This window comes from Notechis scutatus, chromosome 6 (genome assembly GCF_049901735.1).
Source record: "Notechis scutatus isolate UNSWTSFEM ecotype Mainland chromosome 6, rNotScu1.2, whole genome shotgun sequence".
NCBI classification, from domain to species: Eukaryota; Metazoa; Chordata; class Lepidosauria; order Squamata; family Elapidae; genus Notechis; species Notechis scutatus.
This window is the reverse complement of record NC_142014.1, coordinates 21,617,056-21,860,848: the sequence shown is the minus strand read 5'-3', so window position 1 is coordinate 21,860,848 and position 243,793 is coordinate 21,617,056. Positions and strand designations below refer to the sequence as shown.

The following is a 243,793-nucleotide window of genomic DNA, read 5'->3' as shown; positions in this document are numbered from 1 at the left end:
AATTATTTGTTTCTAATTTTACCATACTATCTTATGTACCTTTGCAGAATCCCTTTTTCCATTAAATTTTCACTCATTATCTCTAAATAGGCCCTGTTTCTCTGTATTTTGTTTCTGTCCTTTATGACTTCTTTTCCTTTCTTTCTTCCCTCTCTTCTTCTCCCTCCCCTTTTTACCCCCTTGTCTCTCTAGTTCTAATTCTCTCTTCTGCATTTCCCTCTTCTGTTGCTTTCTGATTTTATACTTATTTTTCACTCTATTTTTTTTGGGGGGGGAGTTGTTTTTCCCAATCTTAAACTTTCCATTCTCTTTCCCCCCTTTCCCCCCCCCCATCTAAGATTACTTGTTCATTAAAGATGGCTTCTTCTTTGTCACAATCTTCTTGTTCTGCAGGCATTTCTTGTTGTTTCTCATAATTCCAAATCTCCATTTTTAAAAATTGAAATACGAAGCCAAAAGAACCTCTTCCTTCTTGTGCATCTTCTTTGTACTTTTTAAGTTCCATTTTCAGTTCTTCTAAAAGTGGAGCCATTTTAAACAGTTTTAAACAACCACCCGATTGATTTTAGTCATTCAAAACAATAACCAGGAATCCGGAAATCATCAAGTAATCCAGATAGTCCCGAGTTATATCTTCTTATTTCTTTTTTGACTTTCTCTTCCTGGGGTTTTTGTTGCAATATTTCAGTTAGAATGTATCTTTTGGAAGTCTTGTTGAGATTTTGCTATAAGTTCTTTTTTAATTCCAGGCAGTCTCCTCCCTTCCAAATCCTGCCCTTTTATTCTTCCTCTCTCCTTTCCTGTTTTCAAAAGCTTTTAATTATCCAGAAATCTTTATCATCCCTTTGACTTTTTATTTTCAGCATTAAATGCCTATTGATGTCAAAGTGGATTTTTTTCCAATTTCTTACTTAAGTCTCTTAGCTGTCAGTATAGGAAAAGGAGAAAAAAACCCAAATCTTTTCCCTTTTCTCTCTCCTTCGTAGCTTAAAAATCTTCTTAGGGAACAATGTTATTGTTTTTTAATAGTTTCAATTCCAGGGTACCTTATTTGTTGCTTTTTGCTGTTTGACCTGGTCAACCAAAACTTTCTCCTCTTATCTTCCTCCTGCACATTCTTTTCCGGTCGAGTTCTTCTTTGTGGTGGCCATTTCTGACCACCGCTGCAACCGCCTTCGGGAAAGGGAGTAATGGCCAGCTGGGGAGGAGAGATGCGGCTCTCCTCAACCCTGCAGGCAATCTCCCCCCTCTTCACCACCTCTACGGGGTGGCTTAGCCCCGAAACCAGCCAGCTCGGGGTGCTCCAGCGGCGAGCACGGATCAAAGCCTCGCAGAGACAAGGTTTCGGTCTGTCTCTGAAGAAGCTCAAACCGGAAGCCTGGAGTATGACACCTTTATATCTTTTAGTTTTATCCATTTAACTCTTATTTAAGCTTCAATGTATACCTTAAAGTTATAACATTCAATATAATACATAACTTCCAATCGAATTCTGCTTGGTACATTCTTAAAATACACACTATATTCTTAAAAAAAGATTATAAATATATGTAATTAAAACACTCATTCCATTCCAATTCAGTTCTATCATTAATATTAATGTTCATTAAAATCTTAACTTCTTTAACATTACTTTTCAATTAAATATCATAGTTCTTTGGGAACAGTTATAAGCTTTCCATAATTAATTTTTCCCCCTATTCCTCTTCACTTATATTTTATAAAACATTAAATAATTAAAATGTTCCCATCCTTTCCTAATTCAATTCTCTCATTTGTTTTATTTCATTTATTTATTAACAAACATTTCACTGGATTACAATAATTATTTTATCCATCATTTTAATCATACATTGTTTCAAATTTTCTAAAATTATTTCTATTTCTAATATAACAATACAATCTTATGTACCTTTACAGAATCCCCTTTTCAATTAAATTTTCACCCATTATCTCTAAATAGGCCCTGTTTCTCTATATCTTGTTTCTGTCCTTTGTAACTTCTTTTCCTTTCCTTCTTCCCTCTCTTCTTCTCCCTCGACTTTTTACCCTCTTGTCTCTCTACTTCTATTTCTCTCTTCTGTATTCCCCTCTTCTGTTGCTTTCCAATATTATACTTGTTTTTCAAACTATTTTTCTTTTCTTTGGTTGTTTTTTTAAATCTTAAACTTTTCATTCTCTTTCCCTCCTTTCCTTTTTCTTCCCCACATAAAATTACTTGTTCATTAAAAATGGCTTCTTCTTTGTCCCAATCTTCTTGTTCTTCAGGCGTTTCTTGTTGTTTCTCATAGTTCCAAATCTTCATTTCTAAAAATTGAAATACGAAGCCAAAAGAACTTCTTCCTTCTTGTGCATCTTCTTTATACTTTTTAAGTTCCATCCTCAATTCTTCTAAAAGTGGTGCCATTTTAAAAACTTTTAAACAACCACACAATTGATTTTAGTCATTCAAATGCAATAACCAAAAATCCAGAGATCACCAAATAATCCAAATACTCCCAAGCTGTTTCTTTTTGCTTCTTTTTTCCACTTTCTCTTCCTCGGGTTCTAATATTTTGTTGCCAAGTTTCAGTAAAAATGTATCTTTTAGAAGTCTTGTTAAAGTTTTACTGTAAATTCCTTTTAATTCCAGGCAGTCTCCCCCCTTTTTTCCAGATCCTGCCCTTTTATTCTTTTTCTCTCCTTTCCTGCTTTTAAAAGCTTTTAAGTGTCCAGAAATCTTTATTATCCCTTTGACATTTTATTTTCAGCTTCAATGCCTCTTGATGTCAAAGTGGATTTTTTTTCCAATTTCTTGCTTAAATCTCTTAGCTGTCAATATAGGGAAAGGGAGAGAAAAAAAACCCCAAATCATTTCCCTTCTCTCTCCTTCGCTGCTTCAAAGTCTTCTTTGGGAATGTTACTTTTATTTTTTGTAGTTTAAATTCCAGGGTACCTTAGTTGTTGCTTTTGCAGTTTAACCTGGTCAACCAAGACTTATCTTCTTAACTTCCTCCTGCACATTCTTTTCCAGTTGAGTTCTTCTTTGAGGTGGCCATTTCTGACCACCGCTGCAACCACCTTCGGGAAAGGGAGTAATGGCCAGCTGAGGAGGAGAGATGTGGCTCTCCTCAACCCCGCTGTCAGTCTCCCCCTTCTTCACCACCTCTACGGGGTGGCTTAGCCCTGAAACCAGCTGGCTCGGGGCGCTCTAGCAGTGAGCACGGATTGAAACCGCGCACGATCGCAGTTTCGGTCTGTTCGCGAAGAAGCTCAAACCGGAAGCCCATGACCAAATGTTATTAAAGCTGTCACAAACACCTGTCAACATCCAGCATGCCTTTCAAACTCATTGAACATGCAATACGCCAGAATGGAAAAGCACTGCCACATTAAATTATTATTAGATTATTGGTTGCAACAACAACTTTAGTTGCAATTATAGTTACCAGCTGCTTCCTGTAACTGATGATAAACCACATAAGAGGAGTGAGGAATGGCTTGGGACCTGAGGGACCATCTCTTGCCGGTCATATCTACCCGACCCATTAGAGCAGAGAGGCAGGGAATGCTGCAGGTCCCATCCCTGTGGGAGATTCACCTGGTGGGACCCAGAAGAAGGGCCTTCTCCTTGGTGGCTCCCTCTCTCTGGAACATCATTCCCCCAGAGATTAGAATGGCCTCCTCTCTAATACTCTTCCGGAAGGCACTGAAGACCTGGTTCTGCCAGTGGGCCTGAGGAACCCAGAGCGGGATGGAGCCCATCAAATGGCTCCTGTGATCTGCTGTTGTTGGGGCAGGGGGTGGGAGTAGCGGGGTGATTTTTTATTTATTTTTTCCAGATTTTGTTCTATTGTACTTTATTAATTTATTTGTTTCTTTTTGTTAGTTTGTATTGGTTTTTTTTTTTTTTTTTTGTTTTAAACATGGTTTTACATTCTGTAAGCCGCCTCAAGTCGCCATGGGCGAGAAGGCGGCAATATAAATTCAATAAATAACTTTGGCTAGTTTTATAGAATCATAAGGCTTGAAGTAACCTTGAAGGTCTTCTAGCCCAACCCCTTGACCATCCCTGACAAATGGCTGTTTTCAAGCCTGGACTGCTCCTTTCTGATCTTGCTTCAGCATTTCAAGTGGGTTTAGGTCTTGACTGTAACACAGCAATTCCAAAACTCTGGTTTGTTCTTCTTCGACCCTTTTCGTTAGACTTGTTTGGATGTCTGGGATCATTTTCTGCCTGGGGAGACCCCCATCTTCTTAGTCTACAGACACATTTTGGCCAAGGAGCATCTACAAATCTCGAGTAAATCCAGACCTTGATTTGGGCTTTTACTTTGCCCCTTCTCCCTTCTTACAATGTGGAAAATCACCAGCCTGACCACAATAAGCCCAGATTCTAGCTTTCTCTTCAAAACTCACACAAGAAAATCAACAATACTCTTTCCTGTATCAGAAAAAAAAAATCAATAAACACCACATCTTTGTTTACAAAGGGACTAAGTAATTTATGAAAATATAGTCCACTATCTACCCAATTGAACATAAATGTCTTAGGAGAGATCACTCTTTGTTTCTATTTTTTTTTTTTTCCTAACAGCAGGGACATGCTTTAAAAAGCCACTCTGTCGTTTTTCTTGTCAAGTCTGGCACAGTAAAAGTATTCAATTCCGCCGATTCTTTCTGGAAGCTTCTAAAAAAAAAAATCAGATAAATCTTGCAACCATTTTCAAGCCCCCATGGTCTAACTTAACTGCAATATTTACCTCCATTTATGCGCTGCCAGTCACCAGCTTTCAAAGGCAAAATTTTGATTTTGCATGCTACAATTCTCTTTTTTAAACTGTCCTACGTCGAACTGCAGAATGTGTGTTTCTGCAGATTACCCCTAGCAATCACTTTCTTTTCTGCAATGGAAATGGCCTGAAAATTGCTCTTCGATAATCAGGGATGAGTTCGCTGGGTGCCCTGCCTCACAAAAGCTGGAATTGTGCAATTATCATTTGTAAAGAGAAACTGTTATCAAAGTCACTGCGGGAGACATCTCCAGGACTTCTGTTAGAGTTGGGGAAATTTGAAACACATATTCCTCACACCAGAAATTTTCTTATAAATTCTCCTGAATAATTCATGAGGCTTGATTTAACAGCACATTTAATTCCTGGCATGTGCTGCATAGAAAACAGAATTCTCTTAAGGTGTAGCCGTCTGGAAGCAAAGGGACAACACAGAACTAAATTTCTCAATGTTCTTTGAATGCAATTCAAAACTTGTATAATACCGTGTGTTCGTCGTGCCTAGAATCAATCCAACCAGCCACTAACACTCTGGGGGAAAAACACAACAGATGCACATTTCGAATCCTTGTCTTATTCCCAACGAGGCAAAGGAAGTCTGGGTTTATCATTCAATCAGTACTCACAGCTCAGGCATTAATGTTCTTGAAAAAACAGACGGCTTAGTGATTTCATGCATTTTTTAAAGGGCTTACAAAGGAAGCTGGCCCCAAGGAAGAGAATTGTTTGAGCACTGATGCTGAGCTAAGCAAACGAGTAGGTGGTGGAGAGTGCAAAAAAACCCCCAAAACCCAGAACTCATAAAAGCTGCTACTATTTAATAAAAATGCACAAATTGGAAAAGGGGCTGCTAGACTCCCGATTATTATTATTATTTTTTGCTCTCAAAAACTAACATGGCTCTCCTCCTTGTAAGATGGAAATCCATCCTCCTGCCCTGCATACAGTCCCAGTCTTTTGATTCTCAAGGCAAGCGTTCACCAGGCACCTTTCGCGAACTGAAGATGACGGGATAGAAATCGATCATCAAATCAACGAAAAGATTTATAGGCACCAGTGTGCTGAAGGACGGAGCACTGTTGGGGGGCCAAATTAAATTCAAGCCGAAGACACAAGCAAGATTAGAACTGGTCATTTTGTTAAAAATGGTTTCCTGTGACACCTGGAGAAAGAAAGACATAGCAATCAAAACATGTACAAGACATCTAGCAAGGTACAGGTGCTGAGCAGAAATAACGGCCTTAATTGCACGAGTAAAGCTGGTTTCTTCTTTTAAATCTACATTGCATGCACAATGCACCAAAGCCCTTTTATAATGTGTGTGTGTGTGTGTGTGTGTGTGTGTGTGTGTGTATGCGTATGTATAAAACATTTCCCCAACCAATAAAACTCATACTTTTCTCTTGTGGCTCGAAATAAATAAGAGAAAATGTAACTGTTAAATATACAGGAAAAACATGACATCTGTAGAATGACTTAGGAATAGAACTCTCTAATAGAGTAGAGAGGAATAATTTCATCCAGAAAAATATATATTAAAAACGTTCAATACTGCATTATGGTATAAAATAGTAACATAAAATAGAATAATATATATTATATATAATAGTATATATTATATATTTTGATAATAGTATAAAAAACAGTTACTTTTCAGCGTGAGATTGGTAGCATATACACTGCTCAAAAAAATAAAGGGAACACTTAAACAACACAATGTAACTCCAAGTCAATCACACTTCTGTGAAATCAAGCTGTCCACTTAGGTAGCAACACTGACTGACAATCAATTTCACCTGCTGTTGTGCAAATGGAATAGACAACAGGTGGAAAGCATAGGCAGGTAGCAAGACATCCCCAATAAAGGAGTGGTTCTGCAGGTGGTGACCACAGACCACTTCTCAGTTCCTATGCTTTCTGGCTGATGGTTTGGTCACTTTTGAATGCTGGTGGTGCTGTCACTCTAGGGTTAGCATGAGACGGAGACTACACCCCACACAAGTGGCTCAGGTAGTGCAGCTCATCCAGGATGGCACATCAATACGAGCTGTGGCAAGAAGGTTTGCTGTGTCTGTCAGCATAGTGTCCAGAGCATGGAAGCGCTACCAGGAGACAGGCCAGTACATTAGGAGATGTGGAGGAGGCCATAGGAGGGCAACAACCCAGCATCAGGACCGCCACCTCCGCCTTTGTGCAAGGAGGGACAGGAGTAGCACTGCCAGAGCCCTGCAAAATGACCTCCAGCGGGCCACAAATGTGCATGTGGCTGCTCAAACAGTCAGAAACAGACTCCATGAGGGTGGTATGAGGGCCCGACGTCCACAGGTGGGGGTTGTGCTTACAGCCCAACACCATGCAGGATGTTTGACATTTGCCAGAGAACACCAAGATTGGCAAATTCGCCACTGGCGCCCTGTGCTCTTCACAGATGAAAGCAGGTTCACACTGAGCACATGTGATAGACGTGACAGGGTCTGGAGACACCATGGAGAACGTTCTGCTGCCTGTAACATCCTCCAGCATGACCAGTTTGGCAGTGGGTCAGTAATGGTGTGGGGTGGCATTTCTTTAGGGGGCTGCACAGCCCTCCATGTGCTCGCCAGAGGTAGCCTGACTGCCATTAGGTACCGAGATGAGATCCTTAGACCCCTTGTGAGACCATATGCTGGTGCGGTTAGCCCTGGATTCCTCCTAATGCAAGACAATGCTAGACCTCATGTGGCTGGAGTGTGTCAGCAGTTCCTGCAAGACGAAGGCATTGATGCTATGGACTGGCCCACCTGTTTCCCAGACCTGAATCCAATTGAGCACATCTGGGACATCATGTCTCGCTCCATCCACCAACGCCACGTTGCACCACAGACTGTCCAGGAGTTGGGGGATGCTTTAGTCCAGGTGTGGGAGGAGATCCCTCAGGAGACCATCCGCCACCTCATCAGGAGCATGCCCAGGCATTGTAGGGAGGTCATACAGGCACATGGAGGCCACACACACTACTGAGCCTCATTTTGACTTGTTTTAAGGATATTACATCAAAGTTGGATCAGCCTGTAGTGTTTTTTTCCGATTTAATTTTGAGTGTAACTCCAAATTCAGACCTCCGTGGGTTGCTAAATTTGATTTCCATTGATAATTTTTGTGTGATTTTGTTGTCAGCACATTCAACTATGTAATGAACAAAATATTTAATAAGAATATTTCATTCATTCAGATCTAGGATGTCTTATTTTTGTGTTCCCTTTATTTTTTTGAGCAGTGTACATTTAATAAATAAGCAAATACTACCATTAAACCACTTACATGTCATGAAAAGGAAGTAGCTTCTATTTATGGTAGAACCAGTCAAACAACCAACTTTGAGGAAGGTGTTCTCTTTTAGTAAAATGATAGGTTAACAACTAGTTTGTCATACAAAAACGATCTGCTATCTACTCAACCAGTAATGTTGGTACAAGAACACGGAGGGAATTGCTAATTTCTAACAGTGAGAGAAACAGAATTGGGAATCGGGTCCCTTTGGTGCAATAGGAGTTTGGAGTTTAGCTCTGGTTAGAGAATGCAGGGAATTATGAAGATCATGAAAGATTACAGCTGATATGTTTTATGAATGATCGTTAGAGATTTGCTAACTATGTACTTTAGCAGAATCATGCAGTTTTAGCCCCAAACTCTACAGCTGGCCCTTGAACAGAGAGATTTCATGACAGAGCTACTTAGTCACAGTTAAAGAAACAAAAACTCCTAGATGGAGCCCACCTTCTAAAACAGGGGTGTTAAACTCACAGCCCACGGGCCGGATGCATCACTTGCTGGCCATGCCCATTTAGTGAAGGGGGAAAAGTCGTGTGACGACGTGAGTTTGACATCCCTGTTCTAAGAGCTGCTACGTTCTTCATTGAAAACCATTCCTTGGCTACTTGTTATTTAGAACTGTGGTTTGGTTGTAAAGTAGTAATAACAATAATCCCACAATCTCTAATAGAAAGCACAAGTTGACCCTAGTAAAAAAAAAAATCTTTTTTCCTAAAAACTTCGGTGAAAGGAAAATCTCAGTCAGTTTCTTCACTGGAAAGGGAAAATTAGAACAGGAGTCTCTTTTCAACCAAACCTGGCTCCTGATGATTATGTGATGAGTGTTGCTTTTTGACAAAATATAGGTGAGTTGCTCTTGCTCCCTTCCAGAGACTTTTGACTACCTGAAACCTGGTATTTCCTTCAAAGTTTTAATTGGACCTGATCTTCTTGTTGCAGTATTGGTTCAATTTTTATTCCTGCCTTTATTTCTCATCAAGTCAAGAATATACCTAAAGTCCCCTCTTATTTTTTTCAACAGCATTTTTTTTCACTATTGGGTTGAGGGAGAGAGACTGGTCTAAAGCCACCTTAATGGCTTCCATGCCTAGAAGTCAACTTCCCTTGATTTCTTTGACACAACACCAAAGCTCTCCTGATCAACCAAGGGCTGAAGGTTCAATAAAATAAAATAAAATCTTAAAGAATATGATTCAATTTATTTTCAACAGAGCACCATTTGTTTTTCTAAGAAAATTCATTAGGGTTCACTTTTCATGCACCAAAAAAATCCCACAGTGATCCATTGTCCCCAGTATTTTTTTTTTTTAATAAAAGGAATATCTGCACATAGAGATGAATAGAAATGAACTAAGCCATTTTGTGATTAATAGTGTATGTGGAAATGTATGTGTGTGTTTGTCCCCTGAAATAGAGAGATAATAGGTCTGGAGAATGTGTTATTTTTGTGATGGAAGCAATAAAGTTACTGTATTAAGCAATGTCCTCTGCCCTGACATTTCAACTCTAAAGCTCCTGGAGCTATCTACTATCCTGTGCTATCTTCCACTATTTTTTAGGCAGCTGGCCAGAACTCTTAGAAATAAAATAAATATACATAATTGTGTGGGAAAGAGAGTACATAAAGAGTGACTGCATGAACTAATTATACATTTCCAGTTTACTCCATGTCTGTAATAGCCATTCTATGTTGAAAAATCTGTTTCAACATGGCATGGGTGTTATGGGCATGAATAAACTGTCTCTATTTCTTCTTTATCTACAGGTAGAATAAAAACCCACCAGAAGAGGAATGGGAATTTGGAGATTGTACAGGTAAGTTTTGATGTGAAGTAGTTAGGTGGTCAGTCTGGGTTCCTGGGCAGGAACATCTGTAAGAAGTATGGCCTAAAAAAGTCAGAGAAATTGCTCTCTGATGGACTTTTTAAAAGGAGAGTGGGAGCCAACTCCATTTTGCTTGTCTTTGTTCTTATTAAACCTGGAATGAGAGGAGGAGGAGGAGGAGGAGGAGGAGGAGGAGGAGGGAGGAGGAGGAGGAGGAGGAGGAGGAGGAGGAGGAGGATCCTATTCAAGTAGCCCCTGGTCCTGCCCATTTTATGAAGATTTTCATAGCTCATGATACCACGAAAAGCCCAGGTGGCTCTTGAATCAATGGAAGGTGAGGATGATGGCAGAAAGGAAAGTCACATATAGATTACTCTTTGTAGCAAAACAAGCTGTGACTGAAACAGTCTGTAGTAATGGATGAGGATTGGCAAATGTATTGATAAACCTAGAATAAAAGTTGCATCTGGAGCACCAGCCTTTATTGCAAATTTATAGTAAGCGAATCTTAACTTGTTCCTTCCTTACTTTTACTCTCCCCAAAAACTAGAGAGGGTCCTTTCGAGATCCTCCTTTCTGCACCCCACCTTTGGACTCAAATTTTGTTTATTGGATCATTGTCTAGGCCATGGGCCTTCAAACTTGACAGCTTTAAGACTTGTGGACTTCACCTCCCAGAATTCCTCCTCCAGTCAAGTTAGCTCAGGAATTCTGGGAGCTGAAGTCCACAAGTCTTAAACTTGGCAAGTTTGAAGGCCCTTGGTCTAGGCTGTCGCTATTCTTCCTATTTCCAAACATCATTCCTACATGGCATTACGGGTACCAGGTTTTCAGCAGGTTATGGTAGAAAAAAAGAAAAAAAAAGTCTTGATGGCTGCTAGGATGGGGTACTCCAGGGGTGGGATTCCACCGGTTTGGACCCATTGGGGCAAACCGATAGTTCTGGTGATCATTTGGCCCCACCCATCCGCCCCTGTTCTTTTCCGTGCTTTATTTCCTTGTTTTGGAGCACAACTGATTCGCTTGGCAGAGCGGTTTTGCCGCGCCTCAGCTGTTTTACTCACCGGAGCTGCAGTAGAAGGTAAGTATTATAGCTGAAAATGGGCTTTTTAAAAGGGTGTGCATGCGTGCCAGAGGTGGTATTCAGCAGGTTCTGACCAGTTCTGGAGAACTGCAGAAATTTTGAGTAGTTTGGAGAACCGGCAAACACCACCTCTGACTAGAGATTTTACAGTATCCATCCCCTGCCACGCCCACAAAGCCCCGCCCACAGAACCGGTAGTAAAAAAATTTGAATCCCACCACCGATGTGTGCGATCACCAAACTGGTTGTTACATCGGTTGAATCGCACCACTGGGGTACTCATCATAAACATAAAAACCAGCAGTGTCAATCACCCCATCGTAATCAGCCATCTTGGCTTTTATGACCATACCCTGCAGACACACTTTGGGTCTGGTACCAGAAGAATCAGTTAAGAGACCGTTTCAAAATAGCAACAAAGTTGGGGATTTAATTTGTACCAACCATATGGAGAAAACACATCAGGAACTTCAGCACGACATAATTGTGCTCAGGAAGTCTGTGTACAATTTCTTTGCATCTGGTCACTCGCAAGCTACTTTCCACACCTATGAGAAAAGACAAGGGATTAACCATTTCATTCACCGCTTCTAGCTGAATCCTTCTCCCGAAGTTGCCTGGGTGAATGAAACTTGCTTCCTAATTCAATTAGGTAAAAATAAACGCTCCCTTATGTTGAGTTTGATTCCTCCATGATACATGCCTGTAATATTTGGGGCAACAGTAAAGAGGATGAAGCTAAAAGAAGACAGGATCAGCAAAATCTGCAGATCTAAATATATAAGAAAGACTACCGGAAAATAATACCATATCCCATTGCCTAATTAAGAAGATGCACTAAGTATTTTTGAACACACATTCACTAATAGCTAAATATATTCAGATTAGGAAGCACGTTCAGACAATCCTCAATTATTAGAAAGCATGGCTATTACTAAACTCCACCCCCTTTTTATACTGCATTAAGCATGCAAAAGAGGACAGGGCTTCAATTGTGGGTGTGGTCGCCATCTCGGCTTTTTAGACCTCCTGACTCCCCTTGTTCCCAATTTCTTATTTATTTTAATTACTAAATGTCTCAACCCTGCTCATCTTTTTTGAAATCTGCCAAGATCTATTCAATGCAGGCCCTACCACAAGGCAGACGGTTTCTTTAGAAATTTTCCTCTCTATGGTCATTCAATTCCTTTTGCCTAAGTCCGGACTTCGTGAAAGCTACAATATTTTGGACATGTGATGCGACACCCAGAAAAATATGGCATACTTCACTTAATCCTCCAAGGAAAGATTGAAGGCAAACGAGATCCAGGCAGAAGAACAACATCATGGCTTCCAAGTCTAAGGGACTGGTTTGGACAAAACTCAACAGCACTTTTTCATGCGGCTATTGATAGAATCGCCGACATGATCACTAAGTCCGATGATGGATATAACAATAGCAATAGCACTTATATACCACTTTATAGTGCTTTACAGCCCTCTCAAAGTGGTTTACAGAGTCAACATATTGCCCCCAACAATATGGGTCCTCATTTTACCCACCTCGGAAGGATGGAAGGCTGAGTCAACCTTGAGCCTGGTGGGATTCGATCTGCCAAATTGCAGTTGGAGTAGCTTGCAGTACTGCACTCTAACCACTGCGCCACTGAGGCTCAATATGGCACATGAACTCTGGACTTGTCACCTAAACAATGGCACTTCAGCTGAACTTTCCACTTTTGGTCATTCTAGCAAAATCCTACTCAGATGAGCAGGGAATGCCCCTATTTTCCTTGAGCTCCACACCCATATTGAGAACCTTCATCTTCTCCCAAGTCATCACGTGCTCTAGTCACAACATAAAAAGTGAAATTTCTTGTTCATCTTCCTTCCAAGCAATCCCAGAATTCAAAACCCAGGTTTCTTTCTTCCATCTTTTCAACAGTCATGGAATTGTTGCTGTCCTTTTTTCCAGAACAGGATGTGGAAGGCTTTTTCATCGTGTTTCCATAACCACCGTCTCTCTGTCTGGGGTTTTCTGCTCCCACCTTGCCACTTCAACTTCATTCCCAAACCAATTTCAGTCTTCCCTTTTTTAAATTCCTGAAGATGGGAGTGAGGAGCAGGACCAAAGAAGTCTCTATGTCTTGGCCAATCAAATCTTGTAGGCTTCGCACAGGTCTCACGGAGCTCAGAGGAATACATGCAATAAATACCCTGAAAAATCTGATATTAAGGTGAAAGCAAGTTTCCAGTGCACACAGTTAGAGGGGGTGCATCACGACACGTTCATCTCCTTTGCAGAGATCTACATCTCTGAGAACTATCTAGCTTCACCATGTTACGCTATTCAGAAAATGTGTGGTTACCACTAGAAAGTACACAATGAGTCAAAGCCATATATTTGTGGAAAGTGACTTACTAGTGATTTGAATGATCTGATCATACATTGGGAAGGTCAGTAAAGGTTCAGGAAGTTCTCGGAGAAAAGCCTTCAGGATTACTCCAGGGATGTGAATATCTCCATATTCATCAAAATCAACAGTTTTTCCTGCCACAGAAAATTCCAAAGAATAAATATAAGAAAATGTAAATAAGAGGATTTCATTCAAGCACCCTTCATATCCTTTCCTAAGTCAGGAGTCAATTCAGTGATTTGAGCCTCGGTCAATCTCACCCTTGGACTACTGCAATGCATTCTACATGGGGCTACCCTTGAAGAGCTTTTGGAAACTTCAACTGGTGCGGAGTGCAGCAGCATAGGCAATCCTTGGGGCCTCTAGAGTGGCCCATGTTACATCACTCTTCCATGAGTTGCACTCATAACTGGTTTGCTCCCGAATGTAATTCCAGGTGTTGTTTATTACTAATGAAGCCCTGCATGGCATGGATTCAGGTTAATTAAGGAACCGTCTTACCGCTATGGGACAGGCCCGCCCCACTCATACCGACAGAGAAAGCATGCTGCAGACTCTGCCAGTCAAGGAATTTCAGCATATGGCCCTGGCCCTTCGGAACATCTGTTCCCCTGAGGTGAGATTGGCTCCCATTCTCCTAACCTTCTGCAAGAGCTTGAAGATCTGGCTGTGGCAGTTAGTTTGGGGCTCCAACCGGGGAGTAGTACACTGGAGGGGGTTGATCACCTAAGAGCAGCTCCCACCTCACCCCCACACCCTGCTCTTTTCCTCTCCACCTTTTAGTTACAATGTGTATATTATAATTTTATTGTGATTTTACACATTTGTGTGTGTGTGTGCGTGTGTGCGCGCACGTGTGTGCACATATACATACATATATGGGCATCAACATCAAAATAAATCTGTCATCTTATCTGTCTGTCTGTCTATTTGTCTATCATCCATATCTATCTATCTATCTATCTATCTATCTATCTATCTATCTATCTATCTATCTATCTATCTATCTATCTATCCACCTACCTACCTGTCCACCCATTCACCCACCCTTCCATCCATCCATCCACCTATCCACCCACCCATCATCTATCTATCCATCCATCCATCCATCCATCCATCCACTTACCTAACTACCTACCTATCCACCCACCCACCCATCATCTATCTATCCATCCATCTACCTATCTATCTTATTTTGATGTTATAAGTCTCCCACAGTAACCTTGCAATGAGATGGGCAGCACCCCATTTTCCTTACCTATCCAACTACCCACCTACTTCATAACTTCAAGACCTTTCTTGCTACAGCTACAATTGGAACATTATTTCCATATTTCCATTGGCTGTAAGATGGCTCAAAAGCAGATCTTTTCCACTTAAGAGAGTTTGTGAAGTTTATCAAAAGCTATATTTATTTTTTTCAAAGTAATTTGATTTTATATCAGAAAAGAGATAGAGTAATCTTATACTGCCTATTCTTTTTTCCTTATTGTGGTGACAATGGTATGTTATTATCTAGCAGCAAGATATTTGCACTATAAAAACATTTCATAAAATGACTCCAGTGTCTTTCCCAAATGATTTCTTCTGACATTGTATCTACAAGAAAAAGCAGTAATAAATAAATAAATAAAGCAAAAAGCAGAGGAGGTGATATTGCTGTTTAGAGAAAATCAAGCTATGCAGGATTCACAATTTGTCATTTCATAGCTGTTATGAAACCATCAATATAAACTGGTCACGATTCATTGTTCGAACTGTTTTAAATGCTGATCCTAGCTTCTTCCTTCTTGATTTAAGGTTAAGATGGCATCTCTCCAATCTATTAAAAGACCTAGTGTGGAGTGGGGACCAATTCGAACTGGTTAAATTAAAAAGAAAAGTATCTTCCTTGTATATATATATGTATATATTTTTGGGGACTGCGTTTTTCCTATCTAATTGGGGGGATCAGGATATCCTTCCTTCATAAAAATACAAAGTGGCATTTGTTTAAGAAATCATCTATCTAATATTTTCTTTTATTATGAGAGACCAGTAATATGCACCAGAGAGATCGAAAGACCACAGTGTTCATCGGGGACTAATGTAATTAAATCAAGGAGGAGAAACTGCTTGAATCAAGGGGGCAGAAATTGTGTTCCTGAGGTGGCATTTAATTGCCTGTCTTCCCTTTGTAATCCACTTCCCAAATATTCACAAACCCAAACTGAGAGCCTTGGTTGCCTTTTTGATGCTCTGCATAGGTTTTAAGACAGTGAAATGTTTTTCCTTATGCTTTGCACCTTGACTCTATAACCCCTCCTCTGGGACAGCTCGCCACGGTTAACTCACTGCGAGGCAATTTACTACAGAACAAGAGTTACACTAACATCAAAGAAACGGTGGAATATAATCATTAAAGAAAGGATGCCAAAGGAGGGACAAACTGAAATGTGAATGACAAACATTAAAATAATTCTTAAAATAATTTTAAATAATTAAATGTAATTGTTGAATTGTTCCATGAAGTGTTGGCCATGGCAAGCTGTCCAATTGGCCATGGTGAGTTGGCTGCAGCGAGTTGACCCATTCTGCCTTTCATAGCTGCACCTGTTCAGGTGTGCACAAATTTTTCACTTTGAATGTTTGACCACTTTCCCACCCAACTTACAGATGCCCTTATGCCTCACCTGACTAATATGGCATTTCATTCTTTAAAGGGATTGGTGATTAATCAAACAAGTAACGGAAATGAGTCTATTGTATGTTTGCATGCCAGGTGTTTTTTTTGTTTTTGTTTTTTACCTCTTGCTAATAAAAGGGCCACTTACCTTGATTGTAAAGTTTTTGAATCTCTTGAATACTTTTGATGCCCGCTGATCTTCGAAACAGCCCTTCTGTTTTAAGTCCTTGAAGAGGGAAGGATTAAGGTTACTTTTTGCCACTATCGTTCATTTGACTTTCCAAATTAATTACTCAGCATTCTTGTGAATATAAGCATCACTTTTTCCAGTACGGGTTCATAATAGCAAATTGTTGCACTTGTTTCACCAGAAATCTGGTGAAAGTAATTTGTCTCTTGCTGCATTGTTGTGATTGTTTAGTGTTCAACATGTCTGCAGGCAAAGGGTGATCATCCGAGGCCAGTGTTCTTGCATAACAAAAGCATTTATGCAGAGACATTTACTCAAGCACAGTAAGACATCAGTAGAAATCTAAGCTCCAATTTGCAATCTCCCATTTTATGAGCTGGAAAGAACTGAAAACGAGTCTATTGCTTTGCCTGGTTGTATGTGATGCTGGGTGCATGGAAGAAGCAAAGGGCTCACATTTGGTAGTTGGTTTCAAAGAGTGAGAAAAATGTTGGTCACCACTTTATGGGTTAGTGTAAAATTCCTCAACCCTGGCAACTTGAAGATGTATGGAATTCAGGGAGTTGAAGTCCACGCACCTTCTGGATGAATTAGATGAACAGATAAGCAGAGTTGGAAGGGATCTTGTAGGCCATCTAGTCCAACCTCCCGCCCAAGCAGGAGACCCTACACCATTTCTGACAATTAGGAAAGGGCCCTGCTTATGTACTTCATAGCCATTGATGTCATGGTTCATCCCAAAGAGGAAAAGTATGTGTGCACATCTATGCTTACTCTTATGTCAGATTCAGACTCCTCTCCCTTTCTCTTTTTCTTCTTCCAGGCATTCAGAACTCAAATGGGAAGCTCTCTTTATTTTTCCAAACCACAATAACAGGGAGAGTCAAGGCTGGACTAACATTAGGAAGTCAGCTTCCATGGCTGAAAGAGACCTGAGTGATTTTCACTTTTCTTGTGCTGGTTCTGAATGCTTGTGAAATGGTTTTTACATTCTGCCTGCATTGACATTTGCAATTCTTTGCTTTAAAACGGAAGTGAATCCTTACCTCTTTTTTTCAAGTACGCCACTATGTGGTTCATTACGGGTGGGATTAATTCCCCTTTGTTTTTAGCACGGAGGCTGTTGGAGAAAAGAAAATAGGTCGAAACATGAGCTGAACAAAAATCACAGCATTGGAAAAGGGATCTTGCTTCTAGTCTGTTAACCTGCCTTTCATTAAAAAAAAAAAAAAAAAAAAAAAGTCTCAAAAAGGGGGGGCAATGCTTTGATTTTGATGCCATGCCTGCCATCTTGCAGATTTTGACACATACCCCCATACACAGAAAAAAATTATTTGATAGCAAATTGTTACTTGGAACATCTAGTGTGAAAAGAAGATCAGTCTTGGAGCTCATTCAGCATAACTTCAGAAGAATTCCTTAACAGGGCAAAAGCAAAATATGTATCTTCACAGAACGAGTTTTTGAAGTTTGTTTAAGGAAATATGATTTATTTATTTATTTATTTATTTATTTATTCATTCATTTGTTTATTTATTTATTTATTCATTCATTCATTCATTCAAACAATCAATCAATCAATTTCTGTAGCCACCCGTCTCAACCAGTGACAGCTTACTATTCTAAAAATATAAAAGCAATTAAACATTTAAAAAATTAAAACAATAAAAGTATCCAAAATAGATATATACAGCAGCTTGAATAAATTAACCAATTAATAGTAAAGTCAAGAAACAGGATCCTTAACATATTGAGAGCTCCAGGCCCAGGGATGCAGCCAAGGTTTTTAAGCCTTACGAAAGGCCATCCAGGTTGGGGGCCATTCTAATTTCCAAAAGGAGAATATTCCACAAAGCAGGGGCATCTGATATTCTTTGGAGACAGGATCTGCAGCATGACCAATCTGATAGATCAAATTGGATGGATAGAGATTCTTGGGAAAAGGCAATCCCTTAGGTAATTTTGTCTTCCTTCCTTCCTTCCTTCCTTCCTTCCTTCCTTCCTTCCTTCCTTCCTTCCTTCCTTCCTTCCTTCCTTCCTTCCTCCCTCCCTCCCTCCCTCCCTCCCTCCCTCCCTCCCTCCCTCCCTCGTGTAGCCATGGAATATCCTGGCATGCCCTGGTTCATACAATCATAAACCAAGGTTCTGGGAAAGGGTCACCATGAATTCACCTCTTGCCAACATCATTCCTAGTATTGATTATCTGAAGATTCAGAGGTGGAAAGTTGTGTGTTACAGCCATAGATCTCTCTCACTTTCTGGAAATTAAATGCCCAATTTAAGTTCAACAGGAGAATTCTGTGAGATGACAATGATAATTAACTGGTCTTAACGAATTCAATGTCCATAAATGGAAAATTCTGTTATTTGAGGAAGGTTATAATTTATTAACAAGATTTCTACAATGCTTACTCCAAAGAATTTCAGGCAGCATGCAATCTCTATGGTGCGGGGGACACTATCCCAAAATCCCAATTTCCTAACCCAAGCTGGGACCTAAAATAAACCCAAGGAAAATGATGACAATGCTCCTGCCAAGAAAACATCTTGAATATCAAACTCATCCGAATTTTTTGTTGCTCTTGAAGTATAGAAGGTCTCTGGCTGACTTTGGGCCATTCCGCTTCTCCCAGCCAAATCAAGTCCTCAAAGTTATTATCAGGTTACAATGAAGGAGTCCCTCTCTATTTGTTAAAACAAGTTAAAAATCTATCTAAAACAGATATGAAAGCAATATCGGAAGACATAATTGAGTTTGGCTGAAATATGAATCTGGCCACTTAGGATTAGTTCCATGACCCCAGCGGAGAAGCCCCCACACCATATTTAGAAGCGCCATTATAAGGAAAGCTTTTAAGTTTGCTTCAGACAGAAAACATGGGATGTTTATTCCTTCTCTGATTATTCTTTCGCCATTGTGGCTCTCTGCATTTGTCTTAAGCAAAGGAGAAGTGACACCATCGGTAGCTATTAATAACTTAGACAGGCAGAAAGTGTCAGCTTGTATTAGCAGGCATTGCTCTTCAAGAAAGAAGCATCTCTGGACCGCTCTTTAAGTGTGATAAGAAATTCCCTTCATGCATTCTTTGAATTCTCTTTCTTTCATTCCCATTTTTTTTTAAATAAAAGAGTAGCAAAAAAAAAAAAAAAAAGCCAAGCTCATGATTTTTCAGTGTCCTGTCCTGTGAAGTAGGTTGGGTCAAGAATTGACACAATGGGGATTCCTGAATGTTTTTATCATTGCTGGGTAGAAGAAGAGAAAACTTGGCAGAGTTTCTCTCTAGAGTTCGCCATCTGATCCCAAGCAAAATCAAGATGGGGTTAGTGTGAGTTCTTTTTCAGGATTGCCTTTTCCTCGGGATTATCTAGTATTATTTGCAAGTCCCTCCAATCGTTTGTTTACTCTGACCTTATCCCCAATCTGCATTCCTTTACAAGCCCAGAGGTGGAGGTGATGGTCATGCCAATAAGACACATAGCACATAGCATGGCTAAGATGCCATCAAGGAGGACCAGTTGATCTTTGGAAGGGGGCAGGTTCCATTCAGCAACACTGTCAAATAAAGCAGGGGGCTTACTACTGAAGGCTGACTCCAAACTGCTGTGTTGGAAGAGGAGGCCGCGGTGGAGGAAGTTTTGCTGGAGGAAGGGATCTGCTCTTCTGTTTCATCCGAAGATTTTCATCATGTCTGGTGGGGAAACACAATCTCAATGTTCAAGAGATAAAATGTTTGGTTCACTTTATATCACTGAAACCAAACTCATTAGTGGATGAGAAAATGGTGAAGAGAGGAGGAGGAAGCAGAGAAGAGGAGGAGGAGGAGGAGAAGGAGGAGGAGGAGGAGGAGGAGGAGGAGGAGGAGGAGGAGGAGGAGGAGGAGGAGGGAGGAGGAGGAGGAGGAGGAGGAGAAGGAGGAGAGGAGAAGGAGGCAGAGTGTCAGCCTTGGAAGCCATATTTTACTCGGAAGCTTCAAGGCTGCCACATTTAGTGCTTGGGAATTTGGGAGGGGGGATTTCATAGAGGGGTGGAAGATTAGACTCCACAACATTCTTCTCATAAAGTCAAGGACATGTCACCCTGCACCTAGAGAGGAGTGTCTGGAGGAATGTTTCCAGTTGGGACGGTGTTTGGTTGGACCCTGTGATGGACTGGTGGGTGCAGGGGATGGATTTTGAATTTCTATTGGGAGGGGAAAACTTGGAACTTTCAGATTCGGGTTTTCCCAGATGTGCCAACATGACTTCTTTAACAAATTCTTACTTGGATGAACTTTGTTTCTGAGTGCTGAATGAAGATGGGGAGTTTCATTGGAATGCTGACACAGAGAGGAGAAGGAGGAAGAGGAGGAGAAGGAGAATGAGGAGAGGAGAGGAGGAAGAGACTCTGAAAGGATGCTAATAATGGGTATAAGCTTGCTGTCCTTGCTAATATTCCTTTCAGGACAACAGAGAATATGACTTTGTGAGCACTGCTTCAAAAGTGCCTGTTTTTCTATTTATTAAACAATCTCATGGTTCCCCGTACTCATTACTAGAAATCCAACATCCAAAGAATAAGCAAAAGAGAATACCCATTGCCTGTATTTTTCCTACATTATCTTCTGGCTATGGAGCTCATCACACTGAGAGCGTAATTCCAATGTTTCTCAATCTTGGCGGTTGTAAGGTGGGTGGACTGGCAACTCAAGAGCAGGTCAGGGATGTTTTGCGAGTTGACTTACCAGCCATCCTGGCTGGGGAATTCAAGGAATTGAAGTCCACTTAGTTAACAGTTGAGAAGTATTGCTTTAGAAGACCACAGATCCTCTCCTAAACAGTTCTTAAAGTTGCCAGGGCTGAGAAAAACAATGGGATCATCTGTGTATGCTGCCAGGTGTGTCTTCTTGCTTGGATAATGCCAAGTATTTCAATCAGAATAGAGCTGGGAGGGACCTTGGAGGTCTTCTAGTCCAACCTCCTGATCAAGCAAGAGACCCTATAGCGTTTCAGACAAGTGGCTGTCCAGCCTCTTCTTAAAGACCTCCAGTGATGGAGAAGCCACAACTTCTGCAGGCAAGCTGTTCCCCTGGTTCATTGTTCTCACTGTTAGAAAGTTTCTCCTTAATTCCATTGTTTCTTGCTAAATCATGTACAAAGTACAAATCATGGACCGCTTGTTATGAAAGGCCAAACCCACTGGTTGATGTCCCAAAGGTGTTTTTTTCAAGAGGCAACTCGACTTTCTTGTTTTTCTTTGAAGATGTTTCGCTTCTCATCCAAGAAGCTTCTTCAGCTCTTTAGAGGTGAAGCAGCTTATTAGAAGAGAAGTGAAACGTCTTCGAAGAAAAACAAGAAAATCCAGTTGCCTCTTGAAAAAGCACCTTTGGGACAACCATGACCTCCATGACTGAGAATCTCAATAGCCACTGGTTAATGATTACAGTCAGAGTGCAGGTTTTGTTTTCCTCCAGTGTCTCAGACATACAATCTCACTGGAGGGATCATCCAAGCATTTTCATGGATCATCCAAGCATGTTCATAAGCATTCAGTGGCAGGCCCACTATGGACAAGGACACCACAACGCTCCAGGAATCAGCTTCAAAGGCTCATGTTTGATTATGAGGCAAAGTGCGTAGCTCTACAAAGTGCAGCCTAATCTAAATCAGTCTTATCAAAATCCATGCAGGCCTCTGAGAAAAATAAAAATAGCTGTAAATATTAAAGTAAGAAGAAAAATCACATACCGAATCACTTCTTCAGGGATATTCAGGTGTTCGTATTTCAGGTGGTCTCTCAAGTCACTCAAGTAATTCAAATAGAACACCTTTTTTCCAAACTTGTGACTGAAAACATAGAAGTTTTATCAATATCAATAACTGGAGCAGGAGGAACACCTGAATTGTTTATTAGACAGTACCAGAATGGCACAAAATGGTGGCAGCAGCCATTTTCATATGATCAAACGTATACACACCACGCTTGTGATCAGTCTGATGAAAATAATTGTGATTACCCAGGGTGGGATACAAAATAAACACAGTCACAAAAACAGGTGAATCCCCTTTTATTCCCCTTCACTTTGCTTCAAAGCTCCAAATATCCTTGACTGGAGACAAAAAAACTCCCCCACAAGCAGTTACAAAAAGGAGGAAATGCCGTTTAAACTAAAAATGCCTATAAATGAGTAAAAACAACACAAACCACATTGAAGCAATTAAGGGAACCAGGCAAGATAAGGGCTTGAAGACTTCCACAGATATCGGAACACACACTGGGAAGGACGCCAAACTCAGAGAGGAATGACAGACTAGAGATATTTCCATGCTTTGTTTCCAGCACTGGCCCATACGCATGTCCGTCCTTTTAACCAGTTCTCACAGCTGCAGCCCATGAAGAGGATCAAGGCCCCTTCCTCCCCCATACATCATGCCATTCATGTCTCTCCCTTATCCTCTCTTCCTTTCGTGCCCTAGGATGGAGAGGGGATGGGCCTGGGTCTTCCTCTGACTGCCCAGCCTCTTCCACAACCTCCAGAGCCACACTTCCACTTCCTGTCGGCTGTTCCTCCTCTCCCTCGGAGTCAGTCTCCAACAGGAGCATGACAATAATTGTCTTTCAGAGTGAGTTAATCGCAATAAGACTTTAAAATACAGATTGGGGTTTTTTTGTTTTTTGTTTCCCTTTCCAATTGATATTACCCCAGGAAGAAAAAGTGTGAAGGGAAGAACTTTGTGCTCTGTTTGGATTGTCTGATGACTTTGGGATTTTGGGGAATTGTTCTAAGCTTTGAATTATCTTGGTTGTTCTAAGAAGAAGAAGAAGAAGAAAATAAAAAGAAGAAGAAAAGGTTTATAATGGCTTTATCTGTTGATGAACTGAGAGAGGAATATGGCAAAATAAAGAAAGAAGGCAAAGATGCTGTGAAAGAAATTTTTCGCTTTTAGAAATGGCGCTTGCTATTTATCAGCAAACACAACAATTGATGGAGGAGGAGGAGGAGGAGGAGGAGGAGGAGGAGGAGGAGGAGGAGGAGGAGGAGGAGGAAGAAGAAGAAGAAGAAGAAGAAGAAGAAGAAGAAGAAGAAGAAGAAGAAGAAGAAGAAGAAGAAGAAGAAGCCATCTTTAACGAATCTATAAAGTTGATTAAGAAAGGAAGGAGAAAGAGAGGAAGGAAAAAGGACATAAGACTTAAAAAACATCTAAGAAAGAAAAATAAGATGCAAAATCAATACAATGTTAGAAAGCAAAAGAAAAGAGAAGTACAACAGAGAGGGGAAGCTAAGGGGGTAAAAAGACCAGATGGGATAAGATAGGAAGGAAGAAGGGGGAAAAGTCACAAAGGTATGAAACAAGATGTGAAAAAGAAATTTTTTTTAGGGATAAAGGGTAGCATATAACTTTATTTCAAAAGGATTCTGCAAGGTACATAAGATAGTAATGTAGCATCTGTAGTAGAAATAGAAAATTAGAATTTTATAAGACTTAAGTAAAGATTAAAACATTAAAGGTTTAATAATGATAGATTTTAAGACTTAATAAAATATTAAAAGGAATGTTTAAAATATTTAGGTTAAGTATAGAGTTTAATTGACTATTGTGTGGATGTTAGTATGAATTTATTATTGTAGCAATTGTTTTTGAAATAGATAATTGGAATGTTATGAGATTTAATGTTTAATTATATATTTAATTACTTTATGGATTTATTATTTTCTTTCTCTCTTAAAAATTAGTAGGTAGAGTGTACTAAGCAGAATCAGATATGGAACTAGGTGTTACTTTAAATGTTAATTTAGGGAGGCGATGGAAAGGCATCATACTTCGATTAGTGATTTCAGGAGAAATCTTTTTTTTTCTACTATAGGGAATGAGATAAATGGATAATTGGAAAAGAATGGACAAAAGACACAAGTATAATGATTTAAATTAAGATGAAATAAATAAAATAGAACTAAGAAGAGTGGAAAGCGGGAGAAGTTATAATGAAGATATAGAATGGTAAATAAGATAGGTAATGGTATATAAGATGAGCATAAAATTTAATTGAAGTCCACATAAAGAGTGGTAATCCGGGGCCAAGCTACTTTTTAAAAAGAAGTTTTATGTTTTTGTGTTTGGTGTGTCTATGTCTGTTTGAGATTTAATGAAACCTTGGAGGAAAGCTAGAGGAGAATAATTGCAAACAAGACAGAGGGAAATATGAATATGATGATTATAGAATGGATAAATACAGAAGAAATGTAACTGAATAAGAGCAAAGAGAAATAATGAGAAATCTGCTAAAAGACATTTAAGTGGAAATGGGATATATCAGAACTATATTGTATAAAATAATGTTTTATCTGCCTTGTAAAAATTTATAATGGAAAGAGGTTTAATGTCTTCAATACTTAATGATGTTTTGTTTGTCTTTAAAAATTAATAAAATTTGTCTTAAAAAAAATTGTCTTTCAGAGCAGAACTTCTAGATTGGAAACTATTCTTTCAAGAACTCGACAAAAACTTCATCTTAATAATGTAGGGGAAAGCATGCCCTGTTAGAAGATTTTTGGTTGACAGTGATGTCCCAATTAGATAGCCCAGCTAGGCCCAGGGGCTTCCATGGGGAAGAAACAGCCGTGTCAATAAATCAAAACTCTGCCTGTTATTATATATGTCGACTGTAGCAACACTTTTATATCCACACAAATGGAAAGATAGAACAATTCCTAGAAAGCAAGAATGGATGGGAAAAATGACGAAGATAGCAAAGATGGCAAAATTAACTGCTTTAATTAAAATTAAAGAACATATCTAGTTTTATTTCTACTTGGAAACTGCTACTGGATTTTATGCTTGAAACAGAAAAAAAGTGAAATTTTGATTTGGGGTTTTGTGGATTACATTAGTTTGCTGTTAAAGAAATGGCTAAAGTATGGAACAGTAAAAAAGCTGAAGTTGCAATCGTATTTTGTACTTTACTGCACTGAAAAAAGTTGGAAGTCACTGGGTTTTTTTTCTCTCTTTCCCCTATGTCCCACAGCTCTCTTCCCCTTCTTTTCCTCCCCCATTTCCCTACTATCTTTATTTTAATTTGTATTTTATATTACGATAAAGTTCAATAAAATTATATTTAAAAAATCAAAACAGTGCCCAGGGCTGCTCAATTAAGCCCTGCCCCATTTTCCCATGGAAAGCGAACAGAACAACAGCAATAGCACTTATACTTATGTACCGCTTCACAGTGCTTTACAGCCCTCTCTAAGCAGTTTACAGAGTCAACATATTGCCTCCAACAATCTGGGTCCTCATTTTACCCACCTCGGAAGGAAGGCTGAGTCAACCTTGAGCAGGTGAGAATCGAACTGCTGGCAGTCAGCAGAATTAGCCGCAGTACTGCATTCTAACCACTGTGCCACCACAGCTGATGGGGAAGATGCAATTCCACAGTGCCCTTCCACATGTTATCTCTAGCAGAACCAAGAGCAATGTAGTAAAACACCAATCATTTTGAATAATTTGTCACATAACTGTGCATAACTCTACCATTTCCCCCCAAAAAGATATGTTGAAATGATGGACTCATATTAGAGCCAAAGACTCAAAGAAAGTTGATGGTGACAAAGAAACTTCCCTTTCTTTGAGAAAATGTTACATTTTCTCTCCCTTTTCTTATTAATCCAGGTAGTCCTCGACTTATAGAGCCCAACATTTTTGTTCTTAAGTGAGCCATTTGTTAAGTGAGTTTTGACTCATTTTATGATCTTTTTGCCACAGTTTTTAACTGAATCACTGCAGCTGATGTGTTAGTAACCTGGTTGTTAAGTGAATCTGGCTTACTATTCTGACCCAACCTGTTTCCCAGAGAGCAAACCCAAGACAAAGGCAGCAGCACAACCTTTTAATGTTTCATCTATGAATCTTGTTTCTTCATAGATAAAAAGGCTGCTTCCAACTAATTAGCTCCGACAAGAAAGAGCCTTGCCAAGTTTTTACAAGACTGCCAAAAACCAACAGAAATAGTTAAAACCCAAGAGTCTTCCAATACCAACTGTAATGTCCACGAGGCTGAGTTTAAAAATGTCTTTGCCTTCTGCAAAGAAGGTTTGTTTCACAGCTGGCTTTTATCCTCTTGAAGGAAGGGCCATTATCTTGCAGCCTTACTCCCGAGTCGCCTGTGCTGTTGCAGCTGCTCTTTCCTGCGAGCAATCCTGTGCACACACGCACTTGGCACAGGCTCCTTGGGAACCTCCTCATCACTGCTGCCAGCCCCCACAATGCCTGAAGGCAGCAGTCTACTCCCTAATGGTCCTGGCCCCTCATCTGAGTCCTCGCTCTCCTCATCCGTTGGCACCTGCTGCCGGCTAACCACAACACTTATCCATTGACTTTGCTTGTCAGAAGGCTGCAAAAGGTGATCACATGGCCCCAGGACGCTGCAACTGTCATATGTGTGAACCAGTTGCCAAGCACCTGAAGTTTGATCACATGATCTTGGGGATGATTCAAAGGTCATAATTGTGAAAAACGGTTGTAAGTCACTGTTGTAACTTTGAACGGTCATTAAATGAACTGTTGTAAGTTGAGGACTACCTCTACTGTAATACAGCTCATCATCAAACCTTTCTCTGAAGATCAAAGTGCTTGGATGCATTAATTTGTACAAATCTATGATGAAAGGGAAAAAGGTAACGAAAAATAGGACCGATAAAAAGCAGTACTGGAAAAGCATAGAACCCTTTGCTTATAAAGCCCATATATAGTGTTCAGACTAAAGTCCTTTGAAAATGTGTCTCTTTTCCTCCTTAAAAATACTATTATGAGTTCCAGAAATAAAATCGAGGGGATAAGTAGCTATGCCCAAATATTTGGTCAGGAATGTGCAAAGCTGCTATAAGTTAACATGCCATTTTCAGAACAAGCTCATTAATTTTACAAGTCAAAGTAACCTTTTAAAAATTGTTTTTTTTTTTTTTTTAAAAAAAACCACAGCCATTTTGCCCTACAATATCAGGCATATCAGAAAAGCCATAAACTGGAATTAAAATGGATTTTAAGCATTGTTGACTTTTCTGGAAATTATTCTGCAAAAAGCTTAGCGAGAAGAAAAGCCTTTCATAATTACTCAGAGTAGAGTGGAAAATATGTATATCCAAGCTCCCTCTACTGGAAGGTAGCATGAAATAAATAAAATTCATTCTTTCAAGAGACAAAATTAATTGACGCAAAGAGAAGGTTTATGCTAGAAAGAAGCCCTTTTGCAGAATTCACGTTCTTGATTTTCAATGTTTTTAATCCTATATAAGCCTTCCAATACATATTTCTAATCAATTACTTCTCTCTACCCCCAAGGTTTTCTAGTCCAACCCCTTGCATAATCAGGAGACCCTAAACCATTCCAGATAAATGGCTATCCAATCAACCAAATCCAGTTCAGATACAATAGAACCTCTGGTCACAATTATAATTCGTTCCATAACTTTGGCGATTTCTTCATCTTCTAATGTTTTGTCTTCAGGAATTTCTGAGTCAGGTGTTGGGTTTGATCGCCACCCAAGTGTGCGTTCGTGACCAGATTCAAAAATTTTGTGCATTTTTTGGTCGGAACCCAATTTGGTCGTAGTCAGAAGCATTCGTGACCAGAGAGGTTCTACTGTAATTTGTTATGCATCTTGGAAGTGCTTTTAGGTTCTGACAAACATTAATGCCTAGGAAATCTCACACGCATATCCAGGTAAGGAGGGACAAGTTAGACAAAGTTCACAGGGTAATCAAAAAATGATCTAGAGACTTGAACATGGGTCCTGTGAGAACAGGCTGAAAGAAGTTGAGAAGTTCAACTGAAAGATGGAGAGGAGAAATGAAGTCAATGTTCAGGTTTAAGTAAGAGGATGCGCGAGAGGGAAGAATGGAATGGAATGGAACAGAAAAGAACAGAATAGAATAACATCGTTGGAAGATGGTCAGGACATCTTTCTAATGTCACAGAAACTAGGTTGATATTGATTTTTTCATCCATACTCTGTAGGCACCCCTGAATGTGAGGTTGTTCAGGCCCATGGTTTTATTTAAAGGCAAGGAAAAAGAAGCCCAATTGGCTTGACCTCCTATTGCTCTGCACGCATTGACCATAAACCATGGCTTCGATTATGGGTGGAATCTGATATTTTTGAGGTTCTTCTGCCATTCCTACTCTTCTGAGGTAAAAGGCATCTGGTGCAGAGGTGGTGTTCAGCAGGTTCTGACCAGTTTGGGAGAACCGGTAGTGGAAATTTTGAGTAGTTTCCCGGTGGTTGGGGACCCCTGGTTTGGAGAACCGGCAAATGCCACCTCTGACTGGGCCCGCCCCCATCAATTCTCTGCCTCCCATTGAGTCCCAACTGATTGGCTGGGTCTTCTTTGGTGGCCCTGCACAGGAGAACAGAGCTGGAAAGCAGGTTACTGGGGTGGGGAGGGAATGGGGATTTTACGGTATCCTTCCCCTGCCATGCCCACCAAGCCACACCCGCAGAACCAGTAGTAAAATCTTTTGAATCCCACCACTGAGTCCTGCTGGGACAACCAGCCAAGGGAATTCCTGAGGGCTGACACTTCATTTTAACCCTCAACATAAAAGCCACAGAAGAACAGGACTAACAAGGTCCTTTGTGGCCCTCATAGTGGCAACACAATGCACTAAACCCATTTGCTCACTCAATTAATTGAACAAGCACCTGATATTCTTTTCCTCCATAATTACAACACATTTTTCAGGTGAATCCCAGTGGCCGCTACAGAACCTCAGAGCCACCATACTGAAAAAAACAGAACTGGCATTGCTGTTGTTCAAATGATTTCTGGGGATAACCTCTTTGGCGATTGCCAGGAACAGGGGTGGGATTCAACCAGTTCAGACTGGTTCATGTGAACCGGATGTTAATTTTACGTCTGGTTCGGCAAACTGGTAGTTCCAATGACCAGCTTCCTCCCCTCCCGCCATGGTGCAGGAGGCCAACTAGGCCACACCCATCATGGCCATGCCCACCCAGCAACTGGGCAGAGAACCAGTTGCTAAAAATTTTTGAATCCCACCCCTGGCCAGGAAGGAAAGGCCAAATGAAATTGGAAGGCTCAGGCCATACAAACGGGGAAAAAAACATCTAGTCTAAACAGGTTTAGTTGGAAACTCGGAAGTAAAACCACATCTTTATTGTTTAAAGACTACTGACTCCCCCAACAATTTCAGTCTTCGTTTTTTATCATTGTTATAAGTAAAAATTTGGTTATTACACCTGAGAATATAAAGAGCCGAACTGAAGCCATTTTGCGTTTGCAGTTTGAACTTTTAAAGCTCAGAACAGTTGTGAAATGTGTTTTTGCTGGACAATTATACCAGATTGCAAAACTATGTACTTGGCATAAGTTAGAGGTATGTGCTGGGGCGCCCTGACATTATAAACCACATTAAGAGATATTAATGTTTTCTTATCATCTTCTGGAATTTGATATTGGAAGTTGTCCATGAAAGGTTGGAACTTTTTATGAAAACGTTGTATAACGCTGTAAAACATCCCTATATGGGAAACAGGAAGTGTTATGTAACCATGTGATTTGATAAACCTATATAAGCTGTATTCACTAAATGGGAGTGTCTCCTTCCTCCTAGAAAATGTTTTTCTTCTGGAGTAGAGGGGTCCATACTGCAGTATTTTCCCTAATAAAGCCTCCTATGGATCAGATTATCAAAAGTCTGTTGACTTTTGATACTTTTATGTACTTCTCACATCATGCAGATGTTTCCAGACATCCCCTGAAGAATGGCAAAAGAGAAAGAACTTAGCTTTCCTTCTGTACCTCATCAGAGGTTTGAAAACGTTCCAAATTATCCTGATGAAGTTGGTGGGGTGTACAATGTAGAGCACTTTCAGATTCTTCTTGTATCTGCAGAAAAGAAAATGAAATGGCTTAGAGGGCTTCCAAATGGTGTGGCGCGAAGCAGCTGCAAAGCGAATGAAAGCAAAAGTTTTCATTACTGGGATATTATGCACTTGCCTTCCAAGTACATCTCATTTAAAGGGAATTGAATGCAAAATAAAGAGAGGAAATGGTCAGTTTTAGATGGAATTCAAGTAGGTGAAAATTATACAGCTATTACATTACAAACCACTACCTAAATTGTTTGGTGCGAATAATGAAGACAGAGGGAAAAATAAATCTCTCCAAATGAGCGAAGTGCCTGAAATGGAGAAAGAAAGAAAAAAAGGAAGAAGAGAAAAGATCTTTATAAATGCAGCTAACACACACACACAGTATCACACACTCAATTTGACTTAATGTTTATGGTTCAGATGTATTTGTGCTTTGAATTCGTAATGAGAGCTGGAAGAGAAAATGAAGAAAGATGATGAAAACTAAGCAACTTGGCACAAATAAATTGATCTCCAAACAGTCTTCATTCTGAAAGGAGACTCAAAATCTGCAAAACAGCTGGCAATGTGATATGCCTGCCATCTTGCAGATATTGACTGCAGCCCCCTGCATGTCCCTAAAATATGTCCTTATAAAACCAATGAGAAGTTTGTTTTGCCAGTTCAGCAGTAACAAAGTATAGCGATTTTTTTCTATGACATTTATTTTTATTTATTTATTTGATTTGCCAATTGTTTACAAGATAATAAGTATAAGTGTATACATAGTTATGAATACATGAAATGGGTACATATAAGAAAAATAAAAGAAGAATAAGAGAAACAATAGGACAGGGACGGTAGGCACGTTGGTGCGCTTATGCATGCCCCTGCAATTTTTTTCTTCTATTTTTTTTCAGTATCTGTGTTTGTAGACAAGTCCAGCCAGGATCCTTGCAGGTAAATGATGTACTGTGTCCTTACTGGTGGCTGGCATCACCATAGTCTGCTGAACAACTGGGAATTACTTCTCAGTGCAGCTGTAATGGCATTGAAATTAGAATTTTGACGTCCAGTTGCTGTTTTCTTCCCTCTTATTGTGATGGAGGGAAGTGTTGGAAGAAATATCCACCTGCTTCAGTTCCAAGCTGGGAAAAAGACACTGGAAACATGGAGGCTGATGGGAAAGATGGTTTTAATGGTGAAGCAGAACCACCAAGCACCTGGTTCTAGGCAGCCGGCCACATAGGTTTGAGAATGAGGGGGGTATTTACACCTCCTCTTGGGCTTTGCACTTGAGCTTCCTGTTCCTGTGCAAGAACATGTATTCTACTGGCTGTTGTAGAGGTCATAGCTCTGGAGGTTGTCTGAGTCCCAGGTTTGGTTGAAGTTTGCTGATGCAATGTCCTTAGGAGAGTTTGAAATGCAGTGAGCTCTGTTGTTAGATAATCCTATCCAGTGGGTCATGTCTTAACCCCATCACCCTAGATGATGTCTTTTGTTTTGTAGATAGGCTGGCCTAGTCTTTAATGGGCACTAAATATCTGCTGGGAGGGAGAGCTGGCTCTCTGAGTGATGGGATTTAAATTTTTTACTACTGGTTCTGTGGGCGTGGCTTGGTGGGCATGGTGTGGCTTGGTAGGTATGGCAGGGGAAGGATACTGCAAAATCCCCATTCCCTCCCCACCCCACTAACCTGCTTTCCAGCTCCGTTCTCCTGTGCAGGGCAACAAAAGAAGACCCAGCCAATCAGCTGGGACTCGGGAGGCAGAGAATGGATGGGGGTTGGGCCAGTCAGATGTGGTATTTGCTGGTTCTCCAAACTACTCAAAATTTCCGCTACCAGTTCTCCAGAACTGGTCAGAACCTGCTGAAGACCACCTCTGTTTCTGCCTCCCTCAAGATTTTTATTTCTCTTTTAGGGGAAATATTTTATCCTGCCTTTTTAAAAAATATTTCTCAAAATATTTAATTCTTTCTAGGAGAGGGGTAGCTTCCCACAATAGTCAGGATTCCCAGGAGGGAAGGAGGGAATTTCTGAAGCCTATGAAGCATCTGAGCTCAACAGTGTATGTCTGGGGTGGGATATGATGGCCCTTTTATGATGTGTGGGCTTCAGCTCCCAGAATTCCTGAGCCAGCCATCGTTCTCCATCTCTAGTTTATGTGGAAAAAAAGGGTGAAGACTGTCCTCCCTCATAGTCCTCAGAGTATATGCTTCTTGTAGATAATAGGATGCTTCAGTTCAGCAACATTTGGTCCACGGGGGAACAACAATAAAGAAATCTGCTTGGAAGAATCATCCCATGTCTTTGGGGTGCAGCCCCCCCTAAACCCCATGTTTTTTGGGGGCCTGCAGTTATTTGCAGAAAGCAGGATGCTTTGGGATAGCTCAAAGCCCAAACCTGTCACTTCAAAAACTTTACTTGTTTTAGCCGTGTCAACCTGTCCCTTTTGACAGATCCAAAGATCTTTTGTCAACCCACAAAATGGGAGAACTCAGTAACCAAGCTGTGCTGAATGAACACGATCGCTCTCCTGCCTTCAAGGTGAATTTGAACTCTGCCACGGTGCTGGAAGCAGAGAGGAACGAAGCAGAATGAGGGTCAACATTTACGCATTGCTCAGGAGAGATAAGCATGCCTGCTACTTTGCTTTTTCTAGCCTGCTGTGAATGCTGCCTCCTCTTTTTATCTGGAGAAGGTTCTAGTAGGCAGAAAGATGGAAAGAAAGAAAAGCAGGTGGATGGACTCAGGTACAGTGACAGTTAAAGGAGCTGAAGCCGTGGTGGGATTCAATTTTTTTTACTACCGGTTCTGTGGGCGTGGTGTGTCTTGGTGGGGGTGGTGTGTCTTGGTGGGTGGCAGGGGAAGGTTACTGCAAAATCCCCTATTCCCTCCCCACCCCACTAACCTGCTTTCTAGCTCCGTTCTCCTGTGCAGGGCAACAAAAGAAGGCCCAGCCGATCAGCTGGGACTCAGGAGGGCAGAGAATAGATGGGGGTGGGGCCAGTCAGAGGTGGGATTTGCCGGTTCTCCAAACTACTCAAAATTTCCGCTACCGGTTCTCCAGAACTGGTCAGAACCTGCTGAATACCACCTCTGAGCTGAAGGGCCAGTTAGGATAAATTGTTATGGAGAAAATCGATCTTTGTGGTCACTAAGAGTCAACCACGACCTGGCATAGAATCCTTATCATATTTTTTTTTTTTTTAAGTTTAGAGTGGTTGCTGAATTGTTCAGTCCACAGTGGTTCCACCCTATAACTCCATCTTCCCTCAGCTTTGGGAAGTGCATGTCCATTTTGGCTTCGGGAAGGAGATTGTTCTAGATACATTCTACTCTGCCGCTCGACAGGAATTGGCGGGTCCCTAAAGATTGTTAATAAATTTGCCTCTTTGTTTAAAATAATGACATAATGACTGCAGTTATTATATCATATACTTACATTAATGTTTCTCAATCTTTAGCAACTTGAAAATATGACAAGTTCAATTCCCAGAATTCCGCAGTTGGCATGCTAGCTGGGGAATTCTGGGAACTGAAGTCCATATATCTTCAAGTTACCAAGGTGGAAAAACATTGCCTAACATTATCCACACACTTTATATACACCATGTTGTAACACATTCTGCAACCTTGTAATGGATCAGTATAATATTAATATTTTATTTTACATGACTACATTGAACGCCTTAATGCTTCAGCTTATAGAATTATTAAAAATATATGTGACTACACATGATCTTAGCCAAAAGGCTAAGAAGAGATGTGAGTTATCTGTATAAAAGATTCTGTACATTGCTTGTTGCAATTCTTCTGAAAAGAAAGCTACAATTCCTCTTCTGGATAGTGTGACAGTTGTTATTCATATTAGACATTATTATTCATTTTTATAGAAATACTGTGACTTGGGTTGTATTGTAGCAATTATTACTTTACAAATATTTAAAAAAGATTTGTGCTAAAGAAGCCCTGTTCCTGGTATTTGAATGCACGAATCCAGCAATTCCCAACAATTTCTTCCAAGTTGTTGTATTTCAAATTCCCAATGTAATTTATAGTCCTGAAATTTCCTAGTGGTTTTCCATCCAATTATTAACTAAACTTGGCCTTTCCAATACCAGACAAGGTTGGCCAATTGCTCTCTCTTGAAAAAAAACCTGCCAATTAAAAGGGCGGCATCAATGAATCATTACGTAACTTCTAGTCAGTGTCAAATTTTTGGTGAAAATCACATGGGTGCACAAGATAAAGTGATTGCATACTAGGGCAAAAATAACGTAGAAAATAGTATCAATTTTGTTTAAATTGATAAAAAAAATCAATTTAAAAAGATTGGTTTTAATTGGCATTTTGATAAGCCGGGCATTTTCAGGGCCTTCTTGTTCATGCTAACAGATAAGAGGCGGCTAAACCTCTTTATGGTTTTGTTTCATGCTGGCAGGAGAAAAAAGTAGAAAAAAGCGCCAATGTTTTTTGGTAGCATCCGACATCTGAAAGTGTGAAAATTGTCACACTTTTCCAAGTTCAAGGTAGTTGGGAGTCCAACTCATAAATATAAGATATCCTTGTTTAGAATTAGTCAGTTTTCTATACCCACACAGAAGGGCAAGAAAATGAGTTTTTTGAAGAAGGCATGGAAGGGAGGCTCAGTAGTTCATATTCCAAGTGCCAGGAACCCCAGGAAGATTCTTCCTTCAAGTTCTATAGAGAGCAGCCCTATAATAATCAAACATTCTTCTGATAATATCAAAAGGAGAGCTGAAAAAGCACACATGACAAGGCCCAATGGCAGGATTATGAACTTATTCTCTTATTCATGAGATTTTATATCCAGTCTTCCTTCAGGAACCTAAAGCAATCATATAGCATTTCTTCCACAAATTTTGTGTTTTGAAGCCTGGGGAATTCTGGGGCTTGAAGTCAACATGGAATTCTGGGAGTTGAAATCCACACAGTTTAAAAGTTGCTGAGGTGAAGCAACCCAGCATTAGCGTGACGTAAAAGTGATATAGATCCTGTGTTCTTTAAACTACATGTGGTTTGTAGGCTTTGTGGCTTGTAAGAGCCACTTTAGCTGTAACCACAAGAATATTGAACTTGGAATCTGGGTTCTTCTAACCATTACCCCTCAGCATCTCTTCCATTCACAAGGATGTTGAGATGATCTCAAGAGACAGACCAAAGCAATTTGGAAGGCAGAAAGGATGAAGTTCGATAGTCAGTAAAAATTAAAATAGAATAGAATAACAGAGTTGGAAGGGACCTTGGAGGTCTTCTAGTCCAACCCCCTGCCTAGGCAGGAAACCCTACACCACTTCAGACAAAGGGTTATCCTATCTCTTCTTAACAACTTCCGGTGTTGGAGCATTCACAACTTCTGGAGACAAGTTGTTCCACTGATTAATTGTTCTAACTGTCAGGAAATTTCTCCTTAGTTCTGAGTTGCTTAGTTCTAAGTTAATATTTCAGTTTGGCTGAACTGTGCTTTTACAAGTAAGGCCATCCATTTGCAAAACAAACAAACAAACAAACAAAGAACGTACTTCCGGTCAAATTCTTTGTAGGCACTTTGCAACCAGCTGAGAGACGGCTTGTTTTGACTGTTTAATCCATAGTGAAAGTAAACAAGCGTGTAATCGCTTTCCACATACTGTTCCAGCGTGTACTTCAAATATCTACAAAGAGGATTTTGGAAAAGGAGAAAACAACATGCAGCATTAACAGACACACTCGGGGTTTATAAAAGGGATTAAAAACAATTCCATCTAAGAAAGGAAAGGAATGTACTTGATCCTGAATATTTACCATTTTCACACACTTGTGCAGGTAAATTTCAGTAAGCGCCAAATGCCACGGACGCCTTCTTAGCAGAGGAGAGCTCAGGGCATTCTTGAGAACGTAAGAACCCTCAATTCAGGGACCCCCTGTGTGGGATGAGATGGGGAAGTGTCAGGGCTGGGCTGCTGGGGGTTCACAGGGGTTCGGGAGAGCCCCTAACTAAGATTCTGTGCAGTTCGGAGAACCCCCAAATCCCACTCCTGGCTGGCCCTGCCTACCCCGCCCCGCCCCTCCCAGGAGTCCCCACGTGGTCGATTGGGGAGGGGGAAAATGGGGCTCCTGGAAATTTGGGAAGGCCAGAAATGGACCCATTTCTGGTCTCTGGAGGGCCTCCGGAGCTCGGGGGAGGCTGTTTTTGCCCTCCTGGAGGCTCGAAGAAAGCCTCCGGAGCCCAGAGGGCCAAAACGCCTCCCCCAACATGGTGCAGTAGGCAGACTAGGCCACGCCCACCATGGCCACGCCCACCCAGCTACTGGGCAGAGAACCCTTTGCTAAAATGTTTGAGCCCACCCCTGGGAAGTATCAAAACCTGCAAGATGACATTGTGGTACTTTGACTGAAGCCCCATTCCTTTTAGGTGTGCGTATTCCAATGGGATGGGCCTTTTATTATGACACCACATCCAACACCCCTCTTGCTGATGTTGACTTTCCCCTCAAATTCTTACAATTCCTCCTAAAAGAAGTTGGATTGTTCTCATTTCTCTTCTTCCAGACAAAAATCTCCACAAAACCAATATGTACAGGTAGTCCTCGACTTACAACAGTTCATTTAGTGACTGTTCGGATTTACAACAGCACTGAAAAAAATGACTTATGACCTTTTCTCACACTTATGACCGTTGAAGCATCCTGGTGGTTCAAAATTCAGATGCTTGGCAACCGACTCATATTTATGACAGTGGCAGTGTCCCAGGGTCATGTGATCCCCTTTTACGACCTTCCGGCAAGCCAAGTCAATGGGGAATCCAGATTCACTTAACAACCATGTTACTAATTTAACAAATGCAATGATTCCCTTAACGACTGTGGCAAGAAAAGCCGTAAAATGGGGCAATGTCACTTAACAAATGTTTCACTTCACAACATAAATTTTGGGCTCAATTGTGGTCGTAACTCGAGGACTACCTGTACATAAGAAACTTTTCACAGAAAACGTACACCGTCGGTGCCTGACATGCCTATATAACCAAAAACGTCAAAGAAATTAAAAATGGCTTTTGTGGGAACGGATATTAACACATCAATTCAGGTACAGGGTACAAAACTCCATCCAATACAGAAAACTATAAACAAAAATGAAAAAATTGTGAGGGAGGTTATCATTTTTTAAAAAAATATAAAAACTTGTAGACAATAAAGCAGATGGGATCAAAGGTGGTATTCAGCCGGTTTGGACCAGTTCTGGCGTACCGGTAGCAGAAATTTTGACTAGTTTGGAGAACCGGCAAATGCCAACTCTGGCTGGCCCCACCCACCTGCCCTTTCCTGTCCTATATTCCCTTGTTTTTTATCTCAGCTGATTTGCGTGGTAGAGCAGATTGCCGCGCCTCAGCTGAGCTAAAAAACAACTCACCTCAGTAGCACAGACACAGAGGGCTGTTTTTGAGATCTGCGCACACATGCAAAGTGCACCTTCAGCGTGTGCGCACGCAAAGCAAGCTCTCATTATAGAACCGATAGGGAAAAAAATTGGAAAACCACCACTGGATGGGATGTGTTCTGTACATTCTTATGCTACTGTTATTTCTGCCTGACTTGAAGCTGATACTAATGCATAGATAAAAATAAAAGAGAGAAGTCACCTGAGCAAACACTGGATTTGTGCAGTAGGGAAAAGCAGAAAGGACTAGAAAGCCAAGAATATATGGACTTACTCCAATAACTGGTGGTGGTTGATCTGGTGAGAAGGAGGCAGGCGGCATGAACTAAAGGTGATCACTTTTCTCCCCAAAGCGTCGTCACCTGCAAAGTCAACAAAGGGTATCGAGGTGAAATCGTGGTCAGAAGTTCAAGTTTTCTACTCAGGAGGGCTAGTTGAAAGGTGAGTCTTAAGTCTACAGCAGTGTTTTTCAACTTTATCAACTTGAAGATGGGTGGATTTCAACTCCCAGAATTCCCCAGCCGGTCACCTTCAAGTTGCCAAAGTTGAAAAACACTGGTTTAAAACCTCAGCTTTGCACACAGTCAGTTTTACACTTTATTAAAGCTGTGTTTGTTGTTAGCAGTGGAAGCAACAGAAGGGATGTTTATGGATGTGGTCCACAAAAGTCAAGATGATGGTCACAAACAGGCAAGCTCCACCTATAGGCAGATAATAAATGGGCGGAGCTTCAATTGGGGCTAAGCGATGAGTCATAAGTCAAGGACTACCTTTATTTGATAAAATATTAAAAATATTTTAAAAATATTAAAATATTTGATTATGCCGTTGCAGCCCCTAGTCTGGATATTTTGGACCCTAAAATAGTTGGGGTGACCAACTATCTGATTTCACATGTTGGGAGCAAAGCAATTTGAGAATGTATGGGCTTCAGTCAACTTCTCTAAGCAGCCCTAATCGTTTCTCAATTCAGGCAACTGAATACAACACAAAACATATTGAGGATATTGATTGTTCTGTATCGAAGGGTTTTGCTAAACCTGGACAATTCATTGATTGTTTTCACAGGGGCCTGGAAGTGTCACAGTCAACTTTTGATCACACATTTTACAAAGATCTTTACAATATATATATATAGTATATCAATGGCCAGGAAGTGTCATTTAATAGTCCTCAACCATGAGGTGTCTGGATACTTGCAGATATGGAAACATTTGCAGATCTTCAAACTCTGAACTTTTATGGGAATAAAATATAGAGTGGGAAACTGCCTTGTTCAGGCCCAATTAAGGAGAAAATTTGTTTTATGGAAGGCAATCAGTGCTATTGATTTGAATGCGACACTCATTTTCTGCTGATTTGGCTTTTTAAACAATCAGAAGTTTTGTTGCTCGTTGAAGATGTAATATAATAATCTATTAATAACTCCCCAAAGTTATTAAACTGTTGTTAGAGACTCTCTGCTTGAACTGATAGTAAATATTTGCATTTCTATCACTTTCTCTAGTTTTGGCAGAACTTCGCTGCTTTCATATGCCTTGGTTGGTGTGTTGGCAAGATTTCATCTCGATTAAACCATGAGGTGTTTTTTTTTTTTTTACCATGAGGTAAACCATGAGGTATTTTTTTTACCTTCTTCAATATTCTTTGATGTTTCTTAATCCTAGTTCTGTTCTTCATTCCTTACTCCTCAAATGAAGGATGTGACTGCAAAGATCATGCTGGCTATGGTATATGTAACTGAGTTCTCTTCAGATTTCAGCCAAGGATCTGAATTTTCATTTTAGTCTTAGGTAGGTCAATGTGATCTAGGTAAAGGTAAAGGTTGTCCTCGCACATACGTGCTAGTTTCCAGTTCTAGGGGGCGGTGCTCATCTCCGTTACAAAGCCGAGGAGCCAGTGCTGTCTAAAGACGTATCCGTGGTGATGTGGCCAGCATGACTAAATGCCGAAGGCACACAGAACACTGTTACCTTCCCACCAAAGTGGTCCCTATTTTTCTACTTGCATTTTTACATGCTTTCGAACTGCTAGGTTGGCAGAAGCTGGGAGAAGTAACGGGCGCTCACTCCGTTACACAGCACTAGGGATTCAAACCGCCGAACTGCCAACCTTTCTGATCAACACGTTCAGAGTCTTAGCCGCTGAACCACCACATGATCTACCCCAGTTCTAAAATGAAAACTCAGGCATTTGATTGAACTGATTGGTCACTGAGGGGATCCAGGAAGTCTTCCTACATGTGTGAGTTGGCAGCCACAATCTTCAGATCGCTTCTCATTGAAATTCAGGAAGCAAATATTGTAAGATCTCTTGGGTAAGTGTTAAAACTCACACATTCATCCTGAACTTTCCTGGTATGGATATTAGAAAAATGAGGTTTCCCCCCAATATACTCTCATCTTTTTAAGAAATGAGTTTTATTTTAGTTGTTTTTATGACAAAGCATATGAAGATGCTTCAGCATTGGAAGCATTATGCAAATATATTAAATCGAATCAATAATAAAAGTGTGTGTGCTTCACATATATCTGTACACACCAAAAGGCATGATTTCAATTGTGGTACCACACTTGCCATGTTGCAGATTTGATTCCTGCCTCCCACTCCTGGTTGAGCTGGAAAAAAAAGGGGGCAAGAAAGGATGCAAAAACCTTTGTGATGTTAGCAGCAAATGTACCTGCAGAGTGAACAATACCGTGTCGAGCCACATCGTAGAATGGGTGACTGAGGCTTATTCCAAAGTCTCGGTTTGACTGCGTTGCAGAAAAGCTCCTGATTTCTGCCATTGCTGTATATTCAGCTTCATCTTTCTGCAGTTCTGAAGCAAACCGAAATTGAGACGCATTTTTGGAAACAAGACAAAAATGACGGTTAATAATCCAACCATCTGCAGCTGTCCATTCAGTAAAATATTTTAGCATACTTTTCTACTTCCTTACAGCTGTTGACAAGGCTAGATTACGAGATTACTCAACTGTCTTTTCCAGTGAGAAAAATAATCACAATTTCAACACCCCCTCCTGTTAAAAAAAATTTTTTGGGGGGGAATACCTTTATATAAAATATATAATAGCGGATTCACTGTTACAGCACCACCTTAAGGGCAAATGACAAATGACAAATGCCAGGCTGGATTATGGCAACCTCCCATTCCTACAAATGCTGACAGGCCATCTGTTTTCCTAAAAGCAAAAGTAAGCCATCTAATATGGTTTCCAGGTTTCCTTTCAATTTCTTTCCTCAGATAACAGATCATCAGAGTTGGAAGGGACCTTGTAGGTCATCTAGTCCAACCCCCCACCCAAGCGGGAGACCCTACACCATTTCTGACAAATGGCAGTCCAATCTCTTCTTGAATGTCTCAAGTGATGAAGCTCCCACAACTTTCGAGGGCAAGCTGTTCTCTCCACACAAGACTCGTTTTCCGAGAGGAACTGTGTTAGGGATTGGGGATTAACCCCTAGCAGAGTATTGCAGCAGTAGTCAAGCCAGGCAGCCAAAACGAGAGTGGAAGGGCCCCAGAGTATACACACACTGAACACAAACACTGTTTGTAGTTTAAATAGTTTTTAATCCAGTTAGAGTTTAAGCATTGTCATTCAGTCCATTAAGTCATTCACAGTATTTCCATCCAGTAAGACTCACTAGTAAAGTCCAAGTTAAGAGTCCTTGCAATATCTTTATCAGCCGATAAAGATATCTTCTCCTCCTCCGGTTTCACTCTCCAGAGAAACAAACGCTGGATATTCAGCAAACAGTAGCAAACAATAACAGTTCAGTCACAGGCACTCACAGTCAGTAATCACAGTTAGTCGCAGCAGCACACAGTTACAGTCAGTAGTACACAGTTACAGACAGCAGACAGTTACAGTCAGTTACAGCCAGCAAGCTTTCCAGCTTCTAATGCTTCCTTATATTGTAACTTCTAACCGCACCCTTAATCGGCTAATTGCCTGCTGCATTGTGCTTAAAGTGATAAGCACTTAAACCATGATATCTAAGTTTTATATATTTATTCACCCAAACCATATTTGGTATCAATGTTATACCTAACATACTCCCCTTTTGGGTGAAATAAATATATAATTCCTTTACAATCTTATCCCATATTTTTCACAACTCTCCTGGTGCTTACTGGCACCTTGGGCTTTAGTAAAATTATCAGCTAAATTGTCCTCCGACATACAGTACTCTAGCTGAATCATCTTACTTCTTACAGATTGTCTCACATTTAGGTATCTTAGATCTGTATGCTTGCTCCTTGTTTTTACTCCAATATTTGTGGCCATTTGAATTGCTGCCTGATTATCTTCATGTATAATTATAGGATAATCTACAGTTATACCTATATCAATTAACATTTGTTTATACATTATTAATTCTGTACATAACAATGATAAACAGGAGAATTCTGCCTCCATAGTAGACAAACTTATATGCTGTTGTCTTATTGACTTCCAGCCTATTAATGTCTTACCCAGCATTATGGCTGTTCCTGAAGTCGACTTTCTAGTGTCTCTTTCTGATGCAAAGCTAGCATCTGCATAAGCACACAAAATTAAATCACCCTTTGGTTCTAAATACAATGAATAATTCATTGTCTTTTTAAGATATCTTAATATCCTCTTAGCTGCAATCCAGTGTCTTTCACATGGTGCAGAATTGAATCTAGCCAACTGATTCACACAGTACGATATATCTGGTCTAGACCAATTACTAATATAACTCAAACTACCAATTAAAGATTGATAAATCACCTTATCAAACTCAGGGCTTTGTACATCAGTGTTGCTAAACTCCTGACTCATTGGAGTCTTAGCTGGCTTACAAAGCTCCATCTTGTAATCTTTTAGCAATTTGCTTATCTTATCTTCCTGTGATATCTTAAAACCTTTCCGTGTTTTCTTTATATTCAAACCGAGATACTTCTTTATCTCCCTAATTGCTTGATCTTTATTCTCTTTCCTAATGATGATATTATTTTATTTGCTTCATCATTAGTTTCAGTTATCAATGCAATATCATCTGTGAATAGTAATAATAATGATACTTTCCCATTTGTCTCCCTCTTAAACAGACATGGATCGGCTAAACCAGCTTTAAATCCTATATTGTCTAGTTCCTTTACAATATACTGGTTCCATTCATAGCCTGATTGTTTAAGACCATAGAGGCTTTTCTTTAACAACCAACAATCATTATTATCCTTATATTCACTTTTAATACCAACAGGTTTTTTCATATAAATAATATGTTTTAATGGGGCGTGCAAGTAAGCAGTTTCCACATCTAAATGGTTAACTATATAGTTTTTACTAGCTGCCCACACTAAAGCTGCCCTCAAGGTTGCTGCCTTAAGACTAGGTGCAAACACCTCATCATAGTCATTAGCATTCTGCCTAAAACCTTGGGCTACTAACCTTGCCTTATGGATTAAATTACCATCTTTATCTATTTTTACCTTAAATATCCATTTGCAGCCAATGGATTTCTTTCCTGCAGGTAATTTGGCATTCTCATACACCTTCATATCACTTAATGAATTCAGTTCCTTATTCATTGCTGCATACCATTTTTTCTTTTTCCTTAGTGGGATACTTTTTAATTTCTTCTACAGAATTAGGAACTTGATTAATCTGACACACTGTGTTAGCCTGGTACCTATCAGGCGGTCTAGATATACGTGTAGTTCTTCTGGGAATTACAGGGCTTACAGGAGGACTTTGTTGAACTATTACCTGTTCATCTTCCTCATCCTGTTCAGCTATTGAATCTGTTTCTTCCTTTATGGGCACTATTTCATCCTGTATTTGTCTCTTTACTTTATTTTTAAAGTTACAGGGATAACTAATGGGATTTCTATAGGATTCAATAATTACATCTTTATTGGCATCCTGTTCTAATTTCTCCCATCCTTCATGTTCTAGAAATTGGGCACTAGCACTACATAACACTTTAGATGTGCCTTTCTCCCAAAATCTAAATGCCCTATGGTTTGCCTGATAACCAACGAAGAAAAATCTTTTAGCTCTATGTTGCCCTTTTTTCTGAGTTGTGCAGGAATATGCACCCATGCTGGTGCACCAAATGTGTGCAGGTAACTTAGATCAGGTTTCCTGCCATGCCACCTGGTGAATGGAATTTCACCTGTTGTTGTATTAACAACGTTGTTCAATATGTTATTAGCACACATTGTAGCCTCCCCACAAAGAATCAGGTAACCCAGAATCATTTAACATTGTTCTAACCATTGCCTGTAGTGTTTGGCCTCTTCTTTCAATAAAAGCATTATGTTCTGGCCTGTATGGAGCAGACTTCTTATGCTCTATTCCAGCTACCTTAAGTCTGTTCTGGAATTTGTTATTAATAAATTCATACCATTATCTGTCACCAGGGTTATCAGTTGTCGTTTAGACTTTCTTTCAGCAAACCTAAGCCAATTGAAAAAATGTTGATATGTTTCAGTTTTGTTTTTCATTAAATAGCAAAACCCATATCTAGAATAATGGTCCATAATGCTCAGTATATATCTAGCACCCCCATACTGGGTTTCTTTGGACCTATTATGTCTGCAAATACTACTTCTAAAGGTTCTTTTGTTTTGAAACCATTTAGCCTATTTGCAGGCAATACTTTGCTCTTATCTTCACAGCAAACATTACAACGCAAATATTTATCACAAGATTTTAACCTTATTCCTTCAGATAACTCAACTGTACGTTTTAGCATTTTAAAATTTACATGCCCCAAACGCCTATGCAATAAATGGATACATTCTTCATGAGGCTTTATATTATTAAATACAGTACGAGCCTCCCCTTTCTTACTATTATCTAAGACATATAATGTTCCATTTAAAGCTGCAGTTACCCTTTTGTTATCTTTTTCAATTATGCAATTATTATCCTTAAAAGTAATTACATAACCTAATTTATCTAATACCCTTACTGAAAGCAAATTAAACTTTAGTTGCGGTACATACAACATTTTTATATCCTGGTTTATGTACGGACAACGTGCAAAACCTTGACCTTTCGCTTTCAGGTTCCAGCCGTTAGCAAGTGATATATGTTGAGAACTTGTAGACATTTTTATAAATTTTGTCTTATCTCTTGTGATGCAGTGGGATGCGCCACTGTCAACCACCCATAAATTATTCTTCACATCAGAGTTGCTAAACGTGGCTAGTTCAAATGCTTTCTTTGGCTTTTTTTACATTCTGGCTTTTTCTCTTTTTGCAGAACCTTGCCAAATGTCCTCTGCCTCCACAAATAAAACACTTTTAATTGTGTATGCCGTCGAAGATAAATTCTCTTCTTCCAGGTGCTGTACTTTGCTTTGCTGGTTTCTTTCAAGCTTTGAAGATAATTTCTCTTCTTTCTTATCTTCTCTCAGCTCGTCACGCTCATGCCTTCTTCTGGCTTCTTCTAGTAGCCTGCCTGTAATCTCGGTTAATGAGAGGCTTTCTTTTTGGCAATACTTCTAACGAAGTCACATAGTCATCATAGCTTTGATCTAATGAAGATAATATTATGTAGACTTGTTGCAGTTCATTAAATATAAGCTCTTTTTCTTGCAAATCTTGAAAAATGCTTTTCATACAGTTTAAATGAACTAACATATCTCCATTCCTCTGAAGATGCGTTCGAAAAGCTTCCGTGTAAGATTTATATGTGCTCCTACACTGTCCCGAACATAAATCTTCCTGAGGTTCTCCCAGCAGTTTGCAGCATTTTCTTCTCCACGAATATGGACAAGCTGCTGATCACAGAGAAGTCAGTCCTATGATGCATAAAGCCTGCTCATTCTTCAGTTTAAAGTCTTGTAACTTTTCGTTATCATCATCATTAGCAGGATCCCAGCTACTCACATCTGGTGGGTTTGCTATAATGTCCCACAAACCTTCTCTGCGTAGAAGTAAACTACATTTCATTGACCATGAAACATAGTTTGTTCCATCCAGCCTGGATATCATGGACAGTTGTGACAAATTTACTTGTGCCATTACTCTTCAGATATTTTGACTATTTTAAACTAATTAAAACAGTTTGTTTTTACAGTAATGTGCAACTCACACCAACTCTCTCTGCTATATCCTGGTTATTTAGACTATGCTGCTGGGCCCATAACCAATGTTAGGGATTGGGGATTAACCCCTAGCAGAGTATTGCAAGCCAGGCAGCCAAAACGAGAGTGGAAGGGCCCCAGAGTATACACACACTGAACACAAACACTGTTTGTAGTTTAAATAGTTTTTAATCCAGTTAGAGTTTAAGCATTGTCATTCAGTCCATTAAGTCATTCACAGTATTTCCATCCAGTAAGACTCACTAGTAAAGTCCAAGTTAAGAGTCCTTGCAATATCTTTATCAGCCGATAAAGATATCTTCTCCTCCTCCGGTTTCACTCTCCAGAGAAACAAACGCTGGATATTCAGCAAACAGTAGCAAACAATAACAGTTCAGTCACAGGCACTCACAGTCAGTAATCACAGTTAGTCGCAGCAGCACACAGTTACAGTCAGTAGTACACAGTTACAGACAGCAGACAGTTACAGTCAGTTACAGCCAGCAAGCTTTCCAGCTTCTAATGCTTCCTTATATTGTAACTTCTAACCGCACCCTTAATCGGCTAATTGCCTGCTGCATTGTGCTTAAAGTGATAAGCACTTAAACCATGATATCTAAGTTTTATATATTTATTCACCCAAACCATATTTGGTATCAATGTTATACCTAACAAACTGGATAGACACCAAACATTGAAGAGTCACTTAATGCAGGTAGTCCTCGACTTACAACAGTTCATTTAGTGACCATTGAAAGTTACAACGGCACTGGAAAAAAATGACTTATGACCATTTTTCACCATGTTGCAGCCACCCCATGGTCAGGTGATCAGAACTAAAATGCTTGGCACCTGGTTCATATTTATGATGGTGGCAGTGTCCCGGGAGTCACGTGTTTCCCTTTTGAGACTTTCTGACAAGCAAAGTGAATGGGAGAAGCCAGATTCACTTAATGACCATGTTACTAGCTTAATAGCATTGATTGACTTAACAACTGTGGCAAGAAAGGTCATAAAACAGGGCAAAACTCACTTAACAAATGTCTTGCTTAACAACATAAATCTTGGGCTCAATTGTGGTCATAAGTCGAGGACTACCTGTATCTCCCTTGACTTGAGATGGCATCAGAGGTGGTGTTCAGCAGGTTCTGACCAGTTCTGGAGAACCAGTAGCGGAAATTTTGAGTAGTTCGGAGAACCGGCAAATCCCACCTCTGACTGGCCCCGCCCCATCTATTCTCTGACTCCCACTGAGTCCCAGCTGATTGGCTGGGTCTCCTTTCGTTGCCCTGCATAGGAGAACGGAGCAGGAAAGCAGGTTAGTGGGGTGGGGAGGGAATGGGGGATTTTACAGTAACCTTCCCCTGGAGTGGGGAAGGAATGGAGATTTTGCAGTATCCTTCCCCTGCCACACCTACCAAGCCAAGCCATGCCCACCAAATCACGCCCACAGAACTGGTAGTAAATTTTTTTGAATCCCACCACTGGATGACAGCACAGTAGGTTCTTATGGTTTTCTTGACTGTCTTTCTTTTATTTTGCTTCTCATCTTGCTGACCAAACTGGCAATTTTTCTCTTTTTTAACAGTTTATTTATACATTTTCTCTTCACGCACATAAATGCTTTGTGAACAGCGTATTGTCTGTATCAATTTGCTTACATAATACTACTTTTCCAGTTCCTAATTTCTACCTCTATTGTCCAACCATTTGTAAAACGAATCCCATGTTTGAAAATATTGTGTCTTCTTTTTCTTTTATTTTTAACGTCAATATGTCCAATTTCTGCATAGTTTAATATTTCTTTAAAATTATGTCTTCTTCTGTAAGTGTTTCCCCATTTTTCTAGTGCTGTGCAAATATAATTCTTGCTTCTGTCAAAACATGCATTATTAAATATATATTCCCTTTATCATACTTTTCTGGTACTATATGCAACAAAGATATTTCTGCTTTCAATCTATATGCTGCTTTAATATATTTTTTCTAACCATGTATGTATTTTTGTTCAATTTTTTTTTTTTTTTTTTTGCTTTTGCACATGTCCACCACATGTGGGTAATACATGCCTGGGGTCTGATTACATTTCCAACATTTGGCAGACATGTTTTTAAACATCTTGCTAGTGGTAGGTGCCACAAACTGGCCATTTTTCATATCCCCTCCTCTTTTTATTCTCCAAAGCAGGCCTTCCCGCTCAGACAAGTCAACCAGAGAAGTGAAACATGGTAGCTATCTTATCTAGTTTGGTCCCCAGTACAGTATTTTGTCTGCTGAAAACATTAAAAATACTATTTTCTGGCTCCAGGGATACTTAACCATCTCCGTTATTACACATCACATTGCAGCTACAGGGGATTCTGCAGGAGGGTCAAAAAAGTCAAGATGGTGACTTCAATCGTACAATCAGAGCAGCCATCTTGCCTTTTTTTTAAACAGCCGAGTACCAGATGCCCCTGAATAGAAATAAGAAATACAATGTGTGGAAAGTTTAAAAGTATAAGCCACTGCTTTAAAGATTCAGAATGGCATATTTTAATAATGAGAAAGATTCAATTCTTATTGAAGCAAGAATATGTTTTATAACCGCTGAGTAAAGTTTTAATGGAAAAACTTGAGGTTGCTGAAAATCTACTTCAATTTGTTTTAAGACTGGTTTGACTATCATTTATGAAGGAGAATACAAAATCTCTTCTTAATTGAATGCCTGAATTAAACATATGTTAAGAACATGAACATGATCTTGATGGATAAAATCCAATAGTTTTGGGGTACCACACAAGCAATTGTTTTTCTCATTAAACCATTGGAATTCACCCTTGCTCTTTTTTCCATGCATGTATTTTTAAATTTTCAGTGACGCCTTTTTTAAAGAAGTCAAAAGTCTGCATTATTACACATTAAGAGCAATTTTTCAAAATGATGGGCCATTCAGCATGCTAAATTCACCTTAATGCCATTCAAAGTAATTGAGAAAGTGACATCTCCAGCTTTCTGAAGTTCCTGTTTAAAGTAATCATTTCATTTGCACCACAGTTTAGAATGAGAGCAATATTATCTCCTACAATTTCACAAGATGTGCATACCAATAATTCATATACACTCTGCACATCAAACTAAATTTCATCCCAAATAGCTTTTGATAATATGGCCACAGCAGAGCTTGTTAACTCAAATATAATACACAATTCCATCAAACAATTTTTTTGATGTTCCAAATTACTCAGAAGACACCACTTGATGGCTCAAAATATATAGAGATATTGATATATTTACCTATTTCTGCTAACTTTTCAAAATCAGCTGCAGACATCCTTCGGATGAACAAAATTCGTTTATCAGGTTAGTATTTGACTGATGCTCCAATAATTCTCGATCAGACCTAAACAGAGACAAAAGTGAGTATCTAAATTTTAGAAAGTCTCTTGCCATTATTTAATCATGCCATGCCTTTTCTTTTTCCAGCTGTGCTAAGAGATTCTTTGTGGAATTTAATCTGAATCTGGTTTTTTAGAATCCAGCTTAAAGGAACAGAAATAAATGGCTTTAGGGTATCTTAGTGGCTGCTAATATTTTGTGACCTGTTAATAAAGCATCTTTCCAGTTTCACTAGCAAGTTAATACACAGATCATTATTGGTGCAGGTATGTCCACTATCCAGACAAGTGGTCTGTTATGGAACCATAAAATCTTCACTTTTGCACCCATAAAGTCAGAGGCTGCAGAGCAGCTGATAAAGATTGTGTGATGCTTAGTTCAAGGGGCAATTATTTGAAGAGGAGTGACACCAAGGGCAGAAAGTTACCACTGAGGTGTATTGCTTGCCATCCTCAAGATAAACACAGGGGATTGAAAAATTATGGTCTATTTATCCAGAAGGAAAGAAAAACTAATTTATAGTGAGCAGTGTTTACGTCAGGGGTGTCCAACCTTGGCAACTTTAAGACTTTGCTTTGCTGGCTGAGGAATTCTGGGAGTTGAAGTCCCCAAGTCTTAAAGTTGCCAAGGTTGGACACCCCTGGTCTACGTCAAGATTGTCCTCAAAACTTTTAGGTTGTGTTGCCAAGTGATAGCTTGTTTGGAAGGACAGCTAAAGAAATCAGCAGAAACAACTGAAGATGGGTGGTAGATTTCCAGAAGATTACTAAAATACAGGTATCATGGAGATGAAAGACTAACATCTCAACATTAGGCACCTCAATATTTCATGATGAACTGGCCAATACTTTTCACAATTGCATTAGGGTGGGGATGTCTTATCTATATGGCAGAAAGAAGTTGCAGCATAACAAGCCTTAAAATTGTATGTTCCGAGATCTTGGAAACAGCAAGAATCCAGCAGATAAGTGTAGATATATATGTGGAGAAGGAAACTTGATATCTTTCACATTAACTATGGAAAGAGAGAGAGAGAGATGGAGGTATAGCTACAAGAGCCCCCAACCAAAGCTCCATCAACTTTGCAAATTTCAGGTGTTCTAGTGTAGCCTTCTCACCTTCAGTAACTTTAAGATGAATGAACTTCAATTCCCAGAATTCCCCAGCCAGCATGCTGGGGAAATCTACCACACATCTTAAAGTTGCTAAGGTTGAGAATCATTGCTGTAGCATACACTACACCTAATATTTAGAGCTATGTGTCTGCATATGCAATATATTAAGGGAGATATAACAAGGTAGACAGACTTGACAGCACAATTGTAGCTTTAATTATTCCAATTAGATGTAGTTAACTTTCATTCATTGCAAAAAATCTGACAGCAGATTTTACTTGATAAAACTAATTCTGCTTGTCAGCCAAACTCAACATCACCAATCATAGGTTAAACAGTTCTGTGTGGTAAAAAAATTAGGTTAATATGCACCATGTATCTAATTGCAAACTATCTTGATGAGTTTATTTTTCAGAAAGAGGACAAATAAGACCACATCTATCCACTATAAAGGAACTGTCTAAGCCAGTGCTTTTCAAACTTGGCAAGTTTAAGATGTATTGACTTCAACTTCCTTGAATATGCTTATCTAGGGAAAGCTGGGAGTTGAAGTTTACTTACCTTAAAGTTGCCAAGTTTGAAAAACATTAATCTAAACAAGCACACAAATTGTTTGGTGCAGTCAGACCTTATCTTGCTGTCCACATTGGAACAGTCAATCATGACTGGAGAATGCATGAATCAAACTTTACTCCTATACCGTGGGATCCAAGGAGGAGGCTAATTGTACTTATGGTACAGGTAGTCCTTGAGTTATGACCACAATTGAGCCCAACATTTCTGTTGCTAAGTGAGACATTTCTTAAGTAACTTTTGCTCCATTTTAGAATCTTTCTTGCCACAGTTTTTAAGCGAATCACTGCAGTTGTTAACTGAGTCACACAATTGCTAAGTGTTGTGGTCCGCTGGTGGCCTGCGGAGCTGGCAGCAGAGTTGGACAGTGGGGAGGAACATGGGCCAGTCCTGGAGTCTGGGGAGGGCTCGGATGAGGGATCTGCATCCGACACAGAGATGGGGCCAGGGCCATCTGGGAGTTATGTGCTGACTCCGGAGCCTCCAGAATCTGACAGCAGCGAGGCCGAAGAACAGGGGGAGCCTGTTCCCAGTGTGCACTTGCGCAGAGCTGCCAGAAGGCAAGAACAGTTAAGATAAAAGGGGCAACTCGGGAGTAAGGCTTGGAGATGATTGGCCCCTCCCATAAAGGAGTAGCAAAGGGACATGAGCCTTTGCAGGAAGCAACTTTGTTCGTTCCTGTCGGTTTAAACTCTGAAGCTTCATGTTGACTTTGTGCTCCGTTTGGCCTTCTACAGCTAATTGGCAATTTAGTCATTGGTAGCATTTCAAGGGAGGTAAAGGTGGGTGCTTATCAGCCTTATCCCCAAAAGACTGTGGTAAACTTCTGTTAGACTATTCACAAACTGTTGGGGACTCATATAATTCACAGCCATTGAAACAAAAAAAAAGGGGGAGGGTTTTGGGAACAGCGTGTGATTGTGATTGTCTCAGGAAGCCTTGGTCAGAACATTAAGTGAATCTGGCTTCCCCATTGACTTGGCATGTCAGAAGGTGGCAAAGGAGGATCACATGACCCCAGGATGCTGCCACCATCATAAATATGAGTCAGTTGCCAAGCATCTCAATTTTGATCACTTTGACCATGGGGATAGTGCAATGATTATGTGAAAAATGGTCGTAAGTCACTTTTTTTCAGTGGTGTAACTTTGAATGGTACTGCATGAACTTTTGTAAGTTGAGGACTACCTGTAGAACCTTAGTAGGATCCTCTTGATAACTGCATCTTGATTGGGGTGGGGGGTATTTTTATTGTTTATTTCAGGGTTTCCCAACCTTGGCAACTTTAAGGCTTGTAGATTTAACTCCTTGCCCTGCCTTATTATTTTTTATTTTACCAATGCCTGTTTTTAATCCTCGATTCCATCACAAACGTCATCTTTGCGCAGTATGTTATATGAAAGGAATTCCTTTGCAAGATCTAATTTTAAATTACAAAACAAACATAGTCAAGATGGTCCTTCAAAGTGAAAGCAGGAAAAACATTAAAATAAAAAACAACCTATGTGCTTCTTTGGTGTCATTCAGGGGTGACTAAGTCCAGATTGGAAAAAACCTGAAATAACAGTGCATTCCTCTTAGTAATAATTCTGATAAAATCTCTTTTTGCAAGTACATTCAGATCAGATAAGAATCCTTGTGCATGTGGAATAAACTCACGTTTGCTCTAATAAACGCTGGCTTTCCAATTCAGCTTCTTGATGTGAATTTTTACTCTGAGTTTGCATTTTGATGTTCTTCTAAGTACAGCCAATTTTTATGCGGTATCATGATTTGTGAGTGTGCCAGTAGTTCAACTACAACCAGAAATCTACATTTATTGCCGACTGGAAATCTTTACGGACTCTTTGTTGGACTTTTTGCATAAAGCAGGAAAAAATGAATTTATACTTTTGGTTTGACAATTAGGCAAGCTAGATTATAGAGTCACAATGTAACTTTAGAGGTCTTCAAACTTGACAGTTTTAAGACTTGTGGACTTCAACTCCCAGAATTCCTCCTCCAGTCATGTTAGCTCAGGAATTCTGGGAGTTGAAGTCCACAAGTCTTAAACTTGCCAAGTTTGAAGACCCTTGCTTTAGAGAAAGAGGTAAATTTATAATCATTCCTATAACTGCTGTAAAGAAGATTGGAAGCCTCTTCTTTATCGCTTTTCTTTCTTTTCTATTTTTCTCGTACTTTTCTTTTTGCACTTCCCTGTCTCTTTTATTTATTCTTCTTTTTTTCCTTCTTACTCTCTTTGAGATAATTCTTACTCTTGTTTTTAAAACAGTTTCAATAAAATTGTATTGTTATTATTATTTTTTAAAAAAAGAATAACTGCAGACCAGTCTGATATGTTCAAATTTCAAATTATAAAAACCCCAAATCCTCCAAAATATGTGAAGATCGTGGGCTCTGTTTTGCATGCGTTTCCACACATAAAAAAGGGGTTGATTGCAATTGAGACGGCCATCTTGACTTTTCTGACCCAGGGATAGTGGAGGTGTGGAAGGAAAGCAGAGAAGAACCAACTACGGCATGGCTACAGAGACAGGAAAAGACTTGGCAAATCACCACCCAATCACACACACGTGTGTGTGTGTGTGTGTGTGTGTGTGTGTGTGTAGCTTATGTGGTCACCAGGAGAACAATGTGACCCTTGCAAAGTAGGCTAGGTCAGGGAGGATACGCTATAGAACTACAGGCAGTCCTTGACTTATGGCCACCATTGAGGCCACCATTTCTGTCGTTAAGCAAGACGTCTGTTAACTGAGTTTCGCCCGTTAACTGAGTTTTGCCACCGCGGTTAAGCAAAGTGTTTGCAAGCGCTTGATAAAGTGAGCAAGCCCGGTTGTTAAGCGAATGAGTCTGTCCCATGGACTTGGCCTGTCGGAAAGTCGCAAAAAAAAAAAGGGGGGGGGTAGCATGACCCTGGGACACGGTCATAAATCGGGACAGAGTCATAAATCGGGAACCCTTGCCAAGCCGATCTGAATCCCGATCACCTAACCTTGGGGATGCTGCAAAGGTGGCAGCTGTGGAAAAAAAGCAGCCAGAAATCCCTCCCCCTCCCCAGTACCCTTGTAACTTTGGTCACTAAACGAACTGTTGTAAGTCGAGGACTACCTGTACAGGGACTCTTCGGCTACCATAAGCAGATTCCGGATCGACCGAGAGACTCAAAGGTCGGCCGCTCCCGAGTGTCTTTTCTTCCCGCCGCGCTATTCGGATTCTGCTTCGGTTTCACTCTTGGTTGCGCCGCCCAGGTTCTTCTGGGCACCTTCCTAGGAAGGCGGAGGGGGCCTTTAACGTCGTCCCCCCCCCGGGAGGTGTCTTGTTCCTGGGGTCTCCCTCTGCCTTCTTGCACGGAGCTCCCACCCCTCCCCGTTTCCTAAAAGCCCAACGCCGGGCCAAGTGAAAGCCCCTCCTCAGCCTTGTCCGCGCTCGCCCCTCTCAGATCCCCGCCGCCTTCCCGAGGGCCGGGGCTCGTTCTCTGCCCGCCGACCCGGCCAGGGAAGGCGCCGCGCCCGTCCCGTCTCGCCTTCCCTTACCTGCCCATCCGGGTGGGAGGAGGAGGAGGAGGAGGAAGCAGGGCCCCTTGGCCCGCTGGGCGCCGCGGGAAGGCAGGGAGAGGCGAGACGGCGGTGGCTGAGGGCAGGCCGAGCCAGGCCAGTTGAGGAGGGCCACCTGTTTTACCTGGAGATCCCACCTGCCCGGTGGAGGTGTGTCGCTGCTGCTCTGGATTACCACCAGCTTTCCCGGCACGAGCCGGGCTTGGTTTCCAAGGAAAGCTTCCTCGAGGTCCAAAGGTGAGCTTGAGTTTCCCTCAGGTGACAGCACCCAGCTCAGCAAGCTTAGCAGGGTCAAAACCCGATCAGTGCTGGGATGGGAGACCACGAGGAAACCCTCAGGTTTTCTGGAGGGGTAGAGGTAAAACTGGGCCAAATCTGGAGGCTCCCATTTCACCTAGTTGTTCCCTTATGCACCAGGTGGAAATTATGGGGAAAATATCATAGTATATACATTCTATATACCAAGGGTCTCCAACCCTGGCAACTTTAAGACTTGTGGACTTCAACTCCCAGAATTCCACAGCCAGCTTTGCTGGCTGAGGAATTCTGGGAGTTGAAGTCCATAGGATTTATAGTTGCCAAGGCTGGAGACCCCTGCATACTATAGCAAGGCTCTTCAAACTTGGCAAGTTTTAAGACTTGTGGACTTCAACTCCCAGAATTCCTGAGCTAACATGACTGGAGGAGGAATTCTGGGAGTTGAAGTCCGCAAGTCTTAAAGCTGTCAAGTTTGAAGACCCCTGGCTATATACTATAGCTTTCAACAGCAGCTTGTCTATTATCCTGCTGGGGCTGCCTTGAAGTACAAGTACCTTGAAATACAAAAACACAAAAGGTGTTTTTTTCAAGAACAAGAAGTGTTTATGCATGCATTGATGTGTGCAGGTGGGATAGGGAAGGGATTTTTTCTGTATTTATTTGTTTGTTTGTTTGTCAAACATGTACAAGATAACAAGTATAAACATGGACATAATTCCCTCAACACTGTCCAACTATTTACAAAGTCTGCACTACTATTAGATAACAAGTATAAATATGGACATAATTCCCTCAACACTGTCCAACTATTTACAAAGTCTGCACTACTATTACTATTCATCTCATCACTCCTTATCACCCATCCCCTCCCACTTGTATGACTGCAACTTTGTCACTTGTATCCTTACGATTTATATTGACTGTTTCCTAGTATGATTTGATTGCTAATTGTACCCTATGACTATTATTAAATGTTGTACTTGATGATTCTTGACTCTTGACGAATGTATCTTTTCTTTTATGTACACTGAGAGCATTTGCACCAAGACAAATTCCTTGTGTGTCCAATCACACTTGGCCAATAAAGAATTCTATTCTGTTCTGTTCTGTTCTGTTCTACTCTACTCTATAAACAAGAACAAAGGAAGTAAAAACGGGGTGGGTAAGACAGGGGTGGTAGGCCCGCCCCCTTTAAGGACCTCTTTAAGAATGGGGTGAGGTCCACAGTTCCTTAGAAGAGAGTGTCCATAGGATGAGTAGATCCTTTACATAGTGATTTGAACACTGGAGGGGTGGTGAAGGCAAATAGAATGCTAAGACCCGAAAGGATATCTGTGCCAATGCCTGGTAGGTTACACTGGTCAATCCAAAACCACCTTGGGACAAGATTGGTACCCATCATTTGGGTCCAAGAGAAGCCCTCAGGAGATGGGGTGTGGTCTGGGGGAGCTATAATGGTGTGATTAAAACTCTGGCTGATTTTTTTGTGCAGCACACACAAGACCATGTGGCTGCCTTTTTAATTTTGGACACCACATAGTCTCCAGTCCGCTGCCTGGACTTGAGAATATCTTAATGGGGTTGTTGTTTGCAAAACAGTCCCTATATTTGGGGGGAAGGAAGAAGCTTAGAGGATGTTCTGGAGGGTGGAACCTAGGCATTGGGGTGATTGAGCAACAGGACAAACAATACACACCCTGCCTTTTCCAGGTATGTTTCCCATCCATAATTAACTTACTCATGGTGTATACAACTGGACTTTCTTGGCCTACATGCTAACATGCAACATGCCAGCATCCTACGTGGACCCTTAATCAAATGATCTGGATTTCGAATACAGATAGTCGATTTACAACCACAACGGACTCCCAACATTTCTGTTGTTAAGTGAGATATTTGTTAAGTGAGCTTTGGGTGTCCATTTTGTAAGAATCCAATGTATTGGCAACAAGGACAGCAGACAGAATAGTAAGAAATTCCCTTAAGAGGGGATAATAAACCAGTATAATTTATGACAGTAGCCGTACGGTTCAAATCTATAAAAAAAACTGTAGCAAAAAATCGGGCCAGAAAGAATTCACCAGTCTTGAATCCCAATACAGGTAATCCTTGGGATTCAAGACTGGTGAATTCTTTCTGGCCTGATTTTTTGCTACAAATTTTTATAGATTTGAACCATACGGCTACTGTCATAAATTATATTGGTCCTCAACTTACAACCACAATTGACCCCAAAATTTCTGTTGCTAAGTGAGACATTTGTATTGATATTCTGGGAATTGAAGTCCACATATCTTAAAATAGCTAAGGATGGGAAAGAATAGTTTAGGTCTAAACTTTAGGAAGACATGAGAACCATTCAACAGTGGTGTCTGCAGAGTGGAGTCAAAGAAGTGGGAACAAAAAGGTTCCTACCATCCCACCTATTACATAAATAGGCTACCATTCCACCTATTGTTGTGTAAACACACAACACACATAAAAAATAGACATGACTTTGATCACCCCATCATGACCTCCTTTGACTTTGATCATGATGTCATGACTTTTTAAAAAAAAACATTTCCTACATTCAACCAAAGTTGAGGTTGAATCTGGGCCATAGAAGAGTGCCCCCTAGAGTTTGGCTGGTGGACATCAATGAAAGTTCTCCAGCTGCATTCGGCGCTAAAGCAGATGAACCAACCTGCCGATTAAAAGATGACAACCAAACGACCTTGATGTGAATAGACGCAAATGATGGGTTGATGCATGATCAAGAGATTGCAAGCTGCTGTAATTGCTATTGAAGCTTTGCAACCAGCCGAGAATCATCTGCTAACCTCAGCAATGCAGCTCATGGAATTTCATTCCTCATGCCCAAATACAAATCTGTAATAGACCAAGAATAATGGAAAATAATTAAACCTAACGATGTCTGTCAAAACTGTTGCCCTTCGTTTTGGGCATGAGTTCTGCCTGTTTGGCATGCATGTATTTAGATGCAGATTTCCTGGCAGGCAAAGGCACGGGTGGGGAAAATATAATTTATTACATTCTTGTCTCTTTCTGCAATGCTTGCAAAGCACATTGCAACTTCTCTCTCTCTTCTCTCTTCTCTCTCATACAGTCAGGGAGTCTCTCTTTAGAACTAACGCGGTGGCTCAGTGGCTAAGACACTGAGCTTGTCGATCAGAAAGGTCGGCAGTTCAGCGGTTTGAATCCCTAGCACCACGTAACGGAGCCCCTTGCCAATCGCAGGGGTTCAGGAGAGCCCCTAGCTAAGATTCTGTGCAGTTTGGAGAAACCCCAAATTCCACTCCTGCCTGGCTCCACCCACCCCTCCCCTCCCAGGAGACCCCATGTGGCCTGTTTGGGATGCAGGTAAGTGCAGGGCGTACGAGGAGGCTGGGGAGAGCAAAAAACAGGCCTCCTGGAAGTTCAGGAAGGCCGGAAATGGGCCTGTTTTTGGCTTCCAGACAGCCTCCGGAACCCAGGGAGGCTGTTTTCACCCTCCCAGAGGCTCGAGGAAAGCCTCTGGAGTCTGGGGAGGGCAAAAGTGCCCCCCGACATTGTGCAGGAGGCCGACTAGGCTACACCCACCCAGCAACTGGGCAGAGAACCCCTTGCTAAAAATTTTTGAAGCCCACCCCTGTTAAGTTGGCATAAGAAACACAAGTGAGACGGATTTCCGGTTTGAAGTCTCTTCGGCGACAGACAGAAATCCGTGATCGTGCACGGTTTCGGTCTGGGCTCGCCGCTGGAGTGCCCCAAGCCGGCTGGTTTTGGGGCTAAGCCATCCCGTAGAGGTGGTGAAGAGGGGGGAGACCGCCAGCAGGGTTGAGGAGAGCCGCATCTCTCCTCCTCAGCTGGCCATTACTCCCTTTCCCGAAGGCGGTTGCAGCGGTGGTCAGAAATGGCCACCACAAAGAAGAACTCGACCGGAAAAGAATGTGCAGGAGGAAGATAAGAAGTGAAAGTTTTGGAAGACCGGGTTAAATTGTAAAAGCAACAACTAAGGTACCCTGGAATTTAAACTTACAAAAAAATAACATTGCTCCCAAAGAAGAGTCGGAAGCAGCAAAGGAAAGTGAAAAGGGAAAGGTTTGTGGTTTTTTTCTTCTCTCTCCTTCCTTATACTGACAACTAAGAGACTTAAATAAGAAATCGGAAAAATCCGCTTTGACATCAATAGGCAATTAAGCTGAAAATAAAACAAAATGTCAAAGGGATAATAAAGATTTCTGGACATTAATTTTTTTTTCCATAAGCAGGAAGGGAGAGAAAAAGAATAAGGGCAGGATCTGGAAGAGGGAGGAGACTGCCTGGAATTAAAAAGAATCTACAGCAAAACTTCAACAAGACTTCTAAAAGATACATTTTAACTGAAACTTTGTAACTAAACAGTAACTCCAGGAACAGAAAGTGAAAAAAAGAGCAAAAAGAAACAGCTTGTGTGTATTTGGACTATTTGGTGATCTTTGGATTCTTGTTTATTACATTTGAATGACTAAAATTAATCGGGTGGTTGTTTAAAAATTTATACAATGGCATCAGTTCTGGATGAATTGAAAATGGAACTTAAAAAGTACAAAGAAGATGCACAAGAAGGGAAGGGTTCTTTTGGCTTCGTTTTTCAATTCTTAGAAATGGAGATTTGGAACTATGAGAAACAACAAGAAACGTCTGCAAAACAAGAAGACTGGGACAAAGAAGAAGCCATCTTTAATGAACAAGTAATTTTATGTGGGGAAGAAAAAAGAAAGGTGGGGAAAGAGATTGGAGAATTTAAGACTTAAAAAAACAACCAAAGAAAAGAAAAATAATTCAAAAAATAAGTATAATACTGGAAAGCAACAGAAAAGGGGAATACAGAAATAGAAGTAGAGAGACAAGGGGGTAAAAAGGGGGAGAGAGAAGAAGAGAGGGAAGAAGGAAAGGAAAAGAAGTTACAAAGGACCGGAACAAGATATAGAGAAACAGGACCTATTTAGAGATAATGGGTGAAAATCTAACTGAAAAAGGGATTCTGTAAAGGTACATAAGATTGTATTGTTATATTAGTAATAGAAATAACTTTAGAAAATTGGAAACAATGTATGATTAAAATGATGGATAAAATAGTTAGTGTAATTTAGTGAAATGTTTGTTAATAAAATAAGTGAAATAAAATAAATGAGAAAATTGAATTAGGAAGGAATGGGAACATTTTAATTAATGCTTTATGAAATATAAGTGAAGAGGGGGGAATTAATTATGGAAAGCTTATAATTGTTCCCATAGAAGTATGATATTTAATTGAAAAGTAATGTTAAAGAAGTTAAGATTTTAATGAATATTAATATTAATGATAGAATTGAATTGGAATGGAATGTGTTGTTTTAATTGTATACATTTATATTTTTTTCTTTTTTAAGAATATTTTAAGAATGTACCAAGCAGAATCCGAATGAAAGTTATATATTATATTGAATGTTATAACTTTAGGGTATATATTGAAGCCTAAATAAGAGTTAAATGGATAAACTTAAAAGATATAAAGGCGTCATACTCCAATCAGTAACTACAGGAGAAATTTTGTTTAATGAGAAAAGATAATAGATAATTGAAACAGGACAGACAAAAAATATAAATACAATGATTTGAATTGAGATGAGATAATTAAAATAAAATTGAGAAAATTAAAAGAGGGGAGAAGCTATGCAGAAAATGTAAAATAGTAATAAGATATGGAATAGAATATAAAAATGAGCATGAACTTGAATTTGTGTCTGTACGAAGAAATGTAACCCGGGATTACGCTACTTTAAAAAAAGATGTTTTATTTGTATTTTTTTTCTCTTTGTGAAAACTCAGATAAAATTTACAAAAAAAGAAAAAAAGAAACACAAGTGAGACACGCACATTGTCCACAAATCTACCAGTTTGGGGTAAAGTATTATGCAACTTTTATGTTGCCATTCTGGGCCAGACAGAAGATGCCTGTGGAGGCCATGGATGATGGTGACTCAGGCCATTATAAATATACAGTTACCGCAGCACACACTCTTTGGTACTGCGTTTGAAGCTGCAGTTAGTCCAATGGTGATGCCAAGGATAAGCTGTGTAGCACCAGCATGGCAGTCATTGCGTCCATAGCCATAATTTCCAGGTCAGATTTAAAGTGCTGGTGTTAAGCCATCAACTTCCAAATCCAGGCCACCCCTTCCAACTAGAACCAGTCCCTCACCCACAAAAGTTTGGGGGCACTGGAGATGAGGCCTTAGGGATCCCAACGCTGTGAACAATCTATTTATGGAGTGAGGTTCACTTGGCCCAAGTTTTCTGATCTTCTGTAAAGGCAGTCCAAATTATCATGTCCTGACAGATGTTTTGGTGCTTGTAGTTAAATCTTTTTTTGTATCTGGACTATTTCATTTAGCCAAGAATTTCAATGCTGCGAATTAAATATTGTTGTCATGCCCCTGTTTGAGCCTGAATCTGTGGGTTAACACAAGCTATAACCTGAGCTGACAAAGATTGAGGGGGTGGCTTTGTTGTCTTTGGAAGAAAATGGGGAAGGCCAGGGACTTTCAGGATGAGAACAGCTTGTAGACAGGGAAGAACAGGGGCAGGATGAACATGGGAGACAGAGCTCAGGCGATGAGCAAGGACCACTCCCTCCTGATCCAAGAGCTCAGAGAGTGGAGAGAAGGCGTGAACAGCCTGAGTAGGCTACTCGGGAGAAGAGCGCCCCGCCCATCTTCACAAGGTACACCTGAGAAAAATATATATATTTGTGTTATATACTAGATAGGGAGATTGATATTAAGGTAGAATGAAGGTGGTTCGCTCGAATTATTAACCAGAGGGGACAATTATATTTACAGATAAGGATTGATAAAATGACAAATGTGACAGAAAAAAGTAATATGAGAAATGACAACAGAAATGAGATGAGAATTTTAGATAACATTGTAAAATAAGATATGAGAATGTATTAATATAACATGAATTGGATAAGCTTAATATTTAACAATAATGATGACGCAATATGAAACTAAACAAATATAATGAACACAGGTAACTATGGTCATGTTTGTATTGAGATGTGAAACCTGGAGCCACACTGCTTGCCAAATGATAATTTTTTATTTTAAAAAATAAAATAAAACCAGGGAGAAAATTGAATAATGGAATTACTAGGTATGTTTAACTGATATGGTGGTAGGCATTTGGAGAGCTTTGAAAGGTTGAAAATAAGCACTGAAGGATTATGAATTAATGTGAAATATATGCATTGAGAGATATGATTGATATTATTAATTTTGCCTATACTAAAATGTATGATATATTGATGCCACACTATTAATGTATTGTTGTGCATATGCAGGTTGAAATAAAAAATTTTGGGGAAAAAAAGGCATACCTGGGGAATGAGACTTAAAGGAGGTGCAGGAGAGGTGCTGTGAGGAGGGGCATTTGTTGGGAACAAAGGCTGAGTTCCTGAAGTGTTGTGTTCTGACTTTTGAACTTTCCAAGAGTCCTTGCATTCCTGTGGGCTGGACTAATTACCTGGATCTTTTGCTTCCTGAACTCCTTGTATAGCCTTGGTTCAGATAGCTCTGGGTTGCACTATTTGCAGCCAGAGGCTGCTTGAGGTTTGGGTGGGGGTTTGATATAAGACATAAGACATAAGAATTTATTTGTCATTACACTCGCTAGCGGGTGCAACGAAATGAGGTGCTCTTCCACAAAGTAAAACTGGACAAACACCACTAAAAGAAAAAAATTGAACTAAACACAACCAACCATACAATAATCTCTATGCAATTTAAAAATGTAAATACCCCATTACTCTCAGCCATTTAAATTCCACAAAAATCTTATGACCCTGCATTCAAACTCAAAACTGCACTTGGATAAAAACTTCACTCTGCTCTGGGACTTGCCAGAAACGTGGGAGCGTTTGGGGAAATTTGGAGCACTGAAGGGATGGTTTGAACTTCCAGCTGTTTGTGTTATCTCTGTGCCATGCCCTGGGTCATCACAATTGTGTTGTGAGTGTCTTGGCATATTTTTTTGTTTAATGTATGTGTATATTTTATTCACACTGCTGTAAAACCCTTTGGGTCATCTCCACTGCATGCCCAATCACATGTAACACAAATAAATTAAGACGACCTTGATAAAAATCCTCTCTGGTTTCTTTGGTTTTAAAAAAACCCATTCTGGACACAGGCTCTCAACCAATCAGTAGCAAGCACATTATTTATTTAAATTAGTTTTACAAACTTCTCTTGATTGGTGAAAGACATGTGGATGTAGTGAGAATCATTAAAAAATAGTAGCCGCTATAAATCAATCAAATTCTATTATATTTGGAACAACTTTTTAAAAAATTAAAACCCCTTTCTTTCTTTCTTTTGCAGCCTATAGACACATTTTAACTTTTGAAGAGCAGGGTTTCGTTTTAAGGAAATGTTTGGAAGCTGTGAAAATGGTTTTTAGCTTCATGAGAAAGGTGGATTTTCTAATATTAATTGCCATTACGACAGTTTCCTAATTCAGAAATCTATCAAGGCAGTAATGAGGCAGAAAGAGCGTGTTTAAATGACACATTTCCCCAAAGTGAAGGCTGGGGACTTTTTCACACATGCATGGATCATTTGCTGTTACGCTGATTTGCAAATATGAATGACTGCGGATTAAGCACCACATAGACTATTTTCAAGTCCCCAAATACCACTTTAAGCTTAAAGTCGTACACTTTAAGTACAATGGGGAATCTGTAAATAACATTTCAATCAGCAAGACTCAAGTTCATCGTGCGTAATTTCTCTCATTGCTTTCACTGTGTCATGAGGTAACTCATTTTATCGGTATCCATCATGGTAGCTTGCCGTGAAGTCAGTTCATATGGTCATCTCTCTGATGCCTAGTAATATCTCAGTTTTCCTTTTCCAAGTGTCCAAGCCGAGATTCCCTCCTCCTTTGTAGTGGTTGGGGCCCAAAAGAAATTATCTACCTTATTAGAGGCAGTATCCTGGGCTCTCAAATCCTGCTCTTTCTGAAATAAGTCAGATCCAACTTATCAGGGTTCAGCCAATCTCTGGCTATGACACCATGAGATAAGTAAAAACACCCCTAAACCCCATCCTGACTTAATTCCTGGAAAGGGGAACCATATGAGACAGTGATGGCTAACCTTTTCAGCACTAGTGCCCAAAGTACGCACACCCACACCCCCAAAATGCAATGTGTGTGTGTCCCCCGCCCATGTGCCCCGCGCATGTATGGCAGAGACCCGAAGACCAGCTGGCCAGCAGGAGGCGTGTGCACGTGCGTAATGGAGCTGAGCTGGGACGACGGCTCATGTGCCCACAAAGAGGGCTCTGTGTGCCACCTGTGGCATGTGTGCCATAGGTTTGCCATCACGGATATAAGGCAACAGTCAGTTCTTGACTAAATGAAAGGAGAAGTTCAGAATTTAGCCCAGGAAGCTGTGAAAACTTCATGCTCTCTTGCAATACCATTCAATCGAGAGGAGAGCTGGATTTCCTCTTATTTCTAGTCCATCAGGTCCTCACAGACGGTTGACATTCTTTGCATTCCTGCTCAACCATTCTGATAAGGGTAAACTAGAATCTTCCAGCCACTGAGACCTGACAGAGGGGACTCCATGACTGCTGTGTCCCAACAACACAACTGTCTTCTCCTCTGAGAGAAGTCTAACATGGCAAGGGCTGCACAACAAGAGGGCCATCCTGAAAACTGGCCATGGCTGGGACAGCACACGCAAACAAGGAGGGGACTTCAACTTCCTTCTCCGGCGAAGTTGATGATGCCACCCCTGCTTGCACACGAGTGACTATAGATACATGCATGCATGTGCATACATATAGGTATGTACACCTGAGCTAGTCCCAATTCATCACTCACCAACACCTGTGCTGCACTTGAGTGCCAAAAGCTGCCTATTTCTGTCCTAAACTATCATGCTGGGATTATGGGGGAGTCATCCATGTTCTACTCTACACCAAGAGCATCCATTGGAAGAATAACTGGCAACTGACCTCCTGCTTCTTCTGCTTGGCTGACTCCTGCAGGAAAGGAGAATTCTGAGGAAGGAGATACCAGGCAGTGAGCTGAACACACAAACTGGAAAAACACTGGGAAAGAAGGCAAGGATGGGAGGCAAATCACATCCCTAGGAGGAAGGGGGCACCTATGAAGGACATTAAAGGAGGCTGAACGTCAGACCATATCTCAGGCCTGTTATTCTGCGTGGTTCAGTTCAACCTGGATGCACAACCTAAGCTCCATCACTACCCATTGCTCAGCCTGGTCATGGGTGGACCTCAGTGTGACTTTATGAACTTAGCCTAAACAGATGCAACCTGACCACAAAGATTCAGTGGCACCGCCGTTTTCCCAAGCCAGGGTTATCCGTATTTCTCTGGGGTGAGATCATCCTCATTATCTGACTTGGAAAAGTAGGCAGAGCTCTTACTCCACCCACCCAAAACTGGTGGACTTGCAAAGCACAACTCCTTTCAGACCACGCTTTGCCTGCTCACATCCATATTGTATCCCGGGGAGCCAGAGCAGTTTTGGCCAAAATCAATGAAAATCCCATCGGAATCGGAATCGATCGATTCTAAAATCTGGTCCACTATGTTCTCAGGGCTGGCTGTGGGAGCAATGGCGAGCAAGTCCGAGTCCTGGCCTAACTCAAATGCCCTGGTCGGGTTCTCTGTGGGATAGAAGAGTCCTTTGGATTGATCAGACACACATTGTATTGAACCGGCCGAAATCCTCTCCTGTTCTCCTGCTGGCAGGATCTTCATGGTGAGCATGGAGCTCTTGGATCCATTGTCTGTGATGGTAGTGAGATTGGAATAGCCCAGCATCTCACCGCAGGAGGTCATTTCAGAAACCGAGTGTCGTCGGATGCTCGAGCTGTTGGCATTCGTGCCTTCTGTCTCATACTCGGCTACGGGAGTCAACAAAGGGTTGTTGTAACTTTTGGATCTCACCACTGGATTCTTAGCAAGAATATCCCCCGATTTAGAGCGCCGAAAGAAGCGTTTTTCTGTTAACAAACACAGAGAACAATTAAAATCTTCATAGGGTCCCTACCAAGACAACTAACCCATCGCAGAAAGACTGTGCCCGGGTATTTGGACGGTGACTTTGTCAGAGTATATTCATGAACTGGAATAGAGCATGGTAACAAGGTCAGCCAATGAATAGGCATAGCAACTAAGCCAGCCAATGAGGACTGCCTGTAAACTGAAACTAGAAGTAGCCTAGGCGTGGCTCTATATTAAGCTCTGCAGCTCTGAAGCTATGTTAAGCTCTGAGTCTGTCTATTGAAAATGAAACTAACTTGCTTGCTTACCTGCTGAAGTTACTTCCAACATGTTTCTGTCTGAGTTGGCTCCATGTTGGAAAAATCTACATCTGGTTTGTAAAATCTACTTATTATGTTTATAAAGCCATTATATGAAACATCAGCCATCTGTGTTTACTTTTCTGGCGCTGAATTAACGCTGCAGAACTCTGAACAGACTTCAAATCAGTATGTGAACTTCCTTTTCTTACATTTGTTTCTATTTTTTCCTGACCATTCAACTTCCCCGTGTCTGTACAACTGTCTCCCTTGGACATGAATCAAAAGAGGAATAATGGAAAGGAAGTGTCCTCTAATCTTTGCTTCCCAGATCCTCTGTTCAGCAGTACTGTCTACATTCCAAACTTTTATTAAATTTTGGCCTCTTCAAATAGAAGCTTGGTGTTACTGTCTATTAAGAGCAGGAATCACTGACTTCACTTTCTTATTAGTTCACTTGTATACTTTATCCTATTCTTCCACATTATTTTGGTAGTTTCCATTCCAGAAACTGGTGGTGTACATCCACACCTTGTCAGAAATTCAGATTGGCCACGAGATGGCACTAGCTTAATACTGTACTTTTCCTGGGACAAAGTTGGAGCCGAGATGTTTGCAAAAGGATGTAACAACAGATTATGCAGCCAAGGATTCAATGGAGAGGCATTTGGGGCTTTCTTCTCTTTTCTGTTCTTTTCCTTCTTTTTCTGTCTACCTCATGCAAGCTACACAAGAAGTTTATACAAGTGTGTAGGGTTTGTATACGTCTATGTCCTTTGAGAATGCCCGAGGAAGAAGATAAAATTACCCCAGGAAAGAGATGGGTATTCATTTATTAATTCTTTTGCCTCCTCTTTTATTCCATACTCCCTGCTCCTGTCTTTTCCTCAAACAACAGCCCCGTGAGACAGGTTGATCCAAAAGAGAGCGACTAACCCAAAATCTACAGGGAATTTTTGTGGCTGATGATGATTAGAACCTGAGTTTCCCTACTCCTAGTCCCTACTTTCTCTACCCCACTGTGATTCTTGGACTGAGAGGAAAAGATTAACCCAAAATCACCAAGGACCCTCTGTGCTTAAGTAGGGATGAGAACTGGGTATTCCTGCTTCTAGTCCAATAGCCTTACCACTGGCTATCGGTCTGGAAGAATGAGAGAGAGAGAGAGACTCTGGATCAAAGACACACAGAAATTTTACAGGGCTGAAAGAAGATTGGAGCAAGGAGATCTGAGTCTAATCCTCTTTCGGCCTTGTAAAATTTCTCTGTGACTTTGATCTCCTTGTTCCTAAGCCAACCTTTTCACCACTATGAATTCTCCCTCTTCCACTTGGAAAGCCTCCTTGGTCAACTCTACAGTCCACCGCCCTTCCTGGACAGAACTTCTACACTCCAGGCACTGCGGAGTGATTTTCACATGCTTCACAACTTTGAAATGTGAAGAAGCAAATGAATGGAATCAGGAAGTAGGTTTCAAGATGTTTTCTGATATCTGATAAGAAAGCTACTAACTCTAAAACCAGTTGACCTATTAATTTTGTAACAAGCCTTGGGGGACAACACTGATTAAGAAGTGGGTGTCGTATATGCAGGTTGTCAGATTATTATTATACAGAATAAATTATTTCTGTTACGTTTATACGTTTAAGAAGATATGCTACCATTGGCCACGCTCTAGAAGTCTTACCTAAAATGCAGGAAGAGTGAGTGAGAGCGCCATCACTGGAGTACAAACCGTACGTTCCCAAGTAAGGGGAAACAACCTTCTGTAAGAGAGTTTCCAACTTCAAATAATCTTCAGTAACTCCTTTTGATTCATGAACACCCTGAAAAACCAAAAGGAGAACTCTGCTTCAGTTTTTTTAATCCAGTATAACCTGTTGGATTGACATGAATGGGGGAAGTGCAAGGTGGGAGTTAGATTAGTTTGGAACAGGAGGTCTTTAACTTGGAGAGATGATAACTAGCTGGTTCACCCATCCATGTTCATCCACCAGGAAGGAATCTGCTTAACCTGGAGATAGAAAACATCCATATCAACCTTCCTAACTAGCAGGCTCCTCTGGTTCACCTTAAGAGGTCTCCCAAGATATCTGTCTACACTGTTAGATCACTGGCCATCAATCTACCCAGTTATCACTCAATGGCGGGCCAATAGTCCCCAAGTCTTTTCTTGCTGTAGGCACCTAACCTATTTTTTCCTTCAATTTATCTTCTTCCTTGGTTAGTTTCAGCGCTGGTATAGCAATAGCAATAGCACTTTAGACTTATTTACCAATTTATAGTGCTTTCCTTTCTAAGCAGTTTAAAGAGTCAGCCTATTGCCCCCAACAATCTGGGTCCTCATTTTACCCACCTCGGAAGGCTGGAAGGCTGACTCAACCTTGAGCCTGGTGGGATTTGAATTGCCAAATTGTAGGCAGCTGGCTGCAGAAGTAGCTTACAGCAGGGGTCTCCAACCTTGGCAACTTTAAACCTGGAGGACTTCAACTCCCAGAATTCCCCAGCCAGGGGAATTCTGGGAGTTGAAGTCCTCCAGGCTTAAAGTTGCCAAGGTTGGAGACCCCTGGCTTACAGTACTCTAACCACTGCACCACAGAGGCTCCTTATTCTACCTGGCGTACCGGTAGCGCCAAAGATCAACTGGCAGAGAACCGGTTTGCTCTGAGTCTCTCCGACGTTCTGCAGTTGGGCCCACCTGCCCGCCCCCTGCTCCTAGGTCCTTTTTAACCTCTCAGCTGTTTAGCGCAGCAGATTGCTGTGCTAAACAGCTGAGAGGCACAGTAGCTTAGTTTGTACTGTTTTAATGCATGCGCAAAGCGTGTGTTTGGCGCACGCGATCACACAATTCCCACCCCTGCAGCCACAGCCACCAAGCCATGCCCACAGAACCGGTGGTGGGAACTTTTGAATCCCACCACGGGTTAGTTTCTTTTTCTGGGTTGGCCCGACGTCTTGCACAAACTCAGCAGATGGGGGCTGATTCAGCAAGCAGATAATCCATGTTGTGCGAATGCAGCCATAAAGACCCAGTACCCTGACAATAACAGTACAGATGGTATTCTTGGACAGCAAAGGGGAAAAAAAATTGTGTCCACCTTGAGTTTTTTTGTGGGATTAAAAAAAAAAGAGGTAGTCTTCTTGCCCTGAATTCTCAGTTTTAATTCTCAATTCTCAATTTAATTCTCAAGTTTTTAATTCTCAATTCTAAACTTGCAAGGGGAGGCAGGGCTACAGATTTGTGAGTGATTAACAAGCTGCAATGGGAACTAATTGAGCAGCAAATTAAAATAGCTACTTCATGAGTGATACAACACATTTTTTTTTTAAAAAAAAGAGGATATCATGCAGCTGGCATCTTGACCCCCCACCCCACCAGGATGTCCCTGTTAGTAGAGAGTCCTCTGAACAAAAAGCAGGAAATTGTTGAGTTGCTTGAAAAGCAGCCAAGAATCCCAAAAGCCAGAGATTTAACAGACTTGTGCTTTCATTTTCAGGCTCTCCCCTTCTTCCGCTGTTTCCTTTTTTTTTTTGGTAACCTGATCGTAACAGGGGAGGACAGCATCGTGAAAGAAGAAAAGGGGTGGGGGGCAGGAAGGGCTGGATTAAAGCAGCCCAAACGGAGCCAATTTGAAGAGGACCGAGATGGAAAGAGGTAACCCTGAAAAGCAGAAAGAGGCACCGTCCCAGTTAAGTGGGGGCGAATTCTTTGCTCATCTATCCAGAGGGACTGCCGTCGGAGAAAGCAATTTAAGTGTTAAGTGCAGCAAGTTACGGGTCAGAAATATTCCCTGCACAATGCTGCACCAAGCTTAAAGAGTTCGTTACTATTTGTGAACAGCACAAAACAGAGAAGGGCCTGCTGAGAATGACTCCCGCCTTCTGCTGTGAGAGCTTTATGCTTCTTGCATTTCAAGCAGGAACCAGCAGGGTGACTCTTGTTTGGCTGTGTTCCCAGGACGTGCCCTGCATCCCTCCTCGTTCCCCAGATGGAGAGGCCCTCAAATCAACCTCCCCAGAGGGAGGATGTCCTCCAATGCAGGGGTCTCCAACCTTGGCAACTTTAAGACTAGCGGACTTCAACTCCCAGAGTTCCTCAGCCAGCTTTGCTGGCTGAGGAACTCTGGGAGTTGAAGTCCGCTAGTCTTAAAGTTGCTAAGGTTGGAGATCCCTGCTCCAATGGATTAAAAAAAAGGCCCAATGGCAGCTGTGATCATGTGATGGAAGCTCATTTTGACATGCATTTTGACATTTCATGACCCTCTGAATTTTCCTCACCTGCTGTGGCCCACTTTGCCTTGGGGAGCACAAAAGAGAGGATTTTAAAATTTTAAAAACCTTTTTCTAATTCTCCCATGGTGCTCCGGGGATTTAAAAAAAAAACATTTTTGGTGCCACGATTTGCTTTCTTGATCACTATTGGCAATTTTTATAGGATTGTGGAAAACTCTCAGGCTGACAAGGCCAAATTTAAATGACACTTTAAAGAGACAATCTTGAAGCAGCGAGTTGAAAGACTATCAAAAAATAAAACCTCTCCACATACTTCACTCTTTTATGCAGCTATTTTAGCTCAGTTTTTCAAATAATAAGCAAATTCGGTTTTTCCCTCTGCAGTTTTCATTCCTTACTTTATACAGGAATATGTAATAGTTTTGTTTCATTGGGAAAAGTTCTATAAAATATTATGGGAATTAAAACCTCTCCACATACTTCACTCTTTTATGGCAGATATTTTGGGTGAGTTTTTCAAATAATAAGCAAATTGAGTTGTTCCCTCCTCCCGCAGTTTTCATTCCTTACTTTATACAGGAATACCGTATTTGCCGGCGTATAAGACGACTGGGCGTATAAGACGACCCCCAACATTTCCACTCAAAATATAGAGTTTGTTATATACTCGCCGTATAAGACTACCCCATCTTCCGCACACCTTCCACTTTTGCACTTTTTTTTTTTGAGGCACTTTTTGTGCACCGTGGAAACGAATCCCGTGAAGCCGAAAGGAGCAGCCAGCCTTCAGGCCGATGTGGCGGGCCTCCTTCTCCCAGCTCCCAAGGAAACAAGGCGCTCAGCGGCCTCCGCTCGCGCCGCCCGGGCTCCGCTCGCACCGCCCGGCTCCGCTCAGGTATCCGGCTGGGGCTGTCAGGAGTTGTTACCACTGGGGCGCTTCGCGCTCCAGTCCCGCGTTGCCTCGGGAAGGGAAAGGCAAAAAGGAAGAGCCACGACGGCGCTTTGCAACGGCAGCAGCGGCTCCTGGTTTTGCCTTTCCCTTCCCGAGGCAACGCGGGACTGGAGCCGCACGGAGCCGCGCCAGCGGTAACAACTCCTGACAGCCCCAGCCAGATACCTGAGCGGAGGCCGGGCGGTGCGAGTGGAGGCCGGGCGGAGGCCGGGCGGTGCGGGCGGAGGCCGGGCGGTGCGGGCGGAGGCCGGGCAGTGCGAGCGGAGGCCGGACGGTGCTAGCGGAGGCCGGGCGGTGCGAGCGGAGGCCGCTGAGCGCCTCGTTTCCTTGGGAGCTGGGAGAAGGAGGCCCGCCTACATCGGCCTGAAGGCTGGCTGCTCCTTTCGGCTTCACGGGATTCATTTCCACAGTGCGCAAAGTGCCTCTGCCGCGGGCAGCTGCAGTGCTTCCCAATTACTATTTGCCGGCGTATAAGACGACCCGGCGTATAAGACGACCCCCACTTGGAGGCATGTTTTCAGGGCAAAAAAGTCATCTTATACGCCGGCAAATACGGTATGTAATATTTTTGTTTCATTGGGAAAAGTTCTATAAAACATTCTGGAAACATTTGGCTGGTATAAAATGTGATACAAATTTTAAATTGCAATAAAGATAATAAATACCATACATTTATTTATTTGTACACACACACACACACCCACACACCTGTCTGGGCCTCCCAGCAATGTTTCACAACCATGACTTTATAGAGAAGAAACATCTTGCATCATGCTGTCTCAAATGCTGTGTAATCTATTTTGGATGCCTCACCCCACTTCCTAAAAGGTAATTGAAAAGCTTCCCCAGCCAGGCTGGTGCCTGGAAACCTGAGTTTATGAACAACTCAAAAGTTCTCCACCCAGGAATGCCATTCCTTGGGGTAGGCATTAATAGGCAGATGGCGGAAGGACCACAGATCATGAGTCTGACTACAATGTTGATCCGGCCCTTTTAGAAACCCAGTTTAACACCCCTGCTGTAGGTGATTGCGGTGTGTGTTTATAACTTCAACTCTGGATCATAAGTACCTTTTTGGGGATCTGTTGCAGCTTCAAATGGTCACTATGTGAACAATCATAAATCAAGAACTACCTGTACCCAGCATATACACTGCATGTAAAAGAGAGGTGGAGCTTTGCATCCATGGGGGCCATCTTGGTTTTCCAGCCCGCCTGCTCCATCTACCACTCTAAACTTACAATTCAGTTGTCAGCGTTCCAGAAAACCTCCACTCCAACAATTAACTCTGAGACAGACATCTTCTCAAAAGTTCTGTCTTATTTGGATAGCAAATTGGCACATCTGGGGAATCCCGAATCTGCATTAAGTAAAAACTACAAATCCACCCCTTGCACCAGGGGTGGTATTCTGGTTCTGCAGAGCCGGTAGCAGCGATGAGCAGCGGAGACCAAACTGGTTCTCTCTGCTGCTTTGCTTTGGGTCTACCCGCCCGCCTGAGCTCCCATACTCGCTCTGAATTTGAAGCGCAGCTGCTTTGCGCGGCAGAGAAGAGTGCCGCGCGGCAGCTGCTGAAGTGACCGGGATTGTGCAGGCTTGCAGGAGGTGAGTTAGAACGCCTCTGCGCCTGTGCCAAGTGTGTGTTTGGTGTGCGCACGCACACACAGTGTGCACGCGCACAAAGCATGCCCACCAAGCCACGCCCACCGAACCAGTGGTAAAAATATTTGAATCCCACTGCTGCCTTGCACCCATCATCACATCACATGCCCCAATCACCATCTGTCCCAACTTGAGACATGCCCTCACCCAGGTGCAGAATAACACGACCTTGACTTAGAAGAAAAATGCTATTATGGCTAACAACATACACTCCAAGAACTTCCCACTTTCCCAGGCTTAAGAATGTGGCAGTGAGGAAGTGAATATGGCTTCCAAAGCTGACAATTCAGTAAGGGTGCGCCAGAAAAATCCATACTTGTAGGATGAGTAACATTTGGACAATTGAAGGAGGAATCCTTGCGCGGGAACGGGATAACGCGTCTTCCAGTTTTATATTGAGAGTTATAATATTTCTGAAGTGCAACAGGGCCAGCTGACGGACAGGAGGCTCCTTCCCCTGCAGGAAACAAACAAAAGGTTTTTTCATGATTTGTAGACTATTTTGTAGATTTGAAATTCAAAACGCCTATTCCCTGATTATTACAGTAGCTGTACGGTTCAAATCTATAAAAAAATGTAGCAAAAATTAGGCTTTAAAGAGTTCACCAGTCCTGAATCCCAATACAGGTAGTCCTCGACTTACGACCACAACTTACGACCACAACTTACGGCCCCTTCCTCCCCCATACCTCATGCCATTCACGTCTCTCCCTTATCCGTTCCCCCCTGCATGGCGTAGGATGGATAGGGGATGGGCCTGGGTCCTCCTCTGACTGCTCAGCCGGCCTCTGCCCTTCCCCAGCCTCCTCCACAACCTCCGGAGCCACACTTCCACTCCCTGTCGGCTGTTCCTCCTCTCCCTCAGAGTCAGTCTCCACCAGGGACATGACAATGTTCTTCATCATACATAGCACATTAAAATTAAACCAGCACTTTTCAGAAAATGTTTCCGAGTTAGGATCAGATGGGAAACCACTGAGAAATCCCAGCACTGGAGAATGCTGGACTGTGAAGTTGAAAAAAAAAAAAAACATACTAGGCAACGCATACTGTTGCCAAAAAATGCACAAATGTGTCCATGAAGTTAATAAGTCAGACCCAACTCAAGATTGTCCTTTGCACCTTGTAATAGCAGTTCTAATTCCACTGCAAGGTGAAAACGGAGGTTAATGTTATGGAAGTACAAAGTCCTATGAAATTTAAGTCAAAACAAGAGCTTCAGGTTGGGAGTGGGGGTGAATCAGAATTTACTTCGAGAATACACATTACAGAATAGCTTATTCTAAGTTAGTTAAGAACTCTAGTAATTTTAATTTCCTTTTCCGAGTATGTTTTTAACTCTTCTGTCTCTAATGATTATTGTCTTTACCTTTGTGTCTTAGGTACTGAATTGCTTCTAAATCAGAGGAGTTCAGCATTATCTTGGGATCTCTTTGGAGCATTTCCTCCCTCTGGACCATTTTCAATTGGAAGTTTACAGAGAGATTAATAGAGTTGGAAGGGACCTTGTAGGTCATCTAGTCCAACCCCCTGCCCAAGCAGGAGACCCTACACCATTTCTGAGAAATGGCAGTCCGATCTCTTCCTGAAAGCCTCCAATGATAAAGCTCCCACAACTTCCAAAGGCAATTTCTGTTCCATTGGTTGATTGCTCTCACTTTCAGAAAAATTCTCCTTATTTCTAGGTTGAATCTCTCCTTCAGTTTCCACCCATTATTCCTTGTCTGGCCTTCAGATGCTTTGGAAGCATCTGCCCAGAGATCCTCTCTGTTGCAGCCCCTGAGATATTGGGAAGACTGCTATCATGTCTCCCCTGGTCCTTCTCTTCACTAGATTAGCCAGGCCCAATTCCTGTAACTGTTCTTTGTATGTTTTAGCCTCCAGTCCCCTAACCATCCTGGTTGCTCTTCTCTGCACTCTTTCTAGAGCAGTGGTGGCTAACCTTTTTGGGCTCCTGTGCCAAAAATTGTGTGCGTGCTTGCCTGCTCGCACTCGCGTGCCAGCACCCAGAAGACAATGTACGCCCCCCCTACGCATGCGTGCGTAATCCCCACCCACCCATGTTTGCCGCCCCCTTACCTGCACTGCGTCTCACAGCTAATTTTGGGCCGGTTTGAGGCCTTTTTCAGCCTCCCAAAGGCTTGAGGAAGGCTTCTGCAGGCTTCTCAGGCTTTGCAGGCCGAAAACTAGCCCCGTTTCATCACAAAACGGGGCTAATTTTCTGCCTGCAAAGCCTGTAGAAGCCTTCCTCAAGCCTTTGGGAGGCCGAAAAAGGCCTCAAACCGGCCGAAAATCAGCTGTGAGGCATGAGCATGCCCAGTGAGGTAAGTTTACCTGCAGCTCATGTGCTGGCACAAATGGCTCTGCGTGCCGCCTGTGGCACGGGTGCCATAGGTTCGCCATCACGGCTCTAGAGTCTCAACATCTTTTTTATAGTGTGGTGACCAAAACTGGATGGAGTACTCTAGGTGTGGTTCTTCTACAATGCTGTGATTTGAGCAGCCCTATGCTGCATTTGAATTATTTTACCACAGACTGAGGTGAAGCTACCTATTTAACATTTTTAAAAGAGTTGTTTAGCTTTTCTTTTTTTTCTCCCCAGTTTTTAAAATCCAAGTTTGCTTCTATTTCTCTGCTGTGAGATGGATCTATTTCCCCAAGGAGCAAAGATCTTCCAATTGGGCGAAACCACCAAAACAGGTTTTTCTGGAATTACACTGGAGCTGCAAAAGGCACCTGTGGGATCCTGGAAAAAGACTGGCCTCTTTTTCTTAAAAAAAAAATAAATCAGATCGAGAATAAGGCTTTTTTTGCCTTCTTATCTGAAATGCCGTTCAACTTAAGGGGGAGCCAAGGGAAATAACCCGAATAGTACAGCCAAGAAGAACATTTTTATTTTAAATGTTTTTCCTGCTTGGTGCTTTGCTAGACTGCCAAGCAAATGACCTGCAGCTCTCTTCATCAATCACCAGAATTCCACTTACTGGTTTATCCGGATTCTAAAGCACCACAATTGCATTTTACCTGCACGGGGTAGAATATGGCCTGCAGCATGGGCAGGACATCACTGAAAAAGAAATCCCAGGTTTCAGCCAACGTATCCAAAAGTTTCTGTCCTGCAAGTTAAAAACAACAGGTTGAGTTAAACCGATGAACGTCTAAAACGTAAGTCATTGCATGGAAATATAGGAAGTTCTCAGCTAGGATTGTAATGGAGGCTGTCCATTATGGCCGTAAACCAGACCGGTTTTTAGGAACTTTTTTGTTGTGGTCGTTAAGTGAACACCGTGGTTTTTAATCAACATCAAATCTGTTGTGTGTTACAGCCTGTTTTTTCTGGAAACTAGAAGTAAACACTGGTTTTCAGCAAAAAGGTCTAAACCATGGCCATATGACTGTGGGTTTCTCCAAAGCCCCCGGGGGCAAGACAAGAAGCAGTGGGTGGAAACTGATCAAGGAGAGAAGGACTAAGGAGAAATTTCCTGACAGTCAGAGCAATTAATGCTCCAGCACTGGAAGTTTTTAAATTAAAATAGAATAGAATAGAATAACAGAGTTGGAAGGGACCTTGGAGGTCTTCTAGTCCAACCCCCTGCTTAGGCAGGAAACCCTATACCATTTCAGACAAATCCAGTCTCTTCTTAAAAACTTCCAACGTTGGAGCATTCACAACTTCTGGAGGTAAGTTGTTCCACTGATTAATTGTTCTAACTGTCGGGAAATTTCTCCTTAGTTCTAGGTTGCTTCTTCTCCTTGATTAGTTTCCCTCCATTGCTTCTTGTCCTGCCCTCAGGTGCTTTGGAGAATAGCTTGACTCCCTCTTCTTTGGGGCAGCCCCTCAAATATCGGAAAACTTCTATCATGTCACCCCTAGCCCTTCTTTTCACTTATGTTTCAAGAGGCTGATCATTTGAGAAAAGAAAAGAAAATATAAACTGGCTTTCGGAGGCTACTGTTTGCTAAGCCGAATTGTTAGGCAAATTTTATTTCCTTGTTGACCAGGCAAAGCCACCGTTTTGTGGTCGGGCTGGAAGAAAAGGTAGGAGGGTTGACATGCATCAAGGAGCCCAACCAGATGTTTAACTTAGGGCTGTGCAAGCATGAAGAGGAGTTGGAAGGGGTTCTTCAGAGAACATATGCAGGAGCACCAATTGTGGTGTGGGAGGGTGAGCGTGAAATTGGAGTGCAGCACAGAGCTATCAAGTGAATGCAAGGCAGTTTTAGATACAAGCTTAGCTTAATGCAAAGCATATTATCATATTTCTAATGTAGGTGTTTATGTATGTGCAGAGGGACCAAGCATATTAGTAAGTACGCACACTTACAAAAAGTACAAGTATGCAAAAAGAGTTTTTAACTAAATGGTTTGAATTTTACTCAAAACCCTGAGCTGCTGATATTCTCTCCTCCTGCAACCAGCTTATCCACAGTTTTAAGAATGCTAATCTCCTCTCCTGCCTGCCTCTCCATAACTAAGACAAAGTTTGTTTTTCTCACTGCTTCTTTAACTCTCCCTTGTATTGTTCTCCAGCGCCTGCATCATCTCGTATATCTGCTTTGTCATTCTGCCTTCTCTGCTGTACATTTCATGTTTATCTTTCACTCCAGCAGCATTTCCTGCCTCAACTAGATGATTCCCCACCTTCTGTCTACCAGCCCTGGCACTTGACTTACAACAGTTTATTTAGTGACTGCTCCAAATTACAATGGCACTGAAAAAAGCGACTCATGACCATTTTTCACACCTATAACTATTGCAGCACCCCCATGGTCATGAGGTTTACCCCATGGTCATGTGATTTACCCCATGGTCATGTGATTTACCCCATGGTCATGTGATTTTGCTTGACAACTAACTCACATTTATGATGGTAGTAGTGTCCTGGGGTCATGTGAAAGAAAGAAACCAGAATCATTTAACAACTGCGTTACTAATTTACTAATTTGTGTATACTGTGTATATTCATACAATGACAATAAATTATTATTATTATTATTATTATTATTATTATTATTATTATTATTAGTAGTAGTAGTAGTAGTAGTAGTAGTAGTAGTAGTAATAGTATATTCTAATTTAAGAACTACATTGAAGTTGTAAAATGGGGCAAAATTCACTGAACAAATTTCTTAACGTTCATTTTAGGTTCAGTTCTGATCATACATTGAGGACTATCTGCTTTCTTTCTTTCTTTCTTTCTTTCTTTCTTTCTTTCTTTCTTTCTTTCTTTCTTTCTTTCTTTCTTTCTTTCTTTCTTTTCTTTCTTTCTTTCTTTCTTTCTCTTTCTTTCTCTTTTCCTTCCTTCCCTTCCCTTTTTTTCTTTCAAAGGCACCTTGTAGGTGATATTAAGAAGTTTAAACATCCCCCCCTTTGGGCCTAAGCTATGCGCTTGAGTCTTGCACATATTATTGTTTCAGGGTAGTCCATACTTCCAGATGCAGTGCCTCTTTAAAGCAGCCACGCCATTTTTCAGGCTTGCACGTGAACCCGAAAAAAAAAGACCTAGCTGCTTTAAAGAGTTGTCTCCTTAAAGCAAGCGTGTGGCTGTTTCCATGCGACTTCTTAAAGCAGTTGTATCCACTCTCAGGCTGTGTGTACAGGAGTCTGAAAAAAAGGATACTGCTGCTTTAAAAGAAATACATTGCTTGCATTCCTATGTCCTGTTAGCACCTCTCTGAAATCATTTTGAAACATACACAGGCCTTAATCACCTTCATAAAATCGGATCTTATCCCTCAGGATCACCATGCCTTTTGTAAGCAGCTGGTTCTGAAAAGAGAACACAAAATATTAACAATTTTCATTACATGCTGTATTTTAACTACAGTGGTTTTTTTTTTAATGACAGCTCAATAGAAAAATGATTGTTTGGCAATTACATTTTTATTAGACTAAAATTTGCTTACAGTGGAAGGAATCTTTGCTGCCTGAGAACACTTATATGCACCTTTAGTGGGCTCCAGACACGTAGTAAACACTCTGGGTTTTTGCTCCAATTTTACAGTACTCTTTCTGGGTATGGTTCTTTGAACCTGAAGCATCTTAAGATGAAGCACAGGGCAAATAACCAAACAAAATTTTGGTGCTTAAATTTCTTAGAAGGACAATAATAGCTATCAGTAATTTATTTGGTAACTTGCTTCGGCTAATAATAAAGCTTTCATTAAAACAGTAAAAGAGAAATCAAAACCAAACAGAAGATTATACGAACCTGTAAATATTCAGTAAAAAAAGATCCCAACTCAGTTTTCAGAAGCTGCCTGTTCCAAAAAAAAAATCATAATAAATAAAAAGAATCACCATATTTTAGTATACATTTATTGAACTTTGTTATTCATGGTTGTTGCATTACAAATGCAGAGCTTGTCAGAAGGGATGATCAGAGAATATGATGCTTTATGGAAATTCTCTAACTTGAGTGCTAACAACTACACACATAAGCCACATTCTTTGTATGTACTTTTGTTTCCTATCTAAATAACAATCAAACCTAATTCTACTAATAAGTGCTAAGTAACAAAATTGTTTCTTAAATAAAATCTCTTTTAAGCTAATGTCAATAGCAGTTAGACTTATATACCACTTCACAGTGCTCTATAAGCAGTTCATCATTAAGTGTTGTACCTTATGATTCTTGACGAATGTATCTTTTCTTTTTATGTACTCTGAGAGCATGTGCACCAAGACAAATTCCTTGTGTGTCTAATCACACTTGGCCAATAAAAAATTCATCCATCCATCCATCCACATCCATCCATCCATCCACAGAGTCAGCATATTGGCCCCAGCAAGCTCCAATTCTGATGGCTTCATAAAGATATCAATAAGACAATAATCTGAACATACTTTGCCAGCTTTATTAAATTTGAAAGAAGTATAAAATACACATAAATACAAATGGACAACCATTTCTTTGAAATGGTATATGGATCTCCTGCCTGAGCAGGGAGTTGGACTAGAGGACCACCAAGATCCCTTCCAACTCTTGTTATTCTGTTAAAAACAAAGAATAAAATAATTTAAATAAAAGAGGAAGGGGTAGGGAAAAACAAAATTTCAGAAGGTAGATCAAAAAGAGAAAAAAACGCTCTAGAAATAAATAACACACACTCCACATGGGGCTACTATCAACCATCCAATTAGCAAACCCAAAATAAGGAAACATTCTCGTGAGTTTTAAAATCGCAAAAGCACAACTTTATTGGATACACCATTTTGGTACTGAAGAATGAAAACCAGCTCTTAACCTAACTCACCCTACTCGGGTGCCTTAAAGAGTCTTTGGAAGTTGGCATAGAATGCAGCTATATGAACAGTTCTCGGGACCCCTAGAGTGGCCCATGTTACACCGCTGTTCCACGAGCTGCATTGATTGACAGTTGCTTCCAGATCCAATTGAAGGTATTGGTCCTTACCTTTAATGCCCTGCATGGCATGGGGGCCAGGTTATCTGAAGAATCATCTCACCCCTAATGGGATTGGCCCGCCCCACTCATGCCGGCAGAATGGACCCCATCTTTCAAGGAAATTCAGCTGGTGGGGTCTCTTTTCTGCCATGGCTCCCACCCTCTGGAACATCATGCCCTCCAAAGTGAGATCCACACCCACATTTTTGGCCTTCCTGGCTCTGCCAACTAGTCCAGGACCCCAGCGGAGGGGGGTTGTTGTTCTGGAGGTGGATAGCAATAGCACTTAGATTTATATACCACTTCACAGTGTTTCACAGCCCTCTCTAAGTGGTTTACAGAGTCAGCCTATTGCCCCCAACAATCTGGATCCTCATTTTACCCACCTTGGAAGGACAGAAGGCTGAGTCAACCTTGAGCTTGGTGAGATTCGAGCTGCCGAATTGCTGGCAGCCGGCAATCAGCAGAAATAGCCTGCAGTACTGCGTTCTAACCACTGCGCCACTACGGCTCATAATAATAGAATAAGATAACCCCACCTCCTTCCTGCGTGCATCTTGTTCTCTTCCTCCCCATCTTGTCAATTTTAAATTGTAAATATTTATCATTTTAATGTTTTATCTTTTTGCTATGATTGTAAGCCACCCATAGTCGCCTCTAGGCAGGACAGTCAGCATAAAGAAGCCTCTGTGGTGCAGTGGTTAGAGTGCAGTACTGCAAGCTACTTCTGCAGCCAGCTGCCTACAGTTTGGCAGTTCAAATCCCACCAGGCTCAAGGTTGACTCAGCCTTCCATCCTTCCGAGGTGGGTAAAATGAGGACCCAGATTGTTGGGGGCAATATGGTGACTCTGTAAACCGCTTAGAGAGGGCTGTAAAGCACTATATAAAGCGGTATATAAGTCTAAGTGCTATTGCTATATAAGTTTAATAAATAAGCAAATAAACTTTTGACTTAGATGCAGATATAAGCCTAAAAATCAGTGACCCTTTGAACTAGAGTAAACCAAAGCAAACAGTACTGCCATCATCATAAACAAATCTAAGCATCAAAGCCCCAGATTAAAATTTTGTTTTTGTTTTCATTTCCAGCAAAAAAAAATCCAAGGGTGGTTTCCAAATAGAAACAAAGCTAGAAAAAGTCCCTGCTTCTTCTGACGAGCTTGTTTTAACTGCTTTAACTAGTTTGTCCTTTGTTATCTGCGGCTAATTGATTTTGATTGTGTGGTTCCAGACACTTTATTACACGCCCACGATTGATCTTTCTTTAGAGAAAGTGCTCCAACCTCCCTGTAATTATAATGTAATTGTCTGCTTCTTACTTCCAATTTACTGATTGAAACACTCTCCATAATATTTGAGATAATGACTCATTGCTCTGTCAAACAGATTTTCTTCCAAGGTGGCTGCATTACAGATTTTTTTTTTCCTATTCCTTTCCTCAGAAGCCTTGGCACACAATTTGGTTGGTTTTAATCACAAAAAAAGCAAGGTGGAAGTTTTAAAAAACAAAATAGAAATTATCTCTTACTTTCGTGCAGCAATCCGAGGATCCTGTCTTAGTCACCATCAATTCAGATCCTAGCAAGATCTAAGTTACGTTCAGGAAGAGGGACAGGGCAGGGGGCGGATCCCAAATGCATAACCTTTGATTTTTATCTCCACTACCAGAAACATCTTTTTGAAGGAAAAGTGAAATCTTAAAGCAATGTTTCTCAAGTTTGGCAACTGTAAGATGTGTTGCCTCTCATGGATGATGTTGGCTTTCAACTAAGTCTCCTTGGGATTTCATGACCGATCTTTGTTGCTTTCACAGCAATAATACAGAAGCAGTTGGCTACCTGACCTCTCTTCTGTCTATAGACAGGGGTCCCCAAACTTGGAAACTTTAAGACTTGTGGACTTCAACTCCCAGAATTCTCCAGCCAGCTTGTCCACAAGTCTTAAAGTTGCCAAGTTTGGGGACCCCTGTCTATAGCCTTGGAAGTCATCCTAAGTTAACTTAAGGTTCACAAGAGAGTTTGTGTTATTTGTAACTTGTGAGAAGAGCCAGTGTCAACTCTGAAGTTGACCTGGCTGTGGCCATTTTGGGGCTTCAGTACTGCCACAACTGGAGCTTTGGGAGAGGGAGGGAGAATTAGAGATAGCTGGGGTGCTGTAGCCAAAATAAAATACTTTCTCTTGGGAACCAAGGACCTTCCCACCAGGTGTCCAGAAGGAGGGGATTGGACTGTAAGCAACCGGACTGTATCCTGATTGAACCATGTGGCCGATTGTTGGGAGAAAGTGAAAGAACTTTTTTTTTTTAATTAGGTGAAACCCGACTCTGAACTTTTCGCTCCATCCGGAGCCACTATCCGGGGTCCTGAGCCCTGGCCACTTATCTGATCTACTGGGAAGCAGGAAGACTCAGGAAAGATAGAGAAGAAAACTGAAGAGACGGTGGGTGGTGGCGGAGCCTGTGGAGGAGTTGCTGAAAGCCTGCAGTTCTCCCCTTTGCCGCAATGGGCAGCGGCAGCAGTAGATGTCGAGTGCCAGTTGGGCACCTGGCCCAAAGCTCACACCAAGTGGCTGGCTATCCAGGAGCTCTACTGGGTGGAGGAAGACTTTGGCTACCAATATGCCCTCCAGGAGCCGGCGAGAGAACGTCCGGTCACCTCAACGAGGAAGCAGAGGACCACGATCCTCGAGTGGAGGCCCCTGGACCTCACCGAATCAGTTTTCACTAGGTCGTGCCAATATGACATGTCCAATAAATCTATTCTTTGAGGAATCAACCTGCCTCGGTAGTTTTGATTGCTATGGGTGTGTTACTGGGAACCCTGACAGCCAGTTTGATGTAGTGGTTGAAGGCATTAGGCTAGAAACCAGGAGGTTGTGAGTTCTAGTCCCACCTTAGGCACAAAACCAGCTGGGTGACCTTAGGCCAGACATGTTCTGTCAGCTCTATGAAGGGAGCATTGGCAACCCACATCTGAAAAATCTTGCCAAGAAAACTGACAGTCTCCAAGAATCAGACATGATTGAATGGAAGAAAAATAACTTTTGAGAAATAGGCAAAAGTTCTCCATACAGATTTCTCAGAACGTTTTTCGTAGCAAAATCAACAATTATACAATACTGGTGGACCAAAGTATGTTAAAAGTTTCTGTTGTTGTTCGCTGGCAGCAGGTGCAGATGGCAGTGGTCTCTGAGAGTGAGGACTCGGATGAGGGGCCTGCATGTGATGCAGGGATGGGGCCAGGACTATCGGAGGGTGGGGTGCTGCTTTCAGAGGTCGTGGAGTCTGGCAGCAGTGACAAAGAGGACCCCGGGGAGCCTGTGCTCAGTGCACGTGTGTGTAGGGCTGCTCGAAGGAAAGAGCAGCTGAAGCAGCATGGGCGACTCGGGAATAAGGCTGGAAGGTGATGGCCCCTCCTATAAGGGATAAAAGCCAGCCTTCGGGGTTGGCTTCTTTGCAGGAAGCAAAGAAGTTCTTTATGCTCAGAGTCCTCATTGAAGCCATGCTTGCTCCAGTTTGTTTTTGAAACTTCTGACTTGGGGTATTTATCTGCAATTAGTCTTTTGTTCTTGGCAGCCTTTTGCAACATTGAAAGGCTTGCTCTTATCTGGGACAATTAGTTTTCAATGACTCTTGGCTGTGAATGCACAGAATTCATAGCGCCGCATTAAAAGGTTTGCTTTTATACTTACTTTGTGTTTGTTTGATTTGAACAAGGCTTGGGTCAGAACAGTTTCCTGGACTGAATTTAGTTCTCCCTGGTCCTGCTCCAAGACTCTCACACCAGCTTCTTCCAAGTTTGAGGAAAGAATTAAGGCTCACCTTGGCTGGTGGTTCACTAAGCTGAGAAAATGGCCATGTTATATGCATGATGATGTAATGCAATCTCATCAATTGTGCTCACTTGCTACTTGTCCTGCAGGCAGCCATACATTTTCTTATTTCCTACATCCAAATGGGAAGGAAGAATCAGGGGATCAGCAAACTCAGCAGTTAAGACTTTGGTCTTAGAATTTGGAGTTATACATTTCTTGGCCTTTTAGAATTTGAGCCAGGATGAGATAGTAACAAATGTAGTCTCAAATCAGCCTCAGGAAATGGGTGGTGTTACCAAGTTCCTTGGTTTTAGAACAGGAAGTGCATCTTTCCAGTTCATAAAGTTGAAGATTCTGCTTTCTTGCAAATTTGGGGGTTCTACCTAAGGATAATCATGATTTTATCTTCATAGCTCAATGTATTTTTAAGACTATACTTAAAGATCAATGAATACGCTCAAATATCAAAGCTGCTAATTAGAATAGTTTTTTTTCCTTTAAAAAGATATAAGGAAATATTTTGATTAGAAATAAGCAAAAAACATCCACCATAAGTAAGCTTTTCTCTAGATCGATGGCCTTCATCTGAGAAAGAACAGGGCCAAAACAAAAAACAGGACCACTCAATTTTACTCCAGCCCCATAGATTCTGATAAACATCTGGGCACCAAATCAGATACTGCTCAGGTTCAGAGACCAAAGCCAGAGTGGGGTACAGGAATCCTACCTCACTTGAAAGACTCTCACGGTAGGAGTGATCTACTCAACAAGGAGCTACAGGTAATCCTTGACTTACAACAGTTCCTTGAGTGACCGTTCAAAGTTACAACGGCACTGAAAAAAATGACCTATGAGCGTTTTTCGCGCTTACAACCTTTGTAGCATCCCCATATTCATGGGATTAAGATTCAGATGCCTGGCAACTGGTTCATACTTATGACGTTGCTGTGTCCCAAGGTCATGCGATCTCCTTTTGAAAAGCAGAATCAATGGGGAAAGTCAGATCCACTTAACAACTTCATTACTAACTCATCAACTGCAGTGATTCACTTCACAACTATGGCAAGAAAGGTCGTAAAACTGGGGCAAAACTCACTTAAGAACAGAAATTTTGGGCTGAATTGTGATTGTAAGTCAATGACTATCTGTCTTGGGGTCTTAATTAGTTGTGATCAATTCTCACTATGCCTGAGTGCAAGCCGGGACTTTCCAAGGACTTTGTGCTTCTCCTTGATAGTTTACATTTTTTACATTTTATTTGATTTCTCAATCGCTTACAAGATACAAGTATAAGAATAAATATAGTTTTGAATACATGAGATAGATACATATAAGAAAAATAAAAATCAATAGGACAGGGACGGTAGGCACGATTGGTGTGCTTATGCACACCCCCTACAGGCCTCTTAGGAAGGGGGTGAGGTCAATAGTAGACAGTCTAAGGTTAAAGTTTTTGGGGTTTGGGGAAGAAACCACAGAGTCAGGTAGAGTACTCCAAACACTGACCACTCTGTTGCTGAAGTCGTATTTTCTGCAGTCAAGTTTGGTGCAGTTAACCTTGAGTTTGTATCTATTGTGTGCTCTTGTATTGTTATTATTGAAGCTGAAGTATTCATTTGCAGGTAGGACATTGCAATGTATGATTTTATATACTATATTTAGATTGGACCGGAGGCGACGTAGTTCTAGGTTTTCTAGGTCTAGAGTTTCAAGTCTGGTGGCATAAGGTATTCTGCAACGAGTAGAGGAGCAGAGAACTCTTCTTGTGAAATATTTCTGGACTTTTTCAATTGTGTTAATATCAGATACTTGATATGGGTTCCAGACTGATGAGGCGTATTCAAGTATTGGTCTAGCAAATGTTTTGTATGCTCTAGTTAGTAGCGTGATATTACCAGAGAAGAAGCTACGTAGGATTAGATTAACAACTCTTAATGCCTTTTTGGCTATGTAGTTACAGTGGGCACTTAGATCATTTGAGATGAGTACTCCAAGGTCCTTGACAAAGTTTGGATCCTTAACAAGGTCTTGACTATTTAGCTTGTATTTTATTTTCTGATTTTTTCTGCCAATATGTAAGACAGAGCATTTATTTGTTGAGATTTGAAGTTGCCATTTGATTGACCATGCTGATACATAGTCAAGGTCTTTTTGGAGGGTAGTAGTATTGTCTATGAGGTTGAATAGCTTTACATCATCAGCGAAGAGAACGCAGTTGCTCTTGATATGATCACAGAGGTCATTTATGTAGAGTATGAAGAGAGTTGGTCCTAAAACACTGCCTTGGGGGACACCACTGTTGACAGGTACAGAATTTGATAGGACGCTCCGAATTTTGACAATTTGTTGTCTGACAGGAATGCTTCTATCCAATTATGTAGGTGTCCAGAGATACCATAAGATTTTAGTTTTAGTAGTAGTTTGTCGTGTACTACTGAATTAAAGGCTTTACAGAAGTCTATGTAGATTGCGTCTATTGCTTTGCCCTGATCGAGTTGTGTAGTCCATATGTCCTGAAAGATTTTTCAAAGATTATGCTTAGAGGTTCGGCTATGGCAGTGGATAGCTTTTTAAAGAAATAGGCACATATTCCGTCCGGTCCAATAGATAGAGATGGTTTTAGATTACGCAGTGCTTTTTCAACAACGTCTTCTGTAAAATTGATATGTATTAGATCACTGTAGTTGTCTGTGGTTCGACTAGGAAATACTGGGCATGATCCATTGCTGTTTACAAATACTGAGCCAAAGAATGTGTTAAAGAGGTTGGCTTTGATGGTGTTGTCGTTGCAGTCTTATCCATTAGATCCTTTCAGGGGTGGGATGGACCTTGAGTCTTTTAGTTTGTTTTTTTGTAGAAAGCACGGGTGGAATTGGTGCATAGAAGGTTTCCCTCTTGCTTAATGTGATAATTAGTGCATTCAGTTTTAATCTGGTGGCATAGATTTTTGTAATGGATTTTGAAGTTGGCAACGTGACTAGATTTGTTTTTTCACCAAAGTGATCTCTTTTTGGATTGAAGCTTCCTTATTGTTGTGGGTAATCTGTTTTTCCTGGTTTTGGAAGTTGTTATTGGTACATATAGTTTGATGGCTCTTTTGATTTCTGGTAAGAATATGTTGTAATGGTCTTCAACAGTATTGCATCCAGTGAATAGAAATTGCCAATCAAGGGAAGAGAGATTGTTGATTATAAGATCATCGTTGCCTTTTTTGAAGTTATAATTGGGGATTTTGTCATTGTGATGATTTTTGTGTGGACGTATGTTGAGACAACAGTCAATCAAGTTGTGGTCACTGTTGGAAAAGGGTTCTTTAATTTGTATTCCATAAATTGAATTCAAACTATTGCAGAAGATGAGATCGAGGCAGTTGTTAAGCCTAGTATTGTTGGTTACTAGTTGTTCCAGTCCCAGATTTGTTACAGCATTGTAGAAGGTTGCATGTATGGGTTCAGTTGTACATTCGTTTAGGGTCCAGTTAATATGAGGTAGATTGAAATCACCAAGAAAGATAAAAGTGTGTGGGCAGGATGCTGCCCATGTTAGTAGTGTATTTAGCTTGTTTACATGTTCAATGTCATAATCAGGGGCTCTGTAACATAGTAAGAACCGAAATGTGATATTTAAGGTCAGTTCACAGATAATAGTCTCAGGAGGAGCAAGCTCTTGGGTAACTTGGATGTTTTTTTAGATGTAAGGAGTTTTTATAGAAGATAGCAACACCACCTCCTCTACAGATTTCACGATCGGATTGGTAAACATGATAGTCTTTTACTGACGTAATGGAGTCAGGGAGAGATGCATTGAGCCATGTTTCACAGACAAATATGATGTCGAATTTAGCTGTATTTAGTAGGAGGAGAAATCCAGGTACTTTATTTACAAGGCTTCTTGCATTGAGTAGCTTGCATTTAAGGCCAGTTGTAGTTTGAATTGGGGTAGTTGGGGGCATGCGTGCCTAGTCTTGGGTGATGGTGGATTGGTTGAAAAAGGTTTGGATGCTGAGTTGTGGGTTGTATGACTTTCTTTTGATACAGTCTGCATGGTAATCAATGTACAGGTCCTTCTCTCCATTGTCTAGACAATTTTTGAGTTCTGTGCGTAGTATACGAGAGCGGGCACGTTGCTGTAAGGTTAGATCAGGACGAGATCAGAGGTTTTTATGGTTGGTGTTGTTTTTGGTGAGTGAATAGTTCGCAAACACTTGTGACAATGACCGAGGAAGCACCTCTTAGCTTCAAATCTTTTCTGAACAGGGAAGCTGCTTTCTTGTTGACCTTACCCTCTAGTTCAGAGGTCTCCAAACTTTAAGACTTGTGGACTTCAACTCCCAGAATTCTCCAGCCAGCTAAGTCCACAAGTCTTAAGGTTGCCAAGTTTGGAGACCCCTGCTCTAATTCTTAACTGCTGGTGTCAAACACTGAGTACCTTGTGTCCTGGAACTGCAATACTACTTAGCAATTCTACCCAGGCTGCTCTTTCTACTATTCACCTTAACATTTACTACCCTGTGACTCCTTCAAAGAACAGGACTATGAGTCAGGGCCATGTGAAAAAGCATCTTGAAGTTTCTTGGAAGCCTACACACACACACACATACACACACACCAAATTCCATTCTGATCAGCGAAGTTCTTTTAAGCAAAAGGGAACTTGCATTTCAAAGGAGAAAAAGTGGGTGGGAAGCTCCAAAAACTGGTTCAGACTTGTTGATGGGACTTCCTAAGCCACTTGCACGGGCTTAAGAGTGGATAGATAGAGTGGTTCAGTTTCCTGTTCAGTTTCCTGGAGGCACAGAGTTCACTCTTCAGTTAAGGCACTGTGCTTCAGAGGCTGGACTCACAACTCATTCCAACTTGACATACTATTCTAACCCAACCTCTCCCATTCATGAGCATGTTGTTCAACCTTATCCAATTTTGTAATTTTTCAAAAAAGAAAACTATCTGATGATTTTAAAATTGTAAATCTGAAATTACTATTGCATGAACCTTTCCACAGTGTGTAACTTTTTTTTACTATGTAATTTGGTAGGGATACACACACACACACACACACACACACACACACACACACTCATACACATATATACATATACATACATACATATACATGCATACATACATACATATATATTACGGAAACACTCCTCATATGCATTTTTTCCTATGCAATGTTCCATGGAACATATGTTTTTCTGCCACTTCAACAAATATAAACCAATTCTGTCACATCTATGAATTAATACGGACTTTCCCTTTTTCCTTGCCAAGAATGCCAGATGTCCCCATTCTCAGCTGATTTCTATCATCTCTGCTACAAGGCGGCCTAAACTTCCCAACAAAAGTGCCCTTTTTAAACACTTCTATTTCTAATGACATTCGACAAACATCACAAAAATCAGTGCTGTTGGACGGTCGCTAAATGAATGATTATAAGAAGGACCACCGGTGTTCTTCCTTATACACTGCATCACTACTTTTTCTCTAGAGATACTAATATTAATTACAGCTTTTCCATAGCTTTTAGTATTAGTAATAGTTCTACATATTTTAGATTGGGTAATTTTACTATCCTTATTCTCAACAATCCTTTAGTTGCCTTATATAAAATTGCATCACCCTGTTAGTTTTATTCTTAAACTTTAAATTACAATTTCACTTGCATTGTTATATCATTTTATAGCTTGTTTTACACTAATAGCAATAGCACTTAAGGCTTATTACCGCTTTACAGTGCTTTACAGCGATTCACAGGGTCAGCCTCTTGCCCCCAACAATCTGGGCCCTCATTTTAACCACCTCAGAAGGATGGAAGGCTGAGCCTGGTGAGATTTGAACTGGCAAATTGCAGGCAGCAAAAGAAGCCTGCAGTACTGCACTCTAACCACTGCACCACTGTGGCTCATCAATGTAAACTTTTTTGTTGGTCAATAACTGATACAAAATGATGGACTGACAGGCTTCCATGCAAATTTAAAGCCCAAATGTTTGACGATTTCATTATGAGGATTCTCTCCATGGGAAATTAAATCTGTACTGGCAGCAAGACCTCCATTTCTGCCTCCCTACCTGGCCTTACACATTTGCAATAACTGACTCTACCCATCACTGGGTCTGTGCTTGGATTTTACTGATATTAGAGGAGGCAGAAAAGAACTTTGTCCTCTTCTCATTGCACAAAGGGCATGGATTCTGCAATCTGGGCCAAAGCTGCTATATAGACATCAGATCATATGGCTCCTATCGGACACCTATGGGAACAACATCTTACAAGCGAGGACCAAAAAGCTAAGATGACGCTCACCACCTTCTTACTGAAGCTGCCGTCTTGACTTTTTGCCCCAATCTGCAGATGGCAAACCTGCAACTAACACAACCCACCAAAGGCAAATCACTCGTGCCGATTTACCCCCAGCCTATCAAGTACTTAGAAAGCGAAGGCTGGGCAGCACAAACAAACGGCAGCCAACTGACTTAAAAGCCAGCCATTGACACACCCCAATCAGCATTTAAAAAGCCACATACAACAGGCACTGAAAATACCACACACACACTCCACTAGACAGAAGTTCCCTGAAGATGGGCTCCAGCGTGAGTTCAAAAGCTCAGAAGACAAAATCTCTGGTTCTGGTGACCGATTCGCTTTGTTTGTATTATTGGGTAGATCTTTTCTTTCCTGACCTGTTCTTTTTCACCCCAGCGACTTTCAGGGACATTGAGGACTGTGACACGTGCATCGTCTTGCACAGATTATTTAAAATTGCTGCTGGCTGTTAATCCATTCAGTCCAGTCAGTTTTTGAGAGAGCTTAGAAAACAGTGAGAAATTTATCTAGCAGCAGGGATAGAAAATGTTGATGTACTCACCTGACTCCTTCATTGAGATTGTAAAGATCGTGGTCTGCGAGCCCCTTTCTCTGAAACACAGCTATGACTCCATTCTGGATACTGCAAGAGAGATGAAGAAATATAGTCTGAATTCCTAACAATAATAATAATACTCCAGCAAGCACCGTTTATTTGGGGAGGCAAGAACCCACAGCTGCCGCAGCTGTTAAATTAGACTATCAAAAGAAAAGATAAAATAATCTGGAGTAGAATCTTGAGGTCAGCTTCTCCTTTCCCACTGAGCTAAAACCAAAGTTCAGACAGTTTCCTTTAAGCTCCTGGTAACTACAAGGACACCTAACCACTATTTTTCAGTCATCTGTAAGTTGTCTGACTCAAATGGGGTGGCATGTTCCAATATCTCAGGGGCTGCCCCAAAGAAGAGGGAGTCCACCTATTCTCCCCAGCACCCCAAGGCAGGACGAGAAGCAATGGATGGAAACTAAGGAAAGAAGCAACTTAGAACTAAGGAGAAATTTCCTGAGAGTTAGAACAATTAATCAGTGGAACAACTTGCCTCCAGAAGTTGTGAATGCTCCAACCCTGCAAGTTTTAAAGAAGATGTTGGACAACCATTTGTCTGAAATGCTATAGGGCAGGGGTCCCCAACCACTGGGCCCCGGACCGGTACCGGTCCGTGGATCACTTTGTACCAGGCCGCAAAGAAATAAAAATAAAAAATAAAATAAAAATGCCGGCTTTCTTCGCCTTCGGTGAATGCTGCTGGGATCAGGGATCAAGAACACAAAGGAGAGAAGGGGAGGGAGGAAGCAACCGAAGCCTGTCCTGCTCTCCGGCTCAGCGGCTTCGGTTTCCTCCCGCCTCGTTCCTCTCTCAGTCGCTCTCTCGCTCCTCCACCAGCCCAGGAAGAAACTGCTTCAAAGAAGCTGGCAGGCGGCGCAGCTCCTCCGTGCCCATTCATCCCCACCCAGCCGCCCGTGGTTTAATCCAGTGCTCCGTTCTGCCTGCCTGCCTGCCTTCGTTTCTGGTTGTTTCGGAGCAGCTTCGGCTGAGAATAATAACTATTCACCTCTTTTCTCAGCCGAAGCTGCTCAAACAACCAGAAACGAAGGCAGGCAGGCAGGCAGAACGGAGCACTGGATTGAACTGCGGCGGCTGTGTGGGTGAACGGCGCTCGGAGGAGCTGCGCCGGCTTCTTTGAAGCAGTTTCTTCCTGGGCTGGTGGAGGAGCGAGAGAGCGACTGAGAGAGAACGAGGCAGACACCTGAGGGATGAGGCTGAGGGAGGGAGGGAGACACCTGAGGGATGAGGCTGAGGAGGCAGGGCCGAGAGGCGGGGCTTCTCAGCCGTCCTGCAGGGACTTGTCCTGAGCCGCGGAGACAGCCGTGGGCCGCCGCCGCCCAGCACTCAGTTTTGAAGGCGCTCCTCAGCCCGGCGCAGTTGCTGAATCTGCAGCTGAAACCCTCCGTTTTAAATGTCCCAATAGAAGAGAATATCTGTCGCTCAGGGTTGCAATGAGGAGGCATTGGCGCTCCTGAACTTGGTGGTTTGCTGGCAGACGTTTTATTACCCAACTAGGTAACAACATCAGATGTTACCTAGTCAGGTAATGAAACGTCTGCAAGCAAACCACCAAACTCGGACTCCCCCGCCCGGTCCTTGAAAAAGTGTTTCTGCGTGAAACTGGTCCCTGGTACAAAAAAGGTTGGGGACCACTGCTATAGGGTTTCCTGCCTGAGCAGGGGGTCGGACTTGATGATCTCCAAGGTCCCTTCCAACTCTGTTATTCTGTTAAATAATAGCATGGGAAAACCACATTGGTCCTCCATTCTGCCCTCCTTCAAAGAGCATGAAGAAATAGTATCAACCTCATAACACCACTTCTAGTTTGGAACAACTTAGTCGCTAGAGTTAACTCCGATCTTCCTTAACACACCTTAGGAGCGAGCTAAAGGTAGTCCTTGACTTACGACCATGATGGAGCCCAAAATTTCTGTTGTTAAGTGAGACATTCGTTAAGATAATTCTGTCCCATTTTACAACCCTTCTTGCCACAGTTGTTAAGTGAATCACTGTAGTTGTTTCTTTATCTGATTTTCTGATTGACTTTGCTTGTCAGAAGGTCGCAAAAGGTGATCACGAGACCCAAAGACACTGGAACTGTCATAAATAGGAACCAGTTGCCAAGCATCCGAATTTTGATCACGCAACCATGGGGGGATGCTGCAACGATCGTAAGTGTGAAAACTAATCATAAGTCCCTTTTTTTCCCCCAGTGCCATTGTTAACGTTGAACAGTCAGTAAATGAACTGTTGTAAGTTGAGGACTACCTGTACTTTTTTTAATCTACATCTTTGTACATTCTTGAGGCTGCTTAGCTTAAATGAAGTGTAGGGCTGCTCCTGTGCTTGTTAAAACCAAATTGTACAACCTCAAAACCAATATGGCACATCAGGGGCAGGGCAGAGGAGAGGAGTCAAAGTAAAACAATAAAAATGCAATCAAAACCTGGCACCTGTGTTTTGCTTTAGTAGCACAAGTCCACCACAGATGGTAATAGGTGCCAGATTTTTGGTTACATTTCCAACATTTACTAAACAAAGTTTTGAACATTTTGGCTAACCTAGCAGGTGGTAAATACCATTTATAAAACATTTTTCTTTATAAGAAGTTGCCATTGTTAATTTATAATTTATTTCCTCTATATTTTGCCATTTCTCTAATTCTACATTATATCCAAAGTTTTTTGCCCACTGTATCTTTGTTTCTTTCACTTGTTTATCTTCCATTTTCAAATTTAATAGAAAGTTATATAGTTTCTTAATAAGTTTTTCAATGGAGTTCAACAGTATCTGATCAAAGATTGTTGGTTCTTTATAAAAGCAATGCATTTTCACATCTTTATCCTATCTAGATTGTATTTGCAGTTGAGGCCACCATGATAATTCAGTACCCGGCCGTCGAGCTCTCGTTTAGATTTTAATTTCCCTTGGTGTGCACTTCTTTTGACTCAGCTGTATGTAGATGATGGGGACAATTTTTCTAATTAAGTAAATGCCTTTGCAATGGGCCTGTAATGATTCTCAGTCAATCAGGTCACGGTTTTCCCAAAGTTGCTTTTTTCAGTAGGCAACTGGAGTTCCTTGTTTTTTCTTTCTTCTTCTTTTTATAGGAGAGGGGGTGGCTGCTAACTTCCTACAGAAGGAAGACCCAAAGGTGTTATTTTTTAGGAGGCAACTGGACTTTCTGGTTTTTCTTTGAAGACGTTTCACTTCTCACCCAAGAAGCTTCTTCAGCTCTGACAGGATGGTGGAGAATGGAAGGATTTATATTCCTTGCGGACAGCTGGCCATTTGCATCCTTTTAGAGCAGGGGTGGGCAAACTACGGCCCGCGGGCCACATCCGGCCCGTTGGTCTGTCCAATGCGGCCCGCCCCTGAAAAAAATCGCTGGGCGTGGTGTATTGCCCTGTGCCGCGTGGCCCCCAAAGCTGCAAAACAGTGCGGAGCGATCTAGGGTAGGAAAGAAAAGAAATTTGAAAAGGCCTCGGCTGGGAGTTCGAAATCACCTTCGAGTGCGACCTCTCCGAAGGTGAGTCCCCACCGATCCCCCTTTTTCCGGGGCTTCAGGCTTAAACTTTGCAAAGGCAAAGCTTGCAGCCTGGAGCGTCTTCCTGCCGAGGAGTGGGAAGGGTTCCGCCCGGCGGGCGAGGCAGGCTGCTTGGAGCGGGCTGCCATGCGGCTCGGGCGAGGCACGGCGCCCGCGAGTTAAAGGAAGCCGAAAGTTGCTGGGAAGTTGCTCGGTTTTCGGGGCTTCCAGGGCTTTGCAAAGGCAAAGTTTGCAGGCTGGAGCGTCTTCCGCCAAGGAGCAGGAAGGGTTCCGCCCGGCGGGAGGGCGGGCTGCTTAAACTTTGCTCGGGCGGCACTTTAAAAGCCTGCTCCCAGCACCCGAGCAACTTCCCAGCAACTTTCGGCTTCCTTTTAACTCGCGGCGCTCACGCCTCGCCCGAGCCGCGCGGCAGAGGGAAGCCCGGCGGGCGGGCGGGCTGCTTGGAGGAGGCGACCGGCGGTGCTCCGGCAGCAGCAACAGGCAGTTTCGCCCGGCTCCGCTCAGGTGTCCGGCTGGGGCTATCAGGAGTTGCTACCGCCGGCGCAGCTCTGTGAGGCTCCAGTCCCACGTTGCCTTGGGAAGGAAAAGGCAAAACCAGGAGCCGCTGAGCCTGAGCCTCCGGTGCCGCTGCTCCCGTTGCAAAGCACCGCCAGCGGCTCTTCCTTTTTGCCTTTCCCTTCCCGAGGCAACAACTCCTGACTCAGGGGCCTCCGAGGGGAGGAAGGAGAAGGGGGGAAGGGGGCGATTCCCAAAAATCTTGTGCTGACCTGGCCCGTCTGTCAAATTTTAAAAGTCAATGTGGCCCCGAGCCAAAAAGTTTGCCCACCCCTGTTTTAGAGGGTTGTTGAAGCACTTGGAGGTTTCTCTGTGTCCTCTGGGTGCATTTGTAATGCTGTACTGTAATCCAGGTTACAACAGGACAGTTGCTACAATGGATGTGTCTGGACGGGCTGTCTCATTTTGCAGCAGAGACAGATAGCTACTCAGCATAGGAAGGGATGCCAGCGAGGAACAACAGTAGGAAATTAAAACTGGCAGTGACACCAGCAAGGTGGAAATGCACAAAAAGACCAAAGCAGAAGACACATTTTGTTCTTTCTCTCTTCCTTTTCCTTTCTACTTTCACTTCATAAAAGCAAGCAAAGAATCTTAACATTTGAACTCTTCTTGAGAAAAAAAAAAATGCTGCATCACCTCGCTAAGATGCAAATCTTTGGTTGATACACTCAGAACAAGTTAGACTTACTGTTTTCTTACAATTAACCTGCAAAAGCCACTCCTCACCTACAGTTTAAAATCCCACATATGTGTTGATATGATCTTGGATTAGAGCATTTTACATTTCCCTGGGCTTTAGTAATGCTTTGTACTTTTTTTAAAAGTCCCAATGTAAAGCATATCTACCATTGATTCCTAAGAGGCCGTAACCATGGAGCTTTTTTAAAATTAAAAATAATTCCCTTGCTCAATTTTTGGGTAAATTCAGTGGCCACATAGTTTACTTCTCCACTCTTATCTACACAGAAGTTTGAAAATGCAGGCCTTCTTTTTTGTTTTAAGATCTGCTTGCCTCTTAGTTACAACTTTAAAAAAGTGTGGGTTTATTCTTCCATGATTGATATCATTAAATAAAAATAAAAACAAATTACACAATTCCTGCAGATTCGAGAAATCCACCAAACGTGCATTAAATCCACCCTAAATCTGAATACCAAATGAGAATAAAAACACATAATAAATTTAGGGGTACAAACACACAACAAATTCAGGAAGTCAGTGAAATCTAATAGCAGCCTTGGTGTTTACAATGTATAATCTTGATAATGCTAGCATCTTGAGTGAAGCAGAATTTATCTCTTTTCTTTTACATTTATGGTTTACTTTTTTTCATCTTCCTTGAGAGTGGAAAACTAAGGCAAGCAACAACCACCACCTACAGAATCATGGTTCTGCACTTTAAATGAGTTGGACTGCAGCTTCTGTAGGTGTCAAAAGAATGATACCACAATGATATTGTGTACAACATGTCAGTGCATAAATAGTATTGTTGCATAATTTGTGCCAACTGCACCTGAACTCAGGCAAGTTATGTAGTTGATGTGTTGACGTGTTGTCACATAGCTATAACCTATGTTGAGGCCTATAATCACAATTTTCATGCATGAAGTTGAGGTGATAGGTATTTTCATAGACATTTAATGGACCTTTTTTCATTCCTTCTGGATCAGAGTGTCAAACTCGCAGCCTGGAGGCTGGATGCGTCACATGCTGGCCACGCCCATGCCCCATTTACCAAAGGGGGAAAAAAGTCCCAATACATCACGTGACACCGCCATGACACCCCGAGTTTGACACCCCTGTTCTAGATTGTTCCTTACAAACCGCTACATAAATGGTGTCCTTCTGGGGTTTGTCACATTCTGGAAAGAAATGGAAATGGAAGAAAAACATATCCCTGGATCTATCTGGCAGCTGGGCTGGAGGAGGAAAAAAAAAAGTGGAGGCATGTCGGAGTCCAAGTGTTTGCTGCAGTTTATTCTGGACAACTAAATCATTCAGTCAGACATCTCGAGTCAGCCAAAGATTGTGCAGCCAGGGGAAAAAAAAACCCTGCCGTACTCCATGTCTGCATAATAGGACATTCTTGGAAGGATAGAGGTGGTATCAAGGTTAAAAATGTACAATAAATAACTTCAATAAATAAAACCCTTCTTACTTGCCTACTGAAAATCTGTCAGAAAAAGCTTTTGGCTGCTACTTTAGGAAAGGCTGGAGATAGAGGCCAGACAGAGAGCTATGGGTGAATTCATTTGAAAGGTTGGTTATGAATGTAACTTAGGAAACAATGAGTAGGCAACGCTTTGGCAAAGAGATGCATCCCTGGACCAATTTTATGTTAGTGCATAGTTCAAAAGCTGATAAAGCTTTCTAACCAGTTGGGAATGATTTCCACTGTGCATTTCAGTGGTTTCCCAGAAATGTCACCACCAAAGCAGTAATTTTCCTGGAATCCCTAACTTTCTATTTCCTGATAGATCAATCTCTGCCATAGAATAACATTTTGTTTATAACCAAGAAATCTTTTCCAGTTTTTGAGCAGGGTATCCTGCTGGACCATCTGCAAGAGCTGCAGGTTGGAAGCACCCTTTGTGACGATTCCGCCCCTGCCTGAATGGGGTGAGAATGATGCTTTTCTCCTACGGTTTTTACCTTTTATGCAGAAGACTGGAATGAGGCCTCCATGAGCACGCAAAGATACTTGACTTTGTGTCGACGTCGTCCCAAACAGACGACAAACATGCTGTGAAAATCCTGTACTTACATCTGTCACGGATGCATCTCTCTTATCCAAGCTTCACGAGTGGACAGCCTGACATTAGCAACGGGGCAGGGAGAGGGAAGGAAAGGACTGGACTGTAAAGAAGAAAGGGAGGGGGAGGAAGCCCAGCTGAGCCTTTATTTATTTTATTTATTTATTTATTTGATTTGCCAATTGTTTACAAGATAATAAGTATAAGTGTATACATAGTTGTGAATACATGAAATGGGTACATATAAGAAAAATAAAAGAAGAATAAGAAAAACAATAGGACAGGGACGGTAGGCACGTTGGTGCGCTTATGCACGCCCCCTACAGACCTCTTAGGAAAGGGGTGAGGTCAATAGTAGACAGTCTAAGGTTAAAGTTTTTGGGGTTTGGGGAAGAAACTACAGAGTCAGGTAGAGTATTCTAGACATTGACCACTCTATTGCTGAAGTCGTATTTCCTGCAATCAAGTTTGGTGCGGTTAACTTTGAGTTTGTATCTATTGTGTGCTCTTGTGTTGTTATGGTTGACTTGTGAGAAGCTTCAGCCAGCCAAAGTCAACTATCGATGTGCAGAGCTAGGAAGGGAGAACCTGTTTCCTAAACAATATACAAGCACCTAATCGGACATTTACAAATAACTGGGGGCAGGGAGAAAGGGAGGGAAAGAGGAGAATTTACTTTGTATTGTTTGCATGAGAAAACCTCTGATTCAGGTTATGCTACTTCAGTAATCGCCTAACCTTCAGTAAAATATACTCTTGGCAAAAACAAATGGCCAGGAGTCCTTCTTCGTTAGATGACCGAGTGGGACAGTTGACAATATCTGGGGCTGTGTAGGGAGAACTAAACTTAGATTAAACCCTAACAAGGTGGAGGTAACAAATATCTAGGAATTCCTGAAGCATTGGAACTAGTGTTGGCTCTAGATAGTCATCATCAAGAGTGGGTCTGTGTTACAAGGATTAGTATGGAAACAAGAGTCCTTGTAGAATACTTGGTAGCAGCTCTGGCCAGTATAGCCTTTGACCAGTTATGGCCCTGCTTGGTCCATGAAGCTTTGGCATTATAAACTCATACCATTTGTCCCCTTGAATCTTGTTGACTGCTGCAACAGGATCTACGTCAAAGCTTCAACTGATACAGCCTCTAGCATGTCAAACCTGTTGTTGTGTGAGAACATCTATTTGCAACTGCTTCACTGGTTACCAATGGGTTCCGGGCCCCATTGAAAGTGCTAGTACCTATTATTATTATTATTAGTAGTAGTAGTAGTAGTTCTGAAGAGCTTGTTTTGTTTCAAGAAACCGCCACAAAATGAAATGGAATGAAAATACAGATTTGGGGGAAAGGATTTGTTGTTCAATATGTTTCCGTACATTTTCTAAGCAGTCTACTTCCTTTTTTAAACATTTTATTATTAGAAAGCCATAAGTGAAAATGCTGAATAAAGAAAAATACATAAAAAAAGAGAAAGTGCTACTACCTATGTACTATATACTGTACCTATGAAGCCATATGTGGCACAGTATCAGATTACGTTCCAGGGAATACCTTCCTGAAAATGATTCAGCCTGCTCTGCAGGAACATCAGAAGAAATCCTGCAGAAGGAAGGTCCTGTTGTGTGAGAAGTGAATAGCCTCTAGTGTTGTGGCTGTCCCTACACTGAAATAGGCTGCCCCCAGAGATAACGTATGGCTAGTCTAGAGAAAAGAAGGACTAAGGCTGACATGATAGCAGTATTCCAATATTTGAGGGGCTGCCACAAAGAAGAGGGAGTCCACTTATTTTCCAAAGCACCAGAAGGCAGGACAAGAAACAATGGGTGGAAACCAATCAAGGAGAGAAGCAACCTGGAATTTAGGGGAAATTTCCTAACAGTGAGAACAATCAACCAGTGGAACAGCTTGCCTGCAGAATTTATGGGTGCTTCTTTACTGGAGGTTTTTAAGAAGAGACTGGACAGCCACCTGTCTGAAATGGTATAGGGTCTCCTGCTTGAGCAGGAGGGTGGACTAGAAGACCTCCCAGGTCCCTTCCAGCTCTATTCTGATTGACGACTAATCAGGATAGAGACCTTTAGATTTAATCCAGCCAGCTTGATAATCATAGGCCTTCAATTAAGGGGGGAACTTGTAGGTTCAATGCAGTCTTCTAGGTTGTTGCTCCGTGACAAAATGGCTCCTTTTCAGAAGCACATTTTTATTTTGTTTTTCTGCAAAATGAGGAGGAATTGAGAGCAGGAGGCATCTTGGGAAGGCGATTGGGGAAACGGGCTGTCTGGGGAGTGTTAGGTTTATTACAGATGGGAACGGTTGTATCCAAGGTGCTTCGGTTCCCTCGATAATACCGCTTTTTTCTCAAACAGGGCAAAACAACCAGCTCCACACCTTTCTCTTTCTTGTAATCTCCCGTATGATACTTTAACTCAGAGGTCTCCAAACTTGGCAAGCTGGCTGGAAAATTCTGGGAGTCGAAGTCCACAAGTCTTAAACTTGCCAAGTTTGGGGACCCCTGCTTTAACTGGACTAGCTGTGGCCCCCAATTCTAAAAAAAAAATCCCTTTTCCTGCCTTTAAAACTAGCATATTTTCAACAGCTTCCAATTTTCTTAGGGTCCTGAAAAGGTTTTTACTTGAAACAGTCCTGGTGACCATCCTCCCTGCCCAATGCAATTTTCTAGAAATTCCTCCATTTCCTATCAGATTTAGTCCTTGACTTGCAACCATAATTGGGGATGGAATGTCCATCACTAGGTAATGCAGTCATTAAGTGAGTCACACCAATTTACTACCTTTTTTTGCTGTGGTCATTAAATGAATCATGTAGTCATTAAGAAAATCCAGTTTTCCTCATTGACTTTGCTTAGAAGTTCCAGAAGGTCGCAAAAGGTGATTATATGACCCCGAAACACTGCAATTGTCATAAATACATGCGTGTTGCCAAGCACCTAGATCAGTATTGGCGAACCTTTTCGGCACCTGCATGTGCGCGGAGGAGCACCAGAAACCGGAAGAGCAGCTCCCCGGTGCGCGCACTGGGAACCGCCAGAAACCGAAAGGTGGTGGCCAGTGCATATGCGCGCATGGGGAAACTGAGCTTCCGGTTTCTGGCATGTGCATGCGTGATGGCCACCTGGTTTTCTGGTTTCTGGCATGCATGCATGCACACAGACCAGCTGGCTGGCACACATGTGTGCACACCGGGAGCTGAGCTTCTGGTTTCCAGCACTCCCATGTGTGAGAAGACTAGCTGGCTGGCATGCATGCATGACTCGGAACCTGGAAGAGCAATGGGCGACGGCTGGTGTGCCCAAAGAGATGGGTCTGCGTGATACTTCCGGCGTGCATGCCATAGGTTCGCCATCACGGACCTAGATTCTGGTCATGTGACCATGGGGATGCCACAATACAGGAAAACCAAACTAACTGCACAACTCAGTGAGCAAAACTCAGATTTTACCTTCCGGTTTCGTTAGAATAAGTTATTCCTTTTTCTTCCTTTGCATTGTCTTTGCTTGCTTAATGGAGCTTTGTTGCTTCAGTTTCAAAGCACTGAAGTGAGAATCTGTGGTAAGACAGGGATGGGGCTTACTTCTGGCCTTATTCCCCACCCATCCCGGTTTGGAATTCTGCTGGCTGCTGGGTAGGATTACTTTGCAAAACTGAGCAGCAAAGAAAGAAGCAGGGAAATAGAGAGATGGAGATGGCATGCTCCAATGATAAAAATGGAAAAACAAGATCAGAGGGCCTTTACATGTCAATCCCCAACTCTTCCCATAATTTGAGGAGTCCCAACACATTGGGAAGACACCAAGCGGGGTCTGGATTGAAGAAGCTCTTTGGGGCTCCAAGCTGTCTTTCCATCTGGTTTCTTGGATGTCATCACCTTTCCCTTCAACTATGTAGCCTTCAAGTCTCTTGATGACTTTGAGAGTGACCAAGATCCTTTAGGTATTCATGTATGAGGAGAGGGGAATCTGTGCATATTTATCCTGGAGAAAAGTGGACCAAGGGGAACTTGATAGACTTGGATACGAGTTCCATATTGTCACAACTAAAGATTAGTCAAGCCAAAATAACAAGCCAATTATGACAACCCCCTCACAACCATGGAAAAGGCAGGGTTTTAGAACAATGGACTTCAAACTTGTAAAGTTTAAGACTTGTGGACTTCAACTCCCAGGATTCCTGAGCTAACATGACTGGAGCAGGAATTCTGGGAGTTGAAGTCCACAAGTCTTAAAGCTGTCAATTTTGAAGACCCCTGTTTTAGAATAACCACAAGTGTAAAATATTGTATATTATAGATGTACAGTATATTGGTTTAGTCTTGCTTCAATATAATAGCTTCCATGTTCTCTTGCTCCCAATTTGAAATACTGCAATTTGGTGACGTGATAAAAATTCAGCTATCCTTTTTCAGTCCATCTGAGAACAATTGTTTTAATGACTTCCTGGTAACAGGAAACTGTGGTTGAACCATTTAGACTGCAGGTGCCTTTTTCAGTGCTCAATGGTTGTGAAAGTAATCCAAAGAACTCTGATTTGGAGCTCAAAAAATTCTTCTCTCCAGGATGTTAAACCCACATCCCGGTACCTTTCAGATGATTCTGTGGGACCTATATCTTTAAACAAGATTTTTAAACATTAATTTGTGTTCACAGATAATCTTATGGGTCACAGTACAGTTATGCTTCACCTGTGCACTTCTCACAAACGTAAAGGAAATTTTAAGTGAAACTGAAAACTGAATACAATATATTCTTCTTGTAAATGGCAGAAAATGGAAGGGGTTCCTGGAATTAGAAAAAGCTAAAGGCACCCTTGAACTGAGCTCAGTGGCATGGACATGTTTTCTTGGCAAAGTGATAAGAGATTATTTACTACCATCTGCTTTTGGGAATTTTCTGGTGGTCTCTAATTTAACCATTAGCCAGGTTCAGCCCCAAGTCATAGACAGAGATATTCAGAAACCATGCTGAAGTCTAATCCTTTTGTCTGGTAGTTGAAGTCCACAAGTCTCAAAGTTGCCAAGTTTGGAGATCCCTGTATTAAGAGCTGTTTTGATGGATGTAGAAGGAGGTGAAGACAAACATCCAGACTTGTGGTTGTTAAAGGTTACAACCTCCAGACACAATTTTAGGCCATCTTCAAGAACAAGGCTTATGTTTGTGGAAATGTATAATTCTGGCTAACTGTTTTCCAACAGGCCTTCTGTGATCAGCCTCACACAGAATGACTTTCAATTCACTTTCTACTATTTCAAAGGCATGTTAGCTCACTCTCTCCCACACAACTGGCAGTGGCACACCCACCACGCCCATGCATAAGCACTAAAATTAGCCAGGAAATCATTTGTACAGAACTCAAATCTCAGTACAGCTACATGCAATTTAAAAGATGAATCCGCCAAGAATTCCTTGTTTGCCTTCATTAAAACCAAGATCAAATGAACAGGAGGTGACAAAAGATCAGAAGTTTGTCAAGACCTTGTTCATCTAACATAGGGTGTCAAACTGGATTTCTTCAAGGGCCGGATCAGCATGGTACTTCTCCACAGACTGGACCGGGGGGCGGGGTGGGGGAGGAAGTGACAGGATGGACGCCTCCTGAAGCACTCTGCTGGCCAAAATGGGCCATGGGGGTGCTGCATGTGGCCCCCCCATGCCCCATTTTGGCCAGCAGAGTGCTTCAGGAGGCCATCCAGGCAGAAAACAGGCTACACCCCACCCCATGCCCCATTTTGGCTACCAGAGGCACCACGGGCCGGTCCTTTACTATTTCCAGGCCGGCCCCATGGACTAGATTTAAGAACCCTGCGGGCCTGATTTGGCCTGCAGGCCTTGAGTTTGACACCCGTGATCTAACACATTTTATTAAAAGTCATAGTCGGAAAGGATGTTACCAAACTCCTCCTGAGGTAAAGCTCCAATGGAAGAAGAAAAAAAAAGTCTTAAATTGTGTAATTTATGTAAATGCAAGTGCTTATTCTTGGTTGGCTTAATCATAATTTCATCATCTTCCCAGCAAATACTGTAACCTAACTCTTCATATGAAGCCGGCCTACGTCTTCCATAAGTTGACAATTCGCCATATTAAGGAGGTCTATAAAAGAAACTATAAACTTGATTGGTTTAATGTTAATGAGAATAATAATTCATGATGGATTATAGGTTTCCCAATCACATTAATATTTAATAACAAGCTTTCTATTATTCAGCATCACATACAACCTTTGTGAGGCCATCATAAAACCTCATTACAAAATAAACAATATTACTACAGAAGTACAATGTTTGGAAGAGCTAACTAGCAAAGATATATTACTTCACTGAGTGATGTGGCATCTTAAATATGAACAGATTTATTATGTTATGACTTATGCTATGGTGAACCTTTACGTAATGAAATGAAACATCTCTTTACTGCACAAATGAAACTTCAGAGAAGGACAAATGTTCAAAAAAGAATTTGGCAACAATTCATAAAATTGTAAAAAAAAAAAAAAGCTATGTGTTTTGTGATGACGAGATTGAAACATGTTTGCTTTAAGTACTGAATGGCGAAGAACTTTCACATTCATAAATCTAACATTAAAAGCCAATAATGTTTATAGTTTCTTTTATAGCCCTCCAATGTACAGTATGATGGACTCATAGGCTGAGTGGCTTACTCTCTCAAAATTATGGGGAAGATTTGAAGCCACACCTTTGGGCACAACAACTGTCATAACATGGAGGGAATTATCACCTACTTACAAATGCTGCCAAACAATTTTCTGTCAAAAACAAAGGATAAATGGCGTAGGGTAAAATTTAAGATTTCCTACACAAGTATGTTCACCTAGATACAGATTAAGATCTTGCATCATGCAAATAAGTCCTTATTTAAGAGGCTTACTGAAACAAACATATGTTTGTTGGAAGAAATGCACAATATGGTCAATGAAAGAAAGATTTAAGTTATGTGGTTCAACCTCATAAAAAGATTAACAGTTCTAAGTACACATAGTTTTGTTGCAGTCAAATATAGCCTAGGTATTCATAATGCTTATTGAAAAAATGATATAACTTGATTTTTTTTCTTTGATGACCTTTGGAAAGTGGACTTTCTAGATTGATATGGTTGCTCTTTCTTTCTTTCCTTTATTATTTTTGTAAATAACTCAAGGTGGCGAACATATCCAACACATCTTCCTCCTTCCTATTTTCACCATAACAACAACCCTGCAAGCTGAATTGGGCTGAGACAAAGACATTTCAAAGTCACCAGCTGGTTCTCGAGACTAACGTGGGACTTGAACTCATGATCTCCCACTTTCTAGCCTGGTGCCTTTACCACTAGGCCAAACTGGCTCTCCGTTTCTTCACAAAATTGTGGGAAGAAACATCCAGAAGGAGAGCCTGCAGAACACTAGCAACAGACTGTGAGAAAGTCAACTGAGTGTTGAATAAAATTCCTCAGCCATGATCATTTCTATGCAATTCAATGGAGCTTTTCAATGGATTTTACTTAGCTCTTGGAAGCCTTTTAAAATCTCAGTTCAAAAGTAACATTCCAACACAGTGTCTCTGAACCTCAACAACCACAAGATGTGTGGACGTCAACTCCCAGAATTCCCAGGCAGGATGCCCATTGGCCAAGAGCTCTGCGGATTCCTTAAAAGGAATTTCAGTTCTTTCAGTCAGAGGAAGAAAAGAAAATGATTTACCCTTAATCTTGGTGAATCATAAAATCGAATTCATCTTCCTTTAGGAGAGTTTCCTTCAGAATTATTCCCTGTTTCCTTCAGAATTATTTCCTTGTAACTTAGCTTGCAGCCAACAATGTGCAAATCTCATTTTCTGGAGGAAACTTATGATCTTTGATTAGATCCTGGATTGGCCTGATTTTCAGAGTCTTTTTCAATCTGGCTATATGAGAATTTTAAGTTCTCTGTAGATGCTCACAGTAATGCTTAATGCAACAAAGAAACCTGTCTAGTTTTTTAAAACAAACACTACAGGTAATCAACAAGATATGACAAGTCACTTAATGAATGTTCAAAGTTATGACAGACAACCCAAAATTATATATAACACTGTTTCAAAATTACAATGTTAAAGTGCCCCTGTGGTCACTTGCCCTTATGGCCAACCAAAGACATGGATATGATAGGGTGCCCCATAAACATCAAAATAAATGCCTCAAAGAGCTACTACGTTGGGGCCCTGGTCTTTAGCCTTACTTCATTTAGCCACATTTCATAGAATACTTCACCATTGCAGTATATAGACTGTGCCAAAATACCCAAATTTCAAACTACAGGTTCTGTATTCACAGAACATGCTACTCCCAGATTAATCAAATCAAAACATGGCTTGGTGAAATGTGCAAACTGGGTCATATTGAAAAGAACAAGAACAACAAAACATTCAAATGTCAACTGTTTCAAAAATTATTTACGATACGAGATCAAACCCAGTAAAAGGCCAGCATGCAATACACTAACTGTACAAAGAAAATTTTAAACTTGTGAGAAAATCCTAAAGCCATGAGCAGCTAACAATTCATAGTATGAAGGGAAGAACCAGACAATCCTAATAGCTATTGATTGATAAGAATTCTGCAACCTTCTTTGGCTTCTGAAGAGTGACCAATGATCATTAGAATTATTAAAAATTGGAAGTATTAAACTTGATCCCCATGGGGTATACAATGGACATTTTTAATAGTACCTGCAAGACAGATTCTACCTCCGATTCTGAAATAATAAAAAAGTCAAAAACTAAGTGTTAAGTAAACTAGACCAAGAAAGGATAATAAGATAAGAAAGAGTCATAGCAGGCTTCGATGTCTCAGAAATAACCAAAGGTGTCTCTGGTTTGGGCATCAAAATAAAATAATGGTCAGGTTCTGCCCCTTTTCAACATGTGCCACAGGCGATGCATTTCAAAAGAGCCAAGGCTTTGCTGCACAGTCATGCTATCTTCTTCAGTGATTTGACCTCCCACCCCAGAGATATCCCTGGCAATAAGCAAGTCTTAATTACAGCATGAGGAAAGAAAAGGGGGTGGAGGTGGGAAGGGAAGCACGATTCTTTCCATAAAATTTCTTCCCAGTTACGACTTTCTAGCTTTCTAGCTACGGCTTTCTAGCTACCCGGGTACTTAATAGTGCTGTGCAACACTTTGATCCGGTCTCCAAAAAGAGCTTCAGCAAACAAAGCAAGGAATTCTGGAAAAAGTGTCACAGGCAAAGTGTCGCTTCGAAAGACTTTGGAGAGATTGAAAATGTTGAATTTGTTCGCCCTGGCAGTATTTATTAGTGATGATCGCCAAGAGACCTGCTGTTTTTCCTCATTCCAAAATGCAAGCCGTTTTCTTACTCCTTTGCTTCCCAAAAGCCAGGTATCCGCAAAGACCAATGGAATGCAGAAAGGGGTGGATATCCTGGCATGCCTTTTTTTTAAAAAAAAAATACCCCAACCTCCCCCAAAGGGCAAACTCGGCCGAAGATTTGGGGGAAAAGAAGGAAATCGATCAACCCGAAGCAAAAGGGTTGCCAGTTGGGTGGGCAATTGTTTCTTGAGAGGGCCCTGCTGGGGAAATTCCTGGGGAGGGGAGGGGAGAGGGTGAAGACGAAGGCCAAGCCCTTACCTGTTCCAGGTGGCATTGGAGCAGGCCCGCTGTTGCTGAGTCCCCCGCTCGTCCAAGGCAGCTGCCTCTCTCTTGCCCAGATCGCTGAGGCTGGGCGAACTCATGAACTTCAACCTGCGAAGAGTCCTCATGATCAATGGTGGTATTGTGCGCGGTGGCTAGAGAAACCCCATCCTCTTTACCACACACAGACACACGCAGCTGAGCCAACGGGGGCAACTTCTCCGTCTGCTGTTCAAAAGCGAAACTTAAAAAAAAAAAGAAAGAAAAAGGAAAACCAACAGGAAAGAAAAACAAAACAAAGAAAAGAGAACCAGTCTCTACAGAACAGTCCTCGGCCAGCAAGAAGTCAAAATTCTTTCATCAGAGCAATTCTGACATTCCACAGCCCGGTTAATCGGTTAATCATTGCAATAGGTTGGTGCTGCTTTCTTCAAAGGCCCTTCTTGTCCCGGCCAAGGAATCACCACGTTTCTCTCTCTTGGCCCTCAACAGATGGAGAGTCATTTAGCCCAAATGTTCCACCTGCCATAGTAAACATTGTTTTCACTGAATGCACAGATGGCTCCTCCTCCTCCTTTTGTAACAGGAGACCAAGCTGCTATGTGTGTGCGCAGGGCAAGGAGGGGGAGCTACCCACAAAATATGACGTATGGAAATTTCACAGCAAAGTTTCACAACCGCTGAAACTTTGCCACATTACAACACACGGGGTTTCCATTTTTTCCATTGGAGCAAAGAACAACTCAGCTGCTAGATAGATGCCTGAGCTGAAAGGGTGAACAAGCCTCATCTTTAACTCACCTGTTTAAAGAGACAGAGACCTCGTTTTTTTTTTTTGCAAAGCTATTCGGAAGATGTCCTATGACACAAGGGGCTTTCACTCCTCCAGGCTTCCTAAGCTGGGATGCAGATTTACAGTAAGGGTCACCTCTAAATAGGTCAAGGGACACACTTGCAAGCCGGAGCATTTCAATCACAAAAGGTGCGCTGCGCATAATTATCATCTGACTCCGAATTCCAGGCATTTTCTAAGCATTCACTTTCTTTGGTATGCAAAGCTGGAAATAAAGGATGCAGCAGGAATCCCAGTTTCTGAAACTTTCCACTTTCATGTAAACAGGAAGGCAGAGGACCAAGAAACACGCAGGGCCTACTCTATAATGTTTCTATAGAATGGGCATAAAGTTCTTAACCAGCAGCATCATTGAATATGAGCAGCCATTTGATAAGGCACCACAAAAAAGCAACAGGAGTTTCAGGATCAAACAAAATGTACATGCTGAAAAAGAACAGCCAACACTTCAGAGGTATTCAGCAGGTTCTGACCAATTTTGGAGAACTGGTAGCAGAAATTTTGAGTAGTTCGGAGAACCTGCAAATACCATCTCTGACTGGCCCTGCCCCCATCTATTCTCTGCCTCCTGAGTCCCAGCTGATCGGTTTGGTTGCCCTGCACAGGAGAACGGAGCTGGAAAGCAGGCTAGTGGGGTAGGGAAGGAATGGAGATTTTACAGTACCCGTCCCCTACCATGCCCACCAAGCCACGCCCACCACGCCACACCCACAGAACCAGTAGTAAACGTTTTTGAATCCCACCATTGCAACACTTCCATATGCACACCTCCAGGTGCAACCCTACCCTGGCACAATTTCAGAGGCAGACCTGGTTCTCTGCAGATCACAACAGAGACTGTTCGCTTTCCAGAAAATCCAAAGGATATTCCATGTTTTTTCTAGCTTCAGGTGCTACCGTTACTTCAGTGAAGAAGGATTGAATTCCTTCAGAAATTGCTGCTTTGTTCAGTGGGAAAGATCAGCATACAAACATCTTTTGTGGGTCCACATGTTAGTAAGAGAGGACAGCCAGTTGTTGGGGACACTAGTCACAATCCGCAAACCAGCCTAATGGTATTTGTTAAATGGCTGAGAATTCCCCCTTACCCTCTTGTTCGTTTTTACACAATCTGAGCTGTGACTTTTTGGTTGGAAGAGCTGTCCAAAATAACAGAAGAGGCTCCTTCCGGAAGCAGAATATTGGAGAGGCCAGATGGCCATTTGTCAAAACTGCTGTGGTTATAGACCAGGGCTGTCAATCTTGTAGCCTGCGAGCCGGGTGTGTCATGCACTGGCCACAGTCCAGGGGTGAAATTCAACCATCTCAGCCCACCTCAGGAGATGTGGTAGGGATGATTTGAATCGGTAAAAAATCACCCCTGGTTGCTGTTACTATTATACCATGTATACCAAGCCACGCCCACAGAGCCGGTAAGGACAATTTTTGAATTTCATCCCTGGGCCATAGCCATGCCCAGTTTAGCGAAGGGGAAAAAAGTCACAATACGTCATGTGCAACCGCCGTGATGACACGAGTTTGACACCCTTACTATAACCGGGGGTCCCCAAACTTGGCAACTTTAAGACTTGTGGACTTCAACTCCCAGAATTCTCCAGCCAATTCTGGGAGTTGAAGTCCACAAGTCTTAAAGTTGCCAAGTTTGGGGACCTCTGCTATAGACTATTGTAGACTAGATGATCTCAGGCAGGCTTTTGGTCAGGGAAAGCGAAGTCCCTTTGCTTTGTTTCTATCCAGTTTGTTGTTTTTACCATCATTTATTTGTTACTTGTACTTAATATATTAAATAGTGTAATTGTATTGTAAGTATGTGATGTAATATAGTTATATTTTATCTTGTTTTAGTTGTTGTGAGCCATCCAGAATCATTGGGAATCAGGTGGCACATCAAACAAACAAAGATTAAATCTCAGAGGTTGCTTTTAACTGTTAGATTTCATGAGTTTATGAGTTAAGTTTTGGAGAAATGGCAAAGAAACACCATCTTCTTGGTTGACCAAAATGTCCTAAGGCAACTCCTTCTCCTCCACTATCAAAACTTTCCTAAAGTGAAGGGCCAATTCAAATGCTTTATATTAAAACAGCCGTAACATGACTCTCTTCCTACCCAACCAGGAAATTCTCTTTGATGCTATCCTTCACTTTGACCCATTGATGCAGTAAAAGATTGGATAATGTAATGTGCCTAAGAGAAAGAAAGCAAAGTGGCGAGTATAGTAAGCCAAAATTAGCATGATGTCTGGTGATTAGATGGACAAACACCACTTCTCCATTTAGCCTACAATCTGGAGATTTCCTGGTCTATCTCCCGCTTAGTTTTTCAAAACCATCTACCACATGGAAAAGAGGTGGAGAACCAGATGGAGAAGATCCAATTATGGGTTCTTCTAGAGCAAGGGCCTTCAAACTTAGCAAGTTTTAAGACTTGTGGACTTCAACTCCCAGAATTCCTGAGCTAACATGACTGGAGGAAGAATTCTGGGAGTTGAAGTCCACAAGTCTTAAAGCTGTCAAATTTGAAGACTCCTGTTCTAGAGCACCATTAAAGGGAATTGTTCCTCATTTGCATTGGTTACTTCCTTTCTGACATTTCCAAGGAGTTTCTCTCTCCTTTTATTCTATGTCCCTTGTCTACTCGAAGAGTTTGCCGAAGACGCATCCCAGCCACTGAAAATTTCATTCAGAAAATGTTCTTCTCTACATTCAGTACCGAGATTCAACGTTCATCTATCTCACAACAAATACTTTCTCATTTCAAGTCCAGCAAGTCAGACTTTCCTCCAGGAATGACTCAGTATCTCATTTCAAGCTCATTTTTGCATCTTTAAAAAACATTGTGGTGGCAATGTTGAACTTGGACGAAAAAACAGAGGCCATGCTCTTTCTCTTGACTTTCTGTCTTTTGCTGGGTTTTTGGCAAGAGGGCAACAAAAGGTTCTGTATCTTAAGACCAAAGGTGACATGTAATTGCAACAATAAATTAATGCCTGATAATAAAACTAGCTTCCTTTATAGAATAAGGACCTTGAGCCCTAACAAAATTATTATTAAGGAAATGTAAATGGAGGAAAACACAAAATAATAAGAATGACATAAAAATGGTCTTCAACTGTTGATAAATGGATTAATTGGTAATTAATAAATTTAAATCTTACCTGTCAAATTTCTTATCTTATCAAATATTTGCACCAAGACAAGTGTGTCCAACCACACTTGGCTAATAAAGAATTCTGTTCTATTCTATTATTTGAATCTATTTGTTGTTGTCTGTCTAATTTTATAGAGCCTATTAGTTAGGATTCTTGTACTTAACCAAAGACACAACTAAGTTCTTGAGAAAAAGTGAGCAGAAATATTCAATGGTTGAGGGGGAAGGAACTGACTTGATATCTGCTGTAGTTATTAAACGCAGCAACAATAGATTTACATAATCAGATTGAAACAAGATTTACTCTATTTTTTAAAAAAATCAAATCTGTATGAACAAGAAAGCACAAGACAAATTAGTCATCTAGTGGGAGGTTGCATTTTGGGGAAGAGGCATGGCCATGGTTTTTAGCTTCTACGATGAGATCAGTGAGAAGAGACAGGATTGATATTTTAGACTGTTCTTCCTCACTTTTAAAAAAGAAATAGAGGCATTAATGCCCTGGATGTGCCTAATCACTTCCCATTTCTGCCTAAAAATCACCTCAAGTATTTTTGCATAGGAAGAAATCCTAGATCAGAAGGGGTTTTGAAGGTCATCTAGCCCAAACACCTGTGGGACATAAATACTCAAATTGTGTTTCATCTTGGCTTGCAAGGGCTGGAAATATGAACTTGAATGGCTGAAATGTCATGGGGTACATTTCATCCGTTGAATAGAGATTACCCAATCTTGCGTGAACAAAATTCAGGCTCCTAATCTGGCAGATTTTTGCTTAGGTCATTTTCACCTACTGCCATACAGTCTTCTAAACCAGAGGTCGGCAACCTGAAACACTCAAAGAGCCACAAAGGTCCTAACCAGAAGCTCCCTACCCCGGTTCAATTCTGGAGCTGACTGGAAGTCCAGTTTCCCCACTATAGAGTCTCCTCCTAGCGTGGTGTCCGTTTTCCTCTGCCTGTCCTAACCAAAAGCCCTATCAACTGTGGAGCCAACTGTGACAGGGAGCCACAGCAGAGGGATGAAAGAGCCACATGCGGCTCCAGAGCCGCAGGTTGCCAACCCCTGTTCTAAACAATCTAATCCTGTTTATGAGGATGAAGGATCAATGAGATATTTCTCATGGCCATGTCCTTATCTCAGCCAAGAACCAAGGCTGCCTTCTTTCTGTCATTAAAGATTCTGTAAAACTCAAAGCTCTGCAGATTTTTCCACAGTTGTCCTTAATTTTAATTCAGAGCTCTTTTAAATGTTGTAAAGTACAGCAGATCCTCCAGGTCAAGGAGAGCTGCTAAGTGAAGATCCAATGGGTAGTAGCTTTGGAGTAAATATCCCATCTTCCTGAATCACCCAGGGCTTCTAATTCCAGTTCAGCCTCATGCAAAGAACAGAATCCTTCACCTGGAGGGGCTCCTTCCTATCTTAAGCTGTCCTTTGATGTCATTTAAGCTTCTTTTCTTTCCTCTGGTTCTGACTTATTCTTGGTGCTGACTCTCTCCCACAATATTCCCCATGGCTTTCAAAGGGAATATGAGCAGGCTTATTTCTCTCCATCACAGATGGCACCCTGGACTTCCTCTGGCTTGCTTTTAAAAAAATAAAAAATAAGATATTTCGACACAGTTCATAATTTACCCCAGGTCACTGATACTGATTTAGCAGAAGCTAAGCAGGATGTACTGTGGTTTCTACTTGGAGGGGCAACTATCAGAAATTCCAGGTCTGAAAATTAGACTGGGAAGTTAAAGGAACAACCAGGAAGAAGGCAAAACCAAACTGCTTGTATACTGTTCCCAATAAAACTGCATAGATGTGGAGATGAAGTCAACAAAACAGTATTTCTCAAACACTGGCAAATTTTAACATGTGTGAACTTCAAATCCCAGTATCCCAAACTAGCATACTGGGCAGAATTATACTGTCTTTCAGCTAACTTTTCCAACACAGCTTCTTTCCCTTAATTTCCTCCTCCTTTTTAAAAACAAAAATAATGAACATGAATGCATCAAAACCAGGCTCAATTTTTAAATGGATTCAGAGGATATTATCATGCTTGTTCACACAAACAGTGAAAATACTGACAGTACTGTGGAAATAGTGATTGTTTGGGGGGGGGGAAAGGCTTGCAATTTTTGCATAGGAAAAATCAGCACTGTCCTTAGACAAGGATTCTTTATAAATATTTTTAGAACCTGTTTTAGAACCCCAACAGCAGCGCTGAATTGCAGTAGATATGGACAAAACCTAATCACTTAAGAACTGGGTAGGTTTGGAATTATTTATTTGTGTGATCTGAGTCGGACATACAATTGGCACCCAGTCCGAACTGAGCATTCCATGTATTGAATGGTATTATGTGTGTGTGTATATATATCACAACTTGTTTAAAATAAGTCTATTTATTTTTCTTAATTATGAGAAGCCTGGGCATCTACAGGGGGAATTCACTGACAGTGTAGTAATGAGACAATGTAAGTTTTGCATTAATTGTACATGCTCAAGGATTTGTGTGCATGCATGAAAGAAGTGACTGTGTATAGTTACAGTGCAAAGCCATGAATCCTGCAGAGACTATGAACTCGAAAAAGAGCAGGAGGGATACACACAGGAATAGGATGAAATTCATGAAAATGTATCTACCACCTTGCAAATGTTGATCATCTTACCCTGAGGTATGCCACTGATGGCATGGTATGCAGTGGTGCTGTGCTGCAGATATTTATTAATATTTATTTCCAAATATCCTGCTTAGCTTATCAGACAAGCCAAGGCTACTTGCTACAGAACTCAGCTATAAACTTATAGCAATGCCCAATGTCATATTTACACAAGTCAACACACCTACCTGAATATTTGGCTATGTATTTCACTTCAGCCAGTTTTGTTCCTCTTGCCCCTGATTATCTTTCTTTCTTTTTTCTTCCGGATATAAAACCAAGATATGCAAAGGATGACCTAACACCAAATGCAGGGACAATCCCTCACATACTTGGAAACTTAAAGCAAAGGTTACTCCAATTGTAATGCCTGGTTATGCCCCTAGGCTTCACTAAAATGCAGGAAGGTTGTCAGATCTCCCCTGTCAATATCTACATCACCATTGGAGGGCAGCAAAGGTCAACCTGAGATGAGTAAGTTGTTACTGCCCTCTGGTGTTCACCTGTGGTTTTAATGGCTCAGATCTGATGCCTTCCAATAGCTTCATTGAAATACAAAGTGAAACAAAGACTTGCAAATCAGTTTGAAAAGAACATTCCCTTCCTGAATCATCCTATTCCTTTTCCTTCCAAAACCCATATAATTTGTTATCTAAACTAAATCTGTTGAGTATTACCCAAGGTCATTAGTAACACCAAAAGTTATCAGATATCCATCTTAAAACTTTCTTGTTGAAAATGGCTCCCTCTACTGAGAAAAAGGTTTATCTGAAAAACATGTCACAAGAAATAACATATCTGAATTGTCATATGGTATTTACAGTATGGAGATACAGTGATTTAGTATATGTTCTTAACGTGCTAAATGCCTTATCACCACATGACTACATTTAAAAATATATATTGTTATGGGCAGGGGTGGGTTTCAAAAATCCCAACAACCAGTTATCTGGCCAGTTGCTAGGTGGGCGTGGCCATGGTGGGCGTGGCCTACCAGAACTTCCGAGAGGGCGATTTTTCACCTTCCCCAGCGTCCGGAGGCTTCCCTTCGGGCCTCTGGGAGACTGAAAACAGCCTCCTCTGGGCTCTGAAGGGCCTCCGGAAGCTGGAAACAGGTCCGTTTCCAGACTTCTGGAAGGGCCGTTTTTCGCCCTTCCAGAGTCTCTGCATAGACCCTGCACTTACCTGCATCCAAAATGGGCCACGTGGAGACTCCTGGGAGAGGACGGGTGAGGCGGGCGGTTCAACTACCGGTTTGGCGAACCAGATGTAAATTTAACATCCGGTTTGCCTGAACCGGCCCAATCCCATCCCTGACTATGAGCTATTTTGCTGCTATGCAATAGCAGTTAAAATTTCACTATAATATAAACAATATGCTATATATCACCTTAATACAAAAAAGGTAGAATTTTGATGGCAATGTCATGCCCACTTTCTTGCATTTTTTTGACCTCCTTCTGTGGACAACCTGCCATTGAAATAAGAATTCTGAATCACAAAATTCATTTCTGAAATCTTAAGGCCTAGTCAAATATATAAGTCAAATGATGAAGCAGACAGCCATTAATCCTTCCTGTGGTTATCAAGCCTGCAAAATCCCAACTACAGTTGCACGCAAATATCTTCTGAGGTCATATCCATTCAAATGACCTGGAAGCAGATAGTTCTTCTGTGAAAAATAGAACTTCAAGTACAATTTGAGCTTGAAATATCCAAAAGCTTCTAAAGTGGAATGCTCAACAATTATGGAGAGATCATTTAACCATTTAACCTCAACCACAGAAGCTCAAAGAGGGACTTGGGGCCATCATTATTAAGGCAACCTGCTCCACAAGGTCATAGTAGGGATAAAATGCAGAAAGATCTCCACATAAAACCATTTTAGGATTCTAAAAAAAAAAAGTTGTTGTTGTTGATGATATCCATAATGGCAATATGGATACTTTGCGATTATCAGTGACATTAAGAACCTGACTGCATGACAGGACTGTCCCCTGCCAGTGAACATCACTAGAAAGACACCAAATGATTATGCTTGATACTGGGGGAAGGGGGAAGAGTAGAGGGATAAAATTGAGAGACTATTATGTGCTAGCAACTAGTAGGATAAGAACCTCATGGGAATCCCCTCCTGAGGTTGTAAGAGGAGAGAGAGAGAGAAGAAAACTTTGGTTTCTTGTTAGCCCTTCCAGGTAGCTCAGAGAACAAAAGCAAAGATATGAATAGTAAAGCTACTTTTATTATAGGGTTAGACTAACAAAATGTGGCAGTCTGAACGCCTTTCCTCCCCCCAGTTCTTCCTTTATCTTCAAGAGAACTTGGGAGTGTCAAGACTGACACTGTCAAGATGCTTTCTCAAACTACATTTCTGCTCTGGGCTCAGATTTCTTTTATTGGACTGTCATCTTGGTTGTGGCTTTTCCCCCTGTTCCTCGGGGTTATTCTCACAACCCACTACATGGCCTGAGAGCTTCTTTTTTCTTAACAGATCAAGCAGAAATGGCCATGGTGGCTCTGAGGTTATGGTTAGTTTCTTCCTGTTCCTCGAGGTCATTCTCACAACCTATTACATGGCCAGAGAGCTTTTCTATTCTCTATCAGCCCAAGCATAAATGGCCATGGTGGCTCAGAGCTTGTGGTCAGATGAATGGGGAATGGTCCTACAGCAGGCCAGTGGGACCTCCTTCAGGCCCCACCTCCATGCAAATCAAGATTGCAGTTTCCTATGGAAAAGCCCACTTTCCCACTGAACCATTTGAATCTGGCTTTAACTGCTGTCAAGAGGGAAGCTCCATTATTAACAGGACATCTTCCTTCAGAAACAGTCAGCAGGCCATCTCATCAGGATACAGTTGGTGTGTGAATCACACTTGTGAATTTCCTCCTAGTTGATGTTCCAGCTGAGTCTTAGCTCTACTGCTCATAGGTAAAGATGTGTTTTACCTATGCTCATATTTAAAGATAAGCTCATACGTCTTCCTTAAAAACATGGAAGGAAAAATAGAGGATTATCCCCCTCACATCCTTGTCTCCTACAGGAGAAAAGGTCAGGGATGTCAAACTCGATTTCATTGAGGGCTGCACCAGGGTTGCATTTGACCTTGGGGGAGGGGAACAAGGGTGGATGTGGCTCCCTCGAGCTCCATTTTGGTCCGCAAAAGCTTCCTGCAGCCCTCTGCCAGCAAAAATGGAGCTCAGGGAGGGGGCACATGCAGCCCTCCTGAGCTAAGTTTTCACTGGCTGAGGCACCGTGGGCCGGTCCCTCGCTGTTTCCAGGGCAACCCCGTGGGCCAGATCTAAGCACCATGCGGGCTGTATCTGGCCCACAGGCCTTGAGTTTGACATTTCTGGCGTAGATGATGCAAATAGATATTATTGTCCAAATAATCATAATTTCATGGCAGAAGGGAAGGAGGCCAATTTCTTCACCCCCCACAAGCCTCCCGCAAAAAAATGTCAGCTTTGGAAGCCATATTCTATGCTGCCACATAGCCTGAGAAAGTGGGAGGGGGTGATTTCAACTGAGTAGTTCTAAGTAGACAAAATAAAATTCTTTTCTTAGTTCAAGGTGATTAAGTGTGGCGCAGCAGAGAAAATGTGATGTGATGATGGGAGAAAAGGGGATGGATTGTAGGTTGGGACATTGTGGGAAACTTTAGTTTCGAGATTCCACAGGTGTGCCAGGTGCTATTCTAATAAAGGTACTTTTGAGATTATGCTTGCCTCCGAGTTACTGATTGGAATGAAGGCTTGTTGGAACACTGACAGGGACCCTAATCAAGGTCAGATTCTGGCCACATCAATGCCATATAACCATGGAAACCATAATAGGACATTTTTTTAAAGAAATCCTGTATTTGTCAAATCAACAAGGAATCATGCAATCGCTTCAAGTAAACAGAGTCTGTCTCTGAGATTATAATGTATTTCTTATCTTGAAGAACTACCTTCTACTAGGAACTGCTTTCACTCAAACTGAAGTTTTGGGGAAAAAGGGAGGGTTACATCTAGTACAGGTAGTCCTCAACTTACAGCAATTCATTTAGTGACCGTTCAAAGTTACAACGGTACTGAAAAAAGTGATTTATGACCATTGTTCACACTCACGACCGCTGCAGCATCCCCATGATCACGAGATTTGCATTTAGATGCTTAACAAATGGTTCATATTTATGACGGCTGCAGTGTCCTGGTGAGGTCATGCGATCCTCTTTTGCGATCTTCTGACAAGCAAAGTTGATGGGGAAGCCAGATTCATTTAACAACTGCGTTAACTAAATTAACAGACGCAGTGGTTCACTTAATACATGCGGCAGGAAAATGTAAAATGGGGCAAATATTGTAAAATGGGGTTAATATTCACTTAGCAATTTTTTTCACTAACAACACACATTTTGGGCTCAACTGTGATTGTAAGTTGAAGATTATCTGCAGCAGATCAAAGTTCATGTTCTGAAGGATGCGGAAGAAACTTGGGCCAGCATGGATTCGGCGTGGTCTACCCAATGCGAAGAGGAAAACATCAGGGCAGCATGGATTCGGCCTGGTCTACCCAATGTGAAGAAGAAACATGCCAGCAGTTTGGAAAGTGGGGTCAAGCTGGACACGCCCACCCAGTTGGCCACGCCTCCCCGGTCCGCCGAGGTCAACCATAGCCCAATGAAATTGAGTTTGACACCCCTGACCAAGACTATAAGGTACAGCAAACAGCCTCCGAACACTGACAAGGAACATACCTGCTGAGGGTTGCAGAAGAAGTGGAATAGAAGTGGGCGAAATAATGGGGTTTTTCTCTCATGTGCCTCTTCTCTTCCCTTTTCTGTGGGTCAGAAATGGAGGATGCTGTCCACTGATGAAAACTGCACAAGTGATGTTGGAGAAAGAGCTCTGCAGATTTTCAAAAAAATTACATAAAACTATGAAGTCTCCTTTCAGCTAAGCTTGACTCTTACTGACTTTATGGAAAACCCCATTTAGTCTTCTTTAAAAAAATGATTGCTTTTTTTCTGGCATATGTTGCTTGCTTACTCCTTGTCTAGCCTGGATTTCTATGTGTGGTCTCCCATTCAAATGCTAGCCCAACCCAACCCTACTTAGCTTTTGAGACTAGGGAAATCACTTAGGTGCAGTTCACACAAAGTAACAGTTTGCATTTGTACTGACACACAATTTTTAGAGCCCAGCATTAACCGCAGCATAATTAATGAAACAATTAGGAGGAAACGGCTGGGCTAAAATGGCAGAAAAGTTGCGGCAAAATGTTTTATTACCTGTAAATTAAATACAGATCAAGGAAACCTTTAAATGACCCAACACTGGGAATCAATTTCACCCAGACAAGCAGTGAAGGTGCGGCCAGCTAGTTGCTTTAAACTATTTTAAACTAGCATGCTTTGGGAAGAGGGAATGTATAAGAAAATAAATAATCAAAGTTAGCTTTCGCTCTCCACGTTATTCTGAGCATCTGAAAAGAAAATTGGGATAAATAGCTGCCTTCTCTTGGAATACAGAACTTCTCATCCATTTAAAAGATTATTAAAAAATACTTCTATTCCTGGATCAAGTTTACAATGACCAATTATCTCATTTCTTCTAATTCGGATTTGCAGACAGGCCTCTTGGCAAATGGATGGGAAGGGCTGAGGCAGGAGTGATTCCCTGTGTAGAAGAAGGCACAGAATACAAAACGGCAGCAGGAAACAGTGGCTAAAAGACTTCCGCTCTTTCCTTGCAAGAGGCCATACTTCTGGCCTGTATGTTCTGTTGTCCCCAAAACTTGCTTGGTGTCGAAGCCGATAAGTCACTGGACACAAGGTGTGGTACAAAATTACGCTTTTATTTTGGTGCCAAGATATAAGCACCCTGGTCCGAAAGTTAACCAAAGGGCCTCAATGAGAATCTTACAGCAATTTTTATAGTCAAGGGGTGGTTGCATTCAACCTTTGCCCTTCCCCTAATAATGCATGCATAACAGATAATATTGATTGGTTATTTGGATCTCAGCCCCTTACATAGCTAAATGTCGCGTCACCTGTGTTTCACCGCAGGTCATGGGTATCTTGCAAAGTGTCCTAGTTTCATGTGCCAGCTATGTGGTTTTTGGGGGTTTTCATATAAGCAAGCTATTCTTGGGCCTAATATCCTGGCTAGTGGTTTAAGGTGCTAACTTCTATCTCGCTAAGAATGTGCGGTTCCAACCCCTTTCCTATTGCGGAGCAGCTCAAGGTAGCTCCCTCACTCCCTGCGACCCCCCCCTCCTCCCACAGAGAAAAGTAAAAGCAGTTTTAAATCTTTGTCTGAGGCAGCACCCCCCACCCCCGCGATCCCCCTCCTTCTGCAGAGAGAGAGAAGACAGGAAGGAGCAAGGCTGCTTAAGGCACAGAAATGAAGACAAGAGAAAATGTTTTTTATCAGAATTCATGTTCCTCGCTCTCGTGTCCATTCCACCCATACCTGGGTCCTAGCTCCACATATGACCCTTCCTCTGATCCCCAGGGCCTCCTCTTTATATACATTCCATCATCTGATCCTTCAGTTCCTTATAATTAGGAGAAAAAGGGGAGAAAAGAAGGCCCAGAGCATTTAAGCAAAGATATTATTAACATTTTTGCATGACCATCCCCTAAATTCTGCATAAAGCTGAGTTCTGCTTTTGAGTTAGGCCAATGTTTTCAACCTTGGCAGCTTGAAGATGTGTGGACTTCAACTCCCAGAATTTCACAACCAGCCATGCTGACTGGGGAATTCTGGGAGTTGAAGTCCACTCATCTTCAGGCTGCTATGGTGGAGAGAAACACCGAGTTAGGCCAAATAAGCACATTTTCCAGAGTCCCTTCGGCGCCTGTCTATTATGGGAAAAGGCTGGGTAATGAACCCAATTCTCTCCAGGGATGCCTTAGATCAGGGGTGTCAAACTGGATTTCTGTGAGGGCCGGATCAGCATTGTACTTCCTCTCCGCAGGCCGGACGGGGGGTAGGTGGGACAGAAAGGCAAAACTGGCCAAAACAGGGTGCAGGGTGGGGGTGGCACCCCCCGTGCCCCATTTTGGCTGCCAGAAACACCGTGGGGCTGGTCCTTTGCTATTTCCAGGAGGGCCCCGTGGGCCAGATTTAAGCACCCTATGGGCTGGATCTGGCCCTCAGGTCTTAAGTTTGACACCTCTGCCCTAGATAGGGATGGGGGATGGGGAAGGATTTTACCCTGTATTTTATCACAAAGCTTCTTAGAAACAGGTTTTTTTTCATATTATTTTCTTCTTGTGAAAGATAAGGAAAATGCAAAGTTCTAAAATAGTTACTTCTATACTCTTTAACTAACCCTGAAGCTTTCTCTGTAGGATCATTTGAAAGGGTTCTTGTACCCACGTTTTTGTACAGACATTTATGCAACATATACTTCTATCAGACCAGAAGCACAGAATTGAGAATACTTTGAAAGAGAAAAGGTGGTTTGGGATGGAACAGTTATCATTACCCAATAACATAAAATGAAACACACACACACACACACACTTTAAATATAGCTTCTGAATGACTATGTGGAGATTCTGTGTCTACAGTAAACATTGCCCGTTCTTGTACTTTCTACAGCCCTCATGATCTTTTTCCAAAAGCAAAAAAAGGCTATATTTTACTAAGGTAAACTAAAACTAAAGGTAAACTAAAATTAAATTTAATATATCAAACAGTATCTTTTTAAAGCACAGGTGGTCAATCCCTGACTAGAGAGGAAGGAAATGCAATAGTCAAACTTGGCGATGCCCAAACTTGGTGATGCCCAACCTTTGCAGATCTCCAAAAGGAAATGGCGTTATGGAAATATTTTCTACAGTTTCATTTTTCCTTCCTATTTGGCATCTTCTCTGAGCAAGAGACACTGACTTTGATCTTCCACAGCTTCTTCTCAAGTCTATAATTAACTGAACAGTTGCTTGGTTCTATTTGGAAGTAAATGGTCCTATCATCTTTCTCCCCTCCATGTTTTACAGCCCCTGGGATTCAATGTGTGCAAAAGAGCTAATGAAACTCTTCCTCTGACCTTTGTGCATTAACAGTGACAACTGGGCTCAATCAGGGCAGATGGAGGTTTTCAACACAGAGCTCTTTTGATGGTGGCAGGCAACCTGAAACCTGAAAGGGTTGGTTCACTATGGGTAGCTAGCAATAGCAACAGCACTTAGACTTACATACAGCTTCATAGTGCTTTATGTCCCGCTCTAAGCGGTTTACAGAACCAGCATATTACCCACAACAATCCGGGTCCTCATTTTATCCACCTTGGAAGGGCAGAAGGTTGAGTCAACTTTGAGCTGCTCAGAATCAAACTCCCGGAGTAAGCAGTGAGTTAGCCCTGCAGTACTGCATTCTAACCACTGTGCCACCACGGCTCTTTTCAACTAACTGAAAAGTCAGAAAAACACTCTGAAGAAAAACAGCCATCGATCCTGAATTATAGGGAGGCCCTTTGGGGCAGGAAGTCCCCTCTATCACATTCAATATGACCCAAATCAGAACGAACACATCTACTAGGACACCTATGCCTACTAAGAAACGGTACTTCTCAAAGCACCTGAGAGCAAAACAAGAAGTAATGGATGGAAGCTTAACAAACAGAAAGCCAACCTAGAATCAAGGAGAAATCTCCTGTCAGTGAGAACAATCAACCTGTGGGATGCCTTGCCTTCAGACGTTATGGATGCTCAATTACTGGAGATTTTTAAGAAGTGATTGGACAGCCATTTGTCCAGGGTGGTATGGGGTCTCCTGCTTGAGCGGGAGTTTGGACTACTAGATGTCCTCCAAGTTCCCTTCCAACTCTGTTATTCTTTCTATTCTATAATTGTACAACAAAAGGTGAATATATGGAAGACTAGTTTGGTGAAAAATGTACACTGCTGTTATTTTTCCCCTTTGTTCTTTTTAGGTATACAGTTAAACATATAATTGAGGAAGATCAACCAGTTCTGAATCCAATGCTGTCTGATGGCTTTGCACTTTATTTTGCCTTGAAAATAATTTTCTGTTATTTCCCTTTATTGACATTTCCAACAGTATCCTGCCTTAGAGCGCGAGAAGGTGTGTGTGTGTGTGTCACTTAAAAATAAATATAATGCACAGGTACGGTATATGTGGTACCTTGCTCAATAGTAGTAACTGTGAGAGGGAACTTGGGAGTCCTAGTGGACAACCATTTAAATATGAGCCAGCAGTGTGCAGCAGCTGTCAAAAAAGCCAACACAGTTCTAGGCTGCATAAACAGAGGGATAGAATCAGTTATAATGCCTTGGGAAGGCCACACTTGGAATACTGCATTCGGTTTTGGTCGCCACAATGTAAAAAAAGATGTTGAGACTCTAGAAAGAGTGCAGAGAAGAGCAACAAAGATGATTAGGGGACTGGAGGCTAAAATATATAAAAAATGGTTCCTGGAATTAGGTACACCTAATTTAATGAAATAAGGACTAGGGGTGACATGATAGCAGTGTTCCCAATATCTCAGGGGCTGCCACAAAGTAGAGGGAATCAAGCTATTTTCCAAAGCACCTGAGAATCAATGGGTGGAAACTAATCAAAGAGAGAAGCAACCTAGAACTAAGGAGAAATTTCCTTACAGTTAGAACAATTAATAAGTGGAACAACTTGCCTCCAGAAGTTGTGAATGCTCCAACACTGGAGGTTTTAAAACAGATGTTGGATAACCATTTTCTGAAGTGGTGTAGGATTTCCTGTCTAGGCAGGGGGTTGGACTAGAAGACCTCCAAGGTCCCTTCCAACTCTGTTATTCTGTTCTGTTCTGTTCTGTTCTATTCTATTCTATCTCAAAGTGCAATTTAAAAAATACAAATGAATGCCTGTCATTTTTTCCTTTCAGAGAACACAAAATGTTATTTGGGGCTTTGAGGAGAAGGGGCACTTCCATTTTTCAATATTAGTGGATTTTCCTGGTTTGTCCGAAGAGGGAGCTCCTTCCACACACAATGAAAACTTTCAGCTGCTTTGTTGCTCATCTTGACAGCAATTCCATTTGGGCTGGAGGGAGGGCCTCTCTCTGTGGGAAGACTGGTTGTGTGAGTCACACAACTGTGTGTAACAAAGGGAGTCTGAACTGAAGAAGGGAGCGAGGCAAAGAGAACAATGGGAAGATGGAGCGGAAACTAAAGATTCTATTGAAAAGTCTACTAAAGTCTACTATTGACCTCCCCCCTTTCCTAAGAGGCCTGTATAAGCGCACCAACGTGCCCACCGTCCCTATCCTATTGTTTCTTTTATATTTTTCTTCTATGTACCCATTTTATGTATTCAAAACTATGTATGTACTTATACCTATTATCTTGTAAGCGACTAACAAATCAAAATAAATAAAATAAAATAAAAGAAACCAGAGCAGCTGCCTGCAAAATAAAGAGTTTTCAAGATGATCTCAGAAAGATGATAACAAAAGTATCTCTCTATGTTAAGCATTGCTTCAAAGCAAGAGGAAAAAAAGTTGATCAGGAAGAAACTGGAATTTCAATCCAAGACCTCATCTCATGAAGAGACTTGCAATCTTCAGCATTAAAGTTTCATTTTTTTAATATACAAAGAATACAGCACTGTATCCATTATTATTTCATCCCCTCTAATTCATATGTTACTGCAGAAAACTGATCATTATAATAATAAGAATTGAAGAATCAGTAACATCAATCAATAATTGATAATTCTTTGAAAGAAATTCTCAAATATGTTGTCAGGATTTTATTTTTGCATGGAGTTTGTTTTGTAATATATTTTTATGTGAGCTGCCAAAAATCATTTTTGATTGCAGCATCCTATAAATATATAGGATATTGTTCTCTGCTTTAATAGATTTCTTCAGGACATATGTAGTTACAGCAGAATAAAATAAAAGATTTGCAATATTGTCAATATTTACTTTTCATAATTTAGATACCCTGCCAAATTTAATTCATCTTGATAATTAGATTGCCCTGATGCATTTTTTTTTTGAATACAGGTAATCCTCAATTGACAACCACAATTGAGTCCAAAAATTTTATTGCTCAGTGAGACAGTAGTTAAGTGTCTCATTTTAGGATCTTTCTTGTCACAGTCGATAAATGAAACCCTGCAGTTCTTAAAGTTAGTAACATGGTTGTTAGGTGAATCTGGCTCCCCATTGACTTTGGTTGTCAGAAGGTCGCAAAAGGGGATCATGTGACCCCGGGACACTGCAACCGTCATAAATATGAGTCAGTTGCCAAATATCTGAATTTTAATCATGTGACCATTGGGATGCTGCAATGGTCGTAATTTGAAAAATGGTCGTAAGTCACTTTTTTCAGTACCGTTGTAACTTTGATGTTAGCTTTGGAAGCCATATTCCACGCTGCCACATAGCCTGAGAAAGTGGGAGTGGGGTGATTTCAATTGAGAGTAGTTCTAAGTAGACAAAATAAAATTATTTTCTTAGTTCAAGGTTATTAAGTGTGGCGCAGCAGAGGAAAAGGACCTTACACTGAAACAGACTGTGATTGGTCCATGTGATGGGAGAAAAGGGGATGGATTGTAGGTTGGGACTGTCCAGGAAACCTTAGTTTCAAGATTCCACAGGTGTGCCAGGTGCAATTCTAATAAAGGTACTTTTGCGATTATGCTTGTCTCGGAGTTACTGATTGGAATGGAGGTTTGCTGGAATGCTGACATTTGAACTGTTACTAAATGAACTGATGTAAGTCGAGAATTACCTGTATATATATATTTAAAATATATTTTGAATATAGCTTTTTGAATATATTGTAGAATTATAACCATGCAGTTGTACCTTGTCCTTGTCCTATTATTGATAAAAAAAAGGTTTATAAGGGAGAACTCAGATATAAATCACTCCCACCCATCTTAACCAAGAACTATACAAGCTGCTAGAATGTAAGAAAGAGCAGAGCTTACACCCACTGGGGGGAAAAAATGAGTGATGCTTATCTTTGCACAGAATCTTTGAACCTTTTAGAAACGTAATTCTTGTATCTCTGCCAACTTCAGCTGAAGGGTAAATGTTACCAGGACTTTCATAATGTATTTAGAGAACGCTGGAAATCTGCAAAATTTGCAGCCACAAATGTCTGCTATCTTAAATGGAGACTTGTCTGTTAGAAAATACAAATTTCCAAAGTCTGCAAAAGCAGAAGGACAGAGAGAACAGGAAGAGGGACCAATCTCCCCAAGTTGAGTGTATATCTACATCTTGAAATTTGTTAGACACTATAGGTGCAGCAGGGACAACACACATGCTCTTTGCCACTTAAGTTTAAGTTTAGTGTCACTGCACCTCGTACAACGAAATTAAATGCCACCTTCAGTTTTTTGCCTTCCATTAGTATAATAAGTTATGATTAAACCCAGCAAGTTGATGAATTTTTTCCCCCCAAACATAGGTCTAAAAGCATGTTTTTCAACCGTGGCAACTTTAAAGATGTGTTTACTTCAACTTCCAGAATTCCAAATCAAAGAGATTATATCATAGATATTGAGTTGAATTCTCCCCTTGTTAAGGATGCCGACAGGGTGTAGGTTAACAAAGCCAAGATAGTAGACACCAGTGTCATCAAAGCTTGCTATTTTGGGGGGAGGGGTGTATGTGCTGCACATAGCAGGCAGAGCTCCTGCGAGCAAAATAAATTCTTGGGTGAGTGGGAGCGTGTTAGCAAAATAGAAACATAGAAGGAATGAGTGCTAACTGGCACATAAAAAGGGTGACATTGACCTGCCTGGTTCTGGGTAAATCTTATCAGCACAACCGATATCTTTCTTTCTATTAAGACAGTAATTCTTCTTGAGGATACTAGCAAGAGAAGGACGGAGAAATAACTTGAGATTTGCTAATTATGAATATAATTTACTACCGGTTCTGTGGGCATGGCTAGGTGGCCTTGTGACTGGATGGGCTTGGCTTCTTTCTTTTCTTTTCTTTTTTTTTGCAGCATCCCCCCCCGCGCTTCATTTTTTGGCCTCCTGAGACTCAGGGAAGCCTCCTGGGGGGCATTTTTGCTCCCAGAAGGCTTCCCTGAGGCCCAGGGGGCAAAAAATGGAGTGCGGCAGGGTGTGCACCACCCCGTGGGCCCCTTTTTGCCTCCTGGGCCTCAGGGAAAATTCTTGAGCAAAGCAATAAGACAGTGAGGGGGATCCCAACACAGCTGATCATTGAAACAGCTGACTGTCAGGAGAAGAAAGAAAGAAAGAAATACCAGTGCAATTGAACCGGTCGCTGTTTTTTTTTTGTTTTTTTTTGCTACTGGTTCACCCAAACTGGGCCCAACCAGTAGAATACCACCACTGCTATGCCTACATTACTTTTGCACACACTCACAAGAAATTACAGCAGGCAACAAAAACTGGATGGCTTCGGCTGTTCTTGAGGAAGAACAAAATAGCTTTCAGAATGGAAGCCCACCAGAAAATGCCAAGGTTATAATGGGAAGTCAAAATGCACGTTGTAAGAAAATACAAATCACTTCTGCATTGTTCACCAAATCCAGGAAAATACTTCAGGAGTTCAACTCAACTTGAGGGCTTCTTCTTGTTTGAGTGACAGAACAGAAATTCCAAGCTGGAGACAGGCAATAATTACCCAGGCTGTACAGCTACAGAAGCTGGAAAGAAACAGATCTGGATTCATTCTCCCACCTCTCTCCTGAAATACAATATTGCCTTTGGTCAAAGTCACTGGGGAAAAAATGAGGATGATTTTGCACGCTGACTGCTTAAGAAAGTGGTTTTTTAAATAGCCTTTTGGAAAAGCTACTCAGTTAAAACAGTGACTCAGCGAAATGAGATCCCATCAAGGCAAAGTGCCTCTTATAATACCTGAGCGCAGGTGCTTGTAGTGGGGAAGACATTCCCAGTTTGGTTATGGAGTCCAATGTAGGCCAGCAATGGAAAACCAACTGTTACGTCAACTGATGTCAGACCAAACAAATGCAGATGTTAGACCACAATTGGTAACGAAGTCCAAGCAAAAGTCAAAGTTATCCTTGTTTCAATGCAACACTCAAACACAGTGTCATCTTTTTCTCATCATCCAGAGAAGGACAGGTGATGAATCCATAAACCCAAAGCAACTTTCTGCTCTTATGGACAAGCAGAGTGATGTCACACAGCTCATGAGGTCATTATACGGATGACACCATTACATATTTCACACAGTTTGAACCATGATGTCATCATGCTTTGTAGTGGGCAACTCCTGCCTTCATACCACAATAAATGTGAGTATCTCCTTCAACTCATCTCCTTCCAACTCAATTTGTTCTGAACTGTATAGTTCAATAAGACAGTAATTGACAAGCAAGTCTACCCCTTTCTTGCCCAATCCTGGTTTAAGGTATTGTAAATCAGGAAATTTTAAACTACTTCCATCTTTATGTCATGGAATGGATCCTCTCCAGGTGCAAGTTTAGAGGAGGAGTGTGAGTTTGGGTCTGCAGAGGAAAGAATGGAGCCAAATATTGAGCAGGATCAGGGCACAGAGAATGCTAGCCTGTTGGAGCATCCTCAGCTGGGTTGATCGGATGAAGGTCAGTCTGAGGCTGAGAGAAGTGAGCTGCAGCAAGTTGGCCAGGTGGCTCCAGGCGAAGACCAGGAGCATCTGCCACCTATTCAGGATAACGTCAGCATTCCAGCAAACCTCCATTCCAATCAATAACTCCAATACAAACGTATCTCAAAAGTACCTTTATTAGATTAGCACCAGGCACATCTGTAGAATCCCGAATCTAAAAGTTTTCGGGCTTCCCACAATTTCCCAAACTACAAATCCATCCCCCCTCGGCCGTCATCCCATCTCATGGCCCAGTCACGATCTGTCCAAAAATAAGATCCTTATTTCATTCTACGCCATACTAAATGACCTTGAAACTAACAAAAAGAATTTTATTTTGTCCACTTAGAGCTACTTAACTGAAATCACCCCTCCCATTTTCTCAGGCTATGTGGCAGTGTGGAATATGGCTCCCAAGGCTGACAAGGAGGAGGTGGAGTCCACACTCCTCCTGATCTGAGGACACACAGAGCAGAGAGGAGACAGGCACAACGTCAGTCAGCTAGACTACTCATGAGGAGGCAACCTCGCCTCTCATGAAGGACTGCACTGCATTGCCTATTTAACCCCACCCTGAGGACTTGAGTGTTGTTGGAGCTATGTGCCCAATTCTGAGCCCTGTGTGCTTGTGCCGTGTATCCTGGCCTGTTTGAATCGTGGACTGCTTTCCTGGACTTTGTGTGTGCCCATTGGACTTGGTTACCCAATAAATCTGAGCCTGGAATCCAGATCTGCAAAACAGGGGTGCTTTCTGAGGACTTGTTTGGGGAGTTTGAATAAGAGTAGAAACTCTTGCGGTATGTGTGTCACGGGTGGGTTTCTACCGGTTCTGTCCACCTCTATAGAACTGGTAGCTATGAAGAGCTGATGTTTTTGCCCACCCACCCGCCTGGGCTCTTACCTGATCTTTATTTCCTGATTTTTCAACTTCAGCTGCTGAATGAGGCACAGCTGCAGTTAAAAAAGCAGGAAAAGAGGGCTGTTTCAAAGGCTGCTTCTCTGCACACAGCGTGCTGGTGACGATTTACAGCAGCGCGGCTCGCAGCGTGCAGCGAAGCTCGTAAATCCCGAACCGGTAGTTAACCCTGTTGTATCCCACCCCTGATGTGTGTGTGTGTGTGTGTGTGGGAGTGGGACAGCATACCTTAAATCATCATCTTCTTTTAACGACCCCATAATCCCTTGCGGGGTGGAGTCTAGGCAACTGAATGGAGCTAGCAGAGTGTTTTAATGGCCGGATGCCCTTCCTGTCGCCAATGTGGAGTTTTGTTCAGCAGATATATTCTCAGTGTGCCCAGAGAAATATCTGCCTCTTACCTAGGATCGAACTCACAGCTTCCTGATTGTGAGGTGAGAGCTCCACCTCTAGGCCACTGCACCGCTCCAGCACACTTTAAATCTATTGCAAAATTACATTGGTTTTATTAGGATTATAGTGAATATAAAGCAGAAAGGTGTGCAGAGGGTCCATAACAGTTAAACTTGGGCTGCAATCCCCTGCCCGCTTTTATATGCACTCTATTTTGTTTTCTTGATGGTTTCTCCCCTGGTAGACACTCTCAGCATAAGGTGGTCATTAAGTTCCATGCTGGATGGGGAATTCTGGGAGTTGAAGTACACACATCTTCACGTTGTCAAGGTTGAGAAACACTGTTCAGAAGTAAAGATATAATGTTTAAAATAAAAGGGTATGCAACTGAGGCAGCCTGCACAATCATCCCTTGATTGGCAATCTCTATTCACTGGATGCAATACCGTTGAAGACCATTATAACATATTTTTACTTGAAGTCAAAAGAGTCATCAAACTATATGTACCAACAACAACTCCCAAAACAAAACAAAAAAGCAGATTACCCATATCAATAAGGAAACTTCAATCCAAAAGAGATCACTCTGGCGGAAAAACAAATCTGGTCACGTTGCCAATTTCAAAAACCGATACAAAAATCTATGCCACCAGATAAAGACCGAATGCACCAATTATCACATTAAACAAGAGGAAAACCTTCTAAGCACCAATTCCACCCGGCTTTTACAATTTTGTAAACAACAAACTAAAAGACTCAAGGTCCATCCCTCTCTTGATAGGACCTGATGGTAAAGACTGCAACGACGACACCATTAAAGCCAACATCTTTAACACATTCTTCGGCTCAGTATTTGTAAACAGCAATGGATCATGCCCAATATTTCCTAGCCGTACCACAGATAACAACAATGATCTAATACATATCGATTTCACAGAAGACAATGTTGAAAAAGCAATACGCAACCTAAAACCATCTCTATCTATTGGACCGGATGGAATATGTGCCTACTTCTTAAGAAAGCTATCCACTGCCATAGCCAAACCTCTAAGCATAATCTTTGAAAATCTTTCAGAACCAGCTCCTTGCCTAACCTATGGTCACAAGCCACAGTCATCCCCATCTTCAAAAAGGGAGACCCAAGCCTAGTTGAAAACTACAGGCCAATCTCCTTATGCTGCGTCACCTGTAAAGTCATGGAATCAATTATTAACCAATCCATCATCCTTCACTTAGAGACAAATAACCTACTCTCCAATAAACAATTTGGTTTCAGGAAAAAACTATCCTGTAATCTGCAACTCTTACACTGCAAAAACATATGGACGACACAACTCGACCAGGGCAAAGCAATAGACGCAATCTACATAGACTTCTGTAAAGCCTTTGATTCAGTGGTACACGACAAACTACTCCTAAAAATAAAATCCTATGGTATCTCTGGACAACTGAATAACTGGATAGAAGCATTCCTGTCAAACAGACAACAAATGGTCAAAATCGGGAGCGTCCTATCAAATCCAGTACCTGTCAATAGTGGTGTTCCCCAAGGCAGTGTTCTAGGACCAACTCTCTTCATACTCTACATAAACGACCTCTGTGATCATATTAAGAGCAATTGCGTTCTCTTCGCTGATGATGTAAAGCTGTTCAATACCACAGACAATACTGCTACCCTACAAAAAGATCTTGACTATGTATCCGAATGGTCAAACAAATGGCAACTTCAAATCTCAACAAATAAATGCTCTGTCTTACATATTGGCAAAAAAATCAGAAAATAAAATACAAGCTGAATAGTCAAGATCTTGCTGATGACCCAAGCTCTGTAAAGGACCTTGGAATACTCACCTCTAATGATCTAAGTGCTAGAGCACACTGCAACTACATAGCCAAAAGGCATTAAGAGTTGTTAACCTAATCCTACGTAGCTTTTTCTCTGGTAATATCACACTACTAACCAGAGCATACAAAACATTTGCTAGACCAATACTCGAATACAGTTCATCAGTCTGGAACCCACACTACGTATCTGATATTAGCACAATTGAGAAAGTCCAGAAATATTTCACAAGAAGAGTTCTCCACTCCTCTACTCGCTGTAGAATACCTTATGCCACCAGACTTGAAATTCTAGAACTAGAAAACCTTGAATTACGCCGTCTTCGGTCTGACTTAAGCATGGTATACAAAATCATACATTGCAATGTCCTACCTGTCAATGAATACTTCAGCTTCAACCATAACAACACAAGAGCACACAATAGATACAAACTCAAAGTAAACCGCACCAAACTTGATTGCAGGAAATACGACTTCAGCAATAGAGTGGTCAATGTCTGGAATACTCTACCCGACTCTGTAGTTTCTTCCCCAAACCCCAAAAACTTTAACCTTAGACTGTCTACTATTGACCTCACCCCTTTCCTAAGAGGTCTGTAGGGGCGTGCATAAGCGCACCAACGTGCCTACCGTCCCTGTCCTATTGTTTCTCTTATTCTTTTATTTTTCTTATATGTAACCATTTCATGTATTCACAACTATGTATACATTTATACTTATTATCTTGTAAACAATTGGCAAATCAAATAAATAAATAAAAATAAATAAATTTTAAAACATAAATTATCAGGAAGAAAAATCCTTTTAGTCAGAGGTATATTTATATCATGTAAAAACTTAGAGGAGGCGAGGAACTGGGTTTAATCTAATTGTTCTAGTCTGGATTGCCATGCAAGATACTGTTCAATTTAGCTGTCAGCATGCAGTTAGCATTCATTGCTGGTCCTAGCTGTTTGGCAGGCCTGAAAACGCAAGTGCAGATTAATTTAGATTCCTGTTTGTAAGCTGCAGTCTGAGAGCCTTCTAGCCACAATTCTGTCTTTCAAACCAAGCTACACCCACCTTTCCACCCACAAACCAAAATTCCCAAAAAGGAACAAAGGCCAGATGGTTTAAAACAAGCCCGTCCCTTTTGCAGCTCACAAATTTCCAGCTGAAGTAGGTCGGTATCTGTCCTTTAAAACAACATATTCCCTTATTGAGTTTTCACAGTAAACCATCTGGTCAAAAGTGGCAAGCTGTTTTGTAGTGGAAATTCAGAATCATAAGAAAGTGGGACGCCCTCTAAATAAATTTGAGACTGGCTAGATTTCATGCATCAGAACTCAAGTTTTGCCAGCATGGGTACAAATTACTGATATATAATAAGGTGTCCATAAAAATATGATACATCCTTTCCTTCATTTTCTTTGCCTCTTTGAGTATCCTTGAATATCAAAATGGAGGTTGTTATTTCATGTAGATCATAGTTTGTTTGTGTGTGTGTGTCAAAAAGCCATGACTGCCCCCTTTTACCTTCCTTTTCTGACATATTCATACCCTCCTGTGAATATTTCCAAGTTAATTTTCCCTTTTTTTGAAGTAAATCTCAACTTGGCTGCTTGCCACTACAGGCTAAATCATAGTTTGAGTGAACCATAATGGACCTAGTTCATACAATTTTCTAAACTAAAAACCAACCAACATTATGACTTTAATACAAAGCTTGGATTCTACCAGCATGCTTGTCTGCGAGGAATGTATTATTATTTTTATTGTAAAGCACCCAGAGTGACTTAGGTGAGATGGGCAATGTAGAATGAATGAATATTATAAATGCTTCAAATGTAAAGGCTGCATTCAGATAGAATATAACTATGAAGTTTGTTTCTATTTCATGAGATCCACTGTCTTAATGCTTTCTCCCAGCCTACAACCTTTTCCCACCAAAACTATTTACCCAAAATATATGAAAATGAAACAATATTTATATTCGCTGTAATAGAATTATGCATTTTGTTTTACTGGCTTAGAAAAATGTTACTTGAAAATTTTTACTTCTAAATCTACATTAGAGCCTATGTCTCCATAGCATCTGGTAGAAATCATGACGCTACATCGCTGGTAAGATTTGCTTAGTGACATGCAAAGGGTGGGATTCTACCAGTTCAGACCAGTTCTATAGAACCGGTTGTTACGATTCTGCGCAGTTCGGAGAACCGGAAAATCACACCACTGGCTGGCCACTCCCCTCCCCACCCGCCCCACTCAGGAGGCTTCCCTGAGGCCCAGTCAGGGGTGGTATTCAGGGGGTTGGAGGGTGAGGGAGAAGTGGCCTGAGAGCAGAGCCGAACCTTCCTTAGGATTGAAGCGTCTATTTTTCAGTGCAGACTCAGGCAGCAGATTGCAGAAAGGTAGATCTCTGAGTGAAGCTGTGATTCTGCAAGCAGCTCAATCGGCCTGCCTGCTTTGCCTGATTTTGGGTAAAAGCTGCTCTTTTTTTAAAATAAAAAATTCAATCTTTACATATATATATATTTACAATATTTACATACAAGCCACGCCCAGCCAGTCACGTGACCACCAAGCCACACCCACAAATTAGGCCATGCCCACAGAACCGGCTGTTAAAAAATTTGAATCCCACCCCTGGTGACATAATAGCACAGTCTTCGCGGGATAACTTGAAAGATTTGGTAGCCCGTTTGAGGTTTAGGAAATCTAAACAACTTTTCAATCTTTCTTCTCTAGAGCTGAACTGGAAAACTGAATCCCTGTTTGCGTCATCAAAACCACAGTCAGTCAGGAAAAAAAAGAGAAAAACCTCAACAGTTGAACACAAAAGGGAATTCACATCCATTAAAAACCAGGAGGAAAATAGGGATCCACTATAGGGAATTTCCCATGTTCTCTATGAGTCATTGTATATGTTTACATCTATCTGTCAGTCTCATTGCAAACATGTCTACAAAGATTTACACTATAAACCCAAGTGACAGCAATGCAGTAACAATATTTAATAAAATATCAAAGAATATTCTACTGTCATTGTCAAAGGCTTGTGGTTTTAACAAGCCTAACTGGGAGAAGAATTTATTATAACTAAGAGTTTATTTTATTTGTTCAAAATAACTTTTTAAAATTTTATTTTACATACTCTACAACTCATAAAGCCTTAATCTGAATGAGACAAATCCAGATTAAGATGCTGTTTACAGCCATATAAAATAGGGTCTTTAGCTAGTTTTACTCTGCATTTTTAACTTTTTGTATGTGGTTTTTAAATTTTGTTAGCTACAATGGAGCTTGCCATTGACTTTAATCAATCCTATTCTTGCCTGCTCAAACATTTGCTCTTTTCTATCAGGCTCATCCCAAAGTGAGCTACATAATAGCGATCTTATGATCCAGTCAATTTAGATAGTGGCGGGGTTCATACTTTCCCCTAGCCTAGGTTTAAACATGGTTTGCTGAATAAGTTTCAATGTTGGGGTAAGTCAGACAACATGCTGAACCAAAATGTAGTTGGGCTGGCTTGGTTGAGTTTGGACTTCATGTGATCTTTCATGCAACTCTTTCAATGGGAAGAGCGGTGGTGGCGCAGTGGTTAGAATGCAGTATTGCAGGCTAATTCTGCTTTCACTGCCAGGAGTTTGATTCTTTCGATCCTGACTGGCTCAAGGTTGATTCAGCCTTCCATCCTTCCGAGGTTCGGTAAAATGAGAACCCAGATTGTTGGGGGCAACATGCTGACTCTCTAAACAGCTTGGAGAGGGCTGAAAAGAACTGTGAAGCAGTACATAAGCGCTACTGCTATTGCTTAATCTTATCTGGATGAGAGCACATTTATGTTGATGATCCTAGCAAAATGAGCTTTCTCTAGCAGAAAAGCAGATAAACAATCAATCAGTAGTTCACCTTTCCAATTCCTGACACTCCTTGCTTGGGTCTAATCCAGGAGTGTCAAGCGATCAAGAGACTGGTGCGTGGTGCCTCTGGCGGCTAAAATGGGCCGTGTGTCGCCCCCCCGCACCTTGTTTTCACCCTTCATGGCCTCCTGCAACACTCTGCCGACCGAAACCAGGCCAAAATCTGGGCCCAAAACAGACTGAAAAGGCTAAAAAAACGGGTCAAAAACGGGCCACGCCCCCGCTCCCCCCCCCTCCACAGAGGAGAATTGCAATGCTGATCTGGCCTTTGAAGAAATCCAATTTGACACCCCTGGTCTAATCTGACTCTCACATCCTCCTTTTTCACAGTTGACCCAATTTATCAACACAGAGTCCTCCTACTAGGGCAAGGTTTCCCCAACCTTGGCAACTTTTAAGATATATGAACTTCAACTCCCAGAATTCCCCAGCCAGTCCTGTTTTAGGGAGAAAACGAAACACAGCACTATAAATCAAAAGTGCAAATGATTAAACCCAAAATATTTGACAGTGGTTTTTGCCACAGTTTGTGGGCTAATCTGGTTAATTCCAAACATGCCCCTGGGGGGGAAAAAAAAAGCCCTGATTTCAATATATATGTTTGATCTGTGCTTTGTACATCTTAAACCATTCTTCTCTCCCTTCCAAATCACCCCATTTCCTCTCCTTTCCCAAAATAAGCATAACAAAATGTTTTAATTCACGAATAATTTGAATGTCAACAAGCAGTAGATACAGTAGGGAAAACTTCCTTTCCATAATGAAAAAAATAACCATATTGCTGGCAGTAGTGATATAAATTCTTTTGGTCTGGGGCCAAACATAATAACCCTCACTGAAAAGTTTCCACTCTTTTGTAATAAAACACCCTATAATGCAGAAGCAGAAACAGAAGGAATCAGAAACATGATGACTGACGGAGGAAAATTTCCCTTTTCATTAAGACCACATTAACTATGATTTAGAGACTGAGTTTGGTGTAGTGATTGAAGCATCACCCTAGAAACTTGGATGCCATGAGTTCTAGTCCCACGTTAGGCACAAAGCCAGCCAGTGGTGATCTTGGGCCAGTCACCTTTTCTCAGCCCTAGGAAGAAGGCAAGGGCCAACCATTTTTGAGAGTAAACTACAGGGACTTGTCCAGGCAGTTTCTTAGAATCAAAAATGACTGGATGGAAAGAAAAACAAAGTTTTAATGATGACTTGAAACTGAGATCTGAACCTTGATTTGTAAGAGAGAAGTTTTAACCTTTAATGGGCCAAGCCACTGTGGGATAAGATCTATGCATCATATCATAGTCAGGTTGTTGGCTTGAGCCCCGAAGCTTGGCAATTTGGTTGCAAACATTTTGTCACCATTCGAGGAGACATCGTCAGTGCCTTTTGAACTGTGCTCTTCAAAACTCACGATGCCTCCTCGAAGGATGATGAAACGTTTGCAATGAAATTGCCAAGCTCGGAGCTCAAGCCAACAACCTAACTTCCAACCCAAGCTACTAATATTCAAACACATTTCAATATCATGGTTTGGTCTAGTGGTAAAAGTGCTGGCCTAGAAAACCAGGGAATGGGGAGTTCTAGTACTGCCTTAGGCATGAAAGCTGACTGTGTGACTTTGAGCCGGTCACTCTCTCTCAACCCAATTCACCTCAAAGGGTTGCTGTTATGGGGAAAATAGGAGGAGGACGGAGGAGGTATGGCCACTGCCTTGAATTATTTATAAAAATAATGAAGGTGGGATATAAATAAATACATAAAAATTAATCTACACAAAGTATATGATGAAGTTTGTTTTAATATTGGCAACAACTGCTGATTAGTTTGTCCCTCCGTCCCTCCATCGAATCAACACTATAGAGCATTGCACACCAGAACTAGAAACAAGGACAGTTTTTTCCCAAATGCTATCACTCTGCTAAACAAATAATTCCCTCAATACTGTCCAACTATTTTCTAAGTCTGCATTACTAACGGTATTAATCCTCCCATCCTTCCTTTCACCCATCTCCTCCCACTTGTGACTGTATGACTGTAACTTTGACACTTGTATCCTTACCATTTATATTGACTGTTTTCTACTATAATTTGATTGCTTATTGTACTCTATGACTATTATTAAGTGTTGGACCTGATGATTCTTGACTCTTGACGAATGTATCTTTCCTTTTATGTACACTGAGAGCATTTGCACCAAGACAAATTCCTTGTGTGTCCAATCACACTTGGCCAATAAAGAATTCTATTCTATTCTATCTATCTCATCTAACATCTATTTCAGAACTTGAAATGGCCAATTTAACTCCACTGAAGCTCAGAATGGTCCACCTGACATTGCATACCTACCCCCAACATGCAATACTAAACTACATAGTGTTTTAAAGATAATTAGAGGAACCCTCAAAAACACCATTAAATTTTATAATAATATATGCTGTAATGACATTCCATAGCGTTGGAATGTCACAACATTTCAAGATAAATGGCTGCAATAGCTAAATTAGCAGGTACAGATTTCTTGACTGTTCCTTGGCTCTTTCTCTTAGGGTAAAAGAAAAATCAAAATTAAATGCTAAAAAAATTGGCTCCTGTGCTGAATTTTAAGGGATTTAGGAATACCTCCAGAATAAATTGTATATCTCTCACTAGAAAGCTATTATATACAGCTAGGCTTAGATTTTTATATGTGATGGAATCAGGGGGTATTTGTAAGGAAAAGTCAAAAAGTCGTATTTGATTATGTGATCCAAATCTAGAGTTTTTATTACATGGATGCAGATCCATCTTGACTATTTTGAACACTCCTCCCATGGAAGCCCACGGTAGAGGTTTCTACTAAACTGTTGATTTAAATGACAATACTACAATGCATTTAAGCTAGATTGCTTAGCGAGATCACAACAGAGTTACAATGCAATGCAATCTAATATCAGTTAATGAGCTGTCTGAAAATGCAACCTAGCTCAAACTGTTCCTATTCGGTGCATTTCTACTACAGCTTTAAGGACGTATGTTCATATAGCACTGCCTTCAAAATTTAAGATTAGGAGCCAGATTCAGCTTTCAGAAGGGGAGGTTTTAGGATTTTGCTTCCCTAGCCCAAGTTTCTAGCTTTTCTGTCTGATCAAATGTTGCAGATAAAAAAGTGGAATGGGCAGTTTTCCACAGTTGTGATCAGAGTTTATGATCCTGCAGAATACAATTGCCTCATTCTTAACCAGCCCAGAGGGAACAATGGAAATTGACTGCATTTATACAAGAGTGCATGTTTTATAAAAGTAAAATTATTCAGCTGTACAGAATTAACTTCTCAAGGTCACGGGTGTAATTTATAGCACTATCTGAAATTTTCCAGCCAATCAGACTTTTTTTTTTTAATGTATTTGATTTCCCAATAGCATACACAACTTGACTCCAATTGCATTGTGACCCAAGTCTTGCAGAACTGAGTAATAATACTTTTTATTAATTTAGCAGTAGGGGCACCATTCATATTTCTTTCACCGACAATCATATTTGATAAATTAACCCCTCCCCTCAAGCCACACACTTTTGACAAATTAAAACAGGAAACAAAGATCTCCAAATTGCTTCTGCTTGAATATACAAGATAAGTAAAATAGAGTGTTCATTCTAAGTATGTGGGTGTCCATTTCCAGTCTGGATGACACACGATTTTTCACATACACAATGACTCAAAGGGAACCAAAACAATTTCTAACACAAACACCCACTGAACATCTGCAAACCTTAAAAAGAAATCTCTGCCTCAAGTACCCCATCCCCCCAAATACATTTGACAGACAAGGCCTACACATCAAAAAGTCAAGATGGTAAACACACAACAGAAACCTCACCCTTTCCTTTGGGTCCTTGTGGTTTCAGCATTGAATATCAGCACCCCAACAAGTCCATTTCTGCTGAGGTTCTCTCCTGGTTCTTGTGATAAAACTTTCCCACCTCATCTTCATGCTATTTCTCTTTTCCATGCCTCATTTTTGGAAGCTATTTTTTTTTTTTCCTTAAACCAGGTTGCAAAATTCTGGGGGTTGAAGTCAACCATCTTAAAGTTGCTGAGGTTGGAAGACACTGGTTTTAATGAAAGATTTAACCAAGAAACTTCCAGGGGGAATGACAACACTCAGGAGTGGGAGCTAAAAGACGTGGAAGGAATAAAACCAAATCAAGAGGGCAATTGCAACTCCAAGACTGAAGCCCCAACCTTTTTATAAACCTCTTGCAACATCAGTCTCTGGGTGGTAGCCAGCTACATCTCTACCTAGGTCAGGAACCAATCTCCCTCGAGAGTGAGTATAAATCTAAGTCTAGTAATTTGTTAGCCACTACAAGGGAGCAGGGACAAAATATATAAATCGTCCTTCCTCAGCATCTGGAAGCATGAAGGTCTGGAGAAGGAATAAGCTTCACCTCCAATCCTAGCAAGGCTCTGGATTTTAGGGCTCCCTGGTTCTGGGGACTTTCAATCCTTGGTTGTGGATGGGGTTGTACTACTTCACTTAGCCTCTATGTGCCATTTGGGGATCCTTCTAGACTTATGGCAACTGTGACTTGTGGCCAAGAGGGCCATTGCACAATTATGTGTTGGGTACCCAATATGTACTTTCTTGGACCAGGAGGCTTTATTCACAATCACTCATATCTTGGTCACCTGCCCCAAGGAGAATTTGAAAGCTCCAGGTGGTACAAAATGCAGCAGGGAGGGCATATATATGACACTAATGCTTCACAAGCTACCTCCCTGTTCTGCTTCCATCCTCCTACCTTCCTCTGGGAGGATGCTACAATCATGGCATTTCAATGTTTGGCTAAAACAAGCAGGCGGTGGTTAAAAAAGATGCCAGAGGAATGAAAGCTTTTCTCCAAAAGCTACTTTTATCCATTCCACTTGCTTTAGAGTCCTGCTTCCCAGCAGGAAGCAAACCCTTAGCTAATACCAAACATCTGAACGAGGCAGTACTTAAATGGGAAGTTGTGTGGTAGGTTGAAAAGTCAAAATGAATATCTGGAAAGGCCAGTTGGCCAATCTGTATGATTGCTAATGACACTGCATGAACATCAACATGAAGCACAAGGAGTCCATTCTGACTCAAGGTAAACTCCTTTGCTTCTCTGGAGCAAGCAAACACCCAAAAGTCTCTCTTCACAGAAATGATTTGCCAATTCTGTGTCGTTTCAGTTGCATACTGAAAATGGATTGCTGCTCATCCATCTGTGGCAAATAAACTGTTTCCCCAAGCCACTGAGCCAGGTAGCTTACAGAACTGCAATTTCTTTGGAATCATTCATGCCTTGCAAATAATAAAAGACCGCAATGGGTGACTGCTTTTTTCTCTCTCTTTGTGTACTCATGTTTCTAGTAAACACTTTTTCAGGCCTTTGTATTTTCCTAAAATACTGGAACAAAATAGCCTCAGGAGGCCATGCAAGGCTTGATCATAGATCCTTGTTGACTGCAAATCAATGCTGCGTGATGCGAACACTAGTCAGAAATTCAGGAGCTGGTGGAGTCATTGACATCTGGGGCTTTCTGAAGCAGATGTCAAAGCCCAGGTTCTTCCTGAACCATGCTCCTTTCAAATCATGTTATGTGATTCCATGTATGCTTAATTCCAAGTACAAGGGGCGCCACATCCATTAAATAAACATGTTAACTTCAAATAGAAGGGGCATTTCTGCCACTCTCCTATATTCATTCTAGCAATTCAGAAATGTAAGGCATGTTAAAAAATTTTATCTTGAGTAAAAAGAGTGAGAGAAAATGCACAGCACATGAATTTGATTAAAGTCCCTGACTACTTGGTTGAGGTGTATAGATCTTGAAAAGAATCAAGCAGAATAGAACCCGAATAAGAGTTGGATTAGAGACACTATCAAATTCCAGAGCCAAAAACAAATTTGGGACATGGAAAGAGCACTTCAGAAGACCACTGATTTTATTTTTATTTTATTATTTATTTTATATTGGAATATATATCCTGCCTTTTGCTTCAAATCCACCAGTAAAATTGATTGATCAAGATAAATTAAAAAAGAAAATTAAAATCAATCTCATGAAATCAACGAACAGTTAAAACTTTGGTAGAAGAGATGTATTTTTGCCATTTTTCTAAATTGGGGAAAGGGGAAAGGGCAAACACACCCTTTTGTCAGACCTGCCCTAATCAGGTCCCTTAGGAAAGACCCCCGACTCCATTTGACTGAATTGGTAGGTTCTTTTACTAAAGGTTGCTGGCTGCAGTAAAACCAGGCTAGAACCAAGTTTCCTGCATGAAAGGTTACACATTTTTCTCCTCATCCCAGCCTTCTCCCCATGACCAGTTCATCTTCAGCCAATGAAGAACTGCGTAGGTATTTTCAGAATCGCTGAGATGTTTGGGGCAATCCACGTTCCATTCTCGGGGTGTGTGGCCTTGAGTACAGGCACAAACTGGTTATGTGCTTCCCTGCTCTTCGTCAAGCAGTCATTCCCCCCTCCCTACTTCTCATCACATCCCCATGCACTAGGGGTGACATGATAGCAGTGTTCCAATATCTCAGGGGCTGCCACAAAGAAGAAGGAGTCAAGCTATTGTCTAAAGCAGGGGTCCCCAACCACCGGTCCGCGGACCGGTACCGGTCCGTGGAACAAGTCCTACCAGGCCGCTGGCTTGCTGGGCACCGCCATCTTGTTTTGATGAAAAAGTGCTTCCGGTGAGCTTTTCCGGGTGAAAGCTCACCGGAAGCACTTTTTCATCAAAACAAGATATGGCGCCAGTGATGTCGTACCAGGCCGCGCCATAAAAAAGGTTGGGGATACCGGGCCGTGGCGTAAAAAAGGTTGGGGATCACTGGTCTAAAGCACCTTAAGGCAGGATAAGAAGCAATGGGTGGAAACTCATCAAGGAGAGAAGCAACCTAGAATTAAGGAGAAATTTCCTGACTGTGAGAACAATTAATCAGTGGAACAACTTGCTTCCAGAAGTTGTGAATGCTCCACCACTGGAGGTTTTTAAAAAGATGTTGAACAACCATTTGCCTGAAGCGATGTAGGGTTTCCTGCCTAGGCAGGGGGTTGGAATAGAAGACCTCCAAGGTCCCTTCCCACTCTATAATTTTGTTATTTACTCTGGACATAGACTGACACACCTTATCTCCCTCTCTCCCTCATCCTCTTTCTTGCTCATACACATTTCTCTGTCATTGGTGGCATCATATCAATTTTTCAAGCAGGGGGTTGGACTAGACAAGGTCCCTTCCAACTCTGTTATTCTGTTCTGTTCTTTTCAGTGTCTTCACAGAAATACACCATTGTTGATGGTAGCAAAAATTGATGAGAGGTCCTGGAGAACGTGTAGGGCTTTGCTTCCCTCACCCAGTTTTAACACAGATCGTTCATCCAAGCCACCAAATTTACCATATTCCCAGAGGAAACCCTGATTAGAATGAGCTCAGATAATCAGCTCCTAGAACTGCAAGCTCAGCATTTGCTCAATTATTCAATCCCAAAATAGAATTTTCTTGACCTAGAATTACACAGAACTTCTGAGAGTTTTCATTAGAGGTCTTATCACCGGCTCCTTAAGCAAGGAAGAACGCATTCCATGCTCAAAGGAGTATTGATTGTGGCTTAATCAGAGGGCCTGTGCCAATCACGGTCAATTTAATTAGCCGGGAGGGAAAGAGTCAAACAAGCAAGTGGTAATGGTGTATCAGGATGGTGGCTGTGACTGTGTGACTGAGGGTGGGCCTTCCACAATCATGGCCACCTCTTTGATTAGCCAACAGACACCCTGATCTGAAAAAAGTCCATATATACAGCAACAATGACAATCATAGTTTCCTCTGTAAGATCAGCCCTAACTCAAGAGACCAGTTTGAGCTCATCTTTTTTTTAATCTTTGCCTGCAAGAAACAATGAAAATGTTTCTTTTACAGCTAGATGTCTAAGCTTCTTGGATGAGAAGTGAAACATCTTCAAAGAAAAAAAACCCCAGAAAGTCCAGTTGCCTCTTGAAAACAGTACCTTTGGGACAACCATGAATGACTGAGAACCTCCATAGACAATTAGCGATACACTTTGGGATGAACCCTCTTCAAATGGTGAGGGAATATGAATGGATTTCCAGAAAAACTGCAGACTACAGGAACCATTTGCGCTTCAGTTTGAGATGCACACAACATAGACTTATTTTCAAGGTTCCGACATGCACCCTCGTTCAAATCTTAAGCCTCTAGCTGCATCTCTCAAAGTAAAAAAGATTGATTTATTAAGAGTTGACATGTCAGCGTTTCCTGGTTGCAGCTGACTCTGACACATCATTCATTTCACCCTTGACCTGGTCTTTCCCCCACCCCCTGGATGTATATTCTCCAATGAAACACATCCATAGCCAAGAGTCATCAATCATGCTCTCCAGTAATAATCTTGCGTGCCAACAGCTTTGGCTGCCAAAGCGATTATCTGAAGCATTTAAGGAATGCACTGCTTTCCCCCACTCCCTTTCTGCTGGCAACTAAAAAGACCAAAGAAGTATTTTTTAGTTACTTATCTCCAAGAAAGCACAGCCCCAACTCCTCAGTGAAAGAATCAGAACTGAAGAAGCTTCTTGGATAAGAAGTGAAACATCTTGAAAGAAAGAGAGGAAAAACAACAACAGAAACTCCAGTTGCCTCTTCAAAAAGCACCTTTGGGTCCTCCAGCTACCCCATCTGTCGTAACTTGCAGGAGAGTATGCTCTGGGATAGGCAGGAGTTGGCAATCTGATCCGTGGAGACACAACTGAAGAAACTCACTGTAGCCTCCAGCATAAGGCCCCATATCCTGCTTGAAAACTGTCTGCATGGACTTCTATGTCTTACCAAATTGTACACTGGATTATCCATTTAATTCTCCAGAACAAGAGGGAGTTTAGATGAGGATTTCCCTTTTGGTCATCAACTCAAAAACCCTGTGGGATAGGCTGGGCTGAAAGAAATTTGTAACTGGTTGAAAATAATCCAGAGAAGTTACGTGTCAGACAGTAAATCGCAGCAGTGGCACAGTGGTTATAATGCAGTATTGCAGGCTACTTCTGCTAACTGCGGGCTGCCTGCAATTTGGCACTTCAAATCTCACCAGGTTCAAGGTTGACTCAGTCTTCAATCCCTCTGAGGTTGGTAAAATGAGGACCCAGATTGTTGGGAGCAATATGCTGACTCTGTAAACCGCTTAGAGAGGGCTGTAAAGCACTGTGAAGCGGTACATAAGTCTAAGTGCTATTGCTATTGCTATTACTTTGAACCCAGGTTTTACTGAGCCTTCACCTCCATATCACTTTATCTCCCTTTGCTAATTCAGGATTCAGTGTAGAACATAAACCAGAGAAAGGGGTCAATTCAAAAAATCTTCTTTACCACCGAGCTCAACGGGCCTGTGTAATCTTTCCAGTCGGAGGTGCTTAGTTCCAGGAGGAACTTTCCAGTTGGATGTGCTGAGCTCCACTCGCAAGCCCATCCAAATCCTAAGCAATCTGACCTTGCAAGGCTCCAGTTCCAATTCTTCAATGAGCCTCCAACCAGCAAGCAGCCTTCACCCTGACTTTTCAAAGCACCCTTTCCTAGGATTGCCCTTCTGCAGACGGGTCAGTTGGCTACTTCTGTGCCTGCGGAAGCTAATCGGAATAGAACAGGAAGGGACCTTTGGAAGCTGTGTGACCAGCCAGTTATAATTAATAGGGAATTGGGATAGTTAGTTAGGAATTGGGAGCTGTCCCCTTAAGGGAATGCATCATGGTAAATGTAGTTAAGGTATCCTGGGAAATGTAGTCCATGTCATGTGGCCTGATTGGTCACTGAATTGACCCTTGGTGGGTTGGGGGAGAACCCAGCATCATGCTGCTGCTTCACCCCCTTGCTCCACCATTATCAGAAGGAAAGGAGAACTATCTCTTTTACACCAGAAAGTCAGCTGTGCAAAGAGTTGGACATTGGGATGAATCTCGACATAACCGTGAGTTATCTTGAGGATGCCTGATGAACCAATAAAAAGACTTTTGTATGGATGCTTTGTGGAGTTCTCTGTTCTGCTTTATCATCAGCTTATGGTTGTAAGGTCCAGAAGAGTAAAAGGATAGTGATCTCTTCCAATTCCTAAGACAAGTAAAAGGATGATGCTTATCTGGGCTCCCTCGGTTTAAAGACAGTTAATTTGGACAAGCCTTCTAGTTCAGTTCAGGGCAACTTTAGTCTGGAGGAGAGGACTTCAACCTTAACTTTAAGCCTGGAGGACAACTTTAACTCCAGCCTGGAGGACGAGGACTTCAACTCCCAGAATTCCCCAGCCAGCTTAACTTTAAGCCTGGAGGACGAGGACTTCAACTCCCAGAATTCCCAGCCATAATTCCCCTAACTCCAGCCAGCAAAGCTGGCTGGGGAATTCTGGGAGTTGAAGTCCTCGTCCTCCAGGCTTAAAGTTGCCAAGGTTGGAGACCCCAACAGGTCCAACCACCTGCTCAAGCAGGAGACCGGATACCATTTCAGACGAACTGGCTGTCCGGTCTCCTCATTCAAACCTTCAGGGATGGAGCACCTACAAACTTCTGAGGGCAAGCTGTTCCAAGTGGCAAGCTCTTCCTTGGAAAGGCATCCAGAGCCGGGCTCCAAAACTCCCCCTCACACCTTGACCCGGGCCTTCTGTCTGGTCCGGCACTAGCGCCACCGTCCCGGGATTTCCCCGGGGTCCCCCCTTCCAAATCCCAGCCGGCCCATCCCAAACCCTCCCCTCCCGCGCGCTGAGCTAAAGCCGGGCTGCTGCAGCAGCCCCTCCGCGGGAAGCGCCGCCGCTCCATCGCCGGCAACCGCTCTGGAACTAGCCGGCTCAGACCCGCAGGGAAGCAGCCGAAGGAAGCCGAGAGACCCCCCACCCCTCCCGAAACCCGGCTCTTCGGTCCTCTTCCCCCCCGCCCGCCACCTCTCCAGCCTCCTCCCCGCTCACCTTGGGCGAGGGGCGGCCGCGACCACCCTCTGGTTCCCGCGCTCACTGCGGCGGCGGCGGCGACTGCGCGGGCGACCCTCCGGGCTCCTTCCCTCGCCGCTCTTCCCTCCGCACCGCCCGGCCTCGCCGCCTGAGGTGAGGCGCCCAGAGAATCCTTCCCGGGAGGGGTGGGGGAGCCGCGGGAAACCCGCCGGGCGACGAGGCGAGCAGCCGCATTTGCAGCCCGGCGGAAGCCCGGGATCCCTCGGCGAGCCGCGCTAAGGAGATGGAGATGGAGAACCAGGAGGCGAGCCGAACTCAAGCGCTGCGCAAGCGGGCTCCGCCGCCGCTGCTGCCGCCGCCCCCCCTGCTATCTTCCGCTGCCATTTTAGCCCCCCCCCCTCCTGGCCGCGGGGTGCTTAGCCGGGGGCGGGGCGGCCGAAGGGCGGCGGGGCAGCTCTCTCTCTTTCTCTTCCTTCCTTCCTTCCTGCCGGCCGAGACTTGCCGGTCCGGAGGAGGCGGGCGGGGAGGGTCCGCGCGCTAAGGGGAGGAGGCGACCGGAGGCGCTCGCCCCCCGCTTCGCCCCCCCCCCCCCAAGGTCACCAAGCGGCCCTCGGCAATTTCCGCCACTCCTCGCTCTTGGGGCTGAGCAGGTGCAGAAAGCCGCCCCGAGGGAGGGGCCTGGTTGAGGGGTGTCTCTCGCCTCCCCCTCGCCCGGCCTGAGGGGGTGACCGGAGAAGAGGGTGGAGGGGGGGGGGCGTGTTTGTAGCTCTGGCGGTGCTTTGCGAACCCGGGAGAGTTGATTTCTTAGACTTTGGAAACTGCTCGTTCTCTTTTGGTTTCAAGAATGGGGCTTCTTCTGCTGCAGCCCACCCACCCAGACAGACAGACAGACAGAATTACAGAGTTGGGAGGGACCAGGGAGGCCATCTAGTCCAGCCCCCTGCTCAAGTAGGAGACCCTATATGCCATTTCTGACAAGTGCCTGTCCAGTCTCTTCTGGAAAGCCTCCAGTGATGGGGCACCCACAACCTCTAAAGGCAACTTCTGTTCCATGGGTTGATTGTTATCGCTGTCAGAAAGTTTCTCCTTATTTCTAGGTTGAATCTCTCCTTGATCAGTTTCCATCCATTGTTCCTTGTCTGGCCTTCAGGTGCTTTGGAAAACAGGTCCCCCCCCCTCTTCTTTGTGGCGGCCTCTCAAATACTGGAATGCCACTATCGTGTCCCCCCAGTCCTCCTTTTTTCTAGAGTAGCCAAACTCAAATCCAGCAACCGTTCTTCCTATATAACTTATAGTCTACAGGCCTTGAATCATCTTTGTTGCTCTTCTCTGCACTTTTTGTAATGTGGTGGCCAAAACTGTACTTAGTATTCCAGGTCTTACTAAGCCTTTATAAAGAGTACTAATACTTCATGTGATTTTGTTTTGTTTCAGATATCGGAAGACTGCTATCATGTCTCCCCTGGTCCTTCTCTTCACTAGATTAGCCATGCCCAGTTCCTGTAACGATTCTTCATATGTTTTAGTCTCCAGCCCCCTAATTATCTTTGTTGCTCTTCTCTACACTTTTTCTATAGAGTTTCAACATCTTTTTTATAGTTTGGTGACCAAAACTGGATGCAGTACTCAAGGTGTGACCTTACTAAGGCTTTATAGAATGGTACTAGTACCTCAAGTGATCTTGATTCAATCCCTCTGTTAATCCAATTTAGGATTGCACTGGCTTTTTTGGCTGCTGCTGCACACTGCTGGCTCATATTTAATTGATTGCCCACTAGGACCCCAAGATCCTTCTCACAGTTACTGCTATTAAGTCAGGTTCCACCTAATCTGTACATGTCCTTTTGGTTTTTCTCGCCTAAGTGTAGGGCTTTACTTTTCTCTCCATTGAATTTCATTTTGTTAGATAGGACCCATTGTTCAAGTCTGTTGAGATCCATCTTTATCTTGTAAAAATCACATTTCTCACCTGTTTGGCTCTTTTCTGATTTATATTGTCTTTTAGCATAACCTTAGCTGACCTCAAAAAGATAAGCAGAGTTGGATCTGGTTAGGGCTTGGAGGGGTGACCATCAGGAACTCCCAAGATTTGGAAAACAGAACATCCTTGCAGTTTGCAGTGACAAAACAAGTCCATATAGTTTCATATATTCCTCCCATTTTAATATGCCTGCAAATATACTTTTTTTTCTTTCTGTCCTGTAACTATAGTCCTCTTCCAGCTCTAAGTTGGGGTCATAAAGCATTCTGAAAAATGGATCACTATTTTGGATGGGAAGGGAAGAGAAAGCTTCCCCCTAGATGTTGCTGAATTAGCAAACCCAATGTCCCCTTGCTATTGGCCAGATCAGAAGCAGAAATCTGCAACCAAAATGATCTGGTTTGGTTCTGCAACCCAACAAGATAGACACAGACTTCAGAGAGTAATTAGGACTATAGAAAAAACAATTACTACCAACCTGCTTTCCATTGAGGACTTGTACACTGCACGAGTCAAAAAGAGGGCTGTGAAAATATTTACAGACCCCTCACATCCTGGACATAAACTGCTTCAACTCCTACCCTCGAAACATTGCTAATAGAGCATTGCACACCAGAACAACTGGACACAAGAACAGTTTTTCCCCGAACACCATCACTCTGCTAAACAAATAATTCCCTCAACACTGTCCAACTATTTACAAAGTCTGCACTACTATTACTGTTAATCTTCTCATCACTCCTTATCACCCATCCCCTCCCACTTGTGATTGTAGGACTGTAACTTTGTCACTTTTATCCTTATGATTTATATGGACTGTTTCCTAGTATGATTTGATTGCTTATTGTACCCTATGACTATTATTAAGCGTTGCACCTTATGGTTCTTGACTCTTGACAAATGTATCTTTTCTTTTATGTACGCTGAGACCATTTGCACCAAGACAAATTCCTTGTGTGTCCAATCACACTTGGCCAATAAAGAATTCTATCACAAATTGCCAGTCCTAATTTAGTGTTAGAGCTTAATGCAGTAATTAAATAGGGATTAAAAGAGAGACTGGAAGTGGCATCTTTGTGGAGAAAGGGGGAATGACTGTGATTGAGGTCCCTATCAAGTTCACAGTTTTGGGATTTCTTGGTGGTCTCCTCTCCAAACACTAACCAAATGTTGCTATGTTTAGTTCCAACATTGGCAAGTAAAGCCCCCCTACTCCTGCTGAGCTGTGGCAGCCAGTTCTTAAAGGTGTTTTCTTGGCAGCATGAGATTTGAGAAGGGCAAAATTTCCCTGCAGTGGGGAATAAAACCAGTACAGGGTTGTGCTGAGGCTATAAAGTAAATGAGGAAGAAAAAGCATGAAAGCAATCAGAATAAAATAAACGGCTATCTGTTGATATTTATTAAAGGATCACATCATTCAATACAATTGCTTTTTTTTTTTTTTTTTTTTGCTCCTGAGAGTGGCTATCTATATATTCTCAACAGAGGCTTCATGCTTTCCCCACTTCAAGATACTCAGGGTTGTGCAAAGCATAGACAAAACAGCAAGAGGTTGTGAGCAAAAGAAAAGTAGAAAGGAAACTACATCTCACTTATTCCCAACACATACACTACTATGTTTACAAATTTTCCCTGCTTCTGATTTATGCACTACACTGTTTCAGACATGGCCTTTTCATGTTTCAACTTTGTTTAAAAAAAACTCTTTGAGGCTTTCTAACCATTTCTAGCCACATTCTTTCTCCTTTCCTCCCTTCCTGTCAACCCATTTCCTCTTCCTTCATATCCTGATGTTGCGGTTTGATCTTCTTTTATTCTTCCTACATGGACAAACCCCTTGAACTTCCTCTCTCATTCGAGTCGCTTTTGCATTCAAATTAACCACGTGTTCTTGATCCTAAGGATGTTTTTTGGGAGGGGGCAATTTCTAATGTGCGTTATTCCCACTGAGCACAACTCTCTCTTTTTTCTTTCAATATGCAGAGCTCTCATTTCCATAAATCAAAATAAAAAGACACGTGCTCTTCTTCTGCAATAATTGGCTTACCTGTTTTGAAGTAGCTATTAACATTTAAAAGCAAAAGACAAGTAAATTAAACCCTTTTTGATATTACCTTAGAAAGAAAAATGTACCTAGATTTTTAACATGTGCTGAGAGACCAATATCTATCAGATGTAACTCAAAGGCAATATTTGCAGCTACAACATCTGTAAACAACATCATTTGGAGCAACAGCATTTTCAGCTTTTGAAACACCCGAGAGACTGGAACAACTGGGTAAATCTATTGGGAAAAAAAAACTACAATTAATTTTTAAATGTATTTGTTATCGATACAGGTAGACCTCAGGTTACGACCACAATTTAAGGCCAAAGTTGATGTTGCTAAGTGAAACATTTGTCAAGTGAGTTTTGCCCATTTTACGACTTTTCTTGCCACAGTTGTTAAGTGAACCATTGCAGTTGTTAGGTTAGTAACATGGTTGTTAAGTGAATCTGGCTTCCCCATTGATTTTGCTTGTGAGAAGGCCGCAAAAGGTGATCACATGATATTGGGACGGAGCAACTGTCATAAATATGAACCAGTTGCCAAGCATCTGAATTTTGATCACGTGACTAAGGGGATACTGCAATGGTTGTAAGTGTGAAAAATGGTCATAAGTCACTTTTTTTCACTGCAGTTGTAGTTTTGAACAGTCATCAGATGTTGCAAGTCGAGGATTACCTGTAAATCAATCTGATATGCAGAAATTAAGAAATGAGTGGAATAAAGAATGAGAGGTTCCTATATTGTCCAGACCAGTGGTGGCTAACCTTTTTGGGCTCCTGTGCCAAAAACTGAGAGCACATTTGCACGTTCGCACTCGTGTGCCCGCACCCAGAAGGCAATGCACGCTCCCCCCACATCCCCTACATATACACATGCAATCCCCCCACCCCCCGCTGCCCCCTTACCTGCACTGCGCATCACAGCTGATTTTCGGCCTCCCAAAGTCTTGAGGAAGGCTTCTGCAGGCTTCTACAAGCTTTGTAGGCCGAAATCTAGCCCCCTTTCATCACTTTCTGCTTTTCCGAAAATACCGGAAGTGACGAAACAGGGCTAGATTTCGGCCTACAAAGCTTGTAGAAGCCTGCAGAAGCCTTCCTCAAGACTTTGGGAGGCCGAAAAAGGCCTCAAACCCACCGAAAATAGGCGTGCGCATGCGCAGTGAGGTAAATTTGCCTGCAGCTCGTCTGCTGGCACAAATGGCTCTGCGTGCCACCTGTGGCACACATGCCATAAGTTCGCCCTCACGGGTCTAGACAATGGGAGAATGTATCAACTTCTGCACGTAGTCCTCAATTTATGAGGACCCAGATTGTTGGGGGCAAGAGGCTGACTCTGTAAACCGCTTAGAGAGGGCTGTAAAGCACTGTGAAGGGGTATATAAGTCTAAATCAGTGGTGGGATTTAATTTCTTTTACTACTGGTTCTGTGGGCATGGCTTAGTGGGCGTGGCTTGGTGGGCGTGGCAGAGGAAGGATACTGCAAAATCCCCATTCCCTCCCCACCCCACTAGACTGCTTTCCAGCTCTGTTCTCCTGTGCAGGGCAACAAAAGGAGACCCAGCCGATCAGCTGGGACTCAATGGGAGGTGGAGAAGAGATGGGGGCGGGGCCAGTCAGAGGTGGCATTTGCCAGTTCTCCAAACTACTCAAAATTTCCGCTACCGGTTTTCCAGAACCTGTCAGAACTGGCTGAATACCACCTCTGAAATAAAGCAAACTCTGAATTATGCTGTTGCAGCGTTACTGATAAGAAAGAAAGAAAAGCCTGGAAATCTTGAAGAATAGATACAGGCCTAGGAATATAAAAATGAGGGCATGCGGGGAAGTCAAGGTCCCTATAATATGATCTCAGTGGCCATTTTGATTTGTTGAGCTCCACAATCAGCGGGCCCCTGATTTAAAACACAGACCCTGTTTGGAAAAGCAAGGATATTTGAGGCACCCACCGCCACAGATACTTGACATTTGAGAATCAGAAGCCCGTATGGTAAAAAGTTCCACTCATGCTTCTTGTAAGCCTTTAATTCCTCTGATTTCTGCTGCTTCGCTTCCTTGCTTTAATTCATTAAGTCACTTTAATTTGAACAAAGCAAATCTGCAAATATTTTTCCCAACACAGAATCTTAAAATAATGTTTCTGAATTAGGATTTCAGTCCTTATTGCAGTATTTAAAAAAACAACAACCCACTACATAATCTACAGGAGCAGAAGAGAAAGGAATGTTCTTGGTTATAAGAATTGTATTTCCCATGCGGGAACAGGTGTTTCTGTGGCTCATGGCTGTTTCTAAAAATCTGTCCCAGAGATCAAGTCTTGGGTGATTATATTGTTTCTGCTCTACTGAATTGTTTAGCTTGTTGCTACTGGACCAAGGGGAGACAGGAAAGAGGGTAGAAAGTGAAAAAATATTATAAAGTGCATACAGGAGTAATTAATGCATCCGTCAAATTCTTATCAGAAATTCATGTTTTGCTTACAGTTTGCTGGGTTTGCTAAATTAGACAAACACAGTTTTACTTCCCAGTTTTATTTTTCATGGTTTATTTTACTACAAAAGCTACTTTGTCTGAGTTAATGTTTAAAAAATAATGATAAGACAGTCTCATCTTATTCCATGATGGAGAGAAATCTGTGCATCCACGATAAAGATCCAAATAAAGTGCCTAACCCTAAAAATGGGTTTATTTATTCATTTTTATTTCCGGACTGTTCAACATCTACTGTTACCTGGAATGCATAAATCAGTAAAGCCGATGCAAAATAAAATAGTATAAAATGATGAAAACAGTCATGTAGTAGAGATTCTAAAAAGCCAACACGTATAATACGATCAATGATAATAAAAAACACAATTCATCCAGGCACAACAGAATTGGCAGCAAAATTGTATGCGACCTTTGGAAATGTTTCTAAAATAAAAACAAAAGACTTTACAAAAAGGGTAAGAAAGATAAACTCTCCCTAGGTTAAACTTGACTCTCGTTACACCAAAAGCACCAAACATTCCTCCAGGATGTTTTTTGTTTAGTCTCAGAGTTTCATAGTAGTCTCCCATCCAAACCCTAAGCAAATTCAACCTTGCCTGGCCTTTAACAATCAGCTTAGGTTAAATAGTAGTAACATTTCCTTTGTCCCTTGAAATATCTAAAACAATGAAAAACCACTGCAAAGGCCATAATGTAGGACTGATAAAATGGTATTTATTAAAGTGTAGAAGATGGTGACTCACTAGGGACAATTTTTTTTATAGTGGAAAAACTATTCTATTCCTGTTTCTTCTAATTGCAGAAAGAAATATTTTTGGCTGACAGTATGACAGCAATTTTTCTTCTGGTTTGTGAGTGTGTGTGTGTGTGTGTGTGTGTGTGTGTGCACGCGCAACCCTGCAAATTAATAATCTTCAAGATAGCATATATAAGAGTCAATAAATATAAGATATAAGATAGCTTTATTGTCATTTTTTTTACTCTGAGCACACTGGCCCACATTAAGAATGAAATTCTGTTGCCTGCTCTCAAGAGGAAGTGTATGTTTACTCAAACACATACATAACACACATAAACACATACTGTATACATACATAAATATATACCTGCACCATACATAAAGGTAAAGGTTCCCCTCGCACATGCGTGCTAGTCGTTTCTGGCTCTAGGGGGCGGTGCTCATCTCTGTTACAAAGCTGAAGAGCCAGCACTGTCCGAAGATGTCCCCATGGTCATGTGGCTGGCATGACTATACACCAAAGGCGCATGAAACACTGTTACCTTCCCACCAAAGTGATCCCTATTTTTCTACTTGCATTTTACATGCTTTTGAACTGCTTGGTTGGCAGAAGCTGGGACAAGTAACGGGAGCTCACTCCGTTACGTGGTGCTAGGGATTCGAACTGCCGCCCTTTCTGATCTGAAGAGGATGTCTAGAGTCTCACACCATCCTGCAAACCCTGGGCAAGAAACCCATATGTGCCATCTCCTGGATAGAAGGGAGTGAGCTGCCGATTATCTTCTCTGACATCCTCACCATTTTCCGCACCGTCTTCCTGTCTGAAGCAGAAATGCTCCCAAACCAGAGAGTAATGTAATACGACAGTAAAGAACTGTCCTCCTCTTCCTCCTCTTTGAAACATAGAATCATAGGGCTGGAAGGGAACTTAGAGGTCTTCTAATTTAACCCCTTGCCCAAGATAAGAGACCTTATACCAGAGGTCTCCAAACTTGGCAACTTTAAGACTGGTGGACTTCAACTCCCAGAATTCCTCAGCCAGTATGGAGACCCTTGCCTTATACCATCCTCGGCAAATAGATGTCCTGTTGTTTCTTGAAAACTTTTAGTGATGGAGCTTCCCCTCACCCTCCTCCTCTTCCTCTTCATCATATTTCTCCAACTTTTTCAACCTTTGAATTGTTTGTTTCTGAACCACTGATGAAACTTTTCTGGTTGAGATTCCTCTCCCTATGCTTATTTAATGAATTAATTTTCTACACTGACTATTGTTATCTTGTCGGCTCATTGGTTCATTGTCTTCATTTTAATAAAATGTAGAACTGTAAATTTCAACTATTGACAAGAACAATTAATTTGGTTGATAAAGCGAGGGGCCTTTCTCATGTTTCTTTCCTTTCTGAGCAAAATATTAATTTGTTTTATATGAAACTCTTTTTCAATACAACTGTACAGTCAAGAACCTTCATTAATTTGGACATTTTATTTTATTTGACATAGTTGTCTCTGGATAATATTTTCATTACTTTTTGGTTTCAGCTAGGTACATGCTACACAACTGGTTTCAACCAGTTTGTACTGGTTCCATTTCCCCCTTTTACCTTTTAAATCCCTTAGGGTTTTTTTTAACCCCAAGAGGGAGCTCCAACATAAGGAATGTTATCTTTCCTTAATCTTTCTAAATTAAATCTGCAAATGCAACAAGATCTAGAAGCAAAACAGGATTCTCTCAAGGCTGCTACATGACAAATTAATGATTCTAGTTTTTTGTAAAAACTACTTAGAGCTCAGAAGTTGATTTGCGTAAAGAGGACTTAGAAAGAGAAATCGAAATTTTATTTAACAGTTACCTCGACCTGAACAGTGATGAGACCTTGGAAATTTGCGATGTTTACTAATGAAATTCTTCGATAGCATGATGGAGAAAATTGTGACACACAATCTATTTACAATATGCACTTGGTTTTTTCTTTTTTAAAAAAGAAGCAATACTGCATTGTAATTAAAAGGAAGTAAAGCTCTTTTAAAGCTGTGAGATAGACTAATTGAGATTTTATCAGGTGCACTTCCAAATATACTTGAGAAGAAGAAAAATGTGACATTTTTGACAAGTGTCTTTTAGGACAGCTAGATACAAATTGCCCTCTCCTTTTTGTGTCAAGATATTTTTTGACAGAGAATAAAAACTTTTGTGTACTCTATCAATAATGTTAAGAGAAGGAAGTCTATATCATATGTTCACCCTGTCTGTCATTAAGCAACTGGTCATAAATCAAAAATTACCTGTACTTTGTGAAACTGCAGAAGGAGATGTCCTAGTCCTGTAGCAGAACTTCTAGATTAAAAAGCTGGAAATTAAATGAACAAGTCAGGAGCTTCTTGTAAAATTCCAAAACACTTATGAATAAAGTTCCAGGATGTGGTAAGACCTCTCAAGAACTTCTTGTTAAATGTTTAACTCAAGTAACAAATGAGACTCAGAAACATGAAGTACTTGCTTTGTCATGTGAAGAAGCCTTTATCACTTTGATTTATAAAAAGGGGGGGGGATTCAACTTTTCCTGTCATACAGATCTATTTGTTTAGTGAATGTAGATTATAGATTTTTCACAGCAATATTTGTAAAGAAAATGATTTTTAAACCAAATGGATACATTAAACTGTTCTAATTTATATATAGAAGACAACATTAAATGTATTTTGAATCTATTAAGAAGATAAATAAAAACAAGCAAACAAAAAGTAGTTATTTTTCTTGATGTAGAAAAAGCCTTTGATATCATAGAATGTTTTCTTCTTACACATCTTGCAGTTTTGAAAAAGAGGGATTGTGGCTCCTGATTTTTTTTATTTTTTTTTGCATAGAATGTTTATAAAGAACAAAAAGCTAAAATGGTCTTTTTCATAACTATGCACCATGTTAAGAGGTCAAGATACTCATGGAACTTAGTGGGATCAAGCTTATGTCTCTTGCAACTGTGCAAGAACTCAAAGCTAGATCCCAACTTGACCCCTCCTTCTTGCCTGGTTGGAACAGGTTCTTGTAAGCAAGCAAGCAATGTCTTCTAATGTATCTTGAATGTTGCCATTTCTACTGTATAGTATTTCAGTATACTCCTTTCATCTTCCTTTGATCTCCTTTGAATTGGTTATTATCTATCCATTGGCATATTTTAGCATACCAATTTGAGGTTGGAAACTCCTTTTGAGTTCTAAAATCTTTTGAAAGATTTTCCTTGTTTTTCCATTTTGCTTCCATCTTCGATGTCTTCACAGATTTTTCTCAGTCCTTTATTAGTGAGTGGTACTCAATCAACGAGATTCAAGACTTTCTAATGTTCTCCTTGAAAATGGTGAACACATGTTCAAAATTACACTGACTGGCTTTCTTCTTCTTTAGCTTAACATGGAGCTCATATATGAGCACTTCATGAACTATTTCTGCATCTAGCCATCTCTTTGATGCTATAGCTTTGCTCTTCCACCTGCTTTTAACAATAATATGGTCCATCTGATTTCTATATAGTCTATCTGGTGATGCCCATGTCCATATACAGGCATTGTTTTGATGTTTGAAGACAGCATTAGTTATGAAGTGGCAGAAATTGATAAGCTAGTCTCCTGTTCATTTTGGTTTCCTGTCAACAATCCAACTACATATATTTTCTTTCATGTTTCCAACGTTGACATTCCAATCTGCAATTACAACCTTTTCTTTTATAGAAGTCACCAACAACTTATTTTGTGTTGGTGGTTAGAGCACAAATTTGAATGATAGCCATATTACAGTACATGGGTGTACACAAAACCTAATACATGTTATATGCTTATTGATTGTATTGTAGCTGTGTATTGTTCTTACTACACCTTTTCTAACTATAAAAGCAACACTATTTCTTCTTGAATTTTCATGTCCTATGATCTTCTGACTGAGAATGTCTGATCCCAGTCCACCTCAAATTGTGGATGCCTAAAATGGCAGTTTGTAGTCATTTCATTTAATCTTTACTCATGTTGAACTTTCCTGTGTTCATGCATCTTACATCCCATAGTCCTACCATAATATTTATCTTTGCAGCTTCAGATTTATCAACATATAGTCAGTAAAGAGCAAGGATTAAATTCAACAGTTTATAGGATTTGAAAGATGGGCAGTTCCAAACTATAAATTGTATTTCCATGCCAATATAGCTTAATGAGGATTACAGAGTGGTTTGTATATCTCCTTATGGCTTCTGCAGATGGAGCAGAACTTCCAGATGGTCTCCATAATTATCACTGGATTGATAGAATCAAACTATGTATGACAGATGGTAATAAGTAATTGACTGAATGTCTGGGATAAATGCACAAAGAAAGTAAAACCCCGTTTTTCCTACATAAGCTTCTGGGAAAGTCAGAGATATCTAGGCTGGGAAGTACAGCAAATCCTGGAAGGAAACCATGGCAAATTCCTTCCACATTGTTGCTAAGACAACAGCATGGGTCTGTCTAAGGAAGCACCAGATGTTGTGTTTGACTCAAGAGAATTAGCCTCTTCAATGTGTTGGTGAACGGCTGAAGTTCCAAGGATTTATTTTTGGTGGGTGATTTGATGCTTTTGATCTTTGGTGTAGGAGAAGACTCCTTAGAATACCATGGAGAGCAGGAAAGCCATGGATCATTGAACAATCAATCCAGAATTTTCACCTGAGGCACAAATAACCAGGCTCTCGATTATTCTATATTATATGAAGAACTGGTTCTCTGGAGAAGGCTGTAATGCTGGAAAAGTGAAAGGAAAATGAAGATGGTGACTAGAAGCAAAGTGGCTGGATTCAGTTTAATGGCGATGGATAGTAACAAACTTATTATTATTTTTATTTTAACAAACTCAGAGAGAGAGAGCTTGGGAAAGATTCCATGGGTGAAAATCTTAAAGGGAAAAACAACTCATATATAATATATTTATTATTATTGTTTTTTCTGTTAACCATTTTGTTATTAATATAGCTTGCAATTTGTAAAGGCTAATAATTTGTAAATAGATTTTAGTAGTTTAATAATTTAAATTTAAAATTCTTTTGGCCTGTTTCGCAAGAGGTGGGAAACCAATATTGCTGTATTATATTGCTTAAACCATAAACACAAGTGCTCTCCATAAGTGTAGGGTTTATTTACTGGGAATTCAGGACTTTTGATCTCAACTCACCTGGAAATTATGAGAAAAATTGGGTTAAAACAGGTCCTCCTCTTAAAAATAACTTTGCAACTGAAGTTGAAAAAACACAGCAAGCGCTATGTCCCAGATGCCCCTTAATCTCAAAACATATTTGTTGGTCTCCATCTTTTCTTGTAGCCCACATATCATGAAGCCATTTTCAAATTCCCAAATGCATGCTGACCTGCCACTTCTGTCATTTACTTCAGGCTGAAGAGCACATGTTTTCTTTTTCTAATGTGGGAGTTGGACCCGTCCATCCATCCTCTGCAAGCAAGAGGAGAGAAAAGGACCATTGTCAGGAACACATCTCAAACAGCTCTTGCTATCAAACTGCCCCATGAAATGACTTTTCCTTGGCCAGGAATCAAGGAACTTCTCCACTAGGTAGGAAACCATTCAGGAGTATCCGAAATAGGTGATGAACTTAATCCTAACTTAAGGTGATGAAAAAGATCACGATGGCCACTAGGACTGAAAGGTTGAAGCTGTCAGCGTTCCAGAAAAACCAAACTCCAACACCAAAACTCAGAGGCAGGCATTTTCTCAAATTTCTATTTTATTAGAATAGTCATACTGGCACATCCGGGAAAACCCAAATCTGAGAGTTCTGGGTTTTCCCACAGCAATTCAAAACACAAATCCATCCGCTGCACCCATCAGTCCATCACATGGTCCAATCACCATCCATCCCAACTGGAGACATCCCCAAACCGCTCTTCATCCAGGTGCAGGAAAGACATGACCGTGACTGCAAGGAAGAATGCTATTATGTCTAACTACATACACTCCACGAAATCCCCCCACTCAATTTCCCAGGCCACCCCATGAAAAAGCCATTGCTATCAGAAAGGAGCATTCAATAAAACAGAATATTTAGTGTGATTAAATTAAATTTGATTCTTTTTTTATCACTCCAGGATACTGGAGTGAGCAATATTCTTACTTGTTGCTGTGGTTAGGAGATGAACTTTGAGGTTAGGAGATGAAGGTCCCAGATCAAGAGAATGCAGCGAAGAGGTTCCAATGAACGCATGCATTCCATCTGACCCTAATGAGAGGGAAAAATTAAAGTCTTGTTTTGGAGGATGGCCAGCAACTGGTGTCACTTTTGCAGTGTGTGAATTGACAGGGAACTATGCAGAAAAAAAAGGTTTGGTAACAGCATTTATCGGTCTTAGCAACTTTAAGATCGCCATGATGTAAAAAAGATGTTGAGGCTCTAGAAAGAGTGAAGAGAAGATCAACAAAGATAATCAGGGGACTGGAGGCTAAAACATATAAAGAATAGTTGCGGGAATTGAGTATGTCTAGTTTGATGAAAAGGAGGACTAGGGGTGACAGGATAGCAGTGTTCCAATATCTCAGGGCCTGCCACAAAGAAGAGGGAGTCAATCTATTCTCCAAAGCACCTGAGGGCAGGACAAGTAGCAATGGGTGGAAATGAATCAAGCAACCTAGAACTAATGAGAAATTTCCTGTCAGCTAGAACAATTAATCAGTGGAACAATTTGCCTCCAGAAGTTGTAAATGCTCCAACACTGGAAGTTTTTAAAAAGACATTGGATAACCATTTGTCTGAAGTGGTATAAAGTTTCCTGCCTAAGCATGGGGTTGGACTAGAAGACCTCCAAGGTCCCTTCCAATTCTGTTATTCTATTTCTATAAGATGTGTTGGTTTCAACTGCCAGAATGTTGTGTTCTCTCAGTGTGTGAGTCCCATGATAATGCATTCAGGTCATATGAGCCATAAAATTATGTTAGTGAACCTTTGATAACTTAAGGCATATTTTTCTTCCTGATGGTGTGTAGGAATGGTATACCTATCAAAAGTAAGGACCGCATATCCTTTCAAGATAAGAGATTAATTGTCCCAATTCCTCCAAGTAAAAACCAAGAACACAGCAGCTTGAATGCACCCTGTGAAAAGAATGTCCAACTCTGAAATTGGCCTGTACAGCAATACAGTATTAGCATCTCCAGAAGATCCCAAATGTTTGCTGGTTAAAGAGATCAACTTCAGAAAACCTGGCTGACTTGTCAGTGGTGCAGCCAGATTAAAAAGAAAAGCTTTTGCACACATTTTTTAATGTTTCTTTTTTTCATTTCTAAATTGGAACCCAACAGGATGCCATAGTTTAACTCTGCATTACATAAAACTGTGTTTTTCAGATGTGGCAACTTTAAGATGCTGGCTGGGGAATTGTGGGGTTGAAATCCGCCTATTTCAAAGTAGCCACCTTTGAAAAAACACGGATATGAAACGTATTTTTGTGGCTCTATTTGCAATTTCCGTGCATTCACAGAGGACCCAAGGCCTGTTCAGGCATGAAGGAAAAAAGCAGACTGTGATATGATTGAAAAAAACATTCCTCCTTGTAGATAATGTTACTGCAAGGGCTTTGTATGGACAGCTGTACCTGAGGTATCTATCTTTTAAAGGTCTGCCTTTTAAAGTCTGCTGTTACACCCTCACTGCTTTCTGATTGCCATCTCTTTTCCAATAGCAATCCCTCCCTAAGCTTTCATATCTCCATGAAATGCATTTGTTTGAGTCTGGGAATATTTAAGCATTCAATACCCCAGTGGCGATATGTGCCTTAAGAACCTAAATCTTTCTTCTTTCAAAGTCACCTTCAAGGACCAAAGAGAAAAAGGCATTGGTGGCTGAGAATGCTAAGCTGGTGAACAAATAAGGCTTGACAGGCCTATATGCAGCCACCCTCTCTTCCCCCAGGACTTTCATCCTCCTGAGGGGAGGAGAACAAACCCAACAGTTGCTAGAAAACAGCTGTCCAGGGAGCTTACAAAGAGATAAACAAGTGTTGGAAGAAACCATTCATACTATTTTCAAACTGTGGGAAATGGAGAGCTTTGGCAGCCAGCTGAACATCAGTGGAAGCTAAAGAAGGCCATGGCAGCTCAGAGGTTAGAGTGCAATACTGCAGGCAACTTCTGCTGACTGCCAGCTGCCTGCAATTTGGCAGTTCAAATCTCACCAGGCTCAAGGTTGACTCAGCCTTCCATCCTTCCGAGGTGGGTTAAATGAGGACCCAAATTGTTGGGGGCGATAGGCTGACTCTGTAAATCACTTATAGAGGGATGTAAAGCAGTGTAAAGTGGTATATAAGTCTAAGTCAGGGTCTTCAAACTTGACAGTTTAAGACTTGTGGACTTCAACTCCCAGAATTCCTCCTCCAGTCATGTTAGCTCAGGAATTCTGGGAGTTGAAGTCCACAAGTCTTAAACTTGCCAAGTTTGAAGGCCCTTGGTTTAGAGCCAGGTTTTGCCTAATCTGTACCTTTGTTTTTTCCTGCCTAAGTGTAAAACCTTGCTTTTCTCCACATTAAATTTCATTTTGTTGGATAGGGCCCGTTGTTCAATTCTATCAAGATCTTATTGGATCCTGAGTTTGTCTTCTGAGGTGTTTTATGACTTTTCTTGCCCCTGAATCATTGCAGTTGTTAAGCTAGTGGCACAGTTGTTAAGTGAACCTGGTTTCCCCATTGACTTTGCTTGTCAGAAGGTTGCAAAAGGGGATCGCACAACCTCAGGACACTATGACTGTCATAAATATGAACTAATTGCCAAGTGCCTGAATTTTGATCACATGGCCTCAGGAATGCTACAACGGTTGTAAGTGTAAAAAAGTCATTATGTCTTTTTTTCAGTGATGTTGTAATTTTGAACGGTCCCTAAATGAACTATTGTAAATTGAGGGCTACCTGAATAGCAAGGCAAATTTTAGTTCAGGTTGCCTGCTGTTGCAACAATTCAAAGTACAGATGTTTTGCAGACCTAAACATTATTTTTATGGCAGGAAGGCCATTCTGAATCAAGTTTCCTCCCTAACATCTTGTTTTCCAAACAAAGCCTCAATTTCCAGCCTTTGCCAGGAGGCAAGGGCTACTCAGGAAAAGAAGTATTTCTTTATCATATATTGGAAAGTGCAGCCATATCAGATAACGGACAGGTGGGCAAGAGAGATAATACAAAATGGCTACCCGTTCTCCTTCATATCCTTCACAACTGTGAAAAGAAATCCTGGATCGGCTTTTTTCCCTCTCATATCATCTGCTGCAGATGGTTGCATGCTTACATTCTCTGCATTCCTGCTTCTCATCTTAGATAGCCCTCTCAAGTTAGTCTTCAACTTTACAGCAGTGAGTGAACCAGTGGTGGGATTCAATTTTTTTTTACTACCGGTTCTGCAGGTGTGGCTTGGTGGGTGTGGCAGGTGAAGGATACTGCAAAATCTCCATTCTCTCCCCACCCCACTAACCTGCTTTCCAGCTCCGTTCTCCTGTGCAGGGCAACCAAAGAAGACCCAGCCGATCAGCTGGGACTCAGGAGGCAGAGAATAGATGGGGGCAGGGCCAGTCAGGGGTGGTATTTGCTAGTTCACTGAACTACTCAAAATTTCCCCTACTGGTTCTCCAGAACTGTTCCGAACCTGCTGAATACCACCTCTGCAGTGAACACAACAACTTGTGATCGTCTAACCCAGTGTTTCTGAACCTTGACAACTCGAAGATGTGTGAACTTCAACTCCCAGAATTTACCGGCCAGCCACAGGAATTCTAAACTGGTTTGACAGATCTCTTAAGAAACAATTCTTGGTGATGTGAGAGTAGAATCAATTTATCCTATAAATTCTGGCCATTCTTTAAAATCAAATTAATTGAGGTCAGTCTAGGTTGAATTTGGGTTACAGTGTGTAATTGATTTTTTTCTCTTTAAATAACATTGGGTGGGGACAGTCTTTTGAATTTTAATTTGGTATTATGAAGAAGTTTGGAAGACTTATCATCATGACTGGTAGAAATCCAGACTTACAAAAGTTTAGGTGTGATTTGCTTCAACTGCGCTTTGAGAAAAGGAGTCCATTGAAGGGGAACTGGAGGATGTAAAAAAAAAAAGTCAAGATGATGGCTACAATTGTTTAATCAAAGCCACACATCTTTTTTATATATATGATGTAAACAAGGATGGAGCATGGATGAGTAGAGTAGAATGGAGTAGAATAGGAATAGAATAAACAGAATTCAAAGGGACCTTGGAGGTCTTCTAGTCCAACCCTCTGCTTAGGCAGTATACCATTTCAGACAAATGGTTATCCAACATCTTCTTAAAAACTTCCAGTGTTGGAACATTCACAACTTCTGGAGGCAAGTTGTTCCACTGATTAATTGTTCTAACTGTCAGGAAATGTCTCCCTAGTTCTAGGTTGGTTCTCTCCTTGATTAGTTTCCATCCATTGCTTCCTGTCCTGCCCTCAGGTGCTTTGGAGAATAGCTTGACTCTCTCTTCTTTGGGGCAGCCCCTGAGATATTGGAAGACTGCTATCATGTCTCCCCTAGTCCTTCTTTTGTATACACAGGCTTGCCACCTGGACTTTCTTGATCCTTCCTACAAGTGCCCTTAAAGGTTTGTTTCATTCCGACATCTTTCTCTTCCATCTCACTCTATGTTCAAAAGCATTTTGGATTATTTCCAGGGCTGGAATTGGACGGATGCAAGGTATTCTCTGTTTTTCTTTTTTGAGAAGGGAACAACATGAAGGCCTTGTCAGAACTATTGCAGCTGTCTGGTACAGACATAATGTAAATTAATTGGATTTATAAATGTGTACCTAAGCTCTCATTTTCCTCTCCATTACCCATTTCCTTTCTGGTGTCTAGCAGCCTAAGACACAAAAGCATTAGTCACTGAATACCAGAATGCTAAGCAGAACTGACTCAGTTTCCACCATCTGTTTTAACAAAGATTTATTACAGGTGCCTGCTAATATTTGCCAGTTCAACAGGTTAATAGAGTTTCCTCAAACCTGAGAACAATAGAGCAGCTGTTTATGTTTCATATTTGGATTTTATTTCTCCATACCAGAGGCCTAGGTCAGTTTACACCATTTGGCCAAAAGTGGCCAATTGTAAACTTCAATTTTACAGGGCCTGGGTGGCTTTGACATGATGGAACCAGTCTGTTTGGAAAAAGGAATAATATAACTAGGACGTTGCTTGTAGTTTTTAAAACAGCTCTGTGTGCCACAGGTAACAAGTATCAATCAAAGCAATGCACAATTTAAAGAGAAAACGCAATAAATTCACACCAGAATAAAGGCTAAACCAGGTTATTATTTTTTTTTTAAAAAAAGCCAAAATAATATGAAAATCCATTTAGAGCAAGGCTTCTGGAAAATATTCGGGAACTTCAGTTAATACTACAGCCCAACCAACCAACCAGAGGAAATAGATGAACATTATTAATCAGTTAGCGAAGTGTGCAGGAAACAAGCCACTGTAGTAGTAGAGGACTTTAATTACCCCGACATCAACTGGGAGACAAACTCTGCAAGTGGGCAATCACTTTTCCTAAATGTTAGTGCACATTGATAACGTGAAGTCATTGTGATCTTGACACATATAGGCGAGTGCATATACCTATCACATTCAACCAAAGACAGAACTTCATACAGAATAAAACAAACAGTCAAACAAAATCAGGGAAAAGAGAATTGGAGGCAGTTTGTAAGTAGAATTTGATCCATCCTTTTAAATGCCTTTAAGATCAGTGATATCATTGGCTGCATGATTGAATGCTGCCATGAGGGCAAATTTCCTCCGATCTGATTTTGTATCTGTATTCTGTTTCCACCAGATACTTGAGGACACCATCCCACACCTTTCTTTTCCTCATGTAAAAAACTTCTTATAGCGCTTACTCCTGATCATATCCTCTTGGTGCTGGCCAGATTCCCAGAATTCATAACTAGTACAGCCAAAGATATCTCTGATTAGCTCAAAATGTATGGAGCATGAGGACTGGAAGTCTGCATGTGGGCATGTTAGAAACAATGTTGATGGTGGCCATCTTATTGGGTTGCTGTTATGGGGAAATGGAAAGGAGGAGTATTATGTATGCTGCCCTGGGTTGTGCAAAATAAAGGCTGGATTAGTGGTGGGATTCAGAGGTGGGATTCAGCAGATTCTGACCAGTTCTGGAGAACCAGTAGTGGAAATTTTGAATAGTTTGGAGAACCGGCAAATGCCACCTCTGCCCCCATCTATTCTCTGCCTCCCATTGAGTCCCAGCTGATCAGCTGGGTTTTCTTTTGTTGCCCTGCACAGGAGAACGGAGCTGGAAAGCAGGTTAGTGGGGTGGGGAGGGAATGGAGATTTTGCAGTATCCTTCCCCTGCCATGCCCACCAAACCATGCCCACCAAACCACACACCATCCACCAAGCCACGCCCACAGAACCAATAGTAAAAAAATTTGGTGGGATTCAAATTTTTTTACTGCTGGTTCTGTGGGCTTGGCTTGGCATGGCAGGGGAAGGATGCTATAAAATTTCCAGTCAGAGTTGGTATTTGCTGGTTCTCCAAACTACTCAAAATTTCCGCTACCAGTTCTCCAGAACTGGTCAGAACCTGATGAATACCACCTCTGGACTGGATATAAGTCTAAGGACCACATAAATTCTCAAGAAACATGGTGTGAATCTAAGCAAAATTCCCACATCCAAATTCAGAACTGCAACAGGGACATGTTTTTGTAGATGAATTGCAAGCTGAGCTTATAGTCTTATAGGTGCCCTTACAACCTCAAAATTATAAGGCTAAAATTATACTTCCAATTCCACACAGATAATTGGTATTATTTCCCAGAGCCTTATAATTAAAGAACAACTACTAATCTGCAAAAAGATATAATGTGATATTTCTTTGTGAGAAATCTTATGATTTGAATCTCACTTCCTTAGGAGAGAAGAAGGAAATCCCTTTTCTGTCCAACTGCTGCTGCTGCTTTGCTGAACAGACCCTCCCTAAGCTGCCTTTTAGGCTGATTAAGAAAATGGGCATATTTTGTTTGCTAACAACCAATTCCTGTGATGATTTGGTATTATTTATTCAGATGCCAGGGGGCATGAAGGATTAGGGTGGCCTTTACTGTAAGATGGGCCTAGAAAAACACATCTTCAGTGAAAGGTTTTACCAATTCTACAGGGACCAAGGCAGTGGCGGGATTCAAATTTTTTTACTACTGGTTCTGTGGGCGTGGCTTGGTGCGCATGGCGTGGCTTGATGGGCGTGGCTTGGTGGGTGCGGCAGGGGAAGGATACTGCAAAATCCCCATTCTCTCCCCACCCCAGTAACCTGCTTTCCAGCTCCATTCTCCTGTGCAGGACAACCAAAGAAGACCCAGCCGATCAGCTGGGACTCAATGGGAGGCAGAGAAGAGATGGGGGCGGGGCCAGTCAAAGGTGGTATTTGCTGGTTCTCCGAACTACTCAAAATTTCCGCTACCGGTTCTCCAGAACTGATCAGAACCTGCTGAATAACCACTTCTGGACCAAGGGATGTTGTTGTTATTGTTGATGCTGCTGCTGCTGATACACTATGAAGGTTAACCCACTAATCAGTGCAAGGAGGTTGTCATCACAACCATCCATTGCTCTACCAATGGGTGTTACTATTCTATTTCCCCCTTCCTCTTTTCTTTCCCATTCCCTACTTATCAGTGAAAAGGTAGTTCATTCATCGGTCTTGACATTTACTAGACAGATGCCAGTAGCTCTAACCTACAGCACCGTTTCATATTTCATGAGCTTGGACTCCAGGGAAAGAAGTCTGTGAAGTATTTAAATGCCTGCTGTATTTGGAAGGTTATGTGCATCTCTTTGCAACCATTTGCAAGACAAAGCAAAACAGGCCCACCCTGCAAAACTTTGTCGGAATAATTATCTTTCTGGGTTCAGTTCCAAGTGAGGAAAAAAGACATTGGAAACATGGAAGCTGTTTGGGAAGTGGTTTAATGGTGGACAGGATCACATGCCTTGGAGCTCCTGGGTGAAAAAAAGGGAGGAGATGCTGAGAGTCCCTAGATTTTATGCCCTCTGTTGGGATTTGAAATTGAGCTTGTGTTATGATTGGTTGTCAGACTCCCATGGGGCCATGCAGGGGCAACTCTAGGCTGTCCTGAGTCCCAGGCTTGGTTGAACCTTGCTGGATGATGATGTAATGAAAAGGACTCTGGGCAATTGCTATTATAACTCTACCTGGAGATCTTTGTTATGTAAAATAGACTGGCCTAGGCCAGAGTAATGGTCCATTAGCAAAGGTGGGAGGGGACTGAATTTCTGGCTCTCTGAGTTTCTACTTTTCTTTTTTAGGGGAAATATTCTGCCTTTTTAATATTTCCTAGGATATTGCATTTTTCTAGGAGAGGGGTGGGTGCTAACTTCCTACAACTTGAAGCCCGCCGATGTTTCTGTTCTCTTTGAAGAATGGTGACCTACTGTACAATATTCTCTTTGGGGTTACCCATTTCAGGCAGGTCAGCTCTGAAGAATCCCAAAGACAGTAGGTATCGTATTTCTGTTTTTCCTACTCTTTGGAGATAGCAAATGGTTGTTGAAGACCAACCATCTGGACACATATAGGAAGCTCATTGAGTCAAGTTGACTGTGTTTAGTTTACTTTACTTTACTTTATTGTCATTGCACCTCGTACAACAAAATTAAATACCATCTTCAGTGTACAATTTATGACTATGAAAATAAACACAAATACACACCCCTCACACTCCACACATTGAATTGAAAACCCCTGATATCGCATTAATATTGCACTATACAGTAGAATTCAATAGAGTTACTGCCCTGGGATAGAAGCTGTTTTTCAGCCTATTTATGCTTGTTTTTATTATTCTGTACTGTCTGCCAGATGGTAATAGTTCAAAAAAAGGGTTCCCAGGATGAGATGGATCTTTGAGAATGTTTGGAACTTCCTTAAGGCAGCGGGAGCTATAAAGCTTTTCCAAAGAGGGGAGAGGGCAACCAATGATCTTCTGGGCAATGACGTTAACCCTCTGGAGTGCTTTCCTATCTGCCACTGTGCAATTGGTAAACCATACAGAGGTGCAGTAAGTTAAGATACTTGACTGTGGCCAAGTGATTGAAGTCCCACCCCAGCCTTCTTGACTTTTTATATACCACTTATGCAACCCCTTTCCCCCAAAGAGGGGAAAAAAAACTGCAATGTGTGTTGTTTTTTTATTTTGTATCTTCACTGCAAGTTTGTAGGTGAGCTTTATCATTAAGTTTCCCTTATCTCAGACCACCAGATCTGGGCTGTATGAAAAGAGGTACCTCTGTCTTTCCAGAACTAATCTACCACAATTGGAATTTAACAGCCCAGACCTGATATTCTGTCTTAGAGAAAGTTGAATGATGAACCAATATTGAGCCTATAAAAGGTTCTATGGTTTTTTACTCTATAGTTTTTTACTATATTTTTTTTTTTACTAATTTTCTTCCCTATAGATCTGGCCCCTTTGGTGCTTGTGACCACTTTAATGTGATGGTGTTACCTAGTTTGTATCTACAAGAAAACAAGCAAGCATTGAAAGGAATCAAAGTCAATCTGAAGAAAAGGAGTTAACTAGTTTCTCTCTCTCTCTCTCTCTCTCTCTCTCTCTCTCTCTCTCTCTCTCTCTCTCCAAAATATGCTTGCATTTACCACAAGATGGCAGCAGATGACTTAATAGTAAAGAAGTCACCTGCAAACTCTTGACACAAGGTATTTCTGAATACTTCAAAGAGTATTCAGCAAAATCTGATTATTTTGAGACGCTAAGAGATTGTCCACTTGGGGGGGCGGGGAACCTGTATGTGATCTTTGACTTCTTTCTTGTGTGTTAACAAATGTACACAATACTAAAATATTTAATTGCAGTCGGAAGGAGTACAAATGCCCAGTGCTATTTCGATTCAAATGGAAAAAGAGAATTTAAGACAATAGATGCAGTAAATGTTGTGCCTTAGTGTCTGTCTCTGTATTCAAACCAGCTGGATTTTCCTTCTGTAAAAAGCTTACAATTTGTATCACCTTAAAGGTACATCACAAAAAAATGTGGTGGCTAAGTCTCCAGTTTGACAGATTTTAGTGCTGTAGCTGTTGCTTTTTCTAGATGGAATCAAAAAAAGTAAATGGCAGTGCAATCAAACCCCTCTCCCTTTTTAAATGTGTGTCAGGATTCCGGCAGTTATCCCCGTTTAAATCATGAGTCTTGAGCCAAACTTCCAAAATGATTTATTGGGAGTTAAAATGTCCAGGACTGCCTGGGTGTAGCAACTCTGAGACACATCATTCATTGTCACCCTTGACAATGCTTCCCCCGCCCCCGTCCCCGGGTGTATTGTAATTCATATTCTCCAATGGGACATAGCCATAGCCAAGAGCCATCAATCATGCTCTCCAGTTAGAATTTTATGCGGCAGAAACTTCAGTCACCTAGTTACTATCTTTGAAAACTATTTATGGAATGCACTTTTGGTTTCCAGCTGCCGCACTGCTCCCTCCTCCCTTTCTGTTGGCAACTCTAAAAAGACCATAGAAATATTTTATGAGTTGACAGTGTGTTGCACATGGGATGTCCATTCAAAAAGGGGTGGGGCCTTGATTGCACTGTTATGGTCACCCTCTGGACTTTTTTTGAACATGTGAAAAGATGCATCTGCTGCTCTATGGGGCATTATAATAGGAGATTCCATATAAACATTACCTGAGACATATTCTCTCCCCTCAGTGGTCTCTGCTGGGTATAATTTTAAAAAAATCAACATGTGACAGAGATTTTTTTAAAAAGGACAGAACTTCCTTTATACTTTTTGATTTTATTTATTCATTTGATTTATATGACGGCCATCTTGCTATCCAGAGTTACTCTGGTTGGCTTACTATTCAATAAAAATAGAAGTATGTACTCTTTGTTATAGCATTAGAAGCTTTTCTGATAAAGGCATTGTGATGGCAAATGCCATGATAGTATCTTGCAGTAAAGGAAGAAGTATGGTGCATACATTCCTTGTTCGAAATTATATTGTGTTGGGACCTGATCTGGCGCAAAGTAAAAAACATATCTTATTTTTTTTCTTTTTCATCTGCCTAGTTTGATGTATTTTCTTCTGTTTCTCGTATCTATTGCACTATCCCCACATGAACCCTCACTTGACACATTGTATAGTTTTGAGTGATAAGATTTTGGGAAAAGATTGTTGTTGTATTAAAGGTTTTGGACCTCTCTTTAAGAGACCCATGCTGCTTCATTGCACAGTTAAAAAATTCAAAGGTCAAGAAAGAAAAGAGATGAATAATACAAAATTGCTGCAGCTGTCTTTTAATCACGAATGAAGGCAGATATTCATGTTGCAGGATAATGTTGAAGGATCCAATCTGGGTCGGTCTTCAAGACCAGAGGTTTTTTTCTTCCAAGTATTCAGGCTCTTGCTGGAGCCTTTCTTCAGGGAACTTCTCTCTAGCACCTGTCTTTTAATCTCACAAGGTAAAAGGTAAAGGTTCCCCTCGCACATACGTCCTCGTCATTTCCGGCTCTAGGGGCCAGTGCTCATCTCCGTTACAAAGCTGAAGAGCCAGCGCTGTCCAAAGACGTCTCTGTAGTCATGTGGCTGGCATGACTAAAATGCCGAAGGCGTACGGAGCGCTGTTACCTTCCCACCAAAGTGGTCCCTATTTTTCTACTTGCATTTTTTACCTGTTTTTGAACTGCTAGGTTGGCAGAAGCTGGGACAAATAACGGGAGCTCACTCCGTTATGTGGCGCTAGGGATTCGAACCGCCGAACTGCCAACCTTTCTGATTGGCAAGCTCAGCATCTTAGCCACTGAGCAAGCACAGCAAAAATGAAGTACATTTTAGTGTGAGACGTGCATTTGTCGTGATAGAGGTATTTCTAAGGGTAAACTCTTTAGAAATGTCCCATGAGTATTTCCCAGCTAAAGAATTGTATGCCTTGCAATCTTTCACCAGCCTTTAAACTGCCTCCTATTTATTTTAATTCTCCTGAAATAAATAATAAACATCATTTGCTCTTAGCACATTACTACCTCTGTGATTTAGTTTGTTCTTGTGCAAATTCTGCATTTCTTTGCAGGCTTTTGACGTTAGTACATCCTGGTTCTTATATTAAAAATGCTGTCATGATTGTTTTTAGGATCAAATGTTATTTCAGCCACTGACCTGGAAGCCTTCCTCAAAATGTATAAGTGTCCAATGAATTAAACTGCTAACCCAAAACCACGAAGGAAAAAGTTGAAAGTTGTTTTCAAAAGGTTGTTTCCCCAATAACATGTGTAAATTAAAGGTTAACATATTTAGATGAAAACTTGATAAAATACACACACACACACACACACACACACACACAGAGAGAGAGAGAGACATATTGCTGTGCTCTAATGTTTGCTTCGTCAAACTTAATAAAACACAAACTGATTTTAAAAGTAAAACCTATTTTAATGCGACACTGGGAATTACTTGCATTCCCAGCCAAAACTAATTATACACAGTTCCTCCAGATAAGAGCATGCTTTTCAGTGCTGTAGAATGCTGCCAAAAAACAGAAGTCCAATTAAGGCTAACATAAACCAACCCAAAAACCCAGAAAAAACTGACCAGAGCTTCAAGAAGGACTCAGAAATTACTGAATCGCTTTGCTTCCTGCAAAGCTTTTCATCACTGAGGTCTGACTTTTATCCCTTATGGGAGGGGCAATCACCTCCCAGCCTTACTCCCGAGTCACCCCTTCTACTTCAGCTGCTCTCACCTTCTAGCAGCTGTGCACAAGCGCACTGGGAACAGGCTCCCCTGGGTCCCTCTGCTTCACAGCTGCCAGACTCCGAAGGCTCCAAAGGCAGGACCCCACTCCCAGATGGTCCTGGCCCCATCCCTGCATCGGATGCAGGACCCTCATCTGAGTCCTCTCCAGACTCCCTGACTGGTCCCCTTTCTTCCTCACTGTCCGATACCTCTGCCAGCTGCACCGGCTGCCGGCGAACCACAATAATGTTATGGCCGGATGGTACTGCTTCTATTTAACCTTGTCACCTGCATTGGTCTGCTTGCCAATCAAGCGGCCTTATCCAGGATGTTTTTTCTTATGTTCTTTATTTTTTAAACTGTATAAAGCAACTCTACCTGCCTTAATCAGAAGCTTCATACCACAAGGGCAAGTCTTATTCATTGCATGAAGCCAAAGGGTTGATTTTGTTTGCTTTCATCACATGCCTGGTAGCTTATTTTTACAGAACACAAAAATTATGTATTGTATTATTATTTGTATGTTATTATAAAATTCCTCCTCCTTTCCAGCCAGATTCCAGTGTAGAAAGTTAGCACCCACTCCTCTCCTAGAAGAATGAAATATTTTAGGAAATTTTAAAAAGGCAGAATATTTCCCCTAAAAGAGAAATAGAAATCTTAAGGGGCACAGAAACTCAGCCCCAGCAGTTATTTTGGTGCCAGCTTATCTACAAGACAAAAGACCTTCAGCCAGGGGTGGGATTCGACCGGTTCTGTCCACTTCTGTAGAAACGGTTGCTCTGAAAAGCAGCAAACAGAGAGCATACACTCTCCGCCCGGGCTCTTAGCTGACCTTTATTTCCGGCATTTCAAACCACAGCTGCTTCGCACGACCCACTGCAGTTGAAAAAGCAGGAAAAGGGGCTTTTTCAACTGCTGTGCACTCGCGCGCAACGCTGCTCAGCTGTCCAGGCAGTTAGATGACAATGATATACATGCACGTGCAATATGTAAAATCACCAAACTGGTAATTACTCCGGTCGGATCCCACCCCTGCCTTCAGCTCCAGGGTGATAGGATTAGCCCTCATTCAGATCCAAACCAGGACAAAGCCATTTAGCCATAATAGGAATTGCCCAAAGCCCCTTCATTACATCACCCAGCAAGATTCAACCAAGCCTGGGACTCAAGTTACCCCTGCATGGCCCCATGGGAGTCTGACAACCAATCAGGATACAATTTCTTGCCACAGGAACAGGAAACAAGTTCAAAGCCCAAGAGAGGGTATAAATTGTTCTCCCTCTCTCACCCATGTGCTCCATTTTGCCCAGAACTTCAAATCCCATGTGGTCCTGTCTACCATTAAACCATCCTTCCAAGCAGTCTCCATGTTTCTTCCCACTTGGAACTGAATCCAGATGGACATTTCTTCAAACACCAGTACATTGGTGCAAGGATTTCTAATTTCATACTGTAAAAAGCTTCATCTGTTGAATTTCTACTTGTCATATAGTTTTTTCCAAGTACTAAGGATTTGGTAGAAAAATATAAACAGTCTAGCAAATTTTCTCTTGTAACTGGCATAGATGTGGAGGTTAGGAGTCAAAAGCAAATTCACACTCTTGACAAGCTAAGTTTTGCATTTATTCCTTAGCCTGGAACTCCTATGAAATTGCCTGTTGTTTGCATTAATAGTGTTAATATCCTCAAATGAATAGGAATAAATTGCCCACTCTGTGTTTCTAATATAAAGGAATAAAGCACCAATGGTTCCATTCATGTTAAGATTGTTATAATTTTTAATACCCTTTCAGGGAAAGGTTTGGTTAGCCCTTCAACATTTTTGTAATCAGGAGCCTCCACCTGAGTCCTGATGCTAAAATGCATCCCTGTCTTCATCATGCAAGTTTGACTTCAAATGTATCAAGATAATGCTACGGAATGTCAAGGAAGCGCAACACACTCCAGGGATAAATCTAATCAGACAGACCAAATGAACCAGATGAAACAGGAAAATGAGAGGAGAAGAAAAAAAAAAGGAAAGCAAAATAGCTTTGACAAGAAAAAAGATGTTTGTCCTGGAAGTAGAAAAGGCAATTTATTGCATTTCTTAGTCCAAAAGAGTTTTAGAATTGAATTTGAAGACTGCAGTCTTAATATGGAATGGGCAGGGAGAAGAATCCCAAGGTTACAATGTTTTTTTTCTGAGGGAATTTTCCCTTTAAGAATGGAAAGAAGAGAAGGTCTTATCATCACTGGATAATGTCATCAATATTTTGAGGGGCTGCCCCGAAGAAGAGGGTGTTAATCTATGTTCGAAAGCATCAGCGAGCAAGACAAGAAGCAATGGTTGGAAACTAACCAAGGAGAGACGCAACCTAAAACTATGGAGACATTTCCTATCAGTTAGACCAATTAATCCAGGGGTCTTCAAACTTGACAGCTTTAAGACTTGTGGACTTCAACTCCCAGAATTCCTCCTCCAGTCATGTTAGCTCAGGAATTCTGGGAGTTGAAGTCCACAAGTCTTAAAACTTGCCAAGTTTGAAGACCCTTGAATTAATCAGTGGAACAATTTGCTTCCAGAAGTTGACGGGTGCTCCATCACTGGAGGCTTTTAAGAAGAGGCTGGACATTCACCTGGAATGGCATAGAGGTCTCTGGCTTGAGCAGCAGGTTGGACTAGATCTTCAAAGTCCCTTCCAACTCTGTTATTCAATTATTTTTCCTACTCATGCTGAAAACCTGAAAACCAGCCTTATTTCCCTGATAATCTCTCTCTGACATAAGGAGTGAGGGAAAGGGGAAGGAACATTTCCTGGCATTCCAGAAGAACTCTCGGAAAGGCTTCCAGAAGATAGATCTCCTCCCATTGGCATCAACCTGAATACATTCCTCTTCTTTTTGCTTTTCCTCCTCCATTTTTGAGAAACTGGTAGGTTTGGCAACTGGGAGAAACTGGCATCCAGAGGCCTTCCCTGCTTGAAGTTAGACATGGGAGATTTAAGTCTCTCCTACCATGGTTAGTGGAAATATTCTACTGGTTTGGCCGAACCAGGAGCTCCAACGATCAGCTGCTGCGCCCTCTCACCTGCTATGCTGACCTTTATTTCCTGCTTTGCAACCTCAGCTGCTTTGCGCGGCACAGCCAATTGCCACGCGTCGGCTGTTTTACACACAGGGCTTGCAGCAGAAGGTGAGCTGCAAATGCTACATGTGGGCAAAGTGCACGCTCACACCGAACCAGTAGGAAAACTTTTTGAAACCCACCACCAACAATGGCCAATCGATTAAGTACTATATCATACTCATAGGACATTTTGTTGGATTCGTTAGAGATAGCCTGTAGGAATGGCATGGTGGCCTAATGGCGGAGATGCTTGCCTTCCACTTGAAAGGTTGATAATTCAATCCTACCAGTAGCAGCAGGTCTTTCTCTCCTGGGGTGTAAAGAAAAATAATAATTTGCTGCTAACTCTGCACTGGCACCAGGAAGGGAATCCAGCACCAAATGCTCAGCTCCATCCAGTCATCACTCTACCCCAGAATTCTGGGAGTTGAAGTCCTCCAGGCTTAAAGTTGCCAAGGTTGGACACCCCTGTTATAGATTGTAAAATACTAAAAGCCTCTTGGTCTTTGCAGAATGTGGGTATGAGACAGGGAGAGAGGGAGAGGGAGGGACGGAGGGAGGGAAGGGGAGAGAGGGAGACGGAGGGGGAGGAGTGCAACCCCAGCAGCGAACTAAAGATGGCAGAATTTAAACTTTGGAGTTCAATCAGGAAAATCATGCTGCTGCTACTGGGTATGTCTCCAATCTTATATTAATCCCAACTTCGAAGCAAATATATACAATTTCTTTACAGGTAGTCCTTGATTTAACAATCATTTGCTTAACAATCATTTGCTCAGAGTTATAATAGCCCTGAAAAAAAAAAAGACTTATCTTCAACGGATCCTAATTCTTATGACCTTCGCAGCATTCTCACAACCATGACCTGGATGACTGAGAACCTCTACAGATTTTTAGCCATACAATTTGGGGTGAACACCCTTTGAATGGTGTGGCAGTAGGAATGGATTTCCAGAGGAAAAATTGCAGACTACAGGAACCAGGAGCACTACTCAGGTGACCCCGAGGACACAGATAAATCTCTCCAAGTGCTTCAACTACCCTCTAAAAGGATGCAAATGACCAGCTGTCTGCAAGAAATATAAATCCTTCCATTCCCCACCATCCAATCAGGGGTGAAGAATCTTCTTGGATGAGAAGTGAAATGTCTTCAAAGAAAAACCAGAAAGTCCAGTTGCCTCCTGAAAAATAACACCTTTGGGTCTTCCTTCTCCTATAAAAATAAAATATCCTGGGAAATATTAAAAAGGCAGAATATTTCCCCTAAAAAGAGTAGAAACTCAGAAGCAGAAACTCACCTCAGAGAGGCAGAAACTCAGCCACCCCACCTTTGCTAGTGGGCTTAGGCCAGAGTACTCTACATAATAAACCACCTGGCCTGGGAAGATTGTATCAGCCAGAACTCAGGTGAAGCCATGTGGTCCAGACAAAGCCTACAAAGTTAGCTAAGACCCCGCCCCTGGGAGTCTGATAGCCAATGGGATACATTTCTTGCACAGGAACAGGAAACACTAAGGTGGAGCCCAACAGAGGGTATATAAGGGAATCTCCGCATCTTGGCCTGCCTTTCTTTCCCTTCACCCAACATTTGGAAGCATGTGACCATCCTTCCTTCTTTGGAGCTCCAAGCCATGTGGTCCTGTTCACCATTAAACCATCTTTCCAAACAGCCTCCATGTTTCCAGTGTCTTTTTCCCCACTTGGAACTGAACCAAGAAGGATAATTCTTCCAACACTTCTTCTGGAACTAAAATAAAACATATTTCCCTTCTAAAATGGTGCTTTTATCTCAAATCAATGCTCAGCGGGGAGTGAAGGAGAAATGGTGAATTATGAGAAGAGTCCCAACTATTCTTAGTGTTATCTTTCCCTCCAGATGCTTTCTGAGTTCTGGTGGGGAAGAGGAGAGATGCTACTTGCTTGTTTGGAGCCCTAAGTTAATAACATCTTGTAACATTGGAGCAGTCATGACCTGCCAAACTGAAGAAATTGTCAGTTGCAGCACTAAATTAGGGTGGTTAAAAGTTGCTGCAATGAGGGGCAACAGAAGAAAACTTTCCACAATTTACTGGTATTCTAATTTCTTCACTGTGTTAATCTGATTGCTACATGAATCATTTCTCATTTTGACAAATAATATTCATCAACCCCAGTCACACTCCGTAAAAATGCCATTTAAAAGCTTTAATTTCCATCTGATTTTTTATTTTATTTTAAACCACAGGGAAGGTACATGTTCCTGGTAACAGCTACTCCTACTATTTCTGATTAACAACTCTTTTGCAAGAACTGGGAAAATTAAATGTCTATAACTGATTGCTATTGTGGAACTGTTCCATTTAATCTAAAAAAACAACAGGTAGGAGAGATCTGATGTAATGCAAGTTGCTGAAGCTTAGCTGAAATCCATTAAGTCCAGAGTGGGGTAATAAAAATGTCATTTAAACACAGCAGTTTGACTTTAAACCCCACACTTCACAAATGTTTTTGTTCTTTCATTCCCTCATCTGAACAGGACACAGAACAGAACACAGCTCAACAAATCTTGGTTAGGATGTGCTTAGGCAGATAAGAAGCAAGTAAATTGATTCAGAGCAGGGGAGGAGTTTTGATGACTCCTCTCCAGTCAAAACCCAACATAAAAAGGGGTGGGGTTTTGGTCTCAGGGATACAGGCACCATCTTGGCTTTTTTTTTTTTTTTGATGCTCTCTCCAATACCCTAAAGAGGGGACTAGTTTTAGCCACCCATGCCCATTTGATGTCCTGGGAGACACCCCTTTCTGACCCAGTGGTTGCATCCCCTTCCTTCTTTCATGGCCTGGTTCATGGGTGGGATTCTGCTGGTATGGACTGGCTCGAGCGAACCCCTTGCTCCAAAGATCAGCTGTCTCTGAACCTGTTCGCTGCGATGATCATGTGGGCCTATTCGCCTGCCCCTGTGTTTTACTGACCTTTATTGTCCCAGCTGATTAGCGAAGAAGAGCGGATTGCCGCTCCTCAGCTGTGTTACTCCCCTGAAGTAGGTAAGGACTTTTGCATTGTGTTGACATGAAACGCATGATCACCGAACCGGTTGTTATACCGGCAGCATCCCACCTCTGGGCTGGTTGCATCTTAGATTCAGCCTCCAGGATGGACTTTGCAGCGTTCCAGTCATACATCTGGAGGCTAAAACATATAAAGAATGGTTGCTGGAATTGGGTACGTGCAGTTTAATGAAAAGAAGAACTAGGAGTGACATGATAGCAGGGGTCCAGTATTTGAGGGGCTGCCACAAAGAAGAGGGAGTCAAGCTATTCTCCAAAGCACCGGAAGGCAGGACAGGAAGACATGGATGGAAACCAATCAAGGAGAGAAGCAATGTGGAACTAAGGAGAAATTTCTTGACAGAACAATTAATCAGTGGAACGACTTGTCTCCAGAAGTTGTGGGTGTTTCAATACCAGAGGTTTTCAAGAAGACATTGGGCAACCATTTGTCTGAAATGGTATAGGGTTTTCTGCCTGACCAAAGGGTTGGACTAGAACAGGGATGTCAAACTCAAGGCCCGCAAGCTGGATTCAGCCCGGGATGTGGTTGGATCCTGCCTGCATGGCTGTCCCTGTCTACCCGCATTTCCTCGGCCTAGTCTACTCACACTGCTTCAACCCGGTCTACTCATGTCGTTTCAGCCAGGTCTACCCAATGCAGAGAGGAAAGATCAAGCCAGCAAAGCTTCAGCCTGGTCTACCTGGTGCGAAAAGGAAAGATCAGGCTAACGTAGCTGTCAGGACTCCAACAAATCCACCCCCATTCAATACTCTTTTGGTCTTTTTAGCTGCCAGTAGCTTTGGCCCAGTCTTGTTCTGACCCAAGCCCTTTTCCAACAAATCGAACTCAATCCAAAGGGAACAGAAACCTTATAATGCTATTGCAAAATAATTAGCTGTAATAAGCACAAACCTTGCCAAACTGTGCGAGACTTGCCAAAAGATAACAGACAAGAAATAAGTTGCAATACAAGAATCTTCAAATATAAACTCAGGATACTGGAATGTCCACGAGGCTGGAGTTTCAAAACATCTTTGCCTTCTGCAAAGTATGTTCATTTCACAGCTGGCTTTTATCTTCTTGAAGGAGGGGCCATTACCTTTTCAGCCTTATTCCTGAGTCGCTTGTGCTGTTGTAATTGTTCTTTCCTCCGAGCAATCCTGCGCGCACGCACACTTGGCACAGGCTCCTCAGGAACCTCCTCATCGCTTCTGCCAGCCCCCACAATCTCTGAAGGCAGCAGTCCACTCCCTAATGGTCCTGGCCCCTCATCTGAGTCCTCGCTCTCCTCAGCCATCTGCACCTGCTGCCGGCGAACCACAACAGGTCTACCCAATTAGGCCAGTGTGGCTTCAGCCTGGTCTACTCAATGCGAAGAGGGAACATGCCAGAAGTTTGTGGAGTGGAGTCAAGCTGGCAATGCCCACCTAGTCAGCCACACCCACTAGCCCCCCGAGGGCAACCACAGCCCTGATGTGGCCCTCAATAAAATTGACACCCCTGGAGTAGAAGATCGCCAAGATCCCTTCCAACTCTGTTATTCTGTTATCCCAGGCCAGCTGCTTTATTGGGGCCTTCCTTCACATGTTCTGAAGCATGTTTGGGAGAAGAAATTGAAGTGCTCTTCAGCCTTGTCACTTTCCAGCAGTTGGCATGAATCCTTTTTGCTTCTGACAGCTAAGCTCACTGATATTATTTGGGTGTTGTGCTCCTGTTGTTTCAGAAGCTGAGAGCCTTCCCTACCAAAAATGCAATTTTCCATGATGCCAGGCTGTTCAGATTGGGATCAGCTGTTGTGTCAGAGTCTCTTTGCCTTTAAACTGGTAATTTCCTCCCTGCAGCCCTTGCCATGCGCTGGTGCATGGCTTTGAGGGACCTGAGTGACACTAATGAGGTGGGAATACCTGCAGGAAGTCCATCGATGTGCTTTGACAACACGATAATTGGAGAATTACACACTGAACATGAGCTCTGCCATGGCTCTTGTCAAATCTGACAAGCTTCTTCTGAGTGGCTTATTTATTTATATTGCTCCAAAGCAACCAGGATTCCATTTATCTGCCAAGTTCTCTTTGCACTGAAAATTTTAATTCAGGCCAAAGATAGCAAGAGCAAGAGCACTTAGACCCAAAGGTGCTTTTGCCTTCTCTTTTTCCCAAGAGGCAACTGGACTAGTTCTTGTTGTTGTTTTTTTGAAGAGGTTTTGCTTCTCATCCAAGAAGCTTCCTCAGAGCTGAAGAAACTTCCTGGATGAGAAGCGAAACATCTTCAAAGAAAAACAAGAACTAGTCCAGTTGCCTCCTGGGGGAATAAAAGCACCATTGGGACAATCATGACTGAGAATCTCCAGAGACAATAGCACTTAAGACTTATATACTGCTTCACGGTGCTTTTACAGCCCTCTCTAAGTGATTTACAGAGTCAGCCTATTGCCCTCAACAATCTGGGCCCTCATTTTACCCACCTCGGAAGGATGGGAAGGCCGAGTCAACTTTGAGCCTGGTGAGACTCGAACTGCCCAACTGCTGGCAGCCAGCAGTCAGCAGAAGTCATCTGCAGTACTCCATTCTTGCCACTGTGCCACTGTGGCTGGTAATATGATGGCTCTTATTGTTGGATAACAATCTCTTGGCAAAACTGGAGTGTTACAACTTACACCACTCAGGGAGACCTGGGCAAAATTTGTGCAGTTATTGGTGATTGCATGATCAAACTTCCCTCTTTATTTGTGCTTTGCAAAGAATGATGGAGCTTTGTGGTGGTTATGGTTGCCACCTTGACTCTTTTTTTTTAACTACCCCTGGCAGATGCCCCAGGAAAGAATCTTTTGCTTGCCAGTCTGAAGAAGGCACTGTCCCAGAGATTCCTGGGGGTGCATTGGGACAAGGTTTGTAACCTATTGCTTTGCTACAGGGAATCTAGGTTGGGGAGAGGTACTCCAAGAAGAAGGTTGGGAGGGTGGACGAATGGTCTCACTGCGCTTTTAGAGAAGTCAAGGTCAGACGTCTCTTGAAAAGAGCGGAGTTTGGAAGTTTCATTGGACCATTAAATACTCATTTTTGTGCATTGCTTTATCTCAGCCTTTTTCCCCAATTAAATACGACATTTTTAATGGCTTGTCTGAGCTTTTTGGGTGACTAATAATGCCGATTTCATTCCAATGTGGCCTAACATTGTCCAGCCACTATTTTGTCTATGAATCAGGAATGGAACCGGTTTTTGGACGGGGCATTTCCTTGAGTCCTTGTGGCTGAGAGCTCACCCAGTTGGCCTTATGCTCAAGACAGGCTAGAACTCATGATGCCCTTCACCACTCCACCAAAGTGTCTCTTCTTTAGGTTTTATAAATTGCTGCTTAAAATGGCTCTGCTGGAGTTTGAGAAACTGCAGGCAGAGAACAGAAACATGTTCAAAAATCTGCATCCGGCTTGGATGTACAAATTTGAAGCGCTGTTGAACCACACTGAGAAGGTTTTCCTTGCTTTTAATAGACAAACTGGAAGCTGGCTTTGCAAGGCAGAAAAGGAACAAAAGCTTGGAATTCAGTCTGGATCATGGTCAGATTTTCCTCCCACTCTGCTTGGACATACCAGCAGGCATGGGAACCTTCCAACAACCTTTTCCAGCAGAGTCTAGACAAAGAACCTCTCAGATCTTCCATCGGAGGCATTTTCTGACCGTTCTTTCTCTCTCGTCTCTTTTTTTTTGCTAGAAATAAATCCACTGAGGGGCTGTGCAGTTCCTGTGACTTAGTGAAAGCAGGACCTTCTATTTAGATGCAGCCTGAACTGATTTTTTTATTTTATGTTGTTTTCTTATGGCCACCCAATTCCCATGACTCTTAGTGGCTTCGCAGAACTAAAAGAAAAGAGCAGGAATGGAGAGTGGAGCTCTGTGTTTTCACAACACAGGATTCCTTTTTTTCAACCCTGGATTTCTCCTCTTCTTATCTCTGTTTGGAACTGTGTACCTGAATTCATTCATCCGGTTTGTATCTGGATTGTGTCGGGATCAGCTGCTACTCAAGATAATTGATGCATGGCATCTTCTCTGAGTGCGTGTAATTATTTTTTTGGAATCTTGTGTTAAACAGCTTGGCTAAAGGGGATTAGCTTCCCAAGAATTTCCTCGGGAAACCCTGCAACGGATGATAATGCAGATTTGTACGTCTCACATTTGGGAGAGAGAGGTAGCTGAAATATAGTGATCGTATTCATCGTTTGCTCCTCTTGTAGTGGATGCTTGCCTAGAGGTGCCCAGCAAACTCCAATATCATAGCTGCAGCTGAAAGCATTTTGGGGGGCAGGGTGTGGGGGGGGGGAGCAGGGGTTTGAAAGAGATAAGAGATTGTCTGTGATCACAGAATTGGGGTCCAGCCTCTTTTTGTGGGTGCAACAAAGAAAGCATGGTTTTGACTGCACTGTTGTGGCTACCCTCTTCTCCTCTCCCAAAGCCATTTATATTCCTGGCTTCAGATGGTGAGCATTGTTTTCCAGCATACCTTGATTTGATTTTGCTTAGTTTAGAAGCCACTCACAGCTGTTTATCCAGTTCAGATTCTAACCCAGCATTTCTCAAACTTGGCAACTTTAAGACATGAGGACCAGTGGTGGGATTCAAATTTTTTTACTACCGGCTCTGTGGGTGTGGCTTGGTGGGTGTGACTTGGTGGGCATGGCAGGGGAAGGATACTATAAAATCTGCACTCCTACCCCATTCCTGGGGGAAGGTTACTGCAAAATCCCTTTCCCTCCCCACTCCACCAACCTGCTTTCCAGCTCCATTCTCCTGTGCAGGGCAACCAAAGAAGACCCAGATGATCAGCAGGGACTCAGGAGGCAGAGAATAGATGGGGGCGGGGCCAGTCAGAGGCGGTATTTGCCGGTTCTCTGAACTACTCAAGATTTCCGCTACCGGTTCTCCAGAACTGGTCAGAACCTGCTGAATACCACCTCTGATGTGGACTTCAACTCCCAGAATTCCTCAACCATCATGGAAGTGGGAATTGAAGCTCACATGTTTTAAAAATTGTCAAGTTTGAGACATAATGTCAGGCTTGCTCCAGCTAGGTTCCTGGGAAAGAGTGACCCTCGTCTCCATTTGGTTGAAGTGATAGGTTCTTTTACTAAGAGTCAGTGGTTGCAAAGAAGCAGGCTGGAGCTAAAGTCCCCACACAAAAAGGTTACAAACTTTCCCCTTTCCTCTTGGCCCTCCCTTCTTGACGAGCTCATCTTTGACCAATGGCGTGTTGCATAGGTGTTTTGGGAACCACTTGGATGTTTGGTGCAATTCGGATTCCTTTCTCAGGCTCCATGTCCTTGAAGACTGGAACAAGCTGGTTCTCACACCTCTGGTTTCCATCGAGCCTATCTCCCTTTTGGTGCCAATTTCCTATTTCCTCTCCCCTATTTCCTTGAGAGCCGTGGTGGCACAATGGTTAGAATGCAGTACTGCAATTTGCCAGTTCAAATCAAGGTTGACTCAGCCTTCCATCCATCTGAGGTGAGCAAAATGAGGACCCGAATTGTCGGGGGGCAATATACTGACTCTATAAACTGCTCTGAGAGGGCTGTAAAGTACTGTAAAGTGGTATATAAGTCTAAGTGTTATTGCTATTGCTGTTGTCAAGCTGAAGATGGCAGATCTGACACATGCTGTTCTAACCTCTACCATCACACTGACTTGTAAGAACACCTTTATTGCAAATGAGGAATCCTAGAAACCATTGAAGGGGATGGCTTAAATTCTGATAATGGAGAATTGTGTGCCACACCAACACAATCATGAGGGTGAACAGGTACCTGGCAGAGCAGCCATTTTGTACATGTGCTGACTATAGACTCTCTGAATTCCCTACCAGCTTTTGTCCCAAGATGTTGGCTTCTGCAATACTAAAAGACTCTTGGCCATGCTAAAAATGTTGGCATTAGTGGCCATACAGGTGGGCTGCCATTTGGCAAAGACTAGAACAGGGATCCCCAAGCATGGCAACTTTAAGACTTGTGGACTTCAACACCCAGAATTCTGGGAGTTGAAGTCCGCAAGAGTTAAAGTTGCCAGGTTTGGAGACCTCTGGCCTAGAAACTGCCTTTTTTATGCCTTCATTAGGAGCAGCTGTGTTAAGTCTAGTGCAGGGGAGGCCTCACCTTTGATCTATAATCAATCAACAAATAAAGGAAAACTCCTTCTCTGGCTAGGAACAGTTCTGTATCGAGGTAACTGTGTCTCATTGCTCATTGATCACCATGGTAACCAAAGCACAGTTCACAAAGAAGCCAAATGGGAAAATCTTGGGTATTCCTCATCTGGCTCAACTTCAAGGAAAGGCCTATTGTTTCTCTGCATGCAAAGATGGGATAGGATGCAGTGCCACAGCAAGGAAAATGCCCATTCCTAGCCCCAAAATTGAAAATGTCATTCTGTGGTGGCAGTGTTAGATTTGGGCAGAGAGTCAAAAAAAGTCAAAATGGCAGCTATAGAAGCAGGGGTGGGATTCAAATTTCTTTACAACTGGTTTTGTGGGTGTGGCCCAATTTGTGGATATGGCTTGGTGTCATGTGACTGGCTGGGTGTGGCATGTATATAAATATTATAAATATTTATGTAAATATTGATTTTTTTTTTTATTAAAAAAGAGCAACTTTTACCCAAAAGCAGGTAAACAAGACAGGCAGATTGAGTTGCTCACAGAATCACAGATTCACTAAGATATCTATTTTTCTGCAATCTGTTACTTGAGTCTGCACTGAAAAATAGAAGCTTCAGTCCTAAGGAAGGTTCAGCTCTGCTTTTAGATTAGCTCGAAAGCAAGAAATCCAACAATTGTGTTGTGTTGTGTTGTGTTGTGTTGTGCTGTGCTGCTGTGTTCTATTCTATTCCATTCCATTCCATTCCATTCCATTCCATTCTATTCTATTCATTTGACAATATTTTTTTAAAAAATAACATATAGGCTAAACGGCACTTATCCACCCAAACAAAACTTAGATCCCACTGTTGTTGCCATCATGACTTTTTTGACCATTCCCCATGGACACAGTTGGTTTGTATAACTATTACTGAATCTTGCTATCTAATTTAGAGCCTGTTTCTTCAAATAAGCCATTGCACAGATCAAGCAATCATTGTAGAAAGCTACCTGAGCTAATTCCCCAAATATCAGAGTAATCGAGGCTGTGAAATCAATGAAACTCTGTAGGTCACTTCATTGGCAGGAATTAAATGTGTGTTTTATTCATGCACCTTAAATTGCCCAGATTAGAAAGAGTAGAAGCATTAACATAGTCTGTTTTATTGTACAGGAATGTCTACAGATAGAGTAGTAAATAGAATACTTTTCAAAGTTGTTCAGGATAAGGGGCTAGTAATATTTTCCCACATACCCAAAGATGGCACTCCTGATCTCACTGAGAGTGGAAACATTATGATGTTAATTGCTGATGACCTTAGATAAAACTGGGATGGGGTAATGTCCAGAATAATCCTAGATCTATTTGATCTTGGTATCTTCCATGGTATCTTTGGATCACCTATAGCAGTGTTTCTCAACCTTGGAAACTTGAAGAGATGTGAACTTCAACTCCCAGCTTTGCTGGCTGGGGAATTTTGGGAGTTGAAGTCCACACCTCTTTAAGATGTCAAATTTGGGAAACAATGATCTACAAGGATTAGGAGTGGGAGAGGTCACATTTTAATGGATCTTTTCTTTCCTCTGAGATTGGATCCATTTGGCAAAAGGAAAAGACTGACCTGTGAAATCTACATCTAACATCTACGTAAAGTGGTTAGGTGAGGTCATTAATGCATTCACCTTGAGTCTGAGCCAATCACTTGATGCTGTTAAGATCCTGTCCCAGTCTCTGGGGTGTGGATGGAGTTGCGGATGAAGCCCGTACTCAATTCTAACAAGATGGAGTGACTGTGGGTGTTTGGACCACTCCGTTTGAACTGAACTTCTCCCTTCAGAACTAATGCAAAATTGGGAAGGGGTCTTCTTCTTGGATTTACAGCTTCTGCTCAAGGAGTTGCTAGGGTGAGAAAGGTCTTCACACAAATTCATATTGTGCACCAGTTGTGCCTACATCAGGACCAGGAGGCCCTTAAGCCCTTCATAGATGATTTGGGGGTCCTACATTTGGACTAAAACCACTTGGAAGTGGTAGCTAAAATGGGCAACTATGGACATGTCACTTTATGGCCATGAAACACTTCTTCTTTTTCAGTTACACTGGTTATGAAGTAGGTTTCTGAGTACAATTCAATTAACAAGAATATCAGCTCTTGTTAAATGTGGAACCACCTATCTTCCATAATTCCTGCCTGTCCCAAAAGATCTGGCAGATTTGGCTACACAATGTCATTTGATGCAACCCAGGAAGCTGGTGTCCTCTAATTGCAACATTATGATGTGTCTCCTCAGAGATTTGTACGTTCCCCCTGGTAGACCCCTTGTGAGATGCCTGATGGTATTATTTTTCCTGGATTTGTTTTGGCTTTGTGTTAATCGCTTCATATTAGAGGCACCCAGTGTTGTATTATTATTCAATAATAAAATTCATTTAATAATAAAGTACAGTGGAACCTCAGGTCATGAGCATAATCCATTCCACGACTTCGGTCGCAACCCGATTTAGTCACGAACAGAAGTGAGACTGACTGCGCATGCGCCTACAATTCTGCGCATGCGTGGCAGGGAAATAGCTGGGGCAGGGAAATTCACCGCAGCTGTACAGATCGGCATCCGAGGATCTGTTTGCGACCAGAAGCAACAATTTCCCCAAATTTTTGGTCGTCACCTGATTTGGTCACAAACCAAAGCGTTCGTGATGCGAGGTCCCACTGTATTGTTCTTTTTAAATAAAATTCTCTTTAGTAAAATCATGGCATTTTAAAAAAAAACATTCAGTGTCAGGAGTATCTGAGTCCCCACAAAAAGACTGAGTGATGAACAGTTTTTGCTTTTAGAGGCAATAATGGCTGAGGTTTATAATAATGGCTCCCATGCAAATGTTCAGATCTTGGCTTGGCGTCCCAGCACAATGTAAAGCTGAGTTATTCCTGATGCCACCAAAGGGCGCATAAGGTTGTCGTTATTAAATTTGCTTGCTGTGCTTTTTCCAAAATGCATTTCTGCATGTTCCACTGCTGAATATTCATTCTTGACTGAAAAAGAATCCATCTAATGTTTTGTTACGTTTGTTATGAAACCTGACATTGCGGTTTGTCTGTTAAAATAGTGAAGAGCAGAGAGATTAGTGGGAACTGAAGAATGAGTTTGTGGGACGAAAAGCAAAGAGGAGATTGAAACAAAAGCTGTAGCAGAATAATAAAAACAAGGACAAATAGGCTGAAAAACAGCTTCTATCCCAGGGCAGTAGCTCTGTTGAATTCTACTATGTAGGGCAGTCTTGGTGTGGTGTCCGGGTTTTCAATTCAATGTGTGGAGTGTGAAGGATGTGTGCTTGTGTTTATTTTCATGGTCATGATGTGCACCGAAGATGGTGTTTGATTTTGTTGTACGAGGTGCAATGACAATAAAGTAAACTAAACTAAACACCCATGCAAGAAATTTTCAAGTGAACAGGGGCTCAACTGTGCAATTAGATGTCTCTGTTTCCCCTCCATTCTGACTCTTGCATTGAATACCGTCTGGTACAGTGGTGGGAGTCAACTTTTTTTTAAACCACTGGTTCCGCGGGTGTGGCTTGGTGGGTGCGCTTTGCGCACGCGCACCAAATGTAGCATTTGTGCGTGCACAGCATCCAACAAATCCACCCCCATTCAAATCATAAGTCTCTAGCCGCATCTCTCAGAAAAAATAAAAAATTGATTTATTAGAAGTGGCCATGTTGGTGTTAGCTGGATGCAGCTGATACTAAAATACATCATTCATTTCCTCCTTGACCCCGGTCTCCCCTCCCCCCGATGTATATTCTCCAATGGGACACATCCATAGCCAAGAGTCATCAATCATGCTCTCCAATAATATTCTTGCACTCCAACAACTTTGGGCTGCCAAGGCAATTATCTAGGCACTTGAGCAATGCACTGCTTCCCCGCACTCCCTTTCTGCTGGCAGCTAAAAAGACCAAAAGAGTATATTTTTAGTTGACACACAGAGGGTTTGATACTGACCTTCTCCTGCAATCCTGCACTCTCCCTCTGTCTTCAACAGCTGACGTGCGGCAATCCGCTGTGCCGCATGAAGCAGCTGAGCTTCAAAACCAGGAAATAAAAGCAGCTGATAATCAGAGCAAACCGGTTCGGCCGAACTGGGCCAAAAGGTAGAATACCACCACTGCTCTGGTAACTGAGGTTTTTTAAATCCCCTGAAATATTTACCATTCTTATAAAGAACAAGAACAGGATTTGTCTACAACAGGGGTCAAACATGTCAAGATTGGCAGACACGAGCCTTCCTCCTTTTTGAACAAACGTGTTGTGCAATAAGAGATATTCTTATGCCATAAAACAAACCATTGTCATACAGGTAGTCCTCACGTTACAACCACAACCGAGCCCAGAATTTATGTTGCTAAGCGCGACATTTGTTAAGGGAGTTTGTCCCATTTTACGACTTTCCTGGCCACCGTTGTGAAGTGAATCGTTGCAGTTTTTTAAGTTGGTAAGTGAACCTGGATTTCCCGTTGACTTTGCTCATCAGAAAGTTGCCAAAGTGGGATCGCATGACTCCCCGGGACACGGCAACCGTCATACGTATGAACCAGTTGCCAATCATCTGAATTTTGAGCATGTGACCATGGGGATGCTGCAACGGTTGTAAGTGTGAAAAACTGTCATAAGTCACTTTTTCCAGGGCTGTTGTAACTTTGAACGGTCACTAAATGAACTGTTGTAAGTCAAGGACTACCCATACTTAGTTTTAAGATGCCCCACGCCAGTGATGGCTGACATTTTCCACGTTGCGTGCCAAATGTACATGTGTGTGCATGCGCTCATGTGCTTGCACCATGATGCAATGCACGTGCGATTCCCTCCGCCCCCCTGCACATACGACCCCCCCACACACTGCACACCTTTGTGCATGCACATACAACCCTCCCGCACACCACATGTCTCTGCACATGCACGTGCATCTCCTCCATGCATGCGCGGCAAATACCCGACAATGAGCTGGCTGGCGGGGGGGGGCATATGCATGCGCAGTGGGGCTCTCTCTGGGCAACCTCTCGTGTGCCGGCAGAAGTGGCTCTGCGTGCCACTTCAAGCACGCCTGCCATAGGTTCACCATCACGGCCTACTTTTCTAATATTTTTCACATAGGATAAAAACAACAACAACCACAACCTATTAAAAACAATTCCATCCTTGTGTAACTTTTGTGATTGTGCTTTGGTTTAGCTTCACATTTCTGCTCATCTTTGTCTTTCTCCCAATTCTTTGTTTCTCAATTTCTTTCTACAAAATCATGCATGTCTTTTTCAGGCAACTTCAGAAAGGAAACGATAACCAGAATAACACAACTTTCCCTAATCCAATATTAGAATTGCCATGGAAACAACTTAGCCGCACAGAAAGATCAGATGAATCCACAGAAAAAGCTTAGAGCAAGGGGGAAAAAGATTACTTTCACATTCTAGCCTTGAGAAACAAAATAACAATGGCATTCCCAACAGCATTTCTTAATGGTGCAACAGATTTCACATTTCTCATAATCCACATGTAACATTCTGCAGTGTCGTTTGATGTGGAGAGTGGAAGCCCATGGTGAATTCCTGCCAATTCCATAATTTTTTGTTTGTTAGCAAAATGCCAGCTGCTTGTCTGATCTTCTGGAAATCAACCAGGGTCCAATTTCTAGCTATTTTATTTATCATAAGTAAAGGTAAAGGTTCCCCTCGCACATACATGCGAGTCGTTTCTGGCTCTAGGGGGCGGTGCTCATCTCCGTTACAAAGCCGAAGAGCCAGCACTGTCCGAAGACGTCTCCGTGGTTATGTGGCTCACATGACTAAACGCCGAAGGCTCACAGAACGCTGTTACCTTCCCATCAAAGGGGTCCCTATTTTTCTATTGGCATTTTTTACCTGCTTTCGAACTGCTAGGTTGGCAGAACTAGGTAGAGACAAGTAATGGGAGCTCACTCCGTTATGCGGCGTTAGGGATTCGAACCACCAAACTGCCGACCTTTCTGATCGACAAGCTCAGGGTCTTAGCCACTGAGCCACCACGTCCCAGTTTGTCATAATGCCATCTCAAATCATACTGTCCATTTTTCCAAAGATTCCAAAAGGAGATCTCTAGATCTGGTCAGAAAGAAAGCCGATAGCATATCTAACAGCAAGATCTGTGATACACAGACTGGTTGGGCTGAACCATTGTTGAGCTGAGCCTCTGCCATTGGGCAGGCGAGAGAACTGTCCTCACAGTTATCTCAGCCCATTGCATATCCATCATGGAATCACCCACCCCTTCTCTGAAGGATCAACCTGCTTCTTGGATCATTAGTTAAAAAAAAAAAAAAAGTGTTATGAGGTGGGAATTCAATCATGCAGTTATGACCACCTTTTTGGACCTGCTCTGTGGATGCTTTTGCTGCCAGTGAAGCTGACTCACAATAGACAAAAAAAAAAAGGATCTCAGCATGTTTCAGTCAGCAGCCAAGATGCTGCGCATTGACCTTGCTACAGTCTCCAAACATTTGTTCCCAGGAACAGCAGAAAATCTAGATGGACACCAAATCCTTCTCGAGGCACGTACCTCTAAGGAAGGCAGATGGTTAAACAGATTGATTTGGAAGATAAAAGGGGAGGGGATGCTACGGGAAGTCTTGGCAACTGCATATTTTTCTCTAGTATCTCAGTTGGGTTCAAGCTGAGATTCCTTGATCTTCCTTCTAACGATCTGCAGATGCAGTGAGGAGATGACATCTCATTTTCTGAGCTTAAGGACTTCAGCTATCACCTTGGCTAAGCAGCACTGTGAGAAATGGTCCTTTGGACTCGAGTTGATATCCTAAAGCTCATGGGAAGCATACACAATTCAACCTTGTGTGGTAAATAGAAATGAAGTCAAAATAATCGAACACTTCTCCGTTCCGGCGTTTCCATACTGCTATTCCTCAAAACTAGTTGCTTAGCCAAGTTCCACGTTGATTTTACTTCTGTTGTCTTCATACTGTAAGGGAATCCCAGCAGCCAGACAGCTTTCTCTTTAATTGTCTCCAGTTGACAAAACCACTACCCACACCTTTAAGCCAGTTCCTCACTGTTGCGGTTCTTAAGCAACTGAAAAGATGGCCACAAAATGTTTTAAAGCAGATCAAGAAAAGGAAGACCAAGGTCAGAGCTTATCCTTGGGCAAGGCTGAAGCCGTGTCAAGCAGATAACTAGGTATCTCTCTGCGCGAATGAAGAGACAGAGTCTAGATCAGGGGTATCAAACTCAATTTAATTGAGGGCTGCATCAGGGTTGTGCTTGTCAGAGTATATTCAGGAACTGGAACAGAGCATGGTAACAAGGTCAGCCAATGAATAGGCATAGCAACTAAATCAGCCAATGAGTGGAAACTGAAACTAGAAGTAGCCTAGGTGTGGCTCTATATTAAGCTCTGCAGCTCTGCAGCTATGTTAAGCTCCGAGTCTGTCTGTTGAAAGTGAAACTGCTTCTCTCCTCTGCTGTGAAATTAACTTGCTTGCTTGCTGAAGACTGGAGCTCTGTTCTGAAGCTGAGCTGCTTGTAACATGTCTACTTCTGTTTGAGTTTGCTCCACGTTGGAGAAATCTACAACTGGCATTGTAAAATTTACTTAATATGTTTATAAAGACGTTAAATGAAGCATCAGCCATCTGTGTTTACTTTTCTGGAGCTGAATTTATGCTGCAAAACTCTGAATAGTGTTTGTCTTTGGGTGGGTGTGGCCAGCTCAACATCACTCGTGTTGGGGGCACCTGTGGTGGCCAAGTGCTAAGGCAGGATTTCTCTCAGACCCTCCCTTTCATCTTTCTCCTCATATTCTCCTTCCTCCCTCCCTCCCTCCCTCCCTCCCTCCCTTCTTCATTCTCCTTAATCCTAACCGTAATCCTTTCTTCTTCCTTCCTCGCTTTCCTTATTTTTCCTTCCTTTCTCTCTTCCCATCTTCCCATCTTTTTCTTTTCTTTCTCTTTCTCTTTTCCCGTCCCTTCTTGGATGCAAAAATGGCGCCTGTGTGTGGCCCTCCTGAGCTCCATCTTCACTGGCAGAAGGTTGCAGGAGGTCGTCACAGCCAAAAATGGAGCCCGGAAGGGCTGCGGGCGGCCCTCCCAAGCTCCATTTTCATTGGCAGAGGCACAGTGGGCTGGCCCTTTGCTGTTTCCAGGACAGCCTCGTTGAACAGAACTAAGCACTAGATAACATGTTTATTTGGTAGTGACATAATAGGAATATGGTCTTACTAGATATGATGAAGAAGTTAGAAAAATACTTGTGTTCACCGCTAGTTGTTTTTCAGCCGGACTAGTGGGTTTTTTATCAAAACATCCAGGACTCTTAAGGCTCGGATTTTATTTCCATCATTTCAATACAATAACCTTTTGACCAACTATCAAGAGTTATCAGAATCCTGATCAACATAATCCCCCCTTTCACAGTTTGAGCAATGCATGCAAGTATGAACAGAGAGAATAGGGTAAGCACACACAGTCTACAAATAGCTAAGCTTGGGAGGAACGGAGAAGAGAGCAATGTGGGTTGCATGGCTTCCGGGGAAGGAAAGGCCCCTGATTCCCTTCATTAGCCACACCTTGGAGTGAAAGTTTAAAATAATTGAATGCTGGCTGCGGCAGCTGCTGGGAGCAAATGTGACTTTATCCTGTGTTGTCATTGCTTATCTGTGTTCCTGGCATCTTCCCAACCATGTGAGTTTTGCTGTGCCTTCATGTCTGAAATTCTTGCTCCTGCCCTGCCAAACTAATTACCTCAGTTTGGCTTGATTGGACTTAAAGTTACAGTTTGTGTTGACCATGTTTTGGACTTAATTCTTTGCAGTCAAAGGCTGTTCCTGGGAGAGTTTTTCTCTAGCCAGAAGGTAACCTGGACATTGGGGGCAAAGTTTGAGCTAATAAAGGGACTCTTATTGATTATCTGACTGTGTTGCCTTTGTGCCATGCCATGAGTCATCACAACTGTATTCTAACCACTGAGCCACCACAATTCCTAAAGTAAGATTTTCTTACTTTTCAGCACATTAAAAAAGCAGATTGCAGAATCTAGTTTAGTTGAAATATCATCTGTATCACGGAGAAATCTGTGCCCATGCAAACCTCCATTCTCGCTTTTAGCCATAGCTTGGTCCAGATGGACTTGGTCCATCTGGTTTCTTTAATACCAGTTCTCCCTTCTTCATATCTCTGGAGAAAGGTTTTTTATATATATAAAGTAAGCAATCATATTTATTTTACAGTCATTAAACTTTTATTGGCTCTCTTCAGACGATCACTGTATACTGAACTTACACTTATATAATGGCTGGCCTGACTTTTTATACGAACATTATGAAATTTAGAACTGAAGCAAGGTTTAGGAATGGCTTTCTCTGTGTCGGGATGTTAAATCTTGTGCGCGCACGCACACACACACACATACACTGGACACTCATATTTAAGGATGCTCTGGCTTTTCTTTCTCATGTTGTGTTTCATTTGAGCTTTCCTCAGACTTTTGCAAATGCAGAGGTTGGTAAAAGATTATCCACCTCAGAAATTATCATCAGGGCCATTTCACACAGTTGCCCATTTGCCCATCCAAGCGTAAAGCTCAGCAGGTGACTTTGGGCTATCCAACCTCATCGACCTCCCAAGAGTTGTTGTGGGGAATAAAATTAGGAAAGAAAAAAAACTGCGCTTTCACCCGGATAGACAATTTAATATATAAAGTCCTCGGAATGGTATTCCTGATCATCAATAACACCGCAGAGGCCCAGTGTGTGCGTACATATATTGTTGAACTCCACAATATATATATATTGTTGAACTCCACAGAGGCACCAGATACATATCATTAGTTATATGCTCTTGGATAGAGAAAGGTCCTCTTGAAAGCTTGAAGAAACCCCAGGCAGGATTTCAGAGGTCACTTAAAGGAAGTGCACTGTATTATGTTCAGAAATGATGCCACTGGAATGATTCATGGTGGACTTTGAGCAGGGGTGGGGTTCAAAATTTTTAGCAACGGGTTCTCTGCCCGGTTGCTGAGTGGGCATGGCCATGGTGGGCATGGCCTAGTCGGCCTCCTGCACCATCGCCGGTGGGGCTGTTGCCCTCCCCGGGCTCCGGAGGCTTTCCTTGAGCCTCCGGGAGGGTGAAAATGGCCTCTCTGGGTTCCAGAGCCTCTGGGAGGGTGAAAATGGCCTCTCTGGGTTCCAGAGACTCTCTGGAAACCGGAAATGGGCCCATTTCCGGCCTCCCCGAACTTCCAGGAGGCCTGTTTTTCGCTTTCCACGAACCTCCATGCACATCCTGCACTTACCTGCATCCAAAATGGGCCATGTGGGGACTCCTGGGAGGGGAGGGGTGGGCGGGGCCAGCCAGGAGTGGGATTTGGGGGTTCTCCGAATTGCACAGAATCTTAGTTAGGGGCTCTCCCGAACCCCTGTGAACCCCCAGCAGCCCACCCCTGACTTTGAACATTCATCAATTAGGGGCCAAGATGCTGCAGTTGACCTTGTTATGTTTCCCAAACATTGTTTACAACGGGAAGCCTGGATGATCCACAGGGCTTGTCAAGTCACCTTGCCACCATTTGGCCATCTTCACAACTGCAAATTTTTTTTTTTAGTACAGGTAGTCCTCGACTTACGACCGCAATCGAGCCCCGAAATTTCTCTTGCTAAGTGAAACGCTTGCTGAGCTTTGCCTCATTTTACGGCCTTTGTTGCCACTGTTGTGAAGTGAATCATCCACAGTTGTTAAATGAGTCAAATGGTTGTTCAGTGAATCTGGGTCCCCTGTTGATTTTGCTCGTCAGAGGGTCTCAAAAGGGGATCACGAGAGCCCGGGACACTGCAACAGTCATAAATATGAGTCAGTTGCTAAGCCTCTAAATTTTGATATGACAGGGGTGTCAAATTCAAGGCCTAGATCTAGCCTATGGGACCGCCTTTGAAACAGCAAGGGACCGGCCTGAGATGCCTCTGCCAGTGAAAATGGAGCTCAAGAGGGCTGTGCAGGTCCCCCCCCGCCCCGTTCCATTTTTGGCTGCAACGGCCTTGTCATGCCCCTGTCAGAGTCTGGATCTGAGGAGGAAGATGAACAGCTGAGAGGGAGTGGGAGTGTGGCTCCATTGGCTGTGGAGGAAACTGGGGAAGGGCAAAGTCTGGCTGGGCAGAGCAGGGAAGAGGTAGAACAAGGGAGAGGGAGTTCAGAGGAAGACCCAGGTCCACCCCCTCTTCATCCTAGCAGGGAGGAATGAAGAAGAGAGCAACGTGGGTTGCGTGGCTTACGGGGGAGGAAAGGGCCCTGATTCCCTTCATTAGCCAAAGCTGGGAATGAGAGTTTAAAAGAAATGCATGGTGAGTGTGGCAGCTGCTGGGAGCAAACATGAGTTTATCTTGTGTAAACTTTGCTTATCTGTGTTCCTGGTGTCTTCCCAACCGTGTCTTCATGTCTGGAATTCTTGCTCCTGCCCTGTCAGACTAATGACCTCATTTTGCCTTGATTGGACTTATAGTTACAGTTTTTGTTGACCATGTTTTGGACTTGATTCTATGTTCCTGGGAGAGTTTTTCTCCAGCCAGAGGGTAACCAGGACACTGGGGGAAAAGTTGGATCTAATAAAGGGACTGCTACTGATTATCTGTCTGTGTTGCCTTTGTGCCATGCCCCGGGTCATCAAAGGCCTCCTGCAGCCCTCTGCCACCAAAAACAGGGCCCAGGGGATCACAGGTAGTCCCCCTGAGCTTCGTTTTCACTGGCAGAGGGCTTGTCATGCCCTCTGGTGGAGATTGACTCTGAGGGAGAGGAGGAACAGCCAACAGGGAGTGGAAGTGTGGCTCCAAAGATGGTGGAGAAGGCTGAGGAAGGGTAGAGGCCAGCTGAGCAGTCAGAGGAGGACCCAGGCCCATCCCCTTTGCATCCTAGGGCATGCCGGGAGGAGAGGATCAGGATAAAACGTGGTCTACTTGGGAGGAGAGGGCCATGATCCTCTTCATGGGTTGAAGGTATGAGATCTGCATAAGAGTCTGGACCTGCGTGCTAACAAACGCTGGAGACAAATTAGTGTTTTAGTCCTAGAGGAGGTTTATCTTGGTTGGCATTCTTCCAACGGACTGTACCTGGTTATCTTCCTGAAGTTTGTAATTATTTATCCTGGTCTGTCATGGAACTTTATTAAGTGCAGTTTGTTTTTGGTTTGTTATCGGCTCTTTGAATTTGAACTGTGTTTCTTTCGTTTGGAATGTTATTTTGAAAATAGTTTAATTTTCAACTGTGAACAATTAAACAGTGAAGCCAAGTTGAAGGCATTAAAGGACCTTTCTTTACGTTTTGGTTTTTGTTATATTTCTGATACACTTTGGGTCATCACAGGGCTAGCAAAACAAACTAAAAACAAAACAAAAGGAGAAATGTTTCCCCTTTTGCAAGAAGGGGCAGGATAGGAGAAAGGAAAGAGGAAAGACAAAGAAAAAGAAGGGAAGATGGGAAGAGAGCAAGGAAGGAAAAATAAGGAAAGAGGGGAAGGAAGAAGAAAGGAGACTGAAGAGGGAAGGAAGGAAGGAAGGAAGGAAGGAGGGAGGGAAGGAAGGAAGGAAGGAAGGAAGGAAGGAAGGAAGGAAGGAAGGAAGGAAGGAAGGAAGGAAGGAAGGAAGGAAGGAAGGAAGGAAGGAAGGAGAATATTATGAGAGTGATGGGGTGTTTGAGGGAAGTCCTGCCTTAGCACTTGGCCACCACAGGTGCCCCTGACACAAGTGACATTGAGCTGGCCATGCCTACCATGACCAATCCTACCATGGCCACACCCACCTCCCCCATGCGCCCCCCGGCCCCCCCAAGGTCAAACACAACCCTGATGTGGCCCTGAATGAAATTGAAATTTGACACCCCAGGGATACGACAATGGTCTTAAGTGTGAAAACTGGTCAGAAGTCATTTTTTTCAGTGCCATTGTAACTTGGAATGGTCACTAAATGAACTGTTGTAAGTCGAGGACATCTTGTATCTCAGCTGGGTTCTGGCTGAAATTCCTTGATCCTCCTCCTAACTGTCTGTGTGGCAGTTGAGGAAGTAAATGTCCATTTTCCCGATGAATTCTAAGCGCAGTTAAGAAAGAATGTGCAGGAATTTCAAAGACCTTGTACTATTTAGGAAGTTGTACCTCAGGGCCGGCTAGAGTTGCTATTAGGGCACCACCTGAAACAACCAAAAATCTGATTATTCTTCCTTTAAAAAAAAAAAAGAAGTTAATGTCTACATTTTATAATGTATTATTAGATTATAGAACAGTGATGGCTAACCTTTTCAGCTTGGTGTGTCGAAAATCGGGAGAAAGTGTAGCCTTCCTCGGGTTGTGTGTCACTTCAAGAAATATCAATAATTTGGTTTATGACGGACTGGGCTGGGGTGATCACACAGGGCTGTGAAACTCGTCTCCCTGGTCTCAGGGCTGCAGGTGCAGGATGTGGGGATCGGAAGGCCACCTTACAGGGCTGTGAACCTCATGGATCTCCTTTCCTCCTGTAGCGTTCCTGAGGTAATGAAACTGACAAACCTCAGTTTATGGCGGTTAAAACTGGTTCTCTGCTGCAAAGATCTTGTGGCAGCGGTGACACCACACCTCCACGCAACAAGCAGGGAGCAGGGATTGGAGCAGAGCACAGGCAGCCTCTAAATGTGCAGGTTTTCCCCACACCAACAGGCGTGTCAGTCAAAGTGCCTCGGCGTGTCACGAGTGACACGCGTGTCATAGGTTAGCCATCACTGTTATAGAACAAAATTCAAAAATACTAAAGCAAATAGTAGGACACAGTGGAGAAGAGAAGGGAAAAGAAAAGTGAGGAGGGGAGGAGAAAAGGGAAAAAAAAGGCATTGACTTCTGACTCCCTCTGTTGTGGTATAATAAAGCATTAACATCGAACCTCAACTTTTTACTTTTCCATAAATAGCACAAACTAGCAATTTTTTTAAAAAACCACAAACCAATCTAATCAGTAAAACTCAAAATCAAAAGTTTCATTTCCCCCCCCACCTCAAGCACAAAATCCAGAAGCTGTTTCCATGTAGAAATAAAAGTACGTCTATTCTTTTCTTGGATCAAAATGGTCAATGTAGCCATCTCCATCAGCGTCCGTACCCATTTTAGGAATCGAAATGTCCTTCTGTTTTTGCCCTCCTGGAGGTTCAAGGGAAGCCCCCAGAGCCCAGGGAGGGCAGACACACAAACGTACACACCCCGGCCGTGGTGTAGCAAGTCAACTAGACCACGCCCACCATGGCCACGTCCACCCAGCAACCGGGCAGAGAACCCTTTGCTAAAATTTTTGAAGCCCACCCCTGGACACACACACACACACACACACACTCCTTTTCCCCCAAGCATACTCCATTATAGATCAGGACTGCAGGCTAGATTGGGAAACTGGAAACATAGCATAGCAATTGGTTCATCCATCATTTGTCCAGAATGGAATAGGACCTCCTGTTGGAGCAAGGGATTGGAATAAAAAACCTGCAAAATCCCTTCCGACTCTATTATTCTATATTCTGTGAGGCACTTCTATATTAAGAACAGTGAGAGACCAGCTCAGTTTGAAGGAAATTTTAATTGGATACTAGAATCTGTGACCATGATCACATTCCCTGCCTTCTTTCTTGCAATTATACACTGGGACTCTTTTTTGCAGAGTAGAAGCTGACTCTGATCTGAATAGTTGGACTGGTTTTATTTCTCCACAGAAGAGAGTGTATAATTTCCTGCCATAGGAAAAGGTCTTTTCCCTCCCTTTCTCCCCGATGGGAGGCAGAAAAGACAGAGAAGGAGCTGTTGTGTTTGATAATAGCCGTTGACAATTGGATACCCTAAAGCAAATTGTCACACATCCAATCAGAGGCAACAGATGTCCCTGAAATATGGCATTTGTATGCCAAGGATCTCAGCGCAAGAGTGATTTGTCAGAAAAGTTGACAGCAGCACAAAGCAGCCAGGATGGCAGCTTGATCATAGCTCCTTTAGATTATCTAACACAGAGTTTGGCTGTAGCTACCACAAGCTGGCTGGGGAATTCTGAGAGCTGAAATCCACATACTGTATATACTCGAGTATAAGCCTAGTTTTTCAGCCCAATTTTGTGCTGAAAAATCCCCTCGGCTTATACTCGAGTCAGATTCCCTCTGAAAAAAAATGGCGTGAGTCGCGCCTCTCCGGCAGCGACTCCCAACAGCCCCAGCCGGGAAGAGAAAGGCAAAAAGCGCTTTGCCTTTCCTTCCCGAGGCGGCGGGACTGGGGCCGCGCCGGCGGTAGTGACTCCTGACTCAGGGGCCTCCGAGGGAGGGGAAGAGACTGACTCCTGCCTCCCGCTGTCATCATCATCTTCTTCTTTTGGGTTAGTGAATCAATTAAACCTTTCATGATAGTGAGATCGCTTCCCAAATTAATTATTTTTATTTTTGAAATTTACCAGTAGCTGCTGCATTTCCCACCCTGGCTTATACTCGAGTCAATAAGTTTTCCCAGTTTTTTGTGTAAAATTAGGTGCCTCGGCTTATATTCGGGTCGACTTATACTCGAGTATATACGGTATCTTAAAGTTGCCAAGGAAGAAAAACACTGAACCAACAGAATCCTGAAAGAGAGATGGGGAAGAATAGAAACAGTAACGCTGCAACAGCATAATTCAGAGTTTGCTTTATTTCAGAGGTGGTAATTCAGCCAGTTCTGACAGGTTCTGGAAAACCGGTAGTGGAAATTTTGAGTAGTTCGGAGAACTGGCAAATGCCACCTCTGACTGGCCCCGCCCCCATCTATTCTCTGCCGAATCCCAGCTGATCGGCTGGGTCTTCTTTGGTTGCCTTGCGCAGGAGAACGGAGCTGAAAAGCAGGTTAGGGGAGGGGGGAGAGGGAATGGGGATTTTGCAGTATCCTTCCCCTGCCATGCCCACCAAGCCACACCCATAGAACTGACTGGTTTGAAGAGGGAGGAGCGTCCCTTCAACAAATCACTCCCTTGAAGCAAAACCGGAAAAATGTCTTCCTTGGAACGGAGAGTCTGCAACTTTCTGTCTGACTGTCCAAAATAGCTTTTCCAAGATACAGCTTCCAGGAAAACATCAACATGGCGAAGTTGTTCATGAAGTCATTAAATATGACTTTAAATATGAGCCAGCAGTTTGCAGCAACAGCCAAAAAAGCCAATGCAACCCTAAGTTGCAATATAAAGCCTTAGTAAGACCACACCAAGAGTACTGCATCTAGTTTTGCTCACCACATTATAAAAAAGATGTTGAGACTCTAGAAAGAGTACAGAGAAGAGCAACCAGGATGATTAGGGGACTGGAGGCTAAAACATACAACGAACGGTTGCAGGAACTGGGCTTGGCTAGTCTAGTGAAGAGAAGGACCAGGGGAGACATGATAGCGGTCTTCCAATACTTGAGGTGCTGCCACAGAGAGGAAGGGGTCAAGCTATTTTCTAAAGCACCTGTAGGCCAGACAAGGAAAAATGGATAGAAACTGAACAAGGAGAAATTCAACCTGGAAATAAGGAGAAATTTTCTGACAGTGGGAGCTTCTTCACAGGAAGCTTTCAAGAAGAGACTGGGCTGCCATTTGTCAGAAATGGTGTAGGGTCTGTTTGGGCGGGGGGTTGGACTAGATGACCTACAAGGTCCCTTCCAACTCTGTTAAACTGTAATATCTGTAAAGTCGAAGTCTTTTTGATGGACAACACAAGGCTTTGATTGATCCTGACCACTCCCTGCAGTTTCACCTGCTCCTATCTAAGATTTAACTTTAACCGTCCCATCTTGATGTTTTATGAAATGTTATTCCTATCGCTCAAAGAAAAAATAAAGCATATGCAAACATGGCTAATATATTCAATACAAATTTGCAAATATATTAAGAATGTTAGCTGGACTTATTTTTCAAACAAATAGCAAATAACTAAGAGGAATATTTTAAACATAGATCAATTCCCCGTTCATTTCCTTTTTGTTTTTATTTTACAGCTGCTGTCACCGGATTATATTCTACTTCTTAGGCAGGAATCACTTGGGTCTAATTTGGACACATATTTTTTAGAAATTTGCATAATTTATGGCACTGAGGCCTGGCTTGGAACGAAGAAGGGCCTGATTTTGCTCAGCTTAGTATGGTTTGGGAAATTTCAGTAGTGACCACTCTGGCTTTTTCAAATATATTAAAAGGACAATCTTTTTTTTAAAAAAACAACTTAGTAAACAAACTTCTCACCCCTATCTCTGCATCAATTCCTGGTTATTTTTTTTCACTTCATTGGAACTATACCATAGAAACCACCTTACTGTGTAAAAAAAAAAGAATGCAGCTCATATTATATTTATGTACATTATGTTTATACAGAAAAAATATATTCAAGGTAGCTCTAACAAAATTGCAAATCAAAACATGCACATTCAAAAATAGGAATCAACAATAATGCAATGCAGATAGTTGTGCTATGTATACCAATTTTTCTATTTTACCCCCAAACCACAGCACAACGCCTGGAGTTTCTTTGCTAGATGTAATCTGAATTGATTATCCTTCTTAAACCAATTTTCCAGACAAAATGTCTGTAATTTGCTTATACTCCCTATTCTTAAGGTTGAATTTCTTTCAGGTTTCAATCCGGGAAACCTATTGCAGCTCAAAAGAAGAACCAGAAACGAACATCTATGGTAAAAACAACAGCAGCAGCAGATTCTACATAGCATAACTTACATTTAATTAGATTAGCATTTCATTTGAGTAGGCCAAAGGAGCTAAAAACAATAGGTCAACTGCAAGGAGGTTAGGTCAAGAGTTTTATAGTAAATAAAGTATGCATTTGGGAGAATACGGTAGAGAACTCAGCCAAGAAAAAGCACACATTTCTAAATAACTCTCCAAGTTGCTCAATAATTCTTTGCTTACTTGCCACCAAGCTGTCAACTCTTAGTGACCACACAGATTTTCTCCCTAATGATCTGGTCTTCAGTATTTCCAAAGGTGTCCCCCCATGGCCATTGTAACTGAATCTATCCACCTTGCTGCTGGCTATCTTCTTCTCTTTCCTTTCACCTTTCCAGTATTTTATAGTCTTTTCCAGCGGATATAATGTCTTTGAAGAAAGGTACATTGAAACTGGTCATTTGTGCCTCAAGTGAGAACTCTGGCTTAATGTGTTGACTGAGCCATTTGTTTTTCTTTCTTGGCTATTCACAAAATTCTCAGGAGTCTTCTCTGACACCAGAATTTGAAGGCACCAATACTCTTCCTTTCCTGCTACCTTAAAGTACAACTTTTGCTTCCATAGAATGTCACAATTACCTGCACCAAGTGCTAATCTGTGGGTTGTGTGGGAAGGGCCCTCCCTCCCCAGAATAAAATATTCTACAGAATATTAAAAGAGGCAGAATAGAATATTTCTCCTAAAGCAGAAGAGGAGAAAAATCTCCTTATAACAAAGGCAGAAAGCAACCCCAGTCTTTCTGCTATAGGAAAAGAACCTCAAGCAGAAGCCTCAAGAAGCCAGGTTTTATGAATGTATATTTTATATCCATTCATAAAGCCAGGCCACTCTGTTCATAGACAAAGGACAGCCAGCAGCTCCGAATAAGCAACACAATAAGCAAGGAGCTGAAAGCGATAAGATTAACTCAGACAAACAAAAAACCTAGGATTTGCATTTCCCCTTTTGCCTGTAGAGCCAGTCATGACCCCCACATGACCCCGTAGGAATCTGGCAACAGCCATTAAAATATTAAAGGACATATTCTTGCATAGAAACAGGCATCTCAATCACAAAGCCCCCAAAATTGTATAAAGGCCCATATACTCTCAACCCCAATTCATCATCTACCCCAGAAGCATGCTGTTGTCACTATTGTTTCTGATACCAAATAATCGGAGGCCTCCTTTCCAACTGCAGTCTGCCTCCAATTCATTTCTACTGTATCTTTCTCCCGGCTTGGAATAAGAACCGGACCAGATTTTACTTCCAACAGTTGCAATGCAAAGTACATCCCACAAAGACAGTTTAACTTTTACCAAGTATTTTTATATTGCAGGTAAACACTACCTTGCTATGAAACTATAAGAAGGACTTTGCTTTTGGGGCTATGGCCATAATAGAGTCTGATTTATCTTCCACCAGAAAAGCAGCAAAGGATGATGCTGATATTGTCCACCCTGAAGCTGACCTGACAGAAGCCATCTTGGAGCTTCAGTGTCGCCACGCTGGAGCTGAGGCAGTTGGGGGGGGAATAGAAATAACTGGGGTTTTGTAGCCAAAACAAAATACTTTCTCTTGGGAACCAAGAACATTCTCACACCTAGTCAGAGGAAGGAGGAGTGATGTCACCAGGTAACCAGATGATTGATTGGACCATGTGACTAATTGTTTGGGGAGGGGAAAAACTTTTATTTTTAATTAGATGAAAACCGCGGGGAACTTTCAGAGCTAGTTTTCACCAGACCTGTGCCAATATGATATATCCAAATAAAACTATTCTTTGAGGAATCTGCCTGTCTTGGAGTTTTGTTCACCATGGGTGTTGTCAACTCAAAAATATTTATCTGGTCTTTCAAAGTTCCCAGCCAAAAGGGAGTGGGGGAAGTAGTGCATTCTTTTAATGCTTCATAGATAATTTCTAGGTGACTGAAGCTTCTGGCGCGTAAGATTATTACTGGAGAGCATGATTGATGACTCTTGGCTATGGATGTGTCCCATTGGAGAATATACATCCAGGGAATGGGGAAAGACGAGGGTCAAGGGTGAAATGAATGATGTGTCTCAGAGTTGGCTACATCCAGATAGCACCGGCATGTTTACTCCTAATAAATCTTTAAACTCTGAGAGAGACTGTGATGACCTGGGATGTGACACAAAAATAACCAAGTCACAGAAATAGAAGAAATTCTCTTTAATGCCTCCAACTTGGCCCCAATGTCCAATTATCCTCGGCAGGATATCAAACTAAAGAAAACAGTTTACGGAGGCAGTAAATGCAGTCCGCACCCAAAGTAAAGTTAATTTGAAATAAAAAACCCAACACAACACCCTGAAGGAATTACTACGGCAAGCAAGGATGATTAATTGCAGACTTCTACCAGATAACGCAGCAACCACAATTGGGAGGAAGCCAAAACACAGATAAGCTCTGACAAAATGCAAGCTTTGCTTCCAGCAACTTTGCCATGCAGAATTTGTCCTTTTAACCAGTCCTCACAGCTGCAGCCCATGAAAGGGATCAGGGCCCCTTCCTCCCCCATAGACCATGCCACTCAGCTTTCTCCCTTATCCACTCCTCCCTGTGTGCCTTAGGATGAAGAGGGGATAGGCCTGGGTCTTCCTCTGAATGCCTATCCGGCCTGTGCCCTTCCCCAGTTTCCTCCACAACCACTGGAGCCACACTCCCCCTCCCTGTCAGCTGTTCCATCTCTCCCTTGGAGTCAGACTTACAAAGGCATGACAGATGCGGTAGAGATTCATGATTTAAATGGGGGTGGATGCCAGAGTCTTGACAGGTGTATTACTTGGAACCCTGACAGATAGGACTTCAGTAAAGGCCCAGCTCTTGCTAGCAGTCACGGCTGACTTCTTATAATTAATTTTGATTGCAAACATCATTTGTGGTGCTATAAACATTTGAACAACAACAACAACAAAACCCCAAACCGATAATTCTTAGTTTCTACTTACACATAATAAGCAATGCCCATAGAAATTAATGCTGAAAACTATTGCTGCTTGATCATGAAATTCCCAGCATGGGGATATTGCAAATGATTTTTTAAAAAGTGGCAGAACTATAAAAGCGTCTTTTGCACCAAAGAATTAAACAAGTTAATCTGACACAAGGATTTGTTGCCAAATTTCAGAGAAGGCAAAAAGCATCCAAATGAGATGTTTTTAATCAAAAGTGAAAACATTGTATCAGTCATCCTTGAAAGTTTCAAAAATAAATTCCAGTAGACGACTAATTAGTTGCTAAGTATTTATTGCCTTATGCTTCCAATAATTAGACACTATTTTATCAAGCTCAAACAACTGTGAGGCTTGGAACTCCACTTCATTAGTTAAATAGCAGTAAAATTGTTTATGCAAGAAGACATGTTATTCTACTATTTCTCTCTGGTCGTATTTATTACTTACTGCATGAAACCGCAAAAGATCTCATTTGTTCTCCTAACTAGCATTTTAAATAGGCCAATAACTTGTACCATTTTTCAAAAGTATCATGAGTGTAAATGAAAAATATGCCCGGAGCCAATAAGTGAATTTACACCAATGGCTTCTGATAAAATAATGTGAATGTGAAATACTAATTAAGAACTTGTTATTGTTATTGTTCGTTGCACAGTCAGCCAGATATTCAGACTGGGTTGGGCCTTTTTGTCTACCTATTGAGTCCTTACCAAGGACCTGGGATAGGCAGATCTGGATGTTTGATGGTGTTACAGATATCGCTGCAGGATGGAAGCTGTGTCAAGTAAAGCTGCCTTCTGCAATTGACTGACGGCAAATTTGTCAATGATGGTGTTCAAGTGGTGCTCCAGTTATTTTGGGACTGCACCCAAGGTGCCTTTTACTATTAGTACTATCCTTGCTTGCCTTTGCCATAGTCGTTCTATTTCTATTTGTAGGTATTTGTATTTTATTATCTTTGTATTTTGTTCTTTCTCTTCTTTTCTGCTGTCTCCAGGCACTGCCACATCCAGATTTTTTTGTCTTTCTTATTGATAACTGTTGAGTCCAGGGTGTTGTTGTTATTATTATTAATAATACAGTAATAATATGTAGTTCCCTGGATATCAGTGGTGCTTTTTCCTATTACATTGTTGTGGGACAAAGATTTGCACTGAAATGATTTTCACCATGGATGTCAGGAAATAAGCAATATAAGCAAACAAACAAACAAATAAATTAGTGGTTGTGACTGTATATTCTTCAAGCCCTATTAAGGCTTTGAATGCACGGTGGCTGAAATAACCATACTCTTGTCCAGTTTAGCAGCTACTTTGAGAAACCAGTTAGTGTTTTAACTACCCTCAATGCCTTTTAACTGAGGGGTTATCTAGTTAGTTTGGTTTGTGCAAGTTGACAGTACGTTTTCTCAGCTCTTCCTGGACATTTTTTTTTTGGGGGACTTTTTGGGGAAGGATCATCTACTCCTGTGTTTCTGACATTGGCAACCAAGAGGTGTGGACTTCAATTTCAACTCCTGGAATCCCTCAATCAGCACTTGAAGTTTACACATCTTAAAGTTACCAAGGCTGAGATATATAGGTCTAGCTCTAACCTCTGCAATGTGCAGGAAATCTAGTTAAACCATGGTTGAGAGGGGGCTGCCCAACCTTCAAACCTCCAAAGACAGAGATGTCTGCAATTTGGCAATTCAAACCTCACCAGGCTCAAGGTTGACTCGGCCTTCCATCCTTCCGAGGTGGATAAAACGAGGACCCAAATTGTTGGGGGAAATAGGCTGACTCTCTGAACCGCTTAGAGAGGGCTGTAAAGCACTGTGAAGCAGCATATAAGTCTAGATGCTATTGCTATTTTATTGTTACAGCTGTCTGTGTGGGCAACTGTGTTGAGATCCAGGCTGGTATGACGAGGAAGACATTGGACTCTGAGTAAAAAGACCCAGTGTCAGGATTCCAACACTTAACCCCATTTAAATTATGAGTCTCTAGCCAAACTCCAAAAGGATTTATTGAGAGTTAAAAGATGCAGCATTGCCTGGGTGTAGCCGACTCTGAGACACATCATTCATTGTCACCCTTGACCCTGATTTCCCCCCACCCCCTGGGTGTATCATAATTCATATTCTCCAATGGGACACATCCCTAGCCAAGAGTCATCAATCATACTCTCCAGTTAGCATTTTGTGCGGCAGAAACCTCGGTCACCTAGAAACTATATTTGAAAACATTTATGGAATGCAAGCTGCCCACTGCTTCCCCCTCCCTTTCTGTTGGCAACTCGAAAAGACCACAGAAATATTTTATGAGTTGACACCCAGATTTAGAGGCTCCAGAAGATCACTGGTTGATGTTAGCCCAACTTTATACCCAGGGAGTGGAGAAAAATACCAGAGATTATGCTAATGTATGCATCTTTGAGTTCCCAGATGAAAGGCAAAAGATAAATAATAGTCAATTAAGCTAGAATCTCTGGAGTTTCAAACTGAAGCTTTTAGCAATGCTATAACCAGTGAAATTTACTTTTGATCCTCCTTGTTTGTATCTTGATGTTGTCATATACTTTTAATACAGTAACAATATAAGCTTCAATGTGCTTCAGAGGTCGGTCAATGAACAATTCCCTTGTATGCCAAGTAAAAAAATATCCCCTCAGACTGACACATTATGCGTGACAAAAAGAGTTTAATTATGCTGGGTTGTGTTCTTGTTTTCTAAGCTTTGCCATCAGCTGAGAATAAGTGTGCCAGAAGTTAATAAACCATCTGCCTTGTTCACGAGTCAATGCAGCCTGAATTCTGATAGATATCCCAGCTAGAATCTAACGTTAAGAGCAGAAAATTACAACCCGGGGATAGTCAAAATATTTACTGAAGCAAGAGGTTTACTGAAGCCAGCTGATTTCATAACAAGATTATTTACAAAGATTTCATTTAGAAAGCGTTCCTCTTACAGGTTCTGCCCATGCATAAACTAAAAGGGTTTTGGTGTAACCTTACATGGTGGCATCCAACTGACCTTGGCTAATCTCAAAAGGGTTTATGCTGGTTGTGACCTGAATGGGAAAATAGCAAGGAAAATCTCAAGGCATCAGCTAGATTGGAGAGTTGGGGGAAAAAAACTTTCCAGGAGAAATCCATATGCTTCAGAGGTGGTATTCAGCAGGTTCTGACCAGTTCTGGAGAACCAGTAGCAGAAATGTTAAGTAGTTCAAAGAACCGGCAAATCCCACCTCTGACTGGCCCCGCCCCCATCTACTCTCTGCCTCCCTTTGAGTCCCAGCTGATCGGCTGGGTCTTCTTTGGTTGCCCTGCACAGGAGAACGGAGCTGGAAAGCAGGTTAGTGGGATGGGGAGGGAAGGGGGATTTTGCAGTATACTTTCCCTGTCACGCCCACCAAGCCAAGCCATGCCCACAGAATCGGTAGTAAAAAAAAAATTGAATCCCACCACTGATATGCATTATGGGATATATGGTTTTTAGAGGCCTGGCATAACTGCTATTCTGTTGTCACGAGTTAGCAAATGGAGAAAAAAAAAACCTGGGAAGAAACTCAATTCTGGCCTTCTGGCTTTTGCCAGCACTGATGACTTGACTTGCCTGCTAGAAGGACTATGGTGACGAGATGTAGCAACAGCCATCCCACTGGTCCAACCTGATAATAGATGCTGGGGACTAGCGCCCTGGGGTGGGGGGGACATCCAACTTTTTAGTCGCTGGGAGACCTGCTGCTTTTTGACCCAAAATTGGAGGCAGGGAGAAGGAGGAGAGAGAAAAACCTGTGTGAATTGGAGAAAAAAAGCTGGTGTGTGAAGTTACATGAGCGTGCAGAGGAGCGGTTAGCTTCTGGTAAAAGAGGAGAGCAGTGTATGGATAGTGAAGTTCCAGAGATGCAATGTCTTCACCCAAGGCCCAAGGTGAATAGACAGGAGGCAGCTACTGTTGGTAAGTCCTGGCCTTATGAGAAGGGCTGAGCTGAAGACCAAGCCCCTGATTGGGGAAATTCCTTCTTTAAGTTGCAAAGACTGAAAAACACTGGCTTTCTAATCTATCAGAAAACAAATATATCCACAAAGGAAACTCAGTCTCAAAGCAGAGCCAGTTAATGTAGAGAATTAGTAAAATCAGCATTACAAAGCCTGACACTTGTAAGGGGTGTGCCCTGAATTTCATCTAGCACCATAAAGATGTTGGAGCATAACAGCTGTGCAAGATAATGTTAGTGATCGTAATGTTGATTATATGTTTGCTCTTTTGGTTTAGCTTGCTCCTACTTTCTAACCTTGAAGCAGAAAGATTTAAAATTCGGTTAAAAGCAAATACATTACAAGGTAGATTGACTTTGTTGGCTCTGTTCTTAACAACTGCTAGTTAGGAATCAGGAAACAGGGGTTGGATCTGAACAGAATCTTCTTAGGTTGACTTGCTTGTAAATGAAAATCTCTCTTGATTTGTAGAATGTGTCCTGCTTACGGGCCAAATCATTCTGGAAGAAATGTCCTTGTGGGTTCATTTCCAAGTGGGGAAAAAGACACTGGATTCATGGAAGTTGCTTGGAAAGAAGGTTTAATGGTGGGCAGGACCACGTGCCTTGGAGCTCCTGAGCGAAAAAGGGAAGAGATGCTGAGAATCCCTTGGTTTCATACCCTCTGTTGGGCCCCACCTGAGTGTTTCCTGTTCCTGTGTAAGAAATGTATCCCATTGGCTGTCAGACTCCCAGGGGTGCGGGGGTCTTAGCTAACTTTGTAGGCTTTGTCTGCACCACATGGCTTCACCTGAGTGCTGGCTAATGCAATCTTCCCAGGTACCATGTGGTGAGATGGGTAATCCTATCATTTCCTGAGGGCCATGTCTTAATCCCATCACCCTGGAGCTGCTGAAAGCTGCTTTGTCTTTAAAACATGTTTCTCCTTTTCTTTATCTGGGGAAATATAATATTCTGCCTTTTAAATATTTCCTAGAATATTTCATTCTTCTAGGAGAGGGGTGGGTGCTGACTTTCTACACTATTAATATTTTGTCCATGTTGTTTTTCTTTTTGGCTGCTGCTTTTTCCTTCTTCTAATGTTGTTAGATTACATTCTGGCATTTCTCAGACACTTAAGGTTACTTAAGTAGAGAATTTCATAATTATCCTCACAACAATCCCCTTGAGAAAGAGAGAGAAGGACTACTCCCAGGTCTTCATTCCTCTGGGGGCCTTCTCCTGGATCTCTCCAGCCCTGGTCCAACATTTTCACCACTCAGAATTAGTCACAAATGACCCACCTTCATCAGAGATAACGAAATCATACAATTAGAGTTGATACTGTGAATGAAATAATGTCATTGGTCAATAGGTAGGCGATCCTATCTGGCTAAGTGATGACAACACCTAGGTTGGGTGAAGTGTAGGTGAATGTGCAATGTGCATTTTCCTCAAAATTGGTCTACTATTGACCTCACCCCTTCCCTAAGAGGTCTGTAGGGGGCGTGCATAAGCGCACCAACGTGCCTACCGTCCCTGTCCTATTGTTTCTCTTATTCTTCTTTTATTTTTCTTATATGTACCCATTTCATGTATTCACAACTATGTATACACTTATACTTATTATCTTGTAAACAATTGGCAAATCAAATAAATAAATAAATAAATAAATAAATAAATAAATAAATAAATAAATAAAATGTCTTGCAGAAAAAAAAGACAACATCTTCAAAGCCACACAAGATATGATAACAATAAATCCTCTAGCTTCCCCAAAGGTGCTGTTCAATTCCTGAGAAGGAATTGCTAAAATACTCTGGTTCTGAATTAGTGCCACAGAAAAATGTTTGTCTACTCCAGCAACATTGCTGTTTGACGTTGTGTATTTTAACATCTAGCCCAGGGAGAGATCTCCTCTGCGTGGAGAATTTGAGCAAGCTAACGCAAAAACATTCCTGGCTAAAAATATAGCTCCTTATAAACATCTGGTCTAAGCCATAATGATATCAATCATCCATATGGTACAAAGTATGTAGTTTGATAAATTATCAGACTTTAGCGGTGGCAACTGGAGTGATTATATACATAGCATGTTCAGTTTTTTATTTGTTTATTTTATTTTATTTTTTATTTGTCAATTGCTTACAAGATAATAGGTATAAGTAAAAACATAGTTATGAATACATAGATACATATAAGAAAAATACAAATTAAAAATTAAAAAAATATAAAAGAAACAATAGGACAGGGATGGTAGGCACGATTGGTGCGCTTATGCACGCCCCCTACAGACCTCTTAGGAAAGGGGTGAGGTCAATAGTAGACAGTCTAAGGTTAAAGTTTTTGGGGTTTGGGGAAAAAAACCCACAGAGTCAGGTAGAGTATTCCAGACATTGACCACTCTGTTGCTGAAGTCGTATTTCCTGTAATCAAGTTTGGTGTGATTAACCTTGAGTTTGTATCTATTGTTTGTCCTTGTGTTGTTATGGTTGAAGCTGAAGTATTCATTTGCAGGTAGGACATTGCAATGTATGATTTTATATACCATACTTAGATCGGACTGAAGGTGGCATAGTTCTAGATTTTCTAGGTCTAGAATTTTGAGTCTGGTGGCATAAGGTATTCTGCAACGAGTAGAGGAGTGGAGAACTCTTCTTGTGAAATATTTCTGGACTTTCTCAACTGTGTTAATATCAGATACGTAATGTGGGTTCCAGACTGATGAGCTGTATTCGAGTATTGATCGAGCAAATGTTTTGTATGCTCTAGTTATTAGTGTAATATTACCAGAGAAAAAGCTACATAAGATTACGTTAACAACTCTTAATGCCTTTTTGGGTATGTAGTTACAGTGGGCTCTAGCACTTAGGTCATTTGAGATGAGTACTCCAAGATCCTTGACAGAGTTTGGATCATCAACAAGGTCTTGACTATTCAGCTTGTATTTTATTTTCTGATATTTTTTTTTGCCAATATGTAGGACAGAGCATTTATTTGTTGAGATTTGAAGTTGCCATTTGTTTGACCATTCTGATACATAGTCAAGGTCTTTTTGAAGGGTAGCAGTATTGTCTGTGGTGTTGAATAGCTTTACATCATCTGCGAAGAGAACACAGTTGCTCTTGATATGATCACAGAGGTTATTTATGTAGAGGATGAAAAGAGTTGGTCCTAGAACACTGCCTTGGGGGACACCACTGTTGACAGGTACAGAATTTGATAGGACGCTCCCAATTTTGACCATTTGTTGTCTGTTTGACAGGAATGCTTCTATCCAGTTATGCAGGTGTCCAGAGATACCGTAAGATTTTATTTTTAGGAGTAGTTTGTCGTGTACCACTGAATCAAAGGCTTTACAGAAGTCTATGTAGATTGCGTCTATTGCTTTGCTCTGATCGAGTTGTGTAGTCCATGTTTTTGCAGTGTAAGAGTTGCAGATTACAGGATAGTTTTTTCTGAAACCAAATTGTTTATTAGAGAGTAGGTTGTTTGTTTCTAAGTGGAGGATGATGGATTGGTTAATAATTGATTCCATGACTTTACAGGTGACACAGCATAAAGAGATTGGTCTATAATTTTCAACTAGGCTGGAGTCTCCCTTTTTGAAGATGGGGATGACCGTGGCTTGTGACCATAGTTTTGGCAAGGAGCTGGTCCTGAAAGATTTTTCAAAGTTTATGCTTATAGGTTCGGCTATGGCAGTGGGTAGCTTTTTTAAGAAGTAGGCACATATTCCGTCCGGTCCAATAGATAGAGATGGTTTTAGATTGTGTAGTGCTTTTTCAACATTGTCTTCTGTAAAATCGATATGTATTAGATCATTGTAGTTGTCTGTGGTTCGACTAGGAAATACTGGGCATGATCCATTGCTGTTTACAAATACTGAGCCAAAGAATGTGTTAAAGAGGTTGGCTTTAATAGTGTCGTCATTGCAGTCTTTTCCATTAGGTCCTTTCAGGGGTGGGATGGACCTTGAGTCTTTTAGTTTGTTGTTTACAAAATTGTAGAAAATGCGGGTGGAATTGGTGCGTAGAAGGTTTTCTTGTTTAATGTGATAATTGGTGCATTCAGTTTTTATCTGGTGGCATAAATTTTTGTATCGGCTTTTGAAGTTGGCAACGTGATCAGATTTGTTTTTCCACCAAAGTGATTTCTTTTTGGATTGAAGCTTTCTTACTGTTTTGAGTAATTTGTTTTTTCTGGTTTTGGGAGTTGTTAATGGTACATATAGTTTGATGACTCTTTTGACTTCAAGTAAAAATATGTTGTAATGGTCTTCTACAGTATTGTATCCAGAGAATAGAAATTGTCAATCAAGGGATGAAGATCGTTGTCTATAAAATAATAGTTGCCTTTTTTGAAGTTATAATTGGGCATTCTGTCGTTGTGATGATTTTTGTGTGGATGTATGTTGAGACAAAAGTCAATCATGTTGTGGTCACTGTTGGAAAAGGGTTCTTTAATTTGTATTCCATAAATTGAATTCAAACTATTGCAGAAGATGAGATCGAGGCAGTTGTTAAGTCTAGTGTTGTTGGTACTAGTTGTTCTAGTCCCAGATTTGTTACTGCATTGTAGAAGGTTGCATGTGTGGGTTCAGTTGTCCATTCGTTAAGGGTTCAGTTAATATGAGGTAGATTGAAGTCACCAAGAAAGATAAAAGCATGTGGGCAAGATGCTGCCCATGTTAGTAGTGTATTTAGCTTGTTTGCATGTTTGATGTCATAATCCTGAGCTCTGTAACATAGTAAGAACCGAAATGTGATATTTAAGGACAGTTCGCAGACGATGGTCTCAGGAATAGCAAACTCCTGGGTAACTTGGATGTTTTTCAGATGTAGGGACTTTTTATAGAAGATAGCAACACCACCTCCTCTACAGATTTCATGATCTGATTGGTAAACATGATAGTCTCTTACTGTGGTAATGGAGTCAGGGAGAGATGTGTTGAGCCATGTTTCACAGACAAATATAATGTCGAATTTAGCCGTATTTAGTAAGAGGAGAAATTCGGGTATTTTATTTACAAGGCTTCTTGCATTGAGTAGCTTGCATTTAAGGCCATCTGTGGTTGGAATAGAGGTAGTTAGGGGCGTGCATGCCCAGTTTTGAGTGATGTTGGATGGGTTGGGGTGGGGTTGGATGCGGAGTTGTGGGTTGTGTGACTTTCTTTTGATGCAATCAGCTCTGTAGTCAATGTATAGGTCCTTTTCTCCATTGTCTAGATGGTTTTGAAGTACTGGAGTGGATTCTTTACAGTATGGATTAGTCTGGTCTTGAGCGAAGTTTTTTGTGGTTGGGATTGGTTTTTGCAATGGCATTTATTGTATGAATGAATATGTGTTTGCTGGACTCATTTTTGCATTCAACTCTACAAAATCCTGGGGCCACAGAGCCATCATTGTATTTGTACCCATGGCCATCTCTGGTTATTTCAATGATATCTTCAGGAGAGATGTTTGTTGTATTTGTTTGCTTATGATATCACAAACTTTGGTGATGTCATCTGATTCGTTGGTGTCTTCGAGACCAAATAAGATGGCATTTGGACATTTCTGTTCACGTTCCATGGTGTCTCTGATGAGTAAGGAGATATTATTTGTGGAATTATTTGAAGGGATAGTAATTGTTTGTGGCTGTGGTGGTGGTTATTTTTGGTTGTAGCTGTGATTGTAGTTGAGGTAGTGGTTGTGGTTGTTGTGGGATTTGATTTTGAGCTGATAGGTACTCAGTTATCTGTGCTGTTTTTTTTTCCAAGAAAAATTAGGCTTGCTTGTATAGTTGTTTCAAAACGTGTTGCTAAGCGTTCTTCTATTGAGTGAATGAGTGATTCTATGCTTTCAACTCTGTCAGGTAGGGTACTCAGTTTGTTTAGCTTAGGAGAACATGATGGACATAGATAAAAGAATGTATCTGAATTTTTAACCATATCAGCTAGGCTTTTGTTTGCGTTTAAGCAGGCAGGGTGGGCTAGATTATCGCATAGGTGGCATTTGATGTAAATTTCGCTTTCAATGATGGTTTCAAGACATTTGAAACATGTGCAGGAGTCTGGGAGGTCATTGGTAGAGATGGACTCATCCACAACTTCTGGAGCCACACTTCCTTGCACTCTTCCCACCTTTCCTTCATTTTCTTTGTCTTTCCTCCTTCCCTTTCTCCTTTCCCGTCCCTTCTTGCATGCTCAAATGCAAAAGGGGAAACATTTCTCCTTTTGTTTCATTTGTAGTTTGTTTTGATAGCCTTAGACCAGCAAAAATGGATCTCTGTTTTTGCTGGCAGAAGGCTGCAGGAGGCCGTCGCAGCTGAAAATGAGGTGCGGAGAGAGGAATGCATGCATCTCCCCAAGCTGCATTTTCATTAGCGGAGGCACCGTGGGCAGGTCCTTTGCAGTTTCCCTGTGGGCCAGATTAAGCACCTCACAGGCTGGATCTGGCCTGTGGGCCTTAAATTTGACAACCCTGTTCTAGAGAATACCCTTCCCCAATCTGAATAAGGCTAAATATATTTCATTTCAACTTCCTCTCATTTTCTATAGGCACTCAGCACTCACAGAGGCAGTGTAGTGTAGTGGTTATAGTGTTAACCAGGACTGGAGAGATCCAGTTTCAGGTCTATCTGCAATTGCTAAAGCTCATTGAGTGGCTTTGGGCAAATCACTCTCTGTGGATCCAACTTCCCTCACAGGATTCTTGCTGGGAGAAAATGAAGAGATACTCTCATATAAACTGTCTTTTGCTTCTGGGGGGAGAGACCATATACATGTCTGTTCTGACCAAGGCTTCTGAGACCTTAAGTAAGCACATGCTTAGTTAAAAACAATACTTGTTTTATTTCAGAACTGGGAATTATGTTCATTCCCAGCCTGTAATGGATCCCAAACAGTCTCTCGAGATAAGTACCCACCTTTCTCTCCTTTGAAGTGCTGCCAACAACTAAAGTGCCAAATTAACTATAAAAAAAACCCAACCAAAGTACGAAGTCCACACAGAGCTTCAAGGATTAATCCGAACACAGCGAACAACTTTGCTTCCTGCAGAGGTATCGTCATCTTGGCCTGACCTTTATACCTTAGGGGAGGGGAAATCACCTCCAAGCCTTACTCCCGAGTCGCCCCTTTTGTCTTAGCTGCTCTTGCCTTCTGGCAGCTCTGCGCACACGCGCACTGGGAACCGGCTCCCCTTGTTCCTCTGCCTCACTGCTGCCAGATTCTGAAGGCTCCAGAGTCGGCACATAACTCCCAGATGGTCCTGGCCCCATCTCTGTATCAGACGCAGGACCCTCTTCCGAGTCCTCTCCAGACTCCCGGACTGGTCCCCGTTCTTCCCCACTGTCCGATTCCACTGCCGTCTGCACAGGCTGCCGGTGAACCACAACAGTATCTCAAGAAATAAGCAAATAAGTAAATAAATGGTATTGCCCCCAACAGATCAGAGTGAGTTTAAGCACAACGAGAGAACACTTCAAGCACATTTGTTCATGAGCTTTCCATTTGAAAAATGCGCTTTTCAGAGCTGCTATTGTGCGTAAGAACGCAGCTGCAGGTTTTTGCAAAATGGAATAGAAGAGAAATGCTAGAATCTGCTCTTAGGAGGTTTAAGAGACTTACATGGGGATTAGGAAGAATGCAATGACAAACCACTGCTTCCAAGAAAGGGGTCCAACCACATCTGCAAACTCCTCAGGGGCGAAATCTTTGTTTCCCTCAGAGTTATTCATGTGAGGCTTACTGCACCATGAATAAATGCCTAAGGCAGTGGGTGGAAATCACTTGAACCTCTCCAATGAACAGAAAGGAAGTTCTGCCTTCAGCTTCACGGCTGGAGACAAAGATCAATACATAGAAATGTTTGGCAAAGAATGGCCTGGAGCAAAAGAGTACCTCAGCGGTGTTCCAAAACTTTACATCCCTCAACGGTTTATTTTTTGTCTGCTAGGCAGAAAACAACCTTTTCGGAGGAGCCTATTGCAATATACAATATCCAGACTAGCACCTACAGGTCATAGTGCTTGGTTCATCTAATGCAGGGGTCCCCAACCACCAGGCCCCGGACCGGTAATGGTCCGTGGAACATTTTCTACTGGGCCGCCGGTTTGCTGGGCGCCGCCATCTTGTTTCAATGAGAAAGTGCTTCTGGGTGAGCTTTTCCGGTTGGAAAGCGGCGTTTGGGTCCTGAAGGAATCCTCGCGCCTTAGTTTCATCGAAGGGGGGGGCGGCTTCGAACAAAACTAAGGCGCAAGGATTCTTTCAGCACCCAAGGCAAGGCGAGCCGAGCGACCGTCCCAAAGCCGTCCCAAAGCCCATCGACAAAGGTACAAAGGAGGAGTTGAAGGTGGTGGGGAGAAGCGGGGGACGGCTGGCTGGCCGGTCGCTTGGCTCGCCTTGCCTTGTCATGCGTGCTGATGCTGGTACCGGGCCACGGATCATTTTGTGATGCCGGTACCGGGCCATGGCACAAAAAAGGTTGGGGGCCACTGATCTAATGCATTTAGTCTAAACCAGGGGTCTCCAAACTTGGCAACTTTAAGACTTATGGAATTCAACTCCCAGAATTGCCCAGCCAGCAATTAGCTGAAGAATTCTGGGAGTTGAAGTCCACAAATCTTAAAGTTGCCAAGTTTGGAGACCCCTGGTCTAAAGCAAGCAAATCATTTCTAACATTGTCACATTCTATCCCCTAGAAAGAATGCAGAGAAGAGCAACAAAGATGATAGCAGTAGGAGTCAACTTATTTTCCAATGGATCTAACCACTATTGACCTCACCCCATTCCTAAGAGGTCTGTAAGGGGTGTGCATAAGTGCACCATCGTGCCTACCGTCCCTGTCCTATTGTCCCCATTTATTCGTACCCATTTCCTGTATTCTTACTCATGTTTATACTTATATCTATTATCTTGTAAGCGATTGACAAATCAAATAAATAAATAAAAATAAATAAAATAAATCTGAAGGTAGGACAAGAAGTAATGGATGGAAGATCATTAAAGAGAGATCTAACCTAGGACTAAGGAGAAATTTCCTAACAGTGTGGACAATTATTCAATGGAACAATTTGCCTCTGGGGTTGTGGATGCTTCATTACTGGAGGTTTTTAAGAAGAGACTGGACTGCCATTTGTCTACAATGGTATAGGATCTCCTGCCATGGGCAGGGGGTTGGTCTAGATTAGAAGACCTCCAAGATTCCTCCCAATCCTATTATTCTATGTTCTCTGTTTCTATCTCCCCTGGGCCCTTCCTTGAAAAATAAATGAGGGCATGTGATCGAAGGCTTTCAAAAGAACAGACTTGTGTCGAATGTCATTGTGCACATCTTTTGCATCAACTGCGTGATGATGTCATGGCGCAGGGGATATCACTCGCCTGCCTGCAGATGCCCAGGGATGAAAATCCACTCCCCTGTGCAACATTGTCGGACTTTGCAGCTGCAGTCACAGAGTTACAGCCTCTGAGCATTGAAGAACACCACTCTGCTGTGGAGAGATGCTCCAGATTTCAGGATCGAGCTTCCCAGGAGAAGTGGCATCCCTCAAGAGTCAAGCCCTTTTGTCCAATATCTTTTAGCGTCTATGCATGTCCATCACGTATGGTAATATGTTCCGGGTGTCTGATGGCACTTCCAGCATTTGGCTGATTTGTCTTTAAACATCTTTGCCAGTTTTGCTGGTGCAAAGTGCCATCTATCAAACATCTTGTACTAATTGGACATCTTGGACAAAAGTACACACATGGTTGGAAAAAAATGACAAAGCAACATATAGATTTGATACCTGAAATATTTTTTTATTAGGGATGGTACCTGAATGTTAGAGCAAAGAAGAAATATGTTTAATTATTCATGTATTAACATCAGCTAGGATTGTATTTGCTGAGAATTGGAAAAGCGATAAAATACCGGCAGAGGGAAAAGTGATTGAGAAAATATTTGAATGTGCAGAGATGAATAGATTAACACGGGCAATGAAAGAAAAAGAAGAAACTGAATATTACATGGTATGGGATCTATTTTTTCAATGGTTGGGAAATAAAGCAAGTTAAAATTGAATAGATGAATATTTAGAGAAATAAGTCAAGGTTATTATAAAGATAATAGATATAAGAGAAAATGGCTTATAAAGAAAATGTGGTCATTGTTATATTGGTAAGAAAAACACTAATTATAATTGTTAGCACAAGATATATGTACCCAGTCGACACACTGTTTGAATGAAAGATGGGTTTATTGTAAATATAAAAAATTTTTTTTTTTAAAAAAAGTCAAGCCCTCATGAACACGTGGAAGAAGCTCCGAAGACAGAAGCATTCTGAAGTGCAGGGATCTGAGCAGGTCTAACGAAACGGAGAATTATTTAGCGAAATTATTTCCAGGAGTAGGCAAAGCCAGCTCCAAGCTAGCAATATTCTACCAGGAGAAAAGTGCAAGAACATGTGTTCCACTGGTGGGATTCAATTTTTTTTTACTCCTGATTCTGTGGGCGTGGCTTGGTGGGCGCCACCCTTCTAACCTGCTTTCCAGCTCTGTTCTCCTGTGCAGGGCAACCAAAGAAGAGCCAGCCAATCAGCTGGGACTCAGAAGGCAGAGAATAGATGGGGGTGGGGCCAGTCAGAGGGGGTATTTGCTGGTTCTCCAAACTGTTCAAAATTTCTGCTATCGGTTCTCCAGAACTGGTCAGAACCTGCTGAACACCACCTTTGATGTGTTCCATGCCAAAGAAGAGAAGCAGAAGGAAGTAAATCCAGTGAGCAATCTCTTAGACAAAACAATAATAACAGAATGATTGACAAAGAGGAAGTAACGGAAAATCCTTAACTTGTGCTTAGGAAGTAATGATAATCTCACTGAAGGGCCTGCAGGCAACAGTAAAAGAAAGGTCAAGATGGCAACCAGGATGTGTGATCAAAGCTCCACCTGTTTTTCTTGTGTGTTGTCCAGGTTGAGCTTTGACATTGTGGCTGCTGTCAGTGGTGTATTAACCGTTAAGCAGACTAAGTACGTGCTTAGGGCACCAGACCAGTGGTGGGATTCAAATTTTTTTTACTACTGGTTCTGTGGGCTGTGGGCATGGCTTGGTGGGCGTGGCTTGGTGGATGTGGCAGGGGAAGGATACTGTAAAATCTCCATTCCCTCCACATCCCACTAACCTGCTTTCCAGCTCTGTTCTCCTGTGCAGGGCAACCAAAGAAGACCCAGCCGATCAGCTGAGACTTGGGAAGCAGAGAATAGATGGGGGTGGGGCCAGTCAGAGGTGGTATTTCGAATTACTCACAATTTCCATTACCGGTTCTCCGAACTACTCACAATTTCCGCTACCGGTTCTCTGAACTACTCAAAATTTCCACTACCGGTTCTCCAGAACTGGTCAGACCCTGATGAATACAACCTCTGCACCAGGCCCAAAGGGGGCACCACAAAGTTGAGAATATGGCTCCGTTTGTACAGTATGTACAAAGTAGGGGGGCACCAAGATTTGTCAGTGCTTAGAGCACCAGTGAGCCTTCATCCGCCACTGGCTGCTGTCTTGATTTTTTTGAACACATTCTGTGATTACCTTGGTTGAAGTGGGTGTACTGGATATTTCTGTATGAGCCATTATTATTAAACAAAGCTTCAGTGGCCCAGATTATGAAGAAGATATATCTTTAGCGACACTTTCATTTAATTTTAAAATAGCAAAGCATAAGATTTCTCTCCCGGGTTGGGCTTTTCTCTTGCTGATCTCCTGACTACTGAACTACAAGACATAGTATCAAGTAAAATTTGAATTATGTGGACTTAATTGCAGTTGCTTAATGAATACGTTTCCTCTTTGTTTGACTGGAAACTAATATTTTCCTCTTCTTAAAACTCAGAGAATATGATATGTAAAGGCTGATGTCACACATGTTGGTTAGCCATGGCTTAGCAACCTTTTGGTCCTTGGGGATTTGGGAAGCATGTCGCAGGCACATTCACAAAATGGCTGGCAGGTGGACCAAGCTGCATATTCTGAAATGGTTATCGCCAAAGGATGATGCTGGTCATAAGTACGAGAAGGTGAATCTGTACAATTTTTCTCCAGTATTGCTTCTAGCAAATGATAGTTTCTTGTTGGCATTTCTCCTGCCCAAATTATCAAGCATTGAAGATCAGGACCACACATGAAGTTCCAGTTAAACAGATTTATTATTAAACACACCTTTGCACAGGAATCTACTCGACTAATGATGAGTACAATCATTAGTTAAGGGCCAACGGAACTGAAGATGAGTTGAACTTTATTTGTGGCTATGTAAAGATTCCAGGCTGATTCCTCTTTTGACTCTTCTCCTATACAAATGGGCATATTGTATTTTCAGAAGAAAAGAAATAGTTTTCATCTTCTGAGAATGTCTTGGGGGTGCAGGTAGCCTTACGGCTGGTCGCTTAGCAACCATTCAAAGTTACAATGAACCTGCCTTGCCAGTGGTGGGATTCAATTTTTTTGTACTACCAGTTCTGTGGGCGTGGCTTGGTGGGTGTGGCAGGGGAAGGATACTGTAAAATCTCCAGTCAGAGGTGATATTTGCCGGATCTCCGAACTACTCAAAATTTCCGCTACTGGTTCTCCAGAACTGGTCAGAACCTGCTAAATATCAGCTCTGCTTGGGGCTATTTATGACCCAGATTCAAAATTCCAACTGTTGGGTAGCCCCACCCACTCCCCACCTTGTAATCATGTGACCAAACTTTGGGTGCTTGGCAACATGACCACATTTGCAGCATCCCGCGTCACATGACCAACATTTTACAGCAGTTTTGCTGAAAGTCAGGCACTTAGTTCCAGTGGTGGGATTCATTTATTTTTACTACCGGTTCTGTGGGCGTGGTTTGGTGGATGTGGCAGGGGAAGGATACTGTAAAATCTCCAGTCAGAGGTGGGATTTCCCGGTTCTCCGAACTACTCAAAATTTCCGCTACAGGTTCTCCAGAACTGGTCAGAACCTGCTAAATACCACCTCTGCTTAGTTCCAATTTTAGTCAAAACTGTGCTTATAGCAAACCACTGATTTGCTAAATGACCACAATCATTTGCTTAATGATGGCTGCAAAAATGGTTGTAATATTTATGATTGCGATGGGCAGGCTCTATTACAGTTGTAAATCAAGGACTGCCTGTTAATTTGTCAGTGAAGAGAAACTCTTCATGACCTTTTGCTGAAAATAGGAAATAAAACCCTCCAAACTTGTGATTTATGAGTTTCATGAAAGGATAGAACATGGAAAGAGGGAGCTATGATATAACTTTAGGATGAGAGGATAAAGTATAAGTTGCTGAACATTTATAATTGCTGGAAAGAAGATTGGAAGCTTTCTTTCTTTCTTTCTTTCCTTCTTTCTTTCGTTTCCCTCCCTCCCTTCCTCCTTCTTTCCTTCCTTCCTTCTTCTTCCTTCCTTCCTTCCTCTTTCTTTCTTTCTTTCTTTCTTTCTTTCTTTCTTTCTTTCTTTCTTTCTTTCTTTCTTTCTTTCTTTCTTTCTTTCGTTTCCCTCCCTCCCTTCCTCCTTCTTTCCTTCCTTCCTTCTTCTTCCTTCCTTCCTTCCTTCTTTCTTTCTTTCTTTCTTTCTTTCTTTCTTTCTTTCTTTCTTTCTTTCTTTCTTTCTTTCTCTCTCTCTCTCTCTCTCTCCCTCCCTCTCTCCCTCCCTCTTTCTCTCTCTCCCTCCCTCCCTCCCTCCCTCCCTCCCTCCTCTTTCTTTCTTTCTTTCTTTCTTTCTTTCTTTCTTTCTTTCTTTCTTTCTTTCTTTCTTTCTTTCTTTCTTTTCTTTCTCTCTCTCCCTCCCTTTCTCTCTCTCCTTCCTTCTCTCTCTGTCTTTCTTTCTCTCCCTCCCTCTCTCTTTCTCCCTCCCTCTTTTTCTTCCTTTCTCCCTCCCTTTCTCCCTCCCTTTCTCCCTCCCTTTCTCCCTCCCTCCCTTTCTTTCTTTCTTTCTTTCTTTCTTTCTTTCTTTCTTTCTTTCTTTCTTTCTTTCTTTCTTTCTTTCTTTCTTTCTTTCTTTCTTTCTTTCTTTCTTTCTTTCTTTCTTTCTTTCTTTCTTTCTTCTCCCCTCCTTCTTAATAAAAAGAGAAACAGTTTAATTCAAGAACTAAAAAAAGCCCTGCTTGAGCCATAGGTTGAACTTAGAAGCCCTCCAAGGTCCCTTTCCATCCTGTTACCCTGTTAAGTCTTGTTGTTCAAAATTAATACATATTTCCAAACGTCGGCTAAAATTTCAAAATCCCATCTTGTTCTCCTGGCAAGTATGGCTCAGGAGCAAGTCTGCCAGCCTTTCAGCACACTGAATCCCAGAGCCAGCTGAAACATCCTGTTGTGTAGCTGATTAATGTCAGTGCCAGTTTGTGCTAATTATCTTGGCATCCGAATTTCTTCTGGTGCCCACACAAAGTTTCTGTGAAGAGCTGGTGTTTTTTTTTTCTTTTTTCTTTTTGCATAAACTGCGAGTGGCTTCTGAAATGAAAAGCCATTTTGGGTTTGACTGCCTGGCAGCTAAAGAGAGCAAAATGTCACTTTTCAAAGCTTTTTGCGCCCACAGGTGCTCTCCTTTTCAAGGCACTGCTAAGGGAATATTTTGAGCGGCTCAGCTCATTCAGTTGAAATTAGGTGTGCCAAAGGGATGGGCGGAGAGCCCAGTACGCACTTTGAGGTTTCAAGCAGAACTATTAAAATAAATTGAGGCTTCTGAGTATTAAAAAAAAAAAAAGCAAGGGAGAATTGGCAGAAAGAAACAGATCCAGGGATTTCTACAGAAGAGAATTGGATCCATGTGCTACTATTTGCCTGCTGACTTCACTTTGGTCTAAGGATGATTCCCAGGAGAAAATGCAATGATAAAAGGAGGCAAAAAGTCCAGGGAATCCAAACAGTCAAGATGTGGCTACAAGCATCTAATCAAAGCCCCCGCCCCATTTTATATGAATTTTGGTTGCATCTTTGTGGCCACCAACCCAATTAATGCTTAATTTGTTTTAGAGATTGTTTGCACAACTCTGCTGCGTTGCACTCAAATAATGTCTTCTAGGCAATTTGTAATCATCATGGTGGTACTTCAGAAATGAGTAGGTGATAAGCAGCCTGGGAAAGCCAAGAGAAATAGTCGAAACCATAAAAAAGCTAAAGTTAAAATATTTTGGACATGTGATGAGACACCCAGAAAAATAACGGCATGCTTCACTTAATCCTCCAAGGAAGGATTGAAGGCAAATGAGGTCCAGGCAGAAGAAGGACATCGTGGCTTCAAAATCTAAGGGACTGCTTTGGACAAAACCCAAAAGTACTTTTTCGTGCAGCTGTGGATAAAAATAGGATTGCCAACATAATCGCCAACGTCTGATGACGGATGTGGCACAAGAATAAAAAGAGAAGATAGTACTGCTTCTTTTTTATATGGGATGCACTATAATGTCTACCGCTGTGATGGTGGACCTATGGCACGTGTACCACAGGTGGCACGCAGAGCCATTTGTGCCGGCACGCGAGCTGCAGGCAAACTTACCTCACTGCGCATGCGCGCGCCTTACAGCTGATTTTCAGTTGGTTTGAGGCCTCTTTCGGCCTCCCAGAGGCTTGAAAAAAGTCTCTGCAGGCTTTGTAGGAGGAATATAGGCCCATTTTGTCACTTCTTGTAATACCGGAAGTGACGAAACGGGCCTATTATTTGGCCTGCAGAGGCTTTTTTCAAGCTTCTGGGAGGCCGAAAAAGGCCTCAAACTGGCCGAAAATCAACTGTGAGGCGCAATGCAGGAAAGGAGGCGGCAGCGGGGGGGATTGCACACGCATGAGCAGGGGGCATGGGGGCGTGCATTGCCTTCTGGGTGCTGGCACGTGAGCCCAAAAGGTTAGCCACCACTGGTCTACCAACTTGACTTTTTCGACTATATCTCAAGGACACTTAAGTTTCCAGGCTATATATAGATATATATATTTTGGTCTTTCTTCTAAGACCTTCAAAGACAAAATTTGCAACAAGCCTTCCTTTCATCTTCAAAAAGGGTAAAATTAAAAAGCTGGCAAGTAGGAGGCTCTGTGGATTTATTCTGAGACTTGGGAAAGAACAATCAAGCCACCAAGGCAAAACTTGTAGGCAGTGTGAAGATATTGTGTACAGACTTTTCCAATAAAGTGTGCCAAAATGTTAGGACATATCAATAAAGGACGAGTTTGAATAAAGATCTATTTTAATATTAAAACCAGATGGTTTTTTTAATATTGCTAAATTTACAGTTCTTGGCATTCATAGTAAATTTGAGTGAAAATAGGACCAATTATACAACTCAATTTTTTAATATTAATTTACAGCTTAGCCACAATGATCTGTCTATAAACTTTTAATTGGTGAATAAATACATTATCCAGGTTTGTCAACCCCTGGTATTGCTGTAACTTATTCTTGATGTTATGCAGTTTGCAAACAATTCCTTTCAAGTACAGTCATATTTACTATGTACAAAATCATTATCTACTTATTTTGATAGCTGTATTAGCGTCTGTAAAAAGATTGAATCCTTTTGCAAAATTTAAAAAATGCAGTGAAGTCTGCATTTGTTTTATGCACAACTTTTCTCAATTTATACATTTCGGTGCAATTTATACAAATATTTACGTCGTAAAAAGGGTATGTGAAGCCTCTGATCCTTAATAGATCTGCATTTATAGTCCTAGTCAAAATTCTTTGGGGACAGAAATAGCAATAGTAGTAGTATTTAAACTTATATGTTGCCCCATAGCACTTCACAGCACTTTTTGGGTGGTTTATAATGTCAGCATTATTTGCATATTTTCTCCAACAATCTGGCTTCTCATTTTACTGACTTGGGAAGGATGGAAGGCTGAATCAACCTTGAGCCCTGTCAAGATCAAACTCTAGGCTGTGGGCAGAATTTGCCTGAAATACTACAATCTAACAACTGTGCCACTTGGGCTCCTAGGATATTTTTATAATTATCCTAGTTTCCATCTAAAGAGACTCCTTTATTTCCATGGGATTTGTCTTCGATTAGTGGTTTCCAATATTTTTCTTTATGTTGACAAGTCTCATCATCAGAAGCTTTTGATGACCACAGATCATCCATGGTCTGCTATGCTGCTCTGAGATACACATGATTTCCCTGAGTAGTATCCACAGGATTGCAGAATTAAATCAAAACCAAGTAGCTAAAAATTATACAATTTCAATTGACATTTCATTCTTTCAACCAAAAATCCCATGCTTTCTGTTAGATCTGGGAGAGTGGGCGCAAGAACGGAGACGAGGCATCGAATAGTGACTCCAACTCTTTATTAGTGACTTCAGAACAGAGCAAAATACTTAGGCAGCAGCAGCTCCTTTTATACAGCTGGCTGCTGTCAAAACATCCAATGATTTGAGTTTGCCGCGCTTGGGGCGTCCAATCGCGGCGACCCGTTAACTAGCCAATCGGATTAGTCTAAAACGACCAATCACGATCGGCTATTCACGGACCAATCAAAAGTGCAGGATTACGAGCCTGCCGTGGAAGGAAAGCAATTAGAGTTTCAGGCTTACGAGCCTGCTAGTTCGGAACACTTTCAACCAAAAATCTATCTTATATATCTCCTAAGACATATTTTTAACTTTTGGTGTTAATGTTCCACCACTACCACTAAGGATCATCTCAGCAGATAGCAGACTCTACTGAGCTTGAAGGAAATTTTTATGATTTTTCATCATCAAGAACAGTGGTGGGATTCAAACATTTTTACTACCAGTTTTGTGGGCATGGCTTGGTGGGCGTGGCAGGGGAAGGATATTGTAAAATCTCCATTAGCACACTACTTCTGGGGGAAGGTTACTGCAAAATCCCATTCCCTCCCCACCCACTAACCTGCTTTCCAGCTCCGTTCTCTTGCGCAGGGCAATCAAAGAAGACCCAGTCGATCAGCTGGGACTTGGGAGGCAGAGGATAGATGGGGCGGGCAGTCAGAGATGGGATTTGCTGGTTCTCCAAACTACTCAAAATTTCCACTACCAGTTCTCCAGAACTGTTAAGAACTGGCTGAATACCACCTCTGATCAAAAACCTGATAGTAGTGTTTTTCGTGATGGACCATGAGCAGTTTATGAACCACAGCTTGGAAACTTAGTGCTAGCAAAATAAAAACAAAAAACAGTGGAAAAAGGAAGAATGTAGAAATTCTAGATTCTTTTAAAGAAGAATTCTTCTATTGTTTTGCATTTTCTTTATTATACTGCAATTAAAGTCAGCACCAGTCTCATAGCATCTTTTCAGATGAACACATTCTATTAAATGTCATAAGCTTCATGAACATATTCATGTGTGACAATGTCTACAGATGAATGCGATAATTGTGTTGGACTGGAACACTGGTTTCTTTGTGCTGAATATTTGTGACATACCCTTGAGCAACTCTTAGACGCTCTGAAGGAAATACATTTGACAATATTTTGATTAGGGCCTAAGTCCATATGTGGTGTGTGTGTGTGTGTGTGTGTGTGTGTGTTCAGGCAGTTTTTAATTAGTTTCTGATATAATGAAATGCTTATCTGAGGCCTAGGTTCAGCTTATTTAATCTAGAAAATCTTCAGAAGTACTGTTAATTATTCACTGCTATAAAACGTCTTTATCTGAGCTGGGGACTAAACAGGTCCACTTCAAAATTGTCTAGGATGCTTTTCAAAGGTGGCAGTTCAGCAAAACAAAATTAAGAAGATGGTGGGAAGATGTAACTGTAACATGTAAATATATAGACTACTGGTGGAAATTGTGATTTTGTTAATAAGTAAAGCAGAGGTGGTATTCAGCAGGTTCTGACCAGTTCTGGAGAACCGGTAGCGGAAATTTTGAGTAGTTTGGAGAACCGGCAAATACCATCTCTGACTGGCCCCGCCCCCATCTATGCTCTGCCTCCCGAGTCCCAGCTGATTGGCTGGGTCTTCTTTTGTTGCCCTGCACAGGAGAATGGAGCTGGAAAGCAGGTTAGTGGGGTAGGGAGGAAAGGGGTTTTGCAGTAACCTTTCCCCAGGAGTGGGGAGGGAATGGATATTTTACAGTATCCTTCCCCTGCCATGCCCACCAAGCCACGCCCACAGAACCAGTAGTAAAAATTTTTAAATCCCACCACTAAAGCAAAGTAATAAGAAAATTCCAGCTATTAGTTTGATTAATGCGCTTTGTTGTTTTACAAGCTTTTATCTAAAGCTGTTCAGTGTTCTTTGGTTATCCTCTATGGCAGATTGCAGCCAAGTAGAGTGTCTGTTTTAATGTTTGTTAGGATTGATTAAAGTGGTAGCGGAACTACCTAACAGAAATGGGAGAGAGAGAGGCTACAACTGAACAGTAAAATTTGCCCAGTACAAATTTAACACAAGGCTACTTCATGTTGTCATAATTTCTCACAATCTCAGGCACTCTTACAGGATTAGACAAATTCATGTGCCAAGTGTTGAGGTAATTCCCTGTTAGGAAAATGAGCGCATACAGGGAGATGTATTTGAGAGAAGTGTTTGAATAATACACACACAGTACACAGATACACTGTACAGTAAATGTAGGTTTTTACTTCCAGAAAGGTTTAAGCAAAGTTCAAACACAGTCCAAAGTCATTCACAAGTAAATCAGTCAGTTTTCAATCCAGGGATAATCCAAATATCAAATTCCAGTGTCAAAAACAGTTCAGTATCAGACTTACATCAAATCCAGTAATATCAGTCAATTAGAAGAAATGGAGGAACAGCAATACTTTCCAACAGAAGGAAACAGAGATACACTCATGCTCTCTTCTGAGACTCAGACTAAGACAAAAACAACCCAGGTTTCTGGCTCCATCTTATGGCCGTTTGAGTAACCACACTCAATTGCAGTTTTTAGCATGCTCTTAAAGATATAGTACTAAAATGTTTATCCTGGTTTATATATTTCTAACCCAAATACCTGTTAGGTGACTTATATTCCTAACACCAATCAATTACTATATCTAAAATAAACCTCCTCATTCAAGGGTAGTAGACATTTTCATGGAAAAGACTTGGGACAAATGGAATGACCACAGTCTCCATCCCCTATTTGTGAAGTTACCAGATTTTTTTAGTTGGATCATGCTGGAACAGAAGACTAGAGGGAGAATGGCTTGATTCTTCTCACAGCTGGGAGACAATGGTAATAATCTTTCCCCTAAGCACCACTGCATTTTGTGTAACCACTTTTATTGCCTATGAAGCTTTGGATACACATTAACTCTGGTTGAAGAATATCAGTTCCATAAGACTGAGAAGTATCCATTACTTCCAAATAAGACTAAACACCTGAAATTTTAAAAAAAAAGTGTTATATTTTTTTTTCCACCCCAAAAATGACCTATGAAGTATTAAATGGTAATTATCAATAGTCAAGATTCACTGCTTCCATAAGTGCAGAAGGAACCATATGGCTCTTCAAGCAGACTTTAATAATCCCAGATCACAGAGAATATATTTAATTACATCACCATGGATTACATAATGAGGAAGATCATTTTTATAGCCTGACATGATAATATGTAAAAAAAGATAAAGGTACAGGTTTCCCCTGACCAGTCATATCTGAGTCTAGGGACGGTGCTCATCACTATTTCTTAGCTGAGGAAACCAGAATTCTCCAAAGATGCTTGTGTGGTCATGGGGCCAGCATGATTATATGCCAAGGTGTAAGGAACACCATTACTTTCCCACAAAAGTGGTACCTATTTATCTACTGGCATTTGCATGCTTTCAAACTGCTAGGTTTTCAGGAGCTCGGCAAGTAATGGGAGCTCACCCCATTGCATGGTGCTTAGGTCTCGAAATCAAGGCTGTCAGCTGGAAAGCTGACAACTTCTCCATCTCTAACCTCTGAACCATCGTGCACCGTTGTATAATATATAAAACTGAATAGCAAATTGCAAATAGTCAAACACTCACATCCATAATTTTTGGTTCACAAAACACAAAATTAGAAGCTCAAATGTGAGTGAAGAGAACCACCATCAGGGATCTTATTAGCTGAGACAAGATATAAGTGGTGGACTTCCTAGATGCAAAGAATATTAAATTTTTAACATATAGAGAAAAGAATACATATTAGATTTTGAGAGAAAAAGTTCTGAGCAAGATTCTGGAGCTAAACCTATGGCGCTTCAAAGTTTATTCAGGTGAAATCCAGCATAAATCAGTGAATTTAAAACATTCAGTGCATGTTTCCCTGAGGAAAAATCTATTTCCAATTCAGTTCAACTTCTCATGCCACACAGACACATCCATCTAGCTACCTCACAATCATTCAGAGGTGTTTATCCTTCTTCCAAACATGGCTGGCCACATAATGACAAATATTTCTTGTGCAACTAAATTTAGAATTCTTGGCCATTGGGCTTGAATAGATGTATGTGAATACATCAATCTCTTCAAAACAACATTTGTTTTTGTAAGCGAATCCAAGAGTTTATCCTTTGGCAATTCATCACTTGTAATAGGGATGAAGCAAATAGACTGAATTATTACTAAACCATTCTTTTTTTTTTTTTTTTTTGAAAACAATTTTATTGATTTTTTACAAACAAACAAGACAAACAAAACATTAAAACATCAACTCTCTTATATACGTACAGTGTGTCGGTTGGTTCATCAGTTTTGTGCATTCATTTCGTAGTCTCAATTACAGTTATATTACATAACAACTCATATTGTCAATCCAAACTTATACATCCTAATATCGCTATTAAAAAATCATTTGACTATACTTTTAATCGTTCATGCTTCATGAGATAACAATACTTTAAACAGTTTAATCTATAACAAATCATATAATCATACCAGATCTATCCTAAAAACACTTTATAGATATAATGTCAAATAACAAAAGCAAAAGAAAAAAATAAAGATATTCCTTGCTGTCTAACATTCTAAATATTCTATTATTGTATTTTGTCATCTAGCCATTGATAAAAAAGATCCCAAATTTCATAAAATTGTTTATACTCTTGCTCTCTAATTTCAAATGTCAATCTACTCATCTCAGCACATTCCAATATTTTCTTAATAATTTCTTCCTGCGATGGTATTTTCTCATTCTTCCAGTTTTTAGCAAATACAATCCTAGCCGCTGTTAATACGTTTACAATCAGATATTTCAAGTCTTTACTGTATGTATCTGGTAAGATTCCCAATAAAAAGAACTCAGGTTTCAAATCTATATGTTTCTTTGTCATTTTTTCCAACCACATGTGAATTCTTGTCTATGAAGATGTATCTCTTGAAATGATGGTGCAAATATTGTAAAATATACCATCTTGGAAACTGTTCAGATAGGGTGGGCAGTGAAACTTTGATTCCTACTAACTAAAATTAAAAAGCAAGAAGTTCTCCTGGTAAAGACATCCCTGTCCCCTCTACAAATGGCACATCAATTCACAGCCATGAGGTGTCAGACGGAGGGCACTTTGCATAAGCTTTTCATGAAAGCTTGAGGCCCTACTAAATGTGCTTTTTGATAGTCCTGTCAGAATGAAAAATGACTTCTTGATAAAGGAATGAAAGAGCTCAAACGTTTCAGCATTTCAGGGAGAGAGGAAAATGAAATAACATTAAGGGCAACCACTATTGCTAAAAATAAATTTTATAAAAAGTTGTTAAGGAAATTCTGGAATGCTGTTTTCCAGGGGATCTTTGGGGATGGCATGGTGGGTTGACAATTGTTCCCGAGGACTTGCCACCAATGTTGTGTGGTTGATGAGGATCCTCTTATGGGGAGGAGGGTAGAATGGTGAGGTGTTATTGTCAGGGTCTCCATCTCTTCTTGTAGCCCGCATATCATGAAGCCAATTGCAAATTCCCAAATGCATGCTGACCTTCTGTCCCACTTCTGTCATTTACTTCGCGCTGAAGAGCACATATTTTCTTTTTCTAATGTGGGAGTTGGACCCATCCATCCATCCTCTGCAAGCAAGAGGAGAGAAAAGGACCATTGTCAGGAACAAAGCTCAAACAGCTCTTGCTATCAAACTGCCCCATGAAATGACTTTTCCTCGATCAGGAATCAAGGAACTTCTCCACTAGGTAGAAAACCATTCAGGAGTATCCGAAATAGGGGATGAACTTAATCCCAACTTAAGGTGATGAAAAAGATCGTGATGGCAACTAGGACTGAAAGGTTGAAGCTGTCAGCGTTCCAGAAAAACCAAACTCCAACACCAAAACTCCGAGGCAGGCATTTTCTCAAAGTTCCATTTTATTAGAGTAGTCATCCTGGCACATCTGGGAAAACCCAAATCTGAAATTTCTAGGTTTTCCTCCAATAAGTAAAAATGACAAATCCACTCCCTGCACCCATCATTCCATCACATGCCCCAATCACCATCCATTCCAACTTGAGACAACCCTTCAACCACTCCCCCACCGGGTACAGGAATAACATGACCTTGACTTTAAAGAAGAATGCTATTATGTCTAACCATATACGCTGCATGAAATCCCCCCCCTCCCTCCCAACTTCCCAAGCTCAAGAATGTGATAGGGTGGAAGCTCCTGGTGGCTTCCAAAGTTGACAGTTATTTATTGTGCATTTTAATGTGATGCCTACAAGGAGAAGTGTAACCCAATCAAGAATGAGTTTCTCACTGGAGAAATATCTAAGCCCATGCAATGAAATGAAGTATCATATTTTAGAAGTCAGAATATGGTCTCTCTAGAAGCTACTATTTGGTAGAGTCTGAGCTAGTGTCTTAATCAGGAGGTTGGGTTTTCCTTCTGCAAGGGGATCTCTCTTCATCTGGCATTGAAATGAAGGTGGAGCATCTATTCTTGTGTTCCTTGATCTCTCACTGCCTTTCATTACCATCAGTCATGGTACCCTTCTGAACCAGCTCCAAAGGCTGGAAGACTTGTGGACTTCAACTCCCAGAAGTCCTCCTCCAGGCATGTTAGCTCAGGAATTCTGGGAGTTGAAGTCCACCAGTCTTAAACTTTCCAAGTTTGAAGAGCCTTGCTCTATGGCCAGCTCCTGTCATGTTGGTTGAGGAAAAGGATTGCTCCCTTGGTGTCTCCTTTGTTGATAGCACAAGAGACTAATCTCTGTCTTATCCTATTGATCATCTACTAGTGAGAGCACCTGCTAGTCTGAGGTTCGATATCATCGGTATGCTGATTATATCCAATCATATTTCTTCGCATTGGCTGGCCATGTGAGGTTGTTACAGTTCTATCCCAGAAGGCTTTACACCGTTCCATCTGGTGAGCCTGTTGTGCCCTTCCCTACAGCAGGGTAGTCTTCAGACAATCCCTTATGCCTTGGTCACTTTGCAGCTTGTATGTTGGGCTGTTCCTTGAGTTGCCCTGGAAGACTACTTGGAAACTTCTGCTGGCCCAGAATGCAACAGTAATACAATGTCTATTGCCTCAGTATGCCATGTGGTACTTCTGCTGTATGAGCTGTAGAGTTAGCCTGTTTGCTTCTGGGTATAATTCATGGTGTGGGTATGACTCACAAGCCCTTCAAGTATACAGCCTAGTTACTTCGGGGACTACCTGTCTTCTATAGTATCAGCCAGGGCAATTTGATCTGGCACAGTTGATAGGCTTCACTACGGGACAAAACTTACACTAATATCAAAGAAATGATGGAATAGAATAATTAAGGAAAGGATGCAAAAGGAGGGACAGAATGAAATGTGAATGGAAAAATCAAAATATTTTTTAAATTTTATTTTAAATAATTACATAGAATTGTTACTTTGTTCCGCAGTGAATTGCCTTGTGGTGAGTTGGCCATGGCATGTTGTCCAGCAGTGAGTTCACTATGGTGATCTGGCTGCGGCAAGTTGGCCACAATGAGTTGGCTGGGCAAGTTGTCCCATTGAGTGGTCAATGTCTGGAATACTCTACCTGGCTCTGTGGTTTCTTCCCCAAACCCCAAAATCTTTAACCTTAGACTGTCTACTATTGACCTCACCCCTTTCCTAAGAGGTCTGTAGGGGGCGTGCATAAGCGCACCAACGTGCCTACCATCCCTGTCCTATTGTTTCTTTTTATTTTTCTTATATGTATCCATTTCATGTATTCATAACTATGTTTATACTTATACCTGTTATCTTATAATCACTTGACAAAATAAAATAAATAAAATAAAATAAAAATATTTAACTATCAACTCTTTTTTCTTTATTTTTGAGTCAGCTGTGTTCTTGTTGCTTTAACTGCTATTCGCTTTGTCCCACAATAAATGTATCTGGGGGTTTCTTTTATACTTAACCAAACCTTGGGCTGACATATGTATATCTGTTTTTGTTCTATGTTTTTCCTTATTAATGGCTGTCATATTGACCATACCCTGAGAATTGCCCTACATGTACTTGAATATTGTAGCTAGCATGGTAAATGAAATGAATTTTGTAAAATAGTTAGGGAGTTGCAGTGAATGTGATCCAAGGAGAGGGATGGGGTTGTTGTTTTTTTAATAGTAGACAGCAAGTGAGAATAGCTATTTAGATAATTATACAGCTTAAGCTACAACTTGCTCTTCAGGAATGTGTGAGAATTTCACTTCAAAGCCTATTACTAATTTTCACAGCATGAATCTTCAACCCTTAGTCCACATTAGTAACGGGCAACTATAATTCTCTCTCCCTATGTGTTCAATGCCTGAAATATGACTTCATTTGCTTTTCTGTAGGAGGAAGATCTGCTATATCTCTTGTTAATCACCAATGCTTGCCACCACAGTCATGCTGGCTTATGTCCTATAAGATGCATTGAGTAAGGAAGTTGCAGTCAGGGGAGGTTTATAAAGGAGGGGTCAAAAAAGTGTAGATGGTCATTGGTCCATGGAATCAAAACCTAACTCCTTTTTACATGCATCACACATGTGATATTTCCCCAAAAAAGCAGGGGTGGGATTCTACAGGTTTGCACCTATTCGCTAGAACAGGTTGTTAACATTCTAAGCAGTTCGGAGAACCGGTTGTTAGAAGAAATTACTGGGCTAATCCTGTAAGGAAGGCAGGAAGGAAATATTCTGTTTATTTATTTATTAAAGACTTCTTATTTATTTATTTATTTATTTATTTATTTATTTGAAGACTTCTGCCAAGCTTTTTCTAATTGGACTAATTGGCTGCAAGCCATTTGTTATCTACAAAGAGGTTTACTTGTAGATTAAAGCCATGAAAGTTTGAGTTACTGAGTTTATCTGTGTTTGCTCTCTGGGAAGCCGTCTGAGTCAGAACAATCCCAGAGCAGTAACTATATTGAATTCTACTGTATAGTGCAATGTTAATGCAATATCGGGGGTTTCAACTCAATTGTATAGACTGCGAAGGATGTGTGTTTGTGTTTCATTTTTATAGTTACAATGTACACTGAAGATGGCATTTAATTTTGTTGTACGAGGTGCAATGACAATAAAGCGAACTAACTAAAACTAAACTAAATTGAGGAATTCCTGTATATTTAGGGAAGGCCACTTCCGTGCAATTCTGCTCTGTATGCATGACTTCCTTTAGTTACACTAAGTTTTGGCTTCCCACAACTACCTGTTGAGCGGGACTGACACTGATGAGATGTTTATAGTCAAAGTGGGTAGATGAAGTGGGACATCAGGCTCTGAGGCAGAAAAGTTCTTGAATATATGATGTGTGGAGATTTAATTGTGGGTTACAAGGAAACTTTTCATTTATGACATTCTTAGATGAATGCAAGAATACGGCATCCTTTATCTAACTGATAATTACTCAAGGATCTTTCTTAAAAAAAAACATGATAGGGACTTTAAAAATTGTACACCAGAGAGAACTAGAAGGAATTAAAGATTATAATTGAAAGAGAAGACTTAAACATAGATGCTTATGGAGTCATCCAGGTCAGGGTTGTCCCAAAGGTGCTTTTTCAGGAGGCAACTGGACTTTCTGTTTTTTTCTTTGAAGGTGTTTCACTTCTCATCCAAGAAGCTTCCTCAGCTCTGAAATGAAATGTCTTCAAAACAAAACCAGAAAATCCAGTTGCCTCTTGAAAAAGTACCTTGGACACTTATAGAATAGAATAGAATTCTTGTATTGGCCAAGTGTGATTGGACACACAAGGAATTTGTCTTGGTGCAAATGCTCTCAGTCTATATAAAAAGAAAAGATACATTTGTCAAGAGTCAAGAACCATAAGGTACAATACTTAATAATAGTCATAGAGTACAATAAGCAATCAAATCATACTAGGAAACAGTTGCTATAAGTTGTAAGGATACAAGAGACAAAGTTACAGTCATCCAGTCACAAGTGGGAGGGATGGGTGATAAGGAGTGATGAGAAGATTAATAGTAATAGTAGTGCAGACTTTATAAGTAGTTGGACAATGTTAAACATAGAAATATAGAAAACTGATGGCAGGAAAAGACCGAGTAATCTCTAAAGTCTGCCCTTTGAGTTTTCTGGTTTTTAAAAAAGATTATTTATTATTTATTATTTTATTTTTTTAATTGGATGATGGACATGTGGTTTTCCCAAGAACTTAGTAATACAAACTGGAGCAAAATATTTTAACATTAAACAAACTGAAGTACATTTTTGAACAAGGGACCCAGAAGTTAATTTTAAGAGTGTTTGCCTCTATAGATTGGCTGTATTAAATGAGTCTTATGGATGAGGAACAAATTATTCTGGACAAGACTGACACTGATCTCAGGGTAGAAGATTGATATGGAAAAAGATGCTGAACAAGACATAGAAAAAAAAATTGGCTGCTGTCTTAATAATTAAAAAGCATTCAGAAATAAAAACCAAGAGAGTAACGTGGATAATTTTTCTACATTGGATTTACAAAAGAAACTTGTTAAACCTTTGAACAATTTTGCGAGAAGGGACAAAAAAGTAAAAAGAAATCAGGTTCTTGTACATTATTGCTTTTCTTTTTCTTTACTATATTCTTATTTTTCTTTCTGTTCTATTCTTCTTTCTATTTATTTTTCCTTTTGTGTACCTTCTATTTTTTCTTTTTAGTCTTTTCTTTTTTCTTTTAGTTTGCATAATTTTGTATCTTTGGATTGTGATTTTTTAAAAATAAAATTACTATAGGAATGTTTGCTTTTTGTGCCAGCAAAATTGTTGCAGTCATTAGGGTATTAAATGTGCCTGTCTATTAAGTGCTAAAATTCCTGACACTGTTTTTGATATGCAGAAAAGTGCCACTGTTCTAACACGCTGAAGAACTGGCATAGGAACAAAAATAAAAATATTTTTAAAATGCTCTCCCAAAATAATTTAACATCCGAAGTGGACAAAATAGACATAGCAATCTGAAAGAAACAATACTTATTTTCTCGTGGATGCACTAACTGGAAAATGGCTTTCTTTGTCACTTGATTAGATTTCACAGTGAGCAAGTTTATTAAAAATTTCTCAACCCTGAAACAGTGCTGGTAAGTGACATCTCAGAAAAATGAGGTTTTAAGTTAATGGTTGCTGAAATTTACAAGAGAATATCTGAAATATATTCCAAGTACATAGAATAAATGTGCATATTATAAATGCTGAAGCTTGGACAGTAAACATTGTCAGTGAATGCTACGTTTCTTCATTTATGACTAAGAAAGCTTTTTAAATAAAGCTTTCTGCTACAAAAGAAGTGGATAGGAAATACTTCAGAGGTGGTATTCAGCAGGTTCTGACCAGTTCTGGAGAACCGGCAGCTGAAATTTTGAGTAGTTTGGAGAACCGGCAAATATCACCTCTAACTGGCCCCCCCCCCATCTATTCTCTGCCTCCCGAGTCCCAGCTGATCAGCTGGGTGTCCTTTTATTGCCCTGCACAGGAGAACAGAGCTGGAAAGCAGGTTAGTGGGGTGGGAAAGGGAATGGGGATTTTGCAGTATTCTTCCCCTGCCACGCCCACCAAGCCATGTCCACAGAACTGGTAGTAATATTTTTTGAATCCCACCATTGAAATGCTTCACATGCTAATAGAAATGCTGGCAGAAAGAGAGACTGTGCCTTTATCTTTGCAAATGGTAGCCCACTTCCTATCTGTTACTCTCTTTCTTCCCCTTTCCCCATCTATCCAGGTGGGACAGCAGAGCGGGGGTCAAAAAAGATCAAGACGAAGGCCACAACTATGTAATCAAAGCCCTACACCTTTTTACATGTGTCATTTTATGTGATCCCTTTTTTTAAAGGTAAGTCTTTGATCCTATGGTCATAGTCACCATTTGGACTTTTTCACCCCTTTTCCAGATGTTGATAGACTTTCCTATCTAATTTTAACACATGAATTGGATAATATCAGGAGTGGCAATCTTTAAAATACCAAAGTCCTAAACAGTAGTGAGATTCAAATTTTTTTACTACCAGTTCTGTGGGCGTGGCTTTGTGGACGTGGCTTTGTGAAGGTTACTGTAAAATCCAGGGGAAGGATACTCCAGGGGAAGGATACTGCAAAGTCCCATTCCCTCCTCACTCCAGTAACCTGCTTTCCAGCTCTGTTCTCCTGCGCAAGGCAACCAAAGAAGACCCAGCCGATCAGCTGGGACTCGAGAGGCAGAGAATAGATGGGGGTGGGGCCAGTCAGAGGTGGTATTGGCCGGTTCTCCGAACTACTCAAAATTTCTGCCACCGGTTCTCCAGAACTGGTCAGAACCTGCTGAATACCACCTCTGGTCCTAAACAATTCTAGGCGTCAGAGGCTCCTATCAAAACTTCAAATGCAATCCAAATATTTTATAGGCCCATATAGTGCCTTCAGGACCAGTATTATGCATTCCACTTAGCTGCCTTCCTTCTACTTCATACACTCTTCAAGGGAGATCCATGTACAGTGGATACATACTACAGTACCCAACTGAGTTATTCCAATTAGATTAGGTGAGCCAAATCTAAAGGGATTATAGCCTGTGCACCAGATTAATGAGAGACTGCACCCAGGGGAACCCCAAATACTTTCAGCTTTGGCCTACTGACAGTTCTCCACTTCTTTGTATCTTCTTTTTCTTTTTTAAATATATTTTTATTATTTTTTTTATTATACATCCGTATTGTGTGTGAACAGAGTTGGTTCCGGGTATCATTCATATGAATCAAAATCACATTAACAGTATTAATAATCTTTATCACATTTATCCAATTTAAATCATTAGGTTTTTTTCAAGTATAGTTAAACCAAAAGACGCCTAATTCCTCAACTTTATCTTTATCTTCATCTATATCTTTCTTATTCAATCTAAACATTTCTCTATTATATATAATCAAATTTAACTAGGTTTCATTTCATATTGATCCAATTCACATTGACGTCGTTAATAGTCTCTCAGGTTTATCAAATTTATGCAATCCTCCTTATATTATTTTAGCGTATATCTCCCTTTTTTTTGTAAGAGTCAAGAATCATAATGTACAACACTTAATAATAGTCATAGGGTACAATAAGCAATCAAATCATACTAGGAAACAGTCAATAAAAATCATTAGGATACAAGCAACAAAGTTACAGTCATACAGTCACAAGTGGGAGGGGATGGGTGATAAGGAGTAATGAGAAGATTAATAGTAATAGTAGTGCAGACTTTATAAATAGTTGGACAGTGTTGAGGGAATTATTTGTTCAGCAGAGTGGTGGTGTTTGGGGAAAAACTGTTCTTGTGTCTAGTTGTTCTGGTGTGCAGTGCTCTATAGCATCATTTTGAGAGTAGGGTTAGGGTTAGGGTTTAGGGTTTCTCCTAAAGTCTACCACCATTTCTATGATTTTGAGTGTGTTCAGTTCCAGATTGTTCTGGTTGCACCACGAGGCAAGTTGTACAACCTCCTGTCTGTATGCGGATTCATCATTGTTTCGAATGAGACCAATCACTGTTGTATCATCTGCAAACTTCAGTATTTTAACAGATGGATCGTTTGAGATTCAGTCATTGGTATACAGGGAGAAGAGAAGTGGAGAAAGCATACAGCCATCCAGCTATTTCTACTGCTAAAGGACTTGTAGGAGATATTTCTAAATATCTTTTGAAATTAACCCAAAATAAAAATGTAATTCTGTTAGAAAGAGAGAAAAAAAGGAAAAATTTAACATGCACACTCAGACATAAACACACACACACACACACACACACACACAGAGTATATCTGGAGTAATTGAAAGAAAAGGAAATAAAAGATGTCTGGATGAGAGAAAGTTTAGAATTTAGAGAATCAGACCTGCATTTAAAAATGGAAACGTGTTATTTTATAGGCAGCAAGTTTATAAGCTGAGGCAGGAGAAAAATGGAAATTGCACTGCTTTTCTGAGGTAATGTAATCATGTTTTTAAAATAATAAAATACAATAAAATATTTATTTATTTGATTTGTCAATTGCTTACAAGATAATATGTATAAGTATAAACATGAGTAAGAATACAGGAAATAGGTACAAATAAATGGGGACAATAGGACAGGGACGGTAGGCACGAAGGTGCACTTATGCACTTATGCACGCCCCTTACAATAAAATACAATAAAACAGCACGTAACTTTTCAATTGTAGAAAAAAAAATATTTTCCTTGAACCCATTCCTTATATAGTTTTCATTTTTTTTTTCATATTTATTTTTCTCACTCTTCACTCCCATTTTTTTTGGGGGGGGGACGGCGGGGCAGGAGGGAGCCATGCAGAAGTACCTCATCTAGCACAGCAAAACAAGCTTGGACATAGCTAATAACTGGGTTCAGTTACACCAGGAATACCATGAATTGTAAAAGAGGAGGAGAAGGAGGAGATGGAAGGCAACGTCAAGCTGTTCCTAGAGTGTTGTCAAGATGACTACTAAGGACTTAAACACGAACTCATCAGGCGCCAACTTCCTAGACAGAAGTGAATGAAAAAATGCATTGTTTGAGTATCTGCCATCAAATTGATGTCAATTCTTAGCAACCACTCAGATAGATTTTTCCCATGACAATGTGCCCCAACTAGTCCTTTCAGACTTTCCAACTATGCATGGGAAATATTGCCTGCATTTTAACAATGTTTATATTGCTATTTTTAATACTTTTTCTCTTCATTCGTTTTCGGAAAATAAAACATCATTTGCCCTTAAGTGCAACTTTCCACGTCTCTTGCTTTTCTTGCTAATTGAGGTCAGGCCCTTGTACAAAGTCTCTAAAGCAGAAGCTTTTTCAACTTCTCTCCTCCTTCAGTGCTTCCCTTTGGATCAGACCATAATCCAAGAAGGGAATCTAATGTCAAGATTTGATTGTGAGAGCAAAAGCCTACACATTTTCTACAAGTATTGCGTGTTAAAAGAGTCAGGGCTTTGATCTTGCAGACGCACCTGCCATCTTCATTTTTTGACTCCTGAGTCAAACTCAGAATCTCTTCCAGTCTGAATGTGGAAGAATGCAGCAAATGTGGCTGGCGGTATTTTCCCCCTGGAATGTTGTTATAGCAATAGCAATAGTACTTAGACTTATATACCGCTTCACAGTGCTTTTACAGCCCTCTCTAAGCAGTTTACAGAGTCAGCCTATTGCCCCAAACAATCTGGGTCCTCATTTTACCCACCTCGGAAGCATGGAAGGCTGAGTCAACCTTGAGCCTGGTGAGATTTGAACTACCAAATTGCAGGCAGCCGGTAGGCAGCAGAAATAGCCTGCAGTACTGGACTCTAACCACTACACTACCGCAGCTCTTTATAGAGGTAGTCCTCAAATTATGACTGTAAGTAAGCCTGCAATTTTGGTTATAAGCAAGGGTGGGGCTGCTGAGGGTTTGGACGATCCTGTAGCTAAGATTCTGCACAGTTCGGAACCCACCCCCCAAATCCCACTGCTGGCTGGCCCCACCCAACCTGGCCCAGCCCTCCCAGGAGTCTCCATGAGGCCCATTTTGAATGCAGGTAACTGCAGTGAGCGCACGGAAGGACGGCAAAAAAAACCCAGGCCTCCCGGAAGTTTGGGAAGGCCAGAAACAGGCCCATTTCCGGCTTCCAGAGAACCTCCAGAGCCAGGGGAGGCCATTTTCGCCCTCCCAAAGGCTCCAGAAAAGCTTCCATAGCCCGGGAAGGGCAACCCCCCCCCCGATGCAGGAGGCCGACTAGGCCATGCTCACCATGGCCACACCCACCCAGCAACTTTTTTAAAAAATAGAAACTGGAAGTAAACGCCAGTTGCTGGAAAAAGCATCCTAATGTGACCAGGGGTGCTGCAAACAGTCATAAGTGAATGCTGTTTGCCAAGCGTTCAAAATGTGGCCATGTAGTTGCATGGGTGCCTGGACTTTGGAACAAGGAATCCGGGTTGGAAGTCCATCTGTCAGGGTCTCTTGTCACTTTGAATGGTAGTCAAGCGACCAAATACCTTTATAAATCATTTTTTATACTGTAGATGGTCTGTGAACATATGACTCCAAATGAACGGGAAAAAGTTGGGTTCTTGTAAAATGATATAGTTTGCAGACAGTACCCAATAGAGGGAAAGACTAGCTTGAGAACCACAATCAAACAAAATAGTTCAAATTTTATTTTACCAAAGGAATGTTTAACAAATCTGGTTTGCAAATTCAAACAGAGGGCATATGAGCGAATGGTTTAACTCACAAACGAAGCAGTGGTGGGATTCAATTTTTTTTTACTACTGGTTCTGTGGGCATGGCTTTGTGGATGTAGCAGGGGAAGAATACTATATAATCTCCATTCCATCCGCGCCCCACTAACCTGTTTTCCAGCTCTGTTCTCCTGTGCAGGGCAACCAAAGAAGACCCAGCCTGGGATCACCTGGGACTCAATGGGAGGCAGAGAATAGATGGGGGCGGAGCCAGTCAGAGGTGGGATTTGCCGGTTCTCCGAACTACTCAATATTTCAACTGCCGGTTCTCCAGAATTGGTCAGAACCTGCTGAATACCACCTCTGGAACGAAGGCAAATATACACATCCAAGGATAATGCTGCAGGAGCCAATCTGGGTTGGTCACTGGGACCCACAGGTTTTGTCTTCTGAGCTTTTGGACTCATGCTGGAGCCCATCCTCAGGGAATTTCAGGGAACTCATTGCAGAATACCTTATGCCACCAGACTTGAAATTCTAGAACTAGAAAACCAAGAACAACGCCACCTTTGGTCCAATCTAAGTATAGTATATAAAATCATACATTGCAATGTCCTACATGTCAATGAATACTTCAGCTTCAACCATAACAACACAAGAGCACACAATAGATACAAACTCAAGGTTAACCGCACCAAACTTGATTGCAGGAAATACGA

At 41.6% G+C, this 243,793-nt stretch overlaps 2 protein-coding genes across 6 annotated transcripts; both read right to left on the bottom strand.

The window, feature by feature from the left end:
• Window positions 1-3,800: 3,800 nt before the first annotated feature.
• ARHGAP8 (Rho GTPase activating protein 8) lies at window positions 3,801-54,439 on the bottom strand. The gene is made up of 13 exons (XM_026677609.2): window positions 54,201-54,439; window positions 48,878-48,983; window positions 40,212-40,352; window positions 37,806-37,893; window positions 35,635-35,766; window positions 30,035-30,121; window positions 21,968-22,066; window positions 19,822-19,932; window positions 17,290-17,363; window positions 16,202-16,279; window positions 13,394-13,522; window positions 11,437-11,540; window positions 3,801-5,934 (listed from the first exon to the last, which is right to left on the bottom strand). Exons 2-13 carry the CDS (start codon window positions 48,912-48,914, stop codon window positions 5,737-5,739), a joined length of 1,278 nt encoding a protein of 425 aa, XP_026533394.2. The 5' UTR covers window positions 48,915-48,983; window positions 54,201-54,439; the 3' UTR covers window positions 3,801-5,736.
• Window positions 54,440-62,680: 8,241 nt separating this feature from the next.
• Window positions 62,681-146,817, bottom strand: PRR5 (proline rich 5). Of its 5 annotated transcripts, none has more exons than XM_087969484.1 (9): window positions 146,574-146,665; window positions 107,307-107,420; window positions 90,769-90,849; window positions 78,892-78,940; window positions 78,392-78,449; window positions 75,704-75,795; window positions 72,996-73,136; window positions 67,520-67,658; window positions 62,681-65,532 (listed from the first exon to the last, which is right to left on the bottom strand). In XM_087969484.1, the coding sequence occupies exons 2-9, from the start codon at window positions 107,408-107,410 to the stop codon at window positions 64,994-64,996; spliced, it is 1,203 nt and encodes a 400-aa protein (XP_087825610.1). In that variant the 5' UTR covers window positions 107,411-107,420; window positions 146,574-146,665; the 3' UTR covers window positions 62,681-64,993. The 5 variants fall into 5 exon arrangements, with proteins under 5 accessions (XP_087825610.1, XP_087825609.1, XP_087825612.1 ...); XM_087969483.1 differs by having other exon boundaries at window positions 107,307-107,553; window positions 146,574-146,616; XM_087969486.1 differs by lacking the exon at window positions 107,307-107,420 and having other exon boundaries at window positions 146,574-146,817.
• Between the last annotated feature and the right edge of the window lie 96,976 nt (window positions 146,818-243,793).

Coding starts and splice junctions, on each gene's coding strand:
- ARHGAP8 (XM_026677609.2), bottom strand. CDS start 48,914: ATGTCTGCAGCTGATTTTGAAAAGTTAGCAGAAATAG. Junction 30,122..35,634: donor TACAAAGAATTTGACCGGAA/GTACGTTCTTTG, acceptor TCTTTTCTGCAG/ATACAAGAAGAATCTGAAAG. Junction 17,364..19,821: donor TTTGGAGTCAGCCTTCAGTA/GTAAGCCCCCTG, acceptor TTTCTCCAACAG/CCTCCGTGCTAAAAACAAAG.
- PRR5 (XM_087969483.1), bottom strand. CDS start 107,437: ATGAGGACTCTTCGCAGGTTGAAGTTCATGAGTTCGCCCAGCCTCAGC. Junction 75,796..78,391: donor TAAGATCCGATTTTATGAAG/GTGATTAAGGCC, acceptor TTTAACTTGCAG/GACAGAAACTTTTGGATACG. Junction 73,137..75,703: donor CCATATTCTACCCCGTGCAG/GTAAAATGCAAT, acceptor TGTTTCCTGCAG/GGGAAGGAGCCTCCTGTCCG.